This window comes from Pagrus pagrus (genome assembly GCF_965226575.1).
Source record: "Pagrus pagrus genome assembly, chromosome: 6".
NCBI lineage: Eukaryota > Metazoa > Chordata > Actinopteri > Spariformes > Sparidae > Pagrus > Pagrus pagrus.
In genome coordinates, this window is record NC_140190.1 from 22,557,005 (window position 1) to 22,763,678 (window position 206,674).

At 40.7% G+C, this 206,674-nt stretch overlaps 7 protein-coding genes across 13 annotated transcripts; 4 read left to right on the forward strand and 3 right to left on the reverse strand.

The window, feature by feature from the left end:
• The first annotated feature begins 271 nt into the window (after positions 1-271).
• Positions 272-92,983, forward strand: hmcn1 (hemicentin 1). The gene is made up of 107 exons (XM_084356045.1): positions 272-748; positions 21,832-21,902; positions 23,438-23,596; positions 23,684-23,806; positions 25,066-25,237; positions 26,567-26,673; positions 31,277-31,397; positions 31,503-31,766; positions 31,870-32,014; positions 32,385-32,506; positions 36,325-36,594; positions 40,666-40,807; positions 41,025-41,152; positions 41,339-41,452; positions 41,561-41,719; positions 43,426-43,617; positions 43,702-43,797; positions 45,203-45,330; positions 45,442-45,586; positions 47,535-47,647; positions 48,483-48,642; positions 49,014-49,179; positions 49,594-49,721; positions 49,954-50,205; positions 50,550-50,645; positions 50,861-51,055; positions 51,724-51,854; positions 52,686-52,833; positions 53,010-53,136; positions 53,575-53,729; positions 53,871-54,149; positions 54,695-54,976; positions 56,341-56,449; positions 56,539-56,708; positions 56,958-57,112; positions 57,979-58,102; positions 58,276-58,377; positions 59,188-59,364; positions 59,467-59,618; positions 59,737-59,860; positions 62,212-62,387; positions 62,492-62,588; positions 62,995-63,117; positions 63,268-63,423; positions 63,866-64,147; positions 64,267-64,434; positions 65,453-65,566; positions 65,701-65,787; positions 66,416-66,607; positions 66,709-66,882; positions 66,968-67,081; positions 67,894-68,039; positions 68,131-68,281; positions 68,546-68,743; positions 68,824-68,937; positions 69,028-69,215; positions 69,568-69,664; positions 69,889-70,050; positions 70,180-70,293; positions 70,372-70,574; positions 72,613-72,694; positions 72,824-72,955; positions 73,208-73,357; positions 73,552-73,711; positions 73,807-73,931; positions 74,060-74,243; positions 74,860-74,957; positions 75,062-75,340; positions 75,431-75,627; positions 75,821-75,902; positions 76,125-76,261; positions 76,352-76,493; positions 76,693-76,837; positions 77,050-77,177; positions 77,294-77,450; positions 77,685-77,806; positions 77,923-78,087; positions 78,332-78,439; positions 78,555-78,692; positions 78,846-78,980; positions 79,202-79,471; positions 79,638-79,828; positions 79,977-80,190; positions 80,356-80,490; positions 80,789-80,979; positions 81,246-81,327; positions 81,452-81,721; positions 81,799-81,969; positions 82,066-82,236; positions 82,551-82,721; positions 82,817-82,987; positions 83,150-83,320; positions 83,697-83,867; positions 83,961-84,107; positions 84,227-84,364; positions 84,769-84,890; positions 85,064-85,301; positions 85,514-85,576; positions 86,099-86,218; positions 86,317-86,451; positions 86,534-86,647; positions 86,774-86,899; positions 87,027-87,155; positions 88,292-88,657; positions 89,204-89,323; positions 89,419-89,545; positions 90,750-92,983. The coding sequence occupies exons 1-107, from the start codon at positions 493-495 to the stop codon at positions 91,114-91,116; spliced, it is 16,872 nt and encodes a 5,623-aa protein (XP_084212171.1). The 5' UTR covers positions 272-492; the 3' UTR covers positions 91,117-92,983.
• A 102-nt stretch (positions 92,984-93,085) lies between these two features.
• Positions 93,086-98,666, reverse strand: arpc5b (actin related protein 2/3 complex, subunit 5B). The gene is made up of 4 exons (XM_084355041.1): positions 98,375-98,666; positions 96,308-96,379; positions 95,807-95,983; positions 93,086-95,181 (listed from the first exon to the last, which is right to left on the reverse strand). The coding sequence occupies exons 1-4, from the start codon at positions 98,513-98,515 to the stop codon at positions 95,119-95,121; spliced, it is 453 nt and encodes a 150-aa protein (XP_084211167.1). The 5' UTR covers positions 98,516-98,666; the 3' UTR covers positions 93,086-95,118.
• A 7,336-nt stretch (positions 98,667-106,002) lies between these two features.
• Positions 106,003-127,953, reverse strand: pla2g4ab (phospholipase A2, group IVAb (cytosolic, calcium-dependent)). The gene is made up of 19 exons (XM_084355953.1): positions 127,649-127,953; positions 125,039-125,156; positions 123,494-123,575; positions 123,153-123,301; positions 122,802-122,915; positions 122,264-122,301; positions 121,527-121,671; positions 119,587-119,723; positions 118,982-119,204; positions 118,550-118,664; positions 116,072-116,209; positions 115,889-115,978; positions 114,293-114,358; positions 113,056-113,186; positions 112,792-112,903; positions 111,655-111,839; positions 111,374-111,563; positions 110,260-110,417; positions 106,003-108,923 (listed from the first exon to the last, which is right to left on the reverse strand). The coding sequence occupies exons 2-19, from the start codon at positions 125,054-125,056 to the stop codon at positions 108,765-108,767; spliced, it is 2,250 nt and encodes a 749-aa protein (XP_084212079.1). The 5' UTR covers positions 125,057-125,156; positions 127,649-127,953; the 3' UTR covers positions 106,003-108,764.
• A 1,108-nt stretch (positions 127,954-129,061) lies between these two features.
• ptgs2b (prostaglandin-endoperoxide synthase 2b) lies at positions 129,062-133,860 on the forward strand. The gene is made up of 10 exons (XM_084354167.1): positions 129,062-129,181; positions 129,428-129,544; positions 129,641-129,784; positions 129,908-130,051; positions 130,386-130,567; positions 130,670-130,753; positions 130,846-131,092; positions 131,693-131,979; positions 132,079-132,226; positions 132,884-133,860. Exons 1-10 carry the CDS (start codon positions 129,121-129,123, stop codon positions 133,294-133,296), a joined length of 1,827 nt encoding a protein of 608 aa, XP_084210293.1. The 5' UTR covers positions 129,062-129,120; the 3' UTR covers positions 133,297-133,860.
• A 22,468-nt stretch (positions 133,861-156,328) lies between these two features.
• pdcb (phosducin b) lies at positions 156,329-159,993 on the forward strand. The gene is made up of 4 exons (XM_084354693.1): positions 156,329-156,388; positions 157,756-157,817; positions 158,552-158,700; positions 158,994-159,993. The coding sequence occupies exons 2-4, from the start codon at positions 157,772-157,774 to the stop codon at positions 159,507-159,509; spliced, it is 711 nt and encodes a 236-aa protein (XP_084210819.1). The 5' UTR covers positions 156,329-156,388; positions 157,756-157,771; the 3' UTR covers positions 159,510-159,993.
• A 9,322-nt stretch (positions 159,994-169,315) lies between these two features.
• tprb (translocated promoter region b, nuclear basket protein) lies at positions 169,316-193,795 on the forward strand. Of its 3 annotated transcripts, none has more exons than XM_084355218.1 (51): positions 169,316-169,477; positions 169,858-169,962; positions 170,059-170,132; positions 170,969-171,065; positions 171,184-171,287; positions 171,461-171,625; positions 171,929-172,021; positions 172,167-172,247; positions 172,569-172,656; positions 172,810-172,950; positions 173,110-173,210; positions 173,566-173,763; positions 174,027-174,134; positions 174,248-174,474; positions 174,639-174,802; positions 174,988-175,130; positions 175,652-175,800; positions 175,974-176,136; positions 176,248-176,382; positions 176,468-176,608; positions 176,897-177,065; positions 177,617-177,783; positions 178,375-178,527; positions 178,678-178,794; positions 179,445-179,648; positions 179,888-180,075; positions 180,199-180,346; positions 180,728-180,865; positions 181,039-181,170; positions 181,350-181,480; positions 181,613-181,823; positions 181,981-182,127; positions 182,329-182,527; positions 182,681-182,874; positions 183,437-183,510; positions 183,703-183,899; positions 184,012-184,302; positions 184,646-184,800; positions 184,915-184,992; positions 185,426-185,614; positions 185,744-185,902; positions 188,275-188,368; positions 189,369-189,529; positions 189,659-189,712; positions 189,856-189,953; positions 190,967-191,076; positions 191,165-191,263; positions 191,436-191,592; positions 191,918-192,039; positions 192,140-192,235; positions 193,505-193,795. In XM_084355218.1, the coding sequence occupies exons 1-51, from the start codon at positions 169,327-169,329 to the stop codon at positions 193,552-193,554; spliced, it is 7,110 nt and encodes a 2,369-aa protein (XP_084211344.1). In that variant the 5' UTR covers positions 169,316-169,326; the 3' UTR covers positions 193,555-193,795. The 3 variants fall into 3 exon arrangements, with proteins under 3 accessions (XP_084211344.1, XP_084211345.1, XP_084211346.1); XM_084355219.1 differs by having other exon boundaries at positions 189,859-189,953; XM_084355220.1 differs by having other exon boundaries at positions 189,862-189,953.
• prg4b (proteoglycan 4b) lies at positions 193,783-204,105 on the reverse strand. Of its 5 annotated transcripts, XM_084355224.1 has the most exons (16): positions 204,011-204,099; positions 203,669-203,917; positions 203,470-203,554; positions 203,037-203,153; positions 201,645-201,767; positions 200,502-200,582; positions 200,322-200,381; positions 198,891-198,950; positions 198,479-198,772; positions 197,193-197,903; positions 196,647-196,733; positions 195,757-195,893; positions 195,404-195,560; positions 195,151-195,258; positions 194,675-194,803; positions 193,783-193,914 (listed from the first exon to the last, which is right to left on the reverse strand). In XM_084355224.1, the coding sequence occupies exons 3-16, from the start codon at positions 203,534-203,536 to the stop codon at positions 193,805-193,807; spliced, it is 2,241 nt and encodes a 746-aa protein (XP_084211350.1). In that variant the 5' UTR covers positions 203,537-203,554; positions 203,669-203,917; positions 204,011-204,099; the 3' UTR covers positions 193,783-193,804. The 5 variants fall into 5 exon arrangements, with proteins under 5 accessions (XP_084211350.1, XP_084211351.1, XP_084211349.1 ...); XM_084355225.1 differs by having other exon boundaries at positions 203,470-203,548; positions 203,669-204,105; XM_084355223.1 differs by having other exon boundaries at positions 203,669-204,105.
• Between the last annotated feature and the right edge of the window lie 2,569 nt (positions 204,106-206,674).

Consider the following 206,674-nt stretch of genomic DNA (forward strand, 5'->3'; position numbering starts at 1 on the left):
TAGATAGTAGATCGTGAAGCAAGAAAAGATGACAGAGCTGCAGCTCTTTGTCTAAAGTAAATTACGCACTAGGTCCCCCAAAACATGTCGTCCAATCAGAGCGCGGCTCTTCTGCATGGGGCAGTGTGCGCCTCGGAGGCTGTCTGGCCAGCTGAGAGGTGGTCTTTGTATGACAGAGCTGAACAAGGGCTCCTGACTCTGCAGACAACAGACGCTGCTGCAGCTGCTGGGACCGCAGAGGTTCAGTTCACAGAGAGGTGAGAGGCTGCGACTCGAGCTGCACCAGAAACCGAAGACGCGCACAGGAACGAGCGACTCTTTGATTCTGGTGCCTTCTTCAAGTTCTTCAAAACGAACATTTTTTTTGAGAGCCCGATGTCTCTACCTTCATCTCGAGGCTCACCCTGAGGTTCCGACTGGCGTGAACAAAAAAAGAAAACCCAAAAAACAAAAACCTCAAGAACTTTGCCTGAGAAGCATCTCGGCTCTGAAATGGGCAGCACGTTGGTGTGGCTGTCCCTTGCGCTGTCAGTGGCGTTTTCCGCCGGGCAAGACTCAGGGCCCGGGGCCACAAAGGAGGACATCCCGGAGGGCGCATCCACCCTGGCGTTCGTCTTCGATGTGACCGGCTCCATGTACGACGACCTGGTCCAGGTCATCGAGGGCGCGTCCAAGATCCTGGAAACATCCCTGAGCAGACCGAAGAAAACTCTGTATAACTTCGCTCTGGTGCCCTTCCATGATCCAGGTAATATCAGGAGAATGTGTGCAGTGAGACTGAGCGCTTTTTCTGACATTTCTCTCATTTTTGCAACATTACTTCTGCACACTTTTCGCATTATTTAGAGTTTCCTCTCTGCTGTGACAACAAAAGCACACAGAAAAGTGAGAAATGTGATAGTTTGCTCACAGTCCGCCCTCTGAATGCCTAATGTTCCTCACACCTCCAGAGGAGGGACTCTGGGGGATCCTGTCTCCGCACACAGATGTTCAGCCTGGCGGTCACTATCATTAGCATTCCGCCAGGGTTAGTGTGTGGCTTTAGGTTTGCAGTGCAGCTTGATGATTATCATCACCCCATGGTGCTCTCTCATTCTCCACAGCTAATGCCTAGACAATATATCACTGGGCTAGTTAACAGTAATCCTGGCTTGTAGGTCAGAGGTGCAGAAACTTAGTCATGTCAAAATCTGTGTTAAATAACACACATTGAGTTCAGATTTAAGTCGTCCTGGTCAGTGGGATGAGAGTTTGGCAATGCAGTCCATGTGTTAAGTAACCAATATAATTTTCCATGTAAAATCCACGTTAACCATCACAACCTCAGCTTTATTTGAGTTCAGTTTGAAAGTTGTGGTGATGGAGAGGCTTGGAGTAAGGCTGTTAAACCTCTATAATTACTGTTTTCTGAGAGGGAGCAGAGGTCACCTACCTGCTTGCAAAAACACCATCAAAGGCTGCCGTCATGCCATGTCACGGGGGTTTGTGTGCTGATTTGTTAGATGTCCACCTGCGAGAATGCTCCATCGACAGAAAGAGGACATGCTGGAGAGACCTTGTAAAAGTCAACAGTGGCAGGCAGACATGAGAGACAAGTGAGAGAAAATCAGAGTGTTTGCTGCACTCAGTAGTGGCCTTTAAAGGAGCATTATGTAGTTTTAGAGAAGAAATTCAAACTCAGCATTTTAATATTTGATAAAAATCTGTTAAGAGCGACTTAACTAGGGATGAGAATTTCAAGCAAAAATGAACTATTAGACATTTTTTCAATTATTTGAAGAACTGCTGTTTGTATGCACTGTGGCGTCGAGCAGCGCAGGCTTAGAATAACGGTAATAATAAATTTTTCCTTTCTCAAATTGAGGGTCTCAGGACAGAGGATGTTGTTCACTGTACAGATTGTAAAGCCCACTGAGGCAATGTGAGTGTCTTTTTTCAAACAAAACCATCGCAGCATGAAATATCCAAATTGTTCTTAATTTAACAACTATTGGAACAACTGAAAATCATGAACCATCCCTAGGCTGAACTCTTTCACTGGTCGCAGCAGTGTGCCTGAAATCTAGCTGTCACTTTTTTGCGTGTGCTCTTATTTAAATATAGAAAAACATGCATTTGCACTTTTATTCCTGTTAACAACAATTTGAATAATGGGTTAAGAAAAAACATTTATATGTATATTAGGTGCACCTAAATAAAAAAGTGCAACCACTGGTAAAAGTTAGTCCGGAGCCCTGTCGTTTCTTACCGCAGTTCTGTAGTATTTGTATACAAGGTTGCCAAAATCTGATTCAGGTTCTACTCGCCCCTCATCACGTCATGATAGATACCTTAAAACGTACTCAGTTGAACTTGATTATACTTAGCAACTGCAGAACCAAACGGATCCAAGAGATCTGAGACAGAAGGAACAAGATGAATCGACCGAGGTGATCTGTGGGGTGAAGAGTCAGATTCTTATTCCAGATGTTTTCCCTCCTCTGCTAAACTTCAGCGTGTCACACATTCTTACGAAGCTCAATTCCTCAATCACAGATTCAAGCTGCAGCTCTGTGCTTAGAATAATAATTATATCCACGGAAGAACTATGCTCAGTATACACACATGTAGCAAATGATGAACTCATAGCTGCGTGCCTCGGGGGGGCGCACAGCTATGGAAATCTTCGATCATTAGCAGATGATAAAGGAGATGTGGTGCATTGTATATTGGACAAAGCAGGAGTATAGTGAAAGAACACTGTGATTACTATATGCATCTGTCTTTAGGGATTGATTCATAGCAAATGTTACCCCTGCTAGAAAGCAAGTACAGGATTCTCCTCAGCGTGATTCTCTTCTCTTTGTGTTTGTCCCTCACCACTGAGTGACGTTCGATTGCTTCTTAAAATGTTTACGAGGATGTCAGAATGTGTTCTCCAAACCCCCCAGGGGAATAGAGGAATGGTTTGCACAGCACGCTGCAAGCAGGGGTAGCTGAACATTTCCCCAAATGTTGTTCTGCCCCTTTTTGTCCTTCTCTGACGATATCCCGGACCCTCTGAGAGGATCAGTTTTGTTTTTGTAGGAACTTTTATTTAGGGTTTGTTTCATTCTGACACAGATCCATTTTCTCCGCTTTCCATCCGACCCAGCGCGATAACGCAGTCCCTCCTGTTTGATTTGGCTCCCTTTAAATCAGAGGCCGGAGCTTCCCCTCTATTTACACTGCAATCTGACACGGTAAACATTAGAGTGTGTGTTTGTGTATCTGTGTTTCTCTCAGTCTGTGTGTGTGTGTGAAGCGAGAGTGTCAGGAGGATGCCTGGATATTGGGGTCAGGCTTGTGTGGGAAGATCAGTCAGGAAGCCTCCCCCCTTTCCTCCATCCTGCAGGGAGAGAAAGAAAGAAAGCAAGAGGATACTTCACAAGTCATTTTACTGAGGCACAGGGGTTGTGTGTTTAACACTACAGTCTGAAAACACTCCAGTGGTAGGGCCGAAACTTTGGCTACCCCGTTGTGTTATTGTTTCATTTCAAAATGCCATTCACCTAATGAGAGATCCAATGTAAAAACCACCTTGATTGTTGAAACAACATCACTTCTGGAACTACAGTCCAGAGAACAATGAATAATCTGTCATTAAAGAATGCAGTCTGAGAAGTTAAAGGTGTATTGCAAGCAGACTGGCTGGACATAAAACATAATTATTTCACATCATATTTACCCCAGAATTTAAGTCCAACCTTGCAGTTTTACATTTAACCACACATGAGGAAACTCTGCATGTGCATGTGTCTACACATATGTCCCTAGTGCCCTCTGAGATCCTTCACGGCTCTGCTGACGTCCATACACGCACATGCTCGTCCTTGTAAATAGTACCTTGCTGTGAGAGGATGTGTTTGTGTGTATCTTGTACGTGTTTGTGTGAGTGTTTAATTAGCTGAAGTTGAGATGGGTCAGAGCCCCTTGCCTTGGGTCAGGGGGGGACCCAACACTCTCACCGCGGTCGCACACATTCAGTGCAGTCAGAAGATATTAAGACAGCGAATTTTTTAGTTGTGTTAGCCATGCACTCCAGTTAAACAGATATAAGATAATGTTCACGCTCTGACTCAGCGCAGCTCAGATTTTAAATGTCAGAAAAGAAAGTAAAGTTACATAAGCTTAAATAAAGTCATTATATTTGAAGTTTTGGACACTTTCCAGGGTGAAAGGTCATAATATATGAAATGTTTATCAGCAGGCTTTATTTCGAAAGTCTAACTGGATGTTGCAAGTAGGTTTTTTTACCTGACCTGACAGCAGAGCCCTCACCGAGGGGTATTGGTGCATTCTATTGCAAGTCGGAAGTCCGAATTTCCGAGTCCGTATTCCCGACTTCCAGTCTATAAGCATCCCAGTGCATCTGCTGGGAAAACAATGGATGCTGGCTGCAAACGGGTGTTTGAATGGAAAGTCAGCAAACTTCACAAGCAACTTCAGCAGCTGGTTTGACAGTTAAAAAAGACAGGAGGAGTCGGCTCCGAACGCATCCTCTCAATGATTTCTGTTGAGCACAGATCAATTGAATGAAAGTGAAAATGACAACTACAAAGTTGTATTTACTGCACGTTTCACAAACAAACACTATATAAAGTAAAAATTGATGAAGAGGTAAAAGTAACTGTTGAATAAGTGTGTCGCCAAACTGCTGTTATGTCATGTGTGTTTATGTTGGCGAATTCGGGCTATGTGGATCTTGAGTTTCCGACTTGGATGACCGTACCAGTATACTTTTCCATGTCTGAGGTCTACGCATAGTTTGAAGCTTAAGGCCGCTGACCAAGTGGCCGTTTGTGACAAGTCCGACAAGGACTTCATTTGATGCGTACTGACTGTCAGCACTAGTAATTAAGGAGGTTTGTGGTCACGTTTGCTTGTTTGTCCTTTAGCAGGATTGTGGAAAGACTGTTTACCCGAATTTCACGACACTTGGTTGAAGGGTACAGCATGAGCCAAGGAAGAACCAATCAATTTTGAGCATTGTATTTCACGTTCGTACACTAATAATAATCCAGTAGATGGTGGTAAAGGTCAATAGTGAGAAGATAGTGACTCTTCAACATCACCATCAACATTCATGGGTATCATTAACCTTCTGCAGTAGTTGACACATGTAGTTGCTCAAGCTGATGGTACTTCATAATACTACCATTAAGTTTGTGTTCGTAGATTTGCCTATCATAGAAGAGTGGACTACTGGCCTTGGTGGAGGTCTGCGCTCTCCACGTACTCTTCTAGCTGTAGTAGTAATTGTTGTATTCCAAATCCAGTGTGCTGGAGAACCGAGCCAAAAGAGGGAAACGTATCTCTGTCCTAATACTTTCTGACTGCACTGGATGTGTTTGAGTGAAGGTACACGCCAAACAGAGAGAGGCTGAGTTAGACCCTGACATCTGCCAGCCCGCTCACCTCAGACTCAGATTTTGGCGTTCGAAAATGAAATCAATCACCGACAAGTTTTGCTTCTGTTTGATTGGTACCTAGTGTTTGTTTCAGCTATGTGCTCTGTAGATTGGTTACGCTGAGTTGATGGCTACCCTTTTCCTGCCAGTTAACTTCAACTTTGGACCAAAGCCCTGGGCGCTGAGTGATGGGAGGAGATGACGGGATAGCTTCTACCTCCTCTGCATGATCAAAGGCACTCATCTCAGAGCTCCTTTTGTTGGTGTTCAGCGTCCTCTTCCACCATCCTGTTCTCCCTTTGTTTCCTTCTTTCCAGAGCAGCAGTTTTATGTCTGAACCGCCCCGGCTGTGTGAGATTACAAGGAGCCTGCGTTTAGCTGGACAGAGTCAATAATGATGCTATTAGGCAGGAATGCCAAAAGAGAGAGGTGGAGGTTTTTTTTTGGAGAATTAGAGGAGGAGTGTGGCAGACTACAATGTGTGTCTGTGTGTTTCATGTTCTAATAGACCTGCCCTGGAATATTAAAATGGCCTTTAATTTTTAGGACTGTGCATGCACCTTCTGAAGTGCCCCGAGGTGCTCTTAGCTCTTAACAGCTTCAACTGCATTTAGCGTTGTAATGTGTGCACAGAGGTTTTCCCCCTTTCATTTTGGAAGGCAGCACATACCTGAGGACTGCGACAGGAATACTTTAACCACGTCCATTCTGCTCCCTGTTTACTAATGTATGTATGACAGCGTGAGAGATTCGAAGGCTAATGACCAAGGGATGTTGCTGGTGTTTAGAAAAGTCACAGGTGGTTGACCTTTGGATGCACTGCTTGACATCAATGACCCATTCAAGAAGCATTTGTCAAACATTTCTACTTTCCATCATGTTGAGTCTGTTTCCCTCTAGGATTTGTTTTCCAACCACTGTTGAATTCTGAGCCTCGCCCTGAGGTCCTGAGGTTTCCTGTGACCTGGTCGTGACCTTCAGGACTCTTTGACATCACCGTCTGGGCTCCCATCAATATCCTCTTGACCTTTTGTGGCTTGTTTTTTTTGTCTGTGCTCTAGTACCTTTCGGGCAACTGTCTGAGCATGGAGACATGAATATCGGACGGACCAAATCCTGTCTCACAGTATTATGATTGAGACTGCAATGATTATTTTCATTGTCGATGAGTCTGTTGATTATTTTTTCAGTTAATCGATTCATTTTTTGGGCAATAACGTGAGAAATGGTGAAAAATGTCAATCAGTGACGTCCAAATATCCAAATATATTCAGTTTATTGTCATCAAGGAGTAAAGAACCGGAAAACACTCACACTTAAGAAGCTGATTTAAAGAATTTGACTTTATTTCTTATGAAAATCCTGTAACTGATTAATCAATTATCAAAGTAGTTCATAATTAATTTATTTTAATTAATCATTGCAGCTCTAGATATAAATCCCATAAGCAGTACTTTGGTCATCATTTTCTATCATCTAACTGGTACCTTAAACGTCGCATCACCACCAACTGAACCCCTTGTATTTCTTCTGAATAAACTTGGTACTTAAGGAGACTGTCAACTGATATTTGCAACTGATATACGTTTGCGGTTAAGATACAAAATCTTGATGTCAGAATTGAGAATATGGAGTGATAGAATGTACAATTTAAAGTACTGTGCTTTAATACGATTTTGAGGTACTTTTCTTTAGTATAGTATTTCCATTATTGCTACCTTATTCACCACTCCACTACATTTATTTGTTAACGTTAGTTAACAGTTACTTGACTGACTATCCACTGTTGATAGGCTATTATTTGTGATGTGTAATCAGAAAGTGTTGTGGGTGGGACATTTAGTGAGACCACAGGTGACTACAGGCAGAGATAGGATGCTGCATCAAAGCCAAAGTAGCACATTTTTTTAATTCATTTGTTTTATCAGCAGTTGGACAAAAAACCTGTTGATACCAATTATAGGGAAAATGCTGAATACTGGCCCTGATAATCAGCCAGGCTGATCAGCCTGTCCCAACTGTGAAGCAATGTGGTCCAGTTTTCAAGTTGAGACTATAAGTTTATAACTTAATTTTCTGGATCACAGCAGACATACTACTGCTATTTTAAATGTGACAAGTTAAAAAAAATAACTGTCTTTTAAAGGTGTTTCACTCCTCAGAGGAATCTGATCATCCCCCTCTGCATGTTTGTAGAACTCGCAGTGTGTTTGCTGCATGTCTACGATGTGTTTTTCCTGTTCAGGGGCAGACATGTTTACCTGACCTATCCCTAACTCTTACCATGTGTCCACAGCATAAGCAGCCAGTCGCTCCATTTATCTAGGCGAGCTGAGCACCAGAAGCAAGTCAGGTGATTTTGATAACAGCTGCCACTGCTAGCTGTGTAGTCGCTAGAGTCACATGACAGTCAGAAATGTCTTCTGAATAGCATACTGACTCATTTTTGTGGGTCTACAACAAGAGTTTGGGTCCCACGTCGCTCTTCCAAGTGGAATCCAAGTGGATTGTTTCCAGCTGCTCATTGCCAGCTATACCAACTGCAGACATATGTACATTATGTTGTATATTAGCATCTGCCAGTCAGCATTTTTAGAGCTTTATTACTCATAATAATAAGCTGCAACCTCAGCACTTTTACTGTCGCCCTTTCCACGAGGGCTTTCCCCAAATCAGTGATTTTTATAGTCAGTTTAGACTCTACAGATCGATGTCTAGACGTTATTATTAGGAAACATTTTCCCCAAAGCACCTCTTAGCACAGATTCTTGATTTCATTGTTTTACATCATATTTTTGAGGTCTGGTGAACTCATTTGGATCACATTAGATTTACGTCCATAAAAGATCTGGTTCCAAGTTGAACACTCCCATGGCTCGGTATGGCATGACCTCATTTTCTTAACTGTGTAAGCTGTTTATGTACATTTCAGTTGAAACATATGTTATGTTTCGGCAGCTTGGCTGGTGTGGTCAGAGTGACATGTGTTCTCAAACTGTTATTATCGAAGTGACGTGCTTCTTCACAAAAAACAGATAGAGGACACTGTTTTTGAGTTTTATAGAAATAAACTCATGGCCTCTTTCATCTCTTTCTTTTGGTTTCACTGCCTGCAGTTTTGGTTCACCCTCACCACTCTCATCAACTTTGTTTCCAATTTTAACAGGCAGCTGTTTTCCACAAAAATGCTTTGTTAATCCACTGCACGCTAACTTCCTTGCTCTAGATGGCAGACGAACAAAGTTAGCAACTAGCTGACGAACTTAATGAAGCATTTAGCTTCTCATGAGACAGATATTTCCCTCAGCAGTCAGTCGAGACCAAACAGAGGCAAAGTAGACTGAACATTGGACCCTTCAGGTGTGCCCCATGGGACCTTATTTCGGAAAACAAATTTGGACAGTTGTCAATGATTGGAGACAAATAAACTATCCCATTTGAATTGTGCCATGAATCACACATACAATGCTTGTCTACTAAAAAGACAATTTGCCTTACATTTTCAACGGCCACAAGACGCATTTTGTCATAAAAATAGTAAAGTACCATTTAGTTTCTACATCGTCTCAAACATTATATGTCAGCAACACCAACATGGCCATTGCCTTGGCACAGAAAAAGTTTTAATAAAGATGAAAATCACTACACACCGGGCCATTTTGAAAGCTACAGTTATGTAACAGGAGAGTCATTTTTGTGGGCTGGCTAATATGTTAGTCCGGCTTGAATAATAACATTTTGTGTAAATGATGGCACAATCATATAATTAAAAAATAATAATTTGTTTGGCCTTTGCATGGCTTTATGAGACAGAACAGCTGAAGAGTTACTGGAAACAGGATGAGAGCGCGGGGGGATGGCATGCAGTAAAGCGCCACAGGTTGGATTTGAACCGTGGGCAGCTGCAGCAAGGACACAGCTCTACCCACTAAGCTGCTGCGGCGCCCCGTAATGAAGAAGAAGTATTTGTCTCTGGCCCTAATGTACATATTTTTTCTGAAATGGTGGTCCATCGGAAGGGATGTGAGTTCGCCTCTCTATTGTATGTCAGTTAGCCGAGGACACAGCTGATGTATGCTGGATATGTAAATAGGAAACTGTTTGCTAACACGCTCACGAGAAGAACTTTATAAGGTGATAATATGTCAGTGTTGGTGCCAAAAAAGACAATTATTGTTGCGTCCATTAAGTTCTGTCTACTACGTCAGATTAAATAGACCAAGCAGGCCATAACATCCTTGTAAAAGTTTAATGATCTTATTATGGCAGGTTTACAGCCATACGTGGCAGGACGGTTTTAGTGACAGTTAGTGCAGTACATGTTTCATAAACAGATCAGCTCAGCTCATGGGATGCTCTGAAGGGGATTAGTCAGTTTTTTAGGAGCAGTTGATCATATTCAAGAGTTCTGTTCCATCACAAAGATATTTTATTGAATGGCTTGTTGGCAATAAGCCAGATCTCTGCGATGTTTGCTGTAATCATGATCGAGCCAGAACACATTGTACCTGCGTGCAGTGTTTGGTGCTTGATGCATTTTGCCCTTTCACTACTGCCTTTTGCAGGTGGGTTCTCTTAGAACTGTTAGGTCTTCTCATCTTCACATTTCTTCTCTTTCCACATCAATGTCGCCTCTTCTAGACAAACCTGATGTGTAGTGCTGAAGTTTACTGAAGTTTACTGATGTTTACAGTTCAAATGTCCATGTGTCTGCACCAGAGGAGAGGGTGTGAAGATAGAAGTAGAGATGAAACAACAAGGCAGAATTTTGATTGACATGGAGGCCTGCGTGGTTTTTGTGTGTCTGAAGCAGACAAGTGTTTAGGAAATCTGAATTACAGGCTGCAAGGCTGAAGGTCAGGCTGTCAGTGCCCTCTGCCCCATCCCTCTGATAGGTATGTGTTGGGGGAAGTCATCTATCATGAAGACCACCGTAGACTAGTCTTTTCCAACATTTTCTAGGCCAAAGCACACTTTCTGTGTTCCAAAACCCCTCATCATGCCACTTACTGTAAACATTACAGAACAACATACACGTGTTAAATCGTGTTCATTCACTGAGGATCAAGCATCATTCAGTGTGAAACCTGAGCTCGTTTTGATGAACCTGTTGTTCTGTGTCAACCTGATGACAAGCACATGCTGAGCTCATGGTCAACTGTCTTGGAAAACCTCAAAAGGCTAAAATAATCTTCTATTCAACATAAAAATGTATAACTTGATTTTTTAATTTTCACAACACACCGGGGCTGTTCTGAAGGCGTTCTTGTGTGCCATGGAAATCACCGCCTCAGACATCTGAGTGTGCATCTGTGTGTGGTCGCTGATCTGCTGCATCTGAGGTTTCTCTGTCTGCTTCAGCACGCACAATTAGAGTTTCCTCAGTAAAACAAAAGAGGCACACTAAACAGAAAACACCACCCGGCCACTTTTGAGCACTCAGGGATTACACCATCACATATAAAATACATGATCGTGAGGTTTGCAATTTTGCGGTGATTTTGAATCACTTTTTATATTAATTCTTTGGTGCCAAATTAATGCAATTAAAAGGCCACGTTTAATTGTGAAGTTCTTTTTTTTCTGTGGGTGAATCATAGAATCAGCTTCAGCCAAGTCTTTGGGTTTTGGCTTTTATTTCTACAATGGATACCATATGTACAGACGTCACAATGTTCTCTGTGTGTTTGCTGCCAGTTTTTGCCCTTTCAGCGAGAGGCATTCAGAGCCAGCACTACCTGATGCCTCTCTAAGCCACAGCTTTGTCTGCTTCATCCTCTGCTCCAGCCCTGCCTCTCATCCCTAATATGTCGTCAAGGCAATAAAATGAGCATCTGTCTGACACCTTCAGTGTGGTGCATGATGGGTAAGCGAGATGTTGCACAACCCAACCCATTAGGGATCGGGTCAGTTTTGTAAGCTGTGTTCTAACCAAGCCAAAGTGTCAGTAGGACTTATGACCACCCTTTGTTTGTTTTTTAGTTCTACATTTTTGAGAGGAGATAAGCAGTTGAGAAGATTTATTACAGGTTGACCCAGAAACTCAACAATCAATCAGTACTGATAGAAACAAAAAAATGTTGGAGTCAAGGAGGTGAGAGAAATGAGCGTGTAAGAAGTGGGGAGGTGCTGAGCAGAAAATTGATAACACGGTTCTGACAACAATGATTATAAATCAGACCGGACCTCTTCCACTCGGTCACATTCCTTCATTTTTTATGCGGCATTATTTCTGTGTACGACATTTGCTTTAGGACAAGTTTATGTTTAAAATAATGGACATAAGCCACCTCATTGGTGGCTGCAAATAAGTGAGGATTGTGTTGGGTCAATCTTGATACATCCAGCTTCTGGCAGTTGGAAATTCCAGACTGGTCAGAAAAGTCAGCAGTGCAGAGAGGTGGTCACATTAATGGTTGAACTGGAGTCATGAAACAGCTGCTTTTCAAAAGTGCTGTGGCTCAAAATTCAAAATCCTCAGCGCAGTAACAGTGAGCTAAAACTAAACTTAAACGAACCATCATCATATTGACATTAATAACCTTACATAGCCACAGATACATACATTACCTCAACTGTTTTTAAAAAAGATATACATTTGTGTAACTTTTTTTAATGGAAAACTAAATTGTACAACATGTTCATAATAAAACACTGACTATTAAATAACTATTAAAAGGAACATGTTGTTAGCTGAATTTAAGCTCCCTCCTATAAGCATTTACGGAGTGTATAGTGGTATGTGCGGGACTTTTATTGTGAAAGGCAAACACGGAAGGAGTTTGTCTGTCTGTCCTGCGCTGCAATTGACCTACGAGCAGAATAAAAAGTTTCCTGCTCTGGTTCAGACAACAGATCCTTAACCTCAAAGCAAATGCGTCATTCATCAATGTCGGCTACAATGTTTCACTTTCCCAAAAGAAAACAGATGCTTGTAGCTGTTTTAAATAGTGCTCAAAAACACAACTCACTGGTTCAATAAACTACAATTAAATCCTGAAATAATATGAAATGGTAAACTAATGTGCTCCAGATGGATTTATGTATTGTTTGCCCTGTCCATACCATTTGCAGATCATAGAGTTCAATGGCACGACTGAGAACAAGTAGAGTCAAAGGACAAATTGGAAGACAGGGTCACACAGGGTCTTAGAAATCCACAACTCATTACTCCTTGTGGAGCTTTTCTTTGAATCCTGTTCAGGAGAACAAACATCTTGCCTCTACCAGAGTGAGTGTATTTTTTAAAATGTTTTGGCCTTTTTGTGGTTTTATTGTTAGGCCAGCATTGAGAGGTGACAGTAAATGGGATGAGAGAGAGGGGGGATGTAAAGGGCCACAGGTCAGTCTCGAACCGTGGGCCTCTACAGTGAGGACAGTGCCTCTATACATGGGACGCCTGCCCTACCACCTGAGCTACTGGGGCACTCCAACCTGAGTCAGTTGTTTTGAATATGTGCCATGTATTCTAACGAATCACAAATTCTGTACATGGAAAATGAATGCAGCAACATGCAAAAATATTTCTTAACATCTGGGGCGGCTGTAGCTCAGGAGGTAAAATAGGTCGTCTAGTAATCGGAAGGCCGTTGGTTCAAATCCCCGGCTCCCTCAGCTGCATGTTGAAGTGTCCTTGAGCAAGACACTGATTAGCAGTGGGCAACTCAGCCTCAGCCATCAGTGTGTGAATGTGATGTAAAGCGCTTTGAGCGGTCAGTAGACTGTGAAAGCGCTATAGAAATGCAAGTTCCATTTGCATTTCACATGCAGACAGTATATAGTGTAAAAGATTGAACATCATCTTCATGAACACAACGGAGTACAAAGTCAAACCAAATGGTCCACTGTCTTGTTTTTGGAGTAATAAATTATTCACTTAGTTGTGTCCCCTTCTTCCTTTCCTTCTTCCTTTTGTCTGCGTTCTTCCCGTGTGGCTGGTATTCAGACACACAGTCTAGGCGGTCGCCCAACCACACACACAGATTACATTCAACTCTCTCTTTTATGTTTTTCTTTGTAGAAAATCCTCAAATCTACACGTCACATTTGGTCATATAGTCATACAGAGTTTGTGGTGAGAATTAGACTAAAAGCTTTGACTGCCAACATGTGATAATGCTTATGTCGATCCTCCAGAAATGACATCTTCGTTGGGTCCACTAAGCCTCTTACCCAGACCAGATGTAAACTGAGCATCAAAAAGAAAGCTGTAACAAGTTGAAATCATCTTTCAATTGCTTAACTGTTCTGGCTGTTATTAATTTATGACTTTTAGATAATTTTTTATGACAACCATGTGCGATAATAGCACACATATGGCCTGTGATGACAGATATTTAGCTTTTTTTTTTATCTCTGGTCCAGCACACATTGTTTCCTCGGATCATGTTAGTGAATTACTGCTGTTAAAAGGATGACGGAGCTCAACATCTACCTACAGGCTGAAACTGTTCAGATTCAGTATAATGTAATTTTGTGAAGTAGTACAATGTTAGTTTGAACAAGTGGCGCACACCTCATCAAGAAGGCACATATGAGGCCATTATATAGTATTTGGCATATAAAATGAACAGTATCATAAGATAAGATGTGGGACTTTATTGATCCTCCACCAAGGAAATTCAATTTTTACAGCAGTTCAAGAGTCAGAAGCAACAGGAAAACGTGATTAAGTGATAGTGATAGATAAAGATGAAACAAGGTAAAGCAAGAGGATAAAGTAGAAATAATAGAAGACTATATACACCTTCCACATATACATGACACAATGGATTATTGTATCCGTATCTGCAATGCACACATGGTTTGTGGTATGATACTGATAGCATAAAAGCTTATTGATATTATTGCACAGAGACTTGACTTGCACAGGATAATGGCACTGTATAAATGTAGGTAATGACGGATATACATCTACATTTACACTCTCACGTTGCATACAGCCTGTTCAGTTGTTGTCATGTTGGATTTCTTTTAATAACCGGTTGAAACCAGAAACAAAGATTTACACATTCATTTAGTGCTATTTCTTCAGTCCTGGAAAGCGGATTGTGACAAATAGAAGAGGTAGGAGACAGAGCACGGCCCATCGGTCAAGTGCTCAACTTGATCCGGGATGTCGAGGTGGAAACAGGTCTCTGTAAAGATGTAGGCACAACAGTCTCAGACAGACCCTCGTTCTCTTTGGGGCGGTCCGGCTGGTCAGGTTGGATTGTCGAGAGATCCCATGGGCTGTAATCGTTTCAAAGTCTGCTGCTCTTCAACGAAAACTTGTGCTTTTCTTCTCCAATGCTGATTAAGGTATTTCTGCTACAGGCAATATGTGTTTCAGGTATTGTGTGACTTTTGTGAATCCAAACTAACCCTTTAAAACACAATAACACAAACAAACTAACTGATTGAGGCAGCGGTAGACCAGCAACTTCCATGTTTTGTCTTCTAAAATTGCTGTTTTTGTCAAAAGAGTCTGGTGGCTTTGGAGAGAGCATTGAGGAATGCAATTTACCGATGGTCAGGGCTGTTTATCAGCAAGGTAAAGCAGTCAAAATATTCCAAATATAGTGCACACCTCAAGTGGTTCAGATTTGTTTAGCTGGCTAAAATACGTTTTGCTTTTGAATATCATACCATATTTCTTTGGTCGCATGAATGTAAAACGCACAGAACCACACATCCTCACATCCCCACAAATGACAATCATACATTTTGACACACACACATATGCACTGCACAAACTTGATTAAGACTTGCATCCTCTTCTGTTTTTCGTTTCCGGCACGAGTTGTCATGTCAGATGGATGACTGGCGGGGGGTTCAGATCTGCAGTCAGTCTCTGGAACGTGCTCCTCATCAAGCCATGCATCTGGGAGGGATTATACGCCTGTGTGTGTGGCGTGTGCATCGGTCGTGTTTCACGATATGTTTGTGTGTGAGTGGCTTTGTGTGATCATTTGAACTCATGAGCGCCATTAATAGAGATCTGCGGTTTTGTGGCGCATCGTCCTTAGACGCATCCAATTTCGTCGGGCGAAGTGAGAGAATGCAGCGCCTCAACGAGCAGAGTTTTGCTGCCCGGTGGTCCTGCTCTCTCTCTCTCTGTTGGTTGTGTGGAGAAGTTTCCGTCACAAGTTCAATTTGTGGTGGTTTGAAATCAAGCCTGTTGTCAGCTCTGTAGCTCGGGGCTAAACCTCAACCATTAGATGGCAGCTGGTGAAGTCAAACAGGGTAAAAGATGCAGTTTAAAGGAGCCAGAGTAAGAAAGAAAAGAAGAGAGGCACTGTAATAGGGGGCAGAAAGAAAAAGGTTGTGAAGAAATGAAGCAAAGAACTGAAGAGAGAAAAGCAGAGGCAAGATTGAGCATTGATTTTGCAGCCTGGTGACTGATAAACCTCCAACACTAAATGGAGATTATCATCCCGTGAGATTCCTCTTCAATATGCTATTCCATTTTAAACAGGCAATACATATGCATTTGGTATAAAGCAGGAATTAATCTTTCACAAGGCTGCAATTTCCTGTTTGGGATAATCTTTCAGGGTGATTTCACCACCGGTGTCTTGAGTCAAGCTGGCCAATTTGAGCAAATTTAATTAGGGATTTAGATCTCTGCCAAAAAGGCAAGCAAGAAAGGAAGTCACATTAAAAAGAAAATAAAGGGAGAAAAAGTTAAAAATAAATTATAAAGGAAATTAAGTTAGTAGTTTAAGAGCACTGAAAGAAGAAGAGGAGAGTGAGCAATTAAGAAAGAAAGAAAGAAAGAAAGTTGCTTATTCCCACAGCATATGTGTGCGCTTTATTAAGAGTGATGGCTGCTGATACTGAGGTAATTACAAAGCAGTGTTGTTGACCTTTAATCTGCAGTATATTTGTTTGTGTTTGTGTGCGCATGTATATGCATGTATATGTCAAGAGCGTGAATGGACTTGCGTGCCTTACCTCACATATACCGAATGTCTGCACACATTTTAGCTCCTTTGTGTGCAGTATGTATAGCGCGGGACACTTTCCTCACCGAGCCACACTAATTGCACCGTGTGCTGTTTCACATGTGTTTTCTCAGTGGGGCTGATTAAGTGAATTATGCCCCATAGCTGACGGTCAGGATGACAGCCACTCTCATTCTGGCAGGTTTTACCCTGAGTCAGCAGAATGACAGAGAGCAGTGTGTGTGTTTACAGCCTCTGCTGCTGTTAAGTGTTGTAACAGCTACATGTTGTGTAACCTGTTGGATTTTGTTGGACAGGGAAACTTCTATGACATGGCCGTAGTTTGAGTGAAGTCCTCACGCTAGTAACATACAGACACTCATTCAAATGAGTTTGCATAATTGGGCTTTAAGGGGACATTTTGCCAATAAAAATCTTAAACCGTGAATTAACCGGTGCCAGTAAAATAGGAAAAAGTTAAAGGAACAGTTCACCAAAAATGAAAATTCAGTCATTATCTACTCACCACCCCAATGCCGATGAAAAGTGAAGTGAAGTTTTGTACTCCACAAAATGGGGACTTGTTTTCAAGTGTAAAAAACAACCAAAAAGGAACATAAAATGGCTCCATACAGCTCGTCTGGTATAATCAAAGTGTCCGGAGCCCCTGAGATCTTAAATTGATTTAAAACAACGTTATTTACAGACTTGGCGCGCGACTGAGTTTATGCACCCACTTAAGTCTAGGTGCGCACTCACGCTTTTAGCTAAGCAGCTACAGCAAAGAGTTTGGCTTTAAACAGGGTGTAAATAACATCTTTTAAAATCAATTTGGGATCTCGGGGCTTCTGGAATCTTGGATTGAGCCGGCCGAGCTGTTTGGAGCCAGTTTATGTTTTCTTTAGTTGTTTCTTCATGATTTAGAACAAGTCCTGATCTACTTCAGTTGCTGCGGAGAATACTGTGAAGCTCCAGAAATGTTTTGTGGACTATGAAACTTCACCAGACATGAGTAGATCATGACTGAATGTTCATTTTTGAACATATCCTTTAACAGTTGAAGCCCTTTTTGCCTGTGTAACTACTGGTAACGATGAACAGAAGGTTCGGTTTAGGGGTTCCTGTTGGTCTGTATTGCCGCAGCATTGGTTTTCTGGAGCTTGTGATTAGATCTTTATATACAGAGTGATTATGAGTTGGGAAGAAGTTGGTCTTTGCCTTCAGGAATGATAAAATGAAAACAAAGGTTGCAGAAGGTAAATGGGATTGCTGCCACTGCTAAATAAACTGCCATCAACAAACACAGAGCGCATAAAAGAGCATAACTTTCCCAAACTGCCACATCATATCATGGGCACAGCTTTGAAGAAATGTCAGAAGTTCACAGAACAATGTCTCTTTCAATTGTCTGTTATGCATCGAAGCAGCTTGTGAAGCTCTCATGTCTTATTTATTGCTGCCAAAATTCTGAATTTATTTGGTTGGAAGATGTTACCGGCTGTGACCTTTCAGTGCATTGGCCTTGGAATTCCTCGCTGCTGATGTTGTAAGGAAAGAGAAACTCACTCCGCTGTGAATGCATGAGAGGTTCCCAGCAAATTACTTTAAGCCCTAATGTCAGTGGAGGTGAAACTAAGTTTGCCACTGGACAGTTGCCCAGTTTGTTCCATCCCATTAGACTTTCTGTGAGTGTTTAAGCTCGCACGTGATTTGCAGATGTATGCTTTTACAGCCGGCATCACGGGTGAATGCTGTGGGAAATATCAAGGTGGAGGCTGCAGTTATTTGTTTTGCTTGTTTACTTCAAGTCCACCTGTGTCAACAACCATCAGCTCATCTCATCATTTTGATGTTTGTTTGATTTGGTCATTTTCTCTCCTTTGTTCTTCCTTCTTTGTCAGACTTTAGAGCATTCTTTCACTCTGATTTCATTCACTTGGCCATGTTCATGCCATTTATGTGTTTCTTTTCATCACAAAAAAAGCATCGCAGCTATTTCCTGTGTTGCGGCCAGAACACCGTGTTAAGATTTCTCCTACATGTGTAGCAGAGTCTCTGTTAGTGCCGGTCCACGTGTCCTGGAAGATTTCAATGTGGCGGACAAATGGGAAAGATTCTGGTCCAATATTATCTATTTTAAAAAAACAATTCATGTAGACAGCTAATGCTAGTGCATCGCCAACCCAAAGCATCGGTATTTGGCGACCTGGGAATGAGGCTCAACAATCAACTTTCCCTCCAGTCTCATCCCCTCTCCTCGTTGAATGTTCATTAATTGCAGTGCATTTCCCCTCTAGTCAGCAGACTCTAAGCTGTCCTCCCACTGCCAAATGGCTCTGGATCAGAGCAGAGTTGAGTATTACTTCGGGTGTTTATTCCTCCAGAAACCCTGGCTCTCTCCTCCAGAGCTCGCCAGCTCTCAAGGCTTAGCAGTGGCTCTGTCTCACTGCTCCGTTTGGTCTTAACCACACAACTCTCTGCAAAGCCACAGGACATGCACCTCTTTTTTGCTCAAGCTGAATATTTTCTACTTGTGTATTTGCTTTGCATTGGCTTTGTATATACGTCACGTTAAAAACTTGCTTTATGTTTGGTGTAAACACAAGGAAATGCTTGGGGCTTTTAATTATTAAATTCCGAGTGAAGTTTATTGTTCCAGTTCACTGGAGACAATAAAGTTTACTGTTAAACTGTCAAATATCCTGCATCATGTGGCAAAAGTGTCTGATAACCACATATGAGGGGTTTCACTGTAAAAAATGTGTGTATGTCGGCCAATATATCAGATTTTTTACTCTCTTATATTGGCATCGGCCCCAAAAACTGCACATCTGTCAGGCTCTACCATAAAGGTTCTTTAGCACAAGGGAACAATGGTTTGAGTCTCCAGACCTGTGGGGAGAACATATTTTTGAAAATGCAGCAGTAATGATTTCCCTTCTTTTAACCACAATGCCTGAGGTGCTCTTGGGGAAGACACTCAACCCCCAACAGTTCTGGTGGACTGCTAGAACTTGGAAGCTCCCAGGCACAAATAATCGTAACTTTGGAACTGACACTAAGACAAGTACTCATGCTCTGGTTTCTAAATGTGGATAAATGCACATTTAGAGAGAGAGTAACAATGAACAGCAGTGCTCGCTTTATCTTGAGATGTCGAAGTCAGAGATCATTACAGAGTTTGATGAGTTAGCTTCCTGTCATCTCATACTGTTTGGAGGTCATGACTATTAGCTTTGGTTTTCCACAGTGCTGGTGCAAAGAGGGTGCCTGTGGTTATGGGCACCATAGCCAAAATGGTCTAAAGAATACTTACAACAGCCATGGGAACTTCTCCCACAAGGAAAGAGATGTCAGTTTTTCCATCTCTGAAAACTTTGGCTGGAGATCCATGTTCCGTTCATAGCAGCCAGACACATTTCCATGTTAGTTTTAAAAAGTGTCTCTGATCGCTGCAAATGTTCCTGCCCTCCACCTTGAGAATTTACAAGGATGCCAAAATCTGGGTAATTTGGAAAAAAAGGCTTTTTACTTCTTTGTGTATGTTATTATAGAAAATGAAAGTGCTTGTGGAGTGTTTCTCAAGAAAAAATGTAAGGTGACACTGCTTGAAACGAATGGAAAGAAAATGCTTCTGATTCCTCCTTACACAAAGTGATGTCAAATTCAAAAGCCTTAAATGTTTTTACTTAAAAAAAAACAAAAAAAAAACAACTGAGACAGAAGAATAGAAAGTTCTGAATGATAAGTGTGTTTAATGAGGCTCAGTACTTCACTTAACGGCCAAATTTGTCAGGTGGGAATCTACTGTAGACAGAGTTGAAGACTGAAAAACGCTTCAAACTGTGTCCTTTTTCAGAAGTCAGGGATCCTTTGAAATTACCTCTCTTCAACAAGGGAAACCTTGTTTTCCAATCTGCTTGCATGTGCAGAGCTGTAGTGTGTGTGTGTGTGTGTGTGTGTGTGTGTGTGTGTGTGTGTGTGTGTGTGTGTGTGTGTGTGTGTACCTGAGTGTGTGCGCAGCCCCTCATCAGGCTCATTCCTCAGCACAGCTGCAGTGGCTGAAGTCACACAGTTTGACTCAAGAAGGGGCTTAGCAGCTCATTAACGGATAGAACAAAGTAAGCCGAGAAACAGCGGTGACTACCAACACTGGCAGAGGTACAGAGCACAGGCCATGTTGTCACGAAGTGGTGTCGATGCTTTACATTTACGGTACAGTGAAAGATGGCCTCACTTGGGCCAAATCCTAAGTGAACAGTGACACAAGAGCATTACATTCACTGAAATGAAAAGTCTCTCATCTGCAACCACAGAGAGGCCAAAAACCCAAGGAAAGGCACCTTCACTTTCTGCCTGGATACACAAGATGGATGTCCCTATGAAGACATTTTCCTACTGTTTGATAATCTCATGACAATACCTCCGCCAAGGCCTAACAGTCCCCTTTAATTCAATCAAGCCCAGTCCAATGTCAGGTCAAACATCTTTAAATTTTCTAGATCCAGATTTTTCCTTGAGAAATTAACAAAAATGTTGAAAAACCACCCTATCTCACAATGTTAAAGAAAGTGAGAAAGCATTCCTGGATCTGTCTCTTTATCCAGATCTACACCAACAGTAAATGGGCTCTTTTCTTTGCCGAGACCCTTCCTCCATCCAAGTTTAGTGGAAATTAGTTCTGTAGTTTTTGTGTAATCCTGCTGACAAACCAATAAACCAACAAAACAGTGGGCTCTTTTGTTTTGTAGTTGCAGGCATACTTTATAACCCTATCCAGTTGAAGGTCTGTCATACTTCATATTTACTGTGTAATTGATTCTATTCAGTTGTTTACAGAAATCATCATGTTGCTCACAAATGAGAGCATGAGTAATCCCAGTGGAATAACAGTGCAGTCATGCTCGACTGCTTTCAGTAAACTTGGCGACAAATTCATCCGATCATTCATAAACTGACATCACATAATGTTTTTGTTTTTTTTAACTCTTCTCTTCTCTTCTTAACTTTTAATCCATTGACAGTATGGGTGTCATCATTTGCCCCTATTTCTGGTCCAGATATACAGTAAGTACTGTATATCTGGTCTCAAAAGTTTTTCAGAGCTCACATTTCTTAGAAGCACAGACCTTCAAATCGCTGTCATCATTATATCATTCTGCCTTCAGAAACATTTTAAAACTATGATCTTCCTTGTCGTTCCTTTTATGTTTTTATCATCTGTCAGTCTTTTGAATTGTTATCACATTTCCTTCTTTCTCTCTCCCCGTTAGTTAAATATATCACCCTTCCTGAAGTTTTTCCTCACTGCAGTCCATATTGTGACATTTTGCTCTGAATGTCCGTACACAGCTGCCAAAACTAATATTTGGCCAAAGAGAAGAATTTAGGAAACAAAAATGCTTTTGGTTATTTATCTGATGCTTAGGTCTGTGGCCCTATTAATCACAGAGCCTCTTTCTGTTGTTTTCTTGCAGAGATTGGACCTGTAACAATCACAACAGACCCCAAGAAGTTCCAGTATGAGCTGAGAGAGCTGTACGTCCAGGTGAGTTCAGACGGAGAGATCACATTCATCAATCCAAGGAGTCAGCAGCAGTAGCATAAGGTCATCTGGCCTTGATAAAAGCAGCAGACTGTGACGTCTGGGCTGGAACGTTCGTTAGCTGATTAAAACCAAGACCGATCAATCAGTCCACATTGAATGATGAAAGAAGTTCGTGACTTTCAATTACTTTTACCATTTTAGTGGATTTTTTCGTTTATATAATGTACGAGGGGCTCTAATGCTCCAGGGCACTGGTCATATGTTGACCTTGCTTTTTGAAAAAACCTTTTTCAGACCATATGTTTATTTGCCTTCCTGCACCATTACAAACAAATGTATAAACAAAAACATACAATGGCTAGAAAGATAAACAGACTTCTGCCAAGTCCGAGTATTTGTGTAATCACTTGGAGAGAGAAAGGAAATTGTGCAGAAATCCTGTTTTGTAATACTTGAGAAAGGCAGAAAAAATGCAAAACTGGTACTCTTGATGTCAAAGGATGACAGAGAGACGGACACAAACAGAGACAAGTCGTACTCAGAGGTCTGTCCTTTGAAGAAAAAGATTTGGCCAGTGTCAGTGCATCCTTGGCGCGTGCTGCTGCTAATCTGGAGTGCGAGCGTGTTGTGTGCAGCATGGAAGAGATCCAGTTTCCTCTGACTTGCTGCTTCATTCCTGAGTCTGTTTTTCCTCCCCTCACCTCTTCACCTGCACAACCCCTGAAGAGGTTTTGGCTAGAGTGCATGGAAAGATACTCTTTGGAACTGACATTTTCTTGAAATTGAAATTCTTCTGACATTAGGGCCATTGTGTGTACGGGTGAAGATGTTAGGCAACAAAAGTGTACAATCGGGCTGAATGTCAGGGGTAATCAAGGGATGGGTGAGTGGATTTTTTGGTCAAAGGGGAGATGTTGGGGTTCAGGACAAACAGAAGATTCATGTCTCTTCACCTTTCACCCCCCTTGGTCTGAAATCATGGGTCACTCCAATCCAGATGTTACTGATCTTGGGGGTGATGCATCATGGCCAACTACTGAACCCCTCAAACACACAGAAATCTGTCTGCTGGGCTGCTTCAGAGAACATGTGTCTTTGACCCTACCAACAAGACAGAAACAGAGAGAGTGGACAGTGAACAGTGGATGACAAAGACAGATCAAACGGATTAATTTTGAAAGTGGTGTAGAAATACAGCAAACTATGCACATAAGTCCTTCTCTGTTTGAATGTAATTTGAATCTAATTCCTCTACATGTTAAACATTTCCTATTTCCTCGAGCCACATATCCAATGTTGGGAGCTTCTTAGATCTCCAGAAATGTAGCTGCTGTATTCTGGCTAGCAGTGTTTGTAGGGAGATGGCCTGAGCTTCTTATCCTTCACTCTACAGGACTCAGCCACCCCATAGCGGCAGCGGAAATGCAAATGCAGCTTTATTTAGAAATTGAATCTGGAAGAGAAATTTAAACAATCAATGACTGACAATGAGTTTGTAGGTTTTCAGAACTGTTATGTGTTCTTCTGTTCCTCAGGGAGGAGGGGACTGTCCGGAGATGAGCGTTGGTGCCATCAAGATTGCCTTGGAGATTTCCTTGCCAGGATCCTTTATTTACGTCTTTACAGACGCCCGTTCCAAAGATTACAAGCTGACCCACGAAGTCCTGCAGCTCATTCAGCAGAAACAGTCACAGGTTTGGATATTATCGTAACATATCACACAGTATATTAAGTTTATATGTAAAGAGATCACATTTTTATATGTGTGTGTATGTGTGTAGGTGGTGTTTGTGCTGACAGGGGACTGTGATGATAGGACTCACATTGGCTACAAGGCTTACGAGGAGATCGCCTCCACCAGCTCCGGGCAGGTCTTCCATCTAGACAAGAAACAAGTCAATGAGGTAAGTGCATTACTGAACTCTCGCTTTGCTTCTTTGCAAGTACAAATGTTCAAGTTTCAGAGTCAGAATAAAAACTTTATAGTTTCAAAAGATGTTCTTTGGTCACAGTACTGAAATCATTTCAGCATTGCCTCGATTGTACTTCTAAGCTGTGTAAATTAAACGTCAGTAGAAGGTTTTACAGTCTCTCTCGTGTCTTTTGCTGTGCCCACGTTCAAGTCTGGACTCCAGATCAAATGTGCAGGAAACATTTAATTGATTGATGCATACCTCAGCTCTTTCTAACCTTTCCAAGAAGCGTAAATCATCAGTCTTGGACTGGGCAGTGAGTCAAAGTCTGAAGTTTTGAATAGTATTGCTGTTTTATTACTGTAAGATAAGAGTCCTTGCTGAGGGAGAAAAGGATTCTGGATTTTAACGCTCTTTGTTCCACTTCTCAGTAAAAATGTATTTGATATTAATATTTATGTAATCACCTTCCCTGTCTCTCTTGCTTTGTCTTTCTGTTAAATCTGCTCATGAGCAGCCTCATTTTCACTAAAAACATTTGCAGGATTACTTGCAACACCCCTTTTATAGTCCGTGCCACTATGGCAGATTTCAAAGGAAGCAGCAAAGTAAATTAGAAATGTATAGTAAGTAAGTATAGTTTTGAGGAACACAAGTATCAAATATCCTGAACATGGTTTGGTTTGTTTTTGCAGTGCTTATCCTATAGAAACATTTTTAAATTGACAATGAATCTAGGAACTGTACTGTTCAGTCGATTCATTTCTTTTTCTCCGTGCACCCAGCTTTATCCTGAGACTTTTTGAAAAGAATGCACTTTATATTATTACTTTCACATCTCAGATGCCTGCTCCTTTACAAAGTCTGAGTTAAATAGTGTCTGGGTCTCACACAGTAGCCATGAGTTCTCCGTAGGGACACGGGGAACAGGAGGGCAGCACATGAGGGAACATGACTTCCTGATGAAAGCTTTGCACATGTTGAGGGGATGACCTTGTCTGCAGCTGAGTGGGTAAATGTGTGTGTGTGTGTGTGTGTGTGTGTGTGTGTGTGTGTGTGTGTGTGTGTGTTAGTTGGTAGATGAATTATGTTTGCAAATGAATAACTTGACTTCCTTTAACAAAGTTATTTTTTAAACACCGAGGTCTAAACATATTGAACCTTATCTAGCTTGTACCCCATCGTGGAACATTTTCCACAATATAAATGATAAACAATGCATTTTTCACATTTTCTTCCCTTTCCTGTAGGTTCTGAAATGGGTGGAGGAGGCGGTGCAGTCATCCAAGGTCCACCTGCTGTCCACAGATCACTTCAGCGGGGTCAGCAACACCTGGCAGATGCCCTTTGACCCCAGCCTCAAGGAAGTCACCGTGGCCCTCAGCGGCCCAGCACCCAAAATTGAGATAATAAACCCACAGGGTAAGAGAAGTGTTACCGTACATTAAAAGGAATATCTATAGGATTTCAGAATTTCTTCATTTTTTAAATTGTGGTATTGATTATGGGCGGTCGAAAAAAAAAAATGTAAAAAAATGAGTGCAGAAACATAACAAAAGCAGTTGCTTTATACAGGTAACAAGGGCTCACTGAGTCACCACATCTCAGATCTCGTCCCATCTGAACATGTATGGGAGATTTTGATGAAATGAGGATGTTGGATGATGAATTATTTGTGTATTTATCATGTATGACTGAGAAAGTGCTCTCACTCTGTGGCACATGACATGAGGAAAACAGTCATTTCATTGTTGCCCATTTTTCACATGCAAAAGGAAAGACCACTAAAGATTGCTGACTTAACATGACAGCAATTGTATTTTTTTTCTGTATCAGTACTTGAAAACTGAAAATTCCAATTAAACACACATACAAAAAACAAAAACTATTCTGGTTGTTCCTGGGTCAGTTATTTTGTTTGGACAGATAATGGTATGAACAATGATAATGAGCATTGAGACACTTACAGTGCAGGTGCAGTGGATTTTAAAAGCAGACAAGCCTTTAAGTAGCTTCACACTTAAGTATGATCTTCAGGTTTTGGTCTCACACTCTCTGAATCAACGAGCAGATGAAGAGGAGGAAACTTTACTTTTTGGGAAATAGAGCTGTCTACCAGCACAATCGCAAGACTCAATGTTTGTGTTATACATTGGATATGTTGTATCTTTACATTTCAATTTTATGTTGCGACAGCACTGTGGTGAAGATCTGGTAAAGTTTAGGCACAAAAACTCCTCGGTTGGGTTACGAAAAGATTGTGGTCTGGGTTAAAATACCAGGTTTTGTTGCCAGAAGAATGGCTGCAAAATGTCATAACGTCTTGCTAAAAAAATACCAGTGATCTCAAACAGCCGTCTTGTGAACTGTCCAGAGAAAGTGATCTTATGTAGATGCAATCTGAAATATGTCACTTAACCATTATTGTAGAAATGCTGACATGATACATAGGTAGCGTAGACATTTATTGTATCTGTGATTTGCCAACATTTTATTCTGGCAACTTGGCTGTAACTAGGGAATCTAGCTATGGAAGAGTACAGCACACAGACCAGCTAGAGTTAAAGTAATTACACCAAACACAAACCTATTTTTTTCTCTATGATTGGTCTGGATTGGACAATAGTCTGCATCTTTATAATTTAACAAGTAACATCAATATAACCAAGATGTGTTTAGCCCTTTTATTTGCATCAATCAAAGCTGCAGAAAAGATGAATAATTGTGTCTGTGTTCACGGTCGGCCTTTAGGGAAGCTGGTGGGGAAGAGTGATGGCCTGACGGAGCTCCTGCACATTCCCAACTCTGCCAAAGTTGTCAACATCAAGGACCCACAGCCTGGGATGTGGTCTATCAAGGTAAACAATTCATTCTTTACCTGGGAATGTGTGTAAATTACTTCTCCCAACAATTCCCAGAGCTGAGCTTTCTTTCATAAAGACTTACTGCAAATAGTTCAGTGGTGTAACCTTGAAATGAGGTCACAACTCACGCACCGGGAGGGAGCTATGCCCTCGACGAAGGTTCTTAAGTTGAATTACTGCAATAATATATCAACATGTTGAGATACAGTGATATGTAATCAATTTAACATGCATGACGTCTGGTGAAAGCATCTCCGAGCAAACAAAAACATGATCACAAAGACACATTTGAGCGCTGAGATGATTTTTAAGACAGGCCTGGTAGATGAAGATAAAGCATGTTCAAGGCAATGCTGTCAACACAAACTGCTACATTTTTGTTTGGGGTACCTTTGCTGTTGTGTGAGTTGAAACTGTTAGCACCCTGCTGTCGAGGTAGTGCAAAAAAAGGTCACACCTTTGACTGCCCGCACTGTCAGTGCCAGATGTTGGAAAATGACAAGCATTTTTACCTGAGTGATTTGTTGAAGGGGCCTCGATGGCCCCTGTGTTCTCTGTACACTCCTGCTGGGGCACTTTCCCTCATCTCTGCATAGCTGTGTTATGTGTTAGATTTACAGTGGAGGGATTAGATGAAAAACTGTGTCATCCCTGTGTTTACTCTCAAAAGCCCTTTCTACAGATGGAAAAAGACTGCAGTAACAAAGACCCTTCTTTGCGCTTTAGATGCAGAAGAAGCCTGATGGTCATGATGTAAAACACAAAGGCGTTGACGTGCAGTGTGACAGTTTCCATACACGTTGGGCAGCGCTTTCTAAACACTTGCAAAACGTGGCAATAACAATCATTTACTGTACAGCACTTTTATCCCTCCTCCCCACAACCCAGATATTGAGACGAAGTCCTGCATTTTAATTGGCTATAGCTGTATAAGTCAAACCTCTGCAAAGAAAAACTGCTTTTATCCTGTAGCTGGGAAGAAAGTGGGAAGACTCTCATCATGTGGATATGTTTGATGTCAATCATACTGCACACACCTGGGTGAAGTGCAGGTTAACCTGTCAGCATCTTTGCTGCCCACGGTATGCCAAATAGGATTTAGGCAGAATATGATGGAAACTACATTAAAAAAATAGATAAATGCAGTCACAACAAAGATAGGTAACAGCAGCTGTAATTTTTCCAGAAAAGAATCATCACCTGGGCTACTAAATTAACCACAGGGCAGAGGATATGTCAGAAGCTAAAGGGCAGAATAGAAATGTTTAATTTTTTTAATTATATCAACATTCAAGACCACATCTCAGCATTGGGAACATATGCCACATTGTCCCACACAAACATACTCTTTGTCACACATTTAGTTTGTGTGGCTCTGGTCGCCCTATATGGCAGTTTATCCTGTCCTCTGCTTGGAGAGTAAGGAGCTCCTGGACCTTGTTGTCTCCCAAATTATGTTTTTGTTTGCCGTTCTTCTTCACTGCTAGCTGCTTTTTCAAACTCCAGGTGGTGGGTCGCACAAGTAACTCGTTGTCTAAATGTCACACCCCTGTCCTGTCCTGTTGGCTCGCCAGCTCAATCTTAATACACAGATTACAGCATACAACTACAGTCTCTCTTTCTTCTCTTTTTCTCTTCTTCTCAGGGCTTTTAATGCTCCTCTAATCCCCCACGGGTCATTATGGGAGAACCATTGTATTTAAAGTTTATAATTGCATGCATTCATTCATCAAGATGGAGAGCTATCTCAAAAAAGTAACATGGATGTGGATCGTGCATTCAACCGGTATTGCATATTTGCTTTTGAAGTTGAGGAAGTAGATTTACTGTATAAGATGAAACAAGGCTTTTCCAGCTGTGTCTGCACTTAACCCACAGGTTAATCTCATGCTGTGGTCTGTCACTAAACACCAGTGTACTGTATGGAGCCTTCTCTCTGTTCACACAGGAAAAACTGGCAGCAGATCGACATTTCTAACTGCAGCATTGCTGGCCTTATTTATCCCTCCTGTGTAATAGAGACTAAAAACACTCCCAATATGTTTTGTTACCTCTGGCAGACCTTGTGCAACTTTTGATCGATTTTTTAAGATTAGATGTTTTGGCTTCATAGCACTCAGTATTCTCTACTGGGGGTGCTTCTGTGAGACTTTGGGATTTAAAGATGCTCATAATTCTGCATCACTGTGTGTTCTGTTTAACATCAGTTTAAACACCCTAACAGAAGGTTTTGATTGAGTTCTTTGCGAGTTAATATGTTGATGACAGTGCTCAGAGAAGTGATGAGTGAAATCAAACAGACAAAAGATTGATTGCCTCCTACTGTCTCATCTCTGTCCTGCGTTTGCCTCTTGTTCTTTTCCCTGTCTCACCTCTCTTCATGAGTCTCTTGTGCATCTTCATCCAAACACAGTAACTCCTGTAATGCTCTCCTGCAGAGACGCACAGAAGGATCTTCTGTTCTCTCTCTTTAGTCCCATTACATCTTATTTTTCCCGTTTCTCCTCTTGGACGCTGCCTTTTCCATCCTCAGTCCCCCACATCGCTGTAACAGGCTCGCAGACTAAAAATATCTTCCTCTTATCTGTAAATGTTGTTTCCCAGGACATCTTACGAAATGTGGATAAATGCTTTCGGGGGATTTCTGTGTTCTGCCATGCTGGGTTTCAGTATGGCTAATGGCCCGTGACACCCCAGTGTCAGGACCATAGCCTGCAGGCTATAGATTGTGTGCGAAAAGGAATTTGATCCCTTTTAATCTGCATTTAATTGGATGTTGTGGTGGAGTGTAGATGGTGGGCTCACATGGATGGACATGTACAAAACAAAGACAATCCAGAGTGCTTTGCATAACACATGGAAGACTTTCAATAAACTGTTACATAATGTAATTCTTAAGGAACCTGAGATGATTTAGTTTTGTGTACTAAAAAATGTGTTGAACAAATCCTACGTTCACATCATGTTAAGGTGCAAAACAAACCGTGACTGTTACACGTATGTTCTAGACATTTACATCATTTGGTTTTCAATGTAAATCTGTATCAGTTGACTCACTTCAGCCACACGAGAGCTGCTTCAGCTGAGTGTGGATGTCTCCGAGACTTGTACTGGTCAATCCGTCCGGGTGGGTGTGAAATTGGGAAATGAGCTGTTTTAATGACAGGGACTATTCTTGTCTTTGGTAAGAGCCTGACCTTTAAAGGACCCCTCCCCTAATTATGGCCTCATTTACTACCAACTAATGACCCGGGATAACTCCATGGTGGCCATTAGGGCAGGTTTGATGACCACGATATGTATTGTTTTGCGTGATGGCAGGCATTAGCATTTTAGGCTGTGCCTGATCCCCTTTGTCCTGTCCTGTTACCTCATTGTTTGAGCCATTTCACCTCCAGCTTCTTTTTATCCGTCTGCCTACATGCGCTGCACTGTCCTGTCTGGTAGTTTTCTTGCTACAGCGAATTGAAGTTTGTGTTAGGTAGAACTGTAAAATACTGTAAATCCACACATTATCTTTCATTTCAGGCAATTGCAAATGACAGTTTAGGTTTGCATGCCTCACTCTGCATTGTGAGTCAGTGTCTGTGACACCTCAGGTGAGGAGTTTCCACCTCTCACCAACCTATATTTCATTGTAATTACTCTGTCTGTGTCTCTCTCAAAGCTTCAAAAGACCTCCACATGATGAGGAGCACATGAGCCATTAGCCACTCTTTGATTATAGAGGTTGTGTTTCTGTAATTAAAGTGTGAATGTCAGACTGAATGGGTCATCTCTGAATTGTGGATGTTTTATAAGCTCGGGTGTGAGACGTTTGACAGTCAGCTTTGACTTACTTTAGAGTGGCTTGTCTGGACATGCAGGGATAGTTGGCATACAAAAGGCTGTTACACAACGGTCCCAGTGTGTCTGTGTCTGTCATTTAGACCACTCAAAGTTGCCTTTGAAAAATCTATTTTGTTTTCTTGAGTTGTACAAAACTTTTTTGATCAGTCTGGTAGAAACATGTAATACTACAGATTAGGCTTTGGAAGAAATGGTAATGTTGGCATGATTACCCTGTCCAACATAACTGCCACATGCACTAAAACATACTGGAATCACAGTAAAGGTGCAATATGTAAGATTTAGCCACCTGTTGAATTCATATTCCAAACAAACAGGGGGCAGCATTTCAGCAGAGTAGCCACTGCTAACTGCTGCTAACTGCTGCTAACCATAGCTGTTGTTACGACCGTCCAGCTAGCAGTCGTTTTAGCTGACTCTGCCCGGGCTGGGAGCACCAAGGGAGTGTTCGTCAATGCAGATCTGCTCATCAATGAGGTTATGTGTAGTTTGGGAACAGAAGAAGACACTGAATACCCTGGTCACTATAATTTGCCTAAAAAGTAGATTTTGGATGCCTTCAAGATCGATCACAATTTATAAATCATCAGATCGCCCACTGCTATCGTGAAAAAAATTGCCTGATCCTAACTTTATGAGGATATAGCTGGAAAAAACACAGATACTAACCAGAAGTTCTGAGTCACATTATCAGACATACAACTAGTGACCTGGACATATGTCAAAATGTCTCCTTTCTTTGACGCAGACCTCTAGTGAAGGAAGACATTCGGTTCGTATCTCAGGTCTCAGCAACATCGACTTCCGAGCCGGGTTTTCCAGAAAGCCCACCATGGACTTCAAAAAGACCTCCAGTCGGCCAGTTCAAGGTCAGTGAGGTCAACCTTACCAAATTATGAAACATAAAAAAGACACCGCAGCTGTTGTCTGTTTTCGCCGTCACCTGTTATATTCATGTTATACCCACTTTCCAGGTATTCCCACGCACATCCTCCTGAACACCACCGGGCTTTTACCTCCGGCTCGGGCTGACAGGCTCGAGCTCCTGTCAATCACGGGCGAAGTGATGAAAACTTTGCCGATCCGCTACTACCCTGAGCGGCAGCCGTACGGCCTCTGGAACATCACTGAGTTCATTCCACCCAATGAGGCCTTCTTCCTCAGGGTGACAGGATATGACCTCGATGGTTTCCTGTTCCAGAGGGTGTCCAGCGTTTCATTCTCCAGCATTATACCTGGTCAGTGATGCAGGATGTCATCCATCATTAGATTTAGTAATCTGATTGATTAACTGACTGAGTGATTAACTTTGTTTGCTCATTTCCTTTATCTCTCTTTTAGATGCCCCTAAGGTGCTGATGCCAGCTAAAACTCCTGGTTACTACCTCCAGAGAGGGGCTGTAAGATGCCAGGCTGACAGCTTGATCCCGTTCACTCTGCGTTTCAGCAGGGATGGGAGGCGACTTGGGGTGGACCATCTATTCAGGTGAGCTGGGCCAAGGAGGAGATGTGTGTCAGTTCACAGACTTTAAAATTCAAGTCAAGTCAATTTTATTTATTAGCCCAATATCATTCATCACATATTATCCTTAAAGCAGTTTATCATCTGTACAGCATACACAACAAACTCATTTGTTGTGGGGAAAGCGGCAATCTTCCCATTCATAGTGATTTTCGGTGGTGATAATGAAATTTTCAGTATATGCCAGCTCTAGATGATGTACTTTCATGATAAGGTCATTTTGTCCATTTTCACCAGATCAAGGGATGAGTTAGTAGCAGAGTGAATGGATTTATCTTGATTCTCAACACCTAGTGAAGATAAATGTATTGAATGTTCATCTTGTTGATTCTAGTGAGTCTGCCAATGCATCTTGGGAAATACCCCAGGTAACTCTGAAGGATGAGGGCTACTACGAGTGTATTGCTATCAACAGCGCTGGGACCGGAAGAGCTCGCACCTTCCTGGATGTATCAGGTAAGAACACACACAGAGACTCATTCAACCTGTACAGGGTGATAACAGGCAACTTATTCAACATATTTGATTTGTAATGGATTTACTTGCAATGGAATTATTCATTTTGTCATGGTCATGTCATTTTAGTTTCATTCTTGTTTTTCTCCTCACCAGCCTGATCACACCTGTCTTGTATGTGTTTAATTAGCTCAGCCCTGTCACCTGTGTGTCTCCACCCCCCCTCCACCTGCACCTCATCCCCTTGTTGATTTAGTTTGTATTTAAATCCAGCCTTTTGTTCAGTCAGTGTCGAGTCCTCTGCTGAGTTTCAGGGGTCCTGCTGTTGCTGCCTCCCTTTCCTGCTGTTGAGTGTCCCTTAGCCTGTGTTTCCCTGATTTTTTCTTCGTGTTTGCTTGTCTCTTGTGCTGCTGTGACCTAGAACAAAACCATTACACTCCCTGCCTGCTGTCTCGTTGCATTTGGGTCCACCTTTTCTGCTTCAACTTGACACATTTAAAATCATGATTCCAACCGAATGCACAAATCCAAAGGTCTTCAACTGTTGCATGCTATAATTACATTAGTAAACTATATTCTTAATAAAAAATAGCTGAAGAAGAAGAAGAAGATTATTAATCCCTCTCAGGGCAAACATTTGTCTTCATTCTGTTGTTAATCGCTACATAGACAACAGTGTTGACTTTTGTCAATGGACTGTAAAGCTGCAGTTTATCTCATGGTGAGATACCCTCCATCACAATGTGTAATGAGCCAGGACTGTCAGACAGGAATGCTCAGGGGCTGGCAAGCATTATAGTGTCAACAAGTGTAATTGGTCTGTGATGGATCTACTTGAAGGGCAGTAGCCTTTCTGCTAAAATCTCCTTCTTATCTAACTTGTAAACATGAACACAAGACTTCTCCTGAAGCTTAGCTTGCTGATACGACCATCTAACAAACATTTGTCGGGGAACAGTTCACTGCTAACTCCCAATGACATGTAGGGTACAGTACAATTTCGTTTCCTGTCTCTCGTTCCCTACGGTGCAACACCGGCACCCTCCAGCTCGACAGCTGCTGTCAATCAAACAAACCCCTCCAGCCTGATGTTGTTCTTTTTTAATGATAATGAAAACTGTCAACAATACATTTAAAAACGCATTGACATTATTTAAAACAACAACCAAAAACTAAATCCAGACCAAACGTGTTTTAAGTTGATCTTTCAAGTATCATTAACTTAAATGTCCTGTATCATCTTTCGAAAATAACACTTAAGACCCAAAATACCTTGAGTGAAATGGTGCAGCAAGATGAAGTTTATGTCATGCTCAGTAGGTTAACACACTTGCTCACACACATACACTTACAGCACTTACGGACATACAGTAAGGTTGGAAGCCAAGCACTAGTTGGTGTCGGCAAAGGTTCAAGGCCTCTTGCTGTGGCACCCACGCAGAGAACCTGCATGATGTTAGAATTAATGTAGTTTTATGGAAAATTTGACCCCGGCATGAGGTTGTAATCCATGCCTCACAGCAACCATGTCATGGGGTTTATAGAATGTTTTTTTGTGCCCGGTTTGTAAAGCAGTGGCCTGTATATATGATGTAAGATGAGAATGCATGTAAAGTTGTAAATAAGTTCCAGGCTGTGCACCAAGACAAAACAGGATAGTGATTGTTGTATGTGACTCAAGTGCACAGTTTCATTACAACATCAGAACTTAAAGGAACAGTTTAACCCAAAATAAAAAAAATACGTATTTTTCCACTCACCTTTCGTCCTTTTTTCCACCCAGACTGCTTTACTGTGAGTTACTGAGGTTTGGATACATCGGCCACAAGGATGTCTGCCTTTTCTCGAATATAATGGAACTAGATGGCACTTGGCTTTTGGGGCTCAAAACGGCAAAAAAAAAAACATTTGAAAAGCTCGACAGCAGTGTCTCCTACAGAAAACATAACGCAATTACTCAAGATAATCCACGGACCTTGTTTTAAGCCGTTTCATGTAGGAGCTATTTTCATTCTAACGATCTACACCCGCCAACTGAATCACCATGCAGAAGATGTACGTTTACATCTTGTCTTGGGAGAAATGCGAGCTTAAGAAGCTAACTAAGCTAGCTAACATCACAACTCAGCAGAGGAGGACGCCATTAAATGTGTTGATCCCGTGCTGTCAAGAGCTCAAGCCTCGAAACACAAATACTTACAAGTTCACATAAGAAATAATAAATGTAAAAGATTTATGCTCTCGCAGAGATAATCTAAGCAGTATATTACTTGGGTGATGATTTTGTGATCATCGCGATCATCAAAGCTTTGAGCACAGATAAAACCAGTGGGATCATATAATGAGTTATACCTTCAGTCTCTCCTCCGGCCAACACAAAAAAATAATTTCTGCCTGTTCCAAAATACTCTGGAGTGCATTTATTTTTCAGTCTGAGCCCTTTCCATTATGAGACACCAGACCTGACAGCACCTGAGCCCCAGTGCACTCAGTAAACGTCTCCCTGTCCAAATTTTGCTTTCCAAAAAACTTCCTGCTTTGGTGAAATTCACCGGAGCCTCATCAACTTGATGAATGGCGAGCAGAAAGGAAGAAGGTGGAGTGCCGAGAAAAAGAGAGCGAGAGGTCGTTGAAAGACACGTTATGAAACAGAAGAAGGAGAGAGGGAGCCAGGCAGGGATCTGTGCAATGTGAAGTGTAAACTCTTTATTGTAACTCACCCACCATGTTCACAGTCGAAAAGTGCAGAGAGGACTTCGTTCGTCCAACTTCTGCCTCTTATGACGTCTCTAAAATTTGGGTAAATTAATTCTCCTCACCCACAACTCCAACCTTTGTTACATATCCACTGAACAGGATGGCAGGCCTCTGCATTTTACAATTTACACACTTACATACACATAATATGCACTCAGCTCCAAATTTGTGTCATCCTAATCCCAATGAGCTGTGCTGAAATCCCCAGCATCCTCCTTCTATCAGAGCCAAAGCCTCTGCTACCTCTTCTCTCCCTCATCCTCTCTTTCTCTCCCTTTGTCTCTCCCTTCCCCTTTTCACTGTTCAGCTCTGGCTCATGCCTGAAAGAAATGATTGACGACACACTGAGGCTCGAGGGATGAGCGTTTTTGACTCTGTGATGAGAGTAAAGACTCTCAAGATTAATGTGATTCTAATAGGGTGTGTTTCAAGAATCTGATTACTCTGCACACAAGTTACATGAAATAAACAAAGCTAAGAAACATATATACATACACACTGTAGGTGACAGTATTGCATTAATGATTATATGAATATGAAGGTCAGACAGACATCAGAAAGGGCTGAGGCAGATGATGGAGGTTCACCCCAGATGACAGCTACATGTACAGTCACTGAAGTGAACAGTAACATTTTATTTCATTACTTCTTTTCCAGCAATATAAAACTGCATTCACGTCAAAATGGAAGCAGCAGTGATATCCTGACTTTAAGCCCTTTAGTCAGGGTCCAGCTTCAAAATCACTGGATCCTACATTTCAAACAATGCAAATGGAAATCATATTTTGACCTGCACTCACATATTTCAACACTTCCAGTCTGTATCGCAGGGTTTCTGTAGTCTCCAAGTCAACTTTGTGACATTGTCAGGGTTTTTTTTTTTAATAACCCAGAGAACATTATTCATTGACGTAAAGTAGAATGGCATGATTTCTATAGACGTCAACATTGGTTGGAAAAAACTACAAGTCTCTACCCACTTGCCCTATATTCCTGTTTAGCTTTCTTTATGATGTAAAGTTCCCGGCAGCTGCCAACAACAACATGTCTTGTTCCTGCAGAGCCGCCTCCAGCCGTCACAGTCGAGGGTAATGTAACCGTGACTCCTGGCTCCCCTGCTGTCCTCACCTGCCATGTCGTCAGCACGGTCAACTTCAACCTCACCTGGCTGAGAGGAGGTTATGATGCCCGTCTGGACTCAGGGGTGCACGTTTTGACCAACCTCTCGCTTCAGGTGTCCTCTGTGACCCCAGATCATTCTGGCTGGTATGAGTGCATTGCTATAAACGAAGGAGGGGTGACGGTAGAGCGAATCTACCTCACTGTGCAAGGTGAGGAGCGTGTGTGGTTCCTGCATGCGTTTATATGATTCAGTGGTGTAAAAATCAGAAATTTGTGCCAGATTTACATTGGAAACAAGCTACTGAAACACACATCAGCTTTCAACTGGGCTGATCTTTAACCATGTTTGTCTTTTGTATGTGTGAATGTTTCTTCTGTGTGATTTACACCGTGGAGGAACAAGACTCTTGGCAAACACAGACTCCTTCCCAAATACATGAGCCCCTCTTCCCTCCCCAGCTCCCTATAACTCACTCTAATGTTTTACTGGATGTGTGAAAATTATTTATGCCCGACTCTCAGGCAGCGCTAAAGTAGAGTTTTCCACCTCTGCACAGCTGTCACATTGCTGTTCCTAACACTTTACTGACACTGAATCAGGAACACTTTGTTGTACAGATGGAAGAGAGTATCGCTGGCTATCCAGCCAGCACCGCAGAGCATCGGGCTGGGCCTGGCCAGGAAATGGCGATGTAATAGAGTCACTAAAACCTGTCATTAGCAGTTGACTTCAGCCAGAACCCATTGAGGGAAAACCCGGGAGCTACAGAGCGTTGAAAGAAAGCAAGTGAAAGCAGCAAATTATTTTATTTTACATAATCCATTCTGTCCAAATGAACATCTCGTATTTACACAACCATCAGTCCCAGATGAAGTTAATTCAGAGGCCATATGCTGCTTAAATTCCTCCTTGTCTGTGTCCTGCCAGATCTTTATGATATAAAGCAAAACATGTAATTCATTCTTTTTTTAAAGAATAAAAATGAAATCGTTTCACCTCACCTCAAAGGATGAGTTCACCCAAAAATGAAAATTTTGTTGTTATCTTCTCACCCCATGCCGATGCATGTCGTTTGTCATTTGTAGTCAGCAAAACAGCATTGCAGCATTCTCCTAAATAACAGAAGCAGATGGGGACCTTTTCCAAAACATAAAAAAACAACGTAAAGGAAATATAAAATGGCCAAATTAAATTGAAAAGACGATATTTACACCCGTTTTAAGCCAAAATCCTCAGTGAAGCTGCCAAGTGAAAAGCGTTGGAGGACAACCCGTCTGATGTGGATGCACAAGCTTGACCATGAGTAGGGGGTGGAGGGTGTAAATAACGTCTGTTTGGGATGTTACAGAGACTCGGATTATGCTGGATGAGCTGTATGGAGCCATTTTTTCTTTTCTTTTTTGTCGGTTGATTTTTGATGTTTTAAGTCCCCATCTGCTTCAGTTGTTCAGGAGAATGCTGCAGAATGCTGTTCTGCTTTCCATCAGCATTGGACTGATTCTCTCATTTTTTAAGCTGACTTTTTTTCATGACCTAAATTTGAATGAATGAAAAGTTCACTGTTATTTTAACTTGAAGCAACCAGTTGTCTCTGCAAGGTGAGCCTCAGTGACACACATTGAAAAGTTGCAGGTGTCACACCAGAGCTGAAGACACGTTTGAAGGGGAACTCTGTCATTTAGCTCATCTCACTGAGTGATACATTGCACATTTGACCCGTAGAAGTGGTTTGACTTGATATTTTTCTCTTTTACATCTCCTCCACCTGTATATGTATTTTTGAATCATCCTGTCACATCTTTCTTTTCATTCTTTTCCTTTTTTTTTTTTTTAACTCATCTCTTTCTCTCTTAAACAGCTGTTAGCAAGCCCTGGAGGTTACCTAATTGCCCCCTGGTCAGTCTCCTTCTAGTTATTAGTCCCACTTTGAAGTGAGTCACATTGGCTGACATTTTACAACATTTGGACAGAACAAAGTGGAACTGAATGCACATCCACTCTAAGACCACTACATTGTTCCTGTTTTGGTCTCAAGCCACATTAATCAATATATTTAAACGTCAGTATATCACACAATATATATCCATATTCCAGCATCAGTCAAATATATTTTTTTCTGCTTGTTCAGTAGTTGGAGGACAGAAACAGAGGAGTATTTAAATGAGAACAACAGCATTGTCAGAGGGTGCAGAAAGGAGGTTGTACCAGCCCTGACTTAACAATCTTCACCATGTGTTGGATGTGATACAAAGTTTTGTTGTTTGCCGAACAAAGTAGATTGAAGAAGTCGAGATAAGTAGCTGTTTTCCTGCTGTTTCAGTGTGCAAGGAAATCTTTAAAAAACAACCGGTAAACTCCATCGTGGATTGTTGAAGAGATGAAGTATGATGTGGATAGAGACAGAGCAGAGGGGAAGTCGAGATCGGAGGAGGATGCATTGTGAGTGGGAGTGAATTCAGATGAGCGAGGGAGGAAGAAAGAGGGATAGACGGAACAGGTGATGAAGGGAGTGCTAAAGACAGGCTTCTTCCTGAGGCTGCTGCTGAGTCAGGGTAGAAGAATGCGTGTTCCCTCTCAGGAACCTCCTTGTTCCTGAACTCAGAGGTGTCCTCACCCCCCTGAGGGCAGGGTGACCTCGCCAGCTCGAAGTGAGAGAGCCTCTAAACACAGAGAGGGGCCCGACAGTTGTTCTGACACCATTACTTTTGTCCTTATCTGGGTCATACGATCATCATAGCATGGCCTCAGGCGCTGCTAAGATTAAGATCAATACAGTGGCAAGTTGAGGTATTTCAATTTGTTTCAGGTCAAGGTTGTGATATATCAAAGTGTTGCCTGTAAATTTACTGTCAGCATCTGGTAAATGTGCTGTATTTCTTTCAAAACATGGCATCACTGATGATTGAAGTTGAAGCATAAGTACAAAACTCTATACATTCCTTCACACCTACTGTATTCATGTGTGTCTGTTCAACCTTTTGAACTTGACTACTGGCCCTTCTGTCACCTCTGTCAACCCAAGGGCCCTTTTCAGACCTGGTATTAACGGCCGTCCTGAGTGGCAATCACAAGTGGACAGCTCCGTCAGTCCACATCTGGCATTAACGTACAAACGGACACAATGCTTTTCACACAAAGAAAGAAAGAAAGAAAGAAAGAAAGAAAGAAAGAAAGAAAGAACTAAATGTGTAACAGTTGCCGAATCTACAAGAAGGGGATAATAATTAATAATTTTTCATCCACAGCACCCTACTAAGTTTAGAAAGTCTCTCTTAACTCAACAACTCACAAAATGGGGAATCTTGCATCTTCTACCATTTTTACACCAAAAACAGCGTTTGAACCTGCTAAAACATACGTGATTGACTCCTTTTCCATTGCCAATGGTCAAGTTGGCCTTTCTGTTCTATTTCTGGCCTGCCACATTGGACATCACGAATTCCTGGGAAAACAGGCAACAGTAGAAAGCAGCTTGGAGGCCAGTGACGATGTTAAGGAGGTTACTTACTTTAGTTTCTCTGTCAAACTCAACACTAACTGAATGCATGGAAAACTATTCGTGTGCCAACGTCCTCAAGTGTCCACCCAGGTGTCACGTTTCCATCACATTGGAGCAGGAATGAATGCAGCTTGTACCTTTTCCCACTGAAGACAAAAGCCAGATGTTAGTGGGTGTCAGTGTTAGACACAAATATGATTTTTTGTAGTTTTGGAAATGTTCTGTCTCTCCATTCTGACTACTAGTTCTCACACTGTATTTAAATACACGATGGAAAGGTCAGCGACTCTGAGGATGATTTTAGCTGTGGGAATAGAAACGAGAAAACACGCCCTTGACGGGCTGAGTTGCACATCATGAATCATTTTGAAAATCTTTTCAGATTCCACAGGTTCTCCGGGTCTGGATTCAATATTTCTCCCTGTTTCACCAATAAAGAGGAAGTGATGGTGAAAGATATGCTGTGAAACATTATTAGTTGTAGTAACAGCCATCACTCTTCCTGCTACAGTCACAGTAAAAACTTATGCTGTGTTACATCGTGTGGCTGAGTCTGAATCCACAGAAGAAGTTGGATGTATCAAGATTTCTATCTGACATTTCTCAAAGCCAAATGCACATTGAGAACTTTATTTTTACTTTCACAACTTCTTACCTTGACTGTTTCAAAGAGAGGCTACTGGCTGATTGATTGATTCACTGCAATGTACTGTACGAAACAAACTGAGTGAATGAACTAGACAGAATATTGATTCTTGATTGATTTGACGATTTCTCTAGAGGTGCCCCGGGTTTCAGTAGAGCCTCGGAATCAAACCTTTACAGCAGGAGAGGACGCGAGGATCAGATGCTCGGCCAGCGGCTACCCTTCACCCCGTCTGGTCTGGACCCATAATGACATGTTCCTCATGGCATCCAGCAGGTGAATACATCTCCTCTAACATGAATAGATGTCTCAAACATTTTAATAGAACTGAAGAAGGGTTTCCTCAGCTGGTTATAGTGAATCTGAAAGCTGAAAACTACTAATAAAGCTGGTGCTGGTGTTTGTGTTTTATGATATCGATCAATCAGAATCACTGTTTTACCTGTTCTCTGTGAACTTTTTGATGAATGAATTGTGTACCTTTCATGTTCAGACACAGGATGGCTCCTGATGGCACCTTGATCATAAGAAACATGGAAAAAAAGGATGGAGGAGTGTATGGCTGCCTGGCCAGCAACCAGGCTGGGACGGACACAATGACTTCCATCCTCACTTACATTGGTGAGTGTCACAGAGCACATCCATCCATCCAGTAGCTGTATTTGCTTATCCTAGAGGATTGTGAGAGGTAGGGTACACCCTGGATAGGTCATACAGTATGTACAGTATGTAGGCCTGCTGCATTTTCATGTGCCATCTCTAAAAAAATGATGTTCTGACCATTGTTCAACAATTCTCACTCCGTAGAATCTCCTGTGGTGACGGTGGCGTTGAGTGATATCCTCATTGGCATTGGGGAAACCACAGTGATGGCCTGTTCTGCGACTGGAACCCCTCAGCCGGAGATCTGGTGGTACAAAGGTAACACAACTTAGAAGTGGAAGGGAAATAAGACAAAAGATATTAAAAACCCATCTCATTTTCTAAAGAACCAAGCTGACCACACTCCACTGTTGCTTCAATTTCTAGCTGATGTCCAGCTGCGTTCTTCATCCCTCTTGGATGTGGACATGTTAGGAGGAACTCTGACCATCAAGGAGACTCAGGATGTTGATGCTGGAGCTTATACCTGTGTAGCTGTCAATGCTGCTGGCACCTCGTCAGGAACGATCTCTCTCGATGTAGGAGGTGAGAATTACTTAACTTTGTATAACCACGACAATATGATAACTACTTGTGAGCCGTGAATGTGCAGACTTCAAAGTTACATGATATGACATGAGTTTGGTATTGATGGAGTCATTGCTTGTTGTTTGTGTTGCTAGGCTGCAACAAGTAGCTGTTTCGTGGCATGCATGAAACAGCGTCTGAGACTCAAGTCTGTCAAGTCAAGTCTTTATTCCCTCAGTAAACTCAGGCAAAGCTGGGAAATCTAGCTCAGAGGCCAAATGTCTATATGATGCATACACACGTGTCTCCTCATCAGAATATTTGTACCTCCACACATACTTTACACCATACATGCACTTTAATGAGCTGCACTGTCTGATGTGTCTCTATGGCAGGGAGAAAGAGAGAATTTAGGCAACACATTATTTGGAGCCTTAAACCCCAAACTATCAATGAATCGTCCGGCATGTTTCCCAGTATACAGTATACTACTGTGTAAAGTGATACAAAGGCTGCTTTGGTGCTGTTAATGAACGATGCCTTTGCCAGAGCAAGGACAGAATGTGTCTGGTTTACATGTAAACAAGGTTACACACAGGTGTGTCAACATCCATGCCATGACACACACACACACAGAACACAAAACAATGTACACCGAGAAGGCTTTAAAGTATGCTGTGAACACTGCATTTATATATACACTTTTAGTGTGAAATACAGATATAGAACCACAAAATACGCTCACCCTGTAGCCAAACACTGTCCATGCCTTTCTTAAGGTAAAAAAATAGACAACTGCTACCAAATTTAGCTCCTGTTAGCCAGAGGAACAACAATGACATTGTTCTGAATCAACCAACAAAAGGCTGCTGCTGTAAATAAACACAACACAAAGGCAAGGTAACTAAACTTCTGTAGCTTCTAGCTGGAAGCTTAACAAGGCTGCTCACACAAGCTAGCTACCTAGGCTGGCTTGTGAGCTAACCTATTACTCTAAATTGAAGAGTCTGTGTTAGCATTGTTAGCTATCTCCTGTTGGCTTGAGCAACCGCAAGGAAAGTCTGTCTCTTTTCCTTCACTGAGCTGTGTGTCTTCTCTGAGGCACATTTTAAGAATTAAAACACTACAGTGGTAACTCTGAGTTAATTAGCTAACTGCTGCTAACACTGTATTTTTATTTTAATGCTAACTGATAGACAAAGGTCACAGACCCACATAGCTAGTTAGCCAGCTAGGTTAGTAGCATGTGTATCTTTGTAATGATAAATGCATAAAAGGTGTTATATTCAGTGTCTGTGAGCTGTTTTTATGTACAGCAGCAGCTAGATAGTTGATTCAGAATGACTTAGAAGTAGCCGGTTAGCACCTGTTAGCTAGGGCAATACTAATGTCAGATAGCAGTTGTTTAGCATGCTAACATGGGGCATGAGATTGGCTGAAAGGTGAGCAGGTAGAGACTGCACCACTGTCAGGAAAAGTGACATATTTATACACTTTTTTTTTTCAGAATTTATTCATGTGCTGTAAGTATTTATGTAAATGTTCATTTAATTAAAGCACATTGGAGGCTACACATTACACACAGTTTAAAACATCTGGTTCTTAAATCTACAGTAAACAACCTGAGCTTACATGATGGACAGCTTGATTGTCTGTGAAATGCAATACAGATGGATGTGTATCCCCCTTTTGACCTTTGCCATCTTCAACCTTGATCGCTCCAGCCGCTCCCAAGTTCACCCGAGAACCATCAGATGTGGCGGTGGACATCGGCTCCAATGTGACCCTGGTGTGCCTCGTCCAAGGTTACCCCGAACCCCAGGTCAACTGGAGGAGAGAGGACGGACTTCCTCTTCACAACAGGCATCGCGCACATGGCACTGTCACACAGAGCAGGGGGGGTCTGCATATCACCAGTGAGTTATTTAGTGGTCTATGTGTCTACAGATCACACATGTAAATACTTTTGATTCACGCCTAAATATCCATTTTTTTCTCAGGCCTGTGGGTGGAGGATGAGGCCGTTTATGTCTGTGAGGCTCACAACCACTTTGGCAAGATCGAGGCCCAGGCCAGAATTACTGTGACTGGACTGGGTAAGTGCAAGTCAGCCTCTCTGACTCTGAATATTCAGATAAAAAAAAGTCCTTAACCCTCAAATGAGAACTAGTAGTTGTAGGGCAGTTATTTCAGAAAAGCAGCATGATTATTTGCACGTCTGATTTATGATTCATAGATTCATTAACTTAATAATCCCCAATGGGAAATTAAAAATGATTTGCGTGCAATAAGTTTGGTGGAATGTGAAGGAATACAGAAGTGCAGCTGAACTGAGAATGTGCTCAGACAGCCCTGTCTGCTGTGTCTGCTGTGATGTGCTTTTGCACTTCAAAGGGCAAAAAGTGCAGAGACACACTCACACATGCTTACATTCCTTTTCGCTAAATATGCATTTTTCTGAGTACCTCTAATCAAAGATCATATGGACTTTCCATGTCTTTAATTTTCTAAAACAACATACAGTACCTGTGAGTGTCTACATCTGTCTGCATGTCTTTGTGGATGTGTGCCTTTCTGTTTCAGTCTTTACACGTGAGTGTGAGTTCATTAGGACATTTCAGTTGGTGTGTTTGAACACATGTGCCTTGTTAACCACTGTTTCTGTTTCAACGTTTTCTCTACAGTGGAAACACACTGAGCTCTTATTATGTGGGCCAAAGGTCAGAAACCACAGACCAAACCAGATGACATATATTACTGCCCCACTGCCCCATTTCCCTACTGACAATGTTGTCTCATGAGAAACACACACCCAATGCAGACGCACTGAAGTAGCTTCTTTGGACAATGGTGAACATAGAGAGAAATTAAGTTGGCATATCCCCACCATGTATGTGTATGTGTGTGAGGTTGTGTTCCCAGGCCAGTGAGGGTGGTCGTTCAATTCCTGACGACACCCTGTCGTTTATCGCATCCCCCACGGATGACATCAGCATTATCTGTGTGAACACAGCCAAACCATGTGATGTCACATGTCATTAAGTTTGTGTGTTTGTGTTTGTGTATGTGTTGTGTAGACAAGTGTCTGTGTGAGGGAAGAAAGGCGTGTATTAATACTTTTAGCAGCTGTGGAAAATATATACTGTATATATGCTGGATTGTGAATGTGTTTATAGCAACCAAGTCATTCCCTACACATCATACTGTGCAGTCAAAAACTTGCACATGTGCTTCTTTTGAGTTTTGCTTGTGGTGAAGACCTTTGATCGTTAGTTTATTATTTTTGTCAGAAAATATTTCAGAAAATAAATACAACCACACTTTTTTCTCAGTTGGGTTGACACACCAAATTTGAAACATTTGTGAAAAGTAATGCATTATATGACTTTCTGGGACATGTGAGATTATTTTGTTTGGTCTTTTGGTTGTATGCTGTCAGACACACATAGGTTTTTGACCTTTGACATAAGTCCTGTATAATTGTCTCATTGATATTTGCAGTGTCGCCTGTCATTGCGATGAGTCCAACTGTGCTCAGTGTGATCGAGGACCAGCAGGTGACTTTGCCCTGTGTGCTGCTGGCTGGGAATCCTCTGCCTGAGAGGCAGTGGCTGCACGACTATGGCTTGGTGAGGACAGGACACAGAGAGGAAATTTATATTGTTTAGATGTCTTTTATTTTGCACCTGAGTCAAATAACTTGATTTCATTTGAGCCTGTTTGACCTACAAATCTTTCAGGTGACCTCAGACCAGTATGTGACAGTGAGGAAGGATGGCAGTCTGCATATTGAGAGAGTCCGGCTGGATGACGCGGGCGACTACACCTGTCTGGCTGAAAACGCTGTCGGGGCCACTAACCATACCACCAGTGTCAACGTCTATGGTAGAGTATAAAAACATACATTTGAACCAACTATCGTAAGTGTTGAAGTTGTATTCTGAAGATTGAAACATTGAAACAATCCAAGGGGCCTGGTGCTGTTTATACACCAACACATGGTGAAACTAAACTATGGTAGAAGGTCCATTGTGAAGAATGTACTGGCATCTAGCACTGAGGTTGCAGATCGCCTCCAAGCCCCCAGAAAGAGCACTGAGCTTTGAAGCTAATTTGACATAGTGGCCAATCTGTGTCATTACAACATCCTCTTATGTTCACCGGCCCAAAATAGACTTTCTCCCATAGACGTTCATTGTGACAGAAGCAGCTATAAAACGGTGGATACATTTGCTTAGTTACTCGTTTCACCACCAGAATTTGATTTGTTCTGTCTGAAAACATTTGTCTTTTCAACGTGAAATGTCTTTTTTGACTTTATGCACCAATGAGCATCTTTCATTTAATATATCCATGCTCACATCGCCTTCCCCTGCAGTGGCTGCTAAAAATGCGAAAAAAAACATAAAAGGCCCTCTCTAGAGCCAGTGTTAGGTTTGTCTTTTCTGGGCTAACATAGAAACATGGTGGACTGAAAGAGAAGCCACTCCTTCAAGGCTCAATCCAAGGTAACGAAAATGACAGTTTCAGATGATTATACACTACTAAATTAAAACAAACTTACAAATGTTATAATCAATTTCTGCTGATGGAGCCCTATAAATCCTATACACTGGACCTTTAATTCACATGGGTTTTTTTTCTCTGATATGAAGATCTTCTTTGACAAAGGCCTGTTGTAAATCTTCTATGAGATGAAATGGGCCCTCTGTCTTTTCTTTCTCTCTAATTCTGTCACCTCCTCCATTTCTTACTGCCCCTCTTAAATGTCTCCTTCACACTGCAGAAGGCTCTTAACCTCATGAATAGGATTATCTTTGAGGTTGCATTAAAACCAGCAACAGCTGAAGGTAATGGCAGAGTTTAGAGCACAGTGTGAGGGGAAAATGTGTTCTCCATTTGCACTGCTGTCAGTCATTGCCAGATTTTACCAACTTAAATAGGAATCGTCTGCAGCATGGACATAAAACACTGGCTCCCTCAGTTCTTGAAATGAGGTCAGTCCTTTTCAGACGTACATGCACAGAGCACCGGACATTTACACTATGTAGGTCAGAGTATAGTTAATTTGCTGTAATCTATTAGAAAATACTTTCCTCACAACCGATATAATGCGGAGTGCGTAGATAGAGGACCACCATGCAATACTGGCTAATATTGTGTACAGGGTGTGTGTGATTTTCTTGTTTAGCTCAATCACATTTTTCATTTCCAAGAAGATGCTCCCACGTCTGCATGAGCTGATCTTTTCTGCAGATTCCCGGGATCATAACAAGCAAAAACAGGACAAATAGGGAAGGGGCCAGGGGCTGGACGAGAAGGGAAGAACAAACAAGTGGAATATCTGTACTTGAAGGTGCATTATGTAGTTTTGGAGAAGAAACTTTAGAAGAGAAAGATCTTCATTGACAGTTTTATTTTTTTTTAAGCCTGAACAAACTAAATAAACAAACTCTCTTTGTTTTCATGACTGAATAAACTGAAGAAAACAAACCGACCTTCAATGAAAACACAGAGTCATACTGTTTTACTTTGGCTGACCCTGACAGCTTTCTAGCTTCAAACAGTGTTCTGGGGATCTTATTTTCCTCTGAGAACAGCTTGTTTATTCACTTTTGGAAAAAATACATAAAATAAAAGAGTTTGTTTTATCACCTCATTAATATTGTAAATATTACAATTCTGAGATGGAATTTCTTCTCCAAAACTATGTAGTGCCCCTTTAATGCTGTGTGCTCATTTGGGTACAGGCCGGTAACAACCAAATGTATCTATGCACAAAAACTGTGGACTAACTAACTAACTGTGTCTTAATTATTGCTTATGTTTCCAGTGATTCCTACCATTCAGTATGGCCCTCAGGTGTTCAGCACAATTGAGGGCACACCCATCACTCTACCCTGTAGGGCCAGTGGAGTACCCACCCCAGAGATCACCTGGGCCAAGGTATGTACTGGCATTACCTCTCTTAAGTAAGCCAAAAAAAGGTGCTGTGCTATTTCTCTGCCACGGAGGACTTTCAATTTATCTCTCTAAAGTATGTAGTTGAATCAAGAAAAAGAATGCAGGTCAAAGGTATAATAGCCAAGATCAGATTTTGGCCAAATCTCATCAGCGAGGCTGTTTTGATTTACAAACTTTCACTCATGCACAAAAACACTACCTGTCACTACCTTTCATTTTCTCTGGCACATGCTAGAAAAATGCCTGTCTTCGGGTACATGTGTGTGCCTCATGTGCTGCTCAGTGGAATCAGCTCTACCTGTGACCATTGGCCTGTACAGTGTGCTCAGTCTCTACACGTGCACTTTTGCGTGTTAGTGTGTACTATAAGCCAGTGTGTGTATGTGGACAGTCCCTCCCTCTTTTCCATCTTTTACACTAGTTTCTCTGAGTTGTAAAAGCGATGCTGTTAAAGTGAACAGGGCTACAGGGACACATGAAACCAGACCCTGCTAAGTTTTGCAGCAGCTGTGAAGATGTGATTCCCTCTGATTCCTTTGCTCTTCTCTGTAACATCAATCAAGTCAAGTTCACATCTGACATCACATTTGCTTCGTGTTTGGGTTCTTCATTTGATTGTATAACTGTTAACATTTTTATTCACAGCCCTTTTATTTAACAGCACAGAAGAAAATCAAATCATAAATTCAAGAAAACTTTGCAGGTCAAACCACACATCTTAACTCTGTCTTGGACTCCAGTGTCAAGTGTTAATAAAGCTGAGTTAATGAAACAAACTCTGGCCCCTGCCCTTCCCCTGCTGTGATTTGTTTTGTAGGGTGGAGAGCTGGTGTATGTGGGTGGTCCAGCCTTCTCCCTGGATTCTGACGGCAGCCTCCTCATCACCTCCCCCTCTGGAAATGAGACTGGAGAGTTCATCTGTACAGCTACCAATGCTGCTGGCTATGCCTCAAGGAAGGTCCAGCTCACTGTCTACGGTAAACCTTGTCACCAGCTAAAGTCTCTGCAGAGATGAAGAAGCTTTATGTGGCATCTGACATAATTGGATTATTACTAAATTCATTTTGAGACATTAGTTTAATTACTATGATCATTACCATGAAGTCTGGAAGCATCTACCAGCCGGTATACTACATTTCAAGTCATGTCACTGTGTTGGATTTGGAAGAAAATTAATCCACAGCACATATATAGATGTGCAAAGGTCCCATATTGTACAAAGGGAGATTTTCTTGTCTTCTTTTGATTAGTAGTCTAGCTACTACATGAATACTGTGAAAGTATCAAAACAGTCAATCCACTGAAAAATGTAAATATACAGAAACTGTGCCTTCAAATGTGTTTCCAGTCCGTCCTAGAGCCAATGCTGGTGGCGCTGGAGGCTCATCGGGGCCAATGAGAATGTCAGTGATTGAGGGTGAGGACGCCATTTTGCCGTGTGAGGTCAACAGTGTTCCACCTCCCACCATCAGCTGGGCTAAGGAGAGGCAGCTCATCTCCCCTTTCTCTCCCAGGTAAAACACACTGGAAACCACACACAGCACCCAATGAATAGTACTGTCTCTTAACTATAAATCTGCCTGTGATAAAATCATATTATCCTGCCTATAAAGTAATAGAACTGTGGTGCTGTCTACATTGCTCATAGCCTCAGGGTATAGTTTGCGGTTTTATAGGATGACAGAGTAATCATATTCTCCTCTGTGATCTGTTCTACCTACTGTGCGCCTGCCACAGTGGCTATAATTGTGGTTGATGTGGATTAGTAAGAATTACTGGAGTATCTGTTTACAGAAATGACGGATGAAGCAAAAGAGTGGAAAAAAATCCAGAGTGTGTGTGCTTGTTTTGTATTTGGAAGCTTTGCAAGACTCAGACTGTCACTCTGCAGTTTAGTTTATTGCTGTTTGTGTATGTGCTCCTTCCAGGCACACTCAGCTTCCCTCAGGCTCGATGAAGATCTTGGAGACCAGGTTATCAGACAGTGGACTTTTTGTGTGTGTTGCCTCAAATATTGCTGGTAACCTAACACAATCCATTGAGCTGAGTGTTTTGGGTAAGTAAGATCACAAACACTAACAACGATTTAATAATGATATTATCAAGGGAGCCTGATTAGCAGCAGATAAACTCTTTTCCAACTTTTCTCTTACTATATTCTAAGTACATTTTGAGGTGTTATCATAAGATCATACGATGAAATGTACAATCATTTGGATGTAAGTTGCTACATATAATATAACTGTTAAATTAAACCTTAAAACTGGTCGTCTGTCATCTGCCTGCAGTACCCCCAAGGATCCAGGCTGGTCCTAGGGTCATGAAGGTACAGGTAGGTCACCCTGTGGAGCTGCCCTGTGTGGTGCGAGGGGTCCCAGAGCCCACCCTCACCTGGACAAAGGATGGTCAGAGGTACCCTGTATCGCCTGATGGCAGCCTGGCATTTAGAAATGTGGGGCTGGGTGACGAAGGAACATACACCTGCACAGCCACCAGCACTGCAGGCAGAGACGAGGCTCGAGTTCAGCTTCTGGTGCAAGGTTGGTTTTCAGTTAATGTCTTGATCCAAGTGGATCTCACTGTGTTCTTTATACTTACGTGTGTTGAAATGTTTTCAGAGTTGTATATGTCTGTTTAAGTTGGATTAAACCAAAGGACTGGCTCTCTTGTTCCTTTAGTTTTTAGTTTTTTGTATTCCTTGTCATAGCAGCTTTTACAAGCAACTCTGATTTTAAATGATTAGAAACCATTACTGTATGTATTAGGCATCTGCTGCATGACCACTAATTCAATACAGTAAATGTTTTTAAAGATGCTTACTAAAACTGTTACAGGTGCTTAGTAGTGTGCATTTATCGTTGATTATGTGTTTGTGTGTTGTCAGTGCCTCCTGTGGTCGAGGTATTGGAGCCACCCTTCAATAGTCCTCTGCAGGAGAGAGTTGCAAACCAGCGTATAGCATTCCCCTGCCCTGCCAAAGGTAACCCAGCCTCTGAAACTATGAAAAAGAAGATGGTTGAGTATTTTTTTTCCCTGTGTAGGAAAGTAAGACTTACTTACGATCTGGTCAACTTCAAAGTGGCACGTTCTGAGAGAAAGTTAGCTAATTGTAATGCTAAAATTATACACTACATTTTCACAAGTAATGATGACCAGATCAGTACAACACATATTTCCTCTTCTTCTCTCCGTCAGGTCTTCCTAAGCCAGTGATTCGGTGGTTACGTAATGGCCAGGAACTGACGGGTAATGAGCCAGGTGTGTCCATCCTGGAGGACGGTACACTGCTGATTCTGGCCTCAGTGTCACCACTGGATAATGGAGAGTACGTCTGTGCTGCTGTCAATGATGCCGGATCCACTGAGAGGAAGTACCAGCTCAAAGTCAATGGTGATTGACCTGTTCTTTAAGGTTCTGACTCTGGAAAAGGTTCACCAGCTCAGAGTCATTTGATGTGAACTATCACTAAACCATTACCTTTAATCTTACAACACAAATTCCCCAGAAGTTGGGTGGCTGTGTAAAACTTAAATAAAAACAGAGTGCAGTCATATTGAAACAATCTGTGTTTACCAACAATGGTTTTACAAAGTCTTCCTGAGTCCATTGGTAAAATCATTTATACAATCATGTTTCACAAAGTGAAAAGTGAACTAGGCCTGAGCCTCTCGAAGATGCTCCTTATACCCAATCATGATATTGTCACCTGTTACCAATGAACCTGTGGAAAGTTCCGAACAGGTGTTTTTGGAGCGTCCCTCAAATGTCCCAGTCTTTTGTTGTCCCTGTCCCAACTTGTTTGAAATGTGTTGCTGGCATCAAATTTAGAATAAGCATATATTTCCAAAATTAATTATGTTGATAAGGTAAAACATTAAATGTATTGTTTCAGTACTGTTTTATGTCAAAAAGCATTATCAAGTTATCTCATTCTGTTTTATTTATGTTTTACACAGCATCCCAACTTTTTTATGGAATCAGGGTTGTACAGTTTCCCTACTTTTGATCCTACTTTTGAACACTTAAAGTTTAATAATCCTCTTTGAAAACCTCCACAGTGCCCCCAGATTTCCGTGATGGTGAAACTCCAGAAAATGTGTCCTTGGTCCTGAGCCAGTCCACCAGCTTGGTGTGTGATGTCACAGGAAGTCCTACCCCTGTCGTCACCTGGTACAAAGATGGGACTCCTGTAGGTGAACTCTGTTTGAATAAGTTGTTAACACATATTTTATATAAAAATGTTTACAACTCCAAGAAGTTCAAATGTTTCTTATTTCAAAAGCAAACACACACATCAAAGACACAGTCAGAGAGATTGTGTAACATGGTGCCTTATAATTTGCCTAACCTATACTTAAACTGTGGTTTAGTAAGTCATCTACAACCATTGGATCAAAAAGCTTCACATGCAAGTAATAAGAAATTATAATGACCTTTCCTTTCATTTATTAGTGAAAGTTCTCATGAAACCCGAATTAGCTCTGATCAGAGGGTACACTTTCCAAGAGACCAGACCTTTAACCACCATGGATCCTGTCTGTATTCATGTGTGTGTGTCAAAGACCAGCCAGGCCAGCAATGGTGGCAGCATGGGCAATGCTGTAATCTCAATCTAATGATGATAAATTGATGTGAGAACAGAGAGTTAGCACACGCTTAGCTGGCTGCCTTTTGTTCCCTCAGCTGCTTAGCTAATTTGTCCTGCAAGGCACAGATGGGAAAATCAGAGGCCTTACTTCAGTCTGCTAATTATGAGCAATCTCAATAAAGATACATTGCTCTAAGCAACAATTTAAGACGTTTCATGTTTTGTACAGTTCTTAAATTATATTCCTCAGCTGAACAGGTCTTTGACTCTCACACAGAGTTGTAAGCTGGAGCTTTTTTTAGTTTAAACCGTTTTACTGTAAACTGTTACAATTCGCCCCATAATCACTGTCAGACAGTATTCCCTAAACTCGAACATATGCTGTTATTTTTCCCTTTGTGTTTGATTTAATTTATTTATGTTGATTTACAGTTAGTTGCCAGTAACAGCATCCAGATTCTTGATATGGGAAAAACCCTGAGACTACTGAAGGCAGCCACAGCAGATGCTGGCAGCTACAGCTGTAAAGCCTTCAACATCGCTGGCAGCACAGAAAAGGACTTCTTCCTGGATATACTGGGTGAGTAGAGCAGTTGTGTATGGAAACTCCAAGAATAACAAGGAAAAATCTGTGTGCAGACTTATAAACAAACAGAACTTGAAATATACTCCACAATAATGAAGGTAGCTTTCTCATTTAATCAGTTTCTTGATGAGTCAGCTGATGTACAATGATACACTTGCTTTGTGTCCCAGTTCCACCGACCATTGAAGGATCAGGCTCTCCTCAAGATGTTTCAGCCATTGTCAAACAGGAAATCAGTCTGGAGTGCAAGGTGCAAGGAGTGCCCTTTCCAACAATCAACTGGTACAAGGACAGGAAGTAAGTGCCTTCTGCTATTAGGAGCTGCACATTTTGGCCATGTTCCTGGACCAGAACTTTCTGGATCTACCTAATTAGTACACACAAGATCACAATGTGATTGGTTCTACAAACAGTAGATCTGTATTGGCTTCCTTTGACAGTCATGGGATATTCAAGAATCACAGAAAAGGGAAAGACACCATGTTTTTTTGTAATAATAACTTGACTTTACACAGGAAACAAACCTCTCCTTTTATACTATGTTTGTTGCCATCTTACAAACCATGATCTTTTCCTAACCCTAAACAACTCATTTTTTTGTCTAAACCGGATGGAACTGCAGCTGTTTAACAGCTTAACGCAACGTACAAATTCAATATTAGAGTATTTACTGTCCACATTATGATAAGAATGAACAAACAAATAGAAATAACTGGGTTAAACTTTTGTTTCTAGGCTGGTGTTTCTTGGTGATCCCAACCTGGAGGTGACCAACAGGGGTCAGGTTTTGAGGATAAAAAGTGCCCGTCTTGGGGATAAGGCTCGCTACCAGTGTAATGTCATGAATACAGCTGGCAAACAGTCCAAGGACTTCAACCTCAGTGTGTATGGTGAGTGTGGATTGAGACAGATCCTACTCAATCAGTTCCTATGTATAAAGCCTACTCTGTATGCTGTAAATCTACAGTATATATGCATCTACAGTTGAATTACAATTTTCTGATTTTAGCAATTTTGTTTCATTATTCCAGTACCTCCGTCCATCAAAGGTGGGAACATAACCACAGTGGTCACAGCCCTGCTGGACACAGTGCTAATGCTGGAGTGTGAGGCACGCGGAGTGCCACTTCCCACCATCACCTGGTACCGAAATGGAGAGGCTATCCTTTCCAATCGACAGGCTCAGTACATGGAGCGAGGTCACTACTTGAAGATCCCTCGGGCGCAGGCATCAGACGCAGGCCAGTACACCTGCAAGGTGACCAGTGTGGCTGGGAGCGCTGAGAAGACATATGAACTGGATGTCTACTGTAAGAACCCAATAACTGATGATCTGCACACATTTCTGTTTCACTGTGCTGTCAGTCTGAAACCAAAGCTTTTAGAAACAGGTCTTAACTATGTGATTTAGAAAATCTAAAGCACATTTTGACACTAAATCAGGCTTTCAAATTGTAGGAAGTGAGTAAGTCTCTGAACTTAAGCTCCCATTTTCTCTGCATCTGCAATCTTTTTCATATGTTCTGAGCTCTGAAGCTTATTATTGTATTAATCAGAGCTTTAAGGCATTTGGTTTCACTCACAAAGCTGAGAGACATTTATAGCTGTCAAGAATAATTTCAAACAGCTGTGGATAGTTGGCAAACAATTTAATTTAAAAAAATTCTTGATACTTGAAGAGCAGAAAAATGGATTCAGAGTGGAGGACTTCAAGCGTAAAGCAGTTTTACATGTTGTTGGCTGATGAAAGCAGTGAGCGTGAGATGTAAATAAGATGTCAGTCAAGCAGAAAAGTCCTCGAAGCTTTAAAACCCTTCTTTTGTTCTGTTCCTTGTTAATGCATCCTTCCCCCCAGTGCCTCCTACCATTGCGGGGGGTGATGACGGGCCAACTGAGAGGAAAGTGGTCCTCAGCAAGCCTCTGATCCTGGAGTGTGAGGCCGGGGGACACCCACCTCCCTCCCTCACCTGGCTGAAGGATGGAGTTCCTGTGCGTGATGGTGAAAGTGTCCGTGTTCTGGAGCAGGGGGGTAAAATAGAAATCCTCTCAGCCACGGTGTCAGACTCGGGACGGTATGTCTGCGTGGCTACAAGCATCGCTGGGGAGAAGGAGGTCAAATACGACGTCAGAGTTTTAGGTAAAGCAACAGAAAAATAACATGCACGGCACAAACAGACACTCATGCCACATTTATTTGTCTTTAGACCCAAACTAATCAGACTTGTGGGCTGTATCCATGCATCAAAAAATGCATATCCTACCTTTCTTACATTTTGTAAAATCTAACTTTTCTCAGAGATTGGCTTGCTTATGTGCATGAATATTGTGGTAATATAATCAGCCTTGGCTGCCCTGACTGTTCTTTCCACAACGATTTCTTTGGTGGACCTCAATTCCAGTTGACTCAAACTGCTCTCATTAATGAAAATAAAGATTGATTTATCTCCCTGAATAGCATTTGAACAGCAGCTCAACTTTTATTTCACCTCTGCAAGTTCAAAAAGCAACAGAAGCCAAACATTTGATTCCCAGCCCATGCCAGATGATAACACATCAAAGAAAAGACTTCACAGAAGGTTGTTCCAATAAATGGCCACCCACTCATAAATGTTTTATACAGTAGCTGCTAAGAGCCAGGACATTTGTTTTGGAATTATCTTGCTTCAGGTTACCGAAGCCATATTGTAATGTACAGAGGGATGTGGCTGGAGCTATCACAAACTCAGAAACTATCCTGAAAAGCACTCTCAGTATGACTCTGGGATTCTTTAAGGTAACTGATGTTACTGAAAAATTGATTTGCTTTTACATATCTACTTTTAAGACTTTCACAATGCTTCTTGAACCACATTGTGACATCGCCTGTATTTCAATCTGCATGAGCAAACCTAAACTCTCCACAAGAACAACTCCTGTCATTCTTAGTTTATTCTATCAGTTTGTGACAGCTGGAAAAATACTGTGCCGTTGTCGGCAGGATTCGAACCTGCGCGGGGAGACCCCAATGGATTTCTAGTCCATCGCCTTAACCACTCGGCCACGACAACTCATGTGAAACCTGAGCTGATTTTGTGCGATTGTGCTGACGCTGTTGCTATGTACGCCATGTGTGCATTCCACATGGGAAACAGACACCTGCCAATGTACTGTGGCTCAGCATGTCTGACTGATAAACTCAGAAGAACTCACAGATACCAGATACCAGTTCAATCCTTTTCAGAGCATGAGAACCCATTCCTATTTGCATTCCTTATAACATTTATTCTGATCTTTTCTGATATTGTGAGTATCAGCTGAATAAATTAAAGTAATGGAGTAGCACTTTCAGTGTTTATTCAAGCTATGATGCAATTCATTTTAGTCTTTAATTTACTACATGATGATTTTTCACCCTTGAATTAAAAAGTTTAAATTACAGATAAATATATCGTGGCTGTTCCACAGTCCTGTACATTAAATTTTACTTAAATACTTAACAGAAATTATTTTTTTCAATCGTAGTTCCTCCTTTCATTGATGGAGCTGATGACGTGACAGACAGCACAGTGATAATCAACAGCCCTCTGGAGCTGGAGTGTCAAGCCACTGGAACACCTGCACCTGTCATCACGTAAGATCTCCATCTTATGCACACAGATATAAATATACTTGCCACTTGCATACATGCACATGTTTACTTTAAAAACAATTATTTTCCAGGTGGTATAAAGATGGAAAACCAGTCAGACAGGGTGAGGGATTGCGGGTGGCAGCCAGCGGTCGACGGCTGGTCGTTTCCCGCGCTCAGGTCTCCGACGCGGCTCGTTTTCAGTGTGTGGCCACTAATGAAGCCGGAGACCACGAGCGGGACTTTAATGTGGTGGTTCAAGGTAAAATATAAAAATGCTTTGTCATTTGATTTGCAGGAGATTAATTGTTTTATGACAACAAATGACTATGGTGGATAGTTTTGCATCTACTATAATTGCAATAAATATAATTTATGCTTTAAATGCAAGCCACAGGGATGCTCCCAGTTTGGGTAAATACCACTTTCTGCCTTTTTGTAATTTCCCTTTTTCCAAAAATCATTTGTAAAGTGATTTAAGTAAGTAACTCTTTCCTCTTCAACCCTTTAGTTCCTCCATCCATTCGTACCACCGGGCCTGCTGAGCGGTCAGTGGTTCTCCACAAGTCCATCAGTCTGGAGTGCATCTCCAGTGGCATCCCTCCTCCCAGCGTTACCTGGCTTAAAGATGGTCGACCTGTGGATACAACACAGGGGCACCTTCAGGTTGGTTCCCTTATTGACTGAATATTAATACATTTATTTTGACAACATACCACAACTTCAGCCAAACTCATGCAGACGTATGCTGCCGAATCGCAAAGAGTCACCAAATTTTGCATGAGTCAAAAATTTGATTGGTTATTTGAATCACTGCCGTGCAACACAAAAGAAAAAAACTTCTGTTCTATTTTTCAGCTGCAACCACAAACATTTGCTAAGTGCTGAATATTGAAAGGCAAAGTTTTGTGTCAAGGTTGCTTAGTATTTTATTTTAGCAACAATGTTGGCTTGTAGGGTTATGCTTGAATACAGAAATTAAGCATAGTTCAGGCAAAGCACAGAAGTCATGCTTGTATTAACTGATTGGCATCAGCTGCAAAATGCTTCACTAAATTGGCTAATTCATAGCTGTGTTGGCATGCATCAAATCATATTCATGCAGGTCCACCGTATGTACACTGTATTTCAACTTGTCATTGCTACTCAGCTCCCTTCACCATCCCAACCTCCTCCTACTGTAGTATTTCATAGTGTTGATTGAACTGAGATTTAATGTTCGTGTGTGTTTAATAAGGGGCATTAGCGAAATCCTTTTTGGTGTTTGGATTCATTGAGAGCTCCTTCAAACAGCACAGTCTTTGTCCGCTAAATCTAAATGTTTAACCAGTGGCTATAAAAGGTCAATTCCTTCCTCTGACTGAAGTAGAAATATGCTTTTTTCAAAGATGAACTTGTGACACAGCAAAAATCTTTCTCTGACTAATTCTTCTGGCATATGGAGTGTACTTTAATGCTCACATTTTAATGAAAACAGTTACCAGTCTAAATTGTCCGTGTCCTGTGTTTGCTTGTGCTTGTGTCTCTCACAGCTGGAGCCTGCAGGCAGAACATTGAAGGTCAAAGAGGCACGACTAGAGGATTCAGGGAGATACACCTGTCTGGCCACCAATGCAGCTGGAGAAGCCCAACAGCACATACGGCTCAGTGTCCATGGTAACTTTAAGATACACGCAGCACTCTCTCTGTATGTCTCAGTCACTCGTCTCACTCATTGCCTGGTTTGTATCATATATACTTACGTTCTGTGTCAGGGGACTAGGTGGAGACAGACGACTATCACCTGATAAACTGTTGCTCTTGTGTGTAATACTTTGTGTGTCCCTCAGAGCCTCCCAGTATCCCCCACTCTGGAGAGATCATCAACCAGACCATCCTGTCAGGCTTTCCCACTGAGCTCGAGTGCAAGGCCACAGGCAGTCCATTACCTGGTAAGATGGCTCACAAACATCTTCCTCCGTCCTGCTGTGCTCACTCAGAGGCTCAAGGGCGTAGTTCATTCTGACTGCTGAGTTGAAATTGGCTGCACTGCTGCTTTCCTTATCTTTCACCATTAATGGAACAGCAGAAAATTGATCTCAGATGACTCCCTGCAGGCAGTTTCACTCTCCCCCAACTGCCTTATTTTCCAGTGTACAAGTTCAGTGCAGATAAGCCGTCACATTCCGATGTAATTGAACACTCTGGTTTTTTTTCTTGGGACGTTTCTGCATTTCACAGCAGGTGTTTAATTCCAATAATCTGATATCTTTGAATGTTACATGGGAAATATTGTTTGAGAAATCAATTTTAAGGTCTATTGACCTCAGTAAAAACATAGAGATGTTTGTGAGCTTCTATGCTTTGTCTCTCTTAAGATTACTCAACAATTAAAACCAAAATAAATAAATAAACATAAATAATTAAATGGTAAAATAAGTCCAAATGCGTATCTCTGGTCTGCAAGTCTTACAAACCTTTCAGATCTTTAAGGTCAACTGCTTGGCGCAGTGTCCCGGTGCTTATACTGAAGATGCGAGCACCTAAAATGATGTCAATTGCAAAGGCTCTGCAAGTCGTTGTAGGATTTCAGACTTCACTGCACTCCTCATTTCAACGAAGAAGCGATCACAGTAGTAGTTACTGGATATTACAACTCAAGTTTTATGAGCACATGCTCACTATTGGTTTTGCATACTAATTTTTTTGATAATAATAATAATTTCATGGCTTTTTTCTTTATTATTACCTGTGCGTTTCAGCTATCACTTGGTACAAAGATGGCCGACCACTGACAAGTGCAGCTGGGGTAACTATGCTGAAGCGCGGCCAGGTGTTGGAAATTGAACGGGCTCAGCTGCCTGATGCTGGCATATACAGATGTGTCGCTGTCAACCTGGCCGGAGTTGCTGAGGTTTCCCACAGTCTGCAGGTGTTCGGTTAGTGACTTTGTATATGACGTACATTAAACAGAGATTTGATTAGACATGAAAACAACAGACAATAGTTCTTGAGCATTTTCAGTTTTTTTATTCTTACAGTGCCTCCGGTCATCTCCAGCCGAGGTGGTACAGTAACAGTTGTGGTGAATGAACCAGCCAGGCTGGAGTGTGAGGCCACCGGGGTTCCTCTACCGAGCCTCACATGGCTCAAAGATGGCAGCCCTGTGGCAAGTGTATCACACGGCATACAGGTACCTATTAATCAGTTTAAAATGAACCAATTCATGCTTCTTTTAACTTGAAATGAAAAGTGCTATATAAATAAATAAAGTTTAAGTTTAAGTTTATCGGTTTATGTCTCTCTCTCAGGTGTTGTCTGGTGGCAGAGTGCTGTCTCTGAACAGTGCACTGGTTAGTGATACAGGCAGGTACACCTGTGTGGCTGTCAACGCCGGAGGAGAACAACAAAGAGAGTACGACCTGAGGGTTTATGGTGAGTAAATCACTATATATAAGTAATTGTTTCATACCTGTTGTATATACATATATACTGTATACATGCGGTGATTCTGTACATATACAACCTATATACATACAGCTACATTGCGTTTAGAAAGCGACATTGTAAAATAGTTGTATTGTTAATGTTGTCGTTTTTTATAGATGTTTCGTTGCACTAAGGCACATCCACTGAAATATGAGATCATATGATAATTATGAGTCTATTAAATAATACATAAAATCTTAAATAGCAGGTTTTAACTGAAGTAAATAATAAAAAAATCTAATTGATTTGTTGTTTTATTAATTTTTCACGCAAAAATACATAAAACCCTCTGGTTTCAATCTTACAAATGTGACGATTTTCACCTTTTCTTTGTCTTGTATGATAGTAAACTGGATATGTTTGTGTTTTGGACTGTCAGACAGACAATTAAGAAAAACTATTTAGTATTTCATTCTCAGTTTACGGATAATTCTCTGACACTGTTTTTCTGGCAATTTACTGAAAATCCAATTATCAATTAATTGAAAAAATGAATGTCAAACAAATCAAAAAAGAATATAAATTGCAGCCCGACTCTCTTTTGCTTGCTGTTTGATCTCAGATTAAACCTTTTATCAGCCAACAATGACATAATAAATTCTGCAGTACATTACAAATAAGTCGGACCTTGGTGTTTTTTTGGGATGCCCTTGAAATGCGAATGATTTTTTTAGTATTAAAGTTGTAAAACATTAGCTTTATTAGGCAGGTGTTTGTAAGGCACTGTGAACATTACTTGTGTTCAGGCCTTCCCCTCAGGACAAAGTCTTCCTGTTTACTTTGATGTCTTTGTAATGTCTTTCAAGAGAGCACCAGATCCGGCATGAAACATGAACATGACGTACTGAAACAATATTCGAAAAAGGCCTTGAGCAAAACATGTGCATGCAGAGGAAGTATGACTCGACTAAGTTTAGCCTTTCAATAAACCTTGTCAGTTTCCTACACAGACCTGAGCTTGATGGCAACTCAGTTGTTATACAAGTGTAATCAAAGCTAATGACACAGAGACAAGTAGTTTACATGTAGGGGATTGTAAAGGCTGGGTTTGCGTGTGTCTGTCCCTGTATGTCTGTTTGAACATATGTATGCAGAATACAAACATCTACATGACATGCGTTTCCTTTGAGAGATCAAAAAGTGCTTGTCCAGAGAAATAAAGGCAGATTTGTTGTGGTAATTGCTACCATTCTGCAGCAGCTTCCTGTGTCTGGCCAAATACTGAGCTGAAGGCCTGTTTCTGGGCTTACCCAGAGACTTGTGCACTTTCCAGTAATCATAATGCAGGGGAAACTGGTCAGCATGAATTTGTACCAGAAAAGTCAGATTCACTGGAAAAGGGAGACTGTCTCTTAAAAAACTTAATAAATATAAGCAGTTAGAAGAGAGACATTGTCATACATTAGGCAGAGACAGACAGACATTTCCTGAGTTGTTACGCCAAAGTTGTTAAGTTTGCTCAGAGGTGTGTGTTTTGGTGTTTGCTCCACCTCAAAATTATGTCCAGCTTTCATTCAAATTATATGAACTCTAATAATCTATCCATCTACAGTTGTGATCACCTAAATAGTCAGGAGGGAACAAAGACAATCATAGGGGATTTCTTTTGCTCACGTGTCATTATGCATATGCATGTGTGCGTGGTAGCAATTTCCATGAAGATAAAGTTTCAGGATCTTTTTGGAAATGAAGGTACTCTGTTAAAACCCCAAACAAAATGTTAAACTGGTGCTGTCATAGCCCAAGATAGAATTAGTACTTAAAGAGCACCAGATGCCCGATTTAACAGAGCATGTGCATCCCAGGAAGCAATTATTCTGTTTGGTGATGAGGTAATATGAAGAGTGTTCTGCATTTAGAATGACTTAACAGGATAACGTTTCACGGTCTAGTACCTCATTTAGTGTCTTACTTTGTATCGATTCACTTTTCAGTGGAGATGTCTGATTAAACAATCTGTAAGCCTATTTTCATTATCAATTAACCTGCTTTTTATTTTTACAATTAATCATTTAGCCAATCAACATTTTGAAAAATGCTCATCACAATTTTCCATAGCTCAAAAATTCTAATTTCTTCTTTTGTCTAATCAACAGTCCAAAACCCCAAGACTCTTCATTTCCTATCATAAAAGCAGCACATCCTCACATTCAAGAAGCTGAAACCAGCAAATGTTTCACAGTTTTGTGCTTTAAAGATGACTGAATAGTTGGCATTTTCTTTTAATCCACCGATCGATTAATTGACTAATCGTTGCAGCTCTAATAATCTGTAGCTTGCCTTCATGTCTGCTACAGTGCCACCTAACATCAAAGGTGAGGAGGTGAATGCCACAGTGATGCTCAGCCGTCCAGTGGAGCTGCACTGCCAGAGCGATGCTATCCCTCCACCGACCCTCTCCTGGCGCAAAGATGGCCGCCCACTCTTCAGGAAGCCTGGTCTGACAGTCTCAGTTGACGGGAGTGTGCTCAAGGTACAGCCAGAGCTAGAAATCGTAAAACTGACAGAGTTTAAGGTTTAAAGTATCAGTGTGTTTGTTAACATTTCTCATGATTTGTCTTTGAATCTGAATGTTAGATCGATAGTGCCCAGGTGCAGGATTCAGGCAGGTATTCCTGTGAAGCCACCAATGTTGCCGGCAAAACAGAGAAGAACTATAATCTCAATGTCTGGGGTGAGTTTATTTTAATTTTGTGGCTCTATTTGTTTGTTATTCTGTTCATAGAGTGAGTTTGTGTTTTCTAAACGGATTTGATTTTGTAAAGTAAAACATTAAAACAACTTGTTTATTCAGTCTGTTACAAAAGACTGACTGACTGCCTTAATTACCTGTTTATAAACAGAGCCAGTGTTTTATGACAGCAGCAATGGTTGGGCATTGTGGTTTAATATATGTCAGAGTGATGTACATTTTGCTATAAACATTTTCTGGGAACTTATTTACATTTTTATTCTCCTCTCATATTTTCACAAACACAGATGTCACATGTTAAGCTTTGGTTTTAACCCCTGTGAAATGCACCGAATGTACCTTGAATGAGATGTGTGCGCCTCCTCTTGGTGTTCTGTCATTATTACAGTTTCTCCCAGTATCCGCGGGTCAGAGGAGGTGTCTCCCCTGACTGTGATTGAAGGAAGTCTCATCACTCTGGTGTGTGAGTCTAGTGGCATACCGCCCCCCGGTCTCATGTGGAGGAAGGATGGTAAGTGTTTTTGTGTTTGTAACAGGCAGAGTTACACAAAGCTGCAACAGGAGCAAAAGAAATATGCTAAATTGGTTGAAATGATGCACTGAATACAATGTGGGTGACATGTTTAAACACCATAACTAATCTGTGGTTTGTGTGTCCCAGGTTCTGAGCTCAAGTCAGACCAGCGACTCAGGGTTCTATCAGGAGGTCGCCAGCTGCAGATCTCCAGCGCTGAGAGGACGGATACAGCCTCCTACACCTGCACAGCCTCCAGCGCAGCTGGCACCACCTCCAAAGAGTACAGCCTGCAGGTTTATGGTATGTATCTAGTAACCACAGTCTTTCCTGTTATCAATTTTCCTTTTGTCAGAGAAACAAAGTTATGTATTTTACATATCAGGAGGGAACAGTGTGTGATCTGACATCACCGTACTGGTGTTGTGTGTCAAAGATCGTAAAAGAGGAAGAAATAGTCAAAGGAAAGTGTGAAAGTGTATTTATTGTATTTTGGTCCAGGGCTTAGACTGAGTGCATGGCGAAAAAAAATAAATCAGTAGAAGTATAAAATTTACAATCCCATGTTTTTATCAAGTTTAAATAATATAAAACATTATGAGGATCCTTGATCCATCAGATCCAGGATCCTTGATCCTCTACATTTACACTGACAGTTTGAAAAATGTATGCCTATGTAGCAAATTGTTAAAAGCCATACTGTTGGCGAGCATGTGCACCAACTGACTTGCTTTTCTCACTTCAGTCCGCCCTTCCATCAGACGCAGCGAGGGCGACAGCGATGACAGTGCTGTGACAAAAGGAGGTGATGTGACCCTGCAGTGTGCAGCAGAGGGCGTGCCACGACCAGCAGTCACATGGCTGAAAGATGGGCGGCCCATCACAGGCCAGCATGGTGCCAAGGTTCTGAACGAGGGGAGGCTGTTGCAGATTAAAGACGCTAAGGTGTCAGACACGGGACGCTACACCTGCATCGCTGTTAATGTGGCAGGACAGGCTGACAGCAAGCATGACATCAGTGTACATGGTATGAATTCTCAAATGTTCCTTCTTTTTTTTTTTCATTAATCTTTTTTGTTGTAACCTTCAGCTTGGAGAGTCTCAAGGTCTTAAGTTTTCTTTCTGTCCCATTCGCTCTCTTTTCAGTTCCACCTAGTATAATAGGTCAAGTGGAAGTGCCAGAAAATGTGAGTGTTGTGGTGAAGAACCCAGTGGCTCTGAGCTGCGAGGCTTCAGGCATCCCTCTTCCTGCTATCACCTGGCTGAAGGACGGTCGTCCAATCAAAGCTTCCAGCTCAGTACGCGTCCTCTCGGGTGAGTTCCTGTTTGACCTTTTGATAAATCCAAGTTGCAAAACTCACAATATATGCAATATTTCTAACTCTAACTTTTTTAAGCTTCTTCAAAAGATCTTCAAAGGTCAATAAAAAAATGTTCTTGGTTTAGTGTCCCACAAGAAACAGACTGAAGGAAAGCAAGCCTCCAAGAATATGAGCGATAGTCTACATTTTCTAAGGAGGAACTGGAACTATTTTGTTTCCTAGCTGGGTTTCAAAAGCCAAGCAGTTGCAATACATCACCAGTAATTCAGTGTAATAGGATCAGTGCAACTGGGGCCAAACTCAACAGACAGAGGTTTGTGGAAGAAGACAAACGGGAGCAATTGCTTTGAATTGTGTTTTTAAACATTTAACAAGATGTATTAGGTGCTTTCAAATGAAACCGTGGCCCCTGGAGTTAAGCATACTACATAGAGCACTTATGCAGAAACTAAAAGTACCACACTCCGCCAAGTTGACTCATTTGGTTTTTAACTTCTCTACATTTTGAACATAAGCTCAGGATAATGGGGGATTATTTACCAATTGAATGTAATTGTTTAAAAAGTTGACCAACTCTGACCAACAAAAACAAAGAGCTTGTAATGGTGGTCAGATCGGGAGACTCTTATTGAGGTGTGTCAGGTTATTTGAGTTCACTGCAGAATTCATATTGTGTCATCGTTTGTCATTCGTTTTCTCAGGAGATTATTATGAACCCTGTTAAGACAAAGTTGTTTTTAAAGACAGATGCCATCAATCTTGAATCCAGTTGAAGTGGTTCGTAAATGTTTTAACAGCCGTGAGCCTCAAGAGTCTAAATTCTTCATGTTAATTGATCCCAGTTTTCAAAGAGGGGTGATTTACCTTCAACAGGCTCAAAATGTTGTTAACACATCCTTGGGATGTTTCCCTTTTGTGAAAAAAACAGCAAGTTGATGCTGACATAGCCTTTGAAAACATTCCATGATGACAATAGATAAATGATTATAATTGGCCAATTTAATCTCCAGGTGGCCGGAGCCTGCGTCTGATGCCTGCTGCAGTAGAAGATGCTGGGAGGTACACCTGTATTGTGTCTAACAGCGCCGGAGAGGAAAGAAAAAACTTTAACCTTGACATCCTTGGTAAAGATATCAGAAACATCTTGTATTTTAATATTAATATGTCTTGATCAACTTCCCTATAATGATTAAAATACTATTTAATGATTTGGGAGACAGTGAGAACCGTGTTATTGATTTTCAGTCTAATTCAACAGTTCCACCAAGCATTGTGGATGAGGGAACTGTTGTGGAAACTAAAGTCCAAGAGAAACACAACATTACTCTCACCTGTGAGGCGTCAGGTAACGACATCATGTATTACATCTCTGCATTGATATCAAAATGATATCAGGGTGTCTGCCAGGCTTTAAAATGTCTTTAAATTGTATAAATATTAGGCCTTAAAAGTCATTAAAAAGTCTCGAATTCAAATTTGTGAGGTCTAAATTGCCACAGATATTTTATCTAATTTAATATATCCATCTTTTTATTTGTTTTCATCAACATGAGTCAAGTTCTTCAAGCCCACATTTCTGATATTTCTTTAAACCTACCACTTAATCTAATACTGTCTTTTTACTGTCTTATACTTTATATCTGTTGGCAAAATGTAGATTAACCTAACTCACTCTGATAACCATATTCCTACATAAAACCTACCTGTGCATGGGACCACATATTGTATATACTGCATACCTGTGTATTTAACAGCAATGCTTGAACAGGAATACATTTTTGATGAAAATACATCTAACATTTGTTTCAAAATTGTCTTGAAAAGGTCTCAAAAAGCATTACATTTGATTGTCTGATACCTGTAGACACCCTGCACTTGCTCTCTAATAAAAATTGTCTTCATCAAAATGAAATTAAAGGCATAGTAATCTCTGTATATTACCACTTTGTAAATCTCACCTCATAATTTCCCAGGTAACCCTGTACCAGAAATTAAATGGCTGAAGGATGGACAGCTGTTGGTGCCTGACAGACGCCACCAAGTTCTGTCTCACGGCCGTTTCCTCCAGATCTCTGGGGCTCAGGTTGCAGACACTGGCCGGTACAGCTGCCTGGCATCTAACAGTGCAGGGGATCGCAGCCGACACTTCAACCTCAACGTCCTAGGTATTAACATGACCTTTTATAATCCACTGAATATTTCTTTCTGGAAGTAATCAAAGGATTTGAGATGAATTTACTCTCTGCTTCCTTCCTGTTTTTTCCAGTTTCTCCCACCATTGCTGGTTCAGGTCCTGACGGTTCTGCAGAGGAGGTGACAGTGACTCTGAGCAGCCCCACCTCTCTGTTATGTGAGGTCCAATCGTACCCTCCTGCTCTCATCACCTGGCTCAAGGATGGCAATCCATTTGAGTCCAGTCGCAACGTCCGAGTCCTTCCAGGTTTGAGATGCACATAACATCAGAGTCAAGCTGAATAGAATACGATATGTACATCTGTAGCCATTCAACACTCGTGCTTTCACAGGTGGGCGGACACTTCAGATTCTCAATGCTAAAGAAGAGGATGCTGGGAGATATACCTGTGTGGCCACTAATGAGGCTGGAGAGACACTGAAGCACTATGAAGTCAAGGTTTTTGGTGAGATGGCTGCATCTTTTTAAACATGCTTACATATACAGGTAATGTTAACAAACAATATGTAAATTCCTGAGAAACTCTATACCTATTTCAGCGCTCGAAACTAATGGTGTCCCCTTGTCCTGGGGATGACAGAAAATGTGTTTGGGATGAACAGAGATCTTCCATGGGACGTGAGCAGGAGAAGAATATAATAGGAGATGTAGTCAGCTGTTAACTAGCAGCAGGTGGGCAGCAGAGTCCTGCAGTCTGTTTGGCTAATGGAGTTAACAACTAACAAAGCCTACAGCTGAGCTAAACACACAGATGGACTGAGCATTTCTCTTCAGACGAACGTGAAGCATTAAACAGTGAACTGCAATTTAACGTGACAACTCTACAAGTTTACTTCTTCTTTGAGTTTGACTTCTTCTTTGTTAATAACTACATTTTCTCTATTATTCCCGTTCCTCTTAAGTGATGAATTAGAAGAAAGTCTTTTGTTGCAGATTCTCCGATCAGTTAGTACTGATATTAATTCCCTTCTCTCTTCATTATACCTGTTGGTGATATGTATGTCAACAAGTGTGTATCCTGGTTATGATCAGGTTTTTAGGGTCATGTTTTGTGCATGTGAACAGTTTATCCCAGTTTTGAGAAACCTGAATAGACTACTCATATATCCAGGGTACTGTGGCATGTGAACATCTTATCCAGGTTTCTGAACCATCTCATAGTGGCTGAGATGGTGAGATATCAAGACACCCTACATGTTTAAAAATACGGGATAATAATGCACTCAGTGTAATCTAAAACATGTGTCCTGACTCCAGTTCCCCCTCAGATCAATAAGAATGATATCCCAGGGGAGGGATTGGCCCCCAAAGAGGTCAAGATAAAGGTCAACAGCACATTGACCCTGGAGTGTGCAGCTCAGGCCTTTCCTACCCCGGCACTGGAGTGGTACAAGGACGGACAGGTAGAAATCTGATTGGATTGCATGGGAGATTATGGCAGAACCTGTTAAAGCTGCCCTGATTCTCCACTCTCATGTATTCTTTCCTCCGCAGATCTTGCGGGCAGATGACCACGTGTCCATAACAGCCAACGGTCGTATTGTTCAGATCAAGCATGCTCAGGTGTCAGACACGGGCCGCTATACCTGTGTAGCCACTAATATAGCTGGAGAGGATGAGAAGGACTTTGATGTAAATATACAAGGTGAACTGGGTTGACTGATGTTGATGTGTTAACTGAGAGTATTTGTGCATTTCCTGGGCTCAAAGAGTATTCTCTTTCTGTTGTTTCTGCATTTTTATTGAAGTATTAAAATGGTTGTGCATTAAAAATAATACCATTCACTTTAAAGTCAACATCCTTTAAAATAAAAGGAGATCCATCATCTTGACACTTGAGAGTTTCCAGAAATGCTCACTCATTGAGGCACTTAAACATTTTTCCTCTTTTTCTTTTCCCCTTATTCAGTTCCACCTAATTTCAACAGGCCTGGTGGATTTGGTGATACAACATCTTCCCCAGGCTTTGGAGGGGATGTTCGAGATGTCATACTCAACAATCCCATCTCTCTGTATTGTGAGACGAATGCTGTACCCCCTCCGACACTCACCTGGTATAAAGATGGACAGCTGATGACTTCCAATGACAAAGTTCTGATCTTGCCAGGTGAGATTGAAAAAGAAAACTGAAAGAAAGAGAGGGAACAAGCCAGAGAATGAGTTGCTACTAATCAGTTTTGTTCTTAGGTGGGCGAGTGTTACAGATTCCCAGAGCGCAGGCTGAAGACTCAGGCAGGTACACATGTGTAGCTGTCAACGAAGCTGGAGAAGACTCCATTCAGTATGATGTTAGAGTATTATGTGAGTAAAAGCACTTTTCTTTGTGGTACAAGTATCAGTCACTTTGACAAAGAGAAAGGTTTCTAATGTCAAATTTCTGTCCTGCAACAGTGCCACCGATCATAAGGGGAGCAGACAGCGATTTGCCCGATGAGGTCACAGTGTTTGTAAACAAAACTACTCAACTGGACTGTCACGCGGATGGAAACCCCGCCCCCAAGATCACTTGGTTTAAGGACAGCCAGCCAGTCAGCTCTGATGGGCCACATAGAATTCTGTCTAATGGACGAACACTTCAGGTAAGAACCAGGAAGTACAGATAGTTGCTCTCAACCATGGATATACTACAGGATCTGGTTACACAACCCAAAGTAAACAGTTTTACAGATGTTTCATTTACAGTTGTGGTCTATGTGAAAATTTCTTTTGGCTGCAAGGGATTATTTGTTGAAACAGCACGAATGGCCACTGGCAAATTGGACACAGGCTGAGTGCTGTATCCAGATCTCATATTTAAACCAATTCTATGTTAAAGTTAGTCATGTCTGTGATGTGTACATTCATGCTTTTACTGTTGATATGACATGTCTATGTTCAGTAGATCTGTGTTCTTACTTGATTATGTATTTCTCTATATTTCCCAACCATCAGGTGTTGACTGCTCAAGTATCTGACACAGGGCGCTATGTGTGTGTGGCTGACAATGTGGCTGGAAGTGCAGAAAAATCATTTAACCTTAATGTGCATGGTGAGTCACATGTGAATCAGTAAATTGCATTTACTGTACATTGTTCATTGCCTTATTTTAGCAATTTGTGAAAAGATGAACTAGATGAAGAATTAATCACTGCTTTTTTCACTTGAACACTTTTGAAGACAATTTATTGAAATGGAAAAGCTATTTTTCTTCACTTTAAAATAACTGAAAATACTGTTTGCTATACTGAATGTGTCTTATGTTTTTCCTTTCAGTGCCTCCCACCATTATCGGCCTGAGTCCTGAGACTGTGACTGTGGTGGTGAACAACTTTGTGTCTCTTTCTTGTGAAGCCACTGGTTTCCCTCCTCCCACCTTGAGCTGGCTAAACGACAGAGGCCCCATTCAGGCCAACACCAACGCACTCATCATGCCAGGTACTGCGACCTTTGGTCACATTGAACAGAACAAGTATTGAGCAGTCTTTGCTTTGAAATGATATCTGGTTATGAGCATGCCATTATCAACAAGATTATAATTGTGTCTGTGTCCCTTTGTGCCTTCAGGTGGTCGCGTGCTACAGATTATGAAAGCAAAAGTATCTGACGGAGGAAAATACAGCTGTGTGGCGATGAACGCAGCAGGAGAGGCCTACAAAAACATCTACCTCACAGTTTTTGGTGAGTCATTTTTCCCCACTGTGTGTACTTTACAATGAGCGCCTGACTTTGGCCTGACATTAAATGTTCACCTTCCAGTTCCTCCGAGTATCCGGGACAGCAGCGGGGACTCTCCTGTGGTGGTGAATGTGCTTGTTGGTAAATCAGTAACTCTTGAGTGTGAGTCCAATGCTGTACCTCCACCTACCATCACCTGGTACAAGAACGGCAGGGTGGTGACAGAATCAGCCAACCTGCGCATTCTGGCAGAGGGACAGATGCTGGAGATCAAAGGCTCAGAGGTCAGAGATGAATGATTGCTGTGTTGTCTGTTCTTTGCTCCATCATTTTTATCTTTTCAGCAACATCTCTCAGTGATCGTACGTCAAGTCAGACAGTATGGCCATTGGTGTGATGTCTTTTTTCTGTGTTTTTGTAGGAGTCACCCTTTTCTTTCTCGTCTCAGCCAAAGTAGCAACCATTTCTCAAGTAAAATGAGTAAATGTATTAACCCTGCAAGGATTTTCCCAACATTTACCTGCAGCGAAATGCTGCAGTTATAAGATACCAGATGGGTTGCTAATTAGTGGCTATTAGTAAGCAGCTACAATGTAGCATCTGTCCTTTTTGTGGATGAGAGAAGGAATTAAAGGTAGCTTAAAGGTAAGTTAGATCAGGAATAGAGAGTGGTTTCACCTGTCATGGAGCCTAGTAGATTTATGACAGCCTAGTGTGCGTACATACTAACTGCATGGCTGAATGATGAGTCAAAATATCATATAATATGATGAGCTACCATATAAATCACTCAGTTTATGGTACATCTTGCTGTGGATTGATAGCCAAGGTTTGTGAGGGTGCTTGAAATCCTTGGAAAGGTTTGAAAAGTGCTTGGATTTTTGATAAAGTACTTGAAACTGCTTGAAATTTTAACTTCACTACTTTCATGAAAAATCTCTACCAGACTGACATTGGCCGCGTTTCCCAGATTCGATCGTTCTTAAGGACTTAAGAAGGCTCTTAAGAAGGGTTCGGCTAAGAAGGAGCGCTAAGATGCGGGTGTTTCCCAGATGCGTTCTTAACTGCCTTCTTAGGAGAACCTTAAGATCAAGCCAAAGAAGCTTCTTAAGAAGCTCTTAGTGGGAGCTGTCCACCGCGCTGCTGCTGTGCTGAATCAATCGATGCCAGGCAGATCGATCACCCACCTCTTTATCAGCGCATAAGTGCGTGTGTGTGTGTGTGTGTGTGTGTGTGTGTGTGTGTGTGTGTGTGTGCGCTGTCAGACCGGGCTGTCCAGGCACGGGGCAGCCGGTACTTTGCCTGGACAGCCCGGTCTGACAGCACGTCCAGTGGGGAGAAGTGCTGACGCACGTATGCATTTATGTAAACCGTCTGGCTTCGCGCACGGCGACGCTGTTGGTTCGCAGGGAGAATGTGCTGTATTGCAGCCGTGGTTTCTCACACGCGCGGACTTTGGCAACGCAGAGTAGCAGGGGAAGCCTCTCTGGATGAGGTTCAGCTGAGTTTAATACATCTGTTCCGCTGATATCTGTGAAATGCCACAGGGTTGTTGTTTTTTTATGTGTAGTAGGCTACTATAAACTCATATATGCAGATGTTGCGGAAAAGTTAAACGTGTAATTCAATAAAAAGGTTTTTTTTCATCTACCATTTTCTTTTTTTTTTTTCTTGCGCCAGTGGTCCGCAGCTATGAGCGCATTTCAACACTGAGCATTGTTTTATTATTTCGCAAAGTGGAGGATATAAATTTCCCTGACGCGCTTGATCACTGAGCATTTGGTCGCTAAGAAGGCTGTTAAGAGTGGGTCAGCTCGATCTTACATTTCCTTCTTAGTGAAAGATCTTCTTAAGCTAAGAGCGACTCTGGGAAACACATCCTTCTTTCACAGCGTTCTTAAGAGCGCTCCTAAGAAGATCTTAGCACTTAAGAGCTTCTTAACGAATCTGGGAAACGCGGCCATTGACGGTTACATTTTTAGATAAAGAAATACAAACTCAAATAAAAGCAACCAACAGACTGGCCCAGCCTCACATTGCCCTTCGTTTCTGTCACAGGAAGTGAGCTGGGCCGGCCAGCAAATGCCAGATATGTATTTATGATACAGGATACTTTATTTTATAATTAAAAATGCAGACTGACGTTGCAAAATGCATTGCATTATATCCCAAGGTGCTGGAAAAGCTTGAAATTTCTTTAAAAATGCTTAAATTTGACTATGGAACAGGTGTAGGAACACTGGATGTCTGACTATTGTTTTTAATGTTTGTTTGTTTTTTGTTTTTTTTACATTTTCCTTATATGTCTATTCTGTTCCTCAGGTGTCTGATACTGGACAATATGTTTGCATGGCCACCAACGTTGCTGGACAAGTTGACAAGAACTTCCACTTGAATATCTACGGTATCACATTATGAATGTTCATGTATTCAAATATCTGAAAACTCATAAACGCATAATATTTTCTAACAATGCTCAACACTTGGAATATATTATTAAAGAAAAACCTGCGTCCTCTCTTTCTCTCTTTAGTACCTCCAAGTATCGATGGCCCAGCAGAGGAGAGTGTTGTGGAAACCATCAGTAACCCAGTCACCCTTGCCTGTGATGCTACTGGGATCCCTCCTCCCAGCCTCATTTGGTTGAAGAATGGACGATCCATAGGTATGCATGAGTATAGTTTTAAAGAAGCTGTACTTTAATATTAAAAGTTCTGCAAAAGGAGATTCATTAATCATCTGTATCTTACGTTTAAATCAAATAGCCTCTTGTTTCTTTTCAAGTTTACACAGGACAAAAACATGAGTAAGAATGGATCAGGCAAAGGGAACAAACCATAATATTTATAACTAGGTACAGAAGCTTTGTCATTCTCTCTTCATTTATACTAAATCTATAAACGTAACGTTTCTATAGAGAACTCAGAGTCTCTGGAGATGCACATCTTCTCAGGAGGAAGCAAGCTGCAGATCGCACGGTCACAGCTTTCTGACAGTGGCACTTACACGTGTGTGGCCTCCAACGTAGAGGGCAAGGCACGCAAGAGCTACCACCTCACCGTTCAAGGTACATGCACATGCAGAGCCTGTTTCCAGAAAGGACCTACAGAATATTTTGACAGATTTTTGTCAGACTTTTTCTTAACCATATGCTGTCATCTTGTCAATCTTTTCTGTTATCATACAAATACATGTATTCACCAATTCACAGTTTCTCGTGATATTCAAAGGATTGTGCTAAAACCCCTAATTCTGTCTTAGTCCCTCCCAGTATCTCTGGAGCAGAGCTACCCAGTGAAATGGGGGTCCTGCTAAATGAAAGCATCCAGCTGGTCTGTCGAGCCAGAGGAACACCGACTCCAACCATCCAGTGGTTGAAGGATGGAGAAGTCATCACCAACATGAGAAACACAGGGCTCAGGTAATGCTCGCCACAGAAAAAGAACAAAAAAGAAGAAAATTGGGAATTTTACAGCAATGATTATGATGATGATGCAATGCTGCCTTTGTGTTCAGGATCAGTCCAGATGGCAGCACACTCACTGTGACTGGAGCTCACACCACTGATAGTGGCAAGTACACCTGTGTGGCCACCAACGCTGCAGGAGAAGAGGACAGAATATTCAATCTGAATGTTTATGGTGGGTTTAATTCGTATATACATTTTTTTTTTTCATGTATCGTCAAGTACAAACAGTTGAGTAACTTTCTTGATTGCATGAGGAGTTTTTTTTGTGTCACTGATTTTCTTCTTCATTGTATTTTTCAGTGCCTCCTGTGATAGACGGCAACAGTGACACAGTTGAGCAGTTGACCACAGTTCTGGACAGTTCTGTCAACATTGAGTGTGTCGCTAAAGGCTCACCTCCTCCGCAGCTCAACTGGCTGAGAAATGGCCTCCCTCTGCCAGTGTCCTCCCACATTCGGCTTCTATCTGCTGGACAGGTGCTCCGGTAGGTCAGTGGACAGGGCTCAAGAAGAGTTTGTAACATATGGTGCTGCTTTAAGACCAACTTCCTGTGAATCTTATGTGTGGGTAATGCTGGTCAGCATTTTCCCCACACACAGGATGAAGTCATGTAAAATTGTGTGTTATATTAGGGTAAGATATCTGCGTTATTCTTTATCTGGAAAATTTGCAAAGATATCTTATACTAGTACTTATTTTACTAGTGCAAGTAAGTTTTTCTTAAATTAATTCTTTTTTAAAAACCTATGAAATCAATATTGAAATTCACCCTGCCTACAACTATTTCATTGTAATTATTTGCATTAGAAAGTGTGTCTTGTGTTTGCGCCACGCTGTTTCAAAGATCTTAATACTCGCGCACACACAAATACACAAACAAATTATTTTAAAAGGAGTACCAAATATTATAAGCTAAGGCTTTCTCCATTTATGTTTGTCTGAAATGCCATATTTTGAGATTTATATCAAACAGAGAGAGAAATAAAAAAAACAACAATGAAAACTTGGCAATTACGCAGCAATCTTTTCTCTTTTGTTAGTTATTTTAGAGTTAAATATATAACGGGTTACTTATTTGCTGTGTTTTTTGCATCTCTCAGAATTACACGAACCCAGGTATCTGACAGTGGCACTTATACCTGCGTCGCATCAAACAGAGCAGGCGTGGACAACAGACATTTTAACCTGCAGGTGCATGGTGAGTCTGAAAACATTACTCGCTTGTAAAATCTGAGGAATAAATCAACACCATTCTAAGGGCAATAAATGATAATCAACCACATCTTTTGTTTCTTTCCTCAGTCCCTCCTGGTCTGGATGGAGCAGGGAGCACAGAAGATGTGACTGTAGTCAGAGGAAACTTGGCTTCTCTGCTGTGTATCGCTGATGGGACACCAACCCCCACTGTGTCCTGGCTCAAAGAAGGCGTGACTCTAACTCCTGACCCACACCTCAAACTTCTCAACCTGAATACAACTGTGCAAATCATCCAGGCTCAGGTCAATGATACAGGACGCTATACCTGCGTGGCCAACAATACTGCTGGTCAAGCTAGCCGCCATTTTAACCTGAAAGTGCTGGGTGAGTCAAAGCAGATTATAACTTTTTTTCTCCAGCTTCAGCTTTTGATTCATGGATGAGAAAATAAATTTTGTTCGTTTTCTTTGTCAGACCCTCCAAGCATCAAGGACTCTGGTGTACCAGCAGAAGTATCTGTTGTGGTGAATAATGTCCTGGAGCTTCAGTGTGAGGCCTCAGGTATCCCTGCCCCCTCTCTGACCTGGCTGAAGGACGGACGCCCGCTCCCACAGACCAACAGCCTCCGCCTCCTGCGAGGAGGAGAGGTGCTACGTGTAGCGTCAGCACAGGTTAGTCACCAGGGTTTGTTGTAGTGAAATCCCATTTCTCATATATTAAATTTGAATTAAGTTTCTAATTATTTTCTATAAAAACATAAAAACGATCCTTTCATTACATACTGTGTATTCTATTTATTCTATTCTATTTCTATCTAGTCTTTTTCCATTGTTTTCATACTGAGACACAGTTTTTTGTCCTCAGCTGGAGGACACAGGCAGATACAGCTGCTTAGCCAACAGCCCAGCAGGAGATGATGACAAGGAGTTCCTGGTTCGAGTGCATGGTGGGTAACGGAGATTGCAGTGTGCACTGAATGTACATAACAGAAACAATCTGTGGCTGGAAGGAAAATAACTTAAATCTGCACTTAATGATGAAATACATTTTTTACTAAAATTTCTCCTGCCATGCTTATCTAGACAATTAAAAACCAATAAGGTGTGATGATATATTGAGCTATAAAATCTATTTCAGTGCTGATCTCTTTCTGATTTTCCTCTAACAGTCCCCCCTAACATTGCGGGTGAGAGTACACCTCAGGACGTGTCGGTGCTGCAGAACAGACAGGTGACTCTGGAGTGCAAATCTGACGCTGTTCCACCTCCAACTCTGGCCTGGCTCAAAGATGGCCAACCATTGCAGGTCAGAAATCAAACAAACAAACATTTATCCACACTATTCTATAAGTTCTGCTAAAAAGTTATCACAAATTCCTTTTTCCTGGTTGTGTAGGCCTCTGCCCGTGTGCGTATTCTGTCTGGTGGACGCTACTTACAGATCAACATGGCTGAGCTCGGTGACAGAGCTCAGTATACGTGTGTGGCCAGCAACATCGCTGGAAAGACCACACGACAGTTTAACCTGGCTGTCAATGGTACAGTTACATCTTTAATATACAATACATTATTATTATTAATATTATTATTATATATTTGTATGTTATGATTGTTGTTATTATTATTATGTAGCAATACTGTATATCCTGTATGTTTTTTTAGTTTCAGTTAAGAGCTGAATTCATTACCTGCTGACAAACTAGTAAAAACCTATGGATCTGTCACCTGTTCCCTCAGTTGCACCAACTATCATGGAAGGCTCCCAGACAGTGTCAGTGCACATCAACAAGCCAGCAGTACTTGAGTGTATTGTAAGCGGAGTGCCACCGCCTCGTGTAACCTGGAGGAAACATGGTGCTATATTGGCTGGAAACAGCCCCAGGTAAGTCCACATGTCACATTACAATAATGCGTCTCAAATGAATATTAATTTTATTATGATGCAACAATTGCGTATGCAGTTTAATGTAATAGATATCAATGGTTTTCAGGATAATAAATCTGCATACTTTAGAGAATATAAGTAGATTTGATATTTAATTATTGCTATTTGTTTAATGCTGTACCTCACCCAGTTTGTACAAACATGTGCAGGTACACATTTGCAGAGGATGGGTCTTTACACATCCACTCTGCTCAGGTGACTGACACTGGTCGCTACCTGTGCATGGCAACAAATGAGGCTGGGACGCAACGCAAGAGAGTGGATCTGCAAGTATACGGTGGGTGGTGGGTGGTACTTTAGTCAAACAAAACACATGAATACCTTAAAATTGACTCAGTCACCCACAAACAGAGTCAACCAGTAAATTTACAAACCACTGTTCTCATCTTTCAGTCTCTCCTTCCATCGCCGACAGCCGCACCAATGTAACGGTTACAGTCAACGTTCAGACCACTTTGTCCTGCGAGGCCACCGGCATTCCCAAACCCACCATCAACTGGATGAAAAATGGTCGAGCCATCAATACTGACCAGAACCAGAATATGTACAGGTTGATCCAGGTTTTCTCCCTCTCTGTTTCCTCATTCAAGATTTAAAACAAAAAGACAAAACCGAAACTCAACAAAGTTGAGAGACATTTTATATTCTCTAATCTTTGACCAAATTAATAGCATTAATAGTGAAGTGATTCATTGTAAGTTTAACCTTTTTAAAAAAAACAGTCTTCTTATAGGGTGGACATAGTGACAACACTCTCAAGTGCTAACTTTGTTATTCTTTCCAGATTACTATCATCTGGATCCCTGGTAGTCATAGCACCCACAGTGGAGGACACAGCAGTGTATGAATGTGTCGTCTCTAATGAGGCAGGAGAAGACTCCAGATCCATCAACCTCACTGTCCACGGTGAGTAACAAAGCATTCGTTGACAACCTGATAATTCTTCATCATTTCTAAACAGATCATCCATCACCAGCAAGATCAGAAATTCTCCTAACATTTTGTAACTTGTGTCACTCTAGTTCCCCCATCCATAGCTGATGAACCCACAGAGCTTGTTGTAACCAGACTGTCCCCAGTGGTCATCGCCTGTACTGCATCTGGTGTCCCAGAACCCACAATCCACTGGAGTAAAGACGGCATGAGGCTCCCCAAAGAGGGACAGGGCTACAGCATCCTGTCCACAGGTCAGAATCATCATGCATATCATCCAGAACACAACTTTTATTTATTACAACTGTCCAAACCTTAAAATATCTAACCACAAACTCCATGATGTGAGTCATCTAATACTGCATTTCAGATTATACTGAGTGTCGAATGTATCTGGTTACTTTGCACGTAATTATGAAGAACCTGTTTTAATTCATGATTGGCATCATTGGTGAACTTTATTAATTATGTCGATGGTGTTTGACGATCTGTGCACAGGCCCGATAGAAATCACCTCCGCTGAGCTCAGTCATGCTGGACGCTACTCGTGCACAGCCAAGAATGCTGCAGGCTCCACCAACCGCCACGTCCATCTCACAGTGCAGGGTAAGAGCATCCTGAGAAAAAAATGCTGTATGACTCTGACATGCTTTTACTTTATCTTTTTTTCTTTTTCTTGAGATCTTTCTGAGCATCATACCTTTCCGATCCCTCTCCTCAGAGCTCCCAGTGATCCAGTCTCATCCGTCCACCCTGGATGTGATCCTGAATAACCCCATCACTCTGCCCTGCAGGGCCACAGGCTCACCCAGACCCACCATCACCTGGCAGAAGGAGGGCATCAATATACCCACCACAGGTAATTAATCCTGCGTGTGTGTGTGTGTGTGTGTGTGTGTGTGTGTGTGTGTGTGTGTGTGTGTGTGTGTGTGTGTGTGTGTGTGTGTGTGCGTGTGTATAATCATAAGTTATCAGTACTAACATCATCATCACATCTCTTGCTTCATGTCAGGTGGAGGTTTCACAGTGCTGCCTAATGGAAGTCTGCAGATCTCTAAGGCGTCTGTGTCAGACTCTGGAACTTACATATGTGTGGCTCAAAACCCTGCAGGCACTGCGCTGGGCAAGACCAAACTCAGAGTACAAGGTGGGGCTAACTTGAGTAACAGACCTAATATGTAATACTCAGCAGCTGTGAAAAAGGATGTGAGAAGAACACCATACTAGTGTATTCTGATACAATAACAATTAAATGCTAAAGTTATGCCTTACAAGTTCCAACCTTTCATATTTGTTACTTAATTTGCTAATGATGTCAATAAATATTCTAAATGTTTTGACTGCATGTGGTGTTTCTGTGTCCTGCAGTCCCTCCAGTGATCAGCTCAGAGACTCGACAGTACCTGGCACCTGTGGACTCCTCTGTGACGTTACAGTGCCAAGCTGACGGCTCCCCTCTCCCGTCTGTCACATGGCATAAAGACGGGCAGCCACTCAGTGAATCTGTACGTCAGCGGGTGCTCAGCTCAGGATCCCTACAGATCGCCTTCATCCAGCCAAGTGACACTGGACGATACACCTGCACTGCTGCCAATGTGGCGGGCACTGTCAGCCTCGAGATGAGCCTCACTGTACAGAGTAGGTTTCAGTTAATACGGAATTTTAAACCATGCCATCGAACAACACGCTATGTTTTTTAAGGGCTACCAGTGTCATCTGTGATTGTATGTTATACAAAACCACAACTAGACTAATGTTTTAAAATTAATGAAATAATGAAAAATAAAACCCCCTACCTTTGCAGTCCCACCATCCATACGTAATGGAGAGCGTGAGGTAGCAGTGGTTGAAAACAGCCAGGCTCAGCTGGTGTGTGTGGCGGAGGGTGTCCCTCAGCCCAGCCTGACCTGGGAGAGAGATGGTGTTCCCCTCATTGAAAGCACAGGGGAGTACACAATCCTGCCTTCTGGAGAGCTGGTAGTAGACATCGCTCAGGTAGGGGAATCAAAAACAAACCAACCCTCTCTCAGTTTGTTTATGTCTATACATTACCGGACAGTGAACTTGGCTTGGCTGCATGTAGCGTCAGAAAGATGTATGTAAAGATCTTTTTCTCTCCTCATCTTCCCTCCCCCTGTACCAGCCTGATGATGCAGGCAGTTATACCTGCATAGCCACAAATGCAGTTGGACAGGACAGTCAGACGGTGACCCTGTCTGTCCATACTCACCCTGTCTTCACTGAGCTGCTCGGAGACGTGGCCCTCAACAAGGGAGAGCGCCTCCTGCTGGCCTGTGGAGTCAGTGGCATCCCCCCACCTAAAATTACATGGGCCTTCAACAACAACATCATCCCAGGTATACATCAAGAGCTACAGTAATGAGGAAAATGTGTAGTTTTGTGTCAAAAAGTAGTTACTTAAGTCAAAGATCAACAGCTTTTTATCTAGCAGTGTGTCATATATTAGAATTAAGACTTAACAGTGTTTTTTTGTCTTTTGTGACCTTTTATTAATGCTTTAGTTCACTACGATCATATGAACGGCCACAGTGAGCTGGTGATAGAGAGAGTGAGCAAAGACGACTCTGGCACCTACACCTGTGTGGCAGAAAACAATGTAGGAACCATCAAGTCACTGGGATTTGTCTATGTCAAAGGTAAAACACCCGCTATGGAGCTATTACACTCAACATTATTTTACTTATGTAACTGGTAACACTTACCCTTCTGATCAGTATATAAACATGTGATAAATGATTTATAACACATTATAATGTAGTTGTAAGCAGATATAACTGTTTATAGTAAAACGCTGTTGTAAAGATATGAAATATGCCTTCATAGGAGATGTCGTAATTGCTGACAAATACTGTACAATATTTATACACATCATTTTTACTCATGACTCAACCCCAAACATTACGTATCACAAGAAATTCTTCTGTCTGTCTCCAGAGCCTCCTATCATTGACGGGGACCTTCACTCCAATCGTATTGAGCCTTTGGGTGGTAATGCCATCCTGAACTGTGAGGTTCGGGGAGACCCCCTGCCCACCATCCGTTGGAGCAAGAGCGGAATCAACATCCAGATAAACAACCGCATCCGTCAGCTGGACAACGGCTCTCTGGCCATCTATGGCACAGTGGTAGGAAAAAACATGAGAGTGTGACCTCTTATGTGTATGCTAATAAGAAGTTAAAGGTGGCTCATAAAATGGTCTAAGATGAAGCTCTTTGATTTGATTGAATCTTTGAAAGGTGCAATACGTTAAGAATTTGAGTTAAATATTCAAAGGTGAATTAAAATTGTCAGCAGGATGTTAATAAACAATGTTGATGTTATGTCAAAGACCTAAGTATGTAAACATTTTGAAACTTACTTGATTATAATACTGATATGTGTTTTTCACAGAGTGAAGATGCAGGCAACTACATGTGTGTTGCAACAAATGATGCTGGAGTGGTAGAAAGGAGTGTCACACTTACGTTGCAGAGTAAGTGTCTGTTTGTGTGTCAGTCCTATTCAGCATACAGTCTGACAGTTGATACATGAACAGAACAAAATGAGGACAAACTGATTTTCATGTGTAAAATCATATGGATCCGCTTTTCTTCCAGGTACACCCACCATCATAGTGGAGCCAGTGGATAAGGTAGTGGATGCTGGCACCACAGTTGTGCTCAACTGTCAGGCAGCGGGTGAGCCTACCCCCATGATAGAGTGGTCCCGCCAGGGGCGCCCCCTGCTGGGCAATGACCGCTTCTCCACCCTGTCCAATGGTTCGCTCAGGATCAGCAGTGCACAGAAGGAGGACACAGCTGAATATGAATGTGTGGCCAGAAATCTGCTAGGATCAGTGCTGGTTAGGGTCACTCTTACTGTGCGAGGTGAGCTTCACATACAGTACAGTATATGTACCATATTTTATACATGGTGTGTTAATGTGCATTCATTTGTTTTCCAGTTCATGGGGGCTACTCAGAGTGGGCAGAGTGGGGTCCTTGCAGTACGTCCTGTGGTGTCGGGTCCCAGAAGAGGCTGAGACAGTGTAACAATCCTCTACCTGCCAATGGAGGGCGTCACTGTGCGGGATCAGACGCAGAGACACGTAATTGTCAGGGGAAGCCCTGTCCAGGTGAGTGTGCTTTGAAGAATCAGATGCAGATAATTCATACTGTTCTCTCAGTACTTGTAGAGGTGACTGTGTGCTAATGTCCCTCTGTTTCCACAGTGGATGGTAACTGGTCAGAGTGGTCTGTATGGGAGGAGTGCTCTCATACCTGTGGTCAGGGCAACAGAACCAGGATCAGGACATGCAGTAACCCTCCAGCTCAGCATGGAGGCAGGCCGTGTGAGGGGAAGGCAGTGGAGGTCATCATGTGCAGTGTCAGACCTTGTCCAGGTGAGTAAACAAATACATTTTCAAGTAAATCAGTAATCAGTGATGCCACAGTGTAAAAATATTCAGTTACAAGTAAATGTCCAGTTTTCATAATCTTATTCAGGTAAATATATATTTACATTACATATATATATTATATATATATATTTATTACATATATTTTTGTATATAAAATCCTTATCAGTAAATCAACTTGTATGTGTAGCTGTCAAATAAATGTAATGTAGCCAATTAAGTGGCATCAACTGGCAAAACTCAAGTCAAGTACCTTAAAATTGTTGTTTGTATTGACTTATCTGTTTATGCTCCTGCAGTGGCAGGTAACTGGGGGTCTTGGCTACCATGGAGCCCATGCAGTGAAACCTGTGGTAAGGGTACACAGTCCAGAATCCGTCTGTGCAACAACCCACCTCCAGCATTTGATGGGCTGCATTGTGAGGGCTCAGACACCCAAACACAAGTGTGCAAGGAGAGACCTTGTCCTGGTGAGGACGCCATGATTTTACTTTCCATTAAAATTAGATTCCTACAATTTCAAAGTCACTGATCCTCCTGCTTCTTCTCTCATTGTTTCCTCCAGTGGATGGGAAGTGGTCATCCTGGGTGAGCTGGGGAGCCTGCAGTGTTTCATGTGGAGGCGGGACCAGACAGCGAAGGCGCCTCTGTGCCAACCCCACCCCCCAACATGGTGGCAGGCAGTGTGAAGGCAACGACGTTCACATTGATTTCTGTAACAGTGACCCCTGCCCCAGTGAGTCACATTCACTTTTATTCGCTCTCACTTGTTAAACTTACAAATTCAGAATCTTAACCATCATATATCCTCTATGTCTTTATATGTATATATCTGTAATATCTGTCTTGTATCTTGGTTTCTTCTCATGAACATACCTGTTGACTTTCTCTCTTTCAGTTAGCGGTAACTGGGGTCCTTGGAGCAGCTGGGGCAGCTGCAGCAAGACATGCAACGGAGGTCAGATGAGGCGCTACAGGACATGTGACAACCCCAGACCTGCCAATGGTGGGAGAGCATGTGCAGGTGCAGATACACAGATACAGAGATGCAGCACAGCCAACTGTCCTGGTGAGTCAGCATGTTTAAGACTGTGACAGGGGTTAACAAGTCTAAAAGTAGAGAGACTCCTTTAACTGCATAAGTAGATGCCCTGAATAAAAAGGACTAACCTTTTCATGCATTTCACATTTAATTCACCACATGTGAACATGAGTAACATGGGACAAGACAGAAAAAAAAACACTATGTAAACTGAAGGATAGCAGCATCTTTCCTTTCACCCCACAAACTGTGTATTTCATAATTTTTAAGATACCCTGAAAGCACCAAATTGTCCCCCAAACTTAGGAGACAATAATTTCCTGCTGTATGTCTGTATGATTTCATGTGTCCACACATGTTCATGTGTGTACTTATTCTATGTGTTTGGGGTATATGATTGCAGTTGATGGTAACTGGGGTTCATGGCAGCAGTGGGGAGAGTGCTCTGCGTCCTGTGGGGGTGGAGAGAGGACCCGCGTCCGTCTCTGTAATAGTCCATCCCCTAGCCACAGCGGTCGGCCATGTCCAGGAGACTCCTCCCAGCTGTCCAGGTGTAACGCCCAGGCCTGCCCAGGTAAGACACTTGTATATATATATACTATATTGTCTATTTGTGCAGTTGAGCAGTTGACTTGAAGCAATCTTAAATACCTTCTCTTTTTGTCAGGCGGGCCCCAGAAGGCACGAGGAAGCATCATAGGGAACATCAATGATATTGAGTTTGGCATTGCCATACTTAATGCCACCATCACAGACAGCAAGACTGGCGGCAGAATCATCAAGGCGACTATTACCAATGTACCGCGGACATTAGGTCAGCTCTCCAGCAGTTTCATATTTAAATCTTCTTCTTTTTAGATTTTATCCTTTTGAACTTTCTCAATAAATCTCATAATAAATTAAATCTGCTCATTTTCATTCTTTAATTTTAAGGTCCTGCGATGAGAAAACTCATCTCAATCCTGAACCCCATCTACTGGACCACTGCACGGGAAGTAGGAGAGGCTGTCAACGGCTACACACTAACAGGAGGCATCTTCAGGCGAGAGACACAGGTGGAGTTTGCCACAGGTAAGAATGGACAAGCCTTCGTATCATCAAAGAACATTGAGGATTACTTCTAAATTTTATCATTGTTTTATAGACTATCAGGCTAAACATTATATTTTATGTAGTACAAACTACATTGTAAACTGCAGTACTAATTGTAAATTTGTACCCCCCCAGTTTGCAGTTGTGTGTTTTGATGTAATGTTTTTTTGTTTTACTTGTGTATGTATAAAAGACTAAAGTCATAAAAAAAGGATGGACTTGCCTTGGTGCATTTCTGTTGTTATACAGCTATTTATATAAATACACTTTGCTGGTTTAACCTGTTTATAGAATAGTGAAAATGTTGACGTGATGATTTAAATGTGAATAATGTCAGTAGGTTGAAACATGACAAACATTGTGGTGTAATTGGAACATGATAGGTGAGATCCTGAGGATGACCCACATTGCCAGAGGCCTGGACTCAGATGGAGCGCTGTTACTGGACATCGTGGTGAACGGACACATCCTGCAGCTGCCCTCACATTCTGACATCAGCATCAAGGTAAATAAATAACATATGCACATTATTAGTGTGGCCTTTTGGTTGGTATATTTATTAGTATTTTAGCCTCTTTACTCAAAATCACATATCAGTTAATGTATACATGATTTCTAGAAAATGAGCTAAAACGTGTCAGAATACGGTGCCTCACATGTACACTTTGTTGGACTCAGGACTACACAGAGGACTACATCCAGACAGGCCCAGGCCAGCTGTACGCTCTGTCTACCCGCATGTTCAGCATCGACAGGGAGAGCGTGCCCTACTCCTGGAACCACACCATCTCCTACGACGTGTCCAAGGGCAAGATGCCCTACCTTGTAGAGATGCTGCACGCCACAGCCGTCAGTGCTCTCTACCACCCCCTGGAGGAAATGTTGGATTATAGCATCCAAGCTAGTATCTCCAAGGGTGAGGACACTGGTCTGTGAAAGATCTGAATGTAGGAATGATACTTTAACAAAGGATACAAGATGAAATGAACAATGCTACTAACCTAATATCATGTTGTGTGTTTTTCCTCAACTCAAGTCAGTTTTTTAAATCTGATCTTTCTTCTTTTCCCTGTATGTTTTTGTTGCATGTAATCTAAATTTAATGATGAAATGTTCACATGATTGCAGGAGATCGCAGTAACCAGTGTCCTCAGGGATTCACGTTGGTGTCTGCCGGACCCTACTGTGCAGGTACTGTTCATTGTACCATATGACTCAGTGAGAGTCAGTTCAATTGGTTTTAAAGACACTGAGTGGACTATAAAGTATATACTATAGAGTGTGTCCAACAGCAGAACTTTCTCATTGAGGCGTGTTTCCATCGGCAAATTGAGAAGCTGTGTGTGCTGTAGGCTCTCCCCAGATATTCCAATAAAATTCTAATTTCCAGATTAATTCCCACGTTTGTTCGTGGATGGCCGAGGTGACTGGATTCGTTTCTTCTTCTTTGAGGTTTATTGGCGGTTGGCAAACAACTGGTTTTGTTTCCAGTTTGCGACTTCTACTTCTGCTACTCTGTTTATTACAGCCATGCATTACATAGCCTATACTGCCATCATCTCACAAAAGCACACTTTTTGTAGTCTACTTTATATGCTTCAAACCTGCCTAATTTGCATATCCCTTTTTTCGCTTGTGCAAAAATGTCAAAAGGTGGCTTCAAATTTGTTAATGTAAGAAATATTGTTGTTTATGCATCTTTATGTGCTGCAGATGAGAACGAGTGCGAGGTGGGTAACCCCTGCTCTCATGCCTGCCACAACGCCATGGGCACCTACTACTGCTCTTGTCCCCGGGGCCTCACCATCTCAGCTGACGGCAGAACCTGTCAGGGTATACAGCTCAGACTCATTCACCAGTCAGACTCATTGCTGTCAGCATCATTATTACACAAACAGGCTTAAATAATTAAATGCTCTTTGTTCTCGTAGACATTGATGAGTGTTCGCTGGGCGGGAACGTGTGCCATGATGGAGAGGACTGTGAGAACACGATTGGCTCTTACCGATGTGTCATGCGCTGTGGGCGGGGCTTCAGGAGAACAGTGGATGGTCTCAGCTGCACAGGTACATCAACAAGCTTTATTGGGCCTTTGTTGTGAGTGTTGCTGAAATGAAACTTTTGACAGCTGTCTTCTTTGTGGCTCAGACGTGAACGAGTGCCAGGAGTCCAATCCGTGCAATCAACACTGTCTGAACACGATTGGTAGCTACCGATGCGCCTGTGAGCCAGGCTTCCAGCTCAGGAATCGACGCTGTATAGGTGATGCAGCTAAATGATTCATATAATGCTTTATCTGTGTTATTCAGAATAAAAGGCCTCGTCTGACATAATGTCCTTGAAACTAGTTCTGGATTTAACGTCCTCTCTTCTCTCTGTCATCACCAGATATAAACGAGTGCAGACAGAGGGTTTGTCGATCAGATCAGCAGTGTAAAAACACACGTGGTGGTTACACCTGTATTGATCTGTGCCCCAATGGTATGACCAAAGGTGCTAATGGGACATGTGTAGGTGAGTATTCACAGTATTTCTTGTTAATCCAGAAAGCATTTACTGAAGTACAAATTAAAAAAAAATACTGACTGGGAGAGATTTTCCACTGTGATTACATTTTTCATGGTTTGTGGCCTTCTTGTAGACATCGATGAGTGCAGAGATGGAACTCATCAATGCCGATACAATCAGATCTGTGAGAATACCAGAGGCAGCTACCACTGCACCTGTCCACGCGGCTACAGATCTCAGGGGGTGGGACGTCCCTGTGTCGGTATGTTCACCCCACATATCCTGTCATCTCAACAGGCAAAATGTAAATTAAACACAATCCAGTATTTTATTCAATTTAAAGGGCTTCATTTGCTGTTATCAGACAGGTGATGGTGTGTAATTCTGTTTAGTTGAGGATATTTGCCAGAGCATACAGCATGTTAAGCAATGAAAAGGTGAAACATTTTGCACCGCTCTTACCTCATGCTTCCCTTCAGCTTGCTTGCTTCTGCCAGCAAACTTCTCTCTTTGTGTCAGTGACTCACTCCTGTTTTAAGTCTAAAATAACTCTGCTGTCAGCTGCAATGTAGTTCAGACATTCATATCCCGCCAGTGCTTGCTTACATCTCTAAAATGCTGCAAATAAAGCTGCTGACTAACTCGTAACATAAAGCACAAAAGCCCTGCAAAGATTCAATGCATGGTATCAGGTCCTCCAAAGATTGATGTCGACTTACCTACCGTACATATAGCGGTAAGATAAAGGATAAGAAAGGATTACAGAGGAAGGGAAACTAAAGTGTGTCCTCCTTTGACACATCAGCCATAAAAAGACCAGCACCACGACCTCACAGCTCTGTCTGTCACTCTGTTTCCTTTCAATTTCTTCCAATTCTGACTTTTCAAACTGTTACCTTTATGTTTAGATCTGGCTATTTCCTGGAGTTGCTTTGTAATGGCATTCACTCACTGTTCCCCTTGTGACATCATTAACATTGTACGTTGATGTCTGTCTTACCATATTGTACCTGATATCAAATGTGTATTATATTTGATATCATTTCCTCAGAGAAAATATCAACTAGAGTTTGAATTAAATTTGAAGTTATCTTCAAAGCTCTTCTTTTATATGATATGAGAGGACAAAATTCTCTCATTCAAACTAGACAATAGTCTCAATACATTTTCATGAAAATGTATTGTTGTACAGTGGGGTAACTGACGTATACCCTTTGTTTCCTCTCATTCTCATCTCATTCCTCTATTTTCATGGCCTGCACCATCTCATTTTTTCATTCATCACCTTTTTTCATTTCGTCTTCATTACTTTTGCACCTTTTTCTCCCTCCTTCCTTCTTTCTATCTATCACTTTTTTGTCTTTTCTTGGCGCTGGTCTTTCTTTGTGCTGTGGGCAGACATAAATGAGTGTGAGCGGCTGCCACAGCCCTGTGCCCACCGGTGCATCAACACACCTGGCAGCTTCAAGTGCACCTGCCCGCCGGGGCGCCACCTGCTGGGTGATGGCAAATCCTGCGCTGGTCTGGAGCGTCTGCCCAGCTATGAAACTCACTCATACGGCTACCGAACTTCACAGTCCTCCTCTGAGCGCTCCTACCAGCAGGTGTACCACAACTTGGCCTCTCAGAGCTTCAACTCCTACACAGCCAACGAAAGGGGGCGTGGCAGGAGCCGGAGTCGTAGAGACACTCCTATAAATTCCTCACAGCAGGGCTTCCTTGCTTGTCAGCAGGGGTTTGAGTCCAGGGCTGGCTCCTGCTTCGGTAACTATGGAGGACAGGCAGGGTTGAGATGAGGGAGAGGATGGAAGTTAATAGAGAAACTGTCTCTTTTTGCCTCCCTGATGCTTGGGATAGTTTTTTGCTTTGTTTTTTAAATGGGGTTGTATGAGGTCAGTGAATTACTGACAGTAGAATGCAGTCAGCACACATCCAGTCTGGAGAAGCAGCTGGAGCACCGGTGTAGGAAACAAAAAAAATACAGAATATTTCACAGCTTTACCTTCAGACAGTCCTGATGACAGGGAAAGCCACCAGACTCCCTTGATAAAAACAGTAATTTTACCTCACTGAACACAGGAGGTGCTTCCTCGATAGGTTAGTTTGTTTGTGTTACTGTAACCTGTTAAAACACAATCAGGCAACATTGTAGGTAATACACTCAATATGGATAAATACCTCATACAACCCCACTTAAACAATCCCAAACTATCCTTAAAAAATGTGTCCAAAAACCATAATTTATGTTTGCTGATTTTTCTCTTTCTTTCTCTCATTCTGTGTGTGTTTGCATCTGTGTGACACCAACAGACATCAATGAGTGTGAGGTGAGGGATGCCTGTCAGCACGAGTGTATGAACACACCGGGGAGCCACAGGTGTCTCTGTCCTGCTGGTTACCGCCTCATGACCAATGGAAAGACGTGTCAAGGTGAGAGCCCCCAGCTACTTCTTGTGTCCTCCCATCATCATCACCTAAGTATAACATGTACTGTTATAATGCTGAGCTGTTTGCTGTATGTACAGATATAGACGAGTGCCTGGAGCAGAACATCCAGTGTGGAGTGAACCAGATGTGCTTTAACATGAGAGGAAGTTACCAGTGTATTGACACACCCTGTCCACCAAACTACCAGAGGGATCCAGCCACAGGGTAAAACTTCACAGAAATGCACTTAAATCTCAGTTTGGACACATATAACACATCATCATAACACATTAAAGGGAAAAAAATGTGACCACAAACCAAAGCCTTGTTTCCATCAAAGTACTGACAGTATAGTCTCCTTGGAACCTGTAATAAATGTAGACCGTAGATCTGTTTTGTGTTTCCACCTCATACTTTAAATGTCAACGGTGTTCTTGTTCTTCGGGGGTGACCCTGTTCACTTTTCCATCAGCTGGGAAACAACAGAGGAGACTCTTTTTGGTCTTGAGAAGTTGCAACATATATTGACTGACACACTGTGACCTATACTGTACATATCTCTGACAGATTGACAACATATAAATACCGCTAACCTTTTCCTCTACTCTGTTCACATTCACATTTTGGGCTTTTTTCTACAATCCCTATACACTGCACACAGGTATTCATGTTCTTTTTCTTGGTATGTGGTTGTTTATTAAGCTTTGTTTGGAAAAGGCTACAGTTAGTAAGACCGCTGATGAAAAAGGAGAGTTTGGAAAATCCTACATCAGATGATCCAATTGACTAATCAGTGGTCAGCAGTGTTTAAACTCCACCTTTTACTAATGTGTAACAAGCTGAACTGGACTGGAGTGCTTTGTGAAAACGAGGACTAGGCTATAGATATTTGTTCAATCAAAGGGATTTACAGTTATGGAGCTTTAAGTAGTTTTTTTCAACTCTTGTTGCCACCCCGGCAGAACGGAAAAATGGGGATCAGTGGGGCTGTTTTCTCAGTTCACAACCACGTCTGGTGGTATACCTGGACATCCTTTATGGAAATGTCAAATGTAACGAACTGAATTCCTTTCACTCACACTGTGTATATATTATTTTAAAACTAAAAACCACGACTATACACTTTACAACCAACTGGTTTCTTTGGATTTGGTTGAACTGACCCAATAGATGACATGGATCCCTTTAATTGTCATTATGCAGTGTACTCACATGATTATAATACATGATTTAGACATGTCCCAATGCAAGTAAGCTTGTAAACTGCAGTTTTGGTTTGTGTGTAATTTGCTAAAAAATAAACTTTATATACACTAGGTAGACACTGTAATCCCTTTAAGTGATAAAGTACTCTTTATTTTAGACAATAATTGTTGTTTTTCTGCTTCTCCACACTATACTGCACTCAAATCTGTTGTCTATGTTCTAGGTTTTGCCTGAAGAACTGCCCACCAAATGACCTGGAGTGTGCGCTGAGCCCTTACGCCCTGGAGTACAAGCTGCTGTCTCTCCCCTTTGGCATCGCTGCCAACCAGGACCTCATCAGACTGGTGGCTTACACGCAGGACGGAGTCATGCACCCCAGAACCTCCTTCTTAGTGGTGGACGAGGACGTCACGTTACCTTTTGCCCTGCGAGATGAGAACCTGAAGGGAGTACTGTTCACCACACGGGCGCTACGAGAGCCCCACACGTACCGCATGAAGGTCCGAGCTCTCTCCTACAGTGAAGATGGAGGCATCGAGTACCAGACGACCTTCATCGTCTACATCGCCGTCTCTGCCTACCCCTACTGAGAGCACTTTAAATGACGCGGGACAAAGGTGCGCTAATGACTTTGTGTCCTCCACACGTTGCACCACTGAGATAGATGAGTGAGCGGGTGTGGTTTTGGAAAAGTTGCCACATCAGTAAACAAACTGAGAAAAAAAGACTTTGTGTTGAGTGTGAGAGAGGCCAGTGAGTGCACACAGCCCTGACGACACAAGGATTCAACGTGGAAACAGGCCACTGGAGGTTAACAGGAGACTTGGATGAAACTGGCTATTTATTGGCTTTAATCCCTGGAACCCTCGCCTCAGTCTGTCAGGACTTTTTAATTGAAATGTTTTGATATTTTGCTTTGTTATTTTCCCCTGTCCCCTTCAGATTTATTTATAAGATCAACAAGATTTTGCTCCTGAAAGCCAAAGCATCAACCTCTGGCTCAGAAAGTAGGCTTCAACCCTACTCGAGAAATCTTAACCAGCCTTTTTATTTACATCTAACTATTATTAACTTATTGGGAAGTGCTTGAACGAGAAAAACGGGCAGTTCCCACCTTTGTTTGGCCCTTTGTGTCATCGGTCACTGAAGTGTGACTGTTCAGATATGGTGCTCACGGTCAGAAAACTTGACCGTTACACATTGTACATCCTCAGGTAGTGGCCTATCATACACACAAGTGCATAGAAACCCTATCCAATCATTACACTGATTACATCATCAATGTGCCACACTGCTCCATCCAATAGTTGATACCAAGATGTATTTTATTTTTATGACTTGTACATATGTTTTGTTTTTCTCATAATGTATTGCCATACTGTACTTATTGTATCCATTTTGTAATAAAAATGTAATAAATGAATATACACTGAAAATAGGCATAATGTATGACTGCAGCACTAATGCACAATACAGCAAACATGTCACATCTGGGTCGGGATTATCAAACTAAGAAGATTAATTCTGAAAAGCCAAACACAGGAGAAAAAAAAATATTTTGATGAAAGAAATAAGACACATTTTTCAGGCTACTTGCATCAAAGTGTAAATCTTTGGTGATACTTGCGCTCTGGATTAGCCAGTTAGAGGAGAAGGATTTACCCTGTGTTTGTCGTATTGTTTTTTGAATTTATTTTTGTTTGTTCAATCTTTACATTTTATTCAGTAATATGTGTAATTCTTAATATCTCCAGTACCAAAAGGTCTGTATCTGAGGTTTGTCCTATTTACTGGTGTAGTGAACCAAGTTTCCATTACATAAGAGCCTTATGGGATTGTAATGTTTCAGCTATAAGTCAAACACTCAGGTGTTGACGGGGAAATGGAGTTACTGCTTCTGAAAAATTTAATATTTTGATCGCAAAGCATACGTTATAAAGTGTTTTTTCTTGGAAAAAGCAGGATAATGCCCTTTGGGGTGTCCGAAATCAGGAATGAATGGACTTCGCAGAACCAGCTGTCTGCACTACGTCGTCCATTAATTCTTGATAACGGACACCTCATCATGTATTATCCCTTACAGTCACTCCACAACTTGTCTGAGAAGGTGTTTCAATCTACCTATTCTTAAGGTTTTTAGGGATTGATACTCAAAATGTTCCTTTAAGGGCTGCTGTGTAGGAGTTAGTGGCATCTAGTGGCGACATTAGAGATTGCAACCAACTGAACACCCCTCATCTCACCCTCCCCTTTCCAGGAGTGTTGGAGAACCTATGATGGCCATCTCAGGAGCCAGTGTTTAGTTTGTCTGTGCTGGTCTACTGTAGATACAAAGGCTCTTCTGGGCTAATGAAAACACCATTCTTAGTTTTAAGTGATCATACACCAAAGAAAACATACTTGAATGAATATTATATTTCATGTCTCCCAATGAAATCCAAAATCTCACTTTTAGCTATTTCAACATCGATACATAAAGGATAAAGGATCAAAACTTGTATTTGCCATACTGTGTGTGTGTATGTGTGTGCGAAAAACATAGTCACAACAAAGTTATGATCAGCATTCACACCTTTTATTTTTTTCAAAAAAGCACAAACATAAAAAAGGAATATTGAGTAAGGCAGTTTGTACATCAGTTTGGTATGCTCCCTCGTCTTCTCGCCCTCGCCGAGAAGAGCGTCTGACCAGAAATACATGAAGCAGAAGAAGAAACCAGTCTGTTCTTCTTTGTGTTTTCATGTAAAACTAGACGTTACTGCATTAGAAAAAGGAATCTAATGTCCGGATGCATCATCACTGATGACCGTATTCAAACATGAAAAAGCCATGTCTAAATATCAACTGGCGAGTAAAACACAACTGTGGTGACACTTGTGTTTTAGAAAAAAAGCAACATCCATTAAGAAATTCCACTCAAGTGTTTGATCGGACATGAGGAACAAAACACGAAGCTGGAACTGAATTCCTCTTTATCACGTCTACATGAGGAGAAAGGTTGCTCAGTTTTTAAAACAGCAACTTTTTGAACTGTAACACTTTGCTTTTTATTTCATTCACACTGTTTAAAGTTAGAACTCCACCACTTTGTCATTAGAACACACAATGGCAGCTAAATCATCAACGTAAGCTACATAATTTCCATTAAAAGAAAGATAAATCATTTGGCAACAGATGTAATCTACCTGATAAGGCAGATAAAACTTGACCCTTCCAGTTTTCCTTCTCCATCTATAACAGACAATATCAGGATGTGTGGAGATTTGTTTGAATGATCAAGCGTCAATTTAAACTTGGATTCAATACAAAAGCCAAAAAAAAAGAATGTGATTTTTCCAGAGGAGACACATTAACATGTACAAAAGACTGGTATGAAATGCTTGAGAATAAACTCTCAAAAGTGGGATCATGCAAACAATTTTTGTTAAATCACACAAAATATTCATCATCTTATCTTAGTCCCTCCTGATATTGTCAAACCTAGTAAGCAGTGTTTTTAATTTTGATTAAGTAGGGATTTGAGGCAAAAATCATTACTGTAAAACAACAACAAAAAACCAAGAGGAGGATGTTTAATCCGAGATTATTTTTCTGTTAAATACCAAAATAAAATAAGCAATCTGAGAAAGGATCCTCATTTTCCTGAAAGTGCAGCTCCTATTAACAGTACCAGTACAGTAGCAGACAGAGACGATATGAGGAACAGTAAAATGGGATTAATAGAGCGGTGGTGGAGATGCATCGTGGGTAATAATCCTTAACTGGGGCAGCAGGCAGCGCTGAGAGGATGGATGGATGACACCAACCCCCACCCACACTCCACATGAAGCTTGGCGACCCCCGTGAGCAAATCCACCACCCTCCATCTGTGACTGTGCTTTTCTGGGGCCTCCCGCTGCTAAAGTGTAATATCGAGAGGCAATGAGAGGATTTACTGACAGAGAGTCAGGCTTTTATTCCACCAGGAAGTCTCTGCTGCTGAGAGAACGCGAGGGAACGACGGATAAAACAAACACACAGAGTTTTCCTGAGAGAAGCAAAGCTGAAACAGTCTGTGTGGAAGTCAGCGGAGGATACGCAGCGAGGAGTCGTGCCTGTTGTGTTTGTTTATACGAGTGTGTAGGTACTGTGTATAGCAGTGATTCCCAACCTTTTCGGTCTTCTCATCACATGTCCAATTATTTTTTGATGCATGGAGAAGTCCACTGGGAACCACTGGTGTACAGAGTGAGTGCAGACTGTACAGGACTGACATGAAGAGATGTGGGGCGTTCTGTTGATAGATCAGGGACGCAGCACGGACATGTGGGGTGTGAAGTTATCTGTAGCACCCTGTGAGGAATACAATTGAGTAGGCTGTGATTGTGCATAGAGAGAAAGAAGAAAACCCTTATTTAACCTGATGTGACCCAGATTTGATTTGATTTTTTCAGTCTAGCCTTGAACGCAGCAGGATCCAACACCAGGTTAAAAAATAGGTTATTCCTTTTAGTCACTATGCTTTCTGTTAGATTACATGAACAGTACAGTACTGAGGCAGTCCTCCTGTATCTGTTGGTGATGTGGAGTGGACTGATCCTCTGCTTCCTCTTTTAGACTGTCTTCCTTGCTGTTAGTACCCTGACGATGCTGCCCACTCCTCCAGCTGCCAGAGCCTGCAGACACAGGAGGAGGAATACAGTCAGTACTGAAACAGATTCTTTACAGTCACACCAGGGCCTCACACTTTAGACTCCAAACGTGTGTTTGAATTACTTCTAAAGCTACAGAGGAAACAACATCATAGACTTTTATATTTCAAACACATCCTCAATTATCCAAATGTACAAAAAAGGCTGTAAGTCTTCAGAAATTAGACCTACAACTAAATCTTACTCATCACTATCATCTCAAATGTCAGCTTCTCTGTCATGTCAAGCCACTTTTATCGGTCTATCCTAAAATCATTGAGGGATGCACTGATGTGACTCGCATCAGAGCCAAGACTGACCATATTAACCAGATCAGTCACCAATCCTTGTGAAGTACTTCTGTTTAGAACAAAATCATTAAGGTTTTCACAGGAGTAAAAATAAAAATGATGCACAAACAGCCCCATTTACAATTTATACAGTAACACAAGTGATGTAAAGTCACATGTAATGCGTAATGTTACCATGCACGCGTGCAGAGGTTGGACTGGTGCATTCATAACATAAAAAGTTTGACTGGAGGATGCTCAGGAAACGTTTCCCCCTGTCACTTTAATTTTATGTCAGACGGTGAGGTGTAAATATTTACCTTTTCATGCCACTGCAGTAGGACTGCGCTGCTGTTTTCTGACGGCCTCTCGAAGCCTTTGTAGATATATTTCATCAGCAGGTCCACGCCATTCTTGTCGAGGGACTGAACACCTTTCTCAATGTCGCTGCTCTTAAAGGCGCTGAGCACCTTCAGCACCAAACCCTCTGCACGATCCTGAAAGAAAAGAAATGGGAAGAGAAGCGCTGTTACAAAGCTCAGGTAATTACAAGCTTGTTCCAGACCTCTACAGCACAGCCTATTTGTAAGAAAGATATGAGTAATAACGTCAAACAAACTTCACTTCATAAAAGTTAAAGCAAAACTTGATCCTGACCTAAACTGGCACAAGGTTTTAGCTGCTTTCTCCTCTGAAAATACACAAGCTCTGCTACAATATGTGCATCAGACGGACAATATCTCTTCTGTACTGTACGTGTCCAAGGAACCTCTTCTCACAAATGTCTTTAAGTAAGTAAGTGAGTTAGAAACCAAATCCACCTTGACGTTCTGGTTCTTTGTGTTGATCGGTGGGTTCTTCAGAACTGCTTGCAGAGCCTCCATCAGATTTCCTGTGCAGGGAGGGTTAAGGATGCAACGCAGCACAGCAGGGGACAAATGTGACCAAACATTAAACATAAGACCAGTGTCAAGGCATCGCAATTGTCTGTGTTAATGTATTAGCTTCTGACTACGATCCAGGTCTTATCTCAGGTTATCAGTTGGTGGATTTGTAATTGTACTTAGAATAAGCTCAAGATCTGGTGAACAAGCTTTTTGTTACTTCCCTACAAAAAACAATAAACTGCCTGATGACCTGAGATCTGTCACAACTGTCTCCACTTTCAAAACTGACAACATTTCAGTTCCCTCACAGTTATGATCACTTCCTGTCTGTGTGATTCATGCCTGCAGGGGGGCTCTGGGTTCCTCACTGTCTTTGTGTGGGTGTTTGCACATTTTAATGTAAAGCACATTGATTACTGACACCAATATGGGCACATATTTTTTCATAATATCGGATTTACATATTAAGATGGAACATTGGAAGATGCAGACATATAACGTTTTGTTGTTTTTTCAAGCACACATTCACTGAAAGAAAATAAAACTACCAAGTCGTCTTATCGGCAGAAATGTTTATTTTGGGCCGATGGTGAAAGCCTTTATCAACCGATACCAATGACATTTGATATTATAGCGCATCCTCACTCCCGTCTATACAGGCTGTGAAGAGATCACTTTGTAGTAGGGGTAGACTGATAATCGGGCCAATATTCAGCATTTTTCCAATTATCGGTATCTTTTTCTGTCTGATTGCTGATAAAATGATTCTGAATCTGCAAAGTTGGTAGTAACTAAATATCAAATGTCAAATAAATGTGTTGGAGAGGAAATATAAAGTAGCATGTTGATGAAGGTTCTCAGTATATAAAGAAGCAGAAAAAGGAAATACTCAAGTAAAGTCCCTCAAACAAACAGAACTTAAGAACTGTAGAACTGAAAAACTGTATGTAGATTTATTCAATCACTGGTTGTTCAAAATTTTGATACGATTAGTTTCGTTTTTACTGTTAATAAATATCGGCCCCAAAATTTGTATTCAGTCTCATTGATTTCTAATAATCACTATTGGCCGACCCCTGCATCTTGGTGCAACTTGACAAAACCCAGAGTCCACACTCTCACACAGGGCAGCATTAAGAGGAGCCCTTGGGCCAACGTTGTCTACTCAAAAGGTTCAATCTGGCTCTCAAAAAATGAATTACAATAATGTTTTTGCTGGGATTTTGTTGTTGTTGTTGTTGTATAACAATATATAGAGTAGGTATTAGCTGGTGGTGCTTTTGGCCCCCAAGTCTGTTTAAGTTTCTGCACCACTGCTCAAGCAAAAACATCTGCTAGAAGTTCAGCAGAGGCTATTACATTCACGTAAGTAACTTCCATAGTTACAGTACTGTTTTCATGCTCATATACTGAGCATTGTACTGGAAGAGACTGAAAAGTGTGAACCTATCCTTTAACTCTCCTCCACTGCAACATGAGGTGGGAGGTGGCTGTCTTATTCAATAAGGAAGTGGAGCACTTTCATGCCTTATAAGGCATATGAGACTGCAGACTGCCTCCAGCACAGCAAAAGCCTCTTTACAGACCAAAATGTGAGTGTTGGAATAATGAGAAAACAGGTTTCTGCTCCTGAGACAAACCTCAGCTTCTGCAACACGCATCTTACTGAGCTCAGTTGCAATAAAACATGATAAAGTTGAGAGTACTTGGAGTCACTGCGGTTAATAAAATGTTTAAATGCTGAGCTTGTATTATACAAATGTAAACTAGCTTGCAGACGCTCCTGTCTTGGCGCTGTCATCCCAGGAATGTGACTGTCAGGCAAGTCTGGACAGTAACCGGCCTACCTGCTAAACGCCCATTGAAACAGGCAGCAACAGCAGACATACACACAAGAGTCAGAAAGCGGATAAATCATCGGCCTGGATAAACACGGACTGTTTGTTTCCCTCAGCAGGTCGTGCATGCTAACACGCAGGCTAGCTAATCATGTAAAGGATATTGCCTGATGAGGGAGTCCACCTCTGCCTCGTCAGGACCCAGCTGGTTTTCTCCTCCGTCCTCCTCGTCCACGAATTTGTTCTCGTCGTACTCGTCCACATCCACTCGCCTGAAGCGGGCGGACATGGTGCTCTTCGACATGTCGGCGGCGGTTTGGGCGTTTTGTTCTTAACCGAAAAGGACCAGAGTTGAAGCTGAAGTCCGGCCTTTTTTCTGGTCTTTACAGCGCTTTTCTTCGACACGGCTGTCACCACAGGCAGGCTGCTTCCTGACTTCCTCACCCTTTTCTCTGTGCGGTTTTTGCTTCCGTTTTACCCGACATCGCCCCCTAGTGGACGAAATGTGACACTGCGACCCGCTGTCTGTACTTCCTGGTTTTGGCCGCTAGAGGGCGATCGAACACAACACATGAAATCAGTGTCCGAGAAAGCAGCATCCTGACAAAACTAACCATTTTACTCTGTCATCATTAGTCAACACACTTTATGACAACCAACCAAAAAGAAATACAAAATAAAATGATATAAATAAAATAAGAATATAAGAAATAATACAATAATAATATAATATATTATATAAAAAAATAATATAATATATAAGAAATAAAATAAGAATATAAGAAATAAAACAATAATAAAAGAAATACAAACAATAAAAATGTCTATGCATAAGAATGAATCCTGGAATTTAATTTTAAAAAGTTTCTAAAGAGTGACGATAGCAAAAAAAGGCAAGAACATATATTTGTATATAAACACACATCTCTGATTAATATTTATGTCACATACTGAGAGGATTTTTTGAAAAGGGCATGCATAGAAAACTTATTTATTAATTTTTTTATTTACTGCAAATTGTCTCTCTTAAATTATTATCTAAATGTTGTTTTAGAGCCTACGTCACTCATCCAGACATATAAAACTACAACAGCATTTTCAATGTATCTCATTTTTGAATATAGTTTTGCAATAGTTTGATTTTAATATGGTGTATTTGAAAAAAATCTCGGAAATATTACCACGGTATAACCTTGGTTTATCACCTTGCATTTATTTATTTATTGACTTTTAATGAACTATATTACCAATAATACATATGCTTAATTACTTTCCAAAACACACATGTCGTCGTCTTTGAAAAGTCTTCCAAGGACAAGATTTTGTAGCTTACTTTAAGATCAACAAATGCTAACAAATCACAAATGTTATTTATCTAAGAATTTTTTTTTATTCTGGTCCATTGCAATCCATATTTCTTCCATCTATTGTATCTTTTTATAAACACACACAAAAAAGAAAACTTAGCCTTAAAATTAGGCAACCGTCTTCACAAAATTTTTCAGTCCAACTCAAAATCTTAAGCTTTGAAACAATTTTTTTTTTTATGACATTTCACTTTTTTAAATTGAATCTTCTGTATTATGTATTTCACAGCTCACTGTGAACAATTTTTGGAAAACAGAATTTTTGGTTCCTAGAACGTTCAAGTTTCTCAAAAACAAATACACCATCTCAACAACAGATTATAGGTTATCAAAACTTTCATTTATTTCAGAACTTGAGTTTGAGTTTTACTTCAAACTGAAAAAGAGATGTTGCCTTGATGATGATGGGTCATTAGCAATGTTTACTGTTTGTGTTTTTAAAAAAAACGCTGACAAAGACAAAAAATACAACAAAAACTTAAAAAATAAATAACGTAAATATTACTAAATAAATGAATTTTAAATAAATGGAAAATGCAGTCATAAAACACACACATGTGAGTCAGAAAAATTAGTTTCCAATTCAACTTCATTGTCAGATTACTTACATCCAAGAAAATATTCCAAGACAATACAGCACGCTAAAAATAATTTTAAAAAGTACACAATCAGTTTCTGTAAAAGTTTTAAAATAAATTATTTTAAGAGGATCATTAGGAATTGTATAGGGAAAAAAAGAATGGAAAACTTTGTGCACTGGGACAAATTTGAGACAAATCAAGACCTTCAGCAAAATGATGCTAATATGTACGACTGTTTGAACAGTCTTGTATCAGTGGGAATAGATTTTCATCCCATTTAAAGAATATCCATGTTTCCACTAATCTTTTATCAAAACAGGCAGCCTGAGATCAACAGCAACAGTATAACGCAATTCACATATGCGATTTCCACATGAAGATTTCCACAGGGTGGCATTCAGCATGACTATTGTATGGACGAAGGTTTCAGGAATGAAGCAGGAGTTGGAGACTGTGGGCCTCCCCTCAGACAAAGCTTTAAAAAAATGACCCTCACCCCTCCCTCTCAGTGAACGTTGCTTAGTTTCGCTCAATTCCTGGAAACCTATGGGATCATGATTATGTTCTTTGATCACATACACATTCAACAGCTGAGCCAAGATAGCCTAAAATTACTGTTTGGCATAACTTCAGACTACAACAAATACATAGAAATGGTCCATCCTGAGGCCATTTAGGACGTTTAACAGTAGAAATGACCCAAAACTACAATATCTTTAAGTAAATCACATATTTTGGATATTCTGTCGATCTCTTCATGTAAAAGTTTTCACTCTCATTCACGGAGCCTCTCCTGAAACCTCCCACTTCAAAAACCTCTGGAAGAAGTTTTGTTTGGCACAAGCTAAACAATGCACACACACACAAACACACACACACACACACACACACACACACACACATAGGGGTAGTGTAAGAGTGTGATAACCCTGCAAATCAAATCATTTACCTCTAAAATTGCATGGGCTTTGACTCTGAAATGACCCAGATGCTCCACTGATTAAATCTGGGTTTTATTGGCTGGAATCCAAACTGTGTATGTGTGTGTGTGTTGTGCTACTGTGTGTGTGTGTGTGTGTGTGTGTGTGTGTGTGTGTGTGTGTGTGTGTCGAGTCACTTTGTCTAGTGACCACTTCACAGCAGTGTAAGTATTCACTTAACCTGCCAGTCATCCCGCAGACCACCGCAGCTCAGCTCCGTGACGTCAGCGTTTTCCTGCGTCACAGTCCTCTCTTCAGGAAGTCAGACACTCTTTCCATGTCGCCAATTCACACACTCCTCTTTATTTGAATCATAGTTTGGAATAAACACAAACGGACATATCCGCTTGTCGAGCTGCAAGAAGACAAATGGGTGAAGGTTTTTGGCGCCTTACAATCTTCTCCTCCTCAAACTCATGAGCTCATGTGAAACTCTGGCTGGGAGTCCTGTGATGTTGTCAAGGGTAACAGGGACACAAATCACCGGTATGGATCCTGACCAATAGAAACTAGTTCATAACACACAGGCCTTTTCTGGGAAGTGAAGCAAGTGGGACACACCTCTGCTTCACCGATGCCTCTTTTTTTGCTGGAAGTGGAATTTTTAATTTCCTTATCTGTGCTGTCTAGACTGCTGGCCCTCTGCCTCAGGAGGAGAAAGGATAACACCAGATAATGTGTTTCCCATCGAGGGCCCCACATTCCTTTCAACATACACACATCTGACATGACGGACCGGGGACTGGTCTGTTTCAGAAAGAGTGAGAAAAATGCTGCTCACTGCACTGAACCTTTCCTATGGAGGTGTAAAGTTAAATAACACAACCATAATGGCAGGAGTGGATGATTGTGACCCGGAGAAGTCTTATTCAAACCCCCGTACACACACTCACAAACACACACACACACACACACTCAAAAAGCCTTGCGTGCGTTGGTCATGAGTGTCCTCATTGCGAGCTTTGTGGAGTGCCCCAACCCGTCTGTGCTATGTGAATGACTCAGCACATCAAAAGGCGAGGATGCAGGCACATACATGACCCTCACGTGAATGTGCAAATTAGCAAGCCCTGGAAAATTTCAATATTTCACTTTCCCCTCCTTCTGTGCGCTGCACACTAAGACAGACAGGCACATGGAGCCTCTCAGAAGCCGTCTGTGGACTCAAATGTGCGGGGCGCCGGGCCAGGTGCTTCCGTGCCAGAGAAAAAAGGCCTAACACCATAGCAAAGTATCCTAAGCACATAATTAGTACTTTCACATGAGAGGAATATTGCTCTTGGATGATGACTTAATTGGGGAATGTAATGAATTAGCGGGTGCTGCGTTGGAGCAGGTCTGCAGGCTGGGAGAGACTGTGTGTGGCTTCCTCTTCTCTGGAGGTGAAAGTGCTTTGGGTTTGTTGTTCTGTATCGTCACAGCAGCGTGTTGAGATTAAAATAACGTGATGTTTTTGGCTTTTATTTTATGAAATAACACATCAGTCATCATAAGAGTCCTGTCTGGAACGCTGTTGTTTCATCTGCGTTTAAAGGACTAGACCAACCAAATCACAATAGTTGTATCTGTCCATGCCGCTGGTTTTGGTTACTGTTTAAAACAGGATGAGAAAATGTGTTTCAGTTGGACTTAAAACTCAATAAATTTAAGTTTTATTGAGTTGTAAGTCCAAATCAAACTCTTAAGCTTTGAAATAAAAGTTTTGTTGATATGATTTTTTAAATTGAATCTTACAGTTTTAGAAATAAAAACAAATCTGTATTTCACAGCAAACTGTGACAGAATCGTTTGTTTCCAAAACACAACGATTCAAGCGTTTCTAAAGAAGACAAGAAGACGATTATCTCAACAAAGTTTAGGTTGGCAAAACTTTGCCGAAGCTCTCTCGGACATGTTTGCTTCCATCCAGAAGTTTTTTGTTTTAAAGATTTATTGAATGAATTATGATCAGTCATGACAACATTAAGACCGAATATGGCCAAAGCTGATTTATCTATCAACAATTAGATATAATAAAATAAAGTCTATAAATTGCAGATGAAAGGATGAAAAGTTTTGTTTTTTGTCATTTTTGTGAATCAACCATGTAAAATTACACATTTAGACGATGTAGTGATTATTGTGAGTCATTTACATGCAAAAAGTTTGAAATCAACAGTTTTGAACTTCTAACTGAGATCTATCCACAAACTGTTTATTATTAATTATATCAGTGAATGAGGCAATGTGATTGTGAACACTGAAAATAAAATATCTGGGGGAAAAAAAGGTTTTGTTGTGGATTAAATGCACTATGTTAGAGGGTTGGTGCACCAACCGTATTTTCTCATTTAACCCCTGTGGTATGTAACTTTTTAACTTGTTTTGGTTTCATTTGTTGAGATCAGTCTGTGAGATTTCTGTTTCCACTCCACCTGAGAAAGTCAAAACTCAAAAGCCCTCAAAAATCTGCCCAATAAACTAAACAATAACATTGAAATGAAAATGTTCCATGTGCTTTTAAAATTAATCAGAAGACTCCTGACTGAAGGATATGATGCAAGATTACACCACTTACTAATTAAATAAAGAGAAACTGAGATTTTTTTTATTGCCTCGACTGGTATCTAGTTTTGGTTTAATTCGTTCAGATCTGTCTCAGTCACAATACAATGGAGGGAAATGTCACCCCCAGGTTTGAAAAACAAGATTAAGAAATTCAGCAGTAACAACCTGTCATTGACGCAGTTTCTTCGGAAGAAAAAAGGAAGCTGGAAATAAACAAAGGAAACCTACGACCACAACAAGAAACTAAATCCCTCTCACCACAATTGTTTTGTGGAGGCAGCAGAAATCTCAGATACTGATATAAAACTGAAATTTTAGCAGGATACTCCTGTCTGTTATTTATCATTTTGTTTAATTAACCCTTAGAGAGCACACTGAACTGTGATGTTTTATTTACTTTAGAACAGACGTATTTATTTCTTACTCTTAATGGAGACATATTGTAAAAAGAGTGACAAAAACTGAAGGAAACCTGAAGACTTTTTGACACACAGTATGAGTCAAGCTCAAAATATCCTTCATCCTCAGCCTTGTCGCCCTCATCTTTCAAACAGGTTAGGTTTACAACTTTGTAGCCTCCCAACCAAAACCAAGATAACCTTTACAACATTATCAGCGTTATTCTCTCCCCCCCAGAGACATTAAGCAACTACCTTCAAAGGCTGAGTACTCTTCCTCAGTGCTAGTAAAACTGACCTTTCTGTTTGTTTAGTCTCTTTCCCTCTGGATTTCTCTCGCTTCATGGATTATTACAGTAATCATATGATTGCGACATGCTGTGATGTAATGCATACTTGGGACATTAAATGCAAAATCCTAAACATAATCATTGAAGATTTTTGGTTATGTGTAATTGATCTGAGGTGGAGGAGGTACTCAGATCTTGTACTTAAGTAAAAGTATAAACACCACAGTCTACAAGTAAAAGTTTTGAATTCAAAGTTTTGCTTAAAGCAACATTGTGCAACCTTTTCACCTTAAAATAACAGCGTCAAAATCAGTTTGATGGTGCAGTTTCCAACACATAACATTGTTATGATGTGATGAGTTTTGTTTGTAGTTAGCACCTACATTACATCTGACAAGTTGTGACAGACCTGCAATCTGTATTTACGACAGTGGTGTTGGACTCAGAATCGGTGGGGGACGCCAAATCGCATAAAATGCCAATTTCTACATGAAGTTGCTTTAAGCAATAGAGAGCCGAAGTCACGCTCCTTCCATAAGACTCTATTTCGGAAAAAATCTTTGTATGGTGGTGAATGGAGAGAGACAAATCATTTTTTGACCCATTTGAACTGTGTCATGAACTACACGTGATGTCTGTCAGTTTAAAAGATAATTTTTCAAGTCGATAAAGTCACATTTTGGTGTAAATAAAGTAAAATATCATCTGGCTTTGTGTTAAACTGTTCAGTGAACTACATTGTCTCGCACAACACACATACCAACACCAACATCGCCGGCAACTCGGCACAGAAAAAGTACTAAAAACAATGAAACCCACCATAAACCTGGTCATACTGACAACTGCAGTTATGTGAAAGGGTAGTTTGTCAGTTTATATACAGGACCAGCTCTACATTGTTTAAGTTGCGGTGACCTTTCAACAGGATGACGTCACTAATGTGACTGTTGGCTGTGTAGTCTTTATAATTCAAATTTTCACTGTCTTATATTTCATTAGTTTTATGACAAACTGAGACTTTATTGACTTGAAAAATTATCTTTTAAATTTACAAACATCATATGTGTGATTCATGACATTTCAAGTGGGATCAAAAACTAAGCATTAAATCTAAAGTTGAAGTTGGATAGTGGAGTAAAAAGTACAACATTCACCTCTGAGCTGTAGTGTAGTAGAAGTATAGCTCAAAATGGAAATACTCAAGTTAAGAGCCTCACAATTGTAATTGTAATTGTAATGTAATCTTAAGGCTCTAAACAGGACACAAGGAAATACTGTGTTTCAAGGTATTCATTTGCGGATGGTATCATGAGATAACATCACTGGGGGCAAAATAAGTCTCTTGAAAGTGATATAATGACATGTTAGTCAGAGAGCCAGGAAGACAAACACTCAAATTTCTCATCTCTGGATACAATTACAGTCTAACACAGACTAAAACCTACATTAGATAAGGATAGAAAAACAGCACCGTGACCTAACATATTTCATATAAAAAAGGGAACAGAAAATGTTGTAACCGTGACCCAGCACTTTTTTTCCTCAGCTGCTTTGTTATTTCAGGCGAGGGTCCCACGATGAAGGAAGGGTGTTAAATATTTGATCGGACGTCAACATTACACACGAGATAAATTCTCTCATTTATTATGGTCCTTTTAAGATGCACATAAACATATTATGCATGACATGCTTTGCCAGTTTTAATACAAACATTTAATGATCACAGGAGTAGTTCTGTACATGTCTTGATTCCCTAGAACTGTTTAAAATCTGACACATTTGTAAACATCATCAAAAATCAGAAAAATGTAACATTATAAAAAAGTATGAGAAAATAAAACTGCTACAGCTCGTGTGCTTTCTATGTTAACTAACCATATGCTACAACAAAAAAATGTAACAGGATAGCAGGATAGAGTTTGACAAGATGTCTTCATAAAATGATCAATGCTTGTTTCGTTGCGTGATCTTTGAGTATTTATTCTGTCTTAAAGGAGTATTTCAACATTTTGGGAGATATGCTTATATGTTTTTTGCACTAACAGTTGATTCTACTCTCATATCTGTCTATTGTAGCCAGCAGCTGGTTAGCTTAGCTTAGCTTAGCTTAAAGAATGAAGAGAAAGGGACACGGCTAGCCTGGCTGTCTCCAAAGTTCAGAAAATCTACCTATCAGCCCCTCTAAAGCTCATAACAGGTTATATCTTTTTTTATTGTTAACCATTTTCAGCTTTTGTACATTTGGACAAAGCTAAGTTAGCTGCCCCCTGTTAGCGGTCTTTACGCTGAGCTAATGAATGTAGCCTGAATGTATAATGCAATCGGATACAAGGGCGCCGCTCAGCTTTCTTACTTTCAATTTTGCCCAGTGGCCACTCACAGTATTGCAGGGAAAACTTACCCTGCAGTCCAAAAAGCCCATAGAGCACCATTATCAGAGACTTCTTTAAAACTGTTGACAGGACATCTCAAACTGCAAACAAGACTAATTTTGACTCTTTTCTGTTACACATTTTTGATCCATGAAGGTTTTATATTCTTACAACCTACCTCGAGCCAAGAAAAGTGATTTTAAAAAACGTAATGTCATCACAATGTTAAGTCTAAGGGCAGAGCAGGAATGTGCAGGCGGTGCCAGCAGGTGAAACTCTGCTTGCGTATATTCACTTGGCCGCATAACCAGTAAGCAAACACGTAAGGCGAGCAATTCCTACTGGACTGAATGGGCGCAACTTTGCACTCATTATCTATTTCTATTATTTGTCTGTGGCTGCAGCATTATGAAGGTGAAGTGAAACTTCTGGTTTTGGCTCAAAAAGTAGGGACAGCTCATTCAACTTAAGACACAAGAGTGGTATTAAATAAATGAAAACGAATAACTGTATTCCCAAAACACAAAGACAATGCCGTTAAGACACAGAAAACATGCAAAAACACACAAATGATCTGCAAAAAAATAACCATAAAGGCAAGTTGCAAAGGTTTGTCGGTCTTGAATCCCTGCAGCAAGACTACAGAACACGAAACCTGAGTATATAGGGGCCAGAGGTGCTTCAGTGTAAAATTCCACTGCTCTGTGTGCAGCCTTCGGGCCCCTGCAGGTGTAGGTGTAGTGTGTCAGATTCCAGACCTCCACTGCTGCAGGTGTAGGTGTAGTGTGTAAAATTCCACTGAGTGCCGCCGAGAGCCACCGTGTTCAGCTGTGAGCAGGTCTCGTGATACGCCCAGCTTTCCCTCGCTCTGACCTACGCTCCACTTTGCTGTGCGGGGGCTGCTCGAGGAGTCCTGCCGCAAGTTGGGCTTGCAGGGAGAGGTGAAAAACAAACTGTGGCTGTATCTAAAAGGTAGCCTGAAACAACATGGACAGGAAAATAAACACACCTTTATCCCAAAAGAGAGAGAGAGAGAGAGAGAGAGAGAGAGAGGGAGAGGGAGAGGGAGAGCAGACCGTTTCTATGGTATCAAGTTTTGTTTTTCCAAAATGGTGGCTTTAATGTGAGACACTCCCTACAGGGGAGCAGGGAGTGCTCCTTCCCTGTAGGTAGAGAAACATCATTGAGATGTTTGAGGTATCCAGACGGGGTGCACTTGGCGTGTGTAGGAGTTGTCATTAAACAAAACCAGTGGTTACGAGCTTCTCTTCCATGTTCTCAAACACGATTACATGTTTAGACGAGCTATCCGGTGAGTAAAAACAAAAATATGGAGATTTGGATGTTCCGCAGTCGCACGTTAAATATGGTTCAGAGTACAGTACAGTCGAGGCTTCTTACAGTGCATTCATAGAGCTCAATGCAAAATTTAGTAACAGCATGGCTGCGGGGAAAGGCGCAAATGCAGCTTTTTCTCTAGACCGCATGAACTGAAGCCATGAGGTTTCCACATGAAGTGTGAATGTGGCAGCTGGAGGAGAAAATTCACGGGATGCATAAAAGTGACATTTCTTTCAAACAAGAAGAACTAAAAGACAGCGCAGGTTCTCAGTTACTATCAGGAACAAAAGAAAACACTCACAAACAATCTCCTGTTGTTTGCGATGGAGCCGAATGTTGCTGTATCGATCCGGTCACACTGCAGTGTTTAATAAGTGTTTTTCTCCAGTCTTTCTCACAGCCAGCAGGGAAAAGCAGACGTCAGCTGTTTGTGGTCAACAGTTTTTCCCAGCAGCCACATCGTGCTCATGAAACCAGATGGAGATTCTCTATCTGTTGTATATGAATGCGATCATAATGCTTTGACTAGTAAACATGAAGGTTCTTTACACAATTTAAAGTATGATTAAAAGTATACAGAAAAGGGATCGACGGGATAGCATTTTCCAAAAAGAAAATGATTTACTTTCAGACAAAAATCTACGAAAAATCCGCTTTCACAACAGTCTTAGATCAGGCTACTGGGTGTCCTTTCCCAGGTGATTCCAGGGATTTACCCGAGGATCTCTTTTGAGAAACTTCTTTTTCGGGATCTCGCTGAGGGAGAAGGGGCGGGAGAGGCACGAGGGATTCTCCTTCCGGGCCACGATGCACTCTTTGATGGCTTCTTTGATCACCTACAGGGGACAAATACAAGGACTAAATCCAAAATGCCACAATGTATCAGACAGTCTTGCATCATCAATGAGGAAAAGTCACGTTACCTCACATCAGTTCAGCTAACTTTCAATTGCTCAGGCAGTTCTATCAACTGCTATGGCAACGGTGGTGCATGCAGATGCAGCGATCAGTAGCTCCGTCAAATTTTGCAGCATTTTTGTTTTTTTCAGGCTGTTGACATTTGGCTGTTTGATTGGATTCAGGCCTTTGTTTTGATGACCGAGTAAAGAAGGATGTTCAGTCATGTTTCTTTCAACCTAAGTTAATAATAAAAAAAATAGATCCCGATATCCTTCAAGGCTTTACATGACCAAGATGCTTATTTTATCAAACCCCTTATCTAACCACCTATGAGCCTGGGAGCCCTATTATATAAGCTGATGGTGGTTTTCGGGTCATTCCCAGAGCCCGACTGGTGACTAAAGGGGAATCAGGCTTTTGCAGTCTTTAAAAAAAAAAAAAAAAGGAGAAGAAGATCTTTAATCTCTCTGTGAGTTTTGATCTTGTTTCATTTGATTTATTTATATTTTATCATTATTGCTGTTATCATTATTATGTATCTGGACCAAAGTGCTGGAGTGTGTGACATCCCCATCCCTAGAGTCACACCACAAGCACATCTAGGAATATTGAATGACACCGCTTTAAATATAAAACAGAGCAGTGCAGTGGAGTGTTTTTAATTAATAACAAATAAAACACTCGGGTGTTGCTGGGAAGATTTCTTTCATTTATTAATACAACTTGATGGATGTGACATCAAGCTGGAATGTGTTTTTTTTTTTTTTTGCAATTCATTAGTGCTGCTGCCAAAAGTATTTCAGAAAATATCCGCATAAATCTGTCTCACCCTAACTGACCTACCAGTGAAATCAAAGAAGTTGCATAACGATTGAATCCTTTCTCAGCAGGGAAGTGACTCAGATACAGTGAGTGAAAGTCAGTAGGACCTCTCATAGTAACACACCTACTGTAAGCTAGACAAGACTTGTACTTTCCGGTCTTAGTCGGGCCTTTGGGATTTGAAATGTTTGATGTTGCCCAATAAACTGATATTTATGTAGTGACAACGCAAAAATCTAAAACTTCCCATTTGACAACACAGAATGAATCCAGATTAAAAATGAATGACTCGGGGCATTTATGAAAACCAGTTCATAAGTTCTGAGTCACTTTTTAACCCCTTCATCAGTTTAACAAACTGCAACATACATCACTACTGTTTCCTGTTGTTTGATGCTTTATCTAAATCAACTTTGCATCCTTTGGTCAAATCGCAGGGACAGAACTGACCTCCAGGTTGTTCAGTGTGTTGAACTCCATCAGGTCGTGGAGTCTGGTGAAGGCCTCGTTGGAGTATTGGAAGTTAAAAGTGGAGAACGGTGACTCGGGATCGTCAAAGATGTCAAAATCAGCCAACTCTTTCTCCTTCTCGGTCTCTCGAGGTACACCTGTAAGAAATAAAACAAGTAAGCCAGTAAGTTAACTCCACAGGGATGAAAACAGAGTTGATGGATGAGTATCAAAGTTCGTTCTTAGATAGATGAGATTGTTTTGTTAAAGTAAGTTTTATTTCTTACAGGTTCAGCTTTTAAGCCAACATAAATGGTGAGTTAGTTTTGTTAACTATATGACTACTCCACTCAAACTTCAAGTGATTCCTTTAAACATTCCTCTGTATTAATATGTGGACTTTTAACTATCTATGATGTCAAAAATGAAGTTTCCTGTAAAGTTGAGGGACCACATGCAGGAAGAAGTTTGGAAAATGCAAGCATACAATAGGGAACCGACAGGAAGTCCATTTATGGTATAATGTCCTCCTCATGTATTTTGGTTTGAGTGCAAAAAGCTAATGTAATGTCCATAAACAGACTGCGGAAGCATGTGGGATGATGATCTACTGAATGTAAAGAGGCAGTGGCGGAGATGTATATATGCGGTGTGAGTATGTCTTTGTATGACTCATGATATATGGCCTGTTTACACACAGAGCTCTCCCACTGGAACGAGAGATTCCCTGTCGGCACCTGGCTCCTTAAGGAACCATTATTCACCCGAGCAGCTCATAAAACACTGAACACACTGTGGTCCACGTCTGCACACACTCGCACTCAGTAAACTGCAGGCATGCTCTTAGTCACACCAATCCCACCATGAGACCACAGTGATCCTGAGCAGAGATTTTCTTTTATTGGGGTCACTCAGATGGGGGGCCCGACTTTCGGCCGGAAAAATAAAAAAACTGTCTGCTGAATGACCACGGTTGAATTCCAGTGAGCAATTTCGAGGAAGAGGTGCCTCATGCGCCAGGACGGTAAACCAACATTATTAAAATAATAAGATAAAGAGGGATATTTTCCTTCTCACACATGCTGTGGAACCCTAAACATATGCACATACTTACCAGGTGCCTTGAATGTCCTGAAGTTGATGTTGACCAGGACAAAGTGGATGACGGTCGGGCAGTTCTTTTCGCCTTTTTTTGGTTTGAAGACGTAGCATTCCTTCAGGCCCTCACGGTCAAAGACTTTGGGGTCGATCTTGGGGAATGGGAGCTTGTTCATTCGGGCCCACTTTTCTGCCAACAGAAGTTCCTGAGGCACACATTTACAAATGAGGCTACTAATACTGCTAATACGGATCATTTTTAATAATTAATTACTGTCAAAAGAGTCCGAGCCTGACCTTGAATGGCGGGCTGGAGTCGCTGGGTCGTGCTGAGAAGTCAAAGGAGATGATGAGGTTGACGCCTCGCTGCTGCCGCAGGATGAGAGGGTAGGGAAGGTTGTAGGTCAGGCCGCTGTCCACTATGTGGATCTTCTTACTCTTCACGTCCAGAGGCTCGTAAATACGATCAAACTCATCTGGATCTGAGAAAATAATATTGAACTAAAAATAAATGAAGCAAGAACATTGAGAAATTTCCTTTGTCAGCGGCTAAATATTTGTTCCACATGACCTGACCCAACAGATTTAACTGGGAAGTGACTCACCTTTGTTTTGTTCAGTGGAAGCAGGGCTGGGTATTTCGGTATTTGAAAATTGCTCAAACCGCACCTTTCATTATCAGTAAAAAACAGGCGCCCAACAGAAACTACTCTCTCTCCCTCGTCTGCATTAATACATGCAGAAAGTTTTCACCATCATCATCGACTTCTTTCTCACGGGTGGCTAGTAGTGGAGGCTCCTTCACTGACGCTAGCCACCTCTTGGCTAGCAACGTTAGCTGTAACGTTAGGTTTCTGGCTATCGTTTGCCACTACAGCCTGACTGAGTGCAGCTTTCTGATCTGACTTAATTAAAAAAAATAAATGCCTGAAGGTATAAAGCCCTCGTCAATTTCCTTTTATTCTGCTCTATTCCTGGCATCCCGATATACGTGCAGTTCATGGGAATCAGTGAGTCAGTATCAGTTAATTTCTCCACCCAATGTTATTTTGACATCGAGTACAAACAAAGGTGGTTTTCATTCTGCAACAGGCTACATTTTACTAAACAAATAAATATATGAAATGTTTGTACTTGTTGTTTTGAGAAGAACTGAGAGTATTTTGGTTCAAAATAAAATTTGGTTATCGTTGCTTATATAATTATAAACATGATTTTTGCTTCTCTCCATGGGCGCCCCTAGCGACTGGGGCACAAAAAGCTTTCCACCTTTTACCCGAGTGGCCCTGCTAGTCAAGCTATCTTATTCTGCAGTTTGAGAAATCAAACTGCAATGTGTAAACTGATAGTCCTGTGCTATTTTTCATTGTACTTTACTGCTGCCAAAATCAATTCTAAAAGCACTGAATTGTGACAATCATGTATCCCTTATACCTGTGACGGCATCCACCTCCTCCTCAGGTGTGGTAGCGTGGCAATTGACCTCACTGACTGGTGAGAATGGGATGTTGGTGTTCAGGTTCAGGCCCAGCATGAAATTATGAACCTGGGAACAAAGTGAGATGGATTATGGGTAGAAAAAAATGCAGGCTGTTGTGAATTTGAATTTATAGGAAAAGTAAAGCGAGAATGCAGCTGCAGCACATGCAGTGTTCTGTGTAATTTCATGGTTACAGGTGAATGAACATATTCAGGTACCTTCCCGGCTCGACCCTCTCTTGTGTTGAATAAGGCGGAGTCACTGAAGAGCGATGTGAACATTCGCTGTACCCAGCTAGCCTGAGCCGTGCGATGGTACTCGTCTTCTGCCTCCTGGTTCTCTGTCCCACCTGAACATCAAATAATGAGAAAATACTGTCAAATGTTGTGTGGCAAAGAATTTAACGGTGGCTCAGAAAACAATCCTTTTCTGTCAGAAAACTGGGAGAATTTGCAACTGAAATGCAACTTAATCAACTGAGGTTACTTAAAAGCCAAACAACATATAGATGACAAGAACCACATCACACGAAAAGACAAACAATTCAAAATGTTTATTGTTTTCTAATATTGCAGTCTACTTTTCATGTTTATTCCTTCAAATGGTTTTCTTTTCTTACATGTTGATTTAAACTATTTTACAGCCCAGCTGCAATTATTGTCTCATTTTTTGGCTGTCTAGCTGCAAATTTCCTGTTTTTTCCCACAGCTCGTATAGCATCATTTCCAGCAGCAGCTGGCAGCTGTTTTCAGTGAAAATGCTCTAAAAGTCAGATATTTTCCCTCAGAGGTTGGTGCAGACCAAAAAAAAAGTGAGTACTGGATTTACATTTACTCCAATTGAATGATAATGTTCTCTGTAACTACTAGATGTGTGAAAAAGTAACTGCTTGCAAACAAGTTCATCGTAACAACTTAAAAGGTAACAATATGTCAATTTTGTGTGTGTCAAAACATTTTTTTATGGCCTTTATGTAAATAAGTATTCAAACTTATAACAAAAGTGTGTCACTCAGCTTACACAGCCGCTCCTCTTCCTTCCTCTCATCCTCTTTCTATTAATAGTTTGATATTATTTCATTTTCAACTAAAGTTCACACTTGCAAAGACTTACTTTACTTCCTAAAACTCAGTTTGTACATCATAATTACAAATTTAAAGCATAAACCAAAGGGTTCAAAGTGAAAGCTGAATGTATCAGCGCTCTTTCAGTAACCACAGTGGCTGTTCTGAAGTTACTGAGTCATGCTAACAGATGCCAATGGAAACATTAGCACAAGAATTTAAAAAAAAAAGTGTTAGGGCGTCAACTTTCTCTCAAACCTAACAGCGTGTCAAAATGTTTACAGACACCATTCTAAGTCACACATCTGTATTGCACCATAGCGAATGTATTTATACTGCACAATAAGGTGTCTGTTTTCACCTCGTATGAATCATGCATATCTTCGCTCACCTTTACGTGGCTCGTCGTCATTGTCCAGACTGTCCTCTCCGACGATGTGCTGTGGTTTGATCTGCTCTGTAAGACACAACGCAGCTTCACTCATCAGGTTACAACTTAAAAATAAGATCATAAAACCCATTTATACCACGTATCAATGCTCCTCGTGACAGAATGATTTGTTATGTGACATTATCGAATTCGCTGTCTATTGTTTATCCTCGAAAGAAATGCAATACACCTGACAAACTAATGCATTCTTAAACTGGGTGGAGATGTTCTCGGCACTTGCTCACAACCAAAGCATTGTCAGAGTGCGTCTGATTGTTTTAAAGGTCACCGCAAACAAATGGTTTCAACCAAAAACAAACATTCGATGAGCTGTCAGGAAAGTCGTAAAATGCTGATACCGTCCCACTGCTGTGGCAACAACACACACACACACACACCTGAACAGAGGTAATGTTAAGTTTGTTTTTTGAGGTACGAGCTAATTAAAAGACAGACAACAATAGGACTGCAGACACGATTGAATGTCAGTTTCACTAGGGGGGTGTTCCATTAGTTATTTTTTTATCAGGAGGTCACTAAAGACCAAAGACAATGGTGTTATTGTTATGACATGTGTTGTCACACATACTGTAAGGATGATACTCATTTTAATTATTTTCAGGACACTGGAAATTAATTTTCTATCATGCAATAATCTATTTATTGGGAAGTACGTCTAAGTATATAAATACGTTTGTATTTACATAAACACAGATACATTTATGAGCCCGAAATAGTATTTTTATTTACATAGTACAAATAATTAAAAAGGCTGCAAATCAATTTTTGAAGTTTAGATTTTTTTATTGATTGACAACTGGCAAAATTACACCAGTGAAAAATTATTATGAAGACTGAAAGTTATGTTTTTAATCAGTAGTGGGTAAAAATATTATCAAATTGTCCATTTGGTGGCTGTCCTGCAGCTTTCAATCATTTCACATGAATCTCCATCAGCAGCTCAGAAATCAACTCTCAACCTCAAATCTGAAGCAAACATAGATGTTCAGTCCTTAGAGCTATAATAAACCTTTCGTGTATACTTTTTTTGAGTTGTTTCCAACAATGTTCAAACCCTGGGAAATCCCGTGAGTTTATCAAGGTAATCACGTGTTTCTTTTGGTTGCCTGACACCATAACTTCCAGGTAAACACGGGAAACACCAGATGATACATCAGAGAGTGAAGACGGATGACTAAACGTAACGCAATCAAAAATTGTCACGTCACGTTAGGTTTTCATTGGCATTGGTGGCTGTTCAACAACGACTCCAACTCATGTTTCCACGCTGCGTCACAACGTCATCAAACTATTTCTTCTGTTATTGTTTGGAATCTGACACCCGTAGAAAAAGCAGCAACAAGTAAATACTGTGCATTTAGTGTTCATAGTGCTCAAAAAATGGAAATTTAAACATCTGAGCAAACTCCATCTGCTCATAAAGATTGTGTGATATAATGGAAAGCAACCCAACAGCCACTCAATGAACCTTGTGGTGACATTTTTTATCAATCAAACAAAACACACGTCGAAAAAAGAGAAGCAGGGAAAGATTACCTAACTCCTCCTCCATGGTGCTGCCACCAACTGTGTCTTTGACTCCCAGCACTCTGTTGAACAGAATGGAGAAGGCGCTGCCCCACACACCTGACGCAGTGACAAAATACTGTTAGAGGGTTCACTCACGTTAAACGGTCCAACTGTTGTGGTTAGAGTCAGAGAGGAAAACGTTTTTCTCACCCATCAGAAAATGAAGAGGGTTTTCCTCGTACTTCCTGACAGCAGTACCCATGAAGAACTTGCTTCCAAACAAGTCGGGGGTCATGAAGGTGCCGTACTTCGCCATCCCGATTTCATACGGGCTGAACTCCACCCAGTCTGCGGGTGGAAACCTCAGTGTTAATTTCACAAGGAATATAACACGTCTTTGGAACCAGTGTAATGACCACAGTCACCACTGTGCGGTCAGTGTGTGTTTGTGCACTAGATCACAATGTACAGCTGATAAACGTTGGTGCATTAAAATTATAGAAATCATCAAATCAATTTTTTTTTTTTAAAAAAGAGGCACTGAATATAAAACATGTTTGCTTTCGGCAGCCTTGGAGAAGATGTCTACTTTCATTTCAATATCCTGGGCAAAGCATTCCCTCATGCCCAATAAAACATCACTGTTAGGTTTGAATATATAAGAAATTGAGCATGAACTATTTGCTATGTGAAGATACAGTGGAGTAATGGCATTCTCCTCCTCACTGTGTGTGTTGTAATCTAAGCCTCTTTGTTCACTGTTATGGTAGCAAAAGCATGGTGTCATGTTGGTGCATGTAAGTCGCTCCCTGTCCTCCCCACATACGTTTTCAATATGGTGGCCTGGTAAGAAACATTCTCATATTACAGCTGAACATTTGAAGCGCCTTGATTCATATTCAATCAACACAACAGTGTGCTTTTTTTTTTTTTGCCAATTTTATTGTGTTAAGACGTATGTATTTGTTGTCTCCTTTATTTCTGAAAAAACCTGAATAAAGACTCCTGGATTGAAATTAGAAAAACAACAACTGAACCACAATTAGTCATCTGACATATAAGGCCCACAAGGGGTTATTCCAGCCCTGTCTACATTTCCTCTCATCTATGTTACTAGCACCATTTTCTTGGGCTTCATGGGCTTCTGTCTGTGTTCAATAATATCTTGTCCATATCTGTCCATGAACTGATCAGACACAGTACAAAACACGATGTTTTGTCATTCTTTCATCATAAAATTAAGCAACTTCCACTGCAGTCAATGGGGCTCTGTCAACCAACCACCCAGTAAACATGGCTGGACATCGGACTGGGACTAAACACAGCCTCTGAGACTAACAGATGCCAGTTTGAAGACAGGGGATAGAGTATCGAGGTGCTTCACAGTGGCTACAATCAGGACTATGACTCAAGGGACGACAAGCGGCAGACGAGCAAGAGAGAATCGGACTAAACGGCACGTAGAGCCGCAGTATTTTCACATCTTACTCTGTGAATTGAGGATTTATTTAAACCAAACCACAGGTGATTGCCGAAACATAAACCAAGACTGTTTTGGTGAGTTTTATTTAGTTAATTTTGAGTGTGAATGAAGTGTGTTTTTTAGTAAATTAGGCAATTTAGCTCTTAAAAGTTCGTTAAAAACAAAAGAAACTTGAATTAATACGGAGTATGGTTGTATTTTTCTGCTTAGTAAGGAAATAATTCCTTTCTCGACATTTTGTGAGTTTATTTTGTTTACTTATTAGACTAAGTAGCGAACTTGTGGCTATTACATCTCCCAGCTGAAATTACAGGGGGCTATTAGACTATCGCCTCTTGCATTACAAAATGGTATTAAGAGACAGGATGGGCGAGGGCTAGCTAATTAGCATGCCAACAACAGTAGACATCTTTGCAACACTGCACATAGACGTCTTTGACATAACGTCAGCACTGTTGTTTCTTCACACCGTGTTGATAATGTTTTTAAACCATAATTCTGGCTATATCTTACAAATTGCCCGTTTAAAAATAACAAGTTTTGATTTGTGAACACAAAAATGTCTTTAAGTACCACAGAGGAACAAATCAAGTGTGAATTATCATCCAATGAATGGGAATATGAAGATTTAATTGGAATTGCAGCTCAAAGCTAAAACATGATAAAACAGTCATTCTCCTATTCATTGTTTTTTTAGAAGAGCTCCAGAAAGTTCCTCCAAAGGACATCATCTACTTGAGTTCTGCTGTAATATGAGAGTTTCTTGCATGGACGACAGTACATAGTGTATACTCACTGATCTGTCTGCGGTCATTGGATACTTTTTTTGGTTCCTTTTTTAAAAAATGTTATTGCAGTGCAGGAGAGCAGTGTACAGTTGCTATGCAGGCCTCATCAACGCTGAGGAAGTACATTCAACACGGAACAAACCCACAGTCTATCGTGCCCTCGTGCACCCTTCTCAGTTCCTTGATGCGTCACTTAGCCGTCATTAGATTACATGCCAACACGTAATAACACAAACTCTACGTGATAGCAGAGCAGTGTTATAAAGACATGAGTAACTCTTGGTTATTTTGCATGTGGCCAAACTTATCTGATCATTTCTAGTTATTCATTACATATGCAAATTAGCTCTCTGAGGGAAATGGAGTAGATGGAAGACATGATTTAACATGAGGATACACACAAAACGACATATTTACCTGCAAACATGAGCTCTGAAACATCTGGCTTGACGTGCAGACACGTGAAGAGAGGAAGGGGACTCTGAGCCTGGTTTATTTTCTCCTGGATACTACTTAGCTTGATGTCCATCCTCTGGTAGATGAGAACACAATCATTTACACTCACTCTCTGCAGACGCTGGAGGTGGTATTTCATCTAATCAGGACTGTCATAGTTATGTGGAAGTTAAGTAACAATGTAAGGAGAGAAATAGAGTACACAATGAAAAAAGCTTAAAAAAAAAACCTTGAGAGGGATGTCAAAAGTTCAAAAGAAGAAAGAGGAAATGAAACATGAACTTTAAGGAAAATGAGGTCTGACTACACATGACACACTAGTGAGTAAGCATGAGACAGAGAAATAAAGAATCTAATCTAAATTCAAACAAACAGCTGTCGGGCAGCTCTTACCGCAGGTATAAGCGTCTCTCCTATGAGCATACCAAAGATATCGGTAAAGGTAACAGGCTGCCCTGTGGCCTTTTTGGTCCAGAGGGCCTGGATGTAGTTGGTGATGTGTTGGGGGAGCAACAGCCTCAGCGGGTTACTGCTCACTCTGTTCATCAGCTCCTTGTTGATGTCCTTTGGGCCTTTATTTGGGAATTCTGGGTGCGAGTAGAGAGCGGACATGTACCTACAGGGACAGAGAGAAAAAACAATATAAAATGTTGTCAGAACATTACAAACATGCTTAAAAAGTCACTTGGGTTTGTGCCATGTTTATGCAGGAGGTACTTTACTTGTAAGGAAGTTAAATCCATTGAGTCATTCCATAAATATGAAGATGGCGACTGAAATAAGCCAGAGATGCTCACTTGATGCTCCATACCAGCAGAGGAAAGCAGAAATGTTTGCCAGAGAAGGAAGGCGGCAACACTAAGGTTCAGTCAGGAAGAGAGAAAGGACCAGAGAAACAAAGAGGAAAGATAAAAAGAGAGAAAGTATCTTTTGAAATAAACAGGACAGTGAAAGAGAAGGTGTAGAAAGAGGGGAGAAAAAGAGAAATAAAAGCTGACCATGTGGATCCAGAGAGGCCGGCGATGTATGTGGCACAATCAAGGACCCCAGACTCAAACAGGGCTTTCATCACCCCTGAGAAGCCGACCATGGCACGGAAACCACCTCCTGAGCCCGCTATGGCAATCACTGGCACCTGTAATGCACAGACCAAAGAGTCATACTGTGAAGAAGACGAAGGCAGAGGCACTTTTAATCTTATAATTACATACGACAGAGCTTAAAGTATGAATCTTGCATTCATTCTTTCAGGTTGAGTAACTTCCCTCCTGTGCCTCCATACGGTGAGGGTGCCATGCCAGTTGCATCATGCCACACATTTTTAACTTGAGCCTTTGGATTTTCAACTATTTCAAAATTCTCATGGTGACACATCGCTTCCTCTCTGCAGCGAACCAGACCCAGTGGTATGTGAGAGTCAGTTCTGACTACTCGATATAATTCCACGAAAAGTCTTCCTGGATGGGGGGTTGAGTGACGTTGTAGCATAGTCGTAGCAGAAGCTGGTTATCTCATTCCTCTGGAGCTTCCGGTACAAGTTGAAGACATGAGCAGGCCTGGCTGTAGAAGACAGCCAACCCCAAGGGCTTCTAGCCAAAACCACACTGGCGAGAAAATAAAACTTTGCTGAGCTCAAAGCAGAGGACCAGAAATCGGAGCTTTTGGCGGGGGGCTTACTGAATGGTTTGCTTCCCAGTGTGAGAAATGTCAAAGTGTTATTTAAAGCTGAGCGCACAATGTGTGAGAAAATGCATGACAGCTCTGAATTTAGCAAGGCAGCAAGTCTCAGTCGAGTTACAACACGGAAAGACCTCAAAGACATTTGTTTCCATCTTCACAAGTAAATGTTACATATCGTAAGAGTGGATCTGTATCAGAATGAGAGATGCCACAGTACGCACACATATCACACCCATCATTCCTACATACATGTTCAATGTTAAGAGGCTACAGCAGCTAAAGATCACTCAGCTAACTAATATGGAAGGTATAAAGTGTAAAATATGTAAAGCATCGGTATTTGGCGTCTAGGCTCTGACTTAATCACTCCCCACAAGAAAATGCCAAGCTTGGCACAGAACGGAGCGACGGCTGACGCTATTAACTTCCCTTACTTTGAGGAATGTCGAAAGGTGGATGACAGGGTGGAGGTGGGGCTTTTGAAAAGCCGGACCTAACAAAAGAGTGGTGCAGCTTGTAGTCCTAAGATCCGGAAATCAGTTAGCATTGTTGCACATCCGGTTCCCTCATCTCAAAGTTATATGCCTGAGATAGGTATGTGGTCACCACAGGCTTAAGATAATTACACGTTTTGCTCTACGCCATAAAATACATTGTTAAATGTCCCATAATTTAATTACAAAGCACTTACGTGTCTTACAAACAAGTGGCTAAATGAGACTACAGAGGTTGTCATGGACATTTAATGTCATCATGCCAAACACAGAGACTCATCTTTCCACTACTCCGTTTTTACAGGTGGACTTAAGCTACAAACTATTCTAACTCTAGTTTAACAACTTGTAGGTTGATCAATGTATAGAAAATGTGTATGTGTAGTGAGACGTTTCAGTCATGTGACCACAGTGTAGTCCGTTTATAGCCACACATTAGCTTTTTACTTTTAGCGATTTAATTTCCGCTTCGAGTGGTGTTCATCTGTGAAGATCATTTTGATGAACAAAACATGTAATTATCATAAACTTGTGTTTGCTACAAAATAGATGGCCCTATTATGTTTGACGGTAAAAGACGATAAAAGGAAATTCCTGCTGAAACTTAACAAAATGTTTTATCCATTTTTAGCTTTCCTGAACAAATTAAATACTACAGCCTTATATGTTGTGAAGTGCAACACATAGTCAAACTGTGTGCTTGATGAGGCTATGACCTCACAGTGCACATGAATGACTGAAAACAGTTTCAGCTCTGCTCCCACCTCGTCTGGAGAGCTGGGGAGGAAACGAGGCTTCTCCATGTCGAGCAGCTTCTTGATGCCCAGCATCACTCTCTCCCTGCGGGTCTGTCTGAACTGCTTCTCTTTGTCGCACAGAGCCAGGCTGAACCGCAGGTCCAGCTTGGTGCTGCGGAAACAAATGACGCAAATAGAGTTTAGTAAAAAAATGTGATTGCGGGAAGGCAAACTACGACTGTTGTTTTACGTTCCGGCTGAAAGGCAAAAAGAAGATATGGTCTTCCTGTGTACATAACACTCCTGATGATGTTGAAACTTTCCTATAGGTCAGATAAGATCAGCCTCGGGGTGGCCTGATGTAAAAACAAACCACCACACACAAACAGTCATGGTCTCTCACCCTTTTACTCACCTTCTCATTATTTCTACTAACCCTTCAGACATGTATGGAATTTCTAAACCCTCCCACGTCACCTATACAGTGAGACCACGGGAAACTTGACGCACTATAACCTCATATTATCTTACATAAGTATCCTGTTATTACTGAGTCACAACCTTGTTGTACTTTAAGAAACTGCTTTAAGTTCTAATTTTAGGTTCTGCACTGCTTCAGACGAATTCCTGTGTATTCTTAAACCTGCTGCGTACTTGTACATACAGTAAGCCTTCATTGATATATATCTGGTATTGCTTAAAACCAAAATTTAAACTAAAGTAAAACTACCGAGATAGTTTTTGACTCTGATGGGAATACATACCAGATCTCCAGTGACATCTCTAAGTATACTTTGGTTGCCTGTCAAAACAATGAAATTTGTTGTTATTGTCCAGTAAAGAAGGAGTTGATTTAACAGGCAAACACATCGTGTCACAAACAAAATCAATAAGGTGTTAAATAAAACTATAAAGGAATAGATAGTTTTTTGAAATTATTTAAATGTAAAAAAAAAAATGAATTAATCACTTTACACTTGAATTGAATAGAATTGTATCATTGAATTCATCTGTTATCATCAACCACCAAAAGTCTCCAGCTCTTCTTTTAGCGCACTCTCGTCTCCATACACACGCATTATATTATATTGTATGTATCAAATATATAAATATATTTATCGGATTGTCATATTGTGACATGTCAATTGCATATGTTCTTGTAATTGTTTTTTTTATATTTAATTTCCTTTAAGGAAACTAGAATTTCAAAGAATATCCTGTAAGTTTCAACAATGCTTGCCTGTGCAAAACGATGATGAAACTACCAAAGAGTCTGCTGGCCTCGAATGTCTCATCATTTACCTTGCCAATGAGGAAAGACTCCATCTTTGTCTGGCCTACTCTGAGCTTGGCGATGTCATAGGACGCTGTCCCAAGTGTCTCATCCATCACGTAATTGGCGTCCATTAATGTTAACTGAGTGGAATAAACATGAGCAGTTGAATGATTAAAACATTTCAAGAGCTAATATGTGTTTAAGGTCAGCTGTCAACCCGTCGTCAAGATGTTAAACAATGCAAACAAAACTTTCAAAAAAGTTGTGATGATACCATCCAAACAATATCAGACTAAAAATGGTACGCTGTGTTTAATTTAGTTTAAGCTCCATTACATTGGTGTAGACTGTGATAGACAATCAGATGCAGGTCTAACCTCCAGGACGTTCTGTTGGTTGGGGTCTAATATGAAGCTGAAGGTCTCGTTCCATTTTGGGTTGATGTCGTTGTCTATGTGCTTGGTCCTCTTTCTGCTCTCTGGGGCTGTTGGGATGAACAGCTCCACGTATGGATCTGGGGTGTCCACTGCACACACACATTCAACAGTGTTACTGATTAGCAGGATCCCAAAGTATCGCCCTGCTCATGTTTTTGTAGAAAGTTCATGTTGATCTAAAATTATATTGATGGCCATTTTCTCTACAGTACATGCAACATGTTAATTAGTTATGTTAAAGTCACATGAACAGGGACAAAAAAGGACGTATTTAGACTCACACAGGTCACCCAGTGCTCCCTTGGTGACACTCTCGGCTCGAACCACAGTCACTGTGAACTTGTGAGAAAATTGCTGTTCCACCTGTAACACAACATTCATTTAGCTCAGTTTGGTTTCATCATTTTGCGTGGGAAAATCAGTCCCAACACAGTGATAACAGAGATTCAAATACAGATCAAAAGGGTAAGTAGGCAATAATCCATGACGCATGACAAATACGGTTATGATAAATAAAAACAAAACAGGAAGTTTGCAGGTTAATCGGTGAGAATATCTTGGGTTTTGGCAGGTCGACACTGAACTGCTGTTGTCCCAAGTTTTTTTTTTTCATTTCATTTTTCAGTACCAATAAAATACTCAACAGTTTCTTCTGGGACTTAAATGTAGGTGAAGTGGAAAAAGACAACTGTACACTTTATAATAGCAGTTCCTGTTGGATAAAATGTCAAAATCATGTTTTTTTCTTTTTTTTTCCTTCTACATACCAATTCTGATGAATGAACTTTGTGTACTCAGTGCATTAAAACATGTTATATTGAATGTTATGGAAGTCGCCTGCTGTTTGTCGGCAATAACGATTCCATCATTTTAGAAAGTATCGGAGGCATTTCCAATACTGGTACGTTTCAAGATTAGTACCCCTTCTCTTTGAGGTTCCTGACCTCAAACTACATTTCTGTATTCTAGCATTGGTGAGAGGACTCCTACTCATTTTGAAAACAAAATCTATAATCTATATATATTTTTCAGTGACTGTTCAGTAACTAAAATGTTTTCTCCCTTGTTTCCTGTAGTCTTGTTTTCTGCAACTGTACCTACACTTAAGTGCCAGTAGGAATCTCAGTAAGTATGTTATCGATACCTGGTTGATACAATGAAATTACACTGTAAATCGCAGGCTGTATTTTAAAGTGTGCAAGAGTTTTCACTAAAGTCTCCACTCTCCAATGTTGAAAAAAGTTAAAATACGGGCGTCCTTAAAGGCAAACAATGTTGTCTCTGTCCTTCCTAGATATCCATCGCTGAACCCACATGTTGGAATAAGAACAGAAAATGTTTTGCATTTTTCTGCTCAGTTGTTCCTTGTGTCAGCTGAAACTTTGAAGACATTTTAACATCTGTTATTACTCACTGTAGTTTTGAGGTGTGACCATTCATAAGGGACACAAGTAGCTGGTTTGTAACCTACTTTTGGTTTCAACTCACCACTTTAGTACCGAGTGTGACTTTTAACACATGTAAAACAGTCATACAGGGCTGTGAATTCAGCTATCACATAGATTATCTTGTGTTAATCTCTAACAACACAAAGTAACCCTTATCACCTGCGGCTGTGGAGATGGAAAGAGCCATACTGATGCTGCAGTATCTGCCCCAAATGTTTGTTTTTTTGCTTTGGAGCAATAACAGTCAAATTTATACTATTGTACTATTAGACGTGCGATGGAACGATTTGCACCTTGATTAAATCAATTGTAATTTTTGTTTCTGTTTAAGCTTGGCTCTGTTTCACTGCACATTCAGCACATTAAACTAATACTCACAATTATATTGGAAGCCATTTTGTGTTGTCAGCTGAGTTGTTCTCAGGAAAGCCTTTGTCAAGATAGGAACTTAAACTCAGGATGACATCTCTGTCAACTGGAACTGGAGCGTAGGAGCCTGAAAGATGAAACAAAAAAGTCTGTAATCAGTGCAAATTAAGGAGTACAGCTTTAACAGACAGACAATTACATTAAAAAAACATACTATTAAAGGGTATTTTACATAATAAAGTGTGTTTACAGGTTCTGGGAAGTGCTACTGCATATGTGAAAAAAGTAGCTAAAGGCCTTTTGTGGCTCCAGAGGAAGCTGCACGTTATCTGATAAATTGCCTCCAGTGACGTCACTCAGTGGAACACATGGAATAAAAAAGAGGATATTCAATATTTAATTTTGTTGTTTTTAAGCTGTCAGTAATGAGTCCAAAAGTGTTATAGAAGTGCAACGCTTGACCCGTGGACTGCTTTTTAAAAGCTTGTGTCTACATTACCCACAATGCAACTGAGTGACATCACTGGAGTCAAATAATCAGATTACAAGCAGCTTCCTCTGGAGCCACAACTACTTTTTTCACATATGCAGTACTCAGTTAGTTATAGTTAAATCAGTGGATTAGAGTTACCCTTTAAATGTGCGATGCTTTGACATTAACAATGCTGATGTGCCACCAGTTACAATGGTTACATCTAGCAAGGTAACAGTTTAAGGAGATCTATTTTTCAGTTTTATTCCTCTTTCTTCTGTGTGGTATATCGGTTTTTGTGCATGTTAAAGTAAAGTTAAATAGTCCAAAGTCTGTGCCAACGGGAGCTCCTCTCTCCCACAAAAACACTGCTCCTAAATTACATGAAACGCCTCATCAGTAGTTTAATGACATCACACTACGTCACCATGTCACACATTTGCATAATTTATGCCCATATTCAAGGCAGAAATGCAGCTAACAGGAAGCTGAAAACATGACAGAGCCGACCAAAGACATAGTGAGCAGTGCAGGCTCAGGCGTGTGTGAGTTGACCAATCAGAGCAGACTGGGTCTTCAGGATGAGGGGACCTTAAATAGACAGGAGCTAAAACAGAGCCTCTCACAGAGGAGGAATACAGTATGAGGAAACTGATGTGTTTTTTAGCATTAAAGCATGTAAACTTTTTCTAGTAGTAACCCAAACTAAAATTATTAACTTGGAAATGAACATGTTATGTCTCCTTTAATAATTACTGTAACTTCTTGAAGGAGGATGAGGTTACCTCTTCTAAAAGCCAAAGCTGCCCTATCAGTGAAGCCTTTCGCATCTTGGCAGGGGCAAGGGGAAGTGTGGTGAGACACAAACCCATGATAAGAGGACTGGGCCAATAGCAGCCGTTTATGTGTGTGAGAGTGTAAGTGCACCACATGCATATGAAAGAGAAAGATGAAAGCAACAAGATGTGTCTCTCATGTTGAATGTGACTGATTTGACTCAACAACATGGTGTGTTTGCAGAAGAGGTGGTATTTTTAGCAACATTAAGGCTTCTGGTAGAACACACATATGTTGATAAGACATTTGCATGCAGAGAGAAACAGCGTGTGTGTGTGTGTGTGTGTGTGTGTGTGTGTGTGTGTTGGTGATAGCATAGCAAGGTCAGCGAGTCTTTTCTCAGATGCTCACCAAAGCGTATCATTACTGAGGGGACTGAGCGCACGTAGGGAGTCCGTGCGTTCACAGGACTCGTCACGTAGTTTGCATCAGTGGTCCAATTTCTTTCTTTTTTTTTCTTTTTTGAAAATGCCAGCTCACTCTGCCCTTGTTCTGCAGCGTACAAAGAGTGCATGCATGCAGGCTGCTGGAGTCCTGTGTGTGTGTGTGTGTGTGTGTGTGTGTGCCAGAGACTTCACGGCAACCAAATTTTCATACTTGGACGCGACATGTGGAAGAGACAAGCATTATGCAAAGCAGCTGCAGTAATTATAGTTTTTAAAGGCATACAGTAAGTCTACTGTACAAGAGTGTCCTGCCTGAGCCTGTAACGTTAAAGTTTGCTTTAACAGGTGAATCACTGGTTTTCCTAAAAGAGATAGGTCATCACAGTCTCTGGAATCTAGGCTTCATTCAGCACTTGTTATTGGGCCAGTATAAACAGGTTATGCCTGATTCTTATTCGCTGCTCGGAATAAGGTCAGATGTGACGAGGCCTGATGGTGTGAGATTACAACATGCAATGACAGATAATTGTTATTGCTTCAGATAATGTAAGGCAATAGAGATGGTAGTGTAAGATATTAGTTTGCAATGATGTAAACGTAAAACATGGTATTGGCCTCTTTCAAAACACGAAATCGAATAATTATTCATGAAAACTTCACCCTCATGCGCAACAAGCCTGCTCTCTTCGCTCTGATCTGTCATATTTATCGCCAAATTCGGGCTTTTAGCTGTTGGATTAAGAGTGTATTATTGTTCTCTAGGAGCTGACAATAGCGCGTTTCCAGTTTCCTTATATTCTGAGTTGCGTAAAAGTGTTCACGAAGACGCTAAACCACTGGCACCGACCTCGCTCTCCAAACTGCTCCTTTTTGTGAAAAACACATAAAACGTTTGCGTCAAAAGTAAGGAGAATGGAAACATACCTCGGCAGGGAAGCGCAATCAACTCACAAATCCTGAAAAATGTATCATGCTGATCGAATGTATCTTTCCACCACCGCAGGACTGAAGCTGGAGGAGGCGCTTCTCGGCAGATGTACGGTACGCGCTCCCGGCAGTGAGGAGGATCGCAGACTTCGAGCTGAGGGGGAAAGTCTTACAAACACAAACTACACGGTGACGCCAAAAATAACTTTAAATATTGGTTTTAAAAACACGACAGAAAGGAAAGAGTTACGCAAAACTCCGAACGAGAGTCATAGTTTTTACTCAGCGGGAGAGCCTGCAGTGTCGACTCCTCTCCACCTCACATCTCCAAATGTGCCCCAGTGCGCAACCGACTCCACAAGGGGGCGCGTAAAGGCTGAGCGCGCTCAGAAGACTTAATCAAGTTTTGTGAATAAACTTTGAACATGGCTCCGGGGTGAAAGCAAGCATATCAGCCAAAGATTCACCTTTAGGGCGATCTGCCGCTCATCATGTTCAAAGTCTTAATTGATTAGGAGGCTGCTTGGGTTTGATTGGATTCATCCGATGAGGTGTCTCTTGCCTTTGAACGCACCAAGAGGAACTGCTTAAGTAATAATTCATATATAAAAAAATAAAAATAGAGAAAGCTCTGTCTGGGCTTCATGCCAACACGGATCCGTGGCTTTACAGGTTTTATGCAACATGCCAAGATATGTGAATAATATTAATTTTACCACCTCATCTCTAAAAGAAACTACATCAGCAGGTGATTAATCATGAATAAAATAGTTCAAACACGTTAAATGTCTTTTAATTTCTTCAGACGACATATACATATTATATTATATTATATTATATTATATTATATTATATTATATTATATGCATCATATTTATATATACATATTATACAGGCGGCAGTTCTCTGTCGTCAACTTAAATTATAGCCTACAATTATCTTGAATGATGGTCGTCATCTTGTGGAAATAGAGTCTGTAAAATCAAACCATAGAGAGGACATTCATTTAAAAATTTCTATAGTTTCTATAGGAGCCTATTGCATGGAAAGACAATTTGACTGTGGTAGTTTTTCAGACTCTTTATAATGAATTAATTTAAATTCTCTCGACTGAAAGAGGGGAAAGGAAGAGGGGGTCAGGGAGGCTTTCAAACTGCCAGGAACACCTGCTTGATCTCACATAAACCATAATCGTAAGTCCAGTTTGGATTGTGAAACACAAGTTTTTCCTCGCAGTGGTAGATTACTAATCGTTTACCTTGGTGCAGTTGTATGAGTATTGTAAGTCAGCATCATGGCTGATTATTCATTATAAGTATGCAGTGGAGTGATGACGTCAGCCTCTGCACTATAAAAAGGTGCTCTGTTCGCAGGTTTGGACATTCAAACTCTCTCTGAGCTTCAGAGCGACACACGAGGGAGCGGAGAGAGACGGGAAGCACAGGAAGGTCCGACAAAGTCTTTGGAGTATGAACAGGCTCACATTTGCTGTTTTCCTCTCGGCGCTGGGGTTTCTCGTCTGCGCAGCTGGTAAGTCTTTAAAGCTTAAACAGAAGACAGAAGAAGAAGCGCGGTGTTTAATATGTCTAAAGTTCTGCTGTCGTTTTGGGATTTTTTACTATTTTTAGGAATATAATGACACTAAAAAAAGTTTATAACTATGTCTTCATTTGCTCTGAGATGTATGATCCTGTTATGCTGAGGCTTTTCCAACACATTTGTGTCGGTATCGGGTGAAGTGAAATCCTAATAACCGCCTGTTGCTACCTGTGACAGGTAACCCATGCTGCTCAGAACCATGCCAGAACAGGGGCGTATGCACTGCGCTTGGATCAGATAATTACGAGTGTGACTGCACGCGGACAGGATATGGTGGACAAAACTGCACAACACGTAAGTCTGAATGAAACACATGAGGTGAAACTAAAATCAGGATGTACTTGTTGCCGTGGGTTATTCAGTAACTCATTTCCTTCTTGGCCGTTACAGCTGAGTTCCTCACCTGGCTGAAAATATCCCTGAAGCCTTCGCCCAACACTGTCCACTACATCCTCACCCACTTTAAGGGCTTCTGGAACATCATCAACAACATCTCATTTCTCCGGGATGCCATCATGAGATATGTGTTGACATGTAAGTGCTTCTACCTCCAGGCAAAATGAGAACATGTTTTGGAAACGGCTTCATAACAAATCAGATAATTTGTACAGAACCAGTGGGAGTGTTTTTACTAATAATTAAATGTTTTCTCTCTAGCTCGATCCCACATGATTGATAGTCCTCCAACTTTCAATGCGGATTATCATTACAAGTGCTATGAAGCCTATTACAACCTCTCCTACTATACGCGCACCCTCCCCCCTGTGCCCAAGGATTGCCCAACCCCTATGGGAGTAGAAGGTGAGTACGCTTTCTCTGCCTCTGGAGAACCAGTTTTCTCAGATTCTTGTATACTGAGCAAGTGCGACTTGGCCCCATTACATCACAATGAAATGATCCCCTCTGTCAGATTAAGGGAGTTCAAATGTGCTGATGGAACACAGCAAAACCTGCCCCAGCAAGCTAAAACTAAAAGAGACGAAACCAGTTTTTTTTTTTCTTTCTTTTTTTTAGCTTTAGGAATTTACAATGAAAGCAAACCTCCATTATAACGTTGAGTCACCTAAATGTGTTTTATCCAAGTGAAACTGTCTTGATTCTGGATTATAATCTTGTGTGCTGATTTTTCCCCCAGGTAAAAAGGAGTTACCCGATGCTAAAATACTGGCTGAGAAGCTTCTTATGAGAAGAGAGTTCATCCCGGACCCACAGGGCACCAACCTGATGTTTGCATTCTTCGCACAGCATTTCACCCACCAATTCTTCAAGTCTGATATGAAGAGAGGACCTGCTTTTACTGCAGCTCTAGGCCACGGGGTAAGCACAGCACATCTCAAACAACATCAGACTTGAGTTAAGAAATAGAGACAACTTGTGAATGAATAATTTATTAACAATACAACATCTTTGTGCTTTCAGGTTGACCTCAGCCACATTTATGGAGACAGCCTGGTCAGGCAACACAAGCTCAGACTCTTCAAGGACGGCAAGCTTAAACACCAGGTATGAGAAGAGACAGCTGTAGTTTAAACAGCCGAACACTTCAGACCACACAAGTGTCTAACAGATGCTTCCTCTCTTGCGTAACTCTGCAGATCCTGGACGGAGAGATGTATCCCCCGACAGTAAAGGAAGTTGGCGCTGAAATGCACTACCCTCCTCACGTTCCCGACGCTTACCGCTTCGCCGTGGGCCACGAGGCGTTCGGCCTGGTCCCCGGCCTGATGATGTACGCCACCATCTGGCTACGGGAACACAATCGGGTGTGTGATGTGTTGAAGGAGGTCCACCCCGACTGGGACGACGAGAGGCTCTTCCAGACCACACGCCTCATTCTGATCGGTGAGTTGATGAGACTCTGACAACTCCACAAAAGTTTTGAAAACATTTGGCTGGGAAATGAAAGTCGAAATAATAACAAAAAAGGCATGTGATTCACTTGTCATGGTGCTCATATAGTTACCACGGGAGTTAAGAAAAGAGGAAGTCGTACTTTTTATTTTGGTAATCATCTACTTGCAAGCACGTTGCACACAGTGGAGGATTAGAGCTCTGCTGTGTTGAAAGATGTGAGGAAGAGGAAATGTTTAGTTTTTCATTGCAGGGCTTCACTGCATGTTTACAAACAATTAGATTCAATCAGAATAATCATTTGTTTCTGATATATATACTTAGAAACTATTAAAATGACATCTTCTCCTCCTCACTGATTGAAAAAGTTGACTGCTAGACACAAGCTGTCTCCTAAACCACTGAAGAGTTATTCTTAGTCTACATACACATGATATGTCCACATTACACTGTGAAAGTTGTATATTGATCCTTGATTGGCTTAGGTTTCTAGTGTCAAACACATACATTGAACCGGAAACATCCAAGTTAAATAACAAAAAGCAATGTATAACTACATTATATTAAAATACTTAATCATTTGTCCTGCAGGTGAGACCATCAAGATTGTCATCGAGGACTACGTGCAGCACCTGAGCGGCTACAACTTCAAGCTCAAGTTCGACCCCGAGCTGCTGTTCAACCAGCGCTTCCAGTACCAGAACCGCATCTCATCCGAGTTCAACACCCTGTACCACTGGCACCCGCTGATGCCTGATACTTTCCACATTGAGGAGAAAGAATACAGTTATAAAGAGTTCGTCTTCAACACATCTGTAGTGACTGAGCACGGCATCAGCAACCTTGTGGAGTCGTTTTCCAAGCAGATCGCTGGACGGGTAAGAACAGTTTGAGCTGTTGTGGCAGCATTTCAATTTAGACCGTAACACTCTGATCACTTGAAGGCAGATTTACTGACTTTCCATTCATTTATTTAGGTTGCCGGTGGCCGAAATGTCCCAGGACCTATCATGTACGTCGCCATTAAGTCCATTGAAAATAGCAGAAAAATGCGCTACCAGTCTCTGAATGCCTACAGGAAGCGATTCTCCTTGAAGCCCTACAGCTCCTTTGAAGACATGACAGGTGAGACGAAGTCAAGATGACTAACCAAGCCTAATTCTTGCAGGGGAAAGGTTGACATCAGAAGATTAGTAAACAGGTTATTATTAACACGAAGTGAAAGGAAATCTCACCTCAGTCCTAATTATTTTTCTGTTATTAATAGCATTGTCAGGAATTTAATGCGAGCCTGAGAAACAGGCCCAGATCGAAGCTGATGTCATAGATGACTTATTATTAAAGAAAAGGTTTGGACCCACTTGTATTCCCCAGCAGCTTTAAAGGTTAGGAATTTATTTGCACGACTCTAAGAACCAGATGTACATTTCGTCTTGAGATAGTGTAAGCAGATTGTCATCACAAGAGGGCAAGACATAAACAGACAAGTGAGACCTCCTGCTTCAGAGGAGAGGATTTAAAGTTCACGAGAAAGGAGGACTTAACGTTGATTAAAAACTAACTGTGATGCATGAGGACAGAAAAATATTAAGTTGGAGAGAAAAGAGGAAGGAAGAGGTAGAGACAAGAAGAGAGATTGTGTTTATCTTTTATTTGCTGGGTCTGAATCAGTCAAAACACTGAGCTCATATTTAGACTAGCGGTAAGCTTTGCAGCTGCTGAGAGAGCGAGAGAGAAACGCCAGACCAAAACTAAAACCACCCCCTTCTTTGTGTTCCTCAGGAGAGAAAGAAATGGCCGCAATGCTGGAGGAGATGTATGGACACATCGACGCTATGGAGCTCTACCCGGGTCTGCTGGTGGAGAAACCCAGGGAAAACGCCATCTTTGGGGAAACAATGGTGGAGATGGGGGCCCCTTTCTCCCTCAAAGGCTTGATGGGAAACCCCATTTGCTCCCCGGAGTACTGGAAGCCGAGCACATTCGGAGGCACCGTGGGCTTCGACATCATCAACACTGCCTCCCTGCAGAGGCTCGTCTGCAATAACGTGAAGGGACCCTGTCCCGTGGCATCCTTTCACGTGCCCGACGTTAAAGAGACGGGCTCCGTGATCATCAACTCGAGCACATCCAACTCACGCAGCAGTGATATCAACCCAACAGTCATTCTAAAAGAAAGGACTACTGAGCTCTAATTTGTATTATTTTCTCTAACTTTATTATAAATGTATTTATTTATTTATTTATTTTATATTTATGTTCCATTATTTATATGAGAAATTGGAAAGTAGATTTTTTATAGGTGATTTTGTATATTTATGTCTGGCAATCAAGAACAAAAGTCTGTGGACGTGTCTATTTATTGAAAGATTCATTGTTTTATAAATTATTGTCACAGTAATGACCTCAGTCACTACAGCTTAATACTTGAAAGTTAGTTTACAGTTTCAGCTACTTGGTAGTGTACATTATACTTGCTGGTTAAATGTATGTTCACTAACAGTTTATCAGTCGCAGAATGTGCAGTAGTAGTGATGTTCACAGTGAACTAAGTGGCTGATCTTGACTCTTTTGATCTCATATAACAAACATAAAGTGCATTCCTGTTTCAGTATTGTTTCACTGATGTTTAACTCCTTCAATCTGTGTTTGTGTCGGGTATTTTGAAATGACATTCTGAGTCAAAGCTGCACTGTTGTTTTTAATTGTACTGTTTTTGTTCTGAATGCCAACTGACTTCAGAGTTCGACACTAATAAATGCTTCCAGGAAATGGAGCACGTCTCTCATAAATCAGCTGCGAGGTTGTTGTCATTTTCACTTCACTTATTTTCATTTTCGATTGTTCCTTTATACAAACTGATTGATGCCTCATGAGCAAACAGGCTTTTCTTACCTGAGAAACAATGGAGTCCGAGTACTGGGTGAGTGAGGCAGTTCAGGCGGGATAACTGGTAAAATTAATGCAGTTTTAAAAAAGAGCGTCAGTTTTCTGTAAAAATGTTCTGGGCAATCCAACATAGATTTAAAAAAAACCCATGATGGCAGACTGACCTCAGCTTGTTCCTCCTCTGAAAGTCAGTAACAGACTGCCATTAAGAAATCACAGTTTGCTTAACCTTCCACATCCCACAGATATTTTAATGTAGGCGTGATATGAGACTAGTTATGTCATCCATGGCTTTATTTCATCTTGGTTAGATTATTGTACTACGTTATATTCAGTGATCCCACGCCTTCAGCTTACAAAACGCAACTGCTCAGCTTATAATTTTTCATAATAGAAGACTTAGCCTTTCCTTACTGGTTGCCACTCATTTACTTAACACCTTTAAAGCACGTCGTGGTTAAGCTCCCAGCTACACTGCTGAGTTACTGCATCCCTATGAGCCATGGCGCAGCCTCAGATCCTGGGCCAGGGCTTTAATGACTGTTCCTGAGACCCGGCTCGAGACAAAAGGTGGCCGGGCTTTTGCAGTCAGGGCTCTGAAGTGCCCTGCCAGAAGATCTGAGGCTTGCAGAGTCAGCGACCTTTTTAAAAGGATGAGTTCACCCAAAAATTCAAGTTCAGTCATTATCTACTCAGCCTCATGCTGATGGAAAGTTGGGTGTTTTTAAACATCAAAAAGAACAACCTTAAAAACTCCAAAGATCCCAAATTGATTTGAAAAGACATCATTTACACCTTTTTTTTAACCCGCAGCCTGTCTGAAGTGGGTGCCTAAGCATCTTTTCCCAAATCAATTTGTGATCTCAGGTCTTGTGGAGACTTGGATTACGCTTAACGAGTTGTATGGAGCCATTTTATGGCATTTTTACAAGAATTAATAAAAATGCCTTTTATGAATGTACACACACACACACACACACAAACCACTTTGTGTCGTGGAAGGGCTCTTGCGTTTCAGTACATCAGATAAAACATGTAGACTCTTGTACTGAGGAGATTTGCATGCTGAGTGAAAGCATGCTATGATCTTCTGGTTCACAGATATGCTGTAGTCAGATAAATCAACCGAATAGGGGCAGATCAGCAATTTCTCACTGAACCCTTCCTTTTCCCTTTCGGGGTATGTCTTAATTAGATAACATGATTTTATCAGCCCTTATTCCTGAGGGCAAAGTAAGAGTGGTTAAGTACTACAACAACACAAATTACCAGCAACAGTTTCTGTGCACCGCCTCTGTTTTAATATTACTTTCTGTGGATTTTTGATTACTAACAACACATGCAACATGGCGTGTATAGAAGAGGAAAGGACCATTCAGGTGGCTGCACATCCCTAAAACTTTCCACTTGCTGGTGTACATATTGCCAGGAAAAGTGCAAAGCCTTTTTACTGTATATGAGGTCTGAAGCTTAACGCTCGATCCAACAGCCTGCAGGAAACCTTGAGTCAGCAGTATAGGCTGGCAGCGCTACAGTGGAGGCAAGTTATTTTTCTAGGATACCCGCTCCAATACAAACATGGTGGAAGAATGTTGACGTGACCGGCGGCACAGAGTGGTTAGTCAGACCACAGGGTGTCATCCCTTCTAATCACAGACAATGACAAGCTACATTTTCCCATCCATTCACACATTTCTCACAACTGATACAGAGAGCACATTTACTCTCTCCTCTCACGCGGGACGACTCGAGTTTTAAACACAAAACCACAGACAGAAGCGGGGACATTACATTAATTAAGTCATGTGCATCAGTTGTCATCTCAACTGAACCTGATTGACGGTTCTTCCTCCATCTCATAATCTTTGTCCTGAACCAGGCGTACGATTCCCCGTCAGAGACGTGGCCCACCGTGGCATGAAAATGACCTAATTGTGTGTGCACATTATTTGTTTTCCTCAATGTCAGTTGCCTGAGGGCGAGTGTTATTATTCCATTGTGCATCAATGTGTGGCATGCTCAGGTCCTGGTCTATGAGATAGAGCAGGGGAGCACATCTTGTTTTGTGTGGGTGTAATGAGCATGAGCAGGCCGTGGGCCCTGGTGTGGGAGAAGATCAGGAGACTTCAGTGTGTGTTTTCCCTCTGACCGCTTCTGAACCTCTCTGGAACCAGATCCAGTGTAGAGGCCGTGATCCGAGACTGGAGTTACGTGACGCCTTGCAGGTGGCAGGAACTGGGGTCAACTGGGAGCTGCCGCCAGCCACCACTGCACGAGAAGCACTGGCACTGACCCACTGGAGGCCACTGATCACTTACATTGATTTAAACAAGCAGGTGACAACAAATATAGACTAAGAGAGCAGTCGCTAGCAATTCTAGTGTATAAACAGAAATATCTTCATTTGACTCAGTGATGCAATGAGTTAAAAAAGCACCCCATCAATTTAGCATTGCATTCCTGTAACATTGATGGACATTCAATAATGACAGGAAAAAAAGTTTTAGAGCAGCGCTCTACTGCGCTCTGCCACCATTACACCCATGGTTGTAATCTTTAACGCTAATCTCTCCTGTCCAGCAGAAAGCGTGCAACCTCGGAAAACATTTCTCTACCGTCAGAGATTTCCATCTTGGAAAAACAACTCCAGTGTTTATTCTTTTTTTATGTAGCCACTTGTCCCGATTACATTTAGCGTCTTGGAATTTTTACTTCTTTCATGCTTCAGATCAGATTGTGGTTTCAAACTTCTCTAAATACAGATTGTTTGTTTAGAAAACAGAAGCCACTTGCTCTTCTTTGTCTTCCAACCGGTGAATTTCCGGCAGCCACCCACTAAATTTAAGAACACGGAAGACCCTCACTAGTGCCAGGTTTGTCCTTTCTGGGCTACTGTAGAAACATGGAGATGCAACATGGCCACCTCCATGGAGGGAGTCCCGCTCCCTATGTAGATAGTAAACGGCTCATTCTAAGGTAATTAATTTTTTTTCTTATTTTCAGGTGATTATACACTAATTAAAACTGCTAGATGCCACTACACATTAAACACTGTACACACTTCCAACCAAAATGGAATACACTGCTTTTTTTTTTAATTAACTGTATAACATCCAGACATGTTTATGACATGATCATGTCACTATTTCTCACTGATTGTTGATAATGTGTTTATCCTTTGTAGTTTTGAACGTCATATACATATTGTTTTACAGCTAACAATACATATGTAATGGTTTTAAAATCAAATTTGACCATGTTGTGTCTCTCACTAGGTCAAAAACTAGGTAGCCAGGCTGCGGTGGCCAGGCTGCAGTAGCCAGGCTGCAGTGTGCCAATAGTAATGCCACAGGGAAACACTTTTAAAAAATGCAAATGACAATAATCGATGCCAATTACTTTTCTGTTGATGGACTAAGCGATTAATCATCTAGTCATTTCAGCTCTACATGAGTTAAATGTTTTGAATAATTGACGGCCCTTTGCAGTACATACAAAGTGTTTTGCTGCCCTCTATAAAATGATGCAGTAATTGGTCTTTCAGTGTTTCAGTAAATGTGCTTAAGCAATTGAGAAAAACTGATCATTAGAGTCCACACAATGGTGGCTGCAATTTAGCCCAGCTCGTATCAACCCATATGCAGACGGAAGCTTCTTTGAGCTTATCTACTGACATCCTGATATGATGCTGACTTTCAATTGTAATGATGTGTTTTGCTACTGTCGGGCAACTCAACTGCCACAGGGAAAGATTTATTTGTCATTGTGGATGGTGTCGTTCTTTCGAAATGATGTTTCACTTGACTCCTGACACACTCATACAAATCACTTTTTTTTTCATACCTCCATGAACATGCGATAGTTCAACTCATAATAGAAAGCCTGGAGCATATGACATTTTTTTTTTCTGACTGTATTTCTGTGAATTGGTCGGTTTATTAAAGAAAGCTAGATTTGCTCTCTTTAGCTCATCATAACAGTGACTCTGGTTAATAAGAAAATCCTGTAAGGGGCAGGAGGAAATGTCAGTGAATCAAGAAATTAAACAGAAGCTTTGTTATTGAGGTGATTCCATAGGATATACAAGAAGCTGCTGGAAGAAAACCAGGGAATTGCAAGAGATCAGCACACAATGAAACATTGTGCAATAAGAGGAAGAGAACATCTGATGATTCATCTTCGTCTATCTGTCTGCCCTTTACCTTTGGTTGCTTTCGGCTTGCATAAGATAACATTTGTGGCAACGTCAGGTGACATTTTTACCAGAATTCTGATCAACCAACAGTAAATTGTGGAAATGTACCACTGATAACTTAGGTCGAGGTGAATCCTTTTTACTACACATGATGAACAAGGAGGCATTTATGTTTTTTTAAAAACCATTCATTTGTTGACACTAAATCAGGAAGTGGAATTTAGTAAGTAAACACTGAAGATAAGATGTCTGTGCAGAGAAAGAAAAGAGACAAAAGGAAGACAACAAAATTAAAATAAAAGACAGAAATATATCATCAAAAGAAAGAAAAAGACAAGAAAAGAAGGACAGAAAGACAAAGAATATAAGAACAAAGAGAGAGAGAGAGCAAATCTAGCTTTCTTTGTCTTCACTCTTGCCAAGTCTGACCCTCATGTTCTGTTCGTATGGGTGAGTTTCAGCGAAGAGGAATGCCTGGCACCTGATTGTTTCCCGCAAGCTTCATCTGACGTGTACATTATAGGCAGAAACTACATACAGAGCCTTTTAAGGTTGAACAGAGGTGAAGATGCCTTCACTGTCTACAACACTACATCACAGGATGATCAAACAACAAAATAAAAACACATAACAGCTGTTAAACTGTCAGGAATCACGCGAGCCTTTAGTCATACATCATATCATCGACACACACTTACTCATCTATCAGACACACCACATTTATGCATTTTCATTTTCTAAACTATTTGATGGCCTGAAGAAGCAGACGCAGTGGATGACATCACACACCAAAGATGATAGAGGTGATCTTAATTCCTCTTACTCAACTCTCTGTGCTGATCAGAATCAGTTTATGAAACCTGAAACCTAATCTCAGTCTCATATTTCTCAATCGTACATGTTAAATAGTAGGTTCACATTTTCTCAAGTCTATGTCAAAATGTGTAATAACATGTCAATATGTACATCAGAAGGGTTATTGGTCGCTGGAATCATTCCTTCTGACCATACTGGAAACAAAGGGATCCCCTCCTAAAACATTTTAATACTGGAGAGCATCATGTGATGGGATCATACCCATCAACATGTTGACAGTCTGACCCATGAGTACTCAGAGGTCATTGGTGGGACCACGCCCATCTTCAAACTCTGTGTCATTTTGATGTCATCTTCACACCTGTAAAGTTTTGTGACTGTACCTTGCTCGGTTGTGACACTATAGCACTGACAGACAGACAGACAGACAAACTCACAAGGGGTGGCCCTCTCCCTATTTAATACTCCTTTCTTCTACTACTCCTTTCTACTCTTCCTTCTTCTGGTGCCCCTTGCTCAGATCACACCCATCTTTAAACTCTCCGTCATTTCCAACTCAGCTACACAACTTTGAAGATTAATCACTGCACGGTTGTGACACTATCAAGTTTTGCCACTGCCAGAAAGACAAATAAACACCTGGCAAAGTATTCCAAAACACTTCTGTGGTATTCCTTGCCACAATAGGTGTCTCCGGGAAGACTTTTTTTGCCGTGATGACACACACAAACTCGCATATGAAAACAATACCAGCCACCAGCCAAAAAATCAGAATTACTTCTTAAAGGTGCCCGATGTAAGTTTTACAGCCTGTCCGCTTTAGATATTGTTTCAAGTCAGTTCTAGTTCATTTCAGTTAAATAAAATGTTTTTTTCCACACATAGTTCTAGATTTTAGTTATTTCAATCAATCAATCAATCAACTTTATTTATATGGCACTTTTCATACTGTACGGTAACACAAAGTGCCTCACAGAGGTTAAAAACAAAACAGAACAAAACAGAACAAAACAATACAAAACACCATGAAGACCACAAACCTCCCACCCCCACAAACATACACACAGATACACATTTACATACACACTCACACACATACACAGACATATGGACAGACATACACACCCACACACAAACATACACACACCCACACACATACACTAGCTGTTGCTAAGGAGACATGGCTGGGCACCGAAATCACAGGTGAGGAAGAAGCTACCTTTGGGGGCCATGCACACCGAGAGGAATCATGGTCCATGACTGCAGGGGCGCCACCACATAGACCCCCCGAGCCCAGGCAGACAGGAGGCTCCACACCAAGGTGTAGAGCTCTCTAGCCACCCGGGCCAGGGCCATCCACGGGACAGCACCCCCATCGGTGGACCAGAAGCAACTCCCGGTGTGGTAGGCCCCCAGGAGGAAACACTGGAAGATCGAGGGGCTAAAACAGTAAAATAAGATAAAAGGTATAGGAGCTAAAACTGAGGGAATAAAACAATAGAATGTATAAAATAGACCATAAGTAACGACTAAAACATTGAAATAAAACATTGAAGTAAAACAATAAAGTAATAAAACAGGATAAACTAAGCTAAAAATAAAAATATAATAATAATAATAATAATAATAATAATTAATAAATATGTAAATAAATAAATAAATAATAATAAATAAATAAGGATAGTAATAAATAATAATAAAAAATGTAAGAACTTAGAAAGAGTTAAATGAGTTTAGTTAAAAGCCTGATTAAAAAGATGGGTCTTGAGCCTCTTTTTAAAAACATCAACATTCTCTGCGGCCCTGAGGTTCTCTGGGAGGCTGTTCCACAATCGGGGGCCATAATAACTGAATGCCGCCTCCCCGTGTGTTCTAGTTCTAACTTGTGGTATCGTTAAAAGGCCAGCACCAGAGGACCTCAGGGTCCGCGAGGGTTAATAGGGTAAAAGTAATGCAGATAGATAAGAAGGACCAAGACCGTTAAGACACTTAAAAACTAGTAGAAGAACCTTAAAATCAATCCTGAAGCGCACAGGGAGCCAATGCAGCGATTTTAAAACAGGTGTAATATGCTCCCGCCCTCTGGTCCTCGTCAGCACTCGTGCAGCTGAGTTTTGTAATAATTGTAAGTTATGCATGCTCTTTTTGGGAAGACCAGAGAGCAGGGCATTACAATAATCTAAACGACAAGAGATAAAAGCATGCATCAGCACCTCCGTGCTGGCCTGAGAGAGAAACGGGCGGACTCTGGCTATATTCTTAAGATGGTAAAAACCTATCTTTGTTATGTTTTTGATGTGTGGAATAAAAGTGAGCTCAGAGTCAAAAATCACGCCGAGATTTTTAACTGATTTTGAGGGTTTAAAATCCTGTAACTTTGGTAAAAGTTTCTCTCTCTGGCCTTCAGGACCAATGACTAAAACCTCTGTTTTGTCCTGGTTGCGCTGTAGGAAGTTTGCTGCCATCCATGACTTAATGTCTAAAATACAGTTAAAAAGGACATCAATTGGCCCTGTGTCATCAGGCGACACGGCGATGTACAGTTGCGTATCATCAGCGTAACTATGGAAGCTGATGCCGTGCCTCCTGATGACGTCCCCAAGGGGCAGCATGTAAAGATTTAAAAGAGTTGGACCTAAAATTGACCCTTGGGGAACCCCACACTTTATCTTATGGGTTCCTGAGGAACATGTATCCATACTTACAAAGAAACTTCGATCAGTGAGGTAGGATGTGAACCAGTTAAAAACAGTACCAGAGAGGCCGACCAGGTTCCTCAGTCTATTTAATAAAATGTGATGGTCTACTGTATCGAAGGCGGCGGTTAGATCCAGTAGTACCAAGACGGTGAGTTTGTTGTTATCCAAATTATACCTGATGTCATTTAAAATCTTTAAGAGTGCTGTCTCTGTACTGTGGTTCATCCTAAAACCAGACTGGTGAGTCTCTAAAATATGTTTTGAGTTTAAAAATTTGTTTACTTGATTAAAAACAAGTTTTTCTAAAATTTTACTTAAAAATGTTAAGTTGGATACAGGCCGGTAGTTATTTAGTTATTTATTTTTTAGTGTATTACCATAATAACCTTTACACACACATACAGATGCCCCCCATATGTCACACATATTAAAAGGAGTAATTACCACTTGTCACACACAGAGACCTTGTCATCATTGTTGCTCAGTTCCATTCTCACACCGCTCCAGTGACTAATGTGACAATTGACTTGTAAAATTTCAGTCATTTGATCAGATGTCTTGAACGCTTTCCCATGTTAGTAATAGGGTGTCTCAAGCTCTCATACCTGGACACACCTTGCATATCTCTCATATCTGTTCACTCAGTCCAGTCACAAATTCTTCTCTGACTTCCACATACAATAAGTTACTTTGGAAACAGTTTTCTAATAACAAACAAATGAGTATTACAGTAATGAGTTGGGGAGCAGCTAAATCATAAAAACATTGTAAATTATATCAAAATACAAGAACTTACTGCAGCTGAACATTACCAACCTATAATAAAAACCATGTGATTCCCATTTGTAATATTTCAAGAGACTTACTCCTGGCTGAGAAAGTCCCTCTGTACTTTTCCCTTTCAAAGAATGAAACACATGTTTCTCATTTCATTTCTCCCAGGCCATGATGTGATTGTTGGAAAGCTCGGTGAATCAGACTCCACAGGGATCCACATTTGGCAGGACAGTCGCACCCAGATACTGATTGGGAGCACATTCAGCAAAGCGATGCTTAATTGGCGTCCAGTATCAGCACGTAACTTCAACGTTGGCTGATGAATGTGCGTGTACGTGAGTGTTGGGTTTGTGGAGGTCCATCTGCCCTCTCCTTCGCTTTCAGACTGTCTCTTCCAGCTCTCTTTGTCAAATTATAAAGCCTTTAAACAATGGCTAGTGGATACGGGCGGTAAGAAAATCTGATAATGCATTTCTGGGTTTTTTTAAGTGTGTGTAGATGTGTTCGGTATTACACGTCCTTCCAGACATCTCCTGGAAATCCATTTATCGGCAAACCATGATTATGTGCTTTGTCATTTGTTGAAAACACACTGAAACTCTTTTGCAACTTTATTTTCACACAGACTCACGTTAAGGAGAATTCTTTGGTGTAATCAAATCCCCCTATCATCACCGAATTTCCATTAAGTACTTCCTGCATGACTGAAAGTGGAGACGGTCAAGGTTTTATCATCAGTTAATTCATGTTCCTACATGAGATACAGTATCAGGAAGGAATGTGAGTGTAGTACAGAGGAAAGCTCTCAACAATTGATGATCTAATCTTTGGATGATAATGTTTGTTTAGACACGATGCTTCTAAGAACGGTAAGTCATATCAGTGGTTTCTCTCAATGCAAACTGTGACGGAAAAAAGCATGACAACTCAGAATACTTGTTAAATGGAGCTGGAAAGAACCACCACCTGAACCGAAGACACTAGACCCCAGAATCTTGTGAACTTTCTGAAGTCTGATATGTCAAAGTGTCTATAAGGGGTACATTTTTTGTGATTTGGATGAAAAAGTCATATCCCTAAAGTCCCAGTATTCAACCTTTTCTCTCCATTTCTTTTTTACTTCACCTTTGAGTCTCTTTTCTTCTTAATCATCCCTTTGCTCTAAGTTGTGATCATGAAGGACACAGATTATCCCACAGCTGCGTCTTGCAGTTCTATCAGTGCAAAAACTAACCCTAGATTTAGATTTGATTCTCGGTGACCTGGGGATTGTACGGGAATCCAGAAGCAGATTTCAAGTGGGGAAAGCTCCCTTTCCACCTGTCCATACTTACTGACACTTGACATTTAAATAGTTTCATAAACTAGTATAAATTGTTAGTTGTTAGTTTTAGGTCCCTGACTGATTCGGTACACTCATACGGCCATTTTAAAACACCCTTGGTAACAGTTTATACAAAGTGAGTTTTCCATTTATTGCAAACAAGCAGGTTGGAAGAAGTATCTAGATCCTTTACTGGAGTAAACATAGAAATCCCACACTTTAAAATACCCCACTGCAGTTCTGTATTCAAAATGTGGCTGAAGTGAAAGTATGTAAGTAGTAGTGGTAAAAGTACTTAATGCAGAACAAATTCCCCTGTGTGTGTCATACTATTATATATATTTTAAAAGCATTAATAAGCATTTTAATGTTGTAGTTACTCAAGCTGGAGATTCATTGAGCCATCTGTGATAAGACAATATGACCTGATGATATCAGCCAACCGATATATCGTTCGGCCTGTAGACAGCATATTTTTCTGATAACACTAATCATTCCTGGCTTCAGTGCTTCTTACTTAGAAGTAAAAACAATGAATGAAGTCAAACCTGAGGTGAATGCTGAACTCCACAGACATTGCACAAGTGCTGTCTGACACCTGTTTGTGGTTAGCTCTCTTTCCCTGAAAAAAATCCCACATTACATGCTTCTTGTGTGAAATTTCATCAGAAAACAGAAATGGGGAGTTAGAACAGTGACAATGAGATCAATCTTGATGGACATGTGAGGTGACAACCATGTTTGTCACATGTCAATGTCCTTGATCGATCTTTCTCCAGAAATCTATTTAAGTTGTCTGTCACAGGTACCTGCAACCTTTCACGAAGAGAAGCTGTAGCAAAAGTTTCCATGACATCTTTGTAATGTGTTGTCACAACACGTTGGGTGAGGTGACAACTAACCGTCTGCTCAAAGTGTGTCATTAGCGCCAAAATTTACTTCCTTGTCACCGCAGATTGTATCAGAGGAATGAGTCCATTTTGTCATACAGCAATTTGAGTGGAACTAACACTGGGGTTAACTAACACAAGTCTACAATTTTCTCAAAATCACACAGATTAAAGAAGGAGACTCACACCGTAATTTACCTGAAAGAGAGCAGAATGTTGTCAATGACAACAAACCAAAGAAGATATTTTGGGAATGTTTGTTCAAAGTTCAGCTTTGTTAGTCAACTCATACATCATCCCAACACCAAAAATGTATCATTTTGCTTTTATATTAACTGAATACATTTTATTGCAAAAAAATGAGACCTCTCACACTGTAAAACGTAAAAATCTTGGGCTGTATAGCCACATAATGCTACAATCCTCTTTCAAGTTTCATTTTATAGGTGGCTATGGCTCAGTGGGGTTCAAGAATAAGGCGGGTGATGTTCTATTTTTTTGTTTTTGTTAATAAAATCCCATGAAAAGAAACAGGAATAGCCCTGAACTTTCCATCGCCGACAATTATTGGAAATCGCCGACCACAAGTGGAACCAGAACGAAGATCAGTATGTGTGAACTGTTCAAAGATGTGATCCAGGAGCTTGGGGACGACGCGCCGACAGTGTTGGAGGCCACAGTAAATATCTGGTTGAGTCACAGACAGTTCATGGAGCCAGGAGCGAGCCAATGAGAGCTGCCCCCCCTCCCTTCACCCTCTCTCCTGTGTTGTCATCCACAGTACAGTAGCTCTCTGAACCCAATCAACCCAATCGCCAGAATAAATGTTAGCTGAGTATGTTTCTGCAAAACCACAGATAAGTTAAAGATGAACATTTCTTTATGTTGCAGCTTAACGTTTGTCAAGGTTGGACAGCACTGTGCTTTCAATATGCTCTGGTTAGGCTTATGCACAAAACCCACTTGGTTAGGGTTCGGAAAAAATTTTGTTTGTTAGTTTTAGTTGCCACAGTTACAGATGGAGAGATCCTCAGCTGTCCTTAAAAATGTCCAGTGGCCATTTGGCAGCCTTGTTGGCTTGTAATAACATAATAATGTTACTCAAACAATAATAAATAGAACATTTGTATGCGACTATCTTAAGCTGTGGATTGATAGCAGTGGATGGGCAAGACTTCCTTGTTAGTTTTAGTGTTTTGTTGACACTAAGAAAAACAGAACATTTTCAGACAAGATTTAATCTTTTATTATTGATGTGGATAAAATAACTAATATGGCATCATTTAAAACAAACAGAAAATCTATAATATCCCTGTAATCTTCTGAAATGTGGGTGCAGTTTTTGAATGCTGTTATTTAAGTTATGCATGTACAACGAGGAGTTCCTTGTGATTGAGTCGATGACATAATGCTTAAGAAAACATATATGAAACCCCTCAGCAGTTGTTTGCAGGTTCGAACTGGATGAGTCATTGTAGATGAAAGGCTGCACGTAAACACATTTAGTCTGATGGGGAAGTCAGCTGTCGGAGGAGGTGAAGGTGGGTGTAAGACAGTCGGAAAGGGAGTGGTGGGAGGTGAATTCGAGGAAAGACATACACCTGAGAAAGGTCAACTGGTTTCTATTCATGATCTGGCAGACTAGATCAATGAATTTGGATGAGTAACACTTACACGGAGGTACATTTGGGGAAAAAAAGTACCAAATTTACATGACATGGGTCAGTTTAAAAGTATCAGCCAAGGTTTCTTTAGTGACCTGATGAAAGCTGTTGTGTTTCTCATTCTTTAATTGTAGTAAAGCATGAAGCTTAAAGCACAAGGTCTATTAGATTTTGCACATCAACCCATCTCAATCACAAAACATGACACTACCTCTGAAAGAGCTAGAGGTACCCATGTTTTTCTCATCTGGTATCAGGGCTCCCAGACTCGTCTCAAAAACTACGTGACTGACAGAGATCCTGTCAGTGATTGCTCGTCTGATCGATGAGTCACACAGACAGTGTAGGCTGTAGCTGTGGAGCTTTCTGTCTTTTGTAATTACAGTATTTCAAAAGGACGGAAGTAATTATGTCTGCTGATCCAATGACACATCAAACCATAATTTGTATTTGTTTTTTGTAACTTAGCATTTAAACTACTGTTTATATACTACTTTATATATTTGTTTCAATTCTGTACGCACTAAAGAGTAAGCATTGCATGTTAAATGGTGTATATAGTACATGGATTTCATCTTTCATTGGACCGTCTTAATTTTATTGACTTTGTAAACTTTGTAATCCCAGTATTATCCTACAAGTTGCAACATAGTTTTTTCAAAAACATAAGCCTATCAAATGGTCTAGCATGGCAAAAGCATGATTACTACACAATTAACTAAAGTTTAAATGAATAGTCAAGTAATCAATCTGCAATTTGATTTGTAAGCTCTGCAAAGTAGTTTATGTTTTCACTCATGTCCTTTGGTTGGTTGGTTGGTTGGTTGGTTGGTTGGTTTGTGAGCAGGATTACACAAAAACTACTGACCAGATTTCCACAAAACTTGGATGGAGGATGGGTCTCGGCCCAGAATTGACCCCATAAACTTTTGGTGTGGATCCAGATAAAGGGACAGGTCTAGGGATTTTAACTCACTTTCTTTAACATTGCAGGGTAGGGTGTTTTTCAGCATCTTCTTAATTTCTCAGGGAATAATGCATGGATCTTGATTCTAAAAGAAATCAGGCATATATAGGTGGCTGGTGTTTTTGGATTTAGTGGATTTACATACATTTTATCTGATATTGGATTAGGCTTGATTGATGTAAATGTGACTGCTAGGCCTTGACGGAGGTATACAGTCTAGTATAAGACTGGTTTGGGGTTGCATATGTTTCAGGGTTTATCAGACAAAGTAGCTCCACAATAAAATGTTCAAAGTTCTGCAAAAAATGACATATATATGGTATATATATATATAAATGTATATATTTGACAGTGTGTCAGTGTCTTGAGATAATATCAGGATATTTATGATTTATGACCAATATAAATAAAAATTAAACTTCCCAGCACCATGCAGAGAACATGAATGACTGTAATACCTCCTTCACCTCCCCCTCCTCACAGACCTGCTGCACTGACTGACTCTCCTGCAGTCAGCAGCTCCTCCCAGTGGCGGCTCGGCTAACATAAATAAAACACAATACAATGTTTTGTGTGTGCGTCACTTTTTCCTCAACAGAAACAGTTGAGGAGGCCCTCTCAGTTGAAAACAGAAACACCAACATTTCTGTGGGATGACTAATATTTATGAATGGATCCTGGTAGTAGCAACAGTGGCTGAGGAGAGGAGGTGGGTGACTGCTGCATCATCACTCCCTCCCTCCCTCTCTTACGCACCAATTGCTGGACAGACTGGTTGTGCAATAGCCAAACACATGTGTATACGGAGTGAATCAAAGGTCTCTGGAGAAATTTTAAACACTATAACACAGATTGTTTCAATAATTAAATCCACATTTTCCTGTTTAGCGTGACTTTCTCGTATTTCTCAATGTCATAAATGATCATGACAGTGATGATGATGATAATGATGATGATGATGATGATGATGATGATGATGATGATGACAGGGACAAATTAATGACTAGCAGTGTTGGGTTTTTCCAGTTGAATCCACACAGTCCATATACTTTACAATACATGCATACATCACACAGGGATGTTATCTGAAAGACTGAAGGACAAACATCAGGAAAATGATCAGCAGCCAGGAATTCAAAAACCACTCACACAGCCAATGTGAACAGGTTTACAAATCCCAGTTGCAGCGCAGAGATAAAGAAAATGACATTGAGAATAGACCATATGGATCTACAGAGCCGACAGGATAAAATGTCAAACTGTCCTTTTGATAGATTTCAGTTAAAGATGCAAAATGTAAGAATTTTAGTTGAGAACATTCAACAATTAACTAAATTATCAACAGAATGTGACCAGCTAGCCCTGGCTCATTACAGACCACAACTCCTGTGCTAGCAGTGTAAACACCAACACTTCCCCGAGCTCCCAGTCTAAAACCACTAGCTTCACAGCTAACTGTACCAACCAGCTGATGGCAGCTACAGTTAGTGGTTACTCTGGTGATATATCTGATAGCTATACTCCTTTGGGGTATACATTCGACAGGTGAACAATTCGTACATATTGCACCTTTAAAGTTCCAGTGTGAAGGATTTACATGCATCTACATCTTGCAACCAACTGAAAACCCCTGAATGTGATATTCAGTGTCTGCCAATACATCCCCCTTAATCCTACACCATGGATCTTTAAGCATGAAAAGTGTAAACTAATGACCACGACTGCTGTTTGCAATAATATACTTTCTATTGACTTGGATTAAAATGATCAAGTGTAGAATCGAGAATGTTGAAGGGCTAGAATATAAATAATAACAATGAAAGACAAATAAATAAGTCCAACGTGCATCAAACCTTGTAATAAAAGCTGTTAACTCAAAGTATCTCCACAGTAGGAATGGAGAAAATAAAATCTAAGCATAAAACTTGGTCTCCCTTATTTTGTAAAAATAATCTATTTGGATTACATGGTTGCAGGTTTAACCTTTAAGCCCAGAAAAAGAACATTTTTAGCTTCACAAAAGAAATACAGCGAAGATTATTTTCTCATGAAAGGACATGTTGCCCTGATTTTGTCTGCAGGACATTCGTGCCACCTCACACGCAAGGAAAGTGTTTAGGAAAGAAAAACTTTCACCCACAATGAATCACTGAAGACACAAAGGTTATTTTCTAATTTTCTCCATAACATCAGACAATGTCTGTGCATTTCCAGAGCTCACATGCAGACACTGGAGCAGACAGTCACGCTTGAAGATGCAACATTCATACAAAAAACATCCTTTTCTTTGTGAGAGCAGATGATTCTGTTATGCTGTTGATTCATCCTCATCTCTGTTGCCTGTTTCAGTTTACCCATTTTTGACCAGTCCTCAATCCATCTACACTTCATCACAGTTTCCAGTTGTTAGTTGCATGCTAGAGTGAGCATGCACTTGATGCTTTGGGCATTCACTGTACGTTTACTGGAAGTGAAGGCAGAGGTAAGGTATGTAAGTGTTGGGTTCAACCAGTTCATCAGAGCTTTAAAGCTTTTTTTTGGTTAGGCTTTTTTTCACATGCCTGTAGTGGTTTAAGGTGCAAAATGTGTAAATTAGCCATGTGTCGAATTAATACTCAGAACAAATAGGGGGAGGATATCACCAGAGTAACTGCTAACTGCTACTAACTGTAGCTGCCATTAACTAGTTAGCTCACTTAGCCGTGCAGGTAGTGCTCCTACAAGCTGACTATGCCCACATTGGAAGCTCGGACCACCGGTGGAGTGTCGATGCTGTTTACCATCGGACTGTCACATTTGAGGTAGAAAGTGGCTCGGGGCTAGCTGGTTGGCATGCTAACTTGAGAAGGTATCTCTGCAACAAGAGTCAAAACTTTCATTTCTTTACATTCTGTTGAAACAGCCATTCAGATAGTTTTGGTTTAACTTTTCCACATACTTAACAAGTGTAATATCACCCATTAGTTTGTGGGCTAATGTTTTGAATCCTCCTCCTCTCTTATGGCCGTCACATCATGTTTTTATGCAGACAGAAGTGGCCATATTTGGACGAGAAGGTGGAGATGGAGAGGATATCCTTACTGGATCTGACAGAGAATGTGCTGTGGTGGTGACTTGTCAATCAGAAGATAGCCACGACCTAAAGCATACGCTACTTTCTTGTCTATTTTACTCTAAACAGGAGCATCATTTACTAAATGAAAATCATGCTGCATTGAAGAAGACTTGAAACTAGCGATTGAAACCATAAACTCTTTAGGGAACTGATGATTGAGATAAGTAAAAAGTAGGGTCATTTTCTTATAACCTTACATATAATCGGACTTCTTCTTGCAGCCAATGCAGTCGCCTCCTGTTGGTCATTAGGAAGAATGCAGGTTTGAAGCTCTTCTGCACTGGTGTCACTTTTCAGACCTGGGAGCTCTATCCACTTGTATACAGCCCATTTATTTAATTTAAGAATTATCACAAAAAAAGAGATTTTTCAATTTTCTAAATGTAAATGTTAATCGCTCTGTGATGCAATATCATTAAGTTTAAACCAAATATTTGTTTCTATTCAACAGAGATCTTTGGTATGGCGTCTCCACTCTCTTGCCAGAGCCTGCCGGGAGGAAAAGAAAGGAGGGGGCTAGTGCCACTGGCGAAACTTACTGTAATAGATTAATTGAATATACCAGAGAAATGAGTGTACCGCAGTCGTAAAGAAAGAATGTGGAGAGAAAAATTTGCAGAGGCGGAGAACTTGGCACTTTCACACGTGAACACCTGGCTGCACACATTGAGTGTAGTTTGGAAATGTTTGGTTTAAGTTCAAATGTGTGAATAGTAGCTCTTCGTGGCTTCAGAGTGTGTTGGTCTTTACATGGTTTCATCTGTGACGGGAAAACAAAGCCTCTGGATGTGAGAAATGGCGGGAAGTCGTTGTCGTCTGCCTCACTGAACTGGAAGTGAAAACTCCTGAGTCAGAAAGAATTGTGTTGACCGTGGGCCTCAAATAAAGCAAGGCTGGACTTTCAGACATCCTCTCATAACACTGTAATAGCCCACTGCTGTCATAATATTGGAAGACTCAATTCCTGCTCATGGGAGTAAAATGTCAAAAGCAAAACCACATCTTAGAGCCGGGCCAGAGGAAAATTACAGAATGCTAAATGTTTCCTTCTTACAGACCAGAGGACCAGGCTGTAACTCATCTAACATTTGATTCTGGAAAGGTGATGATGTGGGAGGATCAAACAAAGAGATTACATCTAAATCGTAACGAACGTGTTCGTCAGGAGTCGACGCCAAAATAATCGGGCTACTTGTTGTAATAAGAGATGACAGTGGTTTCCTTTTTTGTCATCAGCATTCTTAATTTGACATCAATGCATGACAAGTGTTTAAAAAAGAACCTGTCTGAAATACATCTATATTAATCCGACATGATGGACGTCATCCGACAAGAACAAGGGTGCCATTGTATCCTGTGTCTGTGATAAGATTGGTATGTACAACCGGCCACCTTACCTTAGATGGGATTTCCTCTTGTTTGCATACTAAGTCAATGATTAATAGCCTCGGGTAAAGCCTTCACCTGGTTTAGCTGCTCCCAACACCTTCAGCTTCTTCTATGGTATGCACATGTGACTGAGTCACCTGAAGAAAACGAGACAAAAAGAACTCGCCTATGCCAAACATGTGGGAGAGAATCACTGACGATCTATTAAAAACACAGTTTCTCATACATGCTCGAGATTTATATTCTGATCCGTGTGACTAAGAGCTTTTAACAAAAGCAACACTCATCAACCTCAGTGTGGATGTATGGTGAACAATGACTGGTTGCAATTGCAGGTTTTGAGAAATGAGGTGCTATGTGCCCCCAGACGTCATGGAGTGTATGGTTCATATAAGAAAAGCTGTGCTTCTACTTATAAGGTAAAAGCAAGCTGGCACACATTCACAGACATTCACTGTAAGTCTCCTGGCCCGTATATCTACTTATTGTTCCAACTGGCCACAAGTATTTTTAGGTTTAAATACTGTGTGCTTTTTAGTTTGGTTTTACACGTTTGCTGTCACCATACTCTCCAACCTCTGCCTAGAGGGGACATGCTGGTAGACGTGAAAGCATATTTATAAACCAAACAGAGACATACTGACTCATAAAGAAATGAAGAAGTAGAAGGTCTGGGAGGTCAACATTTCTCTTCTTTTAACTTTAGATCCTCTTCATGTTTGACTCAATAAACATGACATGTTAAATCTTCTGCAGCACGAGGTACAACTGAGGAGATCATAGTAAATTCAATCCTGCTTTTCTCTTTTAACTATTTCTTGACATATATATTTATATTTTCTGTATGTTAATGATGTGTTTTCTATAACTTAGTGATATTTTAAAATTGTTTAGGTGGAGGTTTCATGTAAGCCCACCAGGTTTTCTGGGCCATTTGTTCCCAGGTGTAAATGCAAAGATTTATAACACACAGGAAACATTTTTTGTTAATTATTGATCAGTGTCCAGTATTTTAACTGTCTAAGCTCCTTGTGTAAAAGACCATTAACTTAAAAATCAAATTATAAAATAATTATTTGAGGTTCTATGAAAGCATAAGGCTGCCCTCTAGCTTTTACAAGAAGGTGTAAAAGATCTGACTTAGTGTCACCCTGTTATCCAGCTAAGAGAAGTGATCCAATGATTCACGGTTACGTAACACAGTGACTCTGAATTGGGTCAAATACGCAATCATCTGTACCCATAGCGACACTAAAAATGGCTTTTTCCATAAAAGACTCCAATTTCCCTTCAAGTAATGTTTCTTCTCAGAGAGACTGCCCTGGGCCTTAATGTATTTTTGATGTAGCCTGTACATACTGCAGGACAGTATCAGGTCTTTGCTGTTTGAAAATGTCATTGTACTACATTAAGTCTATTTCCACTATTATAAATAAATCACATACAATATGTGCATATTTAGCCACAGTTAGAGGAGAGAAAAAGTATTTTACTTAAGACTTAAATCCGGTAATGGGATGAATTTTATGTTTTCTATATGTGTATCTGCCTATACATGTCCATGTGTTGGATTATAATGCACCAGTAACCAGTTCATCTTAATAAATCCTTGCATGTGGCCCTTTTAATGGTTTAATGGTAATTTGATTGTTTCGGCCTGCTATTGTATTCTTTTTTTAACAGTCTGAAGCTCACATGTTGTTTTGTTGTTATTTATTTTGACAATTCTGTTTTAATTGTAAGTCATCCCTGATATATCAAGAGATATATACAGTTTTTTTTGTTGCCTTTTTTGTTTGTTGACTATTTACTGACTTTGAATTGTTGTTTGTCAGAGATACATGGAAAGATACAGATAGATAGAAAGCGAAGCTAATACTGGAGTCTAAGCTGACATTTTTAGAACAGAACGTGCTTAATACTCTGCTAAATTCCATTTTAAGAAAACTATATGCTGACTGAGGGACTGAAAATAGCTATAAACCCCACCTGACATGCATCCTGCGTATGCCTGAATAAAAACGCCCAGTAATCCTTTAAGCCAATAAATGCAGGACACAGACACAAAGGACACCAGAGGACAGAAGTCAAACACTGTTACCTGAGCCGTCCCCAAAAATATCATGTGGGTGCCGAGAGCATTTACCTTCCTATTTTCTTTCCATTCAGCAGCATTCAGCTGAAGTCAAAGTATTCAGAGCGACTGAGGGCTTTGTTTTTTTACATTGAAGCTTGTGGAGATATATCACCTGAAATGTATTCTCTGCATGTTGGTCTAAGGTGAAACCTAAGAATACACACTGTCAATAGCTGCTGACAGGAAAATATAAAACTATGCAGTCACTCCGTTAGACCATCTTCCATGAGCATAATAAAACAGGGACGCTGTCTCTGAGACCTTTTATATAATCTAAATAATACAAACCTTTGTGGGTGATTGAAGTGATGAGAATAATGGGTTGCTTTTTTTATACTATTATATTTACCAATTGTACTTCATGTCAATCTTTTTACTTATCTCCATTTTATGTTGCATTATCTTTCACTAAATTTCAGAGGGAATTAGTGTACCTTTTGCTATTCTATTTATATATTTATTACATTTATTTGACAGTTACTTGACAGATCAACATTTTATAGTAACAGTCACAGTTTTCCTGCATGTGTTGCAGGTCCTGTTTAGTGTTAGTACACTACTGTATATATTAGTTTCCACGTTAAAATTTTGCCTTAATTTCATACCAGAATGAAAGAAACTTGCCATATTGAAAAAAAAACAGGAGAAAAAAGATGGAACAAACCTCAGGAAGAGCCCCAGAAGATGGATCCCTCCCCAGAACAGATGTCGCATGTGCAGAACAGAACAACAAAATCGCAGTTTACAAATTTCTTTGACAAAATATCTGATCCATGGAAATTATATAAAATATATGTGAAGAGCTTTTAATAAATCAATGGGGACAAAGTCAGCCACTCCAAAACATGTGTCGAGACATGACACCTTGTGTAGGTGAGAAAACATGATCAGTTTACAAAATATGCATGGTGATATATTAAACTACCCATCCTGTCAACATTAAAGCATTGTGTAGAAATTGCAACACCACTGTTGTAAATACAAATTGCAGGTCTGTCACAACTTGTCAGACGAAATGTAGGTGCTAACTACAAACAAAACTCATTACATCATAACAATGTTAGGTGTTGAAAACTTGTGTCTTGCAGTAAACATGTATGTAACACTGTGATCTACCCTCTCACTGACGTTACACAGTGTAGAAAAAAGTGGTGGGGGGAGGAGTGGCTGTGACAGAGACAACATTCACCCTATTAAGTCACTGTACCATTAAAATGATTTTGAAGCTGTTGTTGTAAAAAAGTTACATAATATATCAATAGTAATACTCCAATTATGTATTGATGACACTCTGAAAGGGGCATTTTGTATCATAAGTGATTTGACCTTTGAGACTGAGCACTTTTTCTGCTGAGACTACTATTGTAGCCCACTTAAACCTGAGTAAGATGTTGAATGCAAGACTTTTAGGTTTTTTTTACATTGCAGTTTTATAGTTCTACCTATGTAAAATCTCCACTCTTCTTCTACCACGAACAAGCAGGAATGCTTACAAGATGAGGACATTTTGTTCCAAAACTAGAAGAATTACACATTTTTGATTTGACCTGGTGGTCAACCATTAATTCTTCCATGATCTGAAGAACTTCAATGCCTCACCATAAAGAATCTTGTTTGCTGTAGATATTTGTGAAAGCTGTGAAAAGATGTACGGATGCTCGGATTTTCCATCTTTAATCTGTTTTTATACTCACTTAAACATTCATACATCTTTGTGAACATAAAAATAAATGTCTGCTAAATTTAAAGCTACTTGTGGGTATTTATAAAAGGAAACTCACAGTTAAAAAAGGAATGAGAGAGAGACTACAGTGTGATGTTTGTGTTGAAAATAATGGAGAAGCACATGATAAAGCATCACTAAACATTCCCCACCCTTAGCTAGAGGTGTTTTGTGCTTTAAAAGATTCCCATCATGTGCTCCTTTTCGTGTGAAGCTCCAGATGCCTTGCAGAACTTTGAATTCCAGACAAGATCCTTTTATTTGAGAGTTCATCTCAGGGATATAGTTAACTCTTGATGTGCTGTTTACAGGAGTGAAATACAACACAGTAACTGTTGTGTACTGCTCCTGAGAAGAAGAGGCTCTTATTTTAACTTTCTAAAGTTATGAATAAGTGTTTTGTTCTCTCTCTCCCTTTATCTTTCTCTCTATCCCTCTCCCTGCCTTCATTGGGCCGTCATCAAGTGGCTCGGCTTCTAATTCCTGAGGTGAAATCCTCTTAGGATCTATGCTCTATTTCTGTTCTATAGGGTCTTTTTTGAAATCTCCATTAGACCAAGCTCATTGGCTGGCAAAGACACGTGCATGCACACAAAAACACACACTGTCCAGCAACAGATAGCTCAGTGAAGTGATCGAGTGCAGGACCAGTGCAAGGTTTACCTACTGAATCAAAGGGAGGACTTCACTGTGACGTGGGAGGTAAGAAACACTCTCTTGTTTTTTGAAGATAGTGGAGTGAAATGAGATGAAACTTTGAGTATAAATGTTTGAAAATGGGCAGTTTAATTTTGAATTATTTGGTCTGTATGTTTTTACATACATTTGACACTGACTTTGTCGGTCATTTGGGATTTTTCACGCATATAATTAGCCACTTTCAGTACGTTAGAACATTAGGTATCATATAGAGAGGGTCTTTAGTAATTTCCTTCTTGTTTTAATGTAAATCATGAACAAACGATCTTTTCTTCTGAAACTGAACTAAGTCATGGGTCTGTGTCAAATTGAAAGTCAGCTGTTTACAACAGTTTATTGTCTTGTGTCCTGCTCACACACACATACAGAACATTTACCCAAGACTTCATTTGCTCATGCTAGAACTAATCACTGCAAATCTCCATTTGTGGATTTGGGGGTCAGGGAGGTGGCCGCAAAGATCATCAGCCCAGGTCAGCACCCTGACTGCACGCAGGAGGGAAGACTACACTAATTGAAACAGTGGACATAGGCCAGGAGATACTGGATCTGCTTGCGTCACACACTCTAATGACACCACAGACATTACAAAGCAGTGAGAGAAGAGTGACCACAGGATAACTTCTACTGAAAATGCATTGACCAATGACACTTTATGCACAAATGATAACAAAGAATATAATATGAAACCTAAAAGAATAACATTTGTTAATTTTCTTAATATATAAATATTCATAAAATGTATTAAAAAACTACATCCACAATTGAACTGCACACATTGTTCGTGTACACTTTTGTTTTTATCTTTAAGGTTTCATGTTAGTTTCAGTTGCCTATCCCATCTGCTCCATCTTAAAACAACAGTGAGCAGGAGAGAGATCTGTTGCAGTTGAGTAATCCTCTTAGACTGCATTAATTAAATTAAGTATCATGAGACTAACTTTGCATCCAGTAGATCCGTCACAGTGCAAAGATTTTAAATCTGTAGCTTTAAAGTTGAGAACAAACCAGTTTCACAGACCATGAACACCTTACAGAAGTAACATTATTATTGAAATAGACAAGCGTTCTGCTTCAACGTATCATTATGAAGTAAATGTTGATTGCACAATGTAATAGATATAGAATAATGAAACCATCTGCATTTTCATTGGTTCCCTATAAACCTCACGATCATCGTTTTTCCTGTGTTGTTGTTGCTTGTGACTTTGAGGAAAACAGAAACAATCCAGTTGTCTTTACAACAGCGGTGCCCGAGGGGGTGAAAGTTTTCTGTTGCTACTTTAAGCATCGAAAGCATACCGTAACCACATAACATGAATGACCTCTTTTACATTTACCAGTCTGACTGTCATTTTGTTGTCTTTCAGGGAGCTAACCAGAAAAATGTCTGACAGAGTGATTGACTTGGAAGAGACCGCAACCCACACAGGTGAGTCGAAGCATTGTTTTCAAACATTGCAACTGAGCTTTTTGACAACCTGGTGGTTTGTCCCTTTGCCTCATCGATCTAATGTCTAGTCATTGCCATTAATATTGTTTGCTTTACAAGTAGAAAAAAAAGATTGATCGCATGTCAGTTGGCTCTAAACAGACGGCAGAACGACCAGAGTAAAGTAGGTTACAGATCTGTGAAGATTTGGCAGTTTAACTGACGCTCTAATCTTCTTTTTCTTATGCAACAGTGGTGCAATTAGTGTGCTTCTAGGAGGGTTGGGATGAAGCTTTAATCCCCAAATTAAAACGGGAGACAATGCCTTCCAATGATTCATAGCTGCCTAGTCACTAAGCTTTAAATCATCCATATGTATATTTATATTCATATCATTGATTATTTGGGGACGGCTGTGGCTCAGGAGGTAGAATGGGTCGTCCAGTAATCAGAAGGTCGCTGATTCAATTCCCGCTTCCCTTTGCTGCATGTCCAAGTATCCTCGAACGCGATACTGAACCCCGAAATTGCTCCTGATGAGCAGGTCGGCACCTTGCGTGCCAGCCTCTGCCATCAGTGTATGAATGTATGTGTGAATGGGTGAATGTGACAAGTGTTGTAAAGCACTTCGCATGCCTCTGTCTGCCTTTATACTGGCTTACTAGATGTTTGAGCATAGTTTGATAGTTAAAGCCTCATTAACTGAAAAAAAATGCTATTTGTCTTCTCCAAAGGTCCAAAAGGAGTCATCAATGACTGGAGGAGGTTTAAGTTGGAGAGTATGGACCAGGATAACTTGCCTCCTGCAAAGAAGGAACTGCTGAGACAAATGTCATCCCCGAGCAAGCCGAAAGATGACTCAAGAGCAAACCTTAACCGCAAGGTAACACTGGCAACAGCAAAGATGGCAGAGTTTTTCTGTGATAGGCAGCAGACACTGTGCTTTGATTGAGATTTCTAGGCACTGAGCATTATGAAACAGCTATATCGTGAATGAAATGTGATGTTTTGAGATGGATCGCCAGTGTAGGACTAGTATTCGTGCAACTAAAGGAAGTCTTATGAGAGTTTCTTGGAATTATTTAAAAATATTGTCATCTTAATGATGACTGAATCACTCTTATAACCATTAGAAATGGCAAACTGTAATGATATTGTTTTAATGTCATTTTTCAGATGAGTGTCCAAGAGTATGAACTTCTCAAGGAGGAGGATGAGGGATGTCTAAAGAAATACCGAAAGCGGTGCATGCAGGAGATGCATGACAAACTCAGCTTCGGGCCCAAGTTTGAAGGTGTGCATGACCTGGACAGCGGAGAGGCCTTCCTGGAAGTCATCGAGAAGGAGCATTACAGCACAGTGGTGGTTGTCCACATCTACAAGATCGGGGTCAAAGGTTGTGAGGAGCTCAACAACTGCCTGGACTGCCTTGCCACTGAGTATCCCACCGTAAAGTTCTGCAGGATCGATGCGGTCTCATCCGGTGCCGCTGAGCGCTTCTCAGATGAGGTTTTGCCTACACTGCTGGTGTACAAGGCCGGAGAGCTGCTAGGGAACTTCCTGGCCTGCACGCAGCACCTAAACGAGGAGTTCTTCGCCACTGATGTGGAGGCTTTCCTCAACAGCTATGGCGTGCTGCCAGAGAAAGAGATGCCTGGTGCGGAAGACGAGGAAGAAAATGATGTAGAATAACAAGCTGCCGAGGAAGAAGGGAAGCTGTATAAAGACCTATGAAAGACAAGGCTGTGGCAAATAGACAAACCATTACGTCTCCACTAGCTCACTAGTATTTGAGGAATGTTGTCTAAAGGAGAAATGTTACATCCACCAGCTGAAGAAACCTCAATGTCCCAGACATGGGTGCTCTCAGATTTGATTGTTGGTTAAAGTAAGGTGAGGAGATACAATGCTTATTTATTTATAAATCACAAATCCTTTCACCCCCACCACAAACAAAAGCCAAAACCAGCTTACTGTAAATTAAAATAATTGCATTGTTTTATTTTGTAATGATAGGAAATATTACATGCTGTATGTTGTAAAAATGTAATAATTTAAATCTTTTTTTTAGCATTTGATTAGTGTGATCTGTACACTAGTTATAGTTATGAAGTTATTCATAAATCCAGGGTTTGTACATGTGACATCCTTTAATGTGATACAATATTTAAACACATATCCATGAGGTCTCTGTGTTTTCTTGCCAAAATAAAAAAACTTTAAAGAGATAAACAGAACAGAAACTCAGAGGATTTAAGAGGCTCTGGATGTGGAAACATTTACACGTAACCATTTCTTCCGTTACTTACCCCTGTAGCTTCTTAAGCCAGTGAGGTGGGAGGTGCATGCTGTGTCTGGAAAAAACATCCACATGCCTCTGACATTTCACCGTCACCATCCATGTCTGTGTATTTTTGATTGTGAAAGCAGGAGAAAGTCATGGGAATACACAAAAAGGAAAGCGTGGGTCTTGGGTTTTCTTAGTGTGGTATGAATCAGGCAAGTCCTTGACTCGACATGATGGTTAATAACGTCATCGTCATATTTGATTTGGGATTTGGTTACCATTTAAAAATGTGCACTGGGAAATTATGAAACATAACCTAATATACATGTTGACGAGAATAAACTAAGAATAAAAGGACATAAGATAGTAAAGTTTTGATTTGCATTTTATTGATATATGATAGTAGAAGTTCTGGTGATTTCCTGGCAACCTCACAGTGACAACAGGAAGTCGAGAAACTTCACAAATCTGAAATAAAGTTGTGATTAGGAAGCTTTAAAGGAGCTCTATGTTACCGTTTGTATTAATCACCTTTTAATTGGCCATATTTGATCAGATTGTAATGCAAGGTGAAAAATTAGACCTTCCCTGTCTCTCTCTGTTGAATATACAAGCCTGTGGATGATTTGTTGAACTTGTTTAATGCTGCTGGACTGGATTTCTGAAGTACTTGAGTTTGATTTTCCGTGATAGTCCAAAGGACGTGACTTTATGCATGTTCTCCAGTACCTTGTCTCAGTGCCAGAGAGCGACAGTAGCTAACATTAGTTTAGAAATTGAGTCCGCTAACATAAACTAACGACCGGCTTCCAACACAACCTTTGAAGGTACTGGTGGGTGGATTTTTTCACCTTTGGACAGGGTAAGGCTTATCATTTCCCCCTGCTTCCAGTCTTTGTGCTCAGATAAGCTAACCCACTGCAGGCTATAACTATATTCAACATACAGAGAGGACATCAATCTTTTTATCTACCTCTTGGCAAGAAAGCAAACAGGCATATTTCCAAAAATGGCTTCCTCTGGTCTTAAATGCGATTCCATCTCACAGATTGAACGTTGCAAAACTCACCACTTCGATCACCACCATTAGCTTAAGATTGTTACAGGAGATTCAGCCAAGAATGAGGTTCCACCATTCAACTGCTGTCTTTAGACCAGAAGGGGGTCCTTACTTAACCCCTCTGTTTTTGAAGAACTGTCTTACGCTTTTATACAAACAAAGTCTAAAACTTTGACTGAACCTCAGTTTTCATAATGACTGTAATTTTGGGAATATTGCTAAACATATACACTAAACATTGCTAAACATATACACACAAATAAAAGGACTTATATCGCATCTCTACTTTTTCACATGAATTCTGCAAGAATCCATATCATCACACATCAGTGTTCAAAAGAGAAGCACCAAGGTAAGAAAACTACAAAATGCACACATGCAGGGTTACATACCACTGCAGAAGACGTCTCTCTTCCCTCCTGTTGAAGCAGGCTTTCACATGTTAAATAACCTCATCTGTTGGTGTTGTAACTCAGACTTGACTCCCATGTGACCCCAATAGGCTGCAGGCATGCCAAAACCACAACATAAAAGCCGGTTAGGATTTTTCAGTAAAGACTTGCAATACTTACCCACAATTTGATATGTCATGCATTAAATAGAGTTGCCTCCTATCTGCAGAAACTGCCAAACACATTACCACAAACACATCCACTGCTACTGTAGGAAACAGGCTTGCAACAAAGGCAGCTCATTGGCTCCAGGTTTCTATATTATCAACATACAGTAGAGCCAGTTCAACTTTGTCTTTTTTTAAAACTTGCTGAGTTATATATCTTGAATCTTCTGGCAGTCCAGAGTCTGACAATAGCTATTTGATAATAAAACGTTTCCATTGTACTTTTCTGCAAATCATAGATGCGCTAAATTTGTATGTTTCATACATATTCTATCAACATTTCTACAAGAGACAACTGTACGCTTACCATTTGAACCAGCAACCATCAGGACATTTTGCAGCCATATTTGTGCAAACTGGGTAATTCCAACATATCTGTGGTTTGCAGAAATGTACTATGCAAACATTTATTCTGGCAATGGGGTTGTTTATTGTTGGCTCTCTGCTTCTTTTTCTATTCAGCTGAATCAACACTTGTTGCAGCCTCACTTTTATCATGCTTAACAGTCATAATATCAGATAGCAGCATGTAATGCTTGATCAAAGAGTATTATTTGATGATGTGTAGTGCAGACATATCTCCAATCTTTTTAAAAGGATTAAGGTTGTAGCTTTGGTAGTAGTGATTTTATACCTGCTCAGGTCCAAAGACAAAAGAAGGGTTATGGTCATCACAATCAGTTGAACTCAAATAGATTTATTGGCATTCATTTTTCATGAATAATGTTGTCAAAGCATCAAAATAAAAGCATTTTTTTCCAAATATTTGCATAGTTCACTACAGTGACCTCTGTTAAATTAAAAAAACATGGGGTTATGCACTGTACGCCAGCTTTATACCTTTGCAAAAACACCTCCAAACACATCCCAAGGCGTCTACCTTTAAGTGGTTTGATGTTGGTAAATTCCAATAATCTCTGACATATTGCCTGCAAAGGTGCACTTGATTTCTAATTATTTAGAACTGGAGAGCGAGTTAACTGTGACACGCTAACACATATTTCTCTGAGGATATACATGTGTCTGTGTTTCCACAGTACCGCATCTGGCACAGCTTGCATACCCTCTAGCAGGTAACAACTCACTTTCACACAGTAGCGTGCCTGAGATTTATCAAAACCTTTTGGATACCTCCCACTAGACTTTTTTTTCTGAGGACAAGAGGTTTTCCTGCAGGGCCCAAACATGTCAGCCAGACTGGTTGCTGTGGACCTAGACTAGCATTCACTGTAACAATGTAAAAAAAAAAAAAAAAAAAAAATAGTATGGAATTGTTTCTGTTTATTTTACAGATTTTCCTTGTGTTTTTGAAATACAAAAAATATCCATAAAATTTAATAACATGCCCGATGTAAAATAACTGTAACTGTGAATTACCATAAAAATGTCAATTTTTCTAACAGAAAATGACTTACTTTGAAATGTTCAATTCAAGGATAATACTGTAATTATGTTTGTTAACTTTGATAAAATTTGCGACAATCAACACTAAAAGAAGTATTGATTCTAAAGTTGCATTTACAAGTAAGAATTTCATTTACGGAAGATTACTGTTTTTTTACGTTTTACGCCCCTTGCTGCCAGAATACTGCCTTTTTTTAAGATTATTTTTCTGCATTGTGCAAGAGTGGTAGCCATCCAGTCAAAACATGACTGTTCCTGCAGTGCATGTGAGCCACCACTGGCCACCACTGGGGATAGGCCTCTGAGCCTCAGCCATACTTGTACAGTGTATGTGGCATTCAAGGACCTGCAGTGAGTGAAATAGAAACAACTTTTAGAGTCCAAGCAAGGGTTAAGATAAGATACACTTCAATATGACTCATCTTTAAGGTCAGAATAAACAATTAACCATTAGCCAGTGATAAGGCGTGTTTTGCCTCAATATTCAACATATTCATCACCAGTGCGTGGACTTCTTCTGAGAAGCTGGTTATCTTTGTGAGTAAAATAAAAAACAGTTCTTGCGCATTTCAAAACGCATTTCAAACTCTGTGAACTTGGAACAGGCACTTGGTCCAATGCATGATCTGACTCATCACCGATGTTTACCTCAATGTTTACCCCCACAGTGACCACCTGATCCCACCCCCATTTCTGACGTTGTAATCCTGTCCCTTTGTTTACACTGCTCCGCTAATTGGAGAACTTTTGTGATTTTTGTGTTTGGACTCTTGGAAAGCCCAGCTACCACGCTCTAGTTCACCCAAATAAAAAACAATTTCACTGAGGTGATGTCATGACATGGCAGTGGAGGCACACATGGCCCCCGTGACCAAATATGGAGAGTGGAAGTGGGCGAGATGACATAACTAGAAACTGCGCTCATGAACGTATTTTAAGTCATCTTGTTTAGACATTTGTAAGATCCTTGTGACTCATTATTTTTAATGATGAAGTGATGGTGTAAATGTTATCATTTGACTCATTTGCAGGAGATGAAAATAAGTCTTCTGAGAAAACAAACAGCTCCTTTTTATATGAGTGGAATGAGTAGGCGTAAGGACACCACACATCAACACAGAATACTATTATCACTAAAACAAAGGTGGAGTGAGCAAACTGTTAAAGCTAACTAGAGGGGCGATGCGAGATAAGAGTGAGGGTAATGGGGATGAGAATGAGTAACAAAGCTGTAAATTACTGTGTACATATAACCCCCACACAGAGATGGGAAGTAACGAGGTATAAATTCCTCATTGCTGTACTTCAGTAGATTGATCAGGTACCTGATCATCACTTGAGTACTTATTTTTCTGACAACTTTTTACTTTCATCCCTACATTTTAACACAAATATCTTTACTTTTGTTGTTTTAGTTTTAATACATTTGAGAGGAATCATCTTCTCTTTTTTTTAATTTGATGAAATGTGAAAATATTCACGTTCGGTTAGCTTTGCACAGAAATGGCCAGTAGAAATGTCCTTCACAGGAATACTTTCTACTTTTATACTTTGAGTACTTTTACTTGAGTTTAGAAGTTGAATCAGTATTTCGACATTTACCGGAGTCTTTCTTTTTTTAAACACAAGTATCTATACTTCTGCTTGAGTAATAATATATTCACTTTCGCCATCTCTGCCCCCACATCACAGTCCAACCTTCTGGTGTCTCTTCACGCTTCAGTGATTTTAATAACTGTTTGAATGAATGGGAAATAGATTAATGGACTAATGCAGGGATGGGTGGATGGCTGAAAATGTCTAAATCATTACACATCCAAAAGAGCTTTTGAATGTGTGTCATACTGTAGGTGACAGATCACTGTTGCGTTTGTTCAGTGTTACATGGACTTTACAAAGGAAACTCGTCCCTATGAATCACACGACTTCAAACACCATAGATGCAGTGTGTAGGTGCCCATGCTCCGAGGTTTAATTCTTACGACAAGTGCTGACAACAACCAACATGGCTGACTCAGATTAAGAGGTTTGCACAGCAGTGTTGTATAGGTCGCTGTACATCTTGGTATCCAGGCGTGACAGCTGAGAGTAAGAAAATAGTACCGCCTGGAGCAAACATCTGCCTTAACATTTCTCCTGTTCGTGCCATCTGTCTTTTGTCTCATTATGAACCAATAAACCAGCGAGGTACAGTATTTGTCAAAACTGGTCCAGACAGGGTCTGAATACCTACCAGGCATATGTCACCAGGGACGCAGTTAATAAATAACTGAAACTGAAACTGTGGAAGTAATTCAAAGAGTCGTGACTGAAAGGTAAAGTACATGAAACGAAATAAAACTATAAAGGTACGTGAAAACACATGAAAGGAAACATGTTTGATTAATTAGACATTCACCCTTCAAGAACTTCTTAGGGATGTCCAAAAGCATTCTCTCATACAACATTTTATTTACATGGTCTATTGTGATTGTAAGAAAATCATCAAAAACCATTATTAAGTCCATAAGTGTGTAACTTTGACCATAGTGCTTTGAAGGGGGTGAAAACAAGGTCACTCATTTGGAAATCCTTCAATGATAACATTAAAATTATGGATGGGGTTACCCTAAGCCTCCAAACCAACAACCTCTGTAAATTGACAAAGGTTTTACGTATTAATCTAAATTGTTAAATCACTTTTTTCTTTTTTTCTTTTATCTACCTCAATTATGGAGGAAATGTCTCAAATATTTCTCTTTAATGAAGAACACTAAATCACTTTTAATGTATTCAATTTTTGCCTTTGAATTTAAAGATATTTAGTCGAACAATTATCAAAAAAGCTTTAAAACTGCCCTATGTGTAGTATGTGTGTAACTGTGAAGTGTAGGCCCTTCTTTGAGTCATTAAACACAACAAATTCCCAGAAATATTCCGTCACGAATGAATGGTTTCTAATCCTCATCATCATCATCATCATCATCAATATCATCTCTCTCTCTCTCTCTCTCTCTCTCTCTCTCCCTCTCTCTCTCCCCATCAGCATCCTCAGGACCTTCTATAGTGGTGTGGTGGAGAGCGTTCTGACATATTGTATTTCGACATGATACTCCAGCTGCAGTATGTCAGACAAAAAAGCTCTGCAGAGAATAGTTAGAGGAGCTGAGAGGGTCATCGGAGTTTCCCTCCTCCAAGAACTCTTCCTAAGCAGCTGCAGGAGCAGGGCATGAACATCGTCAGGAACCCCTCCCATCCTCTCCACACAGTCTTTGAACTGCTCCGGATGACAACAGGAAAACTCCGGAAAAAAAATCCAAGTCTAAAAGGTCAAACAAACAGACTAATCAACAGCTTCCTTCCACAAGCTGTCAGATTGCTGAACTGCTGACCTGGAGCATGCGCACTACTGCACTTCATGAGCCTTAGTAATAGTTTTGGCTTTAAATTATTTATAGTGATATATTGTGAGTATTATTGTGTTCATGTTGTGGGATTTATTAACAAGTTTAAAGAGATGTCCACAGTTTAACCATGTGAACAATGTCAGGCGTCTACAGCATAATGGTAATGACACCAAACTTTTTATATGTTGCATTTCACTATGTTGTGATTCTGTACGGCTGCTATCTTGGCCAGGTCTCTCTTGTAAAATAGATCTTGAACTTAATGGAACTTCCTGATAAAATAAAGGTGGAAATAAGAATTGGATTGAATCATATCATCCAATATCAGCGTTGTGGTTGGCAGGAGGTTTGCTTTTCTGCTGTTCTTTGTGCTGTTCTGTGTTGTTAATCACCTTATTGGAATATAACTGGAATCGGTCAGAGGGTGGTCTGCTTGGTCATCTCTGGATTTCCCAGGAGTGCACAACGGACATTTCCCACCGAAACCTTGCTTGGCTGAGTTCCTTCCTCCTTTAAGTGACACATGCACACATGCTGATACTGCGTGCCACACACGCAGATATCTTTTAGTGTGTGTTGGCGCCATCTGCTGACCATCTTTGAATGAGGGAGTGGGTATTCAGTCAGCACCAGAGGTCAACCCTGAGGACAAATAACTAATAAATCAATGGTTTCAATCCACAACAGAATTTGAATGATAAAATTTAATTACCAAGTTACAAGTGTTTCCACAAGATACAATTCCATTCATGGATATTATTTTTAAAAATGACAGACTCAGGATGAAACTTTGTTGAGCTAACTGAGCAGAGCAAAGTTGTTTCCCTTTTGGGCTGTCTTGTTTTGATACAAGATGTAATCTGTATTTTCAGTTGAATACAGCATATGTGGAGAGCCAAGAGCAGCTGTAGTTGGAGCGATTGGAGAACAATCGGGTCAACAAGGACCTGGATGACATTGTGCAGGAAGTGGAAGCAGAAGTCCACATCCTCAAATAGCAAAGGGACGAGTGCATGCAGAAGTCAGTGGCCAGTCTTTCTGCTAAGCTGTTCTTGCTCCGGGAAAACAGTACTTTAACCAAAGAATTTTTTTTTTGCGGCCTACATACACACAGCTGTTTCCATGACAACTGAGCAAAATCTATCCAATAATGGAAAAAAAATATTTGATGCTGTTAAACACCCGAGAAAAAAAAGCTAGGAAGTGCACTTTGAGTTAAGATTTTGTCTTGAAATGTACTTCAATTTAAGTACTCTTTACAAAAGACCTGCAGGAATAGGCTTTTAAAAAAAACCCTCAAGAACAGGACTGCCCAAAGTGGGGTCCTCGGACCAAATTAGGCCCAGCAGAGTATGATTTCGCCAGCCAGATGTTTGTGGAAAAAAATGTATCTTAAAATCTTTAGAAAGAAGAAGTCAGTCAATTACAGGTGCACTACTGTATGTAGTTTTGGGGAAGACATTTTAATAAGAAGAAATAGATCTTCATTTAGCTTCTAGCCTCAAACAGTGTTCTGGGGACCTTATTTTCCTCAGAGAATAGCTTGTTTATTCAGTTATGGAAACAATAAATATTTCTCCATTTCATTATTAATATTGTAACTATTAAAAGAAAACATTTTAATTTCTTCTCCAAAACTAAATAGTGCCCCCTTAAGGCGATTGGGGAACCCTATTACAGTTTTGGCGTCACAACAATACAATATGATAGGTGTTTACTTTTGGATTGTGGCCCACCTAAGTTTTAGTTTTAGTCTTTTAAGGATAAAAGTTTGCATCCCTACTCAAGAATGTAAAAAGACCTGCCCTTGACTTTACTCTCTTTCCCCATTACTGTGATATATAGGAGTCAGGTTTACATTAAGATAAATGGGCTTACTGAATAATCACAGCTTACTAGTAGATCTATGCATTGTACTCATTGTTACTTGTCCCCAGAAAATTAAACCTGAAGGACAGGGGTCGCAGGGTGGGAAACCAACAAAGCACTGCACAAATCACAAAAATGGTCAAAGCAAACCAGTCCCTTGGTGTCTAAAAGGTGGCAGTTGGAATAAAACACACAGCCACCCACTGATTCTACCAAAATGATACACAAACAAAAGGATTGGACCCACAAACCAAAGGTGAAGTGGGAGTCAGGGAAACTGGCGAGAGGAAAAAATCTCAGAAAAAATCTCAATCACACACACCCTCCTTATAAATATCCCAGCTGACTGATTGCAGTCAGCTGAGGCAGAATATCACAGGTGCACCTAATAGCTTCTGATGGCCTGAGACCTAGATCTTGAGAAATCTCTGTTCACACCAGGACCCTGGGGAATCTCTGATCCGATTTAAATTTCTCTGGCAAAAAAAAGAAATATTTCGAGGCTGATTTGCTGTAGGTCTATCAGAAGAATTGCAAGTTGTTGTTTGTTTTTATTGAACAAGACCAACAATTACAAACAACAAGGCATTTCAATAATGGTATAAAAAGGACACAATTGGACATGTGCTGAGTAGGAGAAAACAAAATCAAGAAGATATAAATAAAACAAACAAAACCATATAATCAAACTATTAAATATCAATATATTAAATTATATAGAGTGAAATAATATAAAATATAAAGTGGAATTGTAGTTCTCAATATAGAGATTTATCTGAGGTTTAAATGTAAGAAACACAACTCCCATGATGCTCTAGTGTCATTGACAAACTCAAATCGCGCACTGCGCATGCGCGTAGTGTCGTAGTCCTGTTGTCGCAAAAATGGCGGCACTGCTGCTGCAGGAGTTGGAGAGCGCCGAGATATCTAAGTTACCAAAAACAGTTCAAAACAAACTGGAGAGGATTCTTTCGGATCAGCAATATGAAATCGATTCTCTGAAAGCACAGCAGGAACAATTTCGGGTTGACAGCGGTAAGATAAAGCCTGGAATTTTGATAGTTAGCGGTGCTAAAGTGTTTTGCTTTGCTCATCATGCACACATGTCGGTTAACGGCACAAAGTTAAACTTCATAATTTAACTTTAAATATACTAACACATTAACCTCACGTTGTAAATTGTGTTGGATTTCTATCAATGGCTTACAGAGTGTGTACTAAAGCTAACGTTAGGTCAAACTGCCCGCTATCATCTACCACGATTTGTTGCTAATGCTAGCCTTAGCTAACCTACATGCTAGCTGTGAGCATTGACATAAACAAGATGACATTGAACAGTAAATGACTGAATGAAGTAGAGGTATCCAGCTAACTGTCCTAACGTTTAATGTCTGTTTCTGCTAACCTTCCTACAGAGCAACACTTCTTTGAAAAAGTGAAACAGCTCGCTCAATGTCAGGAGGAGTTTTTGTCCCAGACTCAAGATCATCTTAAACTCAAAGAGGAGTTTACCAAGCTTGGTAAGAGTAACTGAACGTACTGTAACATTAGCTCGACTCAGCTCTTCTGGGTTGTATTACTTCATGATATTGACTTCCTTCAAATCCTCCTTTCAGACGATGAACTTAAAACTGTGCGTGAGAAGAACAGGGAATATGAATCCGGTCAAGAGAGGTTGTCATCAGAGAAGGTAAGGCAAAGAAAATCAGCCATGATCATAATAATCAATTTGTTTCAGTCATGTTACTGTGTGGTCATATTCTGTGTTAATATGTGCTGCTGCCACGTTTTACAGAAGTTTATGATAGTAAATGAGTCTTTGAGTTTTGGACTGTTGGTTGGACAAAAGAAATAATTTGAAGACATCATTGGAAAATTGTGACCAGATTTTTTTCAATTTTTTTGATCTTTTGTGGGCTAAATGATTGATTTATGAGTTGTGAAAATAATCGGCAGATTAACTGATAATGAAATAATCCTTAGTTCCAGCCACCCTACATGGTGATGACTTACATGTAATTAGCGGTGCTGCTGTAATAGTTGCAGTATGGGTGATGTCTGTCTACACTCAATCAACTTATCTGCTAACTTTAGTACAGTTCTATTTCTGTATATATTCCAGATGTTAAGACTTGCCTACATTTGTTTGCTGTATTTTTCTAATTTGATCAAGCCTCTGTCAACACATCAATGATCATCCACACAACACTTTTAAGAAGCTTTTGTCAACAAGTGTCTCCTAAAGCATATAAAAAAACATCCATCATTGTTTTTGTTGTTTTGCATTCGGTTTTATCGTGTGATTCTTTGAATTTCCTATTGGCATACAGTACCTGGAGAGAAAAATGTATTGGAAATGCTTCAACTCCATGTTGAAGAATGGACCAACTTTTTCAATTAACTTTATAGTTGAACTCACTGAATGGTATATTGTTGTCACCAAATTTTCACATATAGTCTGTATGAAACGCTTCATTTGAAAGTTGTGTTTGCAATCCCTATGGTAAAAATGTTTCATGTGTTTAGACTTTGCTGGCAAAAGCCAAAGAGGAACTGGAGACAGAAAAGCGAGAGCTTCTGCGAACACTGGAGAGAAGATCCTTGGAAGTGGAGCATTTAAATGGTATGGATAGATGAATTAGACTTTAGACATTTGTTAAAGCTTTTCTTTTTGTTTCTGTTTTTTAAATACTAACTGGCTCTTGCTCTTGGCACTTGTGTTATTTCTGTTGCTCCACTAGATGACCTCAGGCAACTCAATGATAAGTTGGTGGAAGTCAGCACCTCTAAGATGGCCCTGCAGATGAAGTTAGATGAACTTGAAGCAGCTGAAGTCAACATTAAAGTGAGCGTTCTTGTCATTTTTACTATGATTTTTTTTTTTTATATATAATATCTTAACATCAGAGTTTTCTGTGGATGAAATGACTTTGTAAATGGCTATAACTGCCTACTAAAGTCAGCATATTCCCTTTTAAACAAGTCTCTGAATTCAGTTGTTTTGTTTTGCCTTTACAGTACAAGGAGAAGCGAATGGAACAAGAGAAGGAGCTGCTGAACGGCCAAACATCTTGGCTGAATGAAGAGTTGAAGGCTAAGAGTGAGGAGATGTTGTCCCTGTCCCGACAGAAAGGAAACGAGATCCTGGAACTGAAATGCAACCTGGAAAACAAGGAAGATGAGGCATGTCTCTTCTTGTTTATAAAGCTAAATGACATGGAGGAAATAAGCTATGATGGCTGGATGGATGAACAGAAAACGTTGGCACGACAGTATTTCATTTTGTTGAAGTACATCACTTTATATGTATAGACAGCAGTTTTGCAATAGACATGGTACATGGTTGGTACTTGGTACAGATCACTGTTCCTGCCCAGTGCTCTGCTTCTTTATGTACTGAGTCAATTTAAGTACTTTCTTCAGTTATGAATGATTACCATCATCTCTTACGGTCTTTACTGAAGTTTTCTTCCTTTTGACTTTCAGTTAAAAAGACTCCAAGACCAAGTGAGCAGTTTGAAGACTTCAAATGAAAACCATCAGAAACAGAGTGAGGAGTTGGTCAGCAAACTAAAAGAAGTATGTGTGTGGTATTTCTTACAGCCTATCCCAAGTTTTCACCCTGTCTTCATTTACACAGAAACAAGAATTCAATTTTTGTCCTGTACTGTATATTCTGCAACAAACTAATCAGTGTGTATGACCGGGTTTTTACTCATTCTAGGCCAAGGAACAGCAAGTCACCATGGAGAAAAAGTTCAGAAATGAGCTGAATGCCAACATTAAACTTTCCAATCTATACAAGGTACGGCTATGACAAGAATCCGATGTGATGCCTCACTTTGTACCAACAAAGAATTTACTCCCAATGATTAATTTCAGTCCAGGAAGTATCACTGTTTCACATCTTTTAGAATATTCAAGTACCAAATGACTTCTCGAATTTGTGATTAGTGAGGTTTTTAATGGTGAAATCACAGCAATAACTTTTTGATATTATTTTTTTAAACTTCTAAAATCACCTTTCATGTATGTGAAGATAGTAATGTAGTACCAGCCAGGACTGTTATGTTTAAGTTCCTTTGCCATTCTTTTACCAACACTAACCCCGTTGTTGTGGTGACAGGGAGCAGCAGCAGATTCTGAGGCAAAAAGTGAGGAGCTGGGTCGGGCAGTGGAAGAGCTGCATAAACTGCTGAAGGATGCTGGAGAAGGTGCAAGGCTATCACACTATGACCACTACTACCATTCCCATTATTTAGTGCTCGACTTCTTCAGACACATTTTGCTTAGTGGTTTAACTGTTAATGTAGTTTCCAGTTATTGCTATTTGCTGATGGTTGTCCTGTTTACTTCTTCTGCCTCAGCCAACAAGGCCCTTGAGGAGAAGGTGCAGGAGATGAATGGTGCCACAGACAAGAGTGTTGCTGAGCTAAAGGAGAGGATCCAGGTTCTTGAGAAAGAGTTGGACAATGCCAATGAGCTGCTGTCAAGTTCTAAACTCAGAGGTTTGTTGGGGTGATTTTTGCCTTCATTGCACTTTTTACATTGTGGACATCCTAAACTCAACTTTCTTGGATTTAAAATAAAGAAAATCCCTGAATGTTTGCTTTTCTTAAATCAGCAACTTTAACCTGTGATCTCTCCTCTACTGTTTGAATGTCCAGGCCCTGTTGGTACATCTGTGCTCACAGAGGAACAAATGACAACAATGTCTCCAACAGCAGCTGCTGTATCCAAGATCAAGCCTGGCATGAAGCTGACAGAGGTATGTGCAACTGAATTTCAACACCCAAATCACTTAATTAGATACTAGTAGAATTTGGAAATGGATCCAAGGTTATGCCTTGTGAAAATTGGTTTGTTATTGATACGTTGCAACGGACTGCTACAATAATCGATGTAATGCAGTCGGTAAACCAAGTTAAGTTGATACTTGGTTTGTTTTTGACTTGGAAATACCTCAGTGTAGGACTGTTGCATTTAGAATGCACGTTTATGGGGCTATTAAGCGATATTAGCTAGTTGTTATCTACTTGCTGTGTTGAACTAACTTAGTACAGCAAAGTTGTTTCCCTTTTGGGCTGTCTTGTTTTGATACAAGCTGTAATCTGTATTTTCAGTTGTATACAGCATATGTGGAGAGCCAAGAGCAGCTGCAGTTGGAGCGTTTGGAGAACAAACGGGTCAACAAGTACCTGGATGACATTGTGCAGGAAGTGGAAGCAAAAGCCCCCATCCTCAAACGGCAAAGGGACGAACACGAGCGCATGCAGAAGTCAGTGGCCAGTCTTTCTGCCAAGCTGGAGCAGGCTGTTAAGGTGAGTAATGCAGAAAAGACAACATTTTATTAGGTTACATGTGTGCTTTTCCTCCATCATAGATTCATTTGTGTTGTGTTGGTCATTACATGCTTAATGCGTGCAAATTTTATGGTTAGTATGATAAATGAGTAAATACATTTCTCAGTGGACCAAAATGAAAAATAATACTGATCAATACTGGTTGGTAAAGAAAAAATGTATAATAATACTACAATTAGTATTTTATTTAAAAAAAAATGTTTTATGTGTGTTTACTTAAGGAGGTGCACCGTCTGCAGAAGGAGGCTGACGAAGCTAACAAGCGCTCCTCAGTTATGGAAAGGGACAACCAGAGGTGTGAACTGCAGCTGGTAGACATGGCCCAGCAGGTGCGTTTTCAATTTTTTCCTCCAGGTTTAAAAATAATGCCTGTAAAATATGCATTATCAGATTTCTCAGCATTCTTATTTTTCTATTTTCCATCCTTTGTCTTTCCTCTCAGGTGCGTGTGCTGCTGATCGAGCTGGAAGAGGCTCGTGGAAACCATGTTGTTCATGAGGAGGAGGTGAGCTCGGCCGACGTCAGCAGCACATCAGAGGTGATCAGCCAACACCTGGTGACCTTCCGCAGTGTAGAGGAGCTACAGAAGCAGAACCAGCGTCTTCTGGTGGCCCTCAGAGAGCTCAGTGATGCCCAGGAGAAGGAGGAGTTTGAGGCCACTGGCAATAAGTATGTTAGAATGTGTGCTGACTTGAATTTTTTTTGTGTGAGGAAAGACATGCTTAGGATCACGCATGGCAACTTTTAAAACAACCTGTTGTTATATTCACAAATCCATTATTATCTTAAGACGTCAAATTGTTAGTTGGGCTAAGAAGTATGAACTGTTACAGGCGAGGTGAACTGGAGCAGAGTTTGAACAAAGCCCAGACTGAGCTGGAGTCCCTGAAAGAGCAACGCAGCCAACAGGTCAAGATGACTGAGTCCATCGTCAGGCAAAGGGACATGTACCGTGTGCTGCTGGCTCAGGCAACTGGAGTCAGCTTCCCACAGCAAGGTAACGGACACAAGAGGAACCAAATTACATTCTGTTGACAGAATACATGACATCCCGTGCTTGCACATTTAGCTGCTTCGATTATGGTACAAAGCATTGTTTAGTTTCAGTCAGCAGCACAAATTGCCCTAATACATTGCTGGGATTTTTCATATTTGACTGAACTTCTGATTGTTTTCCTGAAGGTGCACCACCTGAGGAGTTCTCCCTGACTTCCACCCCCCGTCGCTCACCTTCATCCATTCCCGCCACTGGAACACCCACTGCGCTTGTCTCCATGGCAACAGAGTCAACTGAAGCATTGGAGGCCAAGGCAGCTTTGCGACAGGTGAGTGCCATATTTTCAAATTTGCAGACAGCATTTAAACTGATATTTTCACAATTTTTACTGCAGCTGCCAGCAGCAAATATACAACAGATGTAGACATAAGAAGTGTTTTTATTGAGTGTGTTAATCTCAGCAGCGTAGGTTATCTGCTCTCATAGCATCAGCTGTCCAGATTTGATCACTGAAAAATAGCAAGGCTATCTGTAGAACTGTATTTATGTATGTATTCACTTATGACTCTGCCACTAGATGGCAATGTGTCTTTACTAAGAGATCAGTTGTTATGTGAATGAAGTGGAGTAAAGTTAAAGAGTGCAACAGTGTCAAGTGCACAAATAAGAAAGAAGCTAAGCTGAAAAGGATTTAGGTTTATGTGAGTGAAAACACTCGAAAGTACTCTCATAGGAATGGGTCAAAGCCTGGAGTAACATGTGTTTGTCACCCATTTAAAAATGGTATTTCTCAGATAAAAAATAACTAACTGTTGACACTAAACAAATTCTGTCTGGTTGCATCTTCAGTTGCAGGAGGTCTTCTCCACCTATAAGAAGGAGCGTGTGGTGAGTGACAAAGCACTGATGGAGCAGAATGAGAAGCTCCAGGAGCAGCTTTCTGACCTACACTCCCAGAATGCCAAGATATCCACCCAGCTAGAGTTTGCATCCAAGAGGTTAGTGTGAAAAACATGAGCAGCAACAGCTTGCATTTAAAAAGTAACTACTATTCTGATGTAACTCTAGACCTTCATTGCTTTTTCTAGTTTACTCACCCCATAATATGTTTTAAAAGTACATAGGAGAGCACATATGTCACTTAAAAGGATATCTGTGTCAAAAACATCAGGTATGAGATGCTGCAAGACAACGTTGAGAGCTACAGGAAAGAGATCGCTTCCCTTAGAGAGAAAGAACAGAAGATGTCCGCTGCTACGCAAAAGCATGAGCAGACCATCCACACTTTGAATGAGGATTTGAGAGCTGCCAAAGAGAAGGTGGCCATGGCTGAGGTTTGTATTCATTACAACAACTGTGTCCTTTTTCGTGGTGTCTATGCCCAAGTTTGTTTTCTTTGCCTTTTAATGCTGAGTCTTCTTGTCTTATCTCCTCCTGTTTCTTAGGGCCACGCTGAGAGCCTGCGAAAGGAAAGAGACATGCTGAAGCTGGTGGAGTCCAGGCTGAATCAGGAGAAGGAGACAATCCTGGGCCAACAACAGACCCAGAACCTGCTTCTGACCAACCTCCAGACCATTCAGGTAATCCATAAGTGTGATATTTCTTGCTCATTGTGTCAAGCTCACATAAACACAGTTCAAAGTCATAACTGCTGCCTTCTTTTAGGCCACTCTTGAGCGTTCGGAGACTGATACACGTCAGCGTCTAAACAGCCAGTTGGAGAAGCAAGAACGTGAGATCTCCCAGCTGCAGAAGAGGCTGGAGAACGAGGTAGAGCAGCGCCACCTGCTCAGCAGAAACCAGGAAGTAAGAAAAACTTTGAATCATTGACCATCTTTTTTCCGCCATTATACAAGGGTGTTGCACCTAAATCACATTTGCTTAAGTCTGAGTCCGAGCTGTTGTTGAGTACTAATAAATCAATACTGTTTACTGTCTTTGAGGAACAATGTACCACCTTATTTAATCTTGAAACACACCTTCTTTGAAAATTAAAGTCCATGCCTAGACTCACCCCAGCTCATGAATATAGATCAAATGGAACAGCCATTGAATATTTTGTTTACCGTACAACATAATTTTAATCATGTACAGATCCAGTTGATGGATGCAAAGAGGCAGCTGGAGACACAGGTGGCCTTACAACAGAAGACCAAGGAGCTGCTGAACACTGCCGAGTTGGAGCTCAACACCCTCAGGCTGCAACAAGGCAGCAGCGAAGCTCGTCACCCCCTCAGCTCCCCCTCTACACCCATTCTCAGAGGTTAGCACAAACCCAGAAGAACGTAACCAGCATTACAATACACATAGTAATCCATGCACAGGCCTAAACATATCGTGCTTTCCCTGGTCCTCATTAAATCCCATGACCTCAAATTCAAGCAAAACAATACCTTGGTTAACATCTTTGGAATCAAATCATTTAAAGCATCTTGTAAAGTTACTGTCTGTAATTATTGTGTGCTACTCTGACCATTTACATGCTTGTTTGCATTTTTGGGACGCTAATAAGACAAGTAAATTGCCCAATTTTACAAGTTCTGTCCTTTTTCCTTCTCGACTGACCCAGTTTTATACTTGACCTACTTTTTAAAAAAATATATATATGCTAAGATGCTATGGTTCTTTTAACAGTTTATATGAGACAGATCAAATATAAAATCCAATGAGTTTTTAAGCACAGACTCTTAACAATGTAATGGTGTTTTCATTTATCCACAATACATCCTCCCTCCCCTCTTTAAGGCACATACTAATTGTACTGTTGTCAAATTTCATTTCTTACCTCTGGCACTGCTTCGTCCTGGTTTTTAGGCCTGCAGGGTTCAGATCAAGACAGAGAGGACCTACAGAGCCGCCTGCGGCTGGCTGAAACCCGGGCAGAGGAGCTGGCAGAGAACCTCAGGGCTGCCACCTCTAGCATGGAGCAGTACAGAGCCATGGCTCAGAGCCTGGAGGAGTCCCTGGACAAAGAGAAACAGGTGCAAAAGAAAAATCCACACTGCTTGTCAGCGTGCCACGTCTCAGTCAAAGCAATTGACCGCAACCACAAAAACGATTAAAAAAAATCATAAATACTTGTGCAAATATAATACAGGATTGCCTGCTTCCCACATAATTGCTCACACATCTGTGGTAATTATCTGACATTAAGTGCCAAAGTGTGGAAATTTATTATCATTACTTTTTATTGCATGATTTGGTTTTCCTGGGCAATTGTCTACCAGGTATTCATGATATAATCTTCAGTTGACAGAAGTTGTCAGCATTTTTCCTGCCAATTAAGCAATTACATGGCTTACTTAAAGGTTGTTGGACTAGGTTGTTAATTTTTTTCTCACCTCATAGTATTTGGGTGTTGTGTTGGCTAGAAACCTGACTTTCCCAAATGTGCACAGTTGAATTTTTTTATTTAAAACAAGCCAAAATGTTACATTTTCATCTGAATTTCAGCAATTAGTGATGTATGTCTTAGCTTTTACCTCTGAAAAACATTTGGGATATTATTGCACAGTGGGAAATTTTGATTTATATGATTGAAATGTAATAAATGTTTTTTTCTTTTTAACCAGGTAACAGAACAAGCACGCTCATCCATTGAAGTTCGTATGAAGGAGGCTGAGCAGCAGCACCGCAGGCTGGAGGAGAAGCTTCTGGAAGCAGCGAAGGAGAAACAGGAGTTGGAGGAGCAGAAGAGGAGAGCCCAGGCCTCTCTGGAGGAGCAGGTATATTCCATCTCACATTTTAAGCTATTTTTATACATATTGATTCAAAATGCTGCCAATCTCCTTTTTAAAATGTAAGAGAAATGTAGATGCTAAAACAAATTTTTCATTTTAATGTTCAGTTTTATTTGACATTATACATCATTTTAGATAAACGGTCTGAGGAGAAGTCTCAGCAGTGCCCAGGCAGATCACCAGTCAGTGCTTCAGCAAGTGGCGGTATCTGAAGCCCACCAGCAGCAGGCTCTAAAAGACAGCCAGGAGCAGGTAAGCAGCTCTTATGCAATTTTATATCAAGGATTACAATGAACATTTCTTATTTTATGGGAATGTTACAGGTTTGAGGCCTATACAATCACTTTTTTAATGTAATTGAAATCAACGTATCCAATATTTATCTCTATTTCATTTCCTGTTTTCTAATAACTTTTAAAAGAAATTTCCTCCAGAATAAACTGGGGAAAAAACACATTTTCCTCATGTACATATTTTACTCATAGTATTTCACATAATATGGATTTCATAAAATATCTCTCTGTACAACTAGTTATATATCTCAGAAATAAAAGGCTATTCCATTGGGAGCAGAGGTTCATTGTATCCTGTTATATTCTGTCAAATTCTTTAAAATCTGCGTAGAGCTCCTGTCTCAGCATACCTCTCTGAGTGATCACAAAGCAAGAAGAAACATCAAGTAATGTTAAAAACAGCTTACTATATCGCTAAAACATCTAGTAAAACTGCCAACCAGATGTCGAGATGGATCAGGCAATGAAAAGACTTGAGTGACATTTAATTATCCCACTGTCAGGTTTTCCAATGGCAACCAAAAGGGCAAGTGCAATTACACGCTTTTACTTTAACATCTGAGGACGATAGCAAATCGTTATTTCGTTGTTGTTTTTTCCGTTTCCCAGGCGAAGCTGGCAGCTGAAGCACAAGATAAGTATGAGCGGGAGATGATGCTGCATGCCGCAGACGTAGAGGCCCTGCAGGCTGCTAAGGCTCAGGCCCTGCAGGCCGTCGAGCTCAGACACCAGCTGGAGGAGAGAGCCCAAAGGATCAGTGCTGAGCTTCTGGAGGCAAGGGTCTCCTGGGAGGAGCAGGAGAAGATCCTCAAGGTCAGTTGTTGAGGAGAATGATGCACATATAGGTGGTGACCAGTCAGGATTAGATAAAATCACAGGAACATCTCTTTCACAGTAAAACTGCATATTATAAGACATTTATATCAGGGACATTGAATTTGATCATATTTTAAGGTGTTATAATTATTTTGTTCAGCTACTACTTATCATTTGTCTTTAATAGAAATTAAAGTAATAACATTTCGATTGAAATTTCTCTGTTCGTATCAAAGGAGGAGACATCCAAGATGGAGAGCCGCAATGAGGAGTTGCAGAGGCAGAACACCCTCCTGCATGAACAGATCCAGACGATGAGCAGCAAGATGGCTGACAATTTGCAACGTGCTGCCAGTGAAAGTTCAATGAACATCTCCCTGTCTGAAGAGGGCAAATCTCAAGATCAAGTCCTAGAGATTCTCAGGTAAAGCACTTTCTTCCCTTCTTGTACTTAAAGAGTCAAATGAAGTCTATATAGTAAATTGAAAAAAAAAAAAAAAAAATGTCCTTCACTATTTTTGGTATCCTTATTTGTTCTCCATCGCAGGTTTGTTCGTCGGGAGAAGGAGATTGCAGAGTCTCGTTTTGAAGTTGCTCAAGGGGAGAGTTTGCGTTACCGTCTGAGGGTGGAGCATATGGAACGAGAGTTGAAGGAGGTGCAGGACAGCTTAAGTGCCTCAAAGGAGAGGATGCAGGTACTTTACAGATAATGTTGCTGACAAAACTTTTTCTTCAGCAAGGTCAGAATGTGACATTGCAGGTGTAGTGAACAAGCTAGCTGGCAGGCTCGGATGTTTGTATTTTTTGACTCCTGACCACTAAAAACAATATCTGTCAATATTTTTTTTATACCAGTTAATTGAGTTGGTTGATTAAAAGAAAATTGAGAATCTCTTTTCTTGGACAGTTTGTTTATCTTTGTTAATAAATCCTCAGTTTGCTCACTTTCCTCCAAGGATGTGAGGTCAAGGGCAATATAGTCAATAATAACAATAAGAAGACATATATTCATACAAGTCTAACCTGGGTAATAGGACTCAAACCTAGACTAAAAGCCCAATGATATTCTTACTCAGGTGACAGCGAAGACCCTGGCTCAGCACGATGAGCTGATGAAGAAGACAGAGACGATGAGCATCCTGATGGAGACCAACAAGATGCTGAGAGAGGAGAAGGACAAGATTGAGCAAGAACTGCAGCAAACCCAAGCTAAGGTATCTTTTTAAAGAAAAAAATTGAATTTGTTGCGTTGCATATGATATCCTGTCCTATAATATACTCTGGATTTACTCTAGTATCGTGGTATTAGAAGCTGTTGACGTTTTTGAGAAGTACTCCTGGGTGAACTCCCAAATCCAGTCTTTTCAGCTCACCTTCTGTGTTTCAGCTACAAAAGCTTGAGTCAGACATCATGCCGCTGCAGCAGGCTAACTCTGAGCTGAGCGAGAAGAGTGGCATGCTGCAGGCAGAGAAGAAGATACTGGAAGAGGAGATCAAGCGCTGGAAAGCTCGTACTCAGGTCAGTGAAAGGACTAGAAAGAAATTAAAAAATGTATAATGTTGAAGAGGAAAAATACATCTGTCATTGGAAAAGTAGATGTCTTACTACTTTAAATATGTTATAAAGAAAAGAAGTGTTACTGGTGTAAAATGATAAAACATTACAAATAAAAACAACTTCTTCTCATGTTCTTTTAGCATTTGGTGAGCCAGCAAAAAGATTCAGATCCAGAAGAGTATAAACGTCTGCACTTAGAGAAGGAGGCGCATCTCAAACGCATTCAGCAGCTCAATGAGGAGAACTCCAGACTTAAAGCAGAGGCTGTAAGGTGAGGGATTATGAATGATTTATCTGCTGAATTTTTATTAAGCAGCATATGTGATAACCTTTTCTTTCTCCATTCCTACTGGTTCTTTTCTGCCACTACATTTTCACAACCACTTCTTTTCTCTCTATCAAGGACCAATAATCTGACCACATCCCTCCAAAGCCAGATGCAGAACTTGCGTGACAATATAAGTAAGGTAAATGATGAGAGGAATACGCTGAAGAAGGACGTTGAGACCAAGAACCAGGAGCTCCAGGAGAAGGTGCGGACTATCACCCAGGTCAAGAAGATTGGACGGCGTTATAAAACTCAGTACGATGAACTCAAAGTGGAACATGACAAGGTGAGAGATCAGTAGCTGTTATTCTCAGAGCCTTAGTCTTTCAACAAAAAGTTAATGGTTGTATTGTATGTTTCGATATATTTTGACTAGTCGCTTAAAGCCACCCCTGTTATGCTGTTTTTAGCATAATTAATTTTTCATACTGCGTTTCCCGTAGATGGTTGCTGAGGCTGCAGCAGGCCCATCCCAAGAAGAAGAGGCTCGTCAAGCATCAGTTCAGGAGCTGCAGAGCCTCAGAGATTCTCTGAGCCAGGCCGAAGCTAAGACCAGAGAGCTGGAAGGACAGCTTGAGAACGTCAACAAGGTTAAACACCAAGTTTCAGCCAAACCCTTTGAACTGTCTCCTTTGTAGTTACTTTGTAGTCGCTTGCATAACTAACAGTTTACATCACTGCAAAAATATTCATAAAAAGGCAGTATATAGACGGTTCTATACCAAATAAGTTTGTGTTTTCTATATTCATTCAGACATTCATTTGTATCATGTCTTCTTGACCTGTGACAGGTGGTTACAGAGCGTGAAACTGAGGGGCGTAATGCCCAAGAACAGACCGCCAGGCTGCAGGCAGAACTGACCAGGCTGAGGCAGGATCTGCAGGATAAAGTTTCTCAGGAAGACACGCTGAGACAGCAGATGACTGAGAAGGAGGAGAAGACCAGGAAGGCCATTGTTTTTGCCAAGCAGAAGATCAATCAGCTTATAGGTGAGAGGTTGTCCCTCATATTACATCAAATGGACCAGTGATAAATTATATTTTTCATAGATCCGTCTCTTCTGTTTTGCCATATTGTAGTTCTGCTTTTTATTTATTTTTTGAATCTCAGCCCTAAATTTTAAAACCTTAATCTATGTCCAGCCTCCAAAGACCAGCTTCAGAAGGAAAATGAGGAGCTAAAGCAACAGCGTGAGGAGCTGGAGGTGCGAGTGAGCGCTCTCAAGTCTCAATACGAGGGCCGCCTGAGTCGACAGGAGAGAGAGCTGAGAGACCTGCGAGGCCAACAGGAGAGACAAGAACAGAGAGATGAGCCACCTGAGGCAGGTCCCAGCAAGGTCAGAGTCTGCTTTAAAGTTTTCACAAGCCAGACATTTTAGTTTTTCACTGAATGCTGTCAGCTGAAGTTTAACACGTTGCAGTGGGGAAGATGTAACATTTAGCCCATCATGTTTGACTATACTAAACAAACTTAGATTATTTTACTTGTATCTAAAAGATCTGAGGAACCATGTTGCATGTAGTCAGCGTTTGATGCAGGTTGCTAAGACAGAACAAAAACAGCTTCCTAAAAAGACTGCATTCACTGTACAAAAGTATGCTAAAAACAGGATGTCAAGACAAGGGGTGGAAGTTAGAACTTTTCATCAATGTCAAATTTGCCTTAACTTTTTAGGTTTTGTTCTTAGAGCCAGAGATCATGAAGAGTTTGGTCCTACGTCATTTTAATGGACAACTGCTTCTCAATGGGCAATGTACTGATAAAATATCAGAGAATGGCAGCTTCCTGATGTCTAAAAAGAATGTCAAGTGACATTGTTGCCATTCTGATTGAAGTATCATTACTTTCGACGTCTTGTTGATCTTCATTGTGACTTTGCTTTTTGTCCTGATTTTCAGAACCAGGAGCAGCAGAGGAGCACAGAACAGAGGCAGATCAGTCTAAAGACAACCCCAGCTGCAGACAGGGGCAGGTATGATACCCAACCATTAAAACTGCTTATTGTTTTAAAGATTACACTGCAGTACAGCATTGGTTTATAAAAGTCTCATCTACAGATCTGGATCTCCTTTAAACACTTGCTTTGACTTGTCCAGGTCTTTCTTAAATTGAATGTATATTATTTTAGAGTCAATATTCATGTCCTGATCTTTGTCTCGGTCAGTGCCAGCACATCTGAGCCTCCAACTGCCAACATTAAGCCAACACCTGTCGTGGCTACAGCCAGCAAGCAGCCTGTCAATCCAGGGAACAAACCCACTCCAAGAGCAAGCATCAGGCCAATGATCACCCCAGCTACTGTACCCACCCCAACACCCACAGCTACTGTCATGCCCACTACACAGGTGGAGACCCAAGAAGGTAAGACACTGCAAAGCTTCAGACATACAGTAAACCAAATCCCCCAAATGTGTGTGTTAAGTGTAATTAATGCAGCTACAGGCTCAATAAAAGCTGAATCTGTTCTCCACAGCCATGCAGTCCACTGATGGCCCCCCGGTGGAGCATGTGACTGTGTACGGCAGTGCCAGCGGCTCAGTGCGCTCCGCCAGTCCCAACGTTCAGACCACGCTGGCCAGCCCCATGCTGACTGTGCAGCAGACCCAGACGCAGGCAACAGCATTCGTCCAACCAACTCAGCAACAGAGCGTGAGCCATGCAGAGCCAGCCAATCAGGAGCCACCGCCTGTGGTCATTGAGGCAACACCGAGCTCGCAGGTGGAATGGCCTTCAACATCCTCCACCTCCTCTGTGTTTGGGACTGGTGAGAAACTTAAACTTAAAGTTGAGATGTTTATGTGGAACAGCAAGTCAAAATTATAAAAGGGTTTTATTAATTCATATTTCTAGATTTAACACCCAGGCTCCCGTTTTGCAAATTTTGAAATAAAAAAAAACTGTGTGGTGTTAGTTATGTTTGAAACACTAATTTATGGAATTGTGTCATACAAGTTGGGAACCAGGTTTGGCTTTTTTGCTGCTTCATATTAAACAGTAGTTGCTGATACAGAAAGCCACTCTTCCAGTTTCCAGTTTATTTATTACTTACTGTTTTTTTCCCTCCATATCAAAGAGAAGTCTAAGCAAAAGTGATGTCTTATCTCTAGTTTCAGCTACGCCAGGAACCTCCTCCATGTCCAAGAGGCCTCGTGAGGAGGAGGACAGCACCACCATGGTCACTGACACAGAAACCACACAGGAGGACACTTCCAGGGCTCCTATACCTAAGAAGCTGCGCATCATCCAGAGAGTGGGTCCTGAGGTGAGGAAGGGGGTTGCAAAGAAGATGTAATATGTGTTTTAGATATTTTTAATGATCTGAAAACTGGTACAGTTAAGTTGTGGGTGTCATGTAGATTTTGTGTGTTCTTCTCAGGAGGAGGTGTTGGTGGAGGACAGCGCTGAGGCTGAGGGGGTGGTGCCAACGGACAGTGACGGTGCAGAAGCAAGTCAGGTTGGTCATCACATCAGTTAATTTTTTTTTCTATTGCTTTTCAGAGTGGCCACATGTGCTGCAAGTTCTTCTTTTACATTGGTTTCTCACCTGCCATTGCAAAAAAAGTTAGTCCTCTTTATGCCCAAAGAGTTATGGACAGCTGCACGTTTGTTTGTTTTTTGTTTGCTTTGTTTTGTTTTGTTTTGTTTTTATCATCAAGAAATCTCTAATACTTACAGATTTGCCATGAAGTCCTATTAAATCTAATCAGGGAAAGTACCAGTAAATGAAGTGTTAACAGGCAGGAGTAGTTACAGCAGAATTAATGTGCTAAATACTTGTTTGAACTATACAGTATGTGTCACACATTTATGGAGTATGTGATGTTTTTAAAAGAGTATGAATGAGTAGAATGCCTGTTGCTAATAGTGCCCATTGTTTCGCCCTGCAGACAGAGGAGTTTCCTGCACTGGAGGAAGGAGATGAGTGTGCAGCCTCCCAGTCTGTTTCAATGGACCAAGAAGTTACCTTGAGCCAAAGTGATACCCCTGACCAGCTGGAGCAGGAAGTAATCGTCATAGTAACAGACACAGAGAGTGAGGAGGACCAGGAGGAAGAGGAGGAAGAGGAAGAAGAGCAGGTAGAGTGTTTCTGTTGAGCGTTTAAAAAGGCAATAAATAATGTGTCATTGGACACCTGTTGCAGATTTTGTCTTTCAAAAATCTTTTGGTTTTCCTGCCACTAATTCTATGAACACCACTCAATGCAGGACTATGATGAGGAAGAAGAAGAAGAAGACGATGAGGAAGAGGAGGAGGAAGATGAAGAGGACGAGGAGGAAGACGACGGAGAGATGGGGGAGGAAGGAGAGGACAGCAATGAGGGGAGCGGAGATGGCAACGAGGCTTACGAAGGAGACGACACAGAGGTTAGATTACCTGCAACACATAATGTACTCACAGTTACAACTTTGACCTTGTATTCGTCCTCGCCCACACAGCTCTCACATCCAGTACGCCTCGTTAGCCCTTCCCACGCTTTCAGTCAGCGATTTACATAGCATTTCCAGCCTGCACACTCGCTTTTTCCACAGTCTCATTTCACCGTCACTTTTTAGCCGTGTGTCGTAACTCTCTGTCTGTGTGAGAGCTGTGTGTGTTGACTTTAGTTGTTTACCTTTTTACTCGAGTCTTGGTTGCACATGTTCAGTGGGATGAGTCAGTGTCTGCAAAGGGGCAGTAAACGGTCTTTCACTTGTAATCTGCATGTGTGAAAGTTGTTTGAAGTGCGGGGTGTGTAAACCACTGTCCAGTGTTTTTTAATGGTTTGCTTTTAAGGACAGTTTTTGAAGGCCATAGCAGCTTCAACAGTGACCCAAGTTTATTGCAAAGCAATTAAATATAAACTATGGGAGTTAGCTCTGCTAGAAAGGGTGAATGACTTTTCCCTGAATCTGGAGACCTGGGCAGAAAGTAAAACCTCCTGCTGGGGAGACTGCCTTTGCTACGAGGGGGTGTGCTTGGTCCACAACGGTGTTAGGATGGGTGGTGTGTGTAATGTGGCATCCACATGAATGCCAGGACCCATGTGGCTGATCAGTGCAGCTTTCTTTTTAATGGAACACATTTATTAAACTATCATGAACCTAGAAGTGTGCACTAGGTGAAGTGACTGACTAGGTCATGTGGGTGGGCAACAGGGTGTGCAGGGCTGGCTGTGTGTCCAGCATGTATACATTGGAGTACTGAAATGAATGGGAGATGATATGCAGGTTCCAAAACACCATGTTAAATGTCAGTCAAGGATCTACCAACACTAACATGACTTTCAAACGGAAGCATTTGTTGATCAGAAGCAGCCGAAAGAGGTGTAAGGAGTCAGCAGTCAACGCACAGAGCAGTCAGTAAAATAGGTCTTTCGAAAATTGTGAATCCCTACAAACATGACAGCTGCTTCTTGGGCAAATTCTCATTAATGTGCACAAAAATATTAGGCTGATGGGTCCAGTAGTCATCACATGATTAAGATAATTATGTTGAAATATCACTGAAATTATTTAGTTAGTCTTATGGTTGAATTTAAACTTCAAATTTAAATCTGGCGTGTCTCACAAAAACAGACTCAGGAAAACAGATGGCAGCTCAGGTCAAAAACAGCCACAGAATCACGTAATGTGTTGATGTTTATGGTGAAATTTTCTTGTAGTCATTGGGCTGACAAATCTGAGTCATTGTGTGAAGTCTTCCTCAGAATTACATGAGAAAGCAGTGTCCTCACCTTTTAAAGGACTGAACATGGTGGGACCTATTAGTTGCTTTTTGTATCCATGACTCCTTCATCATTCAATGGTTTTCAGTTTTCATGCTTTGTTTTTCTTATCCCTGCAGTGAGAGAGGACCCTAAAAGTTTTGAACAAGCAATTTTACATAATTTTATTAAGAAAGGTTCAACTTGTAGATGTAGATTGTGTATGGGTGCTCGGTAATGTATTAAGAAATTATTATGTAGTAATGTGTTCCCCTTCAAACAAGCCTGAGTTACTATTGCCATGTTTGTGCACAAGACCAGAGAAAAAGACTGTCTTCAGCTCTTTTTACTAATTGGCTTCTAACTGAATCGCTGTGATTTAAAGTTCAGTTCTCTCCTGCGTCCCTGTTTGTACTTTCAGATATCTGCTTTATTTTACTGTTTCATCACGTGTTAAATTACTGTCGTTGAAACTCAACATTTCCTGGTCTTGCTGCTTCATAATATAATCTTGTACGTAACTAAATAACGGGAATATTGTTGTGAAGAATTTATAGGAAATGAAACATGTTAGCGCTGGGTTTTCAATATTACTGCAAGGAGAAGAGTATTTACAGACCTTTCTTCGTCCACTACTCACACCACCACCACTACAAATGCTTCATTACAAGTGGGTAGCCTTGTTGTAATGGAAATTCAAATCCCTTCTGCACTGAGCTGACATGCGGAGTCAAACCAAGACGAGTCGAGCCAGCACATGTGTATGTAAAAGCCCCATCTGTTCCATATAGGGAGAAAATTAATCATCATCTGTATGTGAGGTTCTGCCAGAATATCCTGGCATCTATTTTATGTGGGAACCATCCCCATAACCTGCTTCCTCTGATTCAACCCAACTCCCATTGTCCTATGCTACTCCTCTTCATATTTTTTTTCTCACTTTTAACTGCTTTTTTTACTTTTCCCTGTTTCAACTTTTTAAATTCTTCCTGTGGTTTTCCTTTTTCTTCCACCCATTTCCTCACAAATTCCTTTTGTTCTGCTCTTTCTCAGGGAGCTGATGTAACAGACCCGGGCACGGAGACAGAGGAGAGTTTGGGGGCGTCTGAATCCACCCAGAGGCCAGCAGATTCCCAGACACCCAGCTGTAAGTTTCAGGAAAACCCTGTCACTTACACAGCACACATGCATAGAGCCACCTCAGACTCTCCATATGCGCTCACAAACTGTCCCGTCATTCAATTAGATATCTGACTCTTCACGATGACTGCAGAAGAAGTAATATGTTGTTGTCTGTCTGAGGGATGAGTGGTACAAGTGGTAGCCAAAATAAAGGGCAAAAGGGCACATAAAGGTTGCTTTACTTTGAAAATGAATAACATAATTGAAGTTATTTGGGGGCCCTATATTACATTAGAGCTACAGTTAGAAATACAAATAATTACTCCCAATAAAACAGGACAGAACAATAACTGAGTTGCTTTTTTTCTATTCTTTTAATTGTTTGTCTATGTATCGTGTCTACTTTCTCTCATTTTTATCATCTAGTGGATACTTTCAAATCTGTTTTTGACCTTAAACATGATTTGTGCTTCCAAGTCTCTAAATTATTAGGGCTGTAACAATATATCGATCTGGATCGATATATCAATTCAGTGATCAACGATCCCGTAGCATCAATGCAAAGTGAAAACATCAATTCATATCGCTGCCATTGTTAAGATACGCCTTTATTTTGACATTCCTACGGCCCGTTTGTGTCACAGTTTCCGTCCATGCACAACTCCTTTGTAAAACAGTGCTTTCTTTTTTATTAATGAGAATAGGTTAGTTTCCACTTAAATGTCGTGACTCATTGATAAAATTATATTTCCACTGAAGAGTTCAGTAAAAAAGTTGTCAAATCATATTTTGGTGGCTTTTTGTGAGTTGATATCAATGTAACTGATTGTGTTAAATTGGCATATGATATAATCTCATATCGATCGCAGGCCCTTTATCGAATAGGAGTCATATTGTGGCAGACTTTGTGATATCAGCAAATATTGTATCATAAAATAAATAATTTAGCGTGTGTTAGTTGGTTTCTGAAAAATGATCAAACAAATGGACATCTGTTGATTTGAGCCTGTCCACTATTGTTCTAGTCGAGGGCAGCACAATGGAAGCCTTCTCTACTGAACAACCAATCTCAAGCTCTGGTACAAGGATGCCCCAGTCGCCACGTAGACCAACACATCAGCTGCCCCCTCGTCTGAACATCCACCCAGCCCCGACATCAGAACTGGGACCACCTGCTCAGGTTCAGGTATGAAGAGTAGTATGTCCTTAGTAAGGAAAATATAAATGTACTTGTCACAGTATTAACCTTGTAATGTCATTTCCATGGTTGGATCACAAGCATTGCTAATTAATTGTGTAAAATGTACATTCACAGCGTATCCCTGTTCGTCGAGTCCCTCAGCTCACTCCTGGGGTGTCTGGCAGTGCTGTAAGTCGTCCATAATAAGATAACCTCATAATTATATGGTCATTTCATTATTTACACACATGTTGGTGTGAAACTTTAACTCCTGTGTTTCTGTGTATCTGCACATGTTTGTATCTTATCTTATTTCTGCCTCTCTCTCTCAGCAGCAGCAGCACTTCTATGATGAAGATGACAGGATGGTTCCCAGCACTCCCACTCTAGTGGTGCCACACCGCTCTGATGGTTTTGACCAGGCCATCCAGTAAGTCTCACACACGTACATCAAGCAGGAAGTCAGAATTCCTGTGAAACATTTGAAATGCCAAGTGTTTAAGTAACAAAACCACCAGTTGTGCAGAACGTTATTGATTTAATTGTTTGGTCAAATAATACATTTCTTATTATTTTTGCGGGAAAATTACTGCAGAGATGACATGATTTTGTTTCTTCTTTTATTCTTTTTATGTTACTTTTAGTTTGAAGTATAACTAAAACTTAGAACTTCTGTGTCTTTTTAGAATGTGTGAATGAAATTTCTATATTGGGGCCATGCATACAGTAATGCCCAGCGTACATGAGGCTTACAAGACTCCATAAATACAAACAAACAAGGACTATAGTACAGCATATACATTGTCAAACAGCTAGTAGAAAGTATCTTTCACAATAAAATCTTCAGACCATCACTGAATAGAGCGGGACTCCTAAATCACTGACCAACTTATTTTGTAGTACCTTTTTAAAAAATCAAAATGAATACTAATTAAATAATCTATCTTGCCTTCTTTTTTAGGCTTTTGAGACAAAGTTGGCAAGCTTAGAAAGATGAAGATTAAAAAGCCGCTCCAGTTTTTTCTCATCTGAACACCAGAATATTTCAGGATTTTGTGGAGCCATTTCATGGAACATTAACTCTCTAAGATTGTAATATATTGTACGGACCAAAGACAATGGGACTCATTTTTTACACAGCTCACAGTCTGTTTTCCTCCTGAAATGTTTGAATCAACCAACATCAATGACCAGAGAATACCAGCTCTCAGCCGTGCAGCAAAAGACAGACATTAGATGACTTAGATTATCATCTAGGGCATATCTTTTTGAATTTTATAGAGTCAGAGGATTGAGTTCATATTTCTATATTCTTCAAGTAATCAGAAAAAGTGGCTGAAGGAACCTAAAATACCTGGAACTGTTATTATTCTGTTGTCTGAGGGCACAACCTGACGTTTGTTTGTTTCTTTCTTTCTTTCTTTCTTTCTTTCTTTCTTTCAGTTCTCCCCAAGTGGCCGGCGTGCCTCGCTTCAGGTTTGGTCCTTCAGACGACATGCCCCAGACCAGCTCCTCCTCACACTCTGACCTGGGACAGCTCGCGTCCCAAGGAGGTAACCCCACCACTACATTAAACACCCTGACAGCTGCAGCTACTACAGAATGATGAGAACATTAAAGCTTTTTCTTTCCCGGTTTCAGGTCTTGGGATGTATGAAAGCCCCTTGTTTTTAGCAACTCATGAAGAGGAGTCTGGTGGACGCAGCGTTCCCACAACACCATTACAAGTTGCAGCACCAGGTACCTGTCTCTCTGCTAGCCTGATATGACGGGACCTGTTCTGTTTATCTACACACCCACCCGTTTCATCAGCACAGTTTCTTAAAATAATCAATAAGCTGATGAGGGGGTGCCATTAGATGCAACAACAAAATCAGTGAGTTTATCTTGTTTTTATGTTCTCTTCTTCCAGTAACAGTCTTCTCAGAGGTGGCTCAGTCTGACACCACTGAGCACGCCTCCCAGTCGGTTCCCATGGTGAGCACGTCCACACCAGGCCTGGTTGTGCCAGGAGCAGCCGGCACAGGGGAGGAGAGAGACGACGTCTTCCTGGAGCCAGACACTGATAGGTGAGGCTCACTCCTCCTGCTCAATGTGTTTCTTTTGGCTACTGCTAGAATTCAGATATCTGGGGCTCCAGTCAGCAGGCATTCATTATTATTATTATTATTATTAAGCAAACATGCCTGATATGATAGGGACCCTTTCTGTTGCTCTCTCCTCTTTTAATACCAATAGCCGATTCAAATATAAAACTACAGGCTTTAGAAGTCAGCAGGTTTATGAAAACAGCAGCGTCTTGTGGTTTTTGCTATCTTGCATTCATGTTTTTAAGACTACAAAAGTATATAATTTGATCAGATTTGATGCATGTTGTGCGTTTGTTTATTCCAGGTCCAGTGCAGAGGTGTCAGTGGATCCAGGGGTCTCGCAGGGGGATATAGAGGAGCCAAGCCAGCCGTCTGACAAGGCCAACCTCCCCTCCACCAGCCAGGAGCCGTCCTCCAGCTCTGCAGGTACAGAGTGAATCCCTGCTGTGATTTTTTTAATTTTATTTCTATCTTATGTATCTTAATTAATGTTGAGTTCTGATTGTGGTGATGTCTTTTTTTCTAGATACAAGCAGTGCTCCACCTAAACCCTCTAGACCTGGACACAGCAGACAGCTGCAGCGCTGGCCAGAAAACCGCGGTGGTCGCATGAAGAGAGGAGGTAACGTATGAAGGCACACACACACAAATTGGGCGGTAATGAGCTTTTATTGCTCTTTAGTGTGAAAAGTTTCAGGTGCATGATTGCATTGTGCTTATTTAATTCATGGTTAATTTTCAGGTTAATACAACAAGGGTGGTAGAAAGATGTAAAATCACAAAAATATCATGAAATGTTCTATTTCTCACTTTAGTGTCACAAATGGATTATAAATATTTGCTCATGGTTTGCTATTAGGTATGATAATAGATATGATGTCATTAGTTTAACAAAATTATGCTCCAAAACAATCTTAGTCAATCCAAATAAAAATAAAAACAATGGCAGCAAAATATTGATACCATTATCTGCAGAGCTGAAAGCTGCATCAACAGCAAACTTTTGGTTAGAAATCTCTACTGAGACGCACATTCTGAATGCACTGTACTCATGTCGAAGGAATGCTCCTAAAACCCGAAAAATATCAGCATATCCCCCACGTTTTCTTCATGAATGAGGCCTAATGCTGCATATCCAATCAGAATATGATGTTTGCCCAACCTCTATCAAATTCGTATGGTCATATTTGGAAAAATTATGAACTGTTACATGTAAATGTAGTTACTGTCAATAAAGTCTGATCAAAATCTTTGCATTAAAATCAGTAGCATGTGTGGTGCCCTGTTGCCTCAGTGGTTCAAGGCGCTGACCATGTTCCACATGTGTCTTCCTTCATTTTGTAGTTCTTAAAAAAGTCAGATGCATAGACCCAGTAGTATCACATTTGACAGTTGGTTTATTAGTTTATCTTTGTGAGTTTTACAGTGTGCAATTCCAATAAACAGCCCGTTTCCACAGAAGTTCACAACAATACTGCCATTTTTATTGTAAATCAGACACACAATTACAGATTTCCAGTTTATTTCAGACTTGTAAAAAAAAAAACACTTGTAATATATAATAAAATATAATATTATTCCTCTTGTAATAATATATTTTTGCAAGTTGTTTCATGTCTGAAATCACCAGATTAACTAACTCTACTTAATCAAAAGATCTTTAAGTTTCTTTAAGTTGCTAACGTTTGTTTTTGGCAGCTATACATGAGCTCACCTCTCACATTGTATTTGCTTAATTTTGATTACCAGTCAAAGCATTTAATACCGGTTGTATCATAATCCAGTTTAATGTCGATATATATTTCATACACATTTTATACAGCCACTGTACAGAATTTTTACATCAGTATAGCAGGCTTTGTTTTTAAAAAAGCATTTTATATCTCAACAGGCCAAGGATTTCCCTCTCGGGGTGTACATGGGAGAAGATTTGCAAGATGAAGCACTAATGAGAAAACTTGACAACCATGACCGGAGAACTTTCCCATCAGAAACACATTTCCAATCAGAGTTTTGAGATTCTGTTTTTTAGCCCTGACAATGTGCTGAAGCCTGTTGTTTTGTTCTTTATTTGCTTTTGGGTTGTTTTTATGTGCTTGTAAAGTACCTTTTGTAATCGGTCCATGCTGAAGTGGTGTGTTTTACAAGGAATGTAATAAACTTTAAAACTATGTGAAAAACACTTCTTGAATCAAACTTTCTTTGGGCACTTGATGACGTTGTTGCTCTGCGGTGACGTGTTGGCTGCAGGAGCAGGGACGACAGGACGGTCACCCTCCATCCTCACGTTGTAGGATTTGGCTGCAAAAGAAACAGAACGGTTCATTAAGCATGTTAATTTATGCTGTGTAGCATTTAGGATGTACTTTTTGCCCATCAACATGGCAGTTTCCATTTTAGTGAACATGAATTTGGCATAAACAACTTTAACTTGGCGTTGCATTACATGGATTTTAAGCGCTGTCTCTTCAATGACATAAAGGACTAAGCAGACCTGACACATTTCCTGTTCGCTTCACAGAGTGACAGCGAGTGTTTTACTCAGAAAGGAACCACAGTATTCTTCAGACTATAGGTATCATCATTAAAATGGAAACTTTTACTCTGGTTTTTCCATATTAAACTTGAGCCATAGGTGGATGGACACCACCCTTAATGGCCTTTACATCTGCCTCATCCCCCACCCCACCCTGACACACACCCAGATACACATGGTCCTTGTTAGGCTTTTCAGACATGATGTGAATGAGGGTAACAGAAGTCTGACTGCCGGCAGACGAGCTTTGTTCTTTTGAAGATATTATTCTTACGATGAACAAAGTGATATTTACCCAATAAACAACACTTCTGTTTCAGTTCTGTAAATTGAAGCGGATTCCATTGCAAGCAGTGATTTTTAAACCAGGGTGTGTGGGGAGCCAAAATAAGGAAAGGAGGGTTTTTTTCTATAATGACCTTATAAATTCAAGTCTTGATGTGCAGCAGTTAGAGCAGTTGAAACTGTAATTTGTTTTCCCAACAAAGATCCTCAAGGTTTTTGAAGTATGTGTTGATGACTTACATCTTGAGTAGACGTAGTATTTGTATCCCTCTGGCTCTCTGATGCTTGGGACGGACACAGCAGCTGTGATGGTGGAGGGGAAACCTCTCCAAGACGTCCGGATGTTGACAGCCGGTCCCAGAAAAGACACTAGAATCAAACCATTGATGTTAAAGTTTATATATCCCTTTGTTTTTGTTTTACTGTTGACATTTTTCTGTTAAACCTCACAACCTACAGCAGTTGCAGCCCCATAAATGGCACACAGGCAATTTATTTCCACTTGGAAATCATTTACAACTTGGACCTTGCTGCCCCTCTCACCCTCACAAAAGCATGACTCACTTTTTCAGAGAACTACATGTGTTCTAGCTCAAATAAAACATGTTTACATGAGTCGAGCAAACACCCAGTACACTCATTACAGCTTAAAAGTAACACACAATTGAGAAAAAATAAAATGCTGCACAAGTTTAAAGTATTTCTTCTTGAAGTACCTGCTTGACGAACCACTCGGTTGCGGACTGTGTAAATGGCGTACTGGGGTTTCCTGCCACATGTCGGAACGGTGCCATACTGGTATGAGTATTTTTGGACCAATCCACCTGGAAGAACCAGTCAAGAGTTAATTTCAGAGTGTGTTCATTAATTCAGACTAGCATTATGTGTATTTAATTAATGAAAATCAAAATTTTGTTTTATACTGAAAGGAAAAAGTAACTAAAAGCAATGAAGACAGCAGTTCATCACCTCTCTTGAAGAAGTACACTGACTCTTTCCTCCTCTGGTACTGAGGCACAGACAGAGCAGCTGTGATGTGACCACGAAGCCCATCAAAGCCTGTTTCAATGACCTTTGGATAGCCAGTGTCCAAAACATCATTTTCATATCTCCAGTATTGAGGTCCCTGCAAAGATCACAAACAAACCAGAACATTAAACCTCAGGCAACCGAAATATACCTGAACAGCATTTTACAGAGGTGGATAATTGGCTCAAGAGGAAAAGAAAGATCAGAGAAGAGCCGAGATTGTGTTATTAGCTGCTGATGTAGTACAGATTACTCAAATGCACTAATTGGTTCGAATGAGAGGAAAGATGTACCTTGAAAATGTATGTTTTGCCCTGGCAGTTGCAGCGGGTGAACACTGTGTCAATGGGGGAAGGGACGCCCCACACTTGTGTGATGCCTTGGGCCGGACCAGGAACCCGGTTGCTGTCCAGAAACCAGAAGTAGTGCCCTGAAGGAAAACAACATGGATACATAAGAGTGGTCCACCTGCATACCATCATCAGAGTATCATCAGAGTGATCTCAAAGTGTATTTTATTATCTGAGTTTATTTCTGCTCCTCAGATACTTCAGGCCTGTACTTTTTGTGCTCTTGCAGTAGAATTATTCAGGTCATTTACAAATAAACGTCCTGCATTAGAAATCATAAGCAAAAAGTGGCAAAGCCTTAAAAAACTACTCATAATGCAGAAAAATGGACCCTAACTGAGTAGAGTCATCCTGTTGTAGCTAGTCCAGGGCAGCTAGTTTTAACTCCTTTATATTCTGTCAGGTACTTTGGTCCTGTGGTTTCCAACCTAAGGGTCGGGCCCCCAGAATGAGTCACAACATATCTCATGAATTGATATATATATGAATTTTCCTCTTTTCACTGTTAAACTGGTGAAATGGAAATCACTCTTTGTGGAAGCTGCTAACAAAAGTACTTTACAGTATGTAAATGTGCTGTCACGTTCCACCAGTGGAAGTAGTAAAAAAGTGACATATTTCTATTTGATGTATGAAATAGCAGAAAATACAAACAACAAAACCGTTGTTAAGTCGAGTTCTTGAGTAAATAAACGTACTAAACTCCCCTTCCTGTACAGTCCAGTCCCCTCTGCTCTCTTGAATGTTACTGAACCATCTGGGTAAACACATGATACAATTTGCAGATATATTGACTGAACACACTGAGTAGCAGCTGCCTGGTTGGCACTCACCTCTGAAAACAACAATTGTTCCGTTCCTCAGCGTAGTGACTCCGCTGACCGGCCGCCCACTGCACAGATTTGTATCGTTGCTGGCATCTGGGAAAAAAAGGACACACATTTGTGAGGAAACCATCTGTTTGGATAAACAAGCAATAATACACAGAAACCATGTAATCACAGACTGTGTTCAATCTCATGTTGTGCTCCAAGAGGTGTGAGGACTTTTCCCGGAACTTTCTTTTCCCTTTCTTTAGAGTTGATGAGTAAATGAGGTTTCATTTGCAGTGTGAGCAAACAGCCGCCTCTATCACTTAATATAGTGTAGCTACGCTTTGAAGCAGGTTCTGTTGAACCAGAGGCAGAATGAAAGGCGAACTGAGCTCATAAAGCAGGCTGCGAGAAAAAAAGGAGGCTTGGATTTCTGCAATAACTCATGTAAATTAGATATAAGCAGAGCCTGCAGGATGAAAAATTCAATACTTTCACCTCTCAGAGTTACAGAATTATTCTTTTATGTAATTTGTTTTCTGGCCCAATGATAAGAACGTTTCTGACCTGCTTGGTAGTCTCTGGAATCGTCTATGTTGAGAGAAGCCAGAGGCTTTGTCTCAGGTTTGGAGCTGGATGGTTTAGATGGTGGTGGCTTGTATGGCTCTGGTTTGTCCTGAGGCTTTGAGGTGGCATCAGATAATGTGGGTTTGGTCGGGTCGGGGGTGACATTTAGTTGATCAGCAGTAACATCATCTGCGGTGTCGTCCTGCGCCGCGTCTGTGGATGAAGGGATGTGGGTCGTCAGGGCATCAGGATCTGCAGGAGAAACACTGATGGAAGGATCTTCGATGTCCTGGAATTGAGGGCCTGCTGTGACGTCCTCTGTGTTGATGTCACTGACATCTGGGTTTGAGGTGGTTGCCTCTGGGATGGGCGTTGGCTCCTGCGTTGATGAGGCAGTGATGGAGGTGACCTTGGAGTTTTCCGGGGCCGTTGAGGAGGCCTGTGTTGGTCCTGTGGATACTGATGGAGCCGTGGTTGTGACCTCTGGCTCATCAGAGGAGGCGACAGGCACATCTGTAGCCTCGGCCTCAGGAAAATTGTCATCCTCGAGCTGCATTTGTCCCTGTCCTATCGCCTCCAGCTCTGGGTTGTTGGCTGTAGGAGAATGCTCTGTTTGGGGTGCTGATGTTGGAGGAGGCTGGCTGGAGACGTGGTCGGCTTCTGTTGTGGGCTGAGGGAGAGTTGTTCCTGAGCTGGTTGGATCCCGGTCATCTGGAGGAAGACAAACATAATCAAGAACTCTTACATTTCAATCAAATTTACTCAAAGGGAGTCAGAAACAATCTAATCAATTATCAAAGTAAAGGAAAAACTTGACTTTACTTTGTTTATATGGCGGACCCTGCCACCTTTCTAGCTTCAAACAGTGTTCTTGGGACCTGAGAACAGCTTGTTTATTCAGTTATGGAAAAAAGATAACACATTTGAATTTTTTTTTCTTTTTGGATTTTGCAAGGATATAGGAGAATGTGGATCTAAGTAATGTGGTGGATTTTGCAGAAGAGGTATACGCACGAATTGTCCTCTGTTCCATGTGAGCTGTGTCTTGGAAGTTGACTATTATCGTTACAGTTTGAGGTTTTTAGTTTAGTTATTTCCTGTTTAATTTAAGTTTCACTCTCCTCTGTCGTGTTGTTTTGCTTCTTGTCTTTGTCTTGTTTTCCCACCTTTGTGATTGCCCTGATTTGTTAAAGTAAATTGACTTGGAAAATCTATATCGAAACGTCTGGAAGCTATTCTGGCAGCTTCACGTTTTTCCAGTGTTGATTATCATTGTTATCACGTACCTGAGCTCTCAGTGGGGGCTTCTTCAGTGATGGGATACAGGGTGACGGGGCTGTCATCGGCCTGTGTTGGTTCATCATCTGAGGGTGTCACCTCTGTCTGAGAGGCGACTGTAAACATCTCTGTACTGAACTCCAGAGGGTCTGGATCCTGTGTGGGCTCAACAGAAGTCTGATCCAGTCGGTCAGCTGTAGATAATCCATAACCGCTGGTGCTCTCTGGGATTGGACTCGCCTCCAGGTCCTCCACTCCATTGTTGGAAAACTCATCATTGGGATCAATCTGGCTGTACGTGTCTAAGAAGAATGTGACAAGTGAGAGGTGTGCACACCTGGATTCATTCACATTCATGAAACTTCACTGGTGGAAGAAAACGCCTAGCAAGATTTATTATCCATGCACATCATCGCTCACCATCAGTGACATCATCTTGTGGATATGATGTTGGACTGACCAGAGGAATTAAATGGTCATCTGTTGGACAAATTGGACACAATATAAATGCTCATAACTGTCAGTCTTAAAGGTTACATTCACCAAAAAAAACACATGCTTATGGAAAGTCAAGTTTTGTAGTCATGTTTTCAACCATTTCTGGGTCTTCACAGCAAAACAGTGTTGCAGTATTCCTCTGAACAACTGAAGCAGATGGCACAGAGGAAACGATACAATATGATACGATATACGATACATATGACGTCAACTCGGCAAGACATGTCTAGAAATTTTCTCCAATTTTCACATTGTTTGTTATAACTTGAGAGGGCATTCATGGGAATGTTCCCAGTTGTGAACGCACAGCTGAAATGTGAAGAAACAACTGAAATAAAAAAACAGCCATACAGCCAATCTGGAGTAATCCAAGTCTACAGAAGACCCAAGATCCCAAATTGATTTGAAAACACGCGTGCTGTGCAGTCCAGGTCGTGCACCCACTTCAGACTGGGTGGACTGACAGGATGTGCACTCACACAGCTACAGTGAAGATTTTGGGGGTAGAAATGGTGTAAATAACACAATGTTGAATCAATCTGGGATCTCAAGGCTTCTGTAGACTCGAACTACGCTTGATGAGTTGCACAGAGGCATTTCATGGTTTCATTTTTTCTTCTTTTTTTTGGTCCTCATCTACTTGAGGTGTTTAGAAGAATGCTGTAACAGTGTTTTGCTGTGAAGCTCCAGAAATGTTTTGTGGACTACGAAACTTCACCAGACTTTCCATCAGCATGGGCGTGAGCAGTTAATGACTAACTCGTCCTTTTGTAATCACTAGTCTCTATTTTTCCCGCATTTGTTTTCTTTAGCTTGCACATCACTGACTGTGACACTCCAGACAGAAATTGACAACATGTCTTCCTCCTAGAGAGCAGTCACAAGAATGCAAAGGTCTCTCCACCCACAGAACTTTTTCTCAGCCAATTACTGAATTAAAACCTCCAAGAAAATGTTCCGTCATCTTTTCTTGGCTTTGTTTGGTGCTTTCCTCTCTTGTGCCTGTGCCCGTAACCCTCCTACACTCTCATGACAACACTGCTTCCTTGTGTTACTTTTGGCCAGTGAGGCTTGTGCTCTGACTTGTTCTGGTGAGACTTGGCCTCTGAAGCGAACCACATCAAGAAAGCCACAGTGTGGCGGTTAAATGGCTACATCTTCCTGCCGTCCTCCTGACATATGCCTTATTACATCCACTGAGTTCAGCTCATAACTATCATTGATATAATCTTAAACCAGTGAGAACAGTTCAGAGAGCGTTGTTCTCTGTCATTGGTATCATTTCAGTTGTTTAAGATTAAAAAAATATATTGTTTTGTTGCAAATAGCAAAGTGAAAATAAAGCACAATCACCTGCACTGTTTCCCTCGTTGAAGGTAGAAGCCTGATCCGTTCCTTCATTCAGAGTCGGCTCTGTGGGAATATTCATGAATGACATTAGAGTGTTAACCCTTTAAAAAACACATTTGCCTTCAATCCTAAATAACTAAAAATCTAGAATAAAATCACCCTTTTCCCCCAAGTCAAATATACCTTTGGGTTTGTTATGATTTACGTTTTGGCATGAATTAGTCTTCACTGGTGCTGTAGCACTGGCTGCTCCACTGATTTCTTCTGTGGTAATTACCGAGACAGAGAATATTGTCAAATTTAACGGAATGCATCAGTGCAGATTACTGCGTGCATTGCATGCTGCTCCACATGCTGGTGGACATGCAAGTTTTCCATGTCAGATTAATCTTGGCTTCTTTACACTTCACTCATCATGCACATGTACCAATCTCAGGTGAGGGCTGATTTAACTTGCAGCCATGCAGTCAAACAACCATTACTGTACTTGGGTCAAGTTTAAAATGATCACCAACAAAAAGACACCAAAGGTGTGTGACTACCTTCAAGTTAAAGCAACACCATGTAACTTCTGAAGTGATTCTGGAGAAAGACAGGTGATTGTTTAGTCTCAAATGCCGACACTTTGGGTTGGGTTGGACCCAAACTACCAACCCAAAGCTTCAGTGACAGACGGCCTGCTCATGAGACTGAACAATCAATAGGCTTGGGTCAGATAACTTTAAATGTATTCAGTTACTGAATACAAATTACGTGGCAAAATTTTTGCAATTAGTAATGTAATCCATTGGATTATTACAAAAAATGTTATCTAATCTGAATACTGTTCAACTACTTCAAAATCAAACATTTAAAAAGTCTTATAGCACCTTATACCACCACGAGAGTTCATCAGAGATTATCTTTTCTTTTTAAACATCTGAAATCATTTTCAATGCAAATAAAATGCAGTCAGATCAAATAACCTTTACGAAAACATTACTGGCACAAAGTACAGGTGTACCAAGTGTAGTATTTTTATTTTGTTTCAAAATTACTAAATTACTAATAAAATTACTATTACTATTATTTTAAAGTCATAATCAAAACTGTAACCAAGAAATCTTTGACAATGTTATTGATCTAATACACATCTTTTTAAATGTAATCTGGGCTGATTATAGCTTTCTTTTTTTTGTTTTTTTTTAATCTTTTGCAGTAAAAGTTACATAGTGGTGCTTTAATCATTGTGAGATTACTGTATATGAAACTGTGAAGAAAAATCTGTTAACATGCAGAAAATGACACACATATAGAGCCATGCTGAATTTGTTGGACAAGACTTACCCTCTGCATCACAGTGGGTCTTGTGATCTGAACAACACTGATTGAATTTCATGCAGTCGGAGTCGCAGTTGCATCGCCGACCTCTTTTGAATTGTTCTCCACACCGACCTTTACATGAGTTTGCTGTTGGACACAAACACAGCGGGCTTGAACGCAAATTAGTTCAATGTAGAGTGCCACAAACTTCAATCGTGTTAAGTCAGTGTGAATGAATTAAATAACTCGGTCTGATTAAATTAAACTAATGTAGACGTGCAAATAAAACGTATTTGTTTACTCCAACATTGCATATAAAGTTAAGGGAAACTGCTATAAACATTATGTGATTTCAAAGTGTTTATGATTCAAGCATTATACATGAAAGTAATCAATTTCAAACTGGTATATATATAAATACATATTTACATTTATACATATATGTATATATATATATATACATATTGACTCAAAAACAAGTTCAATTTAAAAGTTCATTTGCTGCCTCAAATGTTTGAGTTTGCTAATCTGGGTTGAATAGTTCATTTAAAATCTTTTAAGATTTCCTTTTTTTGTGAAACACAATTTAAGGTGAACTGAACTTGAGAATAATAATGTTTGTAAACTTAAGATATTAAGTTGAATTTATGACTGTTTAGTGAGACTCATTTCCTTTCACATTATTTTGAAGAGTCAGTTTTTCATCTCACTCAAAGAGCAGCTGCATCTGCTCTTATTGACACCAGCATTTGAATAAAGACATTTGAAACTGCTCACAGTAACCTGGTGAGAAGAGCACAAGTGTGATGGCCTGTAGACTTAATTTAATACTAACCTTTATCATGGTCAAACCATCAAAAAACAACCATAACTTATCTTCAAATGTATTAAAGACATGCAGCAAGTTTCCATGATGTATGTTTTCTTCAGACTATAAAGAAGGGTCTCTGGAGAGTTTTACCTCTCAAACAAAGCATGCTGGGAAGTCTGCCAACATGCTGATCATGTTTCTTTAGAAACGTATTTCTATGAGTTGACTGAACTCTGTACATTACATTCATCCAACTTATAATAAACTCAATAAAAAAATTTAAATTATACTTATTAGATTTAATTAGAAAAGATAAGTTGATTCCACTGAATTCAGTAATGACGTCTTACAGTGTAAATGTGACCCTTAACATTGAACAGATGTAATAGAATTAAATGGAATACATAGTAGTATAGTATACATAGTTAAATTAGTTAAACTCCCTGTTTTACGTGAATTATTTTTGGGGTGTATATGAAAGGTTGCTCACTGCAGTGCAGAAAAATTATGTTATAAATTATTTTTTTTACAAAAGTTTGTTATCAGTAAGACAACATGTTGTTTATACATCAACAGAGTAACATTTTCTGAAAGAAAGGTCTCACGTGTGGTGCACTGAGATTCGTAGTCTTTGCAGCACTCATCATAAGTCAGGCAGTTATAATCACACTGGCACATGGAGCCCCTGTCGTACTCGAGACCACATCGTCCTTTGCAGCTTGCTGTTTATGAGAGAAAAATAAGTCAGAGCTGGACATGCAGTACGGATAATAAGATGGCATCTGTGCAAATTTGCATCATTTTATCTCCAATAACATAGTCTGTTTGAGGACATAGTCTGTAAATAATACAACTGTGCCAGGAATTGATTTCTGTAGTAGTGGTAGTGGTTCTCCCTCTGGTAAATAATTATTAACAGAGTCAGCATGAATAAGTAAAAACACTCGATACATTCCTGGAAAGCCTTATGTTAAAAAACAAGAATCAGTGCAGTCAAATATTCCTCTATGAAATAAAAATGTCACAAGTTATACTCACTCTGAGCAGCACTAAATGTGCAGGCAGAAGCCAGCAAAATAACAGCAGACAGTACAGTGGAAGCCATCCTCCTGTAAATCTGAAACTAAACATGAGACACGCACAGAATAAATAAACAAGATTTCCCTCTGTCAGGCGTGTGTTCATGTTCATAACTGAACGTCCTGACATCTAGAAGAGGAGATAAAAAGTGACCGACCTTGTTGGAGCCTCTGTCAGAGTCCTGCTGACTGTTTGAGCCGACTGCTTTTAAAGACTGAGAGGGAGACCGGCTGACTTCCCGTTTATTGACGGATCCGGTCTAATTAAAAGTGTGATGATCTCACAGGCTGGAAGGGAGGATCCTTCAGTCCAGCCTGACCAAAGGTCTAGACACCATCATTCCCCACAAACAGCTGGAAGCACATCAACACACATCTGTGCCAGACAGACGGCTGACTTCACGCACCTCCGAGCACAAGAGAAAAAAAAAAAGATGTTGTAACTTAATGTTCGGTCACAAATGGGTCATGACAGACTTTGCGTGTCTAATCAATAACACCTGGATGGACAAATCAGTCAGCGATGGTCGTCCACTATAATAAGCAACTTCTTTAACTTCAGCAGCCAGAAGGGCATTTCATTGTTCACACTTTTGGCACAAACAGGCTACTGTTTCCATGGTTACCTGCCATCAGAACCATAGCAGTCTCAGATTATCCCTCTGATGTTTATCACAATGCACCCTACCATGGCACTACATGAGAATGACCAGTGGTACATGAGTATTCAGATGATTTTCTGAAGTGGAAGTCACAATACCACACAAGTACTAAATTACAAGTAAACGTCTAGCATTCGAAATTTTACATTTCAAGTAAAAGTACATATTATTAACAAAATGCACTTAAAGTGGGGGGAATCTGGTGTTTGTAGGTGAAAGTAGTAGTTTTATGTTATGGCTGATTAGGGTGGGATAATTTGCATTTATCGTCTTTACACACTTTTGGGAAGTTTACTGAATAACAATGTGTGATATTTTATAAGCTGGTGTTTTTGTCAGTAAAAACGTAGAGGTTTAAAGTAGCATAAAGTGGAAACACTCAGGGAAAGTACTAGTACTTGAAGACTATTTTCCACTCCTGAGTGGGATATTGTATGTAATGTGGAGCAAACTTGGATTATTGACTGCTTTTCTTTGTAGTTTCTGTCATCCCCTAATAAATGTTTTCCCTCATAGTTTATAGTCAGTGAGTCTACATGCACTTTAGTAACCTGGTTACTGTTAGCTTTCTGCAGTAACCCTTCAGCACAGTGACCTCATAGAAGTGCGTCCTTATGGCAACCTGTTTGATGACTGTTTGTCCCCGAACGTATTCACCACTGCAACTATTACAGTCACTGTCTGGATTTTAGTGTGTTACAGGCCTGTTTTATTCTCTTTTAAGAACATGAAGATGGCCACAAACACATAGGATAGTTTTAATTTAACGTGTAGTTATCAAATGAATATCAAACATTATTACTTTGCCAATCCATTGGCATGTGAATCCATGAAATAAGCCATGTGTTCTTCTGACTCCTCGTCAGTTTGCATGTTTACATGATGTCCACTTCATTCTGATCTGTTCTGTACACAAGACATTTATTGCATGTGTGTCTCTCAGGGTAAGGGATCCCTGTGGCTCTTCCTGAGGTTTCCTCCATGTTTTGTTTTTTTCCTGCTGCAAGGGTTTTCTTTCTGGGGAGTTTTCCCTTCCTAATCGAGGGTCTAAGGACAGAGGATGTCGTTCACTGTACAGATTTTAAAGCCCACTAAGGCAATGTGATTGTGATTTTGGGCTTTATAACCAAAAGTGAATTGTCTTCGACCAAAGATTGTTCTAATTGTTCATTAATCTCATTAAAAATAGATATCAAAAGAAAACAAAGATGAGAAGGCAGTCAGTAAAAATAAAACTGCTTGCTGTTGATGTAGTTGTCTATTTGTTTGTCTGTCAGTCTTTCTATTTATCTATCTGTCTATCTATGACTTAGTTAATAACTGTTCTGATGTATTTTTATAGTTTAGGGCTGGTCTGCACTGTGGACATTTCTGTGGTTGGAAGTGCTGATGAACCGTTTCATGCCTGCGGTATTTTCCATTAATGTCATGGTCCAATTAGAGTTAAGGCGCTCATTAGTGCACTTGTGTCAAGACAGCAATGATAACAGGATCTGGTTGAAATGACTGGGCCTACCAAACAGTCAGGTAAACACAGACAGAAGGGGAAATGACCCTCCCAACAATTCCCCCACTATAGCTCTGTGACAAAAGGAAGTATCAAGCTCCTGACATCTGAATATGAAAAACGCCGACTAAGAGACAAGTTATGCCACAGTGAGGAGGTGAGATGGTCAGGCTGAAGTTTAGAAAGAGTCAGTGCGCCCCCTTGAGCTTTATGTGGTTCTGTGAGCTGTATCTCTGCTCTGCAGAGACAACAGAGCTCAACAGAAAAGAATTTCATTCCATGATTTCACTGCATAACTTTTCTGACAAGCTCGTGGTCCTAGTTAAAGGTCACCAATTAAAAGATTCGCAGTGTGGAAGCTATTGCCAAATTTTGCCTCCTGCACTTGTTAGACCATTTAATGTGTGCATAAACTGCCCTCCAGTTAAGGCAATTAAGAAAGTGAGCCTGCTGTGACGCACCCAAGGGGATGACAGGGCAGGTTTAAGATTAGAAAAAAACCAGCTCGCAGTCCATCTGAATGAGGAGTGGATGAATGACTCCCTGATTACAATGTCCCAAACGCCAATTTTGTGAAAGCTAATGCCCCGATGAGATCACAAAATAAAAACATTTATTATCACATATGGATATATGTACTTGCCACTCTCATCACATTTCAGCAATTTCTTCAGTTTTTATTCACTACATTCACTCTTTTACTAACTGACCTAACCATCCTGTCCTTCATGATGCAATATGACACGAGTCATTAATCTTGAGGTGTACTTAAACTGATTGGTGCTGTGTTGCTCTGATGACTTTGTATGTCTCTTAATGTGCTTTAGTTTGTTTTATATTTTTAGACTAGAATAGATCTTTATTGTTGTTTCAGAAACAACGAAACATAGATAGCAGCTCTTTGTTTGACAAATAAATATCAAATATAAATAAGTATAAAAGATAGACAAAAATAGTAGTAAATATATACAACAACATAAATAGACATAAGATTC

Bases quoted from the DNA above. Each gene is read 5' to 3' on its own strand.
- pla2g4ab (XM_084355953.1), bottom strand. The intron at 122,302-122,801 runs GTAAATGATGAG...TTGTTTTGACAG, and splicing joins AGTCTTTCCTCATTGGCAAG to GCAACCAAAGTATACTTAGA. The intron at 111,840-112,791 runs GTATAAGGGATA...TTATTTTCTCAG, and splicing joins GGAGGTGGATGCCGTCACAG to ATCCAGATGAGTTTGATCGT.
- ptgs2b (XM_084354167.1), top strand. From the start codon at position 129,121: ATGAACAGGCTCACATTTGCTGTTTTCCTCTCGGCGCTGGGGTTTCTC. The intron at 129,182-129,427 runs GTAAGTCTTTAA...TACCTGTGACAG, and splicing joins GTTTCTCGTCTGCGCAGCTG to GTAACCCATGCTGCTCAGAA. The intron at 130,052-130,385 runs GTGAGTACGCTT...TTTTTCCCCCAG, and splicing joins AACCCCTATGGGAGTAGAAG to GTAAAAAGGAGTTACCCGAT.
- arpc5b (XM_084355041.1), bottom strand. From the start codon at position 98,515: ATGTCGAAGAGCACCATGTCCGCCCGCTTCAGGCGAGTGGATGTGGAC. The intron at 95,984-96,307 runs GTGGATTTGGTT...CTTTTCTTTCAG, and splicing joins CAAAGAACCAGAACGTCAAG to GATCGTGCAGAGGGTTTGGT. The intron at 95,182-95,806 runs GTAAATATTTAC...CTGTGTCTGCAG, and splicing joins TACTGCAGTGGCATGAAAAG to GCTCTGGCAGCTGGAGGAGT.
- pdcb (XM_084354693.1), top strand. From the start codon at position 157,772: ATGTCTGACAGAGTGATTGACTTGGAAGAGACCGCAACCCACACAG. The intron at 157,818-158,551 runs GTGAGTCGAAGC...TCTTCTCCAAAG, and splicing joins AGAGACCGCAACCCACACAG to GTCCAAAAGGAGTCATCAAT. The intron at 158,701-158,993 runs GTAACACTGGCA...GTCATTTTTCAG, and splicing joins GAGCAAACCTTAACCGCAAG to ATGAGTGTCCAAGAGTATGA.
- hmcn1 (XM_084356045.1), top strand. From the start codon at position 493: ATGGGCAGCACGTTGGTGTGGCTGTCCCTTGCGCTGTCAGTGGCGTTT. The intron at 68,282-68,545 runs GTGAACTGGGTT...CCCCTTATTCAG, and splicing joins CTTTGATGTAAATATACAAG to TTCCACCTAATTTCAACAGG. The intron at 89,324-89,418 runs GTGAGAGCCCCC...CTGTATGTACAG, and splicing joins CAATGGAAAGACGTGTCAAG to ATATAGACGAGTGCCTGGAG.
- prg4b (XM_084355225.1), bottom strand. From the start codon at position 203,536: ATGGCTTCCACTGTACTGTCTGCTGTTATTTTGCTGGCTTCTGCCTGC. The intron at 203,154-203,469 runs GTGAGTATAACT...TCTCATAAACAG, and splicing joins CACATTTAGTGCTGCTCAGA to CAAGCTGCAAAGGACGATGT. The intron at 197,904-198,478 runs GTACGTGATAAC...GTCTTCCTCCAG, and splicing joins AGCCCCCACTGAGAGCTCAG to ATGACCGGGATCCAACCAGC.
- tprb (XM_084355218.1), top strand. From the start codon at position 169,327: ATGGCGGCACTGCTGCTGCAGGAGTTGGAGAGCGCCGAGATATCTAAG. The intron at 180,347-180,727 runs GTACTTTACAGA...ATTCTTACTCAG, and splicing joins CCTCAAAGGAGAGGATGCAG to GTGACAGCGAAGACCCTGGC. The intron at 183,900-184,011 runs GTAAGACACTGC...TGTTCTCCACAG, and splicing joins ACAGGTGGAGACCCAAGAAG to CCATGCAGTCCACTGATGGC.